Here is a 254,560-nt window from a genome sequence, read left to right on the forward strand (position 1 = left end):
TCTCTGTCAGAAACTTCCTACAGACCAAGACGTCAAACAGTATTTGTTGCTTATAGTTTGTGTCCCATTTGCCCTTTTTTTGGTCGGGGGGGGGAAGATTTTTGCTTCTCTTCAGTCATGGTGGCCTCTAAGGAATGCTGAGGTCTCTGCCGTGCCAAATGGACACCAAAACCAGAGGCATGAAACTGGGACTCACAACCCCAAACTGCCAAGAAGCAGAGTAAATAATCTCACACGGTGCTTCATGCTACACTGTTTAGACTGCTTCCAATATATCTGAGTTAGCTCAGGTACCTCTGCAGTGTCAGCATACAGTCACAACTGCCCCCTTCTGAGTCAATAAATAAACATCGATTAATTCCTTTTTCACATTAGTTCAGCAAAACTGGCAAATGTTTTAGGCTGACATCTTGCATCTATGCTGGAGATTCATTCCATGCCAATTCATCTACAATGTGAATATCTGCTCCAGAGAGCTGTTCCAACCCTGCATCTCAACCAAGCAGAGAAGTGTGCGGAGCAATAAAGAATCGAGTGCTTCATGCATATTAGTGCCTTCGCATGTTCTGCATGGGCATCTTGGCAAGCAACAGCTTTCCCTGCTTATGGCTGCTTTCCTGCTTATACTTAAAAAAAGAAAACAAAACAGATGTATCAAATGGAACTGGAAAGAAAAACTAGTAACAGTAACATTATTTTTCACTGCATTCCCCTATAATCCTGCTAATGCTCTCCTCAAGATGGGAAAGTCCTTGATGAGTAAATAAAACACTATCCTATTCCATAAGACTCTACTTCCCTTGCATGTGTCATTTTCTCTGATTAGGGCAAAATTACACTTCCCAATGGAGACAGCTGTAACTCCACTACATGTAGGAACTGCCGTTGACATCCCTGGGAGCACCTTGCCTTCCAGTGGATGAGCTCTGTAGTTGGGCAGGAGTAAGTTTAGAACTTGTATTTCACGCTAGAGCACACACTGATGTTAGATTGGGACAAAAATGGATGTTTTATCAATTCTGCATAGGTTGAAGAACTTCAACACATATAGACAGGTTCAACAGTTGGAGAGGAAAAGCATCTTCCTGGGCTCATTCCTGTTACTGCTGGCGAACTCATGTAGATAAAAGCATCATTTTAGGTTTAACATGCCTCCATAATTCTTGCCTACCCAAAGATTAAGATTTGTTGCTTATTTGGAGCTGTAACTTAAAGTTTGGGATTCCTTTTATCAGTTCCACAGTGCCTCCACATGACATGACAAAAAATATCAAGGGTCATTTATTATCTGATTTATTACACTTTCAGGTATAAAGGGAATATAAATAAGAACAGAATTTGTCCCTGCATCACATTATATCATTGTAAAGACCAAATGCTTCGCAAACACTAATTTTTCTTCTTGCTCTTCTTTATGTAAAAATGTTGGCACTTTCTCTATTTTACAGATGAAAAACTGAGAGAAAATATTAAGTCAGAAATACCTCCTAATTTAGGGCACCTAGCCTGAAATGTCTAGGACCTGATTTTTTAGGTTAGAAACTTCACATCCATGGTGCAGGCAATTGCTGTTTGAGTTGATGGGCTAACTGGTAGCAACAGATGGCATTAGAGCTGCACAGGAAATTATTTCGCTAGGTTTCACAGAAAGGTCCTCTATTTGACAGAGTTTGGACACTTGGTTTGGGTTTCATTGGACCGGAAAAGAGAATTACAAGCAATTTCTGTATCTATTAGACTATAACAGAGTTTGATTTGCTAAAATATTAATATAAGAAAATGGGGATGCTGATAAAAGGAGATAGAATAACATATTTTCACTTTTACTACGCATTTAAATTCAACTAGTCCCATTCTCTGAACTTCAAATCAGGCAAGAACAAGTTATGAGCAGAGGACCTCTTCAGAAATTCTATGAAAAAGTAATTTATTTTTCTTAACCAAGATATTATTTATATTATATTTGACATATCCAAGTTGTCAGTCAGCAGTTCTTCTGAAAAATCTATTGGTTTTTTCAGTAATTGCTGTACCAGAGTGGTAGCCAGGAAAATGATTCTACAGACAACTCCTTTAACAAGAATAAGCAGGTAAAACATTTTCACAATATGAACAGGCTTGTTCAGCTTGTATATAGACACTGTATGTTTGCAAAAGCATGACTCATTTCTCTAGGAAAATAAATCACAAAGAGTTATTTTTGATGTAGACAACATCAAATTGAGTATTTGCAACTTCCTGATCTAATGTATAATTTTGTTAGCAAGAAACATGGAAAAATATGATTTTTTTAAACAAATCAGTACTTAATAAAGTAATTATTCTTATATACAGTGAAAAAGGTTGCTCAGTTCATTTTCTAATACCTGTTTTATTTTACAGATAATGATATCTTTCTTTTCAAACACTTAAAGGATTAACCTTGTACATAATAGAACACTTTGTAAATAATAAGACATACCTTCTTTAGTTTTACAAAGCATTCCAGTCCAGCTTCCAAGGGATTAGTGTCACAGTTCATCTGTTAAAAAAAAAAAAATGAAATCCATACATGATGGACTATCACAGCTTTTGTGTTTTGGGGTTTTTTTTAAATTATTATTTTATTTATTCTATGCATCCTTCTATTTATTCCTGGGTCAATATCTTCCATGCTGCATATGCGCAACTTCCATTTGAATACACTATAAGCTTCCTGTTGTGGTTTAACCTGGCAGGCAGCTAAACACCACACAGCCATTTGCTCACTCCCCCTCATCGGGATGGGGGAGAGAATCGGGGAAAAAAAGTAAAAACCGTGGGTTGAGATAAAGACAGTTTAATAGCACAGAAAAGGAAGGGAAAATAATAATAATAATAAATAATAATAATAAAAAATAATAAAAGAATATACAAAACAAGTGATGCACAATGCAATTGCTCACCACCCACCCACCGATGCCCAGCCAGTTCCCGAGCAGCGCCCCCCCCAGCCAGCTTTCCCCCAGTTTATGTGCTGAGCATGACAACACATGGTATGGAATATCCCTTTGGCCAGTTTGGGTCAGCTGTCCTGGCTGTGCCCCCTCCCAGCTTCTCGCTGGCAGGGCATGAGAAGCTGAAAAGTCCTTGACTAATGTAAGCACTACTTAGCAACAACTAAAACATCAGTGTGTTATCAACATTATTCTCATGCTAAATCCAAAACACAGCACTGTACCAGCTACTAGGAAGAAAATTAACTCTATCCCAGCCGAAACCAGGACACTTCCTATATGTGATTTCAATAGAATATCTACTATTATGCTTAATATAAAGTGTTGATATGTAAATCATTCATCTAAGTTTCAATATGCAAAGTAAACACACATTTCAGCAAGAAACAAGACTTTTCATCAAAGCAGAATGGAACCTGCAGAACCTTGAATAACTGAGGTATGCACATTACTTGCAACACACCAAAATGCCTTAGCTGGAGAGGAAATGTCGTGGTTTAACCTCAGTCGGCAACTGAGGACCACACAGTCGCTCGCTCACTCCCCCCCCGCCCCCCGGTGGGATGGGGGAGAGAATTGGAAGAGCACAAGTGAGAAAAAGTCGTGGGTTGAGATAAAAACAGTTTAATAATTGAAATAACATGATAATAACGATTATAATAATAATGTAACAATAATAATAATAATACACAAAGCAAGTGATGCACAGTAGAATTGCTCACCACCCGCCGACCGATGCCCAGCCAGTCCCTGAGCAGCGGCCCCCACCCCGGCCAGCTTTCCCCAGTTTATGTACTGAGCATGACGTCACATGGTATGGAATGTTTCTTTGGCCAGTTTGGGTCAGCTGTCCTGGCTGTGCCCCCTCCCAGCTTCTTGTGCACCTCCAGCCTTCTCAGTCAGTAGAGCACGGGAAGCTGACAAGTCTTTGACTACTGTAAGCATTGCCTAGCAACAACCAAAACATCTGTGTGTTATCAACTTTGTTCTCATCCTAAATCCAAAACACAGCACTGTACCAGCTACTAGGAAGGAAATTAACTCTATCCCTGCCGAAACCAGGACAGTATCCACCCCTTATTCTATACCATCTACGTCATGCCCAAGTCCCAAACTTTCCAATACATTTGCATTAATCACCACCCCTTTTCCTGGTTTTTAATATATATATACACACACAGATATCATTCCCTTAGTCTATGGGCCATCACTCTAAAACGTTCGGTGAGTTCATTTAGTCCATGATTTTGGGCTCCATCTGTCATAATAATCTTCCAGGGCAGGAAAGGTGGAGATGGTATGTGGCGTTGGATTGTTTCATGTTGAAGTCAGTTCTGGTACCATCATCACTGTGCTTTGCTCTGTTTCATCAAAGTTCATTCTTTATTAACCTGGGTGATTCTTACTGTAATATCATTAGTATGGCATATAATATTATGTAGCAGTTAACATCACATAATTCAGATCATTGGCTATTCTCACCCAGAATCAAATCCCCTTGAGGTACACATCGGACTTCCCCATCCTTCCGCATCACCCACCAAGTGCACCCAGGTCCTTGAGCAAAAGCAATCCCACGGATGGGTTTGCCTTTGCCCGAGGCAGGAATAACCCAGACTGTCTTCCCCAGCATATTTTTTATGTGCACTACAGGGACTTTATTCCCATCTACAGTACGTAAAAGTTCTGACTGGGCAGGGCCAGCTCGATTGGCAGATCCCCGAGTGTTGACTAACCAGGTGGCCTTTGCTAAATGCGTATCCCAATGTTTGAATGTCCCGCCACCCATTGCTCTCAGCGTAGTCTTTAACAGTCCATTGTATCGTTCCATTTTACCAGAGGCTGGTGCATGATAGGGGATGTGATACACCCACTCAATGCCATGCTCTTTGGCCCAGGTGTCTATGAGGTTGTTTCGGAAATGAGTCCCGTTGTCTGACTCAATTCTTTCTGGGGTGCCATGTCGCCATAGGAATTGCTTTTCAAGGCCCAGGATAGTGTTCCGGGTGGTGGCATGGGGCACGGGATATGTTTCCAGCCATCCGGTGGTTGCCTCCACCATTGTAAGCACGTGGCGCTTGCCTTGGCGGGTTTGTGGGAGTGTGATATAATCGATCTGCCAGGCCTCCCCATATTTATATTTCAACCATCGTCCTCCATACCAGAGGGGCTTTAACTGCTTGGCTTGCTTGATTGCAGCGCATGTTTCGCATTCATGGATAACCTGTGCAATAGTGTCCATGGTCAAGTCCACCCCTCGATCACGAGCCCATCTGTATGTTGCATTAAGGGACTTCCTAGGAAGGATTAAGAATTTCCTAGGAAGGATTAAGAATCCATTAAGGATTTCCTAGGAAGGAAATTAACTCTATCCCTGCCGAAACCAGGACAGGAAAATAAAATACAAAGCCAATTTTATTTATCATCTTCCCATTAGGTGTAGGGGGAATGGTTTGTTAGGCAGCATTCGAAGCAAGAATGAAAATAATTATCAGTGGGCAAATGAAAAGGACCCCTAAATGCCCACCATTTCACCTTCCTGAGTTCTTTCTTTTCCAAAGGAATTAGGAAAAATTTCAGGTAAGCAGAAATTATACTGATTTTCCCCAAATTCTCTAGGCCCCCTGAATAGTTCTTTATTGTTAGTGAGCAAATTTGGCAGAAACAAGCTAATGGGAAATGAAAAAGTTCCAAATACATTATGAAGCAAGAATAATTGGCCTCTCATGACATAGTTATTACAGAAATAAAACATTTTCAGAATCTATCAGCCAAACCTTTGATTTCAAAACACTAGAGCTCAGCAGAATCCTCATAATTTTGTTATACACAAGAGGGAAAAACATCAGTGAATCAAAATAAGTGTCTCTTTGCCAGCAGTGCAATGCAGTATACTAGTTAGTTTATTTAGAGAAGACACTTCAGAATTATAGCAGCTTTTCCTGCCCAAGGTAAATTTTTTTTTTTCATGCTAAATTGAGAAACTGGAACAAATACTATCTGTGTTAGCTCTGACTAAAAGCAGTATAAGCATAATGAAATAAGGAAAATAAACAGAAAGAATAATAAAGTTATATTTCCTGACCTCTGCCCCCCAGGCTTGGAAACCCTTTTTCAGCCTTAAAGCATTCAGAGCATATGTTCCAAAGTTGTCAATTCCCTCTTTTTGGCCAGCTTCCACGATTGCATTGTAAAGAGTTACAGAACCTTCTTTTCTATGATAGAGCTCCCAGCCCAATTCACCTGTTATACAAACAAGATTAACAGTTTCATCAACTCAACAATGAAACAATCCTAATAAATACAGTCCTATCATTGGTAAAAAGTGGGGATCAATGCTGTAAGTGTTAATGCATGTTCTAGGGTCAATTCTGCTATCATATAGCAAGTCTAATTCCCTGCAAGAACCACCAGCGGATTTATGCCCTAGATCTTAAGGAGTGGTACTATCATTCTAATTTAAACTGTTAACTGAAATCTGGGGGGGGAAAGTCAGAATAACTGATAAGAAAAGGTCATGTAATGAAGTCACAATAAGAGATTAAGCTTAAGGGCATTATAAACAGATGATGACTTGGCAAGTGAACAGCAAATGTAACAGTTTAAATAAGCATAAAGTGAGTATATTGTATCATATTTAGTATGATGGAAAGAGAATATAAATTATAAGGACTTCAGCTGCTTCAGAATGCTCTGAATTCAGTCCACTGCAGTAGAGATAGACATAAAAAGAAATAAAAAGTAACTGAGAAAAACAAATACTCAGCACTACAGCATTACATTTTCAAGGCACTTGACAAACACTAATATATGGTAATCCAAAAAAAATTCTTGACATTGATTTTGCAGCAAATACCACAGAGGTTATCAGAACTGGCCTTTTGTTCTGTAAAATAAATATTTACATTATAGGGTATTCTAAAGAAAAAGGTCTTGGAAAACTTAGCACAGACCCTGACTAGATCACATTTGAAAATCAGTGATGTGCTGCATTTCCTCGCACATTTATATATAAAATGTGATTATCCCATTGCTTATGAATACATGATGAGATTTATTTTTCAACATAATTTCAGTTACACTTCTTATTTTATTTATTGCCTCTTTCCTTAAGAGTCTCTTTTCTCTACTGCTTACCTGTGTATGATATCCTAATGGCAGTAACAGCAATATCAGAAGAAACTTAAATAAACCATCACTCAGATCCTCAGTTGTCAACTTCTGGAGGACCTGTCATGCATATGGACCTGCTACACCAAGTACTCCCATCTCATCTGTCATGTTTTCAATTTTATATCCACCTTTCGTTACCTCCTCTTCTATCATCTGCATGTAAAACACAACAGTGATGTTAATTTTTTTAATGAAAAATAACTGATTTAGATAAAGATTAAAAAGAAAAAAAATTTTGTTAGTGTTCATCTTCCCAGCAGCTCCCAGTCCCACACCTTCTCAAAACCAATGGAAGTATGTGCTACATTAGATAGTCAAATACATCATTGATGTTAAACAGTGTTTTCTGGTGAGATACTGGCATAGGAACACAGGTATCTGGGATACAGCAAGGAAAGGAGAAAATTTAAATGGGTGGAACAGTATTTTGAAGATAAGAGTAAGAAGTGATGTCATAGGACTGAACACAGATTTGCCTTTGGATCCAGAATGTGTCAATTAAAAGTCATACAAAAAGAATAAGCAGTAAACACAATGAACATAAGAAATCTCAAAATAAATTCCTGTGTCAACAGAAATGAACAACCAGCCTTGTTCCTTCCTGAATACAGTATTTAAAGTGTTGGCAGAAAGTTCAGCTTCGAGTTTTGATTTAATAAAAAACATCAGCTGGGTACTGTCTTTCAGGAAGCTCACAAAATAAATGAAAGGGGTATATTTAAAAAATCTTATAAAGTACTATTTTGTTAAGCAGTGTTAAAAGATCTCAGGCACAGGGGAGTACCAAACAAGACTGTAGAAATTCCATAGAGGTAAATACATTAGGCCTGGTTCTGCCATTTGGTTCCTGAATATGCCAATGGTCCTACTGATTCCCATGGGACTGTTATGAAACAGTACATTATTCATCGTATGTTGGGGTAGCAAATTTCAGTCTTTTATGTGTTGATTGATTTTGAAGAAATGATTTGTCAGCAATCTCCAGTAAGAAAAATTCTTTTTTTTAGTATGTATGTACACCACTAATAGCACTAGAAATGTCACTTCCAATACACATCTATGAAAAGCATTTTAATGAAGTCATCCTGTGACTGCTTCTACCGCATTTCTTTCCTTTGTTTCACTTTGTGACCCCAGAGCCCAAAGCAGAAGACATTATCACAGCATCAGGAAGACTGCACTACCCATCTGTATTGGCCAGGTCAGTGCCTCTGCGGTCATCCATGTTTAAAGCCAATTTTCTTTTTTTGGGTAAGAGAAAAAACTAGAAAGGAACAACTGTGCTGTGTTCCATCATACAATGCCAAACACAAACAGGTTCAACAACAAAACAAGAACTACCTACATTAAACTATATTACATAACTATCAGTAAATTCTCCATCTTTTTACATCAACAATAATCCAATAAGCAACTGCTTATACTTCAGGATTCAATTCAACCAAGTTTCTAAGAAACTGAGATCAATAAATAAGTAGAATTCTCTTGAAGCTAGTAAAAGGTTTGTTGAGTAATAATTAAGAATTTGGCACTTAGTAAAAAGGTTTCTATATTAATGTGACTGTATAGCACTATGTACTTACTGTATCAAAAATAAACTAACCTCAGATCATGGAGTTCTGACCCCGAGCCAGTTATAAGCATAAATTCTCCTGGATACAGTTGAGAGACCGTTAGCTCAGCATGAACTTTTCCTCTTGGTGTTAACAGATGGCTTATATTTGTGGAACCCACCTACAGAGTAAAATTTGCAATTATTAAGGATGCAAAATATAACCTTTGAATTCTTAAACATTAAGAAATATATGGAAATATGTCTTTACTTGAAAGAACAACTTTTTTGTTTGTTCTGTTATGCCATAATAGGAGAGGACAGATACACAATTGGCCAAGCTTAAGCTTTACAGTTGAATTTTCACATTTTTCTTCATAGAAAAAAAAGAAATTTTTGAAATGAGATAAATTGAGACCTTTATAAATATTTTCAATTGTGTATTAGACAAGGTGTTCATTTGATTTAAGAATGCATTTTCTATGCAAATTCAATCAATTTTAGTTTGTTTTCTGATCATCAGAATAAAAAATTCTACGTGTGTTACTGACATAAATATTCTTTTTCAATCATGTGAATAAGGCTTTCAAATCCCTAAAGGATATCATATACTTTGCCCCTTACTTTAAGGAAAGAAATACTGAGCTGGCTTATGCTTTTGTGGCCCTGATTTATGCATGCTTTTATATTTTATGTAGTTGCTGACTATGAATCTACATCTCTGTACATTTGAATCAGGTTCTGTGTATAAATGTGGTCTCTAGAGGCAAAATTTCAAATAACAGTTACTTAGCTGTGGCCATAACATGTATGCATGTTCATACAGATATCATCCATACAAACAGAAATATGAATGTGCCATAGCTGTTGTGCTGGTCTGGTTCCAGAGGCAGAATTTAATCTCTCTCATTTCATTCTGCTTTCATAAGAACCTTGTCAATCACCCAGTCAGTGCCCATATTCCAGACAATGAATGGAAAAAGGAAAAATATTGCAGATATTAACATTCTTTTGCAAGGTCATATTACATTAATATAGTTACTGGCATATTACAGGCACATAGCTGAATCTTCAGGATCTGATGCTAGTCACACCAAAAATCAGGCAATTTAAATAATCAACTGTTGTTGAATGTTGGATTTTTAAGTGGACTCATAAACTGTTCATTCTATTTTGCTGTCTATCTTTCTTTTTCCCCTTAGCAACACTGATTAAACTCCATAGAAAGCACTCACTTTGTTCTCATAGTTTCCTGTTTAATCTTGCTTTCCCACCACCACATAAATATATTCAGCAAGTGTTATCCATGCCAGCTGATGACACAGTTACCCCACCTCTACCCCAGGCTAGAGAGAAGACAAACAATCTATATTGCTATCACAAAATTAATACAGTAAAAAATATGACTACATGGCAATTCAGGTTCTTCTTTCTCCTAAACCTATAGGACACCATTCTTGCGTACAGCCTTCCCATTCAGTTGGCTCTGACCTCTGAGAAGTTATCTACCTTTGTGACTATAGTCTCAGTGTACTTACTGTTTTCCTATGCTTCCTCTCTCTGGTGTCTGAAGCAGCTAAAACCATCACCTACAGCAAAAACTTAGTGAAATTCAGTGCTGAAATGAGCAAACCCCATGGCTGTAGCACTTCAGAAAGGAACAATCTGCTTGCTGGAGGTGTATCTCTGAAGTTAAAGACACTAGATGAGAGTGGTTAACGAAGCAGGATGATAAAGGGACTCATGGAGCACTACCGTGAACTGAGGACCAAGAATAAGAAGCCTGGGGTAGTTTGTCACAGTGTGCCATTTTTGAGAACAGGATCATATTCTGAGGATCTGTGAGCAGCCACACTTGTGGAGAAAGGACAGGTGTGAGTTGAAGGCTGAATATTTGCAACCCTGCCTGCTCCAGGCAGCCAGCTGTAAAACAGTCAGTTTGAGAGGGATGGAAAATAAGCATAGGTCATATTTAAAAAAAAAAACCACAAACAAAAAAACCCCAAACACAAAACTGTTCCCCCTTGGGCATCCAGGAAGAATACAACATCCAGCTACAGTCAGGCCATTCCTCTGCTCTCCTCTGCTGCCTGAAGCTGTCTGAAGCTGCTACAGCACAGCGCAGTTTTAGGCAGGCAGCTACCAAGCTATTCCAGTACTACTATAAAAGAATTCCAGGTGAGATTCACTTGGCCTTCTTTAGACAAAGATTTGAAAAACAGGAGGTTCTGTCTGAACATCAGGAAACACTTTTTTTTTACTGTGAGGGTGACTGAGCACTGGAACAGGTTGCCCAAAGAGGCTGTGGACTCTCCATCCCTGGAGATATTCAAAAGCCACCTGGACATAGTCCTGGGCAACAAGCTCTAGGTGACCTGCTTGAGCAGGGGGCTGGACAAGAGGACCTCCAGAGGTCCCTTCCAACCTCAACCATTCTAAGATTCAATGATTTGTGCCAAAAGGTACTTCTACTTGGGGCTACTCTAGTATAAACTCCACTGTTTGTGCTCTTAATTGAGTGAAGTTATATCTCCTGACACAGGAATTTCTCCAAAAGATCTGTGTTTGATATCTGAAAGATATGATGATAATATTATGCCTTATTTTCCATTTCTGAATCAGATCTTGTTTATCTAAATCCTACATTAAAACAGTTATCACTGTCCCATTTGCCTTTGGAACAACATTTGCACATATGTTTGCAACATAGTTGATCCAGCAGCTTAACAGAATCTGTGCCTTTTACTTTAAATTTGCCAAATAGTGACAGGTCAATCACACCGACTTTTTCCATAACCTGCTTATACTCATGACCCACAGGGTCAAACCAATTTGTGTGCTGAAAACTGGGTCTGAAACAGCATTTACACACATAAAACACAATTTGGCCATTTTGTGCTCTTTTCAGCAAAATGTAGTCTTCAATTTCTTCAGTTTAATAATCTTTCGAGAGAGTGACTTTCCTAATTGTAGGTAGCTTACCCAATATTTTCCTTGGTCTAACATTATTAAAATCCTTTAACAACAGAGAAAGATATGAGTTGATATTTTATCAACCATTTTGTACAATAAACTGTGAACTGTTCAAATGTTAGAAGAAGTAGTAGTCTGTCATGTAAATTTACAGCATACTTTGTTACTGAATCATTTATTTGAGTTTAAGGTGTCAAAGGCTTTATTTCTGAACAGCAGAGTGTGTCTATTCCTTTATGAGCCTCATTTAGATTGGGACTCTGTCCTGGTTTCGGCAGGGATAGAGTTAATTTCCTTCCTAGTAGCTGGTACAATGCTGTGTTTTGGATTTAGGAGGAGAACAAAGTTGATAACACACCGATGTTTTAGTTGTTGCTAGGTAATGCTTACACTAGCCAAGGACTTTTCAGCTTCCCATGCTCTACCGACTGAGAAGGCTGGAGGTGCACAACAAGCTGGGAGGGGGCACAGCCAAACTGGCCAAAGAAACATTCCATACCATGTGACATCATGCTCAGTACATAAACTGGGGAAAGCTGGCCGGGGGGCGCCACTGCTCGGGGACTGGCTGGGCATCAGTCGGTGGGTGGTGAGCAATTGTACTGTGCATCACTTGCTTTGTGTATTATTATTACATTATTATTATTATTTTATTTCAATTATTAAACTGTTTTTATCTCAACCCACGAGTTTTTTCTCACTCGTGCTCTTCCAATTCTCTCCCCCATCCCACCGGCCGGTGGGGAGGAGTGAGCGAGTGGCTGTGTGGTGCTCAGTTGCCGACTGAGGTTAAACCATGACAGACTCCAGTATCCCTGTGGAAAACATTTATTTGCTGGATGTTCCCTGATGCAAGCAAGTAACTAGGTAGGCAGGCACAGAAAAAAAGAAAGGAGGATTAGGCTTCTCCTTTTCTGAGAATTATACAGAGAGGAATGAGCTTTTTCATTAAAACATTATCCTGTGCTGCTGATCAAATAAGAAGAAAGGGAGAAAAATACAGATTTATGATGAACAAATTGTTCTCTTCCTTGAACTAGGCTGCTCCCTGATACCCCATATCTAGAAGAGTTACAGAACACCTCGATGTGTGTTTTGGAATGTCTGCATTATCAGAATGAAATGGATTCTAAAATATGGAAAAAACAGTAATGGAAGATCTACTTAATAGATACCTTTTAGCTGAAATGAATGATAAAAGTATGCTTCTCATTAAGTTTAACTCAGCTGGCACTTGCTGTCATGACAATTTATCAGGCAAAATAAAAAGGTAATCTTTCATTTACTTGTATCCAGTCTCATCTCCAGGTTTGTAGAACCAATGAGGTTGCTCCCATCCTGCATGAAAGCCCACTGAACATTTTGACTTCAGCAAACCATACAGCCCGCTGGTTCTCTCTGTTGGTCTCCCAGCAAATCTTTCTTCTTTAGGGTAACCACCTAGGGGGGAAAAAAAACCAACCAAAACCCATGGCATACTAAATACTGTACATCACCAAGATAGAATATATATAATACACATATATATAAACAGAGAAATCTAGAGGCAGGCTTTGTTGGAATTCATTTTCAGGATACAAGTGCATTTAAAAAAAATACCTTCTTACCAATGTTATTAAAACCATAAGATTCTCTTGCTTTGGCTTCTGTGTATTCCGTGGTGGTCTACTTTCCATAGCGATTGGGATCTAATTCTATCAGGTCAAATGGAGGTTCCCCCTCAAAGATCCAGTCACTGAGGTACTTTTCTATGCCACCAGCATGTATAATGCCATACCTTAAAAACAGGAAAAAGTCCTGCAGTGCCAAGTCTTTTTTTGTTTTGTTTTTAAAAATCAGTACTAGCATATACTACTAATACACCCCCTAAAGTATTTTAAATTTTTCCCTCTTTTTTTTTTGTTTTGTTTTGTTCTGTTTTGTCTTGTTTTCCAAGATTACATGCTTTATTGACAGATATTTCTACTGCCCCAATGTCAGCAGCAAAACTCCATTGCTAATGTACAGCAGTTGCAGTGCTTGAGATTACAGCAAGCTCTTTTTTCTCTAAAGTTCAGAATTTAATAATCTTTTTCAGGGACATTAGAACTCCTCAACAATTAATACTAAAGAAAGTTCTCAAACTTCTGATATCCATTAAATACCCTTTCTAGTCATAGAATATCTCCTTTTTCAATCAGATGTGATTAAACCAGACCCAGATTTGAAAACCAGACTGAGACATTCTGGCAGCTACAGTGAATATTTACATTACAGTGACAAGAGCAACAGCAGCAAAAGTCAGGAGACAATGCTACCGAGACAGTTTTAAAGAAGTTGAAAGACCAGCAGTACTTTTTATATTGCTCCACAGAAAATCAGGGAATGTAGAGGAATTGGGAATAAAACTAGGAGACTTGTTTGCAGTGGTGCCGGAATTGAGTGCTACCTTTTCTCATCTGATTTACCTTCTCCGTTCTCCACTACAACTACAAAGAGAACTGGTTCTAGAAAGTTTATACTAACGAAATACACATGTAGGAATTTTCTGCTACCAGTCTGTAGCAAAAGCCTGTCCTGTTTCTACCTAATAAGTGTGTGAAGGATCAGACTGTAGAGCAGATCTCTTGTTAGAAACCTGCATTAAAAGGAACCACACCAGACAGCAAAAGTAGGTACTCAAAAGTTATGAAATGATAGATTTAAGATTTCCTTACTTAAACATTTTGTACATAATTCGAACTTTCAAAATGCCTGACATCTTGACATTCATAGGGAAAAGGCTATGTGTGAAATGTGCTCCCGTGAGGTACCTGAACTGGACAACTGGGAGACAAGGAACTTTGTTGTGCTGCAATATGTGTATGTCACCACTCAGTCCACATACAACCAAACAGTACTATGTAATGCTAAATTACAGGCATCTCAGATTTGACACTCCAATGGTTAATGACAAATAATTATTAATACCGAAGAACTTTTGATTTTAATACCTCTCTGAATTAGTTTGCCATGTTTAAAAAAAAGTGCCAAAATATCCTTCTGTCTAGGGAAGATGTGAAAATAAATTCTTAGTTATTTGTGAAATGCTCCAATGAGCACAACAGAAAAATCCTTGAAGAAATAGTAAGTCTGTCCAAAACCAAGTTTAGATTAGCATGCAGCAATTAAATCACAGACACTGATACTGAATAGTGAAGCTAAGACAAACTTGAATTGCTGCTCATCAACTTTGCATTCTGAATTCTATGCCATCAGTTAAATAGGCAAAGATCTTATGGGGAAAAAAAAAGAAGGATGTAATCATTTAATTCTAATGCATATGCATAAGAAGAATGAATTCAGATTACATAGACAACTTAGTTCTGGCACTTCCTAACTGTAGAATGCCTGACTTCATAATCTTCATGAATTTACTTTGATGTAGTGTTTTTTTATCTGTAATTTTTTTAAAAAATAAAACAGAAATATCACACAGTTGAGTACATGAAGTAATTCTGCCAAACATGCTCCTTTAGGCTGTTCAGCAGAAATTTTCAGATTCTCAGCACAAGCTTGTATCACTGCAGTCGATGTGGTACGGATGAGTGCTTGTAAACTGCCACTCTAAGTACTACAGAAGAGCTAGCCGCTGGTGTTAATTTAATTAGGCAACTTTAAGTTATTCATACGTTTTGCAAGCATGGCTATGATGCCTTCAGGAACAGCTCCAGAAGTTTTAGCCAGCTTAAGTCTCCCTGCACTATTCACTGCAGCAAAAAGCACAGGGGAACGCAGCACAGAGACCATTGCATGACTGTGGGTGGCGACAGACCAAATACAATGAAGCTTTTTAGCTTCAGATGAAGGCTGCTGAGCTGGTGGCAGGTTAACCCGGGGGCAAGACAGCCCGGGAGGCAGCCCTGTGATGTGGAGTTGCTCTGCAGAATACAGCACTGCACCTGGGCTGACTGGTCTCTGCATTCTGCAGAGCTTTGCAGCTCTGACTCTGTGCAATCAGTTGATTCTGTACGGTACTCCTAGCTGGGCCTACATTATCAGAGATTTTAAATTACGCAGGGTGCCCAAATCCCTCATCACCTCAGATAATGGAGAGCTGATTGTATTAATATATCCACTGAAGTTCTGCTACACAGGAATGAAACACATGCTTTGCAGGGATGGGATGTTACAAGTAGCTGTAGAGTGGTACAGCTTAGGGATCTCAGTCTTCATATAAGGATTTAGAGAAAATTTCCTTAATGAACACAATCTTTCCAATCCCTGCCAAACTTGGTTTGCTCTGTGCTATGTTCCCCATTGTTCCTGTCCTATTTTTGTGTCTTACTTGTTTATGAGTCCTTGCTTCTCACTGATTTTCAACTCCTGAAGTTTCTCATTCCACTCCTTTTTCCTAGGAAATCCGAGTCCCTGCACACCATGGTCCCTTTTCTAGTGTCTTTGTCCCAGGCTTAGCCATTTTTCTACCCCATTTCTACAGAAAAACTCCTGTTCAGTTTCTGGCTGTGGAATACTACTGTAGATACAATTCAGGACTTCTAGTGCAAGATTTAGTGAGTCTCTGTCAAGTGTTTATGAGCTGTAACATTTATAAAGGCTTGTGAATGGGCTTGTTGGTCGACAGCCGGCTGAACATGAGCCGGCAGTGTGCCCAGGCGGCCAAGAAGGCCAATGGCATCCTGGCCTGTATCAGAAATAGTGTGGCCAGCAGGAGTAGGGAAGTGATCGTGCCCCTGTACTCGGCACTGGTGAGGCCGCACCTCGAATACTGTGTTCAGTTTTGGGCCCCTCACTACAAGAAGGACATTGAGGTGCTGGAGCGTGTCCAGAGAAGGGCAACGAGGCTGGTGAGGGGTCTGGAGAACAAGTCTGAGGAGCGGCTGAGGGAACTGGGACTGTTTAGCCTGGAGAAAAGGAGGCTGAGGGGAGACCTCATCGCTCTCTACAACTACCTGAAAGGAGGTTGTAGCGAGGTGGGTGTTGGTCTTTTCTCCGAAGTAACAAGTGATAGGACAAGAGGAAATGGCCTCAAGTTGCGGCTGGGGAGGTTTAGATTGGATGTAAGGAAAAATTTCTTTACTGAAAGAGTGGTGAAACATTGGAACAGGCTGCCCAGGGAAGTGGTGGAGTCCCCATCCCTGGAGGTATTTAAAAGACGTGTAGATGAGGCGCTTAGGGACATGGTTTAGTGGGCATGGTGGTGTTGGGTTGACGGTTGGACTCGATGATCTTAGAGGTCTTTTCCAACCTCAATGATTCTATGATTCTATGATTCATGGATAGATTTTGTGAAGAATGGCAGAAAGGCATGTCTTTAGGAGAAAGGTCACTTCTGCCAAGTGTGAAGTTCATTCTCAGAAAATGGGGAGATTAGAGCTTTTCAAAAGACAGACTTCACCCCAAAAAACTTAACACAGCAAAACAACATACCTTCCAATAATCTCGTTCTTTGGAACGGTTACACTGCTTTGACTTAAACTTTTCTGAATAAAATTCTAGCCTACTCTTGTTAACATTTTCAAAGCTATAAGTAAATAAAACAGTCTTAAATGGGAAGTATTGAGCAACCTTAATAATAAACAGTGCTACAAGCTCTGCTAACTATACTTAACTTATTTGCACATTAAAATGCCTAGCAAGCTGATAATTTTAGATAATAAAATTCCTCTAAGCTAAAAGCACTAAGTCCTCTGTCACGATGTCCCTGCTAGGTGACTATGAGATAAGGATTTGCTAATGCACACAAAAAATTACAACACTGGTAGAAACACTGCAGTGACCCAGAAGCGTAGAAGAGTCAAAAGTCCCTGAAAAGCAGACAAAGTAATCCAATGACAGCAATATAATTGCGACCTGTGTCTAAACATTTAGAGATTAATCAAATTTCTGAAATAAGTTGTTTTAAGAAACTTAAACATATACACTGTTCTTCGGTTATTCCTATATGGAACTTCGATTCTGCTCCCATTGATGCCAATGAAGGAAAACAGGCTTCAAAGTCTGGCAGCACAATAATGTGAACTAGGACTAGGCAAACCACTTCTGTAACTATAAGTTCTGCAAATGTTACTAAAAGATAACAACAGATAACTAATGTTTTAGTTGTTGCTGAGCAGTGCTTACACTAAGTCAAGGACTTTTCAGCTTCTCATACTGCCCTGCCAGCGAGGAGGTTGGAGGTGCACAAGAAGCTGGGAGGGGACACAACCGAGACAGCTGACCCAAACTGGCCAAAGGGCTATTCCATACCATATGATGCCATACTCAGTATATAAACTGGGGGGAGCTGGCCGGGGGGGGGCACGGCTGCTGCTCGGGAACTGGCTGGGCATCGGTCAGCAGGTGGTGAGCAATTGCATTGTGCATCACTTGTTTTGTATATTCTTTTATCATTATTATTATTTTCCCTTCCTTTTCTGTCCTATTAAATTGTCTTTATCTCAACCCACAAGTTTTACCTTTTTTCCGATTCTCTCCCCCATCCCACTGGGGGGGGGGAGTGAGCAAACGGCTGTGTGGTGTTTAGCTGCCTGCTGGGTTAAACCACGACAGGTGAATATCTTTCACAATGAATCATTGCAAAATTACCAAACCATTTTATTTTGAGGGCCTCTGAAAGCACATTAGTGATACTGCCTTATCTTATGATCTGAGGGTTTGTTTGGTTTGGACTGAAAGAAAACTGGAAAAAGCTGAGCTGGATTTTGAACAGCAAATTAGGCAATTGGAAAAACAATGTTCAATAACGTGCCTGGAATTGGATTCAGTTCATTCTATCCATCTTGAATCAATGGGCAAACTAAGACAATTAAAGAGAAGTCAGTAAGAGTTTTACCACTGACTTCAGTGGGGCCAGAGCCTATAAGATGTAAATCACATTCAAAGAAAATATCATAATGGGCAGGAGAGAATAAATGACACCAGTAAAACACCTGTTGTCACACTACCCTCTTCATTTGCTTTCCTCCAACACCCAGCAACATCATTTTTTAGCTCAACCTTCAACAGTCAGAACCATTACATTCGTATCCCTAGAGCAGTCAGTCACCCAGTATGCTGGCAGCGCCTTCTGCTTAGTATGCCTTCAACTCTTCACCCAAAAGTTAATACTTCAGATTAGAAGTTCTCCCTGTACCACTCATTCTTGCCACAACTTCAGTGACACCAGTTTCTGCCTATGCCAAACAATTGTTGAACACAATGTAATTCAAAGCGATGCATAAAATGAACTGGAAAGTGTATTGTAAAGCTGAGCACTTTTATGGCTTTAACTTTCTGCACAGACAGTGCCAAGTACTAACCATTTCTTGCTGCTTCATAGTGGCCATTATATGTAGAGAAACACTTGGCCATCCAGGGCTAAAGCTCTGTTTATAGTGAAATACTCTGAGCAGAGGAATCTGTCAGTGCATTATGGGTTTTTCTGCTTCTTTCCCAGTATCAGGAATGGAATAGGAAACCAGTTAACCTGTAAAGGATAGAGTTTCCAGGATAAACTTTCTAAGAATTGATCATTAGGCACAAAAACATCAAAACCAAAATGCCCACCAAGAGCAAAATATGCAATTTGACTGTTCCTTTGAAGTCTACAGTTGTTTCCATTGTGCATATGAACAGCTCCCTTTTGAAATTGCTGAGAGTTGTATGTGTATATTTGAGGACTGAATGTGGTCTGTAATGCCAAATAGTTGCAAGAGGAGAGATTTCACAACTTCAGGATTCAGGAAATATCAAAAGTGGCAGAAAGTTCAAGGATAATGATGTTGGAGAAAGGTTGGATCTTGCTAAGAGGAAATTGCTGGTGACCTTACCGAACTACCATGGTGTCTTGCAGGTGTGTTGCAGAGATTCAGACAATGGGAGCAATTAGAAGAGGGCATGTTTTGGCATGTAGCTGGGGGAAAAAAAATCACAAATTTGGAATAAAATAATTTTTATTAAATTAAAAATTTTAAGTGCTCCTTCTTGTCACTCACTTAAATGTAGCATCGATGTGACAAAATTAAGAAGGGGGAGAAAAATATTAGATATGCTGTAAACACTGGGTTTTTTTCTGTTTATTTGGAGAAAATAGGTTCAGTTTTAGCCAGCTTAACGTCCTTTTTCTTAGATTTGGCAGTGTGTTATTCAGCTATTATTACCTGTCACCCAGCAAAGATGTTAAAGAAATAAATAACAAGTAAAAAGTTACTCTGAAATATTCATTCAGCAAGTATGTTCTCTGCCATTTCCCCATTCTGAAGACATAATCCATTGCTGAAAAACTTAGATTTATGAAAACTGATTAAAAATGCTGCTTAGAAAGTTAAAGGGAAAGAAAATTATTTATATAAACTCCCATTTCTCTTCATTACCTGTATTTCTATGTCACCATGTTACCTTATCAAATAATCCCTTTCCTCCCCTGTAAGCTTGATTTGCATTTAGGAAAAGCTGAGGTAGCTGTTGGGAGAGGCTTGGACATTGCTGAATGTACCTATACAAGACCAATGTATTTTCCATCTTGTCCGTAAATGCTGAATAAACTTACCTGTTTCATTTCATTGTCATCCCTAGGTGAATGAAACAGCCTACAGGAGACAGGATAGTCACAAAAATAATTACAAAGATCACAAAGTAATTAACCTTTTTTCCCCTCTGAAGTTTAAGACTAGTGTTATAAAGAATATTCTTTTCTTTATTCTTTTATTGATGTGTTTGTTTTAGAGAATTGTCAGGTGGAATTTCAATTCTTGTGGTTGATGTGCTTGGTGTAAGATTTAGCTTAGGGACAGATACTTCTTACTAATGTGCTTGCTGCCCTTTTTTCAAGTGTCTGGTGTGGTAGGTAGTAACTAAAGAGTTTTGTTTCATTTTAATGTCTTTATGTCAGCAGATGTGCGTTTCTTTCTGCTAGTGAATTGAGCCAAGATATTCTGGGTGTAGCTAGGGCCCCAAGTGATTAAAAACTCAAGTCACTCATCTCAAAGAAAAGTGATGTGAAAAACAGATATAAATCTGTCCAATTGCCTGAATCAAGTCATAGTTTGCACTGTGTAAAGCCAATGCATGTGCCTACACTTAATATTAAGAAGAAGAAAAAAAAGACATCTGGCCCATAGCAGATGAAATATAAAAGTCATAGACAGGCAGGAGGAGTTGGGCTACTGCTAGATGAGCAAGGATCAGCTGAAATGCTCCTGACACTGAATGGTGGCCCTGCCACTCCGGCCGTTTGGAGCAGACTTCTTAATTCCCTGTGTTGAGATTTCTGTTGTTCCTGGGCTGGTTGGAGAGTTTCGACATGAGGCAGTTTTCACTGGCTGCAGGCATTGTTGTTGGAAGGGCTGGCAGCTGTCTGCCAGCCTGTCGGCACTGCCTTCCTGTGTGCAGGCTCCGCTGGGCCACACACAGCCCTCTTCTTTCTCCCTAGCCTTTCTCCTGAAACCTTTTCCAGCTGTATCCCAATATGCTAAACTGCTCAAATTAGCTCCAGATTGCTCTGTTTATTGTGTGCCAGATAAGTGACAGAACGCAATCGGAGCAGTCCCCCCTCAAGTAAACACTGAGGAAGAGAGGATACAGGATATGATGATGTGGGTTCTGGGCACAACTGTGAGGCTTTAATGCCTGCAGATTAGATCATTTGTCTCTGCTATTTGCTTGTAATTCTAAGTTTTGGCAGCTTCATATCCCTGGAAGTGGGGTTTTTTTGGGGGGGTTTATTTTTAAAGAAAAAAAAAGGTGTTAGGTCAACGTAGTCTTTTCTTCCTCCTCCCCTCAAAAGAAGAAACTGGAGAAAAGTGAAATAATGATCCTCTAAGGCTGGCAGCCTTCCCTGCAGGCCATGCACACCTTAACGCTTCTGCTACATCTGAAGTCAGGGAAATCTTTTCTTGTACACGACTCTGATCAGCAATAGATGTAAAACTAGTTTTTGGCTGGCTCCTGTCCTCATGTGTTAGAATTGGATCCTCTTTTCTTACCTTACAGCTGCAGCTTAAAGTACAAAACCAGCAGGCCTGAGGTCAGGTATTTTCCATACATCTGGAAATATAGATATGTTAGTTTTGGCTGATTGCTGCTTATACAGGGTATCTGTAAGCACGGTAACAATGGCCTGACTTCCTGCTTTTTTTTCCCCCTCCAAAAGCTGCTATAAATGTGTCCTAATGTGTTGTTTGGATCACAGCACTAGGTTTGTTCTGAGAGAGTCACGCCGCTTCCAGAAGCAGAGGAAGAAACCCAAATATATTCAAAATAAACTTCCCAATGCTTTTACTGAATAAAACCACCTAGATGTTGCCAGCTATTGGACAGTCTTCGCACTTACAAATTTTAATGCTTGAAATTCAGTGCTTCTCAGCATACTTGCGGTCGTTTATCAGTCCTATCCAGTCCTCCTTTTATTGAGTGTCTGTCTACTATATGAGCATCTCTCTTCTGTTTGGTAGGGAGAGAGGGGGGATGCACTTGGAAACTAAATGTGAAGTTAAACATTCTTCTGAGTTACATTTACAACACTTATTTATTTTAAATTAAAATAAATTTAAAATTGGGAGTTGGGACTCGATGATCCTTATGGATCCCTTCCAACTCGAGATGACTTATTTTTCTCAATATGCCAACAATTTGGGGAGGGAAAGAAAGATATTGCCTGTGTCAGCTTATGATTTCCATGGTGTTTAGTAAATTCCTGGGTATATTTCAGCCTTCAGTCTGGGCTCTAAGCATTATTGAATATCACTCTGTAGAGGGACTTGACACTAGTGGAGACAATAAGTTTGGGAAGCTGTGACAGTGCAATCCAAAGCACAACAATGCTGATTGCTCTTCCTTAGGAAACACCTTCTGTTTTTTTTAAAAACAGCAAGACCATCGACTTAATATAACTTTCTGTCCAGAAGTGAATGGAAAGCTGGAGCTGAGATACAGCAGAGTAATTATTTATTTTTTTATTTTTTATAAGCAGCAGTATGACAGGGTTGGGATATTTTTGTACAAAAAAAATCTATACAAACCTATAGTTCTCTTGCACTTATATCCAGGCACAGCATTTTAAGACATTCCCTTGCTATATCTGTGTTCCTATTTGACAACCACATTATCTCTGGGGGAACAGCCAAAAATCCAAAGCCCCTGTCAGTATGCTGGAGAGAACTGTAGCTTAGAAAAATCCCTATTCAGTTGCAAAAGGCTATATAATACAGATCTAGTGACTGCATCTAATCACAACCCACAGGCACCTGTTCAGAGAGTAGGGTAAGACTATGTTGTAGATGTGTATTTTGTGCCTATTTCAAATAGTCTTTTTATGTTACATTTTTATTTCTATTTACTCTTATCATTAGAGGTTACAACTATTCTTTGGGGAAAAAAAAGTTTCTGTATTACAGTCATGCATTGCAAATACTTTCTATTTTCCATCACATAAGGCAGTGTGACAGGGTTGGATTTATACATATTAAAACACATGCTAGTGCTTATCAAGTTTAAAGATTTAGTGTTCTTATTTACTTGGTGGGACTCCATTTGTTACCCATGAGTCCTGCAGCTTCATCTTCTCCTCACTTTCATGTGGACCAAATAAAAGACCATCCCTTTCTTGCCTTAGATAATACGATCCTTCTAAGTCACGAATCACAGGCAATTCTCTTAAAAAGAGGGCTTTCAATTCAGGGATAGTTGATGTCACAACATACTGATGATGAACAGGTACAAGAGGGTGCTGCAAGCCAGTCATCTTGCCTATTTCACAGGCCCAGAAGCCTACAGAAGACAAAAAACAAGATAGAAATATTCAAACACTTATTTCAATGAATGGAAGATAACAGTAAAACATTTGCAGGAAGCACTCTGCTTTATGGAATGACAATTTTTTTTCCCATACTTTTAATTTTCAATTTTTTTTTCATATTATCCAACATAATTTTTCCCTCCATAATTCCATGTCCTTGTTCTTAATTATACTACCATATATTATTCTAGTATACAGATATTCAAAAACATAATTGGAAAAATATAAATTAAGCTTCTAAAAGTTCAGAAGAGAATTTAATTGACAGTCTCACAAACCCCATGGTTTATTTCAGTAAAGTAGGTCTGCAATGCAGTCCTCCCAAAGTCAGACACTTAAAAGCAGAATAAATTAGCTCACACCATAGCCTCTTACTATCAACCAAACGAGCTAGTATGCTTCCCAAGACAGTAGTCAAGTCCTAACACCCCAATAGAGCAAGGCAGTACTTTCAGCCAGCTAACCTCAAGAATTTGTTTCTCTCCTCTTTCACATGCATTGTGTAACTTGTATTAATTATGTCTCTCATGCAGCAATCAATTCATTATGATGTTCCTATTGGTGAGTAGTCAGTATGCTCTCCCTTAGTTATCCAATTAAAAGTTCTGATACAGACTGTGATCAGAAAAAGCAAGCAACAATTTCCCTGCCCCAAAGTCTGCTCGAGGTCCTTCATTTGTACTACTAGGCCTAAGTTAAAGAAGACCTAATTCTTCTCTGTTAAAGTCCCTCCAGACTAGCTGTTTCCAGCTGGTAAGATGCATTCACTTAGTGAGGTACCTGTGTCAAAGCAGAAGAATGGAAGCCACTTAACTCTGCCAGGCTCATTAGTTTGGGCTCTGCATTATGGCTCACATCTGCTGTAAGGCTGGAACATATAGACCCAGAAATCAGACAGATACAATTGACTGGGATGGCAGCTACTCTAAGAAGCTTGGAATATCTCTCAACCCCACTCTCCTGACTGTTTGGATCAAGGAGTGGAGGTCTCAGAAGTGGGAATGAAGGGAGAAAATCCAATGAAGCAGGAGTTCTAGGGGAGTCTGGGAGTGAGGGTTGGGGGAAGGCAAAACGGAAGAGGAAGAAGAGGTAGCAGGGCCTTTCAAATAAAAGGCTACGTGCTATATGACACCCAGGAAAAGAAGACAGGTCAGCCTGGTTCCTACGTAACCAGCTGACTCCAAACTGTTTATGAAAAACTGTCTCCAGCAAAACTTGCTACCTAACACAGCTGCCCCTTCTCCTGGGACTTACACTCACGATACCCAACTTAACATACAACCTTCCTTCCTTTTTACTGCTTACTTGTCTTACCCAGATGCTCCTACCTCTCTCTTCAATTCCACACTCTCCAAGATCTGATCAAAATTTAGCTCTCGGGGGCCTGAGGGCACTAACAGGCATTAATGATCCTGAGCAGCCTCACCTGGGACTTCCACCCACATCCCTGCCCATGGGCCCAGGAGCCCCATTTCAGGTCAGCCTAGGGCCTTCAGTACCTGTCTGAGCTGGATTGATTGTAGGTGTGCCTGTCTACAGCTCTGCCACAACTATGCCCATGCCTGGCCATGGACCTCATTGATCCAGACCCTGATCCGTGGACTACTTCCCAGCTTGACTTCAGCCAGGTCTTATCTCTATGGACCTGCCTGTTGATCATTGGGCAGTATCTGACCCTGGTTACCGACACCAGACCAGTTCCTGACCTGTGGATCAACTTCCTGGCTTGGCTTCATCACTATGGATCTGCCTGTGCCTCATCCCCACAAACTTGTCTGGAGATCTGGACTCTGGGCTGACCCTGGCTGCAGGTCCTGGGCCTGCCTTGCTCCCTCCCTCATGCCCTGTAGAACGGAGCCCTTGCTGGCTTGGCCTCTGCCCTGCCAGCCTTGTTACCACGCTTGGCTCCCTGTCCCGCGGGGAGCAGCCGGCCTGCGCTGCTTGCTGACATTAACTTGGGAATACATCCTCTCATCTCTGGCACGGCCTAAAGCAAGGGCAATTAGGAAAGTTGAGTTGGGCTGTGCTGGCCTTGTGCCATTACTCCCCGCCAGGAGGGCTGCCAATCTATTATTTAATATTACAAATCAGCCTCAGGATCTAACACCCACAGTTTTTAAAAATGCAAAGTTTCCAAGGAAAACGTTTTCTGTGGTGACTCACTTGACAATTGCTGACAGCCAGGTAAAGCAAGGGAAGAGGAAATCCAGGATCATGATAGAGATTTGGTCAATTAAAAGCCCCTGCCCAGTAAATAGTAAAAACCAGTATCTGTTGTTCTGCATTTATCATACGTAAGACTTTTGCTTCTTAACGGCATCCTCACCACTTGGAGGAGACTCACTGACAGAACACTGTCATATTTTCGGAAAGCATCGGAGGTGGAAAGCTGCTGTATGGAGTCCCATGTGACAAGTTGTAGAAACTGCTGAAGGAGAAGGTGAATCGAGCCAATTTGCAGAAGTAAAGGCCATCCAGCTGGCTTTAGACATTGCTGACCGAGAAAAGTGGCCAGTGCTCTATCTCTATACTGACTCATGGATGGTGGCAAATGCCCTGTGGGGGTGGTTGCAGCAATGGAAGCAGAGCAACTGGCAGCGCAGAGGCAAACCCATCTGGGCTGCCGCATTGTGGCAAGATATTGCTGCCCGGGTGGAGAACCTGGTTGTAAAAGTCCGTCACGTAGGTGCTCACGTACCCAAGAGTCGGGCCACTGAAGAACATCAAAACAACCAGCAGGTGGATCAGGCTGCTAAGATTGAAGTGGCTCAGGTGGATCTGGACTGGCAACATAAGGGTGAGTTATTTCTAGCTTGGTGGGCCCATGACACCTCAGGCCATCAAGGAAGAGATGCAACATATAGATGGGCTCGTGATCGAGGGGTGCACTTGACCATGGACACTATTGCGCAGGTTATCCATGAATGTGAAACATGTGCTGCAATCAAGCAAGCCAAGCAGTTAAAGCCCCTCTGGTATGGAGGACGATGGCTGAAATATCAATATGGGGAGGCCTGGCAGATCGATTATATCACACTCCCACAAACCCGCCAAGGCAAGCGCCACGTGCTTACAATGGTGGAGGCAACCACCGGATGGCTGGAAACATATCCCGTGCCCCATGCCACCACCCGGAACACTATCCTGGGCCTTGAAAAGCAAGTCCTATGGCGACATGGCACCCCAGAAAGAATTGAGTCAGACAACGGGACTCATTTCCGAAACAACCTCATAGACACCTGGGCCAAAGAGCATGGCATTGAGTGGGTATATCACATCCCCTATCATGCACCAGCCTCTGGTAAAATGGAACGATACAATGGACTGTTAAAGACTACACTGAGAGCAATGGGTGGCGGGACATTCAAACATTGGGATACGCATTTAGCAAAGGCCACCTGGTTAGTCAACACTCGGGGATCTGCCAATCGAGCTGGCCCTGCCCAGTCAAAACTTTTACATACTGTAGAAGGGGATAAAGTCCCTGTAGTGCACATAAAAAATATGCTGGGGAAGACAGTCTGGGTTATTCCTGCCTCGGGCAAAGGCAAACCCATCCGTGGGATTGCTTTTGCTCAAGGACCTGGGTGCACTTGGTGGGTGATGCAGAAGGATGGGGAAGTCCGATGTGTACCTCAAGGGGATTTGATTTTGGGTGAGAATAGCCAGTGATTTGAACTGTATTATGTTAATTGCTACATAATATTATATGCCATACTAATGATATTACAGTAAGAATCACCCAGGTTAATGAAGAATGAACTTTGATGAAACAGAGCAAAGCACAGTGATGATGGAACCAGAACTAACTTCAACATCAAACAATCCAACACCGCATACCATCTCCACCTTTCCTGCCCTGGAAGATTATTACGACAGATGGAGCCCAAAGTCATGGACTAAATGAACCCAACGAATATTTTAGAGGGATGACCCATAGACTAAGGGAACGATATCTGTGTGTATATATATCTCAAAAGGCAGGAAAAGGGGTGGTGATTAATTGGAATGTACTGGAAAGTTTGGGACTTGGGCATGACGTAGATGGTATAGAATAAGGGGTGGATACTGTCCTGGTTTCGGCAGGGATAGAGTTAATTTCCTTCCTACTAGCTGGTACAGTGCTGTGTTTTGGATTTAGGATGAGAATAATGTTGATAACACACTGATGTTTTAGTTGTTGCTAAGTAGTGCTTACACTAGTCAAGGACTTGTCAGCTTCCCGTGCTCTACTGACTGAGAAGGTTGGAGGTGCACAAGAAGCTGGGAGGGGGCACAGCCAGGACAGCTGACCCAAACTGGCCAAAGGGATATTCCATACCATGTGATGTCATGCTCAGCACATAAACTGGGGGAAAGCTGGCTGGGGGGGCTGCTGCTCGGGGACTGGCTGGGCATCGGTCGGCGGGTGGTGAGCAATTGCACTGTGCATCACTTATTTTGTATATTCTTTTTATTATTATTATTATTTTATTTTTTTTATTTCAATTATTAAACTGTCTTTATCTCAACCCATGAGTTTTCTCACTTTTACTCTTCTGATTCTCTCCTCCATCCCACTGGGGAGTCGGGGAGTGAGTGAGCAGCTGTGTGGTGCTCAGTTGCCAGCTGAGGTTAAAGCACAACAAGGAGACAAAGCAATAGGACCATGCTAGTTTGAACATCCCAAGGATATTCAAAATTCTCAAGAGCTGTTGTAACTAGCCTGAAGGACAAAGGGAAGGTGAAGGAGCGGGGGAAAGTGTCCCCCCCATCTCCCCCATAGAGTGGTTCCCTGAGGAGAAAAGGTAAAAGGTGTAATTATTAATAGTTTCTGAAAAGTGACTCCCGAGGTACAGAGATGACGGCAATGCCGAGTACAAATATGGAAGTAAAAATACAAAAATTAGTCTCACGACCAAAAATTTTATCCCATCATAAACCAGTAGTGTTACACCATGCAGCAAAATGATATCCTTGATCCAGCTCCCAGAGGTGATAGCACAACAGGGAACATATACAGCAAGTAAGGTGTTACATAACACAACTGTGAGAGCAAGCACGACAACTTTGAGAGTAAATTAATCAACATTGTGACCAGCGACTGTTAAACCAATATGATGAATGCTTATAACAATGCCTTAACACGCTCTGGTCAGATCTGTCGTTATCTCAACCCTTCGTGCCCCACGTTGGGTGCCAAAAGGACTGTTGTGGTTTAACCTGGCAGGCAGCTAAACACCACACAGCCGTTCGCTCACTCCCCCCCGCCACCCATTGGGATGGGGGAAAGAATCGGAAAAAAAAAAAGTAAAATTTGTGGGTTGAGATAAAGACAGTTTAATAGGACAGAAAAGGAAGGGAAAATAATAATAATAATAATGATAAAAGAATATACAAAATAAGTGATGCACAATGCAATTGCTCACCACCCGCTGACCAATGCCCAGCCAGTTCCCGAGCAGCGATCAGCCCTCCCCCGGCCAACTCCCCCCAGTTTATATACTGAGCATGATGTCACATGGTATGGAATATCCCTTTGGCCAGTTTGGGTCAGCTGTCCTGGCTGTGCCCCCTCCCAGCTTCTTGTGCACCTGCAGCCTTCTCAGTCGGTAGAGCATGGGAAGCTGACAAGTCCTTGACTAGTGGAAGCACTGCTTAGCAACAACTAAAACATCAGTGTGTTATCAACATTATTCTCATCCTAAATCCAAAACACAGCACTGTACCAGCTACTAGGAAGAAAATTAACTCTGTCCCTGCCAAAACCAGGACACAAACACAAAAATGGCAAAAGGAATATATTCTCTGAAACAAAATTCTAATTGGAAGCAGATGTCAAGTCCTATCACACATGGTAGAGATAAACGAAGGCATAAACTATATCTCTAGGACATTTGTAATGATAAAATTGTAGAGATTGCAAACATCTGATGCTGAGATATTTAGTGATGTTATTACTTAGCATATCTGTTGAACTATGTAATCTGACTATCTCTTGTTTTTGAAAAAGAGAAAATCTTCCATTGCTGCATGTATAAATGGTTGTATATAAAGTGTATACATGTCTGTAAATGTGTGCTTATACACACACACATACTGTATATATAAACTAAATTCACTATTTTTGCAGACTTTAATCAAACTTTCTATTATAAATAGGCTGCAAATCACTTCAGCAGGCTCAATACCAGCTAGTTAATGTCAGGGATTATTTATTAGGCATCTGCTTTCTTCCAAAATGGAAATCTCACATAGGGAACAGCTAAAGATTGGTTGAAACTAGTTTGTTCCAGTTCCACAGCAGATGTCAGTTGGGGGATGAGGGGGGAAGAGAGAATGTAGAGAGCCTTCCGATATATTCTCTGCTCGTATTGCAACATGAGCCTAAAATATGAGCTCTGAATTATACCAGTCATGATCTGTAGTGGAATGAGGCAAGGCTGAGAAGAAGAATGAATGTTAGCTGAGAGAACATTTATAAGAGATATGTGTTATACAGTATTGATTTCACATCCTTAGCCAGAATGTTAAGCAATATGTGCTTCAAATGTTCATTTTGGTTGAACAGTTAACTACACAAGAGAATTAACTAAATATATTGTTAGTTTAATAAGTTATTAAATAAATAAAAGACTATGAAAATTTCACAAGGGCACGTTCTGATTTTTACAAATAAACTTTGAAAAGCATTTACTAGAAAACTCTGCCTAATGTCAACTTGATACATAAGCCAAAGAAAGATAACTACACTACAGAAATATAAGGAAATTACTACATCTGTGATACTTCATCCATATGATGCAGAGCCAATAGTTAGGAATAATGAGTGCCTAGAAATTTGGGGCCTAAATAAGAGGTCTGATTGCCAAAAGAGCTGCCTTTCCATTCCATAATCTTGGATCATTCCCAGACTAATATATCCATCCAGTGTAACAAATGACACAAGACTCCCAGTAGTAAGAGAGCTTGTGATTTTGTAACTGAATGCTGTCTCATAATTCATGCCCGAAAGCCATGAACTGACAGTCCAAAGGCAATCTAAATATTGACACCTCTCATCTTCCAAGTGCTTGACTTCACGGTCTAAATATTTTTTTTTAATTTGGTTTCCCTGTTTGTGTGGTTGCTTGCTTTCTAAAAAGTATACTGAACTCCTCTAGTCCTCTTTCTCTCCAAAATGTCATTATGTGGCACTGTATGGACATCATGACAGTTCATGAGCATGCTTAGAACCTCAAGGTGAACTTTTCAGATCCCTGCCATTTTAGCTAGGTTGATAGCAATAGCAGGTGATCACCTATGTATGGGAGGTATATGATGAGAAAGCACACTTTTCAATGGGTTTCAAAGTTAGTCTTTATTGAAAGCCTGGAATGATCTAACACGGGGCAGTCTGCATTCCCAGACACTGAAAGAATGGCCACCCAGTAAAGCCCATCCTCTCAGAGTTCAGCCCTTTTATCCCATTCACTCCAAATTTCTCTCTATCCAAATCTTGTCTCTTCCCCATCCCTGCTTGTCCCATACCCGCTCTTCTTTTCCGCTCAGTCTCAAACTCTACTCTTCTTACCCCAGTCCTTACATCCTTCTTCAACTAGTTTGTCTCTCTCCGTGTGCAAGTCAGTCTCCCTCCTTTGTCAAATCCTGTCCCACATGCCTTCTCTTCCTTCCAATCTACTCACATCTACCTTTCCCTTGCTACCCTGCCAGTCTTTCATCCTCAGACAGCTCAGGCAGCCTAAATTTTCCAGTCCCAGATTCACGCACAACCAGTACTCAAGTATCCTTCCTAATCTTTTTTGTTCAAAAAGCTCCAGCTCCAGTTCCCTTAATGAAACATGTCAGATCCCTTTCTGCTATCCCTCTCCCTGGTGTCATCCCCACTGCTGCCATCCCCACAGTCCCTCCCCAGTTTGAGCTTCCTTATTCAGCAAGTCCTCTAGCACATTGTATTGGGTTTACGTGACAAGGTTTTGGTAGCAGGAGGGTTACAGTGGTGGCTTCTGTGAGAAGATGCCAGAAGCTTCCCCCATGTCTGACAGAGCCAGCTCCAGCCAGCTCCAAGACAGACCCACCACTGGCCAAAGCTGAGCCAATCAGCAACGGTGGTAGCACCTCTGTGATAACATATTTAAGAAGGGGAAAAAACTGCTGCGCAACAGCAGCTGGGAGAGAGGAGTGAGAATATGTGAGAGAAACAGCTATGCAGACAGTAAGGTCAGTGAAGGAGGGGGAGGAGGTGCTCCAGGTGCCGGAGCAGAGATTCCCCTGCAGCCTGTGGTAAAGACCATGGTGACGCAGGTTGCCCCGCTGCAGCCCACGGAGGTCCATGGTGGAGCAGATATGTGGGCTCTCCATGGGAGAGGAGCCCACACTGGAGCAGGTTTTCTGGCAGGACCTGTGGCCCCATGGGAGACCCACGCTTGAGCAGTCTGTTCCTGAAGGACCCATGCTGGAGCAGTTCATGAAGAACTGCAGCCTGTGGGAAGGACCCACATTGGAGAAGTTCGTGGAGGACTGTCTCTTGTGGGTGGGACCCCACGTTGGAGCAGGGGAAGAGTGTGACGAGGAAGGAGCGGCAGAAACAAGGCATAATGAACTGACCGCAACCCCCATTCCCCGTCCCCCTGCGCCGCTCAGGGGGAGGAGGTAGAGAAGTCGGGAGTGAAGTTGAGCCTGGGAAGAAGGGAGGGGTGGGGTGGCGAAGGTGTTTTTAGATTTGTTCTTATTTCTCATTATCCTATTCTGATTTTGACTGGCAATAAATTAAATTAATTTCCCTAAGTCGAGTCTCCCTGTCCTTATCTCGACCCACGAGCCTTTCATTATATCTTCTCTCCCCTGTCCAGTTGAGGAGGGGGAGTGATAGAGCAGCTTGGTGGGCTCCTGGCACACACAAAATTTTTCCACTTACTGCCAGTGCTCCCAACCACCTCCAGGCACCTTTCCCAAGCATTTCACTCTCCCAGTCTATTCCCCTTCCAGTCCAACTCACTCATAATTCCAACTGTCAGCCATGGTTATTCTACCCACCAACAAGAAGAGTCCCTGCCTCACTCAGCTTCTTCATTTTATCTGCTTTGCGCTAGAAATAGATGCTTTTTTTCTTTTCCACTACACAGATGTAAAAAGGATTATAAAGACATATCCTTGCTCCAGTTCACTTGTCCCATCTGAGCAAGAAGAGAAAGTCCTCTTGAGCCATCACAGCTTCCTATTGAAACCTGATTATTCACTGAGATGGGATGTATGAAAGACTTTCATGCCCCAAAAATGCAGTTATAATTCAGTTTGAGGCAGACAGATTATGCAAAAATTTCATCCAAATGGTAAATATTCAGTATGTTTTCAAACAATTGAAAATGGAAAGTCTTCTACTAGGAAGTATCAGGCATGCTTCACATGGGAGGTGCCAACAGTTTCACCAATAATATAGTTTTCTATAATTTGTATAAAGCAGTGTAAATATAAGTGAAGTTTAGTTTGAATACAGGTTTTTAGACCTATCAACTTGTTTAGGAAAACAAAAACAAATCCAAAGGACTCTTGCCCAAAAGCTCTTTGAAGCAGAAACATCAGTTTGGCTTCTTTAACACAATGAAGAATAAAAATTGCATATGTAAATACAAGCTCCTTTGAGTTAGGAAATTTTTATTACATGGAAAGATGTATTGTTAAGCCAAGTACATGTTTAAAATACGAATCAAAGGGCAACAAAAATCTTCTGTTTCAAGGATATGTGGATAGAGTTAAATCTTAGAGAAAGATAATACTGAAATAGGCAGGGTTATCTTACTTGCTGCAAATCCTCAGTCTCTGAAAAAACAGTGAAGACATTTCTGCTTCATTTGTACATCACATCTCCCTTCCTAAGTAGCTCTCATAAGATTTTAGAGGACAATATGCATAGACAGTTGCCTGTCTCTTCTACACAACTTACTGTAGACCAGTAAAGGTCTCTTCTGCTTCTAAAATCTAACAAGACAGTCTGACTAGTAACTGTTGGAGACAAACCAGAAAGAAATATTATTAATGCCCAGTCAAGGACAATTAACTTAAGAGCTAAATTTTCACAATACTGTAAAGTAATATGCGCAAAGTACATTTTACCACAAACCAAATGAATATTCAAAAACATATATTACTTATTCTTGTAATCCACACAATTCAGTACAGATGCTCCGTGTCAGCTAGTTTGTAAATCTGAAGAGTATACAAATGCTTATGTTAAATCCTACCTGCAGTATTCACAATTCTCTTTGCTTGAATTACTCCAAGTGGAGTTTCAACTTCCCATGTCCCATGTGATCAGGAGTTCAGATTAGTCACTTGGACGGGGTAATTTAATTGGGCACCATATTTTCTGGCTCCTGCAGCCAAGGCCATAGTGAGAAAATAGGGATCAATATGACCATCTCCAGGGTTATGCAGGCCAGCTAAAACCTAAGAGGTAAAATCACACAAAATGAAATAAATTAAAATTTATCACAATTAACTAATTTTGTTTTAAAAATGCTTTATTTCTTGAATGCAGTAAACCTTAAGGAGACAAATCAAATTTTAAAAACATATAATAATATAAAGGCTACAGCTAGCCAACTTAACAATGGTCTAAGGAAGTAAAATTCCTCAGTTCTCCCATGCGATGAAAGGTTGCAATGCTTTAATATTATAATATTATATATATTATAATTAATATTATGCATACTGGCATAAAGTATGCACTAAATCGCATGTGAGTGATTTTAGTTTATAATGCATCTTTTTTTCACTGAAAAACAAGAATTTCTTGTACAATTTGTATAAAAGATCAGACCTTAGGTCTACATATCTGATAGACCAATATTTAATTGCAATGGAAGTTATTTTTCATAGAATTAGGTTCTTTACCATATCCATGTTCAATAAGGGAAATAGTTCTTGTACTTTCTCAGGTGTGATTAGGTACTGCTCTGTTGAGTGCCAATCAGCACAAGTCATTTGGTATTTGAATTCATCCACCCTAGTAGGGGTTAAAGCAATTCTGATGCTGCCAGGCTGATAAAACCCCACAGCCTAAAACAAAGAGCAAAAGTCAATTACTGCAAGAACCTTTAATTATCTCCATAAATGCATGTTCCTATGCTATGGGAAGTCTACAGGAATTTTGCCACTAACATCACTGAAAAGAGACTCAAATAAGTTAGGTGCCCTTGAAGGAACAGGACTTAGATGTAAACTCCCAGAGAAAAATTAAAAAAAATAATATGTTATCAAATTAACTTCCTAACTTAATACATACTATCTTCAAAATAGTTGTAAAAAGCTTTTATTGAATGTCATGATACTATTATTTTTATTAAGATGTGATTAATACTTGAATTTATGGACTTGCACACTTTCAAAAATATAATCAGATACATCTGAAAATAAATATATAATAGTTTATATTAAAATCTATCACCTGCATAATTTTCTATTGAGATGCTGCAGAATAAATTTAACTGACTAAGAACCTTTATTGACACAATGAATAAGCCCCCTCCTTTTTTGTCTTTTTAATAAACTAGAAATCCTTATATAGCTGGACACTGAATGCTCACTTTCTGGTATACATTATTTACTTCATCTTTTCTGTGTTACCTCACAGGACATTAATATGGCTGAATAAGTCTTTTAGTAGAACTCACAAGGATAATCTGCTGTAGTATCTTATCTAGCTGAGCAATAGAATGAAGAAAAAGCATTTTATGACAATTATCAAGTTTGTAGACTAGTACAGTCAGGATCATGCAATTTCTGCTGCAGCATGCATGAGTTTAGTAAATGAAATCTATATGGCTGAATTATGCCAGATAAAAAAGATGACTCCTGTGTTTCTCTGCATACTCATTCCTTAAGTCATTAAATAAAAACACACCTCTGAAAGGGATGGGAAGAATTGCAGCAATCTTCTCAAGTACAGACAGCATCATATCATATGAATTTTTAAGCAGATATGTTTAAAGCAGGTATGTATCATAATCAATCCATTCATTCCAGATCCTGGATGCTATTTTAATTCCTATAGCAAGCAAAAGTTGCAGACTCTCAGTCTGCTGAGCTTCTGAGATGTGTGATGAAAACCATTTTCTTAAACTTCAGAGGGATCCGGGAAACCATCTAAAATATTTAGTGACTAAGCACCAGACTATAGCATAGATATGCAGGCAGGAGAATATATTTCAATAAAAGAGGAGCCTTATGATAGTCACGAACACACACACATACAATTTGTCAACTCCAAACTTTTTGGTAAGACTATTAGTAAGATTAATATTGATCTGAATTAATAACTAAAAGGTTAAGGAGATTACCTGTCCAGTCTCTTCTTCCAGCTTTTCATAGAGGTTGATGCTGTAAGAATGGATTTTCTTCAGGTTTATTCCAGGATGAAAATAAGTAGTTAAACCAGCCTCAAATAAGAAATAGGAACAACAACACAGAGATATGATTAGAAATGCAGTGTTTTCTTTCCCTCCTTCCAACTGTCATTCAAAAAAGAACTGTCAAGATACCGTAAAGAAAAGCAAAACATGGATAGAGCCAACTACTACAAAAATAAAAATAAAATCCTTTCCCTACTTAATGGCATTCTTGTTCTGCGCACACATGTTTTTCCACCTGTCTTTTCTCATCAAATTTGCCAGCTTGTGATACTGTTGCAGTTGTTCTCTCCTATGGTTTCCTTTCTTCCTTAAATTATTCAGTAGTCTTTTTCAAATCTTCTGGAAGAGACACGCAAGGCAGTTCCTGATCAACTGAATCAGCTGATCAACTCTAAATGTCCTGTAGTAGGACTGTTTGCTTTTTGCAAATGGAAGTGGGAGAGAAACAAAACCTTCAAAAAGACCAAATCTTAACAAAATTTATTACTTTCCTGGGGTGTGAACAACAGGGCGGTGGAAGACAATATTCTTCTATTCTCAACAGTTGTTTCACATGGCAGTTAAAGAGCAATTGCTGTATTTCAGAAGCAGCTTAAGAAATTACTATATGTATTTTGCACATTATTTTACTAGGTTGTTGTGGTTTAATTTCAGTCGGCAACTAAGTACCACGCAGCCGCTCGCTCACTCCCCCCACCCCCGGTGGGATGGGGGAGAGAATTGGAAGAGCACAAGTTAGAAAAAACTCGTGGGTTGAGATAAAAACAGTTTAATAATTGAAATAAAATGATAATAATAATATGATAATAATAATAATACACAAAACAAGTGATGCACAGTACAATTGCTCACCACCCGCCGACCGATGCCCAGCCAGTCCCCGAGCAGCGGCCCCCCCGGCCAGCCTTCCCCAGTTTATGTACTGAGCATGACGTCACATGGTATGGAATGTCCCTTTGGCCAGTTTGGCTGTGCCCCCTCCCAGCTTCTTGTGCACCTCCAGCCTTCTCAGTCGGTAGAACATGGGAAGCTGAAAAGTCCTTGGCTAGTGTAAGCATTACCTAGCAACAACTAAAACATCGGTGCGTTATCAACTTTGTTCTCATCCTAAATCCAAAACATTATACCAGCTACTAGAAAGGAAATTAACTCTATCCCTGCCGAAACCAGGACAATATCCACCCCTTATTCTATACCATCTGCGTCATGCTCAAGTCTCATATTTTCCAGTACATTTTCATTAATCACCACTCCCTTTTTTATATATATATATATATACACACACACACAGAGATATCATTCCCTTCGTCTGTGGGCCATCCCTCTAAAATGTTCGGTGAGTTCATTTAGTCCATGACTTCGGGCTCCATCTGTCATCTGTCTTTCAGGGTAGGAAAAATGGAGATGGTATGTGGTGTTGGATTGTTCCATGTTGAAGTCAGTTCTGGTACCATCATCACTGTGCTTTGCTTGGTTTCACTGAAGTTATTCTTCATTAGTCTGGGTGATTCTTATTGTAATAACATTAGTATGGCATATAATATTATTAGTATTATTAGTATATCTGTGTATTATTAGTATAACTATTGTAACTATAATTAGTACTTAACATCACATAATTCAGATCATTGGCTATTCTCACCCAAAATCAAATCCCCTTGAGGTACACATCGGACTTCCCCATCCTTCTGCATCACCCACCAAGTGCACCCAGGTCCTTGAGCAAAAGCAATCCCATGGATGGGTCTGCCTCTGCCCGAGGCAGGAATAACCCAGACTGTCTTCCCCAGCATATTTTTTATGTGCACTACAGGGACTTTATTCCCATCTACAGTACGTAAAAGTTCTGACTGGGCAGGGCCTGCTCGATTGGCAGATCCCCGAGTGTTGACCAACCAGGTGGCCTTTGCTAAATGTGTCCCCCAATGTTTGAATGTCCCGCCACCCATTGCTCTCAGTGTAGTCTTTAACAGTCCATTGTATCGTTCAATTTTCCCAGAGGCTGGTGCATGATAGGGGATGTGATACACCCACTCAATGCCGTGCTCTTTGGCCCAGGTGTCTATGAGGTTGTTTCGGAAATGAGTCCCGTTGTCTGACTCAATTCTTTCTGGGGTGCCATGTCGCCATAGGACTTGCTTTTCAAGGCCCAGGATAGTGTTCCGGGCGGTGGCATGGGGCACGGGATATGTTTCCAGCCATCCGGTGGTTGCCTCCACCATTGTAAGCACGTGGCGCTTGCCTTGGCGGGTTTGTGGGAGTGTGATATAATCGATCTGCCAGGCCTCCCCATATTGATATTTCAGCCATCGTCCTCCATACCAAAAAGGCTTTAACCGCTTGGCTTGCTTGATTGCAGCGCATGTTTCACATTCATGGATAACCTGGGCTATAGTGTCCATGGTCAAGTCCACCCCTCGATCACGAGCCCATCTATATGTTGCATCTCTTCCTTGATGGCCTGAGGTGTCATGGGCCCACCAAGCTAGAAATAACTCACCCTTATGTTGCCAGTCCAGATCCACCTGAGCCACTTCAATCTTAGCAGCCTGATCCACCTGCTGGTTGTTTTGATGTTCTTCAGTGGCCCGACTCTTGGGTACGTGAGCACCTACGTGACGGACTTTTACAACCAGGTTCTCCACCCGGGCAGCAATATCTTGCCACAATGCGGCAGCCCAGATGGGTTTGCCTCTGCGCTGCCAGTTGCTCTGCTTCCATTGCTGCAACCACCCCCACAGGGCATTTGCCACCATCCACGAGTCAGTATAGAGATAGAGCACTGGCCACTTTTCTCGGTCAGCAATGTCTAAAGCCAGCTGGATGGCCTTTACTTCTGCAAATTGGCTCGATTCACCTTCTCCTTCAGCAGTTTCTACAACTTGTCACATGGGACTCCATACAGCAGCCTTCCACCTCCGATGCTTTCCCACAAGACGACAGGACCCATCAGTGAACAGGGCATATTGCTTCTCATTTTCTGGTAGTTCATTATACATTGGGGCGTCTTCAGCACGCGTCACCTCCTCCTCTGGCAATATTCCAAAATCTTTGCCTTCTGGCCAATCCATGATCACTTCCAGGATTCCTGGGCGACTTGTGTTTCCTATTCGAGCCCGTTGTGTGATCAGTGCGACCCACTTCCTCCACGTAGCATCAGTTGCATGATGTGTACAGGGGACCCTCCCTCTGAACATCCAGCCCAGCACCGGCAGTCGGGGTGCCAGGAGGAGCTGTGCTTCAGTGCTGATCACTTCTGAAGCAGCTCGAACCCCTTCATATGCTGCTAATATCTCTTTTTCAGTTGGAGTATAGCGGGCCTCGGATCCTCTGTATCCCCGACTCCAAAACCCTAGGGGTCCACCTCGAGTCTCCCCTGGTGCTTTCTGCCAGAGGCTCCAGGTAGGGCCATTCTCCCCGGCTGCGGTATAGAGCACATTTTTTACCTCTTGCCCTGCCCGGAGTGGCCCCAGGGCTACTGCATGAACTATCTCCTCTTTAATTTGTTCAAAAGCTTGTCGTTGCTCAGGGCCCCATTTGAAATCGTTCTTCTTTCGAGTCACTTGATAGAGAGGGTTTACAATCAGACTGTAATTTGGAATGTGCATTCTCCAAAAACCCACGACGGCTAAGAAAGCTTGTGTTTCCTTTTTGCTAGTTGGTGGAGACATGGCTGTTATTTTGTTGATCACATCCATTGGGATCTGACGACGTCCATCTTGCCATTTTATTCCTAAAAATTGGATCTCCTGTGCAGGTCCCTTGACCTTACTTTGTTTTATGGCAAAACCGGCCTTCAGCAGGATTTGGACTATTTCCTTCCCTTTTTCAAAAACTTCTCCTGCTCTGTTGCCCCACACGATGATATCATCAATGTATTGCAGGTCTTCTGGAGCTCCACCCTGTTCTAGTGCAGTCTGGATCAGTCCATGGCAAATGGTGGGGCTGTGTTTCCACCCCTGGGGCAGTTGGTTCCAGGTGTACTGAACGCCCCTCCAAGTGAAAGCAAACTGTGGCCTGCACTCCGCTGCCAAAGGGATTGAGAAAAACGCATTAGCGATATCAGTTGTGGCATACCACTTGGCTGCCTTTGATTCCAATTCGTATTGAAGTTCTAGCATGTCTGGCATGGCAGCACTCAGCGGTGGCGTGACTTCATTTAGGCCACGATAGTCTACTGTTAGTCTCCACTCTCCATTAGACTGGCCATATGGGACTGTTAAAGGGTGAGCGAGTCTTGCTGATCACTCCTTGGCTCTCCAGTTGACGAATCAGCTCATGAATGGGAATCAAGGAGTCTCGGTTGGTGCGATATTGCCGCCGGTGCACTGTGGTGGTAGCGATTGGCACCTGTTGGTCTTCGACCTTCAGCAATCCCACAACAGAGGGGTCCTCCGAGAGACCAGGCAAGGTGGACAGCTGTTTAATTTCCTCCATCTCCAAGGCAGCTATACCAAAAGCCCACCGGTACCCTTTTGGGTCCTTGAAATACCCTCTCCTGAGGTAGTCTATGCCAAGGATGCACGGAGCATCTGGGCCAGTCACAATGGGGTGCTTCTGCCACCCGTTCCCAGTTAAACTCACTTCGGCTTCCAATACAGTTAGCTGTTGGGATCCCCCCGTCACCCCAGAAATACAGATGGGTTCTGCCCCTATATATCTTGATGGCATTAGGGTACACTGTGCACCGGTGTCTACCAGAGCCTTATACTTCTGTGGGTCTGACGTGCCAGGCCACCGAATCCACACAGTCCAGTAAACCCGGTTGTCCCTTTCCTCCCCCTGGCTGGAGGCAGGGCCCCTCTAATCCTCATCACAGTACTCATTTCTCATTTCTTGTACGTACGAGTCAGAAGTTTCTTCATTAAGATCAAGAGTAAGATCAGCCCTTCTACTCTCTCTGGGGAACTGCCCGCTGGAAACTGGAGCAGCAATTTTCCTGGGAGAACCTCTTTCTGTGATTGTTTTCCCTTGCAATTCGCGTACCCGTGCCCCTAGGGCTGCGGTAGGTTTCCCATCCCACTTCCTCATGTCCTCTCCGTGGTCACGCAAATAAAACCATAGGGTGCCCCGTGGTGTGTACCCTTTATATTCTCTCTCTTGAGCAAAAGAACGCTTACCTCTAATAGCCGAGATACTGGTCCGTACAGGTGAGGAGTAGGACCTATCCTCTCTGAGTTGCTGGATCTCCCGGGACAGTTTTTCGGACAGTTTCTCCACAGCCGAGACGAGGGAGGAAGAAAGACTTTCCTCGTATTGCCGGAGTTGACTAGCCAATTCATCCACTGTTTGTTCCTCTCCATCTTTCCAGGTTATCACTGCCAATGAATTGGCGTATGACGATGGTGAGCTCCTTATAAACTTCCGCCACATGGGTCGTGTGCACTTGACTTCGTCTGGATCTTTGGATAGTTGTTCATTGTTCAGGTCATCATAAATCACCTCCAGCACAGCTAATTCTCTCAGAAACTGGATACCCTTCTCCATGGTGGCCCATTTGCTTGGGCGACATATGACATCTTCCTTAAAGGGATACCTTTCCTTCATGCTTGACAAGAGTCGCCTCCAAAGGCTGAGGACTCGTGTCCCTTTTCCAATTGCTTTATCAATGCCCCCTTCCCTAGAAAGGGATCCCAGCTGCTTGGCTTCCCTACCCTCTAATTCCAGGCTACTGGCCCCATTATCCCAGCATCGGAGCAGCCAGGTGACAATATGCTCACCTGGACGACGGCTGAAATCTTTTCGCATATCTCGCAGCTCACTCAGGGATAGAGATCGGGTGGTCACTGCCTCGTTTATGAGTTCTTCCTCTTCCTCCTCCCCGATCAGTGGCCGGCTCTCCTCCTCCTGTTCTCGTGATGGCCCTTCTCCAGGGTAGTCGTACAGTTCTTCCTCCGGTTCCCTTTTAGAAGAAGCTTCTTCCTCCCTTACTAAACGAGCCGACTTCCGCTTCCAAGATTTCTTCTTGTGTACAGGGGCGACTGATACCGGCACAGGCTGGTTCTTTGGTTCAGCCACAGGGCGTGTTGCTGGGGTTGGAGTGGCCGCAGTGCAAGTGCATGTCACCGGAGTCTGAGTGGCCGCAGGGCCTGTTGCCGGGGTTGGAGTGGCCGCAGTGCATGTCGCCGGGGTCGGAGTGGACACAGGGCCTGTCGCCGGGGTTGGAGTGGCCGTAGTGCATGTCGCCGGGGTCTGAGTGGCCTCAGTGCATGTCGCCGGGGTCTGAGTGGCCGCAGTGCATGTCGCCGGGGTCTGAGTGGCTGCAGTGCATGTCGCCGGGGTCTGAGTGGCCGCAGAGCCTGTCGCCGGGGTTGGAGTGGCCGCAGGGCGCGTTGCCTGGGTTTGAGTGGCCGCAGTGCGTGTCGTTTTACTGTCAGAGCCAGAGACCTTCTCTTCCCTTTGAGGGCACTGAATAGTGTTGAACAGGGCTCAGTAGGCATGGGCCAGGCCCCAGCACGTTGCAATGATCTGCATCTCTCTGGAGTTGCCAGGGTGACAGCATACTTTTTCTAAATATTCTACTAACTTTTCAGGATTCTGCACTTGCTCAGGGGTGAAGTTCCAAAACACTGGGGGTGCCCATTCGCCTAGGTACTTGCCCATCTTGTCCCACACACCCTGCCACTCATAATTATTCAGCCTTGGGGCAGATCTCTGGATGATATTCTTAAATTGCTTACCAACTTTAGACAAAACCGAAACAGTATTCCCAAGAAGTATTAATAGAAGTATCTTAACTGCCCAAGGATGTTCAAAATACTGAAAAATTACTGTAATGAAGGAGGAAACAGCATAGAAGAAGGTAGTGACCCTGCCATTCTGTATTTCCTCCGTAAAAAAAGCTCTCAGAAAAGTTACTGCAATTGCTAGTTGTCTCCACGAAATGGTCTCCATGGTACAGTAACGGCTTCATTGCGAAGTTTACATACCACACTAACGTCAAGGTCAATGTTCTAAAAACAAACCTCACAAGCGAGACATTACTATTCACTGCAGACCACAGCAAACTGCAAAACCCAACACCAATCTTTAACATGTACAGCAAAAAAAAGAGCGCGATGCAGATTATACAAATCAATATCGAGAACAGAGAAACCAACATTGTGACCCACAACTACTAACAGATATAAGTTCCTTAATACACCCCGGTTAACCTGTTATTATCTCAAAACCTTCGAGCCCCACGTTGGGCGCCAAAAAGGACTGTCGTGGTTTAATCTCAGTCGGCAACTAAGTACCACGCAGCCGCTCGCTCACTCCCCCCCCACCCAGTGGGATGGGGGAGAGAATTGGAAGAGCACAAGTTAGAAAAAACTTGTGGGTTGAGATAAAAAGAGTTTAATAATTGAAATAAAATGATAATAATAATATGATAATAATAATAATACACAAAACAAGTGATGCACAGTACAATTGCTCACCACCCGCCGACCGATGCCCAGCCAGTCCCCGAGCAGCGGCCCCCCCGGCCAGCTTTCCCCAGTTTATGTACTGAGCATGACGTCACATGGTATGGAATGTTTCTTTGGCCAGTTTGGCTGTGCCCCCTCCCAGCTTCTTGTGCACCTGCAGCCTTCTCAGTCGGTAGAGCATGGGAAGCTGAAAAGTCCTTGGCTAGTGTAAGCATTACCTAGCAACAACTAAAACATCGGTGCGTTATCAACTTTGTTCTCATCCTAAATCCAAAACACTGTACCAGCTACTAGAAAGGAAATTAACTCTATCCCTGCCGAAACCAGGACAGTGAGATGTCAAATTCAGGAGATAAAAAGACATATGCTTAACTTCAGTAACACTTTAACTCTGCTTATTTAAGTGCTAAATGTCTGCAGTTACGAATGTCATTAGATTGATGCAGCTATCTCTAGTGTAGGTAGGTGAATAGTTTCCTTAAAGATAGAAGAGGCTGAAGTGAGACTAACTGGGAATGGGTGGCAGAAGCACCCCATTGTGACTGGCCCAGATGCTCCGTGCATCCTTGGCATAGACTACCTCAGGAGAGGGTATTTCAAGGACCCAAAAGGGTACCGGTGGGCTTTTGGTATAGCTGCCTTGGAGATGGAGGAAATTAAACAGCTGTCCACCTTGCCTGGTCTCTCGGAGGACCCCTCCGTTGTGGGGTTGCTGAAGGTCGAAGACCAACAGGTGCCAATCGCTACCACCACAGTGCACCGGCGGCAATATCGCACCAACCGAGACTCCTTGATTCCCATTCATGAGCTGATTCGTCGACTGGAGAGCCAAGGAGTGATCAGCAAGACTCGCTCACCCTTTAACAGTCCCATATGGCCAGTGCGGAAGTCTAATGGAGAGTGGAGACTAACAGTAGACTATCGTGGCCTGAATGAAGTCACGCCACTGCTGAGTGCTGCTGTGCCAGACATGCGAGAACTTCAATACGAATTGGAGTCAAAGGCAGCCAAGTGGTATGCCACAATTGATACTGCTAATGCGTTCTTCTCAATCCCTTTGGCAGCGGAGTGCAGGCCACAGTTTGCTTTCACTTGGAGGGGCGTTCAGTACACCTGGAACCGACTGCCCCAGGGGTGGAAACACAGCCCCACCATTTGCCATGGACTGATCCAGACTGCACTAGAACAGGGTGGAGCTCCAGAACACCTGCAATACATTGATGATATCATCGTGTGGGGCAACACAGCAGGAGAAGTTTTTGAAAAAGGGAAGGAAATAGTCCAAATCCTGCTGAAGGCCGGTTTTGCCATAAAACAAAGTAAGGTCAAGGGACCTGCACAGGAGATTCAGTTTTTAGGAATAAAATGGCAAGATGGACGTCGTCAGATCCCAATGGATGTGATCAACAAAATAACAGCCATGTCTCCACCAACTAGCAAAAAGGAAACACAAGCTTTCTTAGGCGTCGTGGGTTTTTGGAGAATGCACATTCCAAATTACAGTCTGATTGTAAACCCTCTCTATCAAGTGACCCGGAAGAAGAACAATTTCAAATGGGGCCCTGAGCAACGACAAGCTTTTGAACAAATTAAATGGGAGATAGTTCATGCAGTAGCCCTGGGGCCAGTCCGGGCAGGACAAGATGTAAAAAATGTGCTCTACACCGCAGCCGGGGAGAATGGCCCTACCTGGAGCCTCTGGCAGAAAGCACCAGGGGAGACTCGAGGTGGACCCCTAGGGTTTTGGAGTTGGGGATACAGAGGATCCGAGGCCCGCTATACTCCAACTGAAAAAGAGATATTGGCAGCATATGAAGGGGTTCGAGCTGCTACAGAAGTGATCGGCACTGAAGCACAGCTCCTCCTGGCACCCCGACTGCCGGTGCTGGGCTGGATGTTCAGAGGGAGGGTCCCCTGTACACATCATGCAACTGATGCTACGTGGAGTAAGTGGGTCGGCACTGATCACACAACGGGCTCGAATAGGAAACCCCAGGCGCCCAGGAATCCTGGAAGTGATCATGGATTGGCCAGAGGGCAAAGATTTTGGAATATTGCCAGAGGAGGAGGTAACGCGTGCTGAAGAGGCCCCAATGTATAATGAACTACCAGAAAATGAGAAGCAATATGCCCTGTTCACTGATGGGTCCTGTCGTCTTGTGGGAAAACATCGGAGGTGGAAAGCTGCTGTATGGAGTCCTATGCGACAAGTTGTAGAAACTGCTGAAGGAGAAGGTGAATCGAGCCAATTTGCAGAAGTAAAGGCCATCCAGCTGGCTTTAGACATTGCTGACCGAGAAAATTGGCCAGTGCTCTATCTCTATACTGACTCATGGATGGTGGCAAATGCCCTGTGGGGGTGGTTGCAGCAATGGAAGCAGAGCAACTGGCAGCGCAGAGGCAAACCCATCTGGGCTGCCACATTGTGGCAAGATATTGCTGCCCGGGTGGAGAACCTGGTTGTAAAAGTCCGTCACGTAGGTGCTCACGTACCCAAGAGTCGGGCCACTGAAGAACATCAAAATAATCAGCAGGTGGATCAGGCTGCTAAGATTGAAGTGGCTCAGGTGGATCTGGACTGGCAACATAAGGGTGAGTTATTTCTAGCTCGGTGGGCCCATGACACCTCAGGTCACCAAGGAAGAGATGCAACATATAGATGGGCTCGTGATCGAGGGGTGCACTTGACCATGGACGCTATTGTGCAGGTTATCCATGAATGTGAAACATGCGCTGCAATCAAGCAAGCCAAGCGGTTAAAGCCCCTCTGGTATGGAGGACGATGGCTGAAATATAAATATGGGGAGGCCTGGAAGACTGATTATATCACACTCCCACAAACCCGCCAAGGCAAGCGCCACGTGCTTACAATGGTGGAGGCAACCACCGGATGGCTGGAAACATATCCCGTGCCCCATGCCACTGCCCGGAACACTATCCTGGGCCTTGAGAAGCAAGTCCTATGGCGACATGGCACCCCAGAAAGAATTGAGTCAGACAACGGGACTCATTTCCGAAACAACCTCATAGACACCTGGGCCAAAGAGCATGGCATTGAGTGGGTGTATCACATCCCCTATCATGCACCAGCCTCTGGGAAAATTGAACAATACAATGGACTGTTAAAGACTACACTGAGAGCAATGGGTGGCGGGACATTCAAACATTGGGGGACACATTTAGCAAAGGCCACCTGGTTAGTCAACACGAGGGGATCTGCCAATCGAGCAGGTCCTGCCCAGTCAGAACTTTTACGTACTGTAGATGGGAATAAAGTCCCTGTAGTGCACATAAAAAATATGCTGGGGAAGACAGTCTGGGTTATTCCTGCCTCGGGCAGAGGCAAACCCATCCGTGGGATTGCTTTTGCTCAAGGACCTGGGTGCACTTGGTGGATAATGCGGAAGGATGGGGAAGTCCGATGTGTACCTCAAGGGGATTTGATTTTGGGTGAGAATAGCCAATGATCTGAATTATGTGATGTTAAGTACTAATTATAGTTATAATAGTTATACTAATAATACACAGATATACTAATAATACTAATAATATTATATGCCATACTAATGTTATTACAATAAGAATCACCCAGACTAATGAAGAATAACTTCAGTGAAACCAAGCAAAGCACAGTGATGATGGTACCAGAACTGACTTCAACATGAAACAATCCAACACCACATACCATCTCCATTTTTCCTGCCCTGAAAGATTATTATGACAGATGGAGCCCAAAGTCATGGACTAAATGAACTCACCGAACATTTTAGAGGGATGGCCCACAGATGAAGGGAATGATATCTCTGTGTGTGTGTGTGTGTGTGTGTGTGTGTATATAAAAAAAGGGGTGGTGATTAATGAAAATGTACTGGAAAATGTGAGACTTGAGCATGACGCAGATGGTATAGAATAAGGGGTGGATATTGTCCTGGTTTCGGCAGGGATAGAGTTAATTTCCTTTCTAGTAGCTGGTATAATGTTTTGGATTTAGGATGAGAACAAAGTTGATAACGCACCGATGTTTTAGTTGTTGCTAGGTAATGCTTACACTAGCCAAGGACTTTTCAGCTTCCCATGTTCTACCGACTGAGAAGGCTGGAGGTGCACAAGAAGCTGGGAGGGGGCGCAGCCAAACTGGCCAAAGGGACATTCCATACCATGTGCCGTCATGCTCAGTACATAAACTGGGGAAGGCTGGCCGGGGGGGCCGCTGCTCGGGGACTGGCTGGGCATCGGTCGGCGGGTGGTGAGCAATTGTACTGTGCATCACTTGTTTTGTGTATTATTATTATTATCATATTATTATTATCATTTTATTTCAATTATTAAACTGTTTTTATCTCAACCCACGAGTTTTTTCTAACTTGTGCTCTTCCAATTCTCTCCCCCATCCCACCGGGGGTGGGGGGAGTGAGCGAGCGGCTGCGTGGTGCTTAGTTGCCGACTGAGATTAAACCACGACACTCACTAAAACCCTTCTTCCAAGTGAGACAACAGAACTGCAAAATTACATTAGGTTTTCAAGCTAAGTAACTACACTGATTTAAATATTTTTTTATATATATAGGGTATATTTTGCTAACTAAAATAGAGCTTATTCATAGATGAAGGTTGATTAAGTTAAGAACCCAAGTTGATATATAAAGGCTCCATTTACTGTAATAGATATATTAAAATGAATGTACACTACAGGATTTTCAAAAACAATTAACGGAGCTAGACACCAGAGTCCACCTATAAGTTCACTGCCATTCTAAGTAAAAAAATCAGCAGGGAATCTAAAGGTGAAAAGTAACACATATAGTAGAGTTTTGATAGTTTCCTTCTAAGTTGCCTAGTAAGCACATACGTTAACTATTCTTGATTTTAGCTTGTCAACTCTGTTCTGTGCTACATATTTTAAGGCTTTAACTTTTAAAGTTAGTGGAATAATTGTATACGTATGAATAACAAAAGCAAGATTTAGTACTCATTAAAGATATATTTTAATTCAAACTAATTTAATTATGCTGAGAACCTATTAAACGTTATACTTCTCTACAATTAACATCAACATATATTGCATGAATTAAATCACACATTCTCATTTTTCGAAACCATGGCCTGTTCAGACCCATCTTTCTTGGTGCAACTCCACGTTTAAGACCCGATTTTTTTCTTCAGAAACAATTAGCTTCAAATTGCTCTTAGCAAATGGCTTACACCCAGATACCATGTCCCTCAAAAAACGTAAATCATACTCACTACCTGAGATGACAGGTACTCAGTGTCTTCAGAGCAGGAGTATGACAAGTGTCCGGCATTAGTGACTGTCTTTACACTAGCCACAGTGTTAAAAGTTTTTCCTACCTTTCTTTGTGAGGATTTTATCTTTCTGATATCTTAAAGTTTATATACGATATCATAGCGTACCACATGAGTGAAATGCCAAAATAAACCAATTGAAAAATGTGCAACGTTAATAATCTACCAGTATTATATTTTTCAGTTGTGCCTGTATTTTATTTATAAATTTGGCTCCGGTTCCCTAAGTATGTTTGGTATTGTTCATTACCTGAACAATCTGAGTTTAAAAAGTGATCACACAAATCTGTAGGAGGAAAAAAAATCCACTGAGGGCCATATTAAGCACAAAGCAAGCACCTTGGATTCAGGAAGTCCCTGGGCTAGATTAATAGTCTGGAAAAATATTGCTTGTCATTTTCTTATTATCATATCATATCATATCATCATCATACTGGACACTGCTGGACTAGATATTCAACTAAATGTGTTTTTTATCTCATTTGATACATGTGGGTTTATGTTGTGAACACATTTATTTTAATTTCCTCAGACTAAAACCCAGGGCTGTTTCACTGCAGAAATTTTAATGAAAACTTGCTTGTTTCTTAAAAAATAAGTCTTAAGGGCTTTTTTTCTGTGTATACAAAATAAAGAAATTAGGCATTGAAGTGTTTACCTTTCTTTAGCCATTTACAATAACCTATGAGTAATCAATTTACTTGTACCTGCAAATTGTGTCATCTCATATTATTTTTACTGTCTTCTTTTATTTATGTAAACATTTTCTGGTTGGTCTTTTGCTATTTTTTCAAATTTAGTAATATATTTTCCAGACATAGGGAAATTTCATTTTAGTGGTCACAGTTAGTAAAGTCATTTTGAACCAAATGAACCACAAATCACTTGCAAGTTAGCTATAAAACTATATATATTCAAGAGCATTTAATTGCAAGAATTAAATCAAAACTTCTCTCTGACATTTTTAAGTAAATAAAAGAATTTTAAACATATTTAATGCCTTTTGGCTTCAGATAACAAATGTTTCTGATTTCAGGAGTGCAGTTGGGAGACAACTATAACCTCACTGGACTATATAAAAATTAAGATCATAGAATCATAAAATAATTCAGATTGAATGGGACCTCAGGAGGTCTCTATCCAACTTCATGCTCAAAGCAGGTTCAGCTATGAGATCAGACCAGGTTGCCCAAGGTTTTTTCCAGCCTCGTCTTGAAAATCTCCAAGGATAGAGACTGCACTACCTCCCTGGCCAAGTACAGTACTTTGCATTTATCCTTGTTAAATTTCATAAAGTTCCTGTCATTCCATCCCTCCAGCCTGTCTAGATGCCTCAGCATGGCAGCCCTGCCTTTGAGTGCATTAACTAGTCCCCCTAGTTTGGTGTCAACTGCAAACTTGATGAGCATGTACTTCATCACCTACTCCAGATCACTGATAAAGATATTAAACAAGATGGGTCCCAGGACAGACCCTTGCGACACTCTACTTGTTACCAGCCTTTGGGTGGAGAATGACCCATTAACCACTACCCTCTGAGCCCAACCATCCAAACTATCTAGTTGTCCAGCCATACAAACCACAACATCTTAAGTTGAATACATGAATATTATGGGAGACAGCACCTAAAGTCTTGCTAAAGTCCAAGCAAGTGACATCAACTGCTCTCCCCTTGTCTAAAAATTCAGTCATTTTATCATAGAAGGCAATCAGGTCTGGTCAGACATGATTTACACCTGGCAAATCTAATCTGACTGTTCCCAATCACCTTTTTTCTCCTTTATGGGCCCAGAAATATGATCTGAGACTTGCTCCATGATTTTCCCAAGAACCAAAGTAAGGCTAGCTGGCCTTTAGCTCCCCTGCTCATCCCTTTGGCTTCTTTTAAAGATTAATACATTTGCCCTTCTCCAGATGTTGGGCACATCCACCAATGGCCACAGTCTTTCAAAGGTGATACAACAGTGGCCTTGCAATGCCATTAGCAGCATTCTTGGATGCAGCCCATCTGGTCCAATTTATGTGCATGAGTCAAGGTCTCACAGAAATCCCTGGCTTGATCCTCATCCACTGCTGGTAGTTCCTCTACTCCCTGAACCCTGCTTCTAAGCACAGAGGCCTGAGAAACCTTGTGTCCTGGTTTCAGCTGGGATAGAGTTAATTTTCTTCCTAGTAGCTGGTACAGTGCTGTGTTTTGGATTTAGCATGAGAATAATGTTGATAACACACTGATGTTTTAGTTGTTGCTAAGTAGTGCTTACACTAGTCAAGGACTTGTCAGCTTCTCATGCCCTGCCAGCGAGAAGCTGGGAGGGGGCACAGCCAGGACAGCTGACCCAAACTGGCCAAAGGGATATTCCATACCATACGATGTCATGCTCAGTATATAAACTGGGGGGAGTTGGCTGGGGGAGGGCTGATCGCTGCTCGGGAACTGGCTGGGCATCAGCCGGTGGGTAGTGAGCAATTGCATTGTGCATCGCTTATTTTGTATATTCTTTTATCATTATTATTATTATTATTATTCCCTTCCTTTTCTGTCCTACTAAACTGTCTTTATCTCAACCCACAAATTTTACTTTTTTTTCCGATTCTCTCCCCCATCCCACTGGGGCGGGGGGGAGTGAGCGAACGGCTGTGTGGTGTTTAGCTGCCTGCCAGGTTAAACCACAACAGTCCTTTTGGCACCCAACGTGGGGCACGAAGGGTTGAGATAACGACAGATCTGACCAGAGCATGTTAAGGCATTGTTATAAGCATTCATCATATTGGTTTAACAGTCGCTGGTCACAATGTTGATTAATTTACTCACAAAGTTCTTGTGTTACGTAACACCTTACTTGCTGTATATGTTCCCTGTTGTGCTGTCTATCATCTCTGGGAGCTGGATCAAGGATATCATTTTGCTGCACTGTGTAACACTACTGGTTTATGATGTGATAGAATTTTTGGTCGTGAGACTAATTTTTGTATTTGTACTTGGCATTGCTGTCATCTCCGTACCTCGGGAGTCACTTTTCAGAAACTATTAGTAATGACACCTTTTACCTTTTCTCCTCGGGGAACCACTCTATGGGGGAGATGGGGGGGGACGCTTTCCCCCGCTCTTTCACCTTCCCTTTGTCCTTCAGGCGAGTTACAACAGCTCTTGAGAATTTTGAATATCCTTGGGATGTTCAAACCACCATGGTCCTATTGCTCTGTCTCCTGAATGTGGTTCAGGTCGTGATTTGTTTAAGGTTAAACAATTATTTAAGAATAACATCCAGAGATCAATCCTGGCAACAGGCACTGCGGCTACTCAAACCCCCGCGACAGGCACTGCGGTTGAACCAGAGAGCCAACCCGTGCCAGTATCAGTCACCCCTATACACAAGAAGAAATACACAAGAAAATCAACTTGTTTAGTAAGGGATGAAGATGAACCAGGGCCATCACGAGAACAGGAGGAGGAAGAGGCAGATGCCATAAATGAGATGGTAACCACCCGATCCCTATCCCTGAGTGAGCTGCGAGATATGCGAAAAGATTTCAGTCATCGTCCAGGCGAGCATGTTGTCACCTGGCTGCTCTGATGCTGGGATAACAGGGCCAGTAGCCTGGAATTAGAGGGTAGGGAAGCCAAGCAGCTGGGATCCCTTTCCAGGGAAGGGGGCATTGACAAAGCGATTGGAAAAGGGACACAAGCCCTCAGCCTCTGGAGGCGACTCCTGTCAGGGGTGAAGGAAAGGTATCCCTTTAAGGAAGATGTCATATGTCACCCAGGCAAGTCGACCACCATGGAGAAGGGTATCCAGTACCTGAGGGAATTAGCCGTGCTGGAGGTGATTTATAATGACCTGAACAATGAGCAGTTATCCAAAGATCCAGATGAAGTCAGGTGCACACGACCCATGTGGCGGAAGTTTATAAGGAGCGCATCATCGTCATATGCCAACTCATTGGCAGTGATGACCTGGAAGGACGGAGAGGGACAAACAGTGGATGAATTGGCTAGTCAACTCCGGAAATATGAGGAAAGTCTCTCTTCCTCCCTATGGGCCTGCATCTTGGCTATGGAGAAACTGTCCCGGGAGTTCCAGCAATTCAAAGAAGGATAGGTCGTACTCTCCACCTGTACAGACCAGTATCTCGGCTATTAGGAGTAAGTGTCCCTCTGCTCAAGAGAGAAGATATAGTGGATATACACCACGGGCCACACTGTGGTTTTACCTACGTGACCATGGAGAGGACATGAGGAAGTGGGATGGAAAGTCTACCTCGGCCCTAGAGGCATGGGTACATGAGTTGCAAGGAAAAACAATCACAAAAGGGGGTTCTTCCAGGAAAATTGCTGCTCCAGTTTCCAACAGACAGTTCCCCAGACAGAGTATAAGGGCTGATCTTAGTCCTGATCTTAATGAAGAAACTTCTGACTCGTATGTACAGGAAATGAGAAATGAGTACTGTGATGAGGACTAGAGGGGCCCTGCCTCCAGCCAGGGGGAGGAAAGGGACAACCGGGTTTACTGGACTGTGTGGATTCGGTGGCCTGGCACATCAGACCCACAGAAGTATAAGGCTCTAGTAGACACCGGTGCACAGTGTACCCTAATGCCATCGAGCTATAAAGGGGCAGAACCCATCTGTATTTCTGGGGTGACGGGGGGATCCCAACAGCTAACTGTATTGGAGGCTGAAGTGAGCCTAACTGGGAATGAGTGGCAGAAGCACTCCATTGTGACTGGCCCAGATGCTCCGTGCATCCTTGGCATAGACTACCTCAGGAGAGGGTATTTCAAGGACCCAAAAGGGTACCGGTGGGCTTTTGGTATAGCTGCCTTGGAGATGGAGGAAATTAAACAGCTGTCCACCCTGCCCGGTCTCTCGGAAGACCCTTCTGTTGTGGGGTTGCTGAAGGTCGAAGAACAGGTGCTGATCGCTACCACCACGGTGCACCGGCGGCAGTATCGCACCAACTGAGACTCCTTGATTCCCATCCATAAGCTGATTCGTCGACTGGAGAGCCAAGGAGTGATCAGCAAGACTCGCTCACCCTTTAACAGTCCCATATGGCCAGCGCGGAAGTCTGATGGAGAGTGGAGACTAACAGTAGACTATCGCGGCCTAAATGAAGTCACGCCACCGCTGAGTGCTGCCATGCCGGACATGCTAGAACTTCAATACGAACTGGAATCAAAGGCAGCCAAGTGGTATGCCACAACTGATATTGCTAATGCATTTTTCTCAATCCCTTTGGCAGCGGAGTGCAGGCCACAATTTGCTTTCACTTGGAGGGGCGTTCAGTACACCTGGAACCGACTGCCCCAGGGGTGGAAACACAGCCCCACCATTTGCCATGGACTGATCCAGACTGCACTAGAACAGGGTGGAGCTCCGGAACACCTGCAATGCATTGATGACATCATCGTGTGGGGCAACACAGCAGGAGAAGTTTTTGAAAAAGGGAAGGAAATAGTCCAAATCCTGCTGAAGGCCGGTTTTGCCATAAAACAAAGTAAGGTCAAGGGACCTGCACAGGAGATTCAGTTTTTAGGAATAAAATGGCAAGATGGACGTCGTCAGATCCCAATGGATGTGATCAACAAAATAACAGCCATGTCTCCACCAACTAGCAAAAAGGAAACACAAGCTTTCTTAGGCGTCGTGGGTTTTTGGAGAATGCACATTCCAAATTACAGTCTGATTGTAAACCCTCTCTATCAAGTGACCCAGAAGAAGAACGATTTCAAATGGGGCCCTGAGCAATGACAAGCCTTTGAACAAATTAAAGAGGACATAGTTCATGCAGTAGCCCTGGGGCCACTCCGGGCAGGACAAGATGTAAAAAATGTGCTCTACACTGCAGCCGGGGAGAATGGCCCGACCTGGAGCCTCTGGCAGAAAGCACCAGGGGAGACTCGAGGTCGACCCCTAGGGTTTTGTAGTTGGGGATACAGAGGATATGAGGTTGGCTATACTCCAACTGAAAAAGAGATATTGGCAGCATATGAAGGGGTTCGAGCTGCTACAGAAGTGATCGGCACTGAAGCACAGCTCCTCCTGGCACCCCGACTGCCGGTGCTGGGCTGCATGTTCAAAGGGAGGGTCCCCTGTACACATCATGCAACTGATGCTACGTGGAGGAAGTGGGTCGCAATGATCACACAACGGGCTCGAATAGGAAACCCCAGGCGCCCAGGAATCCTGGAAGTGATCATGGACTGGCCAGAGGGCAAAGATTTTGGAATATCGCCAGAGGAGGAGGTGACGCGTGCTAAGGAGGCCCCAATGTATAATGAACTACCAGAAAATGAGAAGCAATATGCCCTGTTCACTGATGGGTCCTGTCGTCTTGTGGGAAAGCATCAGAGGTGGAAGGCTGCTGTGTGGAGTCCTATGCGACAAGTTGTAGAAACTGCTGAAGGAGAAGGTGAATCGAGCCAATTTGCAGAAGTAAAGGCCATCCAGCTGGCCTTAGACATTGCTGACCGAGAAAAGTGGCCAGTGCTCTTATCTCTATACTGACTCGTGGATGGTGGCAAATGCCCTGTGGGGGTGGTTGCAGCAATGGAAGCAGAGCAACTGGCAGCGCAGAGGCAAACCCATCTGGGCTGCCGCATTGTGGCAAGATATTGCTGCCCGGGTGGAGAACCTGGTTGTAAAAGTCCGTCACGTAGATGCTCACGTACCCAAGAGTCAGGCCACTGAAGAACATCAAAACAACCAGCAGGTGGATCAGGCTGCTAAGATTGAAGTGGCTCAGGTGGATCTGGACTGGCAACATAAGGGTGAGTTATTTCTAGCTCGGTGGGCCCATGACACCTCAGGCCATCAAGGAAGAGATGTAACATATAGATGGGCTCGTGATCGAGGGGTGGACTTGACCATGGACACTATTGCACAGGTTATCCATGAATGTGAAACATGCGCTGCAATCAAGCAAGCCAAGCGGTTAAAGCCCCTCTGGTATGGAGGACGATGGCTGAAATATCAATATGGGGAGGCCTGGAAGACTGATTATATCACACTCCCACAAACCCGCCAAGGCAAGCGCCACGTGCTTACAATGGTGGAGGCAACCACCGGATGGCTGGAAACATATCCCGTGCCCCATGCCACCGCCCGGAACACTATCCTGGGCCTTGAAAAGCAAGTCCTATGGCGACATGGCACCCCAGAAAGAATTGAGTCAGACAACGGGACTCATTTCCGAAACAACCTCATGGACACCTGGGCCAAAGAGCATGGCATTGAGTGGGTGTATCACATCCCCTATCATGCACCAGCCTCTGGGAAAATTGAACGATACAATGGACTGTTAAAGACTACACTGAGAGCAATGGGTGGCGGGACGTTCAAACATTGGGATACACATTTAGCAAAGGCCACCTGTTTAGTCAACACTCGGGGATCTGCCAATCGAGCAGGCCCCGCCCAGTCAAAACTTTTACGTACTGTAGATGGGAATAAAGTCCCTGTAGTGCACATAAAAAATATGCTGGGGAAGACAGTCTGGGTTATTCCTGCCTCAGGCAAAGGCAAAGCAATCTGTGGGATTGCTTTTGCTCAAGGACCTGGGTGCACTTGGTGGATAATGCGGAAGGATGGGGAAGTCCGATGTGTACCTCAAGGGGATTTGATTTTGGGTGAGAATAGCCAATGAATTAAATTGTATGATGTTAATTGCTATGTAATACTGTATATCATCAGTTCTGTGGTGGCTATATGCCATATCAACAGTATCACAGTAAGAATCACCCAGATTAATGAAGAATGAACTTTGATGAAAGCGAGCAAAGTGCAGCGATGATAGAACCGGACAAGTGCAGTGGTGATGGGACTAAAACTGGCTTCAGCATGCAAAAAAATCCAACACTACACACCATCTCTCCTGCCCTGAAGGACTGTTATGACAGATGGAGCCCAAAGTCATGGACTAAATGAACTCAACGAACATTTTACAGGGATGGCCCATAGAAAAAGGGAATGATTGAGTTGCTAAGCCACTATCCATCGTACTTGAGAAGTCATGGCAGTCCGGTGAAGTTCCTACTGACTGGAAAAGGGGAAACATAACCCCCATTTTTAAAAAGGAAAAAAAGGAAGACCCGGGGAACTACAGGCCAGTCAGTCTCACCTCTGTGCCTGGGAAGATCATGGAACAGATCCTCCTGGAAGCTATGCTAAGGCACATGGAGGACAGGGAGGTGATTCGAGACAGCCAGCATGGCTTCACCAAGGGCAAGTCCTGCCTGACTAACCTAGTGGCCTTCTATGATGGAGTGACTACACCAGTGGACATGGGAAGGGCTACAGATGTTGTCTATCTGGACCTCTGCAAGGCCTTTGACACGGTCCCCCACAACATCCTTCTCTCTAAACTGGAGAGGTATGGATTTGATGGGTGGACTGTCCGGTGGGTGAGGTTGCATCCAGAGGGTAGTGGTCAATGGCTCAATGTCCAGATGGAGGTTGGTGACGAGTGCCGTCCCGCAGGGGTCCGTATTGGGACCGGTACTGTTTAATATCTTCATCAATGACATAGACAGTGGGACCGAGCGCACCCTCAGCAAGTTTGCAGATGACACCAAGCTGAGTGGTGTGGTCGACACGCCAGAGGGACCTGGACAAGCTCAAGAAGTGGGCCTGTGTGAACCTCATGAGGTTCAACAAGGCCAAGTGCAAGGTCCTGCACCTGGGTCGGGGCAACCCCCGGTATCAATACAGGCTGGGGGATGAAGGGATTGAGAGCAGCCCTGCCGAGAAGGACTTGGGGGTACTGGTGGATGAAAAGCTGGACATGAGCCAGCAATGTGCCAGAAGGCCAATCGTATCCTGGGCTGCATCAAAAGAAGCGTGGCCAGCAGGTCGAGGGAGGTGATTCTGCCCCTCTACTCTGCTCTGGTGAGACCCCACCTGGAGTACTGCGTCCAGCTCTGGAGCCCTCAGCATAAGAAAGACATGGACCTGTTGGAGCAGGTCCAGAAGAGGGCCATGAAAATGATCAGGGGGATGGAACACCTCTCCTATGAAGAAAGGCTGAGAGAGTTGGGGTTGTTCAGCCTAGAGAAGCGAAGGCTTCGGGGAGACCTTATTGCAGCCTATCAGTACTTAAAGGGGGCTTATAAAAAAGATGGCGGCAAACTTTTTAGCAGGGCCTGTTGCGACAGGACAAGGGGGGATGGCTTTAAACTAAAGGGGGGTAGATTTAGACTAGATATAAGGAAGAAATTTTTTACGCTGAGGGTGGTGAAACACTGGAACCGGTTGCCCAGAGAGGTGGTGGATGCCCCATCCCTGGAAGCATTCAAGGTCAGGTTGGACGGGGCTCTGAGCGACCTGATCTAGTTGAAGATGTTCCTGCTCATTGCAGGGGGGTTGGACTAGATGACCTTTAAAGGTCCCTTCCAACCCAAACTATTCTATGATTCTATGATTCTATATCTGTGTGTATATATCAAAATACAGGAAAAGTGGTGGTGATTAATTGGGATGTATTGGAAAGCGTGAGGACCTGGGCATGATGTAGATGGTATAGAATAAGGGGTGGATACTGTCATGGTTTCGGCTGGGATAGAGTTAGTTTTCCTCTTAGTGTCTGGTATAGTGCTGTGTTTTGGATTTAGCATGAGAATAATGTTGATAACACACTGATGTTTTAGTTGTTGCTAAGTAGTGCTTACACTAGTCAAGGACTTGTCAGCTTCTCATGCCCTGCCAGCGAGAAGCTGGGAGGGGGTTCAGCCAGGACAGCTGACCCAAACTGGCCAAAGGGATATTCCATACCATATAACGTCATGCTCAGTATATAAACTGGGGGGAGTTAGCTGGGGGAGGGGTGACTGCTGCTCGGGAACTGGCTGGGCATCGGTCGGCGGGTGGTGAGCAATTGCATTGTACATCACTTGTTTTGTATATTCTTTTATCATTATTATTATTGTTATTATTATTTGCCCTTCCTTTTCTGTCCTATTAAACTGCCTTCATCTCAACCCACAGATTTTACTTTTTTTTTCCGATTTCCTCCCCCATCCCACTGGGTGGCGGAGGGGAGTAAGCGAACGGCTGCGTGGTGTTTAGCTGCCTGCCGGGTTAAACCACAACACCTTGTCAGTGAAAACTCAGGCAAAGAAGGCATTGAGTACTTCAGCCTTATCACTTTACACTGTGACTAAATTACCCACCTTATTCAGCAGTGGTCCCACATTTTCCTTGTTCAGCCTTTTACTATTAATGTAGCAGTAGAAGGTCTTCTTGTTGCCTTTAATGCTCCTTACAAATCTTAACTCCAGTTGAGCTTTGGCTTTCCTAACATCCCCTTTACATGCCCAGGCAATTTTTCTAAATTACCCCTTTGTAGCCTTTTCCTGCTTCTACCTCCTGTATACTGCGTTTTTGCTGTGGAACTTAGTCATGAGCTCCCTGTCTGGCCTAGCTGGCCTCCCAATATGTCTACTTGTTTTCCTGAGTTTCAGGGTGAACCATTCTTGTATTTGAAGGAGATTTGCTCTAGGTTTTGCTCTATTTTTGTAAGACAGATTTTTGTGAACATGATCTGGGAAAATAATTTTCTTAAGAATGGCCACTATGCTATGAGAATTGACACAGCGATTTTAAAGCATTTTTATAGTTGAAATTTTTATATGTTGAAATGTTCATGTATCAGTTTTGTTCTATTCCAATCTGTTTCAGATGTTTATACTAACTCCATTATTAAATTAGCATTCTGGAGGGAAATGGCATTAACACTGTTATCACCTACATTCTCTCCTCTTGCAAGTTTGACCAAGTCATAACAAGTTTTTATTTGTCTTGTGCTGTGATTTATTAACTATCAGCAGCAAAATCAATGGAATGTTGCAAGAAAAAGTATCACATAGCAGAATGATATGTTACACATTTTCTTAGAAAACACCTTTTAAAAAAATAACTACACAAAAATCTATTTGCTGAGTGAGTTATATATGCCTTGTTCAGTCCCTAGGGCTTCAGTGAGATTGCAAATGTTCTGACCTGCAGAATAGTACAACTTCAAGAGTTCTTAAAGGCTAAATCTTGACCTAATTTACACACATATAACAACCACTACTTTGTCATGGTTAGATAGGTATAAAAATGAGCAGCACTTGCTCTTTTATTTATATCTTCTCATTACCGTTAATACAAAAATGTGCATACTTTCTGTGCTGTTTTCATTTAAATAAAATGAAAGTCAATCAAATTTATCTCAGACCTGAGAAGTGGAAGAAAGTTTTGGCAGCAACACTAGCAGGAATATGATCTATATGAAACATGATCCTGAGCTCTGGCAGGACTTACTGGACTGTGAAAGAGGGAAAATCTGGTATAGTACAGCAACATCTGAACCAGACTTTCAACTTTTGTGGTTGCAGGCAACATACTATGTGCCATTTCATGTGCTAACTATATGTGTAATTTTCATCTGTATCTGGTATTGTATCACTGTGAGGAAACCACTGATAAATGCACAGTACCTAGTGTAACTAAGAACTCTCAGTCAGTTTTGATCTTTCTCATTATCTGAAACAGACTTATCAACTTTTTCATCTTCGGACACAGCACTAATACTGAGTTCAATGAAAAGAGACAGTATACCATGTAGTTTACCTAATAGTTATCCATTTTTATCCTGTCCCATAACTAGGTGTCTTGCTGTGTTAATCGCATCACATTCTGTTGCAGCAGGTGCTACAAAGCAGCCCTCTCAATAGCCCAGTGTAGGCATCTTCCCTGCTGTGCTCCAGATCCCTCCCTACCTTTACAACAGACTTCCTCATTCAGTGCTCCATCACTGCATTCACTAAGAAGTGGGGGCAAAAATACTGAAGGAGAGGTTGCTTTTACATAGTCATGAGCAATAATCTAGAGTGAGTGAGTATAACGATGAGAGCAAAAGAAACATTTGGTAACAACCCCCCATTCATGATTTTGGTTTCTTATTCAATAAGGGTATTTTTATTATTTTTTTTTTAACACATGTTCTGTATATGCATTGGGTAAATAGAATTCAGTCTGTGGCTCACTCATATGCTTAAGACAAAGTATTTCTTTGAACATTTCATAGTTATGATTCAATACACAAGATGCACAATCTGACACTATACATGGTGTTGCTCTGTTCTCTGAACTGTATCAGCTGTGGTATGATTCTGTTTAAAAGAGACATAATTATTGAATTTTGTTTCCAATACACTCCATACAATGTGTTTTCTTTTGTTTTGTTTGTTGAAAAGCAAGTAAAATGAAGTATAAACCTACTTACACATTTCAGGCAGTGATTTTTTTAAATTTCATTTTTTACTATTGCTCTCTCATAAGGCCTCAAACACACAAAACATCTGCACTAAGATGAAGTATTTTAAACTTCATACTTCCTCCCCTGGGAAAAGTATGAGAATACAAATCAAATATAATCCATCTGAGTCATCCTTCTTAATTTGTTCCTGAAAGGCACTCAGATACTATAGTTATAAGTATTGCATAAATGCTCTACTGTATTAATAGAGTAGTTCTAGAGACAGCAAACTGTTGTTTTTTTACTCTTTTTTATTGCTACACACAGGGATAACATTCTTTCAATTCCAGCTGGAAATGAATGGAAAAAGCATCTGCTATTGTGGCAAACCTTATTTCATTTCATTATACTACCTACTCCAGACATTGACATAGAAAATATGTAATTACATAAACGCATGTTGTGCACCACTATGTCTATGTGATTAGCATTATTACAGGAGGTGTCCCCACCTGTCATCATTACATGTATGTCTTTTTAGTTCTTTTCCTTAGAGTACAGACAAACATTCAGCCTTAAAAAAACCACAGTGTACAGTTGTTAGCTTTGTTCCTCCAAGATTTTGTGTAATGTCAGTGGTGGCAGGAAAGAAAGCTCTTGTCTCTAATAAGAATCAATTTCTGGGACAGTAATATTCTCTGAGAACTGGACACTGATGCTGCTTCTTGATCACCTCTTTCAAGTTGGCACATATATAAAAAACAATTACACATACAATAATGCAAAATTTCACATTTCTGGTTTATGCATGCCAGTGCAACCACTTCCAATGATAAAGTCTGCAGTATAAACTAGATTACTTTAGAAATAAAACCTTAAGTTTAAAAAGTTCAAGTTAAACTAAAGTTTAAAGTCTAAATCCAGTTAACTGCCAAAAATGTATAATATTAAATTACCTTACAGTAATTTCAAAATACAGTATTTGTCCCAATTTTTACAAATGAGAAAAGTGTACTATGGATAGCTGAACCAACTTTTCAAAACTCATACAGCAAATCTATACAGAACTCAGTGCTAAAGTTTGGATCTATAAAATAACCAAGATAGTTAATCTCTGGAAAGCCAGGGAATATAAGGGTAATGAAACTTCTACCACTGTTAGATATACAAACTGCTGTTAATCTGAGATATTAACAAAACATTTCTTACTGCATGCCAAGTAGATCCTGCAATGAGCTCAGATTTTTCCAGCAGAATGACATCCTTCAAGCCAGCCTTAGCCAAGTGATAGGCTAGGCTCACACCAACGCAACCACCTCCAATAATCACTGTCTGCTCTATCTTTCTCCAAGAAAGGAGATGGGGTTTCTCTCCTGGGAAAAAAAAAATACAGACAGTTACAAAAAAGACAATTGCACTTTTGTTTACAGCTCCAGTCATAATATAACTTGGTCCCTGCTTGGGAGTCTAAGTGACGCACCTGACTTAAAACCTAACCTGGTCACTCTTAACTTCTTTTAAAGTAAATGTTCTTAAAGGGTCATATACATAAACAGTAGTAATACAAAAAGCAAAGCAAGTTTGCTTCCACTCACAACTTTAAATCTTTGTTATTTGTCCAATATAACCTTATATGTAGAACCTATTTCTCAATGAGAAACTGTATCCCTGAAATGACAGTGTCAAAACCTGGCATTTCAAAAGTGCTATAGTATACACAACACAAAGAGAAAGTATTTTAAAAACATCTATTTAGTAAAGCTCCTTAATATGTTTCTAAAGCCAAATGTCAGCAGACTACATCAGTCTATGTGTTCATGAACAATGAAACTTAATATATATTTTCACATTCTGTCTATTCTGACATGTTCTACTTTGCTGAAGTCAAAACATTATAGAAACAGGTTTTTGTCAATGGCTCACACCTGCTACTACACTACGCTGCAGTTTCACAACCACTTTAAGCCAGCATAAACCAGGACTGCTGCCATAGGCAGCCCCGTTCTCTCCATCTTGTCTGATCCTCCTCTCTACTGCCCCTCCCACAGACAGCCAAGCAGCAAGCCAGATCAGGAAATTTATCCAAATTTTAAAAAGACATTTTTTTGGACGTAAGACAAGGTAGGACCTCTTAGTACAGCAGCAGTACAAACTACTGTGAAACCACAGTATCTCTTCCTTCAGGACAGTTAATCAATACTCACATAATTTTATCTCCCCCTCCTTGTACATTTGCTTTTGCAACTCCTCTGGCAAAAGGCTATCTAATGTGTAACTAGTCTTCCACCCATCCTCCACTCAGAAATCAAAGCTATTAGTTGTATGTATTATGAATGAAGATCTTATAAAATAATATGACACTTTAAACACAAATGCAGGAGGAATATGCACCATGCTTATTCACTATGTGGCAACGAATGAAAAGGAAAATAAATGGGAGCACTGGACACCACAGGTTTTCTGTATTTGACCCATACACACTTGCACGTGTTCTTTTTTGAGATTACATATTAATTTTTGCAAGTTAACAGTAACCTGTTTACTAGCCAGATGTGAGACACTTACACCAGTTCCTTTATTGAATTTTATGAGGCACATGTTAATCAAGGTCAAGCGTGGAGGGTTTTCTCATGCTTCTTTTATGCTTTGAATTTGAGACTTCCTCATCTGACTTTCAGCTCTTTTCAAACCTTTTCTTTCAAACCCAGGAGCCTGGTAAGAATCCGGGAAGTACCTTTCCTGTGAACTACACGGTTCACCCAGATGTTTGCTCGTGCCAGTTAAAATAGGTCATTTTGTGCTCATCGATATGGCCCAGAACACAACAGAGGGGATCTCTCTATGCCAAGTCAGCTACTCACCCCGGGCTGAGTCTGGTCTTTGACAGAGAAATGCGAGACATAGGGGGGGATGCACCTCCTGCCCACAGGGAGAGGCCTTCGCGGCCCGGTGACCCTGACCGGCACCTGGTGGAGCACTGCAGGCCGGCAGGAGCTGCATTCTTCTTACCACCTTCCCCCCACGCCCCCCGCCAGGTAGCTTTACACTTCTGGGGCCGCGCCTGGGGCAGCGCCGCCCGCGTGGAGGCCACGCTCTGGGAGACGTGACTGTTAACGGCTCCTCTGCCAGTGCCTCCCCACCGCATCCCGCCCGGAGCTCCTTACCGCCCCCCCGCCCAGCCCGGCCCGGCCCGCGGGCCCGCACTCACCGCCCCTGGGTGTCCGCGCCGCCGCCGAGGGGCCGCAGGGCAGCCGCGGCGGGGGGGTCGGGCCGGCCGCTGCGGCGGGGGGGCCGCAGCCGTCGCAGGGCTCTCCGCAGCACCGCGCTCATCCCGCACACAGCCCGCCCGCAGCAGGGATGGAGAGCGCTGGCTCTGCGCCTCTCCCGGCAGCGACGAGCTCCTGTCCCCGCCGCCCGGCCCGGCCCGGCCCTGCCCCCGCCGAGCTCAGCCCTCACGGAGGGGAGCGCCGGTCAGCCCCTTGGCTGAGGGGGCAGCCCGGGGGAGCTACCGGGCGCCTCCCGATCCCCACCCCCAGCGCTCGTCCCCGAGCCAGGCGGGGGCAGGGGCGGTGGCGGGAGGGCGCGGGGCAGCCCCGGGCCGTGCCAGGGCGCCCCGCGGGGTCAGGGGCCGGGCCGGCCGGGGGTGTCGCCCGCAGCGCTGCCCACCGCGACCCGCCTCCTCCCCGGGCTATAAAAGTGCGGGCTGAGCGCTCGGGGTATCTTCTGCTTCGTGCCGAGTCGTCTGGGTAGTCTCGGGCAGCCAGCGTCCCTTGGCGAGGAAAATGCTGCCGATTGGGAAGACCGCGAAACAGGGAAAAAGGGTAATTCCCCCACCTCCCTCCCCCGCTCAGTCCCGGTCCCCTGCTCCCGGCGGGTCCGTTCCGCTCCGCTGTCCGGCGTGGGGGCAGCGGCGGGCGCTGGGAGAGGTGCCCCCGCCGCGGTGCGGGCGCTGCCCCAGCGGGACCACGCGGTAGGGGAGACGCAGCCCCGCGCCGGTGCTGCGGGGCGCGCAGGCGGAGAGCGGCGGGAGCTTCCCAGCGGCACAGGGCAGAGCTCGGCTCTGGGCCGAGCTGGGGCCCCGCTGCGCCCGGCCGCCTCTCCCGCCCCCTCGGGGTCCTGCCCGGAGGCTTTCCTGGGGAGCTGTTGCAAAACTGGCACAACCCGCAAACCACACTTAACCTCCAAGTAAGGTGCTAGGTATTTCTGCGGGTAAGGGCATATTGTGAAAAGCTAAAGTAAAGACATAATAATAACTATACCTATTCAGCATCAAGCCATTAAAGACATTTGGACACCGTTATGAGATAGATAGATTAGATTGAACTTAATGCTGTAACAGCTCATAGAATCTTGATTTCTCTCAACACATAGATTGGAGCCACCAAAGTTCAAAACCATTTTGCTTAATATTATTTGATATGCAAACTAAGCAGTGCTCACAACACATTAAAATTGTAAATATTGTAAGCATAAACCTTCATTGGATGGGATTTCTGTCTCCAGCGTCCTGCCAACTCTATTTAAAAGCCCCAAATTGCTCTTCCCTTGATTTATATGACTGAATACCAACAGTGTTTGTAATATGAGTGCAGTCTCCAATATATGCATGCCATTTGCACTCTCATTTAGCTAAAGAAATAAGCCAGTATAAAAAGTTATTCAGGCATCAGCCATTCTGGCCATTAAGATAAACATTTGAGCAATGTCTAAATCAAACTCTCTGACATATACCAGTACTGCTACCCTGCACTGCTGCTTGGGAGGGTCAGTGGAATCACGTATTCCACCTTCTGTTTGGAAGGACAGTATTATTAATAGGACACTTCTTAGTCAGAACTGTTTTTATTTGTTTTTATATGTAGCATATAAGTCTAGAGTAAGAGAACATAAGGATATGGGAAGAAGTCTATGAACTCTAGGCCTTTCAGGTAGATCAGTTATAAAGGAAGGAGGTGGGGAGGTATTTGTTCTGCTGCTTATTTTTTGGCACATACTCATGCCACCTAACTTCAGACACCTAGCAGAAGGCAATTGCCCTAGGTTCTCCTACAGGCAATGAACAGAGATAAGCCTTTCTTGAGGGCTCACTTAAGATCTGAATAGTTATTTTGAGATGCTTTTTTCTCTCCACCGATGGAAAGATAGGATATAGGTAGACCAAGCAGGCTTTTCACTTATATGGTTCAGTTACATTCCTAAAGTTGGTTGGGGGAATATCTTCATACAGTCATTTGCACTCCTTCCATGGATAGATGTATGGATTGTGGTACAACTTCGTTCATGGTAGCAAAAGTGAAGCAGTGAAAAGATGGTTCAAAAAAGCCTTGGTTAGCTTTTTACAGATACTATTTCTTGTTATTTAATACCAGATCTGTGTACTACTGGATCACCTGACAGTACAATTTTGATCTGGATTGGGCATGAGCACACAGTTGTAGTTTTCCGGGGCAGAACAAAACAATGTTGATGCTGAACTTATGCTAGCTATATGCTGGTTGAACCAATGGTATTTTATCCAGTATAGATAAAGTAAAAATGGTGTGAAGAGATGATATCAGACCTATAATAAAGTCTGCAAAAAAGTTATTTCCATTTTGAGCCAATCTGAACTGACAAAGTAAGTTTAAGTACTTTGTGCTTTATAGTTATGTCACCTGCTATTAGATGCTCTGATGCTAGGTTTAATATATCACAATATATTATATATTAAGATACCACAATCTATTTAATCATGGCTTATGTTGCTTCTGTGTGTCAAAAGTGAAGATTATTTTAAAATGCAGTTTAAAAAAGCTAGAACTGTGAAGGAAAACTGCTGTTAAATCCTAGAAGTGACTTTAAAAAGAAAAAAAAAATCTGTTGATTGTAGTGCATTTAAATATAATATCTATATATTATGTCAACATGTATCTATTGTAATGTAATCTTCAGTTAACAAGCAACAACTGAGGTTGCTTGTACATTCAAGATTTTTTTTCCCTCTGCACTCCTATTCTCTGCATATTAAACTTCTGAAGCAGGCTCCGTCTGTAAAAGATTCCTTGGCAGGCAGAGGAAGCAGGGACTCAACCAGTGATCCCTTGGGTGCCTTTCTCTGGTCCCATTTGAGGAATTTTGTTACAACTGCAAATTAGTTAATTGCAAGCACAATCTTTACAAAGCCTCCCAACATTTACACTTACAACATAATTGCCCTAATAGACAGGCATGACTTGTAGACTCATTGAAAATTACTGAGTTTTGGAGACTGAGTATTGTAGATTGAGTTTTGCCCTGGTCCTGCTGAAATAAAGATAAAAGCTTACGCTCTTTCTTAAAGTTGTAAAGTTAATCAGGTCAATATTTTGGCAAGTCCACAATGTGCAATGGAATGTGATGCAGACATCTGCAAGCCAACACTTGGCCAAGCTCATATATCTGCACAGCAGCACTGTGCAGAGAAGCCCCATCACCTTGCTGCCGTGTCAGTGCTTGAGTCAAAAATGCTGACCCTCTCAGCCAGGCTTTGTAGCCTCCAAGTAGCCTTACACTGCTATGCTTGGTACTGGAACTGGCACAGTTGGCACAGTGCTCCTTCTTGTTGGAAAGGCATACTCTCATTCTGCCTAAAGGGCAGTGCTGAGACATCATAAGTGTTTGTCATTCCTGGATGTATGGTGTGAGATAATTGAATTAATGAAGGAGAAATTATCAAGAAAGATAATCTACTAAAGGTTGGAGGCTAATTGTTAAAAAACCCTTCCTCTCAACACAAAAACCACACTCAACTCTATGTCCACAAGGCTTTTTTTTCCTACTCCCTCAAATTTCATCTACTGAAATGCTAGTATGCCATCAGGAAAAGATAACTACGGACAGCAATTTCAGTCTTACCTTTGATTTTTTTAATCTTTTTTTTTCTGTACCCACTACCTTTGTTAATGTAATGGGTCTGCATTCATCCACTTTTTAAAGTCATTGGTTGTAATCTACTGGCAGAATTTAGTACTGTTTAGTATAATAGCAAGGTACTTTTTTGAAAATTTGAACAATCCAATGAAGCAATGAAAGGAATACAAAAAATAATATATATTAGGTGCAATCAATATATTTTGTATTCATGTTTTTCATTTTACAAAAAAAATAATTGCCACTTTCCTTGTGTCAGCGTGGAGTTCAAGGCAGAAGCAAGGTTAATCACAGGGTGCTGTAAGGTTTGTAATTTGGCATCTTAAAACATTTCTGGACTGTGCAAAATAAGCAGGATTTTCTTTCATTTTGTAAGTCTAGGTAAGGAAACCCAGGCCAGTGAAAAGTCTGTTAGAAAATGGAGGCCAGCATTTTGAGATGTGTCTTATTTGCTAGGAAAATGTTACATGCTTACTTTTTTGATGCTTGTTGTGCCATCTTGTGTCACAAGCTACTTGTGCTGAGGCTCTGTCAAGATGGCATTTGTAGCTAAAGAGCAAATGAGCTAATAAAGAGGTCAGTGATACTAGTGTTTCATTTTAAAAAGTTTCACATATATTTTACAGGAGAATTTGAGACTGTGCTTTACTTTCATAGGAATGGAATTGGATTGTTGACTTCTAGTTCTGGGGACTATATCTCTGGAATACAATAAACTGACTAATGAAAAGTCTTATGTAATATATATACATATATTAAAGCCTTATGTTGTAAAACAGATCACCTACCATTCTTTAAAGAGAATTTCAAGAAGGAAATGGATTACTTTTTATTATTATGGCAAAGATGTTTCTGGTAGCTCACAAATAATTATTTCTGCTTTGCAAATACAGGAAATGGCAACAAAGGAAGCCCACAAAACTGAAGAACTGTAATTATTAACCTTTCTTCCTGCTTTCTTCAGGGTATTCTAGAGCGCTTAGATGCTGGAGAAATTGTGATTGGAGATGGAGGATTTGTCTTTGCTCTTGAAAAGAGGGGATATGTAAAAGCTGGGCCTTGGACTCCTGAAGCAACGGTAGAACACCCAGAAGCAGGTCAGTTTTACTGGGAAATGGTAATTCTATAGTGAAGGTAAACATGGTTGGATAAATAATAAATATATAGGAACTTGTAGTGGGTTGCTTGACAATGTAGAATTACTCACTGTTAAGAATAGCCTAAGAATCTATAGACCAAATGCTCATCTTACCCCTTATTCTTGCTCTAACACTGGTCAAAAGCAGTTGGCTAGGGAAGAATATGAGTAGTGCAAACATATAGTGATACCTCTCCAGAATGCTCTCCCAGTCTTCAGTAATTTATAACCCAGGGACTTTTTGACCCAGATATGGTATCTTTGTATTTAATAACATTCAGTGATTTCTCTCTCATGGACTTGTCCAGTCTGTCCTTGAGCTGATATAAAGTTTATCATTCACAACATCTTGTGACAAAGAATTCTGCAGTTAACTATCTGTTTTGTTGTGTTCTGACCATTATAAATGAATATAGTTTGCTTATTAATTCTTTCAGGAAAACAGCAGCTTTTAATAAACAGTGGAATGGAAGAGGAGTATTTAATGTATCTGGCTCCACTGTGAAATGGGGAATGATAAACCTCATAAGAACCTAAGAATTGCAATAAAACTGCATCAGTTGCTGTGCCAAGGGTGTTACCTCAACTTCTGCCTATCCCATTTAATGGAGTGACTCTCTACAGTGGAGGGGGACAAAATGAGCAATCATTCTATGCCTTACAGCATAAAGATTATAGTGTTTAGCATAAATAGTACAAAAGCAGGTGCTATTATCTATTTATGTATGCTTCATTACAATAAAGCATTTTCCCTAGTAATATCATGTGCAGTTAATCCCACAAGCCAATTCAGAATGTCCTGGGAAAAAAATTTTCTTTGTTCTGTCTTAAGCGTATGTCCTTCCAAATTAGTCTTTTTCCTCTATAAAGGGGGAAGAAGGAAGAAGAGGGGGAGGAGAAAGAGAGAGATATCTTAGCCCTCTTTATTACATTGCTTTGTACACCTTACCCATTTTTTCCCCTAATCCTTCTCAGCCTTCAAGTGTCACTTTGTGTAGCATGCCTAACTTAGGGTCATAGACAGCCTTAGATAATGCAGTGTTCCAGCAAAGGTTTAAAGGGTGATGACCTAATTTGTTGAACTTCATCTCCCAAAAATACATCCCATCACCTCTCTCTCTTTCTCTCCACCTGTACCTTTTTCTGCCCCTGCACATTCCGTCTTACAAATCATAGCGCTTATCCCATGCTCTTTATTTCCCCTTTGCTTATTTCTTTTGCACCTCAAAAGTCCTCGACCCTCTCCACATGTCCTCTCAGGAAGTGTAGGTCTCAGTCCATGGGGAATGCAAGACATAGCCATCTGCAACTGCCTCCATGTAAGGCATAAATAGGCTAAATTGGCACACAGATTTGTTTTAAATAAGTGATCAGTAGTCATAGGTTAGAGCCCAGCCTTCTAAGAATTGCTACTGATTTGCTAGAACATATTGCTCATGTCTGTAACATAGTTATAACACTTTTATATCCCTTTATAGGCTATTTATAAATATACCCTTAACTGGAAATGTGTTCATTTCTTTTAGTGCAGTGTGCTGCCTCCCCTCCATTACTGCTCTTTGCTCCTGCATGCTCAAGGGTCATGTTACTTTGAAAGCAGGTGTAAAGACCAGAAGGAGCAACTGGCTGAGCCAGCTGGTGTAAAAAAACATACAACTACCAGACCTTCTTGTCTTTGTAAGGAAGGAGGGAGGTTCTGAGAATGCAGCAAGGAATGATGGAGAAAAAAAAAGAAAGAAAAAAAAAAAGCGAGTTGAAGGCCATTATCTCCGTTACAAGAGAGGAGAAGTTTTGCCAGACTGACAAGTTTAGAAATGAGATCTAAATATTTCTTCTGAGCCAGATCAGGTATCTGAGCTACTGCTCTGTACTGAGCAATATGCATATGCACTTACTGCCCCCATCTCCTGTTAGCTTAAGTCTGTGTCTTTTGTGAAATGTCCAACTCATGGTAGATTGAAATGAAAACTCAGTGTTGTATGTCTGACTCCTAAAATGCATCAAATTGTTAATAATTGTTTAGCCTCATATGTGGCTGTTATCCCCATTTCTCAAATAGTGGAGGAAATCACAGCTTCAGTAACATGCTAGAAGTCACACAAGAAGTAAATTACAGAGTGGTTTGGGTTTTTGATAGTGTCATGCAGACTGCTGTGGGCTTGATAATACTAACAGTGTATTCTAGCGGTAAAAATGATTTTCCTGGGATTGAACGAGATTCAGGCTGATACTTTACTTATAACACTATTCTTTCCCTCCAAATGTAGACCCATTCAAGAGTCTGCTGTTCACATACCTGATTGGGATAGCAAGTTCCTTATTCATATGTGTTAGATTATGTTTCATTTGCCTACCTATGTCACCATCCTTATTTGCACAAATCCCAAGCATTCTTCTAGGAATGCAAGAACCATATTTAAAGAGCACTAACCGTGGGGGTAAATAAATCTAGTTTATTATGGAAATGTCATAAAGCATTTGTGAAAATATTTATAGATTCTTTTTTCCTTTTCCCATTTCCTGACTAGTGTTCATCAATGATTTTTCATGGGAGAGAATAGAAAAACAAACTACAGAACACTAGAAACATACAGAGACAGTCCTTTTAGTTGGGGTCAGTAGCCTATTTTAATGCTGTAGGAAAAAGAATACTCTGCACTAGGAATGTTTTGACTGCGTAAAGGTTGTAAAACTGAAATTTGATCCTGATAGTTCAGGCAAATTCCAGGGACTTTTTGAACTGTAGCTCTGCTAGAATCTATGTTCCTGGATAGTTCTTTGTGACTGCTGTGTTAAATCACAGTGTGGTTACCCAAGGCTGTAATTAGAAATTAAATACTGTACTAGTAGAGAAAAGCAAGGGACACTACACTTTTCCTTCACTGAAAGCAGATGTGCTTGTGTGTATGCAGATTGACTCTAGCAACTCAAACTACTGTTTGAGCTTCTCTGGCATAGAAGACTGTTTGTTGTAGCTGAAGGCAGTAATTTTATTCTCATGACACATTCACACATTTCCCTAATGACACAGATTGTCTGTAGACAATGAGATATGATAAACCAAGACTTCAGGAAAACTTTTCCAAACATCTGCCATAGAAACTGCAGTGTTCTCATGTCTCTATACAATATCTAGGGAATAAATTATTCCTGTATTTGCTACAAGCTGTTGAGCCTTTTAACTCTGTTTTACATGATCAGTAGTGTTCTAGAAATTATTATAATTATTGTTTTGTGGGTATACATATAAATTGACAGCTCCTGTTCTGTTCCTACTGTGGCAATTGCAGTGTACTGCTTACAGCGATGAAGTCAGAACTACCATTAGAGAGCCTGCTTCCAAAGTCCTAATGTAGGAAACTTGTCCATTAAAAGTAATGCCAACCTTTCTTTCAAAAGAAGTGTTGGCTCTGTAGTAAAATCATCATGTGCTGACTTATGTGAAGAATTAAGTCTGTATTGCGATTCACTTTTCTGGAGCAACCAATCATCTTTTAATTAAGTGTGTATTTAGCAAAATAGAGCTTTGGTCTTGGCTGACTAGACTCAGCTAGAGTTTTGTAGGAGGAGAAAACTAGAAAGTACAAAATAGAGGAGGTAATGGAACACTGTATTCTTCCATATAAATATCATCTTGTCCCTTCATTTGTTGCCATGATATTTTCTTCTGTTTTCTTCTTCATAGTCTAGAAGCTAAGAAACAATGGCTTTTTCATTTGATCTTTTTGTCTGGTATTCCTTGTTATGCTTTCATGTTCTTTTGTCAGATGTCTGCTTTCCCTTCCTAAACCACTATGCAGTTCTATAAAGTGAAATTGGGAGGTCTGAAGGACTGCAGAAAGTAGAAGATAGGCAAGGTGGCATACAAAACTGAATCTACTGATGAACTAAATAGAAATCTTTAGTTATTTTTAGCAGAGAATAACTATGGAGAAAGTTTTCTACCTAATGCTCTAAGAGTGGGAAGAAAGGAATTCTACGCAGACTGGGGTACTGCTTCTACTCTCTCATAATGGCTTTTCTAGTAAACACAGTATCACTTATTTTACAGTAATATTAATTCAATAAACATTTAGTTTTGGGATAACAATAGTAATAACTGTACCAAACATCTCTTCTTTGTCTCTTTTAATTCTTTGCAGTTCGTCAGCTTCACCGGGAATTCCTCAGAGCTGGATCCAATGTTCTGCAGACATTCACCTTTTATGCCAGCGAGGACAAACTAGAGAACAGGGGCAATTATGTAGCTGAGAAAATAAGCGTGAGTAAAATACTATTTTGATGGAGATATGAAATAAGTGGATTCATTTCAAAAGGTTTAATAGAAAGAATTATCAAGTATTTTCACAGTTTGTCATAACAGTTTTGGTTATATTTGAGGACCAAATGAGATGATGCAATTTCAGAATTTGGAATAGTAAGAAAGACAAGGTTAAAGGAGAAAAAATAACAAAATGGGGCAAGGATGAAGAGAGGAAAAAGGATGCCTACATCTTATTTTTCCCATCTGAGGAGATAGTTTACTGGAGTTTTGATACAAAGTATAGGGAGGACTAAATGCACAGAGAGCAAAATCAATTGAAAAAAAGAAATGCTTTAACATCCAGAGAAACAAATCAACTGCAAAAATGGTGAAGAATCCTAGAGAATAATGACTGGCTAATAAGATCTGAATGTTTTTTAGGACCACGTCTTCAATAAAGTAACAACTAAAAAATCCAAGGTATACACAGTGGTCAGTATTCCCCTTCTCATGTGTAAGGGTAATCTGGTACAGTAACAGAAGTACCATGTTGGTGTTTTCTTACCCCCTACACAGAGGAGTTGTAGGATGTTGAGTGCCTTCACTAGATGCAGGCCCCATCTCCACTGGGACTTCTGGCACAAACATTTCTAGATAGTTCCTTTGACTAGAAGATTTGTCATTGGGTGTTTTCTCTGATCCTTTCCCCTTTGGTCCTATTGTCTATTTCAGCCTCTGGAAAATAGAGATTCTCCAGGGAGCAGAGAGGAAGGAATATCTTTATTTCTGTGAAGATATCCCAAGTCAGAAACTAGAACAATCTGGACACTAGGGAAACATTTGAGGCTTAATTAAGAGGTTAAGACATTAAAATGTCATATGACCAAATTTATCTGAAATGCTGTACCTTTATATTCAATAGATGCAATATTGAAATGTCTGAAGTGGTAGTCCCAGAAACACAGTGCCTCTGGAACAAGCCATGCTGCAACTCTTGTTGCCATGAAAAATGATAAGAGGGGCTGGGAAAGCAACTGGAAACTGGAATGCATTGCAGCAAAACTTTCAAGACTGATTTGCTGCCAGTTCTAGAAGCAGTTTCCTCCAGGCTCTAACTGGTTTATGGCTCCAGCTCCTGGTGTTCCCAAACATGTACCTGAGCACAAGTGCAAATGACAGTGCAAATGACAAGTGCAAAACACATCAGCTGGGTGTTTTGAGGCAGCCATGGAAAACTTCAGCTGAGAGAAACCTATGTAGATTCTAAGTAGCCCATGGGCCACAAAGAAACCTGCTCTAATCAGTACTTGTTATCTATCCCAAATAATGATTCTTTTCCAAAAATCTTTTTTTCCCAGCTTAACCTCTTTCACAAGCTGTTCTAGTCATCCTGATTTAGGTGTACAGGGAATGTGTCTTTCAGTCTAGGTGATTAATTAATCATATATAGTGATAAATTTCCCTTTACTATTCTTAAATTGGTAACTTTAACATCAGATAATTAATGATATCTTTTTAAAAATGCCTTAAATAACTCTATATCAATATTATATCTTAAATTTTGAAAATTATCAAAATACTAAAATACATTAAAAAATAGAATGAAAAATCAATTGAAATTACTACTTTTTTTTTCCACCCACAAAATCTCAGAATAGAAGCATACACTTAAGTGTAACTAACTTATTTTCTAAGAGGCAAAAAAAATTCTGCTTCACACCAAATATTTGCTTTTTATAGACTATTTGTGTAAGATGTATTAAAGGTAATATGTTTTTGTATTAGTATTTGATAATATGATAACTTATAGGTGGCAAGAAATTTGTTTCTTAATGTTTGTTATTTTTTTGAAAGATGCTGATCTTCCTAATCAATATTATAAAAAAATACATTTAAATTATAAATGAATATGAAGAAGTCATTATGGCTTTTGACTCTTTTGTCCTTTTTGTGCTCTGAAATTACATGCATATCTCTGACCAGGTAAAAATTATGTAATCTATATTCATACAGTGCCAGAAAGTGAATGAAGCTGCTTGTGACATTGCAAGAGAAGTGGCTAATGAAGGCAATGCTTTAGTGGCTGGAGGAGTCAGTCAAACGCCATCATACTTAAGCTGCAAGGATAAAGCAGAGGTTAAAGCAGCCTTTCGAAAGCAACTAGATGTCTTTATGAAGAAGAATGTGGACTTCCTAATTGCAGAGGTAAATCTGTAAAAAAGTACATGCCTTCAACTGGCACAGTGTGTTAACTTTAAGATGTCTAATCTACTTTAGGGAATACAAGTATGTATTGCTTCCTCCTTTAAAATTTTCTGTTATACTTTTATTCCAGTAGAATCAGATATTTTTCTAAATGCACAGCAGTGTCTGCAAGTGTCCTAGAATAGGACCTTGAACCCTAAATTTCTATCTCAGTCAAGTCAAATTCTGTACCAGTACAAAGAGGATAGATTAATGTGATCTTGATTAGTTCCTATTTCCTCCTGTACTCCGTAAGCAATCAACCTATGGTGACTTTTCTAGATGAAAATAGTTCTTTGGGGATAAATCCCTGATTAACCCCCTGTATGGGCATTCTTATTCTGAAACATGAGTATCTTTATTTTGGATTTAGTTTTACTTACTGACTTTTAAAAAAACTTTTTTAACTGTGTGGTCAGTGAACTCAATTGAATTCTGTTAGTGTAAATCAGAAAAGAATCAAGTCGTATTGCTGGTGAATTTGGGGTCTGGATTAATGTGTTTATGCTTCATCTCCAAGAAACGAAAGTAGTCCAGTTTTAATTTCTTTCAGTATTTTGAACATGTTGAAGAAGCTGTCTGGGCTGTTGAAGTCCTAAAAGAATCTGGGAAGCCAGTTGCAGCTACAATGTGCATTGGTCCAGAAGGAGACATGCATGGCGTGCCCCCTGGACAATGTGCTGTCCAACTGGTAAAGGCTGGTAAGAATCTGTTTTAATCTGCCCTTTAAAAGTATGGAACAAAGTCAAGTCCTTAATCATTGAGATAAATGGATGTGTATCTCAAGTAGATAGCTTCCCAATTATATCTGATAAAAGTTTTGAGCCTGTGGAAGAGTTCCTATGTGTACTTTACTAGAGCAGTCTTGTAAAAAAAGTATGAAAATGCAGCTATAAAATCCTTATTAACCAGGATGGTATTGGGAGCAATAGCCACAGGCAGCTGATACTGAGTAGAACAAAATCCTAAAACTATTAAAATTTGATTATAGACCCAGCCTCAAATTCTGGGCTCAGAATTATGAAACATAAGCAGAATCCAAAGTCGCCTTTGATTCTCTGCTCATGTTTTTAGAAATGTGTGGAGCACAGTTCAAATCCAGGATGAGAGAATAAGAGGATGAAAAAATTAATATTTTTGCCTATCAAAGGCTGTGTTTTCTGCAGGACAAAGGGAAGGGCAGAAGGAATTAATCAGGGGCATGATGGATCGTACAGGGGTTTTATGAACTACTGTTCTGAACTACTCTTTTCCTTTGGAGTTAAAAGTTGAAATCCAAAGGCAGAACCTGTGTTAGGAACCTGTTAGCTATTTGCATATGTGGCTGTACATAATCAGTCTCCACTGATCGAGCACTGATGAGAAAAGCAACTGCATGAGGGTGGGAGATGTGATTCATTATCAGGAAGGTAAAGAGTGCAACTGAGATGTAAATGGAATGATCAGCCTCAGGAGAGTTGAGGCTGGCTCTAACCCAACTACCTTGTGTTCATAGTGCTGGTGTACAGATGGACTGTTCTGCTTATGGAGTGCTGTGGCTAAGAACTTTCACCTCCCACTTCCTGGGGAGATGTGACTTGAAGTTATTTATTTTCCTCCTCCTAGGTGCTTCTATTGTTGGAGTCAACTGCCATTTTGACCCAGATACCTCCCTGGAAACTGTGAAACTGATGAAAGAGGGCTTGCAGGCTGCTAAACTGAAAGCCCACCTGATGTCCCAACCACTTGCTTTCCATACACCTGATTGTGGGAAGCAGGGATTTATTGATCTTCCAGAATTTCCCTTTGGTAAGATAAGGGTATCTTTTTTTTTAATTTATTTATTGTCTGTTCCTTTTTTCCCCCCCAGCTTTTAGCAAAGCTGAAACTGCAAGGCATCCTCCTGTACAATAGGATCAGTCTCAATTATCCTGTCTGGCATTCTGCATAGAGGGATTGGGTTAAAGATCATCCACATAGAGTATTTCAGTAGTATCACAGCATGTGACTGAAAGTGAAATTATGATGAAAACAGTTAAAGTGCCACAACCTAAACTCAATTAAAAAAAAATGTAGTTTTTCCTCATGCTATAGAACCTTGTTCAGGACAGCTGTAAAATAGCCCAAAGAAATTAACAAGATCAAATACACTAAAAACAACCCAGACTTTAAATGCCTTTGGACTGGAGCTCCCCAGCATTCTTGGTTGTGACATCTATCCCATGAGCCCTATAATGTTTCCCTGCATAGAGATTTAATGTATAACGCATATGCAGAGCTGGATCATCAGTATAGGTGCATGATTCTTGCACTCATAATGGTTCAGTCTTGCAAGTGTAACTGTCTAACGTAAGTGAGATTAGAGAGAAACCAGAAGAGGGATGTTCTTTGATGTTGCTTAGAAATGGATTAGCAGTTTGGAGATGGATTCATCACTCGTATGCTCAGGAGAAATTCTACAAAGACTGAAAGATTCAGCCACTTTATGTGTATTAAAGCTTGTGTATTTAGGGCTTATTTCTACCTGGGATGTAGAAGGTCACATCCTCTTAAGATAAGAGGACAAAATCAGCCTAAACATTTTAAAACTGATTAGAAAAATGCCTTCATTTTCAGGTATCATACATTCTTCTTTTCAAGATCAGCTTATAAAATAAGGCATTAAAACAACTGAAACTTTAATTTTTAGCAAAAAAAAAAAAATAGAGATAGATGTGATTTTCAGGAAGATCTCTTTTTTTAAAATTCCTGTCTCTACGTAAATGAAGGAAAAAGAATAAAGCATGAGCCTGAGGCATTTATTAGATAATAATAACATGTCTGGGTTCTGAAAATATTCTGGGATGTTTAAAAGTGTCAGGAACTCATTTATCCTATTTGTTCCTTCATATAACTCTTCTGATTGCAGGCAAAAACGATAGAACAGATGCAGTAAGTAATCAAGTGAATTGAAGGATTCACTCTTTGGTTTGTTATGGTTCTTGGCTTGTATGTTATAAGCAAACTGTATGAGATGTCAGTTTTCAGAAATGTCATGAGTCAACTGGAGAAGCCTGGTTCTGTGAATGTTTTCAATACCCAGAAGGAGCAACTGATCACTTGATGGCAGATAAGCAGTTTGGTAAATCATTGTTAAACTGACCCAGTTAACTCTGTTTTTTGTGGAAGGCAATATGCACAAAGGGGCATTTAGATATTCGAAGTGTACATAACCTCTGTACAGGCCAACAAGATCTCAGTTTCTAGAAAAGCATTGGCTATGTTGTATTGGCAAACTCCAGCATCTAGATACCAGCAGTATTTATTTATCTTTAGAACTTTTTCCAGTTTTCTGTGTTTTCTCTTCTGTGTTACTGCAATTGCTCTCAAATGTCACCAGTTAAGCAAGAACAATGTTTTAGACAGAAATGTCCTGGTCAGTCAAAGTATACCCAATTATCTCAAGAGTAGATGTATAGAGGGGCTAAATCTAGGAGCACATTACAATCTTCTCATCAGAAGTTGAGGAAAATTTCAATCTCTTTTTACTGTAAATGTTAATATAAACTGTTAAGCTAGAGATATTTAATTCTGAATAAAGCCAAGAAAAATGCTGTACATTGACAGGCATGGAAAATAGAATGTTAGTCATTTTTGGGAGGGGGGGGAAAACCCCACAAAACGTGATCTATGTAGCAACTTATTTTCATAGCATACTGTTTTCAATCACCATGTTTCACCACGTGTGGCCAGTTCTTATGGCGGAGTCTATTCATGTTTCTTCAGAGAAGTTAGGTTGGTGCTGTCCTTATGGTCCTGAAGCACAAGGACTGATTGTGACAGGGTGGGTGATGGAGAAGACAGGGAAACACCCTATACTGTTCTCCTGGAGTTTAGTTGCTTATACGGGTATAAATTGAGTGCAAGATGCTGCATTCTTACTGTTGATCGTTTTGTATCAATTTTGCATTAGCTTTTTAATGATATATGAGAGACAAGGAAATCATGAATTGGTGCTTCTGATGCTTTCTCTCACATGTGCAGGACTGTACACAAACTTACTTTTATTTAAACAGCTTTCTAAGATAGCTTAATCTGGTTTTCCTTCTGATATTAGACCATCTATTTTTCCTTTGTTCAGTCTTTCCCTCTGAGACCAATAATTTTCTGTTTAAGAACATTTAATTTTTTTTCCTTCTGTTTTTTATTTTCTGAACCTGTCTCTTTAACTACTCACTGGACTTTGAGCAGATCTGCTTTGCATCACCTTCTTGCATATTAGGCATTTCTGGGACAGGATGTAGGGAGAAGAATCCTACTTCTCTGCTGTGGTGCTGGAGCCTTACTACCTCACCACAGCTTCTTTGCCCGGTGGAATGTTCAGTGCCCAGACATCATGCTGCACTCTCCTCATAACCAAGCTGGTTCATCTCCTGCAGATGCGCATAAGGAAGTGGGAGGATTTTTATTCCTTTATTCCTGTATTTTTATTCCTTCAAGTTTCTTCTCCAGTCCCTGGTCTTTTCTTTCCAGTTCTGCAACTCTTGTGCCTCCTTCCCTTTGAGGTATGCTTTTCCTTAGAATCATAGAATCATAGAATCATTAAGGTTGGAAAAGACCTCTAAGACCATCGAGTCCAACTGTCAACCCAACACCACCATGCCCACTAAACCATGTCCCTAAGCGCCTCATCTACACGTCTTTTAAATACCTCCAGGGATGGGGACTCAACCACTTCCCTGGGCAGCCTGTTCCAATGCTTGACAACCCTTTCGGTAAAGAAATTCTTCCTAATATCCAATCTAGACCTCCCCTGGCACAACTTGAGGGCATTTCTTCTCGTCCTATCGCTAGTTACTTGGGAGAAGAGACCGACACCCACCTCGCTACAACCTCCTTTCAGGTAGTTGTAGAGAGCGATAAGGTCTCCCCTGAGCCTCCTTTTCTCCAGGCTAAACAACCCCAGTTCCCTCAGCCGCTCCTCATAAGACTTGTTCTCCAGACCCCTCACCAGCCTCGTTGCCCTTCTCTGGACACGCTCTAACACCTCATTGGCCTTCTTGGCCGCCTGGGCACACTGCCGGTTCATGTTCAGCCGGCTGTCGACCAACACCCCCAGGTCCTTTTCCGCCAGGCAGCTTTCCAGCCACTCTTCCCCAAGCCTGTAGCGTTGCATGGGGTTGTTGTGGCCGAAGTGCAGGACCCGGCACTTGGCCTTGTTGAATCTCATACAGTTGGCCTCGGCCCATGGATCCAGCCTGTCCAGGTCCCTCTGCAGAGCCTTCCTACCCTCGAGCAGATCAACACTCCCGCCCAACTTGGTGTCCTCTGCAAACTTACTGAGGGTGCACTCGATCCCCTCATCCAGATCATTGATAAAGATATTGAACAAGACCGGCCCCAGTACTGAGCCCTGGGGAACACCGCTTGTGACCGGCCGCCAACTGGATTGAACTCAATTCACCACAACTCTCTGGGCCCGGCCATCCAGCCAGATTTTTACCCAGCAAAGAGTACACCTGTCTAAGCCGTGAGCCGCCAGCTTCTCTAGGAGAATGCTGTGGGAGATGGTGTCAAAGGCCTTGCTGAAGTCCAGGTAGACCACATCCACAGCCTTTCCCTCATCCACTAGGCGGGTCACCTGGTCATAGAAGGACATCAGGTTGGTCAAGCAGGACCTGCCTCTCATGAATCCATGCTGGCTGGGCCTGATCCCCTGGTTGTCCTTGTTCTTCTCACTTTCTATTCCTTTCCTTCCACACGTCTTTCCTCTCAGCTCTGGTGTCCCTCCACTCTGCTCACCACAACCTGCAACAGGGAGAGGGGTTCAAAAGAAAGGTTGCATCTTAGCCATCCTAAGTCATCTACACACAGAACTTTCCACAAGGAAGGAAGTGGCTTGAGGCAGCAAACTGCTTATGGATGGGGTTATAACTAAGGGATGGGCTAAGAAATAGCTACAGATCCCAGCTGTCAGTGAAACAACTGGCTGCCATTAGGTGATCATGGAAAAAAGTGTATAGTAAGCATTCCTGAGGAATAATAAGCAGGTTTATTCCTGTTGCAGGTAGGCTGATACCTTCTCCTTTCACAGATTAGAGTACTGTAATCAGATTTCCCAGATATTGATTGTTCATTAAGAACTCTTTGGAATTGTGGGCATAACATTGAAAGTACTCCAGTACTCCAGCTAAGAACTCTGGCAGAATGGCAAGCACGTGACTTAGGGCTTGATCAGTCTCAGAAGATATTAGGTGCTGTTTTGCAAAGACAAAGAAGCTTACAACAAGCATAGCTCAGCAAATCATAACAGAATCTAAAAGCTAGAGTTCTGAAAGTTTGCATCATTAATTCTAGCTCAGACAGCTCAAACATCTACATCTACAACCAGTTTTGCAAACAGTGTGCAAGTGTCTCAACAACGTGATTTCTTACAAAAAAATGTGGTGAAATGGAGCATGGTGAAAATTTAAGATATGAATGTCTTTGCAGGTCTGGAGCCAAGAATTGTAACTAGATGGGATATTCAAAAATATGCAAGAAAGGCCTATGACTTAGGAATTCGTTTCATTGGAGGCTGCTGTGGATTTGAGCCATATCACATCCGAGCAATAGCTGAGGAGCTGGCTCCTGAAAGAGGATTTTTGCCAGAAGCTTCTGAGAAACATGGTAGCTGGGGCAATAGCCTGAGCATGCACACCAAACCCTGGGTCAGAGCAAGGTATGTATATCTGAACTGGAAAGCACACCAACATACTCCTTGCAAAGGCATACATTGGTGCATGCAGCAGACTGGCTTAACCAATATAGAGGTCTAAATATAACCGTAAACATTCTGTGTTAACAATTTTGAAGAATTAAATCTGATCTGGGAGCAGTGAAAGGGGTGAAGGGGCAGTAGGAGAGCTCCAAAAATTCTCATCCCTCTTCAAAATGAAGATTTGGTCTGAATTAATGTGAAAGTAATTCATGAAAGTTTTGTAATATTTCCTTTTCTTTCTTTAGGGCAAGAAAAGAATACTGGGAGAATCTGAGGCCTGCTTCAGGCAGGCCATATTGTCCTTCAGTCTCAAAGCCAGATGGCTGGGGAGTGACCAAAGGAACCAGGGAGCTGATGCAACAGAAAGAAGCGACAAGTGAACAACAGCTGAAAGAGCTCTTCCAGAAACAGAAGTTCTAATCCACTGCAGTTGTCTAAATGTTAGAATGATTTATCTACAGACCATCTCATGCTTCACGAGAAAATCTGTGAAGATGAGTACACTGTTGATTTATCAGTTAACATGTAATGAAAGAGACAAAATGCAAAAAGAATGTGATTACAGATTAAATATGTCAAACTGATAATAAAATCTTTCTCTGGATGAATAGTTTAGAGAATACACAGTCAGAAGGAGGTTTGGATTCTCATAATAATTGAGCTTCTGTTAGCTAGGTGCCATTAATTGGGTAGACACAGAAATATGTGGAAAGTAATAATTGGCTCAGCTCACCTGTGAAAAGAGAAAAAGCCGTCTATAAATACAGTATCAATGGACTTCCACTCCTGAGTCTGTTTTCAGTTTGGGATTATTGTAGGAATTTCCTCAGGATTTGTTGAAAGCTACTTCAGGGACACACGAGCTGCCAATGCTTCGGACACACAGTTATCTATAGCCACTTTCTTGACTTCAAGAGAATAAAAGTAAACTGGAAAATAGATCTTATAAATGGAATCAAAAGATAAGGAAAACGAGAATGAGATCTTGTAGGAATTTCTTACATGCAGGAGAAAGGTTCAGAGAACTTTTAGGAAAGAAAAATTATAGGTAAATAACTCACTGTTTTTGTCTCAAGGTACCATGTACACAAGATTTACTCTGGAGACTAAAAGGGTTAAGAGATTATTCTGAAATTTTAAAAAATCAAATAAATTCAAAGTAATGTGATGGAATAGTATTGTATTATCTTCACACCTTAAATCATGAGAGCTCAAACAGAATAACATACCTCCAGTAAACAACTGTAATTTTCAAATGATCCAGCTGATTTCTGGATATCTCACTTGAAACACTTGGTTATCTTAAAATAACACTTAAAAACTGAAGCTTCCTAAAATATAACTCCTGTATATAAGAGTAGTAAAACATTCTTTTTAAGCTGATTGATTCAGTCTAGAGAAAATTAGCTATAAGAAGAGATGAAAAACCCTGTTAGGAAATAGGTTAATCCACCTAATTTAAGAAAACCCAAGGACATCTGCATGCTGAATTTGTTGAGAAGGGTTTTCTTAGGAAGGATATCACTACACTTGGAAACCATAAAGGACACATTTCCATAGTTAATTTTTGTGAATTACCACACAACTTAGATTTCTCCCTAGAATCCCATTCCCACCCATTCTACATTAAAGCCACTACTTTTATGAAAAATATCATTCTTGAAGTTAGAGTGTTGAAAGCTTTTGTTGGGCTACTTTTTATGTATAAGCTTATTTCATTATTTCTATCCATGTTGATATTCTGCAGTTCAGGAAACATTTAAATGTGCAACACTTTAATGGGAAACTTCAAATATCCTTTTCAGACTGTTATTGGCAGACAGATTTTAGAGAAAGCCATCTGCCTTCACCATGCTTATAACAGATTGAAATAGTTACTAGCTGGAATTTTTGCCTGAAAACCAAAAGTAGACAAATCAAGAAAGTGGATATTTTAAAATGTAGATTATTTGGAAAGCATCCATGTAAGTATACATGCACTACATTAAACTTCTTTTCTTCCTAAACCCTTCTGGAAGTTCCCCCTGCATAAAGTGGAATAATGCAAAATCTGCAAAACAAAAGGGGCAGATCTTTGATCGCCACCAAAATGCATGCATGCAAAAGACATACGCATGATAAAGTGGCTTAAAATACAAGCTACAGTTGCTAAATGTTTTGAACAATCATTACCAGTTTAGAGACTTCCTGTGGCAAAGGATGCAGCTTGACCATCATACTATATACAAGCAGCTGGACTGATTTTTTTAAAACAGTCCAAGCATGCAAAAATTCCTATTGAAGTGAATGAGTTCACTTCACAATACAGAATATTTAAGAACCATGGTATTTAAGAAGATGATCAAATATGATTTTAAGCACTTAATTTTAGATACCCAGTTTAAAAAGGACCAAATTTTAACAGACACTAATGATGATGAGAAACATTGAAAAGGAGTTTTGAAGCCGTTCAAAATGAGAGCTGACACAAGGGGGAAGCTATACAATCCCTGTTTGATTCATATCACAGGCTGGGCTTAGAAAGGAATTGACAATGGAATGAAAATGAGTTGACAGGGTGCTTTATTGATCACTACAGAAGCCCCAAACTCTGGGGGGAAAAACCAAACAACAAACCAACCAACCAACCAACAAAAACCAAACCACGCAAAACTGAGCAGCAAAGCCAACAAAGCTTTATTTCCCATTTCTTTCTGTGTAACATCTTGGTGAGGGGTAAGGGAGCTGTTAGATTTGTTAAAGCTTTCTAATGGATTATTACATGACTTGTTAAGGAAATAAGACACAGGCTGACAGTGCAATCCTAGGAAATTTGTTTCCTTAGAAAGCCTGTCTGAAAACTTAGATAATTGGAATTGAAAGGGTTTTTAGAAGGTCACCTCCTATATTTAGTACCCTAAGGCAGGATCAGCTATTCATAGGAGACATTTGTTTAACCTGTTTGGAAATGCACCGAATGATGGAGCTTCTGCGCCAACCTCAGGCACTCTGGTTACTTCATTCTTCTTAACAAATTTTTCCTAATTTGAATATTCCTTGATGGAATATAAATCCATTATTTCTTTTCAGCTCATTAAAGACATGAAGCATTTATTCCCTTTGTCTTTGCTGAAGTCTTTTATATATTTGAAGATTTACATGCATTCCTTGTTTCTCTCTCTCAATTGAACAGACCCTGTTCATTCATTCTTTCCCTGTGGCCTCCGAGTCTGTGATTCATCATAAACCCAGAGATCACCTCTGTCAGATCTTTTTTCAGAGCTTCCTAGCTCTATGGTTTTTTTACCTGGAAGCAAAAGTGAAGTGATCTGAATCTTGGAAGTTCAGATCCAGAAGAGAAAATCCAAAGTCTTTGCTATCTAAAGAATAAACCTTTACTCACAAGGCTGAATGTAAGGACAAGAGGGATCTGAACAAACCGTAAACTTGAGAAACTTTCTACAAGCTCACTGTGCTGCACATGAGAAGATGGCTACAATTTTAGTCAGCTTCAAAATTTTCAGGAACCCCATGCAAAGACAGTCCGTCCTATGGCCTAAAAACCTGCAGTTTAATGGTCAGGTGTTGGCCTGATTTATCTGTAAACTGCAGGAAACCAAGGAAGGTATTTTGGAAAGAAGGAACTTTTGGAGTAAGGCACAAAATCACAGAAAGCCCATTTTTTGTTCCTGTTTGTATTGGGTTTGCATGGCAAGGTTTTGATAGCGGGCGGGCTATAGGGGTGGCTTCTGTGAGAAGCTGCTAGAAGCTTTCCCCATGTCTGACAGAGCCAGTGTCAGCTGGCTCCAAGACGGACCCACCACTGGCCAAGGCTGAGCCAATCAGCAACAGTGGTAGCGCCTCTGTGATAACATATTTAAGAAGGGGGGAAAAACTGCTGTGCAACAGCAGCCGGAAGACAGAAGAGTGAGAATATGTGAGAGAAACAGCCCTGCAGACACCAAGGTCAGTGAAGAAGGAGGGGGAGGAGGTGCTCCAAGCACCTGAGCAGAGATTCCTCTGCAGCCCGTAGTGAAGACCATGGTGAAGCAGGCTGTCCCCCTGCAGCCCATGGAGGTTAACGGTGGACCAGATATCCACCTGCAGCCTGTGGAGGACTCCACGCTAGAGCAGGAGGATGTGCCTGAAGGAGGCTGTGACCCTGTGGAGAGCCCGCGCTGGAGCAGGCTCCTGGCAGGACCTGTGACCCCATGGAGAGAGGAGCCCATGCTGGAGCAGGTTTGCTGGCAGGACTGGTGACCCCGTGGGGAACCCACGCTGGAGCAGTCTGTTCCTGAAGGGCTGCACCCCATGGAAAGGACCCACACTAGAGCAGTTCATGAAGAACTGCAGCCCGTGGGAAGGACCCACGTTGGAGAAGTTCGTGGAGGACTGTCTCCCGTGGGTGGGACCCCACGCTGGAGCAGGGGAAGAGTGTGAGGAGGAAGGAGCGGCAGAGACAACGTGTGATGAACTGACTGCAACCCCCATTCCCCATCCCCCTGCGCCGCTCGGGGGGAGGAGGTAGAGAAAATTGGGAGTGAAGTTGAGCCCGGGAAGAAGGGAGGGGTGGGGGGAAGGTGTTTTAAGATTTGTTCTTATTTCTCATTACCCTACTCTGACTTTTGATTGGCAATAAATTAAATTAATTTCCCCAAGTTGAGTCTGTTTTGCCCATGATGATAATTGCTGAGTGATCTCCCTGTCCTTATCTCAACCCACAACCCTTTCATTGTATTTTTCTCCCCCGTCTTGTTGAGGAGGGGGAGTGATAGAGCGGCTTGGTAACCACCTGGCATCCAGCCAAGATCAACCCACCACACTGTTCTTTTGAGAAGAGAGTTTTCCAGGAGTCCTACCAAATCTGAAATCTCCATGTACCACAAATTTCTTCCTAAAGCAGTTGGTAGCTCATGCCTTCTTTTTCAACTCTGTACACAAACGCAGTGGTAGGTTCAGTGACAATTTTTAACCTAAACATTAAAAGAAGTGGATTCATATATCTGTCTTGTTCTACTCCACTGACTTTATAAAATATCTAACATAAACTAATCTCATTTCACCCTGCAATGTGTTAAATTATTTTAAGTATAGATACCATTGAAATAGGATGGGCAGAATATTATCATAAAGTATATTATTTCAGCATCTTGCTTTATTACAAAGATTCTTCCGTATTACCTTTTCTTTATGTTCCACTTTATTGACAGAGATGTTATCTGAAATAAGTTTTATGAGAGATATCAACCTCCACTACATACAATTTAATGGAATTATGATACTAAATTTGGTCAACAGTGTATACATCTGTATACACACAGCTCCTGAGACACACAGTAATCAATTAAATCCCAAATTTAGGAATCCGAAGATGGAATTTCCATATATTTTGGTCAACTTCACCTCAGAGCTTCTGTGTCCAGTAAAGTTGTAAATCTGAAAAGAAAAGCATATTTGGGTAACAGGATTTGATGCAATCAGAGTGGAGGATAGTTTCAAAGAAATGAATTTCAAAGCAGATTCAAGAAATGTATGTTTGGAATAGGGAGAAGAAGCATGATTCTATCTCACCACTAACAAAGCAACAGCAAACATGCATCAATCAAAAGATGCTTTACAAGCATTACCAGTTATCAATGGGTGGTTCAAGAGCATGGGTGTTCTGTAGCATTCGTTTGCAAAGATTTGCATGTCATCATTTCAGTGCAATTGAAGAAAGAGACCAATTGGCAACTAAAACACGGGAGGGAAATGGTCAAAAGCAAATAAGCCCTGCTTTGCAATTTACCTGTTTGCAAATCAAGAGTGCTATAAAGAGACCCAACCTGTTCAGCCCAGGAGGCTGGTCTTTGCCTTTTGGCAGACAGAGTAGCAAGCTTTATAGCAGATGTTATGCAAAATCCCTTGATTTTTATTTCTAATCAAACAAAAAAAGTAGGGCAGTTCCACCCAAGAAAAAAAAAGAATAAAAAGACTGTACTATTCTTTGAGTCAAGCAGCAGTGTTCTTCTGCCACATTGGGAAGGAAGGGAAATCTTTTCCCATAAAAGAAAAGGCTTTTATGCAGGAAAGCTTGCACGTTCTTTTCAATTATGTCAGTTGGCCTGCTGGAAGATCCTGCTGGCTCTTCCTACAAACCTTTCTGTAAAAAGGCATTTATTAGTAGCATCACAGTACTACAGCTTCATGAAAACTCAAAGATGTGTCTTACTAAGGCAAAAGCTTTTTAAAAATCTTGTTTCTCACCATATAATTTATGCTCAGACTTTCTATATGAAGAAATGTCATCAAATTGTACTTTAAACACACAGGCTTGTAGCAATCTGTGCAAATACTGCCTCCTGGCGACTCTTTGTATGGCTACAGGATGCGGGAAGGTAGAATCTCAAATGACTTCTCAGGTTTGTATACACAGACAGAAATCAGAAGAGCAATTCATTTCTGTTTAATTTCAGAACAGACTTAATTACACCTGTATTTGTTACTTAACAAGGAAGTGTTTTCTTTACAAGAACTGTCAAAGCTAATTACGTCTCCAATTGTGCAACATTTCATTCTTATTTTACTGCCAGAATAAAAGGGCTGGACTGAAGTTTTTCTTTGAATATGGCCAGATCAGCTCTTATTTTAAAAAGTTAGAGAATGAAATATGGCATACGATGTAGACAGATTTTAAATTATAAGAAACAGGACAGTGGAGAAAAGATGAAGTTAGAAGGTAGTTAACAAATGTAAAAAAATATATCTAAGCACTGCCTTCTCCTTGCCTCCCCTCTAGCACTACTCTGAAGTCCTGACATTATTAGAATGCTGAATTTCCAAAGTTTAATTCTTAGTAGTTAAGAAATTTAACCAGACATCCTTAAATCTGCCTACTTGTGTGTTCATTCTATACAGTGAGTAATACAGAGGCAAAGAGACACTGTGTGTAATATTAAATGCTGTATAACACTGCATCTACCACACAATAGGGCAGAATTTAGCTGATCTGACAGGCATGCAATGCTGCATCCACTGTAGCCACTACTTTCTGCAGGGCTAGAACTTGCCAGGTTTCTGTCTGCTATCCTGGCAAGACTGCCCTGTAACTGAACAGCAAATTGAGGCTATATTCTTTAAACCTTCTTACTGCTTTTCCTGATGCTTTTATTCATATGAGAATTCTTGTCTCAGACAAATCATTGTTATTCCACCCTACTTTCATACTGCTACAGGACACTATGTTTAGTGTGACTGGTTCTGCTGGTTCTGCTAGGCAGACGGGGCTCTCAAAGATAATTAGCATTTGCACCATTGACCTGAAAGACGATTTGCATTTTTTTTTTGGACCTGAAGCCATATGTGCTCCATTCTATTCACACTGATATGGCAGCACAAAGGGCCAGAAACTGGATTAGCTGTGTTTGCCTGGAAATGAAGCAACCCTTGGGTGGCATAAAGATGATACGCCTGACTCACCCACCAGCTTCTTCCCACATGTGGGAATACGGAACATTCCAAAGGTGTGAGAGCATGGCCAGAACAGCTCACACTCCAGTTGCCTTTGGCTAGAAAATTAAAATGGTTCATCAGTTTTGTCATGTAAGCCTGTGGAAAGAAGGCTGCATAGGAGTACAAGAGTAAAGAAATACAGTCTGTTCATGTTTTACATTCATGCTGGACAGAGTTGTTACAAACTGCCCAAGGTGTAACAGCATAGCAACTTAGACCTTTGATTTTTACTTGTAATTTTTACCAGAATATTTACCTTAGAGTACCTTGAGGTGTTACTGAAAAGCTGTGTCAGGAAGTTCTCCTCAGCTGAGGATAGAAAGGAGATAGGAATATGTCCAAATGGTAACTGCCAGCACTTTTCAAACTGCATGCAGAAAATTGTTTGGCCAAACAAGGATTTGGCTCCTGGTTCAAAACTTCACGCACGAACCAGGCAGAAATCCTCTGCAAACCTGATTAGCTATTCTGTTCTCACTAATATAAGCAGAAAATCATGGATCTAAATCAGTATTCCTTTGGGTTATTAATAGCTGGGCATATCATACAGGTGAGCGTTCAATGCTGACAGACCAAAATCCTTCACTCCAGACCTCTAGGCTGGTCTGCTTCCCTGTGGCATAGCTGAGTAGCCAGGATCAAGGCAATAGACGCTCACACCACATATGCGTAGCTAACTACAGCTGAGGCACTAGAAGCAAGGATGGACTGTGTTCACTATTAGGTACATCTTTACTGTTCACGGCTCGGTTTAATAGTCTGGCTAGAACAGGATCTGTTTTGATAGGGTGTCTGGTTAACAAATAGTTATTTATCTAAAGCATGAAGAGATTTCTGAGTAACATAGCCTATTCCATTACTTAGCTAGCTAGTTGAAGCTAATAAATCAAAGCTCTTCTCGTTCTTTTGTCCTAATTTCTTGGCCTCATTTCTAAAAGTAGTGCCTAAATGTGCATTGTGCATGTGATAGATTTACTTACAAATCCAATCCTACAGGAACCCTACAGCTATACAAGGTGCTTTGCAGACACATCTGGTAGGACATTCTTCAATTTTTTTCTACCCATAGAGAAAATGTACATCAGGCTTCCATAAAACAGCAAAAATTACATTCATTTACAGGAACACACAGTGACATATTTGTTATAATCTTCAGTGAGCTGATGCATGGAATTCATTAAAATAATAAAATGTGTGATACTCACAGCTCGGTATTTCCTTACACATGAAAGACAATAATATTTTCCATGTGAAAACCTGCTGCTCTCAGCGGTTTCTAAAAGAAACAACAGAACGTTATCGATCACCCAGAATAATAAGGACCTGCTTAGAATCTGGTGCTTTTGGTTAATAACTAAATCAAATCTTCAAGAATAACACGACATCAAGGAACAGTTTGTAAACAGAGAACTGATGATGATGCCAAGTTGGTCTACTTATTTACTGAGCCTAGTACATGTACCTCCTTCCCTCCAAACAGTGTTTGTTGTCATTTCCCATAGGGTGACAATGTACTTTGAGTTACATTGTAGCTATAGGTCATAGTTGATCCTGGAAGTGGCACGGAGGGAAATGCTATAGTAAAGAAATTCTGAAATTCTTCAGAAAACTGGCTCCAATGTTTAGAAGCATTCAGTTTTTGCAACTACAGATGGATCCAATGATGTGACCTGCAAGCAGTTCACATGACCAAAACAGAATTCTTCACCGAGTAAAGAAAATAAGACTGGGATTTCTTATCTGAAATAACATCTAGTCTCTGCAACCACTAATAGCATGATTAAACAACAAGGACGTAGTAGAAGGTTATGGTAATGAAAGTGCAATTCATCTAAAGAAGCTTATATAATTGGATTACATTTATATAACCTCCCTTCTTGCAGTATCTCAGTGCTTCATAGTCTTATAAAGTATTTAATTTTACAAGAACCCAGTGAGGTAAATAACTACTGACTATTTATTTTACAGCTGGGAAACCAAAGCAAAAGAAAGAACAGGGGCTACATTCAGACTAGTTCATATAAGTTAACTTCACTATCATAAATGCCTCCTCCACTGGTGCCACAAGGAAGCTGAGTCTTCAAGTCTTGTAGAAACAGTGCTCTGAATTGCTGAGCGCACTCTTAAACCTAGATGCCACAGCAGTTGCAAAACCAAAGGTTTGTACTGATAGCAAGTGGTCTGAAGGGAGGTGATTCGAGACAGCCAGCATGGCTTCACCAAGGGCAAGTCCTGCCTGACCAACCTAGTGGCCTTCTATGATGGAGTGACTACACCAGTGGACACGGGAAGGGCTACAGATGTCGTCTATCTGGACCTCTGCAAGGCCTTTGACACGGTCCCCCACAACATCCTTCTCTCTAAATTGCAGAGATATGGATTTGATGGATGGACTGTTTGGGGGATGAGGAGTTGGTTGGATGGTCGCATCCAGAGGGTAGTGGTCAACGGCTCAATGTCCAGATGGAGATTGGTGACGAGTGGTGTCCTTCAGGGGTCTGTATTGGGACCGGTACTGTTTAATATCTTCATCAATGACATAGACAGTGGGACCGAGTGCACCCTCAGCAAGTTTGCAGATGACACCAAGCTGAGTGGTGCGGTTGACACGCCAGAGGGATGGGATGCCATCCAGAGGGACCTGGACAAGCTTGAGAAGGTTCAACATGGTTGAACCTCATGAGGTTCAACAAGGCCAAGTGCAAGGTCCTGCACCTGGGTCGGGGCAACCCCCGGTATCAATACAGGCTGGGGGATGAAGGGATTGAGAGCAGCCCTGCCGAGAAGGACTTGGGGGTACTGGTGGATGAAAAGCTGGACATGAGCCAGCAATGTGCGCTCACAGCCCAGAAGGCCAATCGTATCCTGGGCTGCATCAAAAGAAGCGTGGCCAGCAGGTCGAGGGAGGTGATTCTGCCCCTCTACTCTGCTCTGGTGAGACCCCACCTGGAGTACTGCGTCCAGCTCTGGAGCCCTCAGCATAAGAAAGACATGGACCTGTTGGAGCGGGTCCAGAAGAGGGCCACAAAAATGATCAGGGGGATGGAACACCTCTCCTATGAAGAAAGGCTGAGAGAGTTGGGGTTGTTCAGCCTAGAGAAGAGAAGGCTTTGGGGAGACCTTATTGCAGCCTATCAGTACTTAAAGGGGGCTTATAAAAAAGATGGCGGCAAACTTTTTAGCAGGGCCTGTTGCGACAGGACAAGGGGGAATGGCTTTAAACTAAAGGGGGGTAGATTTAGACTAGATATAAGGAAGAAATTTTTTACGCTGAGGGTGGTGAAACACTGGAACCGGTTGCCCAGAGAGGTGGTGGATGCCCCATCCCTGGAAGCATTCAAGGTCAGGTTGGACGGGGCTCTGAGCGACCTGATCTAGTTGAAGATGTTCCTGCTCATTGCAGGGGGGTTGGACTAGATGACCTTTAAAGGTCCCTTCCAACCCAAACTATTCTATGATTCTATGATTCTATGAATATGGCCCTAAAGAACTTGTCCATGGTCATGCTGAGTTTGAAGTAGAACAGAAAGTTGATGTTGGATGTTTCCCAAGTCCCACAGGTCAGGCAGGAAAAATTTGGGGGAAGCAGGATTTCTGTAAGTAATCCTTTAATGTAATGATAGTTTTAGATGAGCTAGAGGAAAGCGCAGTCCCCTTACCTAGTTTCATAATGTCCTGTAGGAGCTTCTGGCAGATGTTCACAAACCCATTTTGCCCTGGGATTCCTTTCTTCCCAACAGCCAGTTAGCTCCCTCTGCTCTCCATGACCTTTTTTTCCATTTAAGAGACCAAGAGCCTCATTTTCAATTCAATTGATGTGAATTATGCAAAAACTTTGTCATGTTTTTCATTCTGGTTCATTCAAAGCCCTGGATCTGAAACCCCACTCTGCACTACTGTTCCAGGTCTGAATCTGTAGAGCAAGCCCATTTTTAGTTTCAGAAATCTTTGTTTGGTTGATCATATTAGTAATTACGATTTGCATGAACATAAGTCACTACATTTAAATTTGAGTTAGTGGATGAATACCATCAAATGGAACTGTCCTTTAGTAAGTCCTTTGCAATACATAAATAACTCTGCTGAGAGCATAACAAAGGCCCTTTGTGTTATTGCACAGTGGAGCCAAAAATGTTCTCGAAACAAAGTTTGTTTTCAATATAATTACATACAGCTCATACATAAAACAGCTTGTCATGCCGTAGCCAAAAATGTAGTCATTTAGATTCCATGAAAACCTTCATCTCTATATATTAACAATAGAAACAAATGTATGATAAGACCATTTATATTTCACTGGTTCCTTTCTTTTATTCTATTTGATATACTACTACTTGTCTAAGGACACAGTCCTGCAAGAATCTTACTGCTGGCACAAATGTCTGCCTGCACAAATGGCCTTGCAGCACTGAGAGTTCAGTCAGTGAATTCAGGACTGTTTTGATACATTTTGGGATAGTGCCTGTTACTGATCCTGACTGGAGACTTTAAAATCTGCAGAAAATGTAGCAAATACTTTTTTAAATACTGCAGAGAAGGATGACAATAAAGACAGAGGATTTTTTTTTTCATATTAGGTGTGCTAAGAACAGGAGGATGTATTCAAACTTTCCAGTGAAAGCTTAGATACCTAAGATTTTATTTTAGGAAACTGAATATGTCTCCAGCCATCTCTATCAGCTGAAGCATCCTGTCAGGATGATCCATTTGGAGACTTCCCAACAATTAAATAATCCTTCTGCACTTGAAACAATGCAAACAATTTTGGATCCCCCAATGTTGGTGGGAGAATCAGACAATACTCCCTACAAGAAAGTACCATAATTCACCTGGGAAATTTTGTTCCTTAGTCATTTTTCCTCACGTTCCTGCACCCTTCCATTCCACAGTATAATGACTGTAGAGCCAGATGCCGATCATATCCTAATTCTCCATTGTGTTCTCTCTTGTATTTCAGCATTTAATATCTTTCTTCTGGAGTGCACTAATGGGAAAGAAAATTATTATAATCCACAGTGCCGTCTCATTCCTTAGTAGCGCATGTTTCTCTGCCACTGCAACATCTGGGTTTATATGGTTCCAGGAAGAATCACTTTTTACAGAAATAATTTTCCTTTTATAGAAATCCATAGTCAGTAAAGGGCTGCCATAATGACCCATCTCATCCTCATCCTTACTCCTAGTGAAAGGACAGAAGGGATGCGATGGCTATGCCACAGTAAGAGGTGGAACAAACTGAAGGATGGCTAGTAGCTGAAATACTTCAGAGATATATAAATGCTGCCCTTCTCTGCTGGGGATGGGTCAAATCCCTGGAGACCTGTGCTGGTTTTGACTGGGATAGAGTTAATTTTTTCCATAGTAGCTTGTATAGGGCTACGTTTTGGATTTGTGCTGAAAACAGTGTTGATAACACAGGGATGTTTTAGTTGCTGCTGAGCAGTGCTTACACAGAGTCAAGGCCTTTTCTGCTTTTCACACCACCCTGCCAATGAGTAGGCTGGGGGTGCACAAGAAGTTGGGAGGGGACACAGCCAGGACAGCTGACCCCAACTGACCAAAGGGATATTCCATACCATATGACGTCATGCTCAGCATATAAAGCTGGGGGAAGAAGAAGGAAGTGGGGGACGTTCGGAGTGATGGCATTTGTCTTCCCAAGTAACCATTACACGTGATGGAACTCTGCTTTCCTGGAGATGGCTGAACACCTGCCTGCCCATGGAAAGTAGTGAATGAATTCCTTGTTTTGCTTTGCTTACGTGCGCGGCTTTTGCTTTACCTATTAAACTGTCTTTATCTCAACCCACGAGTTTTCTCACTTTTACTCTTCCGATTCTCTCCCCCATCCCACTGTGGGGGAGTGAGCGAGTGGCTGTGTGGTGCTTAGTTGCCGGCTGGGGTTAAACCACGACAAGACCTCAGATCAAAGTAGCCAAGTTTTGTGCAGAGCACAATTTACTTTGCTAAGAAAGCATGAACCAGATGCCACCATTGGAAAATTTCTCTTACTGTTGGGAAAAGTCCCTTTCAATCTCGGTTTCTGAATTATTTTTTATCAAGAAGCAAAAGACAGTTCCGACCCTGACACAACCTACACAATTGGAGCAGTATGTAGCTATTATTCCCACCAACAGGCTGAGAACCACATCATCAGAGATCCATAGTCCTCTGATTCTTCCCTTTCACTTCCTTGCACTACTCTGGGAAAGAAAAAGTATTCTTGCAAGTATGCCACTTCACTGCTACATAGTCTGGCATGTAACCAGAGTAGACCTAATGGTCTAGCACCACCTGGCTCATCTCTGTCAGGAGAAGAGCAGCTTGTAGTAGAAAGCAGTGACTCTACAGGAGCTCTCCAGTAGGTTATAGTAGTAGCTTTGTCTCCTCTGCTACTATCACCTGCATCTGCTTATGCTCCATACTCTACTCACTCTACTGGTAGCAACAACTGGGAGTAAGGAAAGCATCCAAAATCCTTTTGCATTTACCACACGCACAAGTAGGCCAGACCACAGTCTTGTCTTAAATCACTATCTATATAAATGCAGCCTGGAAATACTAACAGTGACAAGATAAAGTTGTGACACAGGGCATGAAACAAATCCCTCACTGGCTCAGAGGCTTCTGGCTTTGATAGCAATAAGCAAAACTCTGGAATACCTTTTTTAGTGGCATTCAAAGACAGAACCTAGAAAGAAACAAGATAACAGAACATATATTACAAAGGTACGTTCAGCCTAAGTCAAACTAAACTAATTGCAAAAATTCCTTTACTATTCAGCTCACTTGCCCAAAAATCTGAAATTGCCTGTTTATTACTTTGCAGAAAATTAAAATGTAAATTTTATAAAAATAAGTGAAAAAGTACATAAAATACATGGTCTTTAACCATGATAGATAATATCATTGCATGGAAAGCCTAACTTTGCCTGTTTAATGTAAGAAACATCACAAGGGAACAGATGGTATAAATCAAATAGAGCTCTTCATCAAAAAGAAGTAAGATTTGCTCCAAGGATCAATATGCATTTTATATGTATTGCTAAATCTCTGGAAATAAAATTGTTTAAATATCTGCTTGTCTAAGCAGTTTCAAGCTAGCTGATAAGTTGCACTGACAAAAATACTTCTTCATTTGAGAGCCAGAGAAAAAGGTAAACCCAGCCATGAGGATTGTTCTGTGCCAGGGAAGGAAAACTCTCTATATACATTTCAAATGTGTGTCACAAATAAAGGCTGGCAGATATGGGATCCAGCAGAGAAGAACCTACAAGATGTCCCTTCAAAATTTAAAATTGCAGCAGAAAACAAAATAAAAAAAATTAACAAAGGCATTTTGGACTCTTGAAACTTTAAGCAAAGGGAAGAGTCTGCCAAAGCAGGACTCCCTGTAGCAAACCTCAAGGTAATGCACTTCAGTCTCAACACACCATAACAATACGTATATCTCTGGAAACTAATACCACACTGGCAGTCTGGGCCCTAAATTCTATCTTTAGGCACTCTCTGCCTGCACTTCAACAAAAAACTTCAGACTTAAATAATCATAGAATCATAGAATCATTAAGGTTGGAAAAGACCTCTAAGATCATAGAGTCCAACCATCGACCCAACACCACCATGCCCACTAAACCATGTCCCTAAGCGCCTCATCTACATGTCTTTTAAATACTTCCAGGGATGGGGACTCAACCACTTCCCTGGGCAGCCTGTTCCAATGTTTAACCACTCTTTCAGTAAAGAAATTTTTCCTCACATCCAATCTAAACCTCCCCTGGTACAACTTGAGGCCATTTCCTCTCGTCCTATCGCTAGTTACTTGGGAGAAGAGACCGACACCCACCTCGCTACAACCTCCTTTCAGGTAGTTGTAGAGAGTGATGAGGTCTCCCCTGAGCTTCCTCTTCTCCAGGCTAAACAGTCCCAGTTCCCTCAGCTGCTCCTCATAGGACTTGTTCTCCAGACCCTTCACCAGCCTTGTTGCCCTTCTCTGGACACGCTCTAACACCTCGACGTCCTTCTTGTAGTGAGGGGCCCAAAATAATGCCATAAATCCTACAATAAAGCCATAAAAATATTCTGTAGTTCTCCATCAGCTAAGTTTTCCCAGTGAATGAGTCTTTGATCTGTGGGCAATTGCAGCACTTTGCTGAAGTTGCTGGCATGCTAATTATCTTCCACTCAGCCTATTTGAGGAAACAATTTAGAGGGACCCCTTTGTTTAGCGATGGCTAAAATTGCAGCAAATCAGTCCCACAGGGACTAAGCCACGCTGAGGGTGGGGCAACAGGGTTCCCATGGGTTCTCCTCGAGTGTGGGAAATAGCGCAGACATATGGGATTGATCTGAATGCAGAACAGTGTGTGTGTGTGTGTGTGCATGCATATGTATACATGTTTTTAACAAACAGTGCAGTGAAGAGAAACTCTGCAGATGCAGACAAACAAGTCAGCAAAAAAAAAGCAAGACACAACCAGAGAAACAGCGGCAGGAACACTACCATGAACAAAACTAAAGCAGCTTTTGGGCTGTCTGTGCTGAAAAAGGCTTGGAACTGAGAACAGAGAAACTTGCTCCTGTTACTTGAGTTCAAATATACTCAAAGAAATACACTCAGCCTCTCTAAAAGCACTAGATTGCATTAAAAAGTACCTAGCTACATCTTCAGTTTCTTCTTTTACTGGAAATACCCCCTGAGATTCCTCCCAAACTGATTAATTATTCATGCCAAAATGGAGAAACAATATTAAGGTAGAAAATTTGGGAAGCCGTACAGGAATTGGAACCAAAATCTGAAATCAGAAGATTATCTGGAATGTATCTGCAACTAGTTTAATTTCTGGGTTTTGGGTGTATGCTTTTGAAATTGAAATAAGGAATGCCTTCAACTACTTGATTTATGAAAGTTGCACAATGCCATGTCTGTATTTTATGTCTATAAAACTGTTGACTAAAAAAAACCTGGGTTGGAATTCAGTTTTGATGGAAACAGACCTCCTTAGTGCCCTCTCTAGCAGCCAAACTGCTACCTCCAGAATGCAGACTGCCGTCTTAGTCTTGCCTGCTCCTTCCTCGTCTCGCCTGTCTATCAGGAAGCAAACAGAATGCACATACCGACAGCGTTAGTGAGAACAATACAAGTTGTTACTGAACAAAATCACTAAATTGGAAAAGAAAATATACCACATATATATTACAAATTAATTACACAATTTGCTCTATTTCCTTTAACAACAACAACAAAAAGTTAAAAAGAAGAAACAATGCAGTGATTCAACCAGACCCATATATTATATTGTATTTCAGGGTATCATCTGTGCTGCTCCAGACACTACTTTGGTTGAGGTACAAACCTATGTACTTGCTGAACACTGGAATATACTCAGAATATTATTTTCCTCCCTATTGTTATTGCAAGAGCTTATAAGAGGTTGTAAATGATGCCCCTTTCAGAGATGCCTCCACATTGGAATCAAAAGACTACAAAAGGTCTCACAGAAACTGGGAGTTGTAGCTAGAAATCAGAAATAACCTTGCAATTGGAAGTGCCAATTGCAAAATGAAAGAAAATGGAAGTAAAAAGTATGCTGAGAAGAGCTGATCAAAGATAAATGCACAAAGATTATTGCTTTGATTTAAATTTTAATTATTTTTGAGGGAAGAAGATAAGAAAATAAAATATCTTTATCTCTATAATGTATATACTCATGAGCAAGGGAGAAAACAATTTGGAAATTTAAAAAAATATTTTAGGGTCAGAATTTCAGTTCAATTTTGTCACAAACCAAAAACATTTTAAGTCAAATTACATTTTCTAAGGGAAATGTAGTAGAGAAAATCCCTTTTTTTAATCCAAAAGTGTAGCTAGATTTTAACTGGTGCACCCAAAGAAGGCCAAGCAACAAGAATACAAGTGATGGAATTAGAGAGGAAAGAGGAAAACAATAACCAAATTAGGAAGAAAACAAAAGCAGGGAAAGTAGAACAGGGGGAAAGAGTGAAACAAACTGCTTACCTCTTGCTGCAGTGCTCTGAAAGGTTTTCTGTTTCACTTGTCTTTCACACTCACCGTGTCCTCCCCAAGGATCTCAGTGTTTCACAACTGTAGAGATGTATCATCATGAAAATGCATTTGCATCACAGTGTATCCTACATTTTTTCAACCTTCCTTTTTCTTTACTTGCTTCACACCTCCATCATTGACTACAGTCCATTAAAATTATTTAGAATGTATTTCTGAGCCATCAGTCTGTCTGCAACAAACTCATCACTGAAGATTCCCACCCAGCAGTTTCCTGCCCCTCTACAGCTGCACCTTCCATTTCCTTCCAGGCTACAGCTCCTTTCATTGATAGGGTTTGTAGGTGGTAAAATGTATTCATGTGGCTAAATTGGAGAAACTGCTTCTTTCAAGGCAGTGGGAGATCTAATTACAAAACAGTCCTTAGCCCTTATTCAGGCACCAATTAATTCTTCCTGGGCCCCAAAACCCTTTTGTCTCATAGGTTGAAGGCACAATAGCTCCCATTGCTTCTTTGCCCTTTACAAGCCACAGTATTCCAGCAAACTAAATTTGAAACTGGTCGGTATTTCACAAGGAAAATGTTCATATTATTTTAAAGAGTCACAAAAATTCATTTTCATAATGAAATAAAAATGTTTTCCTCTGACCTTTGAGAAGGAAAAACAAAAAATAAAATAATTTTGTTTACATTTCTATCTAATGTCACTGAAACAGTTTTTATTTCCAGTCAAAGCAAAGAAGAAATTTGAATAAAACCAAAAAAAGTCTTTGGTTTTCTTCAAATATTTTCATACATAATCAGCTGGTTTTGCCTACAAGCCCAACGGAGTGAAGGGGCTTGGCCTCCCACCAAGGCCCTGGGCTGAGGGGCAGAAACTTATGTCCCAAGTTGTCCAAAGTACAAAAGTCCAGCTCAGTCGGTATGAAGAAGTTATGCAGTTAATCCGAAATTGTACGGTAAAGATGGGAACTAAGTAGACTGTAGGATGGGATATATAATTAAATGTATGTTAAGAGAACATTTGCTGCTGGCTGAAAAGAAACACGGGGGCTTGGGCTCCCGTGTAGAAGCCCAGCCAGACCAACTGTTTTGAACACCAGGGAACAAAGAAAGGTAGAGAGGTCATTTGGTCCTAAAAGAGACACAGCAAAATAAACATGAAATAAACTTTCATTAAATTCTTTACTATGAAGATGGTGAGACACTGGAACAGGTTGCCCAGAGAAGTTGTGGATGCCCCATTCCTGGAAGTGTTCAAGGCCAGGTTGGATGGAGCTTTGAGCAACCTGATCTAGTAAAAGATGTCCCTGCCTATGGCAGGGGGGTTGGAACTAGATGATCTTTAAAGGTCCCTTCCAACTCAAACCATTCTGTGAGTCTATGATTTTCTTATAAAATTAGTTTTTCCTCCCAAGGCAAGGAAGAAAATGGTTAATGAGGGCTAGTTGATGTTTATCCTGTATCCATTCCAGCTCAAATAACAGTGTAATGGTTCTTTAAAGAAAACACAGTCAGTAGCACAGTAAATCATGGTATTTGAAGTTATGCATGGCTCTCAAACTATAATAGGAACAGCAGCTCAGATTATCTGATTATCTGATATTCAAAGGCATGTGCCCTGAGAGAAGCTCAGACAGGGAAAAGACAGCCAGGAAACATCAGTGTTGAGCAGAGGTAGCAAGCTGTAAAACAGTATTGACTATAAAAGTCAGAAAAGATTAAAGCTAGAAAGGTCTCCAGGTACCCATCCAAGGAAAAGATTGTGTGGCAAACAAGTAGATGCACTGTGACCCCTCTGGGTCTCCTTTCCTCAGTCCTAAGAAACATCCTGACAAGAGCAGTGCCGAGAGCTTCAGCAAACACAGCTGCTGGAAGACAACTTGCATTCCTGCCGTCACACCTTTTCACTTGTACCCTTTTCTTCCACAATGTGTATCTTCTTCTTTCTGCTCCTCTTCCTATGCCTTCAGCTTATGTCTTAGCTGGCCAGCTCACTCTTTTTGGCAGCATCGATGCAAGTCTAAAACAGGAAGGCAGAGGAAAGCAATGCCTTAAAACAGCTCAATGCTCGCAAAAGCCAAACCTTGGAGTCACCATGTGCTATGCTCAGTCTCCTCTAGCAACAACGTTGTAAATAAAAGTCAGGAGCAGAAACAGAAGGTGCATTTTCTAACTTGTCTTTTTTTTTTTCCTTTCTCCTTTAGTGTGTGCTTGTCTTAATTTATCATTGAGGAGGCAGATTCAGGCTTTTCCCACAACAGTAATAACAGCAGCTCTGGCTCATCATTTTAACAACTTCTTCATCCAAAAAGAGCAGTTATTACCATCTTTAATAGCACCTAAAAGGCTGCCAAATACAACAGTTTCCCTTATTATAAGAAACAAAACAAAACCAACAACCACTACTGCAGCTATGGGGAAAGGAAATAAGAGATGTGGTTAAAATCTCACTCAATCGCTTTCCCTGCTTTTTTTCTTTTCTTTGTGGCTAATAAAGGTTTAAACTTCAGGGTTGTTTTTTTTTAGATGCGGGTGTTTGTTGAAGTACATTTGGGTGTCTGAAGGGTCAGACTTTAACTATTCAGTATTGTACAGTGGGTCATATAAATAAATACCTTTGACCCTCCTGACTCATTTGTTCCAGTAAAACAGGCTTAAAGCTTCTAATTAATACAGGATGTCACTATCATCTCTCCATCCCCCCCAGATGACTCTATAAACACCGTGCCATTGTTTCTTCATTATTTCCTTCTTCCCAGTGCTTTTCCTCTCACTGCTTAGCTGCCCCATCCCTACTTAGGAGCCCCAGCCACCCCTGCTCTCCTCAGGAATGAGCTGTTCTTACCCTGATATCCTTTACTGAACTGAAAGGCAGTCCTTTATGCTAAAACCCAGAGTCTTTACTTACTCTTAGATACATAAACCTGAGAAAACACAATATTTCTGATGATGATGAGATGAGGCCTGAGTGCCTTTTATAGTTGAGATCATTCATATACTTGCCTTCAAGATTCTGGCCTACAATTGCGGTATAATTTGTTACCCCATTGCAGCTCACCCCTCCCTTCTGGCCTTGGCAGCCACCGCAGCATCTCCATTTCTTCCCACAGCATCACTCTGCACTATCTTCTGTATAGCCACTTTCCTTGGAAAGACTCTCTAAGCATGCCAGGCTTCCAGGCATCCATCCTCTCCCAATTTATTATTCCCTGCTAATATCACAGATTCTAGCCAATATAAAGCCAAAGGACTTCACCCAGTATCAAAACTGCAGAAGGTAAATAAGTTAGACACAAGGAAACACCTTCCCATCGCAAAGAAAACTAGGTGGTATAATAGTTCACCTAACAAGACTGAGGAATCTCTGTTGTTGGACACTTCAGAAAAGAGATGGCAGGGACATCTGGCAGGAACAGGTTACCTGCAGTGGATTATGTTCTGGGAGAATGGGATGTTCTGCCTGATCTGTTGAGGTCCTTCCCAGACATAGGTCCTGATTCTGTAATAAAAGTAGCAATATCTGACTCCACCTATGCCAGATAAGCCTACCCTGAGTTCTGTTCAAGTGGCCACTTAAACGCTGTGGTCAAATTACACTGAAGCCAGCCTCTTGGTAATTGTTTAACAGAAGAAATATGTTGCCACCACCTATTGCCCCATTGCAGGTTGCCCTTTTTATACCTGCCTTTTCCCATACCTCTTCCTCTGCTTCTTAGTGCCTGCTCTGATTGCAAACATGTCCAGACAAATAGCTTATGTGAAATCTTGGCCATACTGCTTGGAATGGAAGATGTTCCTTTCAAGTCAGTGAGACAATTCAGGGTAGTAAAGTTAAGCACATATGTGTCTGTAAAATATTAGCGTAATAACAATGCAGATTTGAGGGACTGTGGAGACTCACATTCAGATAGCTGTAATAAGGAATTACAAATCATCTACACTGAAGTTATACTTTTGATGATTGAAATGGCATTGAAGCTTTTGCAGTTCTACAAAGTAAAAATAGGGTCCTGCAGTAAAAATTAATTTTTCATTGCCGTATAAAATACATTTGATGCCACTCAGAATCCTCAGGAAAATTCCAAATGCACTTTGTGAAATTGAAATGAAGGGATGCTGAACAAAGGCACCAGATGGGGAGTCTTCTGTTATTAACGAGGTCACCAGTGAAACATCCATTCCCAGAAGGAAATGATCAGTATCTCACTGCAGCAAGGCTAAACAAGAGATGAGGCAATAGAAATTTTTGATTCAAGATGTTGAACTCCTCTGACATATCCAATAAAAGTCAGAATACATTGCAGCTGACTTGAATTAGTCACAACAAGTGAAGACCTTCAGTAGATCGGTTTCTGTCAGCAGACATATTCAAAACTTTGGCTGAAAATAATCAAAAGACAGAACACAGGTTAAAGCCTGTCAATCTATTCTAAAGCCTTATAGAAAACAGGAAGTCACTAAAAAGAATACAGTTGTTAATTACAGAAGAACCAGTGATATTTTAAATAAGCAGAAATAGTGTGATTAATGCAAAAATGAGTTTGCTGTGTGTGATGGGTGCACCCACTCTGAGTTAACAGCACTTTGGTTCAGGCATCACTGACAAGTAGGCCTGACTGAAGTCAGCCCTGTTGTGCAAACCTTGCGAAATTGTGCTAGGCCATATCTTCTCAGGAACTTAAGGAATTTAGGTCATGTCTTATCAGGAGCTAACAGTACCAGCCTGAGCTGGAAACTAAAACTGCTACAGCTGCACAACTGCACATACACCAAAGGGGGGTTTGACTACAAGTCGATCATTTTACGCTATAAATATCTGCAGCCCCTCCAGAGCTCGTTGAGCTCTCCTGTACAGCAGTAGGCTGCACAGTGGTGGTCTCCCCTTGAGTAGGGACGCCTCTCAAGGTTACTCCTCGAGGTCGAGAGATCCCTTACCCAGCATCTGATATCTACAATGAGGTAAGTGACATTTTATATTAGGTCTAAAAGTATATTCTATACAAGCTAGCTTAATTATTAGAAGTGTAATAAGTAGTAGAGTGTTTGACCGCCGTTTAAATAACTGTTCAATTACAGTTTAATTATCATTTAATCATCATTTAATCACTGTTTAATTACCGTTTAATCGTCATCATTTAATCATTATCCAATGATGACTTCTCTTAATAATTCACCTGCGACACTGTGTTGGTAAACAAACAAGGAATTACCAAGCAAAAGAAATGGGGCCATCTTTCAGTGTTCAACAAATAGAAAAGAACACAATCATTAAGAAAATAAACCTTCTTATATTACCAAAAAGGATCCTGTAAACAGTGTAAAGGAAAAAAATAGAATTTAACAGCTACTGATAGTATCAATTAACAATACTTAAAGAAGAGCACCTTTTTCCACCAAGTATATTTGTCTAATCAAAGATATATCTCTCCCTTATTTTAAACATATAGTCTTATATTTTTTTTATAACTATGGTTATGACAACCTGAATATCTCCAAAAGGAGTAAACATACAGAATATAGCTTTGATACAATTGAACAGAAAGGATTTGCCACAATATGATGACAAGAAATTACCAACAGGAACTTGAATGACAACTCAGAATTCTTTAGATCTTGCATCAACAGCAAAGGATGTTAAGATATGTTTGTCATATGATGCAATTCTAGGAATGAAGAGTGGCTGGAAAAGGTGTCAGCTGGTAATTAATTACAAGTATATGAGAAGTCATTAATAAAAACCATTCCTATGGATGACCAGCTTCTCTGCAAAAGAAAACAAGACCACAGCCTTAAAGCAAATATATAATACCATAATAAAAATTGGTTTGTCTTACGTATGCTATATTATGTTAAAATCAAATAGGTGATTGTTAAAATATATGATAATAGCTTATAGTGTCATTAGGTTTCCTTTCAATAATGCCAGGCATGGAGCAAATTTGTAGAACATATACTGAAAGTAAACCTTGGCAATACAAGAAGCAGAGCCTGAGCTAGCAACACTGAAGTGCCAGTCCCAGAGCCCATTGCTGGGTATGCTACGCTAGCCTGATCTTCTGAGAAAACAAGGCTTACACAATCGCCACCCATCAGTCCATGCCTCTGCCACTCCACACTTAATAATATTTGAACGTGCTGGCCAATTTTAACCAAATTCAAAAACAGCACTGAACTGCAAAATAATTCAGGTTGGATGAGTCCAATTGCTGAAGTGTCCAAAGGTAAATTAATTTTAACAATGTTGAATCACAAAATGATTCAGGTTGGATGAGACCTTAAGAGGTCATCTGGTTCAACTGGTGAAGTGTCAAAGGGTAAATGCATTTTTTACAAGTTTCAAAAAAATCTGCTATTAACATACACATATATACACAGCTTATGCTTTGTATCAGCTGACTGACCAACTAAGACATACATACCTATATTAATACAGCTTTAGGCGAGTCATAGCACATACCGATGCTTACCCAGATGGGGTGGCACCTTGGGGGGGGGTATATGGTGAGTTAGGACATTGAATTGCGGATATAGAACATAAATCTGTAAGAAAATAATTTTGAATATTCTACTGCTCATAGTATAAATTGTTTGCCTGAGGCATAAATGTAAGTATTGAAAACAGTAAGACTCATTAAATGGGCTAGAGAATCGTAGTTAGTCTTCCGCATAAAATCTGACACAGGTAACCTTCCGATTTCAGTTAAAAAGGCCATGTATCATTTCTGCCTATAAACAACTTTATAAAGTAATGATATGGATGTTGTTTCTATTATGAAGAGCCCACAATCAGAAGGTGAATTTTTGTGCAAAGGGTTTGAGATACAGCTTAAGAGGAAAAATATTTATTTCTAAAAATAAAAGCTGTACTTCTTTTTTACAAGCCTGATTTGCTTTCAGCGCAGCTATTCATCAGCAATCACGTGACAGTAATAAAGAATCAGAAATAACCACTTTCTACAAATGCTGAACATTATTTGGATACAGAAAAGAGTATTATTTCTAACACTACACCCTCTCCCATCCCACATCCTTGAACTTTGCTGCTTCACTGCAGAAGAATCATAGAATCATAGAATATCTCAAGTTGGAAGGGACCCATAAGGATCATTGAGTCCAACTCCCTGCTCCTCGCAGGACCACCTAACACTAAACCATATGACTAAGACCATTGTCCAGATGCTCCTTGAACTCTGACAGGCTTGGGGCCGTGACCACTTCCCGGGGGAGCCTGTTCCAGTGACCGACCACCCTCTCAGTGAAGAACCTTTTCCTAATGTCCAATCTGAACTTCCCCTGACGCAGCTTCATTCCATTTCCTCGTGTCCTATCGCTGGTCACCAGAGAGAGGAGATCAGCACCTCCCCCTCTCCACTGCCCCCCTTGAGGAAGTTGTAGACTGCGATGAGGTCACCCCTCAGCCTTCTCTTCTCCAAGCTGAACAAGCCAAGTGACCTCAGCTGTTCCTCATAAGTCTTGCCCTCGAGACCTTTCACCATCTTGGTCGCCCTCCTCTGGGCACACTCTAATAGTTTGATGTCCTTCTTATACTGAGGCGCCCAAAACTGCACACAGTACTCGAGGTGGGGCCGCACCAGTGCAGTGTAGAGGGAGACAATCACCTCCCTCGACCAGCTAGCTATGCTGTGCTTGATGCACCCCAGGACACGGTTGGCCCTTTTGGCTGCCAGGGCACACTGTTGACTCGTATTCAACTTGCCATCAACCCAACCCCCCAGATCTCTTTCCGTGGGGCTGCTCTCCAGCCTCTCGTCCCACAATTTGTACGTATAACCAGGATTACCCCGTCCCAGGTGGAGAATCCGGCACTTGCTCTTGTTAAATTTCATACGGTTGGTGATTGCCCAGCTCCCTAGTCTATCCAGATCTCTCTGTAAGGCCTCTCTACCCTCGAGGGAGTCCACAGCTCCTCCTAGTTTAGTATCACCGGCAATGTACTTAATGTACATTTGATTCCTGTGTCCAGATCATTTATAAAAACATTAAAGAGCACTGGCCCTAAAACTGAGCCCTGGGGCTCAATTTACTTAGAGACTTGCCGAACAATAATGCCCAGTGACATTACAAAAAGAAACAAAACACATCTCCCCTTCATCACTCTCATTTAAACTACAAATTATAGCTCTTTATGATCTCTCTGGGACTTTGCTACTCTTCAAAATCTGATCATCTGTCTTTAAGGAGGGATTTACCCATTCGCTGGGAAGCATGCAGGCCCCTGAACAGAAGATTTGGACTTCTTTTTACCAGGATTGTTTCCCTTCTTCGGTGCTGGCAGTGGAATCACATGGTAATTCAGCTGAAGATGGAACCAGATGAAGATACCATCTCTTTCTCCTGTACTGAGTAACTGGATTAGACTCAAGTATGTAGCAGCTCTGGGTATAGCTATGTCTACAGACAGAAGCTGATGCTATCCAGTATTTCTCCAGAACAGTTTAATCAGGATGAGAACTTCTTTCATAAGTGAGACTAAATGTCAGGCCTTCTACTGATGTGTAGAGGAGAACACCTCAGATCTCCTAGATGTAGGGGTCTCATCCTGATATGCTTTGATATGAATACTCGGGATTAAGGCTTGCCCGTACCATCAGCAGCATTATTGTGACCTTTCACTCTGTAAACTGAGTTTGTGCTGTTGTGTGGAGTGTTCCCATAGTGCTCTGGAGAATTTTGTTGCAAGACTTTCTCACTAGTGTGCATTTCTTTACCCAGCAGGCTGTTCTCCGTCTTGAACTGTCTCCAATCTCATTGGATTCCAAAATGCTGGAACACATATCTGCCAAACTATAGCTGCTATCAGTAGTTTTTTCTGCTCAAAAGCTCGTAAGACTTTAAACGTCCCTCTAGCCTGCTGACTTGCATTTTATTAGAAGATAGAATTTCAAAATGCCTAGGAAAATACTCCATGCTTAGTAAACATCATACAAGTCTAAGATTTTTTATGCCCCGAAGTCTGTTAATACTGGTGTTATTCTGCCTTGTGTTTTAGCTTCTGCCCCAACTCTGCCTCTATATTAGCGTACTCTGTTGCTGTTGCGATAACCAAAGATGAATGTATATATTTTCTAAGATGTTGCTCTTCAAAGGTTTTAAGTATGTCTACACTTCAGCCAGAGCTGTGACTGAATCTTGCACGAATGTATACAAGGCAGCTTTAACACAAGCAGTTTGGGTATTTAGAATAGTATACCTGAAATAGCAGGGAAATTACATATAAGCTGGATATACACTAGTTTCTGTGGTGAGGCTAGCAAGTGACTCAAAATGCACTGGGTATCCTTGAGACTGAGCGAATAATAAAGATAATCAATAAGTATCCATGGGCTTCCCTGATCTGTATGAAAGAGGGGCAGAATGATAAACATCAGAATATTTTGGTGAAAAAAAAATTTATGACAGTGTTCTTGTGATTTTATAAATCACAGATACTTAATTCGATAATTGATCATGCTTAGAATCTTCAGCAATACAAAGAAAGCAATGAGGATTAATTGGACAGCAAAAGACAAATTTTCTGACACTCTCCTAAGGTGTTGTCTTGATTGGAAATCAAATTCCTTGTCTGGTAAGACAGCTTTGAAAGTCACAAACAATGCAAACAAATCCTGATGCTTTCTTGGCTCAGTGCAGATTTTTGTCACCTTAATAGATGAAATTTATCAGACTCAAGCTAAGACCTCTTGAGTATTGGCTAGAAATGGTATTTTTACCCCTTAATCACATAATTGAGTAATTTAGGTCCATTACTCAATCCATTCTTAGCCTTTTAGAGAATGTATTTAGAATTTTTACCATCCAAATTGTGACCCAAGGACAGCATTGGCTGTGCTTACAATAGTCTGTTATGCTCATCTCAGCCAGTATATAATACAATGACACAAGCCCTGCAGAATCTTGCAGGGGTCAGATGGCCTGGAAACATACTGGAAATATGAGTGACTCATCCAGCATTCAAAGTTTTTCTCCCTCAGACCAAAGGAACAACAGCTTACATGTTTATGGGAAATGCCAGGATTGCACACTAAAAAGCTAAGTGGTTGAAAGCTAAGTGGCCTTCAACCCACTCTTTTCACCCAAAAGGCAATCCAGATATCCTCAGATAAATCTTTTTCCATACATTCAAATTATTTTAGTATAGGCCTGGTGTGATCTTGCAGACAGACCAGGATTGTCAGTCTATCAATCTCTCCATCAGTATACCAGGGATAGAGAGGATGGAACCTCTAAGGCTACTTAAAAACATCTGAATTGTTTTCTTGTCATACATTCCACTGATTAATCAGAAGCAGACTGTATTCACTACCACAGGAACTATAATTTCCTTTTTTTAGATTCATGTAGGTATTTTGTCTGTTATAACTGAATGCTTGTTCTGTGGTTTGTGGCTTCCCCTGTCTAGTTACAAATGTTCTTGATTGACTGAGTTGAATTGTGGATGTGGCTAAACATATTGCTTCCTCTTTCCTTGAATAACATCTTCCAATGCTCCACTATAGTCTTCATATTGCTGCGCAGCTCAGTACACTGTATTCAGAGCCAAGTGGGCATTTCCTTTATAAATCTATTTTGAGGAATCTCAAAATATTATGACTGGACTTTTTTACTCTTGTCCTCAAAGAAAATATGACTTTTGGGGAACTGCTTGATAAAATTATCTTTGTTTAATTATGAGATATTAAGCATGAAATTTTTTTTTTTGTTAGAAATATTGCTTGCATTTTTGCACTTAACACAAAAATAAAATACTTTTTAAAAATTTTTAATTTCTTAAAGCTACAAATTGTTCTTTCTGTCATCAGGATCATTTTCCCTGTCCCCATGTACTTGGGTGGAGCACCTCAGAATATGGTTTCTATAAACAAATTGAAGAATTGCTTTGTAAACAACTAGAGAGAGCTGCAAGGACCATCATTCCCAACTCATCCAGCCTGCAAGACAGGACTGCTCCAATTGTCTCTCTTGATGCAAACTGTTTTTTATCTACCACAGAGACTACTGATTACTTTCATACAATTTAGTAAAATTATTATTAGTTAAACTTAGAATTTTCTTACTACAATGGCATGTTTAAATTGGAAACTTAGGTTTTGTATCATCTGAGCTTTCAAAGAGGGATTCTTGAGTATTACCAACATAATTTTTCTCCATTAAGTTCATTCTGCCTTTCACTTAAACAGACAAACTAACTTTGCCAGTGTACTTGTTTGCCTAAAAGGGAGAAGATTAACTTTTATGAATAATTCCTTTCAAGGAAAGATTGATTTATATTTAAACTACTGGGTCCCCTCAGCAGTAAGCGAGAGATTACATTACATGTTCAGTTTATCACACATTTGTAAAGCTTACCACACAGTAATAACTCCACATGTTCTACAACTGCAATAATATTTTGTTGCAGAAAATTCTTCAGTTTAGAGCCAGCATAAATATCCAAAGTATACAGTTTTCCTCCATAAAATGGATGGGCTATCACATGTACTGCAGCTATACTGGTTCTGCTGTACAATGCAATTCCTTGAACTTGGAAACTACCCCAAATCTCCTCTTATATCAAAACTGTTAAGTGTAGGCACTTCCAGAATTTCAAGTGCAGATACAACTATTACTAGAAAGTATACTTTTGGGTGGATGTTTCATTGCTACTAAGCCATCACAAAGTCAACAATGCTTTTATGAAGCCAGCTTCTTGTCTCACTTCACACAGACATACTCTAAAAAACACTCTTAAAACTTTTGCCAGAAAAAAGACTCCCACTAACAACAAACAGACATTGCTATCTGGCTTGCCCACATTAAAATTTGAATCATACTATCAACATAAACCTATTAAAAATGCTTGTCTGGCATAGCTGTGTTAAGCACAATACTTAATAGCAATTTCAGGACACCTAAAAATACACCCGATGCTACGGTACTTTGAAGCACGCTATTGAATATTCTCTCCCCTTCATCTCAATTACTGTAAGGAATTGCGCAGCTGGTTAACTGAGAATACAATAGTCTTGTATTTGGACAGAAATCATATTGCAACAGCAGTCGTTTGGAATTGATCAAACTTTAAATCAGGCCTTCCCAGATGAGACCTGATTTTCTCAAAAATGCTTTGTACTAAAGCTAGTTTATCCAAGGTGTTCAAAAATTCAGGTTCAGAAGGGTATAATTTCGGTTCAGCCTGCAGCATGCTGTAGGAGTCACACGCTAAGTGCTGGAATCTTTGTACAAACACTTACAGGAGTATTTCTGTTCTTGTTCACAACATCAGCATGCAGAAGACAATTTAGGCAGCATTGGGTGAGATCACTTTGCAGTGGTTCAGATTATTCAGTCCACAGAAGACCCAACCTTTTATGCCTGGCAATTACTAATCCACCCCACACATGTGCGGTTCCATAGGGTTTCATCCTATCACCAGCCCGGTTCTGCATTGATTATGTATGGATCTGCCTAGGCAGGCTACAATCAATGCAGCTGGGAATCTTTTGCTATATCTCCTTTTGTGCTGAATTTGAATTCCATAGTTTCCTTATTTTCCCAACACCAACCTGAACTGAGATCACGTCTGAGAACCAGCAGATACAGGCTCAGGGAAATGATACTGCAAGGCAGAAAAAGCACAGAGCAACTCCTGGAAGTTTGCAAACCTATTCTTCACTGGCTTACTAACTCAAGATCTTATTAAATATCACTGCTTGGAGACCACCCAGGGATAGCAATGACTCAGAGTACTCCCTACCTTAAAAGTTCTGGTGCTTGACCCAATTCTTACAAAAAAAATATGACATCAATTGAATTCCTAACCTTACGTTTCAGCTCACTAGCAACAGAATGCTTGTGGCTCTCAGAAAGCTTTGGCTCTTTAAAACGTAATAATCCAGCTTGTCGGCTGAGTAACTGCTACTTCCAACAGCCCTGGTCATAAGGTAACCTTAGGCCTCTCATGTATGCAGTTTCCAGGTTAGCGATGGGATCCACATGCACTGAAGTGCCACATCCTCGGCAGCAGCGTGGCAGCAGCTCACTTCTCTCCAGGCAGCTTGGGTTCTCTTTGAAGGCACTCCACAGTAGTTGTTTCAGTTGCCACAAACTTGTCACCTTTTTAAAGTGTGGGAATCAGGTCAGGCTGATTGGGTGCTACCTAACCCACTTCTGCTTAGTGATGAAGAGTACACTCCACCACAAGTCCTGTTCAGAAGGCAACTACTAGCCTTTAAGAATGTAATTTTAATTTTTTGCTGTTTTATTTGGTAGAGATCAGTGACACATTTCCTTTAACCACCTTTAAGAACAAATCACCAACATCTGAAAAGCCTGCCCTTTATATTTTTATGAATGAAAAGTTATGCATGTCCCGCAATACAGAAGTTAGTTACTATGAAGGCTACTCAGTGCTTCTTGATAATGTGATTTTGAAAAATTGCTATTTCCTTGCAAGTTTTTGTTCCTATAAGTTTTTTTGCAAAATACAATAGCTCTTGAGAGATGATGACACAGCTTTTCTGCTGCATGAAAAGAGGCCTATCAGAAATTTGATTGCAGCTGAGTGATTTTCAGACTAGTTTTCAGCCAGCTCACAAATGTTACATTTACCTAATATCTGCTTTAAATCATACCAGCTTGTCCCTCTGCTATCTGAGAACAGCCAGGCTAATACTGCTTCAAAGACCTTGGCCTCTACAGTAATGTACCTGAAATACTAGGACTCTGATCCTTTGGCTGATGGGAAATTTTGAATCCATGTTTAATTCTCTTAAGCTTGGAGAGAGAGAGATATATACTGTTGCATCTTCATTGTTTAAATTTTTCTTTCATGCATTACTGAAGACAAAATTGGATTGCTGCTTACATTCATCCACTGAAAATTTGTTTCTGAATACCTAACAGAAAGAGACAATATTATTTCCTCCACCAACGTATTCTTTGCTTGGCCACTTCTACATGGGGCATAATCAAATCTTCCAGATCATTTCACAGGTGCTTTGATCTGATGCCTAAATTTACAGTAATAGAAAAGAATGTTGTTCTCTCAGATGTACAGCATACATCACCTTTAGAACACAGATATGGTCGTTCCTCTAGCTGCTGAGCCATAATTTCCTTCTTTTTTCTAATAGCTGTGACTTTGGGTATTAATAATAATAGACATAACCGTGATTCTCCTGAATATACAAGGTTGCTTTGTTAATGACCAGAGAATGTTTGGATTGCCAGAGGCTCTCCTCAAATACTTTAACTTCCAAGGACAGGATACTAGTCAATATAGTAACTTTAGGAAAAAAGCTGTGACTCACTCTGCTTCTCTGGCAAACTCAATTGAGAATGTTTTATTTCCCCAGTGCTTCCTCTAATTTGGAGTGGGACAACAATATCACAGATGGGCCAATGCATATTGTCTACTGATCTTATTTTTGATGCAAGTATTTCAGGATCGTTATAGTAAGAAATATTTTTTTCATTTATACAAGAAGAGAAATGGAATATCCTGAAGAGCACCAAGAACCAACCATTGGCCTTAGAATCACAGGTGATTAATCATTCCTTTCAGTCATGCTTATGAGAGTTGTCTATGCTGGCTTACTGTAACCTATGTGCTCTGCAATACACTTGGAAACCTCCAAAAGCACTGCAGGCATTGCCAATTCTTAAGTAGGACAGGCCAACACGAGCATGAAATGCCATGTCTCAGTGTAATCAGTTAACTTCAGTTATAAAATTACAGAAATGTCCCAAACAGCTATTTTAGACCATGCCCTCATCTCCAGGTCTCGTCACAGATGCTACACTCTTTTGCAGCCTAATCACAAGTGCAAATTTCTGCTGCATGGCATGCCATTAGGCGCTCTTGATAATTGATCTTTGAAATACTTTGGTTCAATCTCTAGTCAGAATGAAGTCATAAAACTAAAACAAGCTGCTGAAGCACCACATCCTTTCCTGTAACCATGCAGAAAACTGCTTTAGGGAACAGGGAAAGCAGAAACAAATCCTCTGCACATATCATTTCCCTGTGAGAGGATTTGTTGCCTTCACGGACCTCCATACTTAAAAACCCTCTGGCAGCTTGGGGGCGGAGGTCCTGGAAAGAAGCACTAGCTGCAGGCTAGTGGAGAGTGGTCAGGGGAGCTGCTGTGCAGGGCTGCAGAGGCCAATGGGCCCCACCAGGGTGATGGGCTGACAGGGAGTTAACAGCAAGGCCAGAGTCGCGGCAGGCAAAGCCAGCGCTGCCTCAGAAGCTGCCCGAAGCAGAAGCTGCTGCCCCCCAGCCTGCCCCCGGGAGCCACGGTGCAAGTACGACAGGGATGGCAGATTTCATCCTGAACGGCCCGCTTCAGCCGGGCAGCCGCCGCTCAAGTGACCCCAGGGGGAATCAGATGGCGACAGCCCCGCTTCCTTCCCCTCCCGCGGAGCCCCCAGCCCCTAACGGCCGCGGCCCGGCATGTGCCCTTCCCAGCATACAGCGCGCGGCGGCCGAACGGCCGCGTTGTACGTCCGAGGGAAGGGGCGGGGCATCGCCCTTCCTCCCACCCACCACGGGAGAGCGAGAAGGAAGGGCGGGAGATCGCGAGCGTGTCCGGCGGAGAAGGGGCGGGGCGGGGCGGGCCGCGAGGCTCCGCCCACCTCCCTCCGCCGGGAAAACCAGGGAGACAGCTAATGGGGAAAGCGCCCCGCGGCCTCCCGAAGCCCTACCTTCCCACCCCGCGGGGCGTCACCGCCGCTTGTAAACAGATTCTGTACCGCGTGACGTGCCTGTATGGGGGCACCGGGCATTATCCCCCGCGGCGGCAGGTTGATGACCAGAGGCGGCAGCGGCGGGATTCCCCGGCAGCGGGCGCGCGGCGGGCACCGAGCAGAGAGGAAGTGATTCCTCTCTGTTCTTCCTCCCCACCCCCGCCGCCTCGGTCGGGATCCAGCGCATCCTCCTTCCTCAGCGCCTTCCCCGTCTCCCCGTCGCTAAGATGGCTGATGGTGGGCAGTGAGGCGGCGCGCGGGGCTGCGGGGAGCTGTTGCCGGCTGGCGCGCGACGGGGCAGGCGGGGGCGGCTGACAGGACGGGACAGGAGCGGGGGGGGTGGGGTGTGTGCGTGGGAAGCCGCGCAGCGCCATGTCCGCCTTCGCCCTGGAGGAAACGCTGGAGGCCGGCTGGGTGGCCGTGAGGCCTCACGCCTTCCAGGAGCGGGAGAAGCACAAATTCGTCTTCATCGTGGCCTGGAACGAGATCGAGGGCAAGTTTGCCATCACCTGCCACAACCGCACGGCGCAGCGCCAGCGCAGCGGCTCCCGCGAGTTCTACCGCGGCGGCCCCGAGGCCAGAGCCGCCCTCAAGGCCGGCATCCCTACGGTGAGCAGGGGCCCGGCCTGGGGCACGGACTCCGGCCTGGCACGCGGCTCCTCGCATCTCCGCGCCGAGGCGGGGCTGCGGGGCTCCGAGCGGGGCGCGGCGGCCGAGGTGCTGCCGAAGAGCCCGCTGCGCGCCAAGAGCAGCCCGGCCCGGAGGCCGCTGCGGGGCCTGGAGGCGGCAGGTGCCGCCGAAGAGATAGAAGTGCTGGAGCTGGGGAAGGAGGAGGAGGCCACCTCGCTATCGCTGCCGCCCTCGCCGCTGCAGGCAGCCGAGCCGGCCGCTCCCGACGCGGAGCCCGTGGGGGAGGAGTGCAGCTGGGCCGGCCTCTTCTCCTTCCAAGACTTGCGGGCTGTGCACCAGCAGCTGTGCTCGGTGAACTCAGAGCTGGAACCCTACCTGCCTGCCTTCCCCGAGGAGCCCTCGGGCGTGTGGACGGTGCTGTTTGGAGCCCCGGAGCTATCCGAGCAGGAGATGGACGCTCTCTGCTACAAACTGCAAGTTTACTTGCTCCACAGCTTGGATACCTGCGGCTGGAAGATTCTTTCACAGGTACTCTTCACTGAGACCGACGATCCCGAAGAGTATTATGAGAGCCTGAGTGAGCTGCGACAGAAGGGGTATGAGGAGGTGCTGCAGCGGGCCCGCAGGCGGATCCAGGAGGTGAGGCTACTGCACAGTCCAGATATCTCCACCTTAGTGTTACCTTTTCCTTACTCTGTGACATCTTCTTTAGTTGTTCTCTCCAGCTGCTCCCCTCTACCTTTGCAGAATTGATTGATCCATGGGACAAAAAAAATGTATAGGAAAACTGTCTAGTTTAAAAAAAAAAAAAAAAGTAAGCTTTGAGAATCAAAGTAAGAAAATGAGGCTTAACCTTTCCAAGGTCTCTAGGGCCAGGGTTTAAGAAGGTGCAGATTTCCCTAGTCATCTAAGTGTGGCTCAGTACTTTGTTCTGTGCAATTTAACATAGATGTTTGTGAACAAGAATCTGATGGATTTGGCAAGGTCTTGCTCCCACATTTTTGTTGTTGTGTTGCTTTGCACTAGGATGTGTTGGAATCTGAATTTTTCTGTTTAATGGGAACAGCAACATGTGGGGTTTATTTTGACAGTACAATTTAGGCACTTGAGGCCAAAAAGTTCTAGGTTCCTACAGGCTCTGGGTGCTGAATCTGCTATTTCAAGTGAGATGATGTTTTCCAGTGGAATTGGAGTAACTACAACTTTTGTTCAGCTGGTAAGTTCTTAGAATTGGGATTTTAAAAAGCAAGCTATCTGGTCCTAGCGAGTACTTACTGCGTTGCCATTGCTAGTGTCTGACAAGACTTGCATGTCTCAGAACACGCCATCTCTTTTTCTCATACCATATACTGTTTAGATGAAAGTAGTTGAGGAGGTTTTGCTAACTTCTAGCATCAGTGTGTGAGAATTTTTTCACATCTTTGTGGACTGAGGTATATGAGGACCCAGATTTTCCCAGTGACAAAGGAGAATTTTACACTTGTTTTTCTGTTTCGGTGGCCTTGGTCCAGAATGTACCTGGATCTACCTAGGTGCGACTATGTGCATGAATCATGTTTTGGAATTTTTTATTTTTGCAAACACCATCTAATTTCTGTTGTATGGTTATAGATCAAGTTTGGCTGCTTCAGCTGCCCACATATATCCTACCAATATTGTGTGTTCAAAAACGTGTGGTGGTGAATGTTTTGTTTTGTTTTTTTTTTTTTTTCCCTCGATGGAGTACGAGCGTATGTGCTTGCTGTTTTTGATGGCATAGTTTTGAGTCTTTGTAGGATTTCGGCCCAGCTTTTCCTTAGTGACTGGAGTTACAGAGTATGAGAAAATTGTTGTTTTATCAGTGATGAAATCATGATAAGGACATCTCAATGTAGCATTGTCAGGTACAAGTTTATTTCCAAACTGTTGTGTTAGGATATATCATTGTGATTTTTCTTTTTTTTTCATGGCTGTTTAAAGGGCTGAATTCGTCCTCATTAATTTTGGTATACAGCTGGTAATTAGTCTAATAGTCTTCTGCAGTAGTTTTAGTCCAGAGAATATGAAAGCATATTGTCATCCACTTTTTTCTTTGACTGCATGAATGCTTGGGAGCATGTGCTTAGATTCACTTGGCCTTCAGCTCAGCAGTTTTTATAAGGAGCTGAGCAGGACAAAAGAAGTTCCTGTTAAACGTGTGGAGTTTGGGAACTGGGTACCTAACTCAAAGTGCGTGGTGTTTCTGAGGAAATGCTAAATCAGAATTACTGTGTAAGAATTATTTGTTTCTTGGAGAATCTCAACTTCTATTTTGTTAGCACCAGTACTATCAGCAAAAAATAAATCCATTATCAAGAGACAACGCAAGCTTTATCCATCAGGATCTTTAAACTACAACATCTTATTCTCTGTTAATGTTCAGAACTTGGTGCAGACAAAATGGCAGAGCATATTTGTGTATTTGACTACAGTACAACCTTCCTTTCCCATGATAACCAATCCAGTAGTGTACCTAAAGTCAGTACAGCTGTACTACTGTCAGTTGTGTAAATCGATCCTTCTTTAATTAAAGGTAGTTCATGTTTAAGAAAAGAAACCAATAGAATGACCTGCTCTTTCCCTTTTTGGCTCTCAGGTTTCTCTTTTCCTTATCTGTTAGTGGTTTACTTAGTCCACAGGAAATGTCTTTCTTTTAAGCAAATACTGGTATCGTTTGCCATTTGCAATTCTAAGCAAAAAAAGCAATGGATGATGAGTATTGCTAGGTATTTTTGAAGTAAAGGTTTTTCATACTTTCAGGAAAACCTACTGAATCAATGTTTCATCTCTCACTTTAATTTACTTTTCCACTTGTACTTGAAGTCTGTCTGTTAGCTGTTGGGAATGTTGGATTCCTGCAATTTTAAATGATTTTACCTCTTAGAACTTTTGGGGAAAAGGGGAAGGGATTGAGCAGCATTGGCAACCGAAATAGTATCAAGGAGCATAATGAATATGGAGGGTTTTCATTAATATAAAATTGTGCAAAAAACCCAAGTTTAGAACTCCAAGACTTTGGCTTAACATTTCAAAATATGCTTCCGCTGTTTATAATTATTTCATATATCTATTTTTCCAGGACAAATTCCTCTGTGCAGTTAGAATATTACTTGAGAAATGCTTGCAGTTTCTGTTGATTATGTTCTTTGGGGTGGAGAAGCAAAGTGAGCAACAAAACCTCGTGTTCATTGTTTCAGCATTCCCTACTTGTCCATCTGTTGCTTTCCATAAGTTACACGCAAACCAGTTTATTTTCACAGCAGTTAATAATTGCTGCTCTTTGTAATAGGCATTTTTTTCTCTGTCTCAATTATAAACCTTTAATAAGCCAGAAGAATGTTGCAAGTAGAAACAGATCCAAGATGAGGAAGAAAAATAGTTGTAGAGGAACTGTATGATCTGGAATTAATTTCTACTGCATAATTTGCAGTTTTGAAATAGCACATCTTTTTATTTTTTTCAAATAAAACTATTAATTCTGGAATAACTTAAGAACAGTTAATTTATATTAAAGTAAAAACTTGTATCTAAAGGAGTAAATATTGTTCTACTTCATTTTTGAAAACTAATAAACACCTGTTTGGAGCCCTTGTTCATTAAGTTTATGCCTGTTTAAAAAAATTTCCTCGGGTGCTCAGCTAGAGGTCTGAGCTCCCAAATGGAGACATGATACAGAATCAGTTAATGACCAGATAAAAAGATATTGTTATTTCAACAGAGAGGATGCCACTGAATCCTTATTTGGGATTCCAGCTTCTTGGCCAGTATTTCTAAAATCTTAAACTTTGCATCTAGAAGGCAGAAAAAGTTCTCTTCTGTACTCTTGTTGAGGCCATCATAATTTTATTTATCTAATCTGCAGCTGTAGTCATTAGCAGTTATTTCTGGTTGTTACAGACTAGTCCTAAGTTAATAAATATTTTAAAGGCTTGACATTTTAAGTGTTGGAAGTTCACACCTGACTCCTGCAAGCATCAAACCCAATAGTAAGGATACTGCGATACATTTTCAGATAAGCAGAATTAAATGTGGAGTGGTTTCCCCCCTCCCCTTTTCTGCAAATAATAAAAATCCAAGTCACACGGATATTTTGTTTTCGAAGTGTTTCAGTGAGTTTCTGAAATGTGTTCTGTATATGTATATGCATGTTACAAGTTAAACAATTATGATGTGATACTCATGGAAGATGTGGATGTAAGGTAGAGAGGGCTATATCACTTGAGATTCTTGGACCCTTATAGCAGCAAGGATAATTAAATATGCAACAGCTTAATCATATGGTGGACTTACAGTTGCTGAAAGTCTAAGGTGTGATTACATACCATTTTAAAATACATGCTTTAAAATGGCTTCTAGGAATTCAGTGTTTAAAGGACATTAGACCACATTATCACAGTATTTGCTTCTCTCTTTAGTCTGTGTATTAAAACCTTCTAAGTCCTAAGCAAAATAACAATTTACCTTTTAATTGGAAATCTTATCTTTTATCCTTCTTCCATTTGATATCTTCTTGAGTAAATGTTTACTTTTTTTCTACTGCCCTTCCCTTTTACTTCTGTTTTATAGGTAGCTGCAAATTGCTTCAGAGATATATAGACTTGTGATTGTAGGTTAATTAGATTTTTGGCTACTGCCTTTGTTTTTGTCAATCTTTTTGTGTTGTCTCTTTTCCAGTCTCAGTAGGATGCTAGTTTTGGATTTGAAGTAATTTTTTTTTTTTTCTTCCCCTTTCTACAATGCACTTATGGCATACATATGTAGATAGATTTCATGCGTTGTTTTATTAATGCCTTGTTAGTTTGACAAGAACTAGCTGAAGGTGATGAATACTGCTGCTGTATCTGAAAACAGTAGAATGATTAAAATAATGTACACTTCTTCAAAACATATACAAATGATATGTACACAAAGAAAAGGATATCTGCTTGAAAAATTAGGTATTCCTTGACAGAACTTGTCTTACATGAAAAATAAGAGTACATTCTATAGAATATAGCAATACTGTTCAATATGACTCTTAGTCAGTAAGCTTAGACTTAATTTTTAGAAACTGAAGACAGCAGCTTGCCATCTCATAGTTCACTTCCCTATCTAAATACCTGGGAGAAATAAAAAAAGGAAATAAAATGCAATATATGCTCCGTTTAACTGTCTCAACTGGGATTGAGGAACCATTTTTGTCTTCTAGTTGGTGGAGTATTCTGATGATGAGATTATTTTATTTGATATTCCCCTTCAAAATTGTAATTGTTTGTTTCCCTAGATGTAGAGATAGACTTTCCTCTATTTTTCGTTTAAAGTTTTTCTAGTTGATATGCAGTTGCAGCATTTTCATGTGACAATATTTTGAAGAGGTGTGTACCACCTATGTAATAAACACTCTGTAATCCATTGTGCTCCTTGGGATTCACAGCCCACTTAATTTCTTAGCTTTTAGAGATGATGTTGGGTTGTCTTTTCTTCATGTTTAACTTTTGTCGTCTTGCATATTTTTTCCTCAATTTTTCCAGCATTATTTTCTTTCTCTTTAATTGAATATCCTACCTTCAAGGCCTTCAAGTCAATGCCTTTTAATACTGCTTTCTAAATCCAGTAACTTTTTCCCCTCCATTTCTGGCTGAGATAGTATTACACAGGCAGGTTTAGAATTTGAAAGCAGATTCTTTCTAATCATTGCATCTTTTTAAATTTCTTTCTGTAATGTGACAAGACACTGCTTACAGATGATCAGTGAGGTTTATGTTCTTTATATATGTAAATATTGCTACCACAGAGCTGAAGAAGCTACCAAAAAGCAGAGGTTTTCAGAAATGGCTGCACCTACCATTTTTCCTCTGGGGAGGTGCTTTTGGAATCCCTTTTTAATATTAGTAGAAACATACCATTACAGTGCACCAGGAAATTGCTGTTATTGGTGAGAACTTCAGTCAAAGTGGGGACTCGGTCCAACTAAAGACCTGTCAAACTTGTTTATTTTTTCAGGAGATGAAAACTTAGCCACAAGGAATATGGTAGGGAAAGAAGAAAAGATAGGATAGCAGGAGAGGGAAGGAGAATGATGATATTCTTAAGATATGCATTGATTAACTCAGTGATGTTATTTATATATATCTGAGCTGTTGCTTAGAATGTGTGGTGGGTTGACCCAGGCTGGACACCAGATGCACACCAAACCACTCTATCACTACCCTCCTCAGCTGGACAGGGGAGAGAAAATATAAGGAAGGGCTTGTGGGTTGAGATAAGGACAGGGAGATTATTTGCCAATTACCCGCCGATTACCATCATGGGCAAAACAGACTCGACTTGGGGAAATTAGTTTAATTTATTACCAATCAAATCAGAGTAGGATAATGAGAAAATAAAACTAAATCTTAAAACACCTTCCCCCCACCCTTCCCTACTTCCCAGGCTCAACTTCACTCCCGATTTTCTCTACCTTCCCCCCGAGCAGTGCAGGGGGACAGGGAATGGGGGTTGTGGTCAGTTTGTCACACGTTGTCTCTGCCGCTCCTTCCTCCTCAGGGGGAGGACTCCTCACGCTCTTCCCCTGCTCCAGCGTGGGGTCTCACCCATGGGAGACAGTCCTTCACGAACTTCTCCAATGTGGGTCCTTCCCACGGGCTGCAGTTCTTCATGAACTGCTCCAGCGTGGGTCCCCCACGGGGTCACCAGTCCTGCCAGCAAACCTGCTCCAGCATGGGCTCCTCTCTCTCTCTACCGGTTCACAGGTCCTGCCAGGAGCCTGCACCAGTGTGGGCTCTCCATGGGGTCACAGTGCCCTTTGGGCATCCACCTGCTCCGGTGTGGGGTCCTCCATGGGCTGCAGGTAGCTACCTGCTCTACCGTGGACCTCCATGGGCTGCAGGGGGACAACCTGCTTCACCATGGTCTTTACCACGGGCTGCAGGGGAATCTCTGCTCCGGCGCCTGGAGCACCTCCTCCCCCCTCCTTCTTCACTGACCTTGGTGTCTGCAGGGTTGTCTCTCTCACATATTCTCACTCCTCTCTACCGGGTACTGTTCTGCTGCAGGTTGGGTTTTTTTTCCCCCATTCTTAAATATGTTATCACAGAGGTGCTACCACCGTCGCTGATTGGCTCAGCCTTGGCCAGTGGCAGGTCCATCTTGGAGCCGGCTGGCATTGGCTCTATCGGACACAGGGGAAGCTTCTAGCAGCTTCTCACAGAAGCCACCCCTGTAGCTCCCCCTGCTACCAAAACCTTGCCACGCAAACCCAATACAGAATGCTGTCTGCAAAAGAGGAGTTGGCAGAAGAATAAGGTTGCATTGTGGGATGTTGAGCCTGTTGCTTTAGCAGTTGAGAGTATCTTCTAAATAGAATCATGGAATATCTCAAGTTGGTGTAGACCCATAAGGGTCATCGAGTCTAACTCCTTCCTCTTCCTCCTTTTATTTTCTCCAGAGAAGAATCAACTATTAACATTTGGCGATACAATAATTCTACTATCGGTGATTCTAAAACGCCACAATGTATTTTTTTTAGTACCGTACAAAAGCAAGAGAACAAATGAACATGTATTGAACTCTGTAGAGGAACCTGCACCTAGAACATATTTTGTGATTTTTGGGCAACTGGAGTACTCAGGAGTTGCCATTAATATAACAGTTACGTTGTTTCTTCTCTCCATCCCGGAAAAAAAAACCCAAAACCAAACCCTAGCTAAAATCAATTAAGTTTATTTTTAAAAATTTGTCACAAGTTGTTGTTAATTTACTATGTAGTAAAAGCTTATAAATAAGATATTCTGCTGTTGTAAACATTTTACTGTGTTAAAAATTGAGTGTCCAGAAGTTTTGTCCTGCTGCTGGGGCATACGAGGCTAATAGCAACTGTAGGTTTAACCATGTAATATATACTGATCTAGATTAGAAGACTGAGAGTTTTTGAGGAAGGGAGCCAAAGTTAATATACATTGGAACAATTTATTTGAATTGCTCATACATCTTGCATAGTACTAACATCACTGTAACCATTCAGAACAAAGATCTTGGATAGTTCACTGAAAATCCCTGCTTTAAGTGCAGTGCTGTTTAATAACAAACGTGCAAGAATGTTGCAAGAATGGTGAAGAAAGAATTCTTGTGCCCTTCCTTACAGGAAGTAATAGAATCATTGAGGTTGGAAAAGACCTCTAAGATCATCGAGTCCAACCATCAACCCAACACCACCATGCCCACTAAACCATGTCCCTAAGCGCCTCATCTGCTCGTCTTTTAAATACCTCCAGGGATGGGGACTCAACCACTTCCCTGGGCAGCCTGTTCCAATGCTTGATAAACCTTTCAGTGAAGAAGTTTTTTCCTAATATCCAATCTAAACCTCCCCTGGCGCGACTTGAGGCCATTTCCTCTCGTCCTATCGCTAGTTACTTGGGAGAAGAGACCGACACCCACCTCGCTACAACCTCCTTTCAGGTAGTTGTAGAGAGCGATGAGGTCTCCCCTCAGCCTCCTTTTCTCCAGGCTAAACAACCCCAGTTCCCTCAGCCGCTCCTCATAAGACTTGTTCTCCAGACCCTTCACCAGCCTCGTTGCCCTTCTCTGGACACGCTCCAGCACCTCGACGTCCTTCTTGTAGTGAGGGGCCTAAAACTGAACAGAGTATTCGAGGGGCGACCTCACCAGGGCCGAGTACAGGGGCACAATCACTTCCCTACTCCTACTGGCCACACTGTTTCTGATACAGGCCAGGATGCCATTGGCCTTCTTGGCCACCTGGGCACACTGCCGGCTCATGTTCAGCCGGCTGTCGACCAACACCCCCAGGTCCTTTTCCGCCAGGCAGCTTTCCAGCCACTCTTCCCCAAGCCTGTAGCGCTGCATGGGGTTGTTGTGGCCGAAGTGCAGGACCCGGCACTTGGCCTTGTTGAACCTCATACAGTTGGCTTCGGCCCATCGATCCAGCCTGTCCAGGTCCCTCTGCAGAGCCTTCCTACCCTCGAGCAGATCAACACTCCCGCCCAACTTGGTGTCGTCTGCAAACTTACTGAGGGTGCACTCAATCCCCTCATCCAGATCATCGATAAAGATATTGAACAAGACCGGCCCCAAAACTGAGCCCTGGGGAACACCGCTCGTGACCGGCCGCCAACTGGATGTAACTCCATTCACCACAACTCTCTGGGCCCAGCCGTCCAGCCAGTTTTTTACCCAGCGAAGAGTACACCTGTCTAAGCCGTGAGCTGCCAGCTTCTCTAGGAGAATGCTGTGGGAGACGGTGTCAAAGGCCTTCCTGAAGTCCAGGTGGACCACATCCACAGCCTTTCCCTCATCCACTAGGCGGGTCACCTGGTCATAGAAGGAGATCAGGTTGGTCAAGCAGGACCTGCCTCTCATGAATCCGTGCTGGCTAGGCCTGATCCCCTGGTTGTCCCGCACATGCCTTGTGAGCGCCCTCAAGATGAGCCGCTCCATAATCTTCCCTGGCACCGAGGTCAGGCTGACAGGCCTGTAGTTCCCCGGATCCTCCTTCCGGCCCTTCTTGTAGATGGGCGTCACATTGGCAAGCCTCCAGTCATCTGGGACCTCCCCCGTTAACCAGGACTGCTGATAGATGATGGAGAGCGGCTTGGCGAGCACCTCCGCCAGCTCCCTCAGCACTCTCGGGTGGATCCCATCCGGCCCCATAGACTTGTGAGCGTCCAGGTGGCGTAGCAGGTCATTGACTGCTTCCTCTTGGATTATGGGGGGTTCATCCTGCTCGCCGTCCCTGTCTTCCAGCTCAGGGGGCCAAGTACCCTGAGGATAACTGGTCTGCCTGTTAAAGACTGAGGCAAAGAAGGCATTGAGTACCTCAGCCTTTTCCTCATCCTCGGTGACAATGTTCCCCCCCACATCCAATAAGGGATGGAGATTCTCCTTGGCTCTCTTCTTGTCATTAATATATTTGTAAAAACTTTTTTTGTTTTCTTTAACGACAGCGGCCAGATTGCGTTCTAGCTGGGCTTTTGCCTTTCTCATTTCTTCTCTGCACGACCTAACGAGATCCCTGTACTCTTCTTGAGTCGCCTGCCCCTTCTTCCACAAGCGGTAAACTCTCCTTTTTTTCCTGAGTCCCAGCAAGAGCTCCCCATTCAGCTAGGCCGGTCGTCTTCCCCGCCCGTTCTTCTTACGGCATACAGGGACAGCCTGCTCCTGTGCCTTTAAGACTTCCTTCTTGAAGATCGTCCAGCCTTAATAGTATGATCTCATCAGAAATCTGGTGGTGATATCTGCTAGAATACGGGTTAGTCTTTAAGAATAATTGTTAAAGCCCTTGCATAATTTGAAACAGGATTATAAAAATAAAGAAAATAGTCCAAATTTGTTGGACTAGAGATTAGATGATCTCATAGTATCTTCCAGTCATAAACTGTATAAATTAATAAGGGAAATGTGGTTTTGTTTTAATTAGTTTGTTGTTGAAACTTGCCTAATTCCCATTTTCTGAAGAATTTGGGCCTGAAATATAAACCAAACCGTTACTAGTTTGTCTGAAACCTTCATGAAGAATTTTAACACACAGTGCTAGATTTTAACTTGCAACGTCTCCACAAATGTCTCCTTGTTTACTAGCTCTTGCTTGTCAACTGTGTCCTTTATTCCTAATAACCTCTTATTTGAGGCTCATTTCATAGAATACCAGGTTGGAAGGGACCTCAAGGATCATCTGGTCCAACCTTTCTTGGCAAAAGCACGGTCTAGACAAGATGGCCCAGCACCCTGTCCAGCCGAATCTTAAAAGCGTCCGATGTTGGGGAATCCACCACTTCCCTGGGGAGATTATTCCAATGGCTGATTGTTCTCATTGTGAAAAATTTTCTTCTTGTGTCCAATCGGAATCTCCCCAGGAGTAACTTGTACCCATTACCCCTTGTCTTTTCCATGTGACTCCTTGTAAAAAGGGAGTCTCCATCTTCTTTGTAACCACCCTTTAAATACTGGAACATGGTGATAAGGTCTCCGTGAAGCCTTCTTTTCTCAAGGCTGAACAAACATTTGTGCAGTTTGGATTTTACTTTTGGATTAACTCTTCTGGTCATAGGCAGAAAAGCATTTTAATGTGAAGACAGCTTCCCTGGCAAGTTAGTTCTTGAAAATCATCTGGAGCTATTCAGAGTAGATGTAAATAGAATGCTGGTGGTGTATCTGCCTATGACTCAGCTGACCAGTTGCAAACATTTTGGCCAAGGTTGTTTTCAGTTAAAACCTCTTACTGGTAAGACCCTATCTCTGGATTTCCTTTCTATCTATTCTTTTCTGTTTGTGGTATTTGTATGGTAAAAGCTATCAAATGTATAGGGGTGGTGGGGTTTTTTTTTTGTTACATATGGGGCAGACAAACATTACCCATTCAGGAAAATTTGAATGCTTAGTGTACTATTTTTTTGTAAATGAGTTGCTCCTGAAAAGGTGTTATGAAACACTTCCAGTCATTCAGCAGCCTTTTTTGTTTCTGAAAGTAAATTGAGTACCTCTGCTTTCTGAAGTGATACTGAAAATTGTTGTTTGTTTTATGCTTCTGTTATAGTACACTTCAAAAATGCATTTGTAGACAAATATTTATATGACCTTCTTTTGGAAAAAATGCTATGATATTGGTGTGAGGGAACTGGATGTTTCTTTTCCTTTGAAAAATGTTGTTTAAATAATCAATTAGCATTTGTTTGTGATGTCTTGCAGACAATTTATATGGGTCATCTAAAATGAGTAGTAGCACAACTTTTCACATAACAGCATTGCATCATGGCTTGTTTTCAGCGACTTTAGGGGACAGGGTATTATAAAGATTTTTCAGTAACTTAGAATCATAGATTATTATGTTAGAAGGAACCTCTGTGGGTTTTCTAGTGGAACCCCATGCTTAAAGTAGAACTAATTTGGATTAGGGCTTGTTTTTTTTTTTTTTAAAAAACAAAACAAAACAAAAACCCCACCTTAAATAACACTGTGCTTTATATCTGTTTCAAGGAAATTTAAAAAAAGAAAAATAAACTTTTGAGGGAGAAAAATCTATAGATCAGTTTTAGAAGTTTCTGAAAGTTTATAATTTCTCTACATATAGCACTGTGGCTTCAGAGTCCAAATTCTTTAGCCTTCAGTAGTGTGATATTTGTTTATAATCATCAGATGTCAGAATTTTAAATTGTACTCTTTTGTCACTTCAGAGTAGTATAATTCAGCAAAAAATCCATATGCAGGAGGAGTTTAAAAGATCCCAAACTACTTGGAGCAGTTGTGGAAGAGTTGAATTAATAGGTAAATTGTATGTATTATTTCAACTGTATTTTGTTATGCTGCTTTATCATGCATGGATTTTATTTCTCCATAATATTTAATCTTGTATCCTTTCCCCCTCATTTCTCCATGAAAACAGGAACAAAACCAACCCAAACAGGTAACACCACAGAATAAAAATCTGTGTTCGCCTGATACTAATTTAAATTGTTCTCTTCTGAAATGTTGTGCTGTTATGAAAGTGATTTAATAGCTTGCCGTTTACATGATATTTGCTGTTAGAGTAGGAGGAAGAATAGTGTGCATGATATGGGATTTCGGGAGTTTCTTGATGTTTCTTTCCCACAGCATTCTCCTGGAGAAACTGGCTGCTCATGGCTTGGACTCTTCGCTGGGTAAAAAAACTGGCTGGATGGCCGGGCCCAAAGAGTTGTGGTGAATGGAGTTAAATCCAGTTGGCGGATGGTCACAAGTAGTGTTCCCCAGGGCTCGGTATTGGGGCCAGTTCTGTTTAATATCTTTATCAATGATCTGGACAAGGGGATTGAGTGCACCCTCAGTAAGTTTGCAGACAACACCAAGTTGGGCGGGAGTGTTGATCTGCTCGAGGGTAGGAAGGCTCTGCAGAGGGACCTGGACAGGCTGGATCGATGGGCCCAGGCCAACTGTATGAGGTTCAACAAGGCCAAGTGCCGGGTCCTGCACTTCGGCCACAACAACCCCATGCAGCGCTACAGGCTTGGGGAAGAGTGGCTGGAAAGCTGCCTGGCGGAAAAGGACCTGGGGGTGTTGGTCGACAGCCGGCTGAACATGAGCCGGCAGTGTGCCCAGGTGGCCAAGAAGGCCAATGGCATCCTGGCTTGTATCAGAAATAGTGTGGCCAGTAGGAGTAGGGAAGTGATCGTGCCCCTGTACTCGGCACTGGTGAGGCCGCCCCTCGAATACTGTGTTCAGTTTTGGGCCCCTCACTACAAGAAGGACATTGAGGTGTTAGAGCGTGTCCAGAGAAGAGCAACGAGGCTGGTGAAGGGTCTGGAGAACAAGTCTTATGAGGAGCGGCTGAGGGAACTGGGGTTGTTTAGCCTGGAGAAAAGGAGGCTGAGGGGAGACCTCATCGCTCTCTACAACTACCTGAAAGGAGGTTGTAGCGAGGTGGGTGTCGGTCTCTTCTCCCAAGTAACTAGTGATAGGACGAGAGGAAACGGCCTCAAGTCGCGCCAGGGGAGGTTTAGATTGGATATTAGGAAAAACTTCTTCACTGAAAGGTTTATCGAGCATTGGAACAGGCTGCCCAGGGAAGTGGTTGAGTCCCCATCCCTGGAGGTATTTAAAAGACGTGTAGATGTGGCACTTAGGGACATGGTTTAGTGGTGGACTTGGCAGTGTTAGGTTTACGGTTGGACTCGATGATCTTAAGGGTTTTTTCCAACCTAAATGATTCTATGATTGATATCTTATCTAGCCTTTTATTAGTAATAGTGGGCTCTAAATGTGCTCTTTCTTTTGGGCTTTTTTGGATGTTGTATTCAACTTTGAAATAAAAAAAATCATTATTTTAACTTAGAAACTTTAAAAATTGGATGTAGTCATGTGTAATGCTGTTTCCTCCTTAGACCTGACTTTCCATGATTTTGCCATTGTATAAGGTGCTGTAGAGGTTGAAAACATGTTGAACTATACCAGCCTTGGGAAATCTCACAGAAGGCCATTTGAGTTACCTATCAGCTGTTGTCCAAGGTTTAAAGGCGGCTCATCAGCTGCGCTGTTGAAGGGAGCTGAAGAACTGGATCATCAGCTTGCTGGTGTTGAAAGGGAGGGATCCTATTTCTTTCCGTCCTTCTGCTTTCAGCTTTGTGTTCCTTCCTGTTGTGCTGCTCTGTCCTTGCAGTGTGCTGATTCAACTCAGTAAACCTCAGTAAATTAATCCAAGGGAAACTACAGAAATAACTGAGCATCTGGCAGAAAGCTAGTTTGTTGAAGGGTCTGAGAAATACCAAAGCCAGTGCAGTGGAGGAAGAGTGCACCTGAGAGTAGAAGGAACAAGGAACTGGGGTGGAGTTGGAAGAAGAAAAGGAAGAGGGATGGGAAATGGGATCTCCTTTCAGTAGAAGCAAGCCATTAGCTCATCTCAGCTTTAAAAAGTAAATTCACCCTTACCAGTGCTTTGAATCTGGTATTGTCACAATGCTTTACTCCCTTTGAATTAGATTTTTAAATGTCTTAATATTAGATTAATATCAGACATTTGAGAATATCTTCTACCGTGCCAAATGCATTGTAAAACTGGTAAGAGTACTAATTCAGTGCTGATGTTGCGATTCCCATGAGTTGACTTCACTCTGAAGTTAATTATACCTTTTAATTTTTTTTTTCTTCCCATCAAATTTTCACCTTTGTTTTTGTAGAAGAATATTTGTTCTTTAGTGGAGTGGGTGTTTGGCTAGGCCTATGTGTCCTGACATTGCAAACCTTACACAAAGAAAGGGTTTTTAAGAGTAGTGTCATAATACCTGCTAAGTAAATGTTTTCATTGTATGCAAATATTAGTTTGTCTAGACGGTTGTCAATTTTGAGGCTCTTGAATATGTTTTCCTGACTAATAGCATAGTTCAGAAGCACGGAAGAAGAGGGTCTGTGGACCAAAAGTTAATGCATTTTATGGCACAGCATGAACACTTATGTAATGTATGTTCTCAGTCTTCTGGCTTTGGATTTTTTTTTTTCCAATCGGACTTCTGCAGAAAAAAGTTACTTAGAACTCATTAGGACATGAGTAAAATACAGCTCTTTGCCAAGCCTTCAGGGTGAGGTGTTGCCTAGAAGTCTTTTTGTTCAGAGTTACCATGTTCCAACTGATCAGTGATTCTTTAGTGACTTTATCTTTTAGTTATATTGCCCCTTTCCAAAGGGAAGGAGTCCCAGACTGCCATGTTAACTTTGAAATATGGCAAACATCTATTTTATTCATCAAGTTACATTACAATGTAAATACTTATTTCTGTGTTACTAACAGCAGAAAAAAGCCTAGCACTCCTAATACAATTAGCCCTTGTTTGCTATGATTTCTGTAGCTTATTTGTGGCTGTGCTATTCCAAGTAATATACTAAATTCAAACAAATACCTGTTGTTTTGGGCATTCATTTGGCATGATAGTGTAACTCAGGAGTGGCACAGCCACGTCACACAGTAAGGTAAGGTGATCAGACAAGTACCATCTTAAAATAAAAGTAACTTTACCATGATGTTACACGTATGTTTGTCTTGTTTACAGAAAAGGAGATGCATAGTTTTTAATTGTTGACATCTCCTCTTGAGCTTTCAGAAGAGATCTTGTGTGCCATACATTGTTGTCAGAGTTGTTGGCAGCTTTAAGCCTGAGCCTTTTGATATTCCGACAAGTTATATATATATATACACATACAGTTCTGAGATTTCTATTTAGAATTTTGTGTGGGAGGAGAGAAGATGCATTGTTCAGTAATGATGCGTACATGGAAATAATGTTTTGGCTCACTTGGCTACATTAAAATACTACTTCAATTTTTCTTACCCAGTAGTTCAGTTCTTTTCCTTTTCTGCGGACTTGTATTACAGGTAGTGCATTTGAGGTGCATTTTGGTAGGCAGTGTAAATGAACTTGACAAAAGTAATTGTTACTGTCCTAGGAGCTGTTAACTTAAGCGTAAATGAAGATAATGGATATGAGTGAAAGGAGGCCTAGACAGCCAATCTGCAGTGTGCTGGTCTTAGCCTTCTGGAGTGCTCTCTGCACTCGGGTACTTGGGTACACAGGCTCTCTGCATGCAGGTAAAAGACTGTCTTAAACAGGGTTTAAAGAGGAATAATGTGGCTCACTTGATATGAGCAGCTCTTCACAGGCCTAGAAGACAGCATGAAACATCTTATAAAAGTATTCCTTTTTATTTCTTGTGTTTTAAACACCCTGTGTTTTACTTCCCAATATCTTTTTTTGGTTTGGTTTTGTTTTGTGTGCGTATTTACTGTTTGTTTGTTTCTTAGAGTAACTGCAAACTTTGAACTTGTTTGTGTGTTTTATGTGTACATTTGGTTTGATTATTTTAATTAGCTCAGTCCTCCTGTAAACAGCCATTCAGAAAATCCCCCCCAAAATCCAGACAGTAACCTTTGCTATGCGTTGGCATACACTTCAATTCCCTATCTTCAAAAGCCTGGTTGAAAAAATTGAACATTTTTGTCCACTCAGTAGGTGGATGATTGTTTTATGTACCACTTATAAACTGTGTGGTTTCCAAATCAGTTTAATATGTAACTTAGTCATTTGTATCTTCTTTTAATCTTAAGAGGTTAGACAGATGTAGTGCTGATTCCAGCACTTCTCATGCTGGGCAGTATTACCTTATTTATTTATGCTATCTGAACTCTGTGTCCGTCTTTTGTATTCTCTTAGATGATTTCTGTCCCAACAGTAAAATATATTTTAGATCTGTATTGGAGAGACAGGCTTTGGTCCATTACTGGGGCATTCACCTGCTACAATAATGCAAATGGTCTTTTTATACTACAAAGGTAAGGATGTTGATGGCAATGCAATCATGCAAACAAAAAGCTAAATGTTCTGGCAAGGCTTGATCTTTTAACCACAACAGGTGAAATTTAAATACAGGACCATGCATGTAAGAGAAAAGTAGAATCATAGAATAGCTCAAGTCGGAAGGGACCCATAAGGATCATCGAGTCCAACTCCCTGCTCCTCGCAGGACCACCTAACACTAAACCATATGACTAAGACCATCGTCCAGATGCTCCTTGAACTCTGACAGGCTTGGGGCCGTGACCACTTCCCGGGGGAGCCTGTTCCAGTGACCGACCACCCTCTCAGTGAAGAACCTTTTCCTAATGTCCAATCTGAACTTCCCCTGACGCAGCTTCATTCCATTTCCTCGTGTCCTATCGCTGGTCACCAGAGAGAGGAGATCAGCACCTCCCCCTCTCCACTGCCCCCCTTGAGGAAGTTGTAGACTGCGATGAGGTCACCCCTCAGCCTTCTCTTCTCCAAGCTGAACAAGCCAAGTGACCTCAGCTGTTCCTCATAAGTCTTGCCCTCGAGACCTTTCACCATCTTGGTCGCCCTCCTCTGGGCACACTCTAATAGTTTGATGTCCTTCTTATACTGAGGCGCCCAAAACTGCACACAGTACTCGAGGTGGGGCCGCACCAGTGCAGTGTAGAGGGAGACAATCACCTCCCTCGACCAGCTAGCTATGCTGTGCTTGATGCACCCCAGGACACGGTTGGCCCTTTTGGCTGCCAGGGCACACTGTTGACTCGTATTCAACTTGCCATCAACCCAACCCCCCAGATCTCTTTCCGTGGGGCTGCTCTCCAGCCTCTCGTCCCACAATTTGTACGTATAACCAGGATTACCCCGTCCCAGGTGGAGAATCCGGCACTTGCTCTTGTTAAATTTCATACGGTTGGTGATTGCCCAGCTCCCTAGTCTATCCAGATCTCTCTGTAAGGCCTCTCTACCCTCGAGGGAGTCCACAGCTCCTCCTAGTTTAGTATCACCGGCAATGTACTTAATGTACATTTGATTCCTGTGTCCAGATCATTTATAAAAACATTAAAGAGCACTGGCCCTAAAACTGAGCCCTGGGGAACCCCACTGGTGACTGGCTGCCAGCCTGATGTAACCCCATTTCCTATAACTCTTTGAGCCCGACCTGTCAGCCAATTGTTCACCCAATGTATTATGGACTTGTCTAGCTGTATGCTGGACATACAAGTAGTTTGCCTGTAGTACAGATTTCATGTACTTGGGACTCCTGCTCATTACCAGGACATGTGGGAGTGCGTGTATTTGTTTTTAGCGAGATTTTGTTTTGTTTTGCTTTGTTTAAAGATAGCTTAAAAAGAGAGAGAATAGAAACAATTTTAAGCACGTTCTAAGATAAGAACTTGCAGTCTAAGTTCAGTTGCTAAAACTTTGCATCCAAATTTTATGTACTCTGGAGCTTTACTTCTTTGGAAGTCGTTGTCTGGAGCTCATTGCAAGTGTATCAGCAGGAGGATTTGGTATTTTATACTTAGGACTGCTGTTCAGTGGAAAGGATGGAGTATCTAAAAACTACTCTATCTGCAGTACTCTACTTCTCTCTGAAAACAACTATCCTTAGTTTTACCTGTGATCTTAAATATGATTCTCCAATTAAAAATCTTTAGAATTCTTCTTGGAAATGGCAAGTAATACTATCAGGCTTCCGAGAACCTAAATTCATAGGAGAATAGGGTATTCTGTAACTACTGTTATTCCAAAAATATGAAAAAGCTTAGGAATAAACTGAAAAATATCTTTATGGCTTGTTTTAGCTAAAAATGGATGTGTGTCATGTTGCAATGTTTTTATAAAATACACAAAATAAAATGGGAATAATAGTGAAAATTTTGGGAATAATAGCAAAGGAAATGTAAGAATCAACTCTTCACTGATTAAATCAAGCTTTGGATTATGCTCCCAACTGAGGGCAACTTGCACATAATTGTACTGTCCTCTGTAATGCTTTTAAAGCTTTATGGATAAATTATTTTTTTTTTTTTAAATACCGAAGACAGAAATATCTGTTATATCAGTCCAGCTGATTGCAATGGATGCCAGAGCAGTGCAAGGAGCACCAGTGCCAGCAGCAAGCAGTGGTGGGGGACACAAGGGATATGGAGAGGCTTGTCTGAACAGGGGGCGTTCCCCGAGCAACTGACCCTAGACCTGCTGATTGGACGAGACAGCAAGGGGTGGAGCCTGCACCTGGTGGCATGGGAGATTTAAACAGGCTAAAACAATGAGCCCAGCTGATTGCAACAGATGAGCATATATATTTCCCAGTGGGCTGGTGCATGGCAGTGAGCAGCATGGTGATCACCTGGCAAAAAGCAGTGTCCCCTGCTTCTCCTGAGCTTCTAGCACCCAGTAGAACCAATGCAGCCACATAGATAGAGCTCCTGTCAAAGCATGTGACCACTCAGGTTTCCGGCTATGGGGTGTGCGAAGGGATGTTCCTGGAGGTGGAAGGTGATAGCAAGCAAGCCTGTGGGAGGTGTGACAAGATAGATGAACTGCGCTGCTTGGTGGCCGAGCTGCAGGAGGAGGCGGGCAGACGTGAGTAGTATTCAAGAGTCTGAGGAGATTGATCAGTGGAGCTGTACTCTGCAATTTCTGATGCATGCAAGCCAACTCAGCATGGCCACTACAGAGGCAGGACCAGGATCTGTTTTGTGCCAGGAGGAAGGCAATGTTACAAGGAATAAAGAGGGGTGGAAGAAGGTTACAGCACGGAGCGGTAAGAGAAACCCCTCTTTATCCTCTAAGATACCCTTACAGAATAGGTACGAGGCCCTGGGTACGGTAGATGAAGCGCATAATGAGATAGAGGAGGAACCTGCACAAGCAGTCTTGCCAAGGTCAGAGAGACCAACCCCTCGCAACAAAACCTGCATTAAGACCAGTGCCGCAAAGAAACAACGGCAAGTTATGGTCATTGGTGATTCCCTCCCGTGCGGAACGGAAGCACCCGTTTGCAGATCGGACCCTCTTTTCAGGGAAGTTTGCTGCCTCCCTGGGGCCTGAATTAGGGACGTCACCACAAGACTGAAGAGCCTAGTTCAACCTTCAGACTACTATCCATTCCTGCTTTTTCACGTGGGTACTAATGATGTCGCAACAAAAAGTCTGAAAGAGATTTCAGAGCCCTGGGAAGAATGCTAAAAAATTCGGGAGCACAGGCAGTGTTTTCCTCGATCCTCCCAGTAATGGGGGGAGACTTTGGAAGAAACAGGTGAGCCCAGGATATCAATACCTGGCTCCAGGACTGGTGCCTCTGCCAAAACTTTGGGGTTTTTAAACCATGGAAGAGCCTTCAAGACACAAGGTATGCTGGGGCCTGACAGGATCCACCTGTCCCGATGGGGAAAATGCATCTTTGGGTGTAAGCTGGCGGGACTGATTGAGAGAGCTTTAAACTAGAATCCATGGGGGAAGGGGATACCAACAAGATTGCAGTAGGTAAGCCGAGGGTTGGCATGGCATTGCCTGAGGGTGGCAATGTTAGTGGGAACATTTATGCTGCTCCTGGGAGCACGGAGGGCTCAGGAGCGTATCTGAAATGCTTGTACACCAACGCACGCAGTATGAGAAACACACAGGATGAACTGGAAGCGTTGGTCAACTCCCAGAGCTACGATATCATTGGTATTAGTGAGACTTGGTGGAATGACTCCCATGACTGGAGTGCTGGGATGGAGGGTTACAGGCTGTTCAGGAGGGATAGGCAGGGCAGGCGAGGTGGAGGTGTTGCACTGTATGTAAGGGAGAGGTTTGATTGTACAGCCCTTACAGTTAGCGATGATGTGGTCGAGAGCCTCTGGGTGAGGATTAGGGGGATGGAAAACAAAGGAGATGTTGTAGTGGGTGTCTACTACTGATCACCCAGCCAGGATGATAGCACTGATCTATAGGCAATTAGGAGAAATCTCTGTATCGGTAGCCCTTGTCCTTATGGGAGATTTCAACTTCCTAGACATCAACTGGGAATATCATACTGCTGTGACAAGCAGGTCTTGGAAATTCTTGAAGTTTGTAGGAGATAACTTCTTGACACAAGTACTCAGGGAGCCAACTAGGAAAGATGCCCTCCTAGACTTGCTATTTGTGAATAGAGGAGGACTTGTGGGAGATGTGATGGTAGGTGGCTGTCTTGGCCGCAGTGATCATGAAATGGTTGAGTTGTTTAAAATTTTCAGTTTAATGAGAAAAAAGGACAGCAGAGTTGCTACCCTGGACTTCAGGAGAGCAAACTTTAAGCTATTCAGGGAGCTACTTAGCAGAGTACCCTAGGAATCTGCTTTTGAGGGCTTAGGAGTCCACGAGTGCTGGTCAGTCTTTAAGAACCACCTTTTAGAAGCACAGGAGCAGGCAGTTCCACTGTGTTGAAAGTCAAGCAAGCGGGGCAGAAGACCAGCTTGGCTGAACAGGGAACTCCTCGTGAAGCTCAAGAGGAAAAAGAAACTGTATGATCTCTGGAAGCGAGGTCAGGCTTTGCAGGAAGATTACAGAGCCGTGGTTCATATATGCAGGGAGAAGACACGAAAGGCCAAAGTTCAATTAGAGTTGAAACTGGCCAGTGTTGTGTCAGACAACAAGAAGGGCTTTTTTAAGTACGTTAATAGCAAGAGGAGGTCTAAAGAAAACATTGGACCTATATTTGTTGAAGATGGTCATCTGACTAATAGGGATGAAGAAAAAGTGGAGGCATTCAATGCGTTTTTTGCCTCGGTCTTCAATAATACTGATAGACCTTGGGCTGCCTGGTCCCCTGAGTCGGAGGACCATGAGTGTGGGAACAGTGACTTTCCATTTGTGGACACTGAAATTGTAAGGGACCAGCTGTATCAGCTGAATGTTCACAAGTCCATGGGGCCTGATGGGATTCATCCCAGAGTACTGAAGGAGCTAGAGCATGTTATGGCAGGACCCCTCTCGATCATCTACCAAAGGTCTTGGGAGTCTGGGGAGGTCCCTGCTGACTGGAAGCTAGCCAACATTATTCCAATTTACAAGAAGGGCGTGAGGGAAGACCCAGGAAACTACAGACCTGTTAGTCTAACAGTTAGTTCCTGGAAAAATTATGGAGAAGATCATACTGGGTGCTACTGAGAGGCATTTAAAGAATAATGCAATCATCAGGCACAGTCAACACGGGTTCACAAAGGGAAAGTCCTGTTTAACTAATCTGATATCCTTCTGCGATAAGGTCACCTGCCTAGTGGGTGAAGGGAAGGCGGTGGATGTAGGGTTTGTTTTGTTTTATTTTAGTAAGGCTTTTGATACTGTCCCTCACAGCATCCTTCTGGACAAGTTGTCCAACTGTGGGATGAGCAGGTACGCAGTGCGCTGGGTGAAGAACTGGCTGAATGGCAGAGCTCAAAAGGTTACAGTGAATGGGGCTCCATCTGGCTGGCGACTGGTCACCAGTGATGTTCCTCAGGGTTCAATTCTAGGGCCAGTCCTGTTCAATATATTTATCAACGATCTGGATGCAGGAGTTGAATGCACCATTAGCAAGTTTGCTGATGATACCAAACTGGGAGGTGCTGTTGACTCTCTTGAGGGACAGGAGGCCTTGCAGAGGGATCTGGATAGATTGGAGCATTGGGCAATGATTAATGGGATGAAATTTAACAAGTCAAAATGCTGGATCCTGCACCTGGGATGGAGTAATGCCAGGCACAAGTATAAATAGGGAGAGAAGTGGCTGGAGAGCAGCCCTGCAGAAAGGGATCTGGGGGTGCTGGTTGACAGCAGGCCCAATACGAGTCAGCAGTGTGCCCTGGCAGCCAAGAGGGCAAACCGCATCCTGGGGTGCATCAAGCACAGTATAACCAGCTGTTCAAGAGAGGTGATTATCCCGCTGTATTTAGTGTTGGTGCGGCCTCACCTTGAGTACTGTGTGCAGTTCTGGGCCCCACAATTTAAGAAGGATGTGAAGGTCCTTGAATGCGTCCAGAGGAGGGCAACAAAGCTGGTGAAAGGGCTGGAAGGCAAGTCCTATGAGGAGTGGCTAAGGACTTTGGGCTTGTCTAGTTTGGAGAAAAGGAGGCTGAGGGGCGACCTCATTTCTCTCTGCAGCTTCCTGAGGAGGGGAAGTAGGGAGGGATGTGCTGTGATCTCTTCTCCCTGGTATCCAGTGACAGGATGCATGGAAACGGTTCAAAGCTGTGCCAGGGGAGGTTTAGACTGGACATTAGGAAGCATTTCTTTACCGAGAGGGTGTTCAAACACTGGAACAGGCTTCCTAGAGAGGTGGTCGATGCCCCAAGCCTGTCAGTGTTTAAGAAGCATTTGGACAATGCCCTTAATAACATGCTTTAACTTTTGGTCAGCCCTGAATTGGTCAGGCAGTTGGACTGGATGACTGTTGTAGGTCCCTTCCAACTGAAAATGTTCTGTTCTGTTTTATTCTATGTCATCCCCCAGGGCAGACACACCAAGGATTACTTTGGCTCACAGGCATTTCAAGAGATACATATCCCTCTCTTCCAGGAGGCCTGAGCTATATAGTTCAAATATGTGTGCTGTTAAATTGACAGAAATGAGTTTCCTGCTGGCTAGAGTCTATCTGCATAATAGTTGCCTAAAATATATGGATTCATTTAGTTGTGAACAATGTAACATCTGTGAAACATGATTCTTAAATAAATGCAGTATTCAATGGGTGTAGTGCTAGTCAGGCCTGTACAGGATATTACTCTATCCTCCTCCACCCACTTCTTTAAGTAATATAATTAAAAGTTGTGAAAGTAAAAAATTCATACCGAGACTGTTGAGTTAAATGAACAGTAACACTGAATGTCTGTATTGAGAATTAATCATGAGCGGGGCATAACATATGCCACAAAAATTGTTCATGTATTTTATGCTAACACCTTGAAAACTGCACAGTTTTAAGGTACCAGGTTGGTTTAGGCATTTGGCCAGATTAACCAATGTCTCCATCTTACTAAAGGTATTAGCTGAATTTTCATGTTTCTAATATAGCGTATTGTCTAGGTAGGTCTATGGAGGGCCTGGTTTGCCTTATGACATTAATTCAGTGGATTCTGTGCTAGACCCAGCATTATTGTTATCTGATAGTCTGAATACCATCTGGATGGCAGCCAGCTAAAAAAAAAAAAAATGTTTCAGTTGACTTTAATCCAGAACAGGAAAGCTTCCATCAGACTGCTTTATAGAGCAAAGTGGGAGAGGTCCTCTACACAGCTAGCTTAGCACCATCTGTCTCCTATGTCAGTGGCCCGTTTAGGACTGGTAGCACTAAAGCAGCCTGGACTTTTCATCAGGCTTACAAGGCTCTGTCTAGAAGCAGAATCAAAGCTATCAATCTTCTGTTCATATCACACCGTATTGGCGAAGACTTCTTCTAGTGGTAATCACATCAGTTCCAAAAAGGTGAGAGAGTATAGTTTGACTCATCTGTATTTCCTTAAACGTTATATATCATAACTATAATTTCAAATGCATGTCATAATTTCTCTGTGTTGTTTGTTTTTCTTTTCCAAAACCGGAATTTTTCATACTACTTTGGACTCTTCTTTCTCTCATGTAACTTTTAACCTAAGTGAAATTTGAGGCAGCAGTTTTATGGTGTTGATCTGACAGGACAAAATAATTTTGATGTGCTTTTGAGCTGGTTTGCAACCTTTGTAGAAAAGGTTAATGTTCAGATGTTTTTCCCCAAAATGCTGTCTGAATGAGCCTTTATAAGAACATGTTAATAGATGGATGGGTGTAATGAGGCTGGCTGTAACCAGTGCTTGCAGGTTGGTAATCTTCCTACTTGTTTTGAAGAATATCCCTATTCTATAGCTCTTCGGTCTTTGCTCCAAACCAAATAAGGTGATACTCTTGTTTCCAAATCAGTTTTCCAGTTTTGTTATGTCTTTTCTGGCAACTGTAGTTTAAATGAAACTTCATCACCATTTTCATAGAATCATAGAATCATTGAGGTTGGAAAAGACCTCTAAGATCATCGAGTCCAACCGTCAACCCAACACCACCATGCCCACTAAACCATGTCCCTAAGCGCCTCATCTACACGTCTTTTAAATACCTCCAGGGATGGGGACTCCACCACTTCCCTGGGCAGCCTGTTCCAATGTTTCACCACTCTTTCAGTAAAGAAATTTTTCCTTACATCCAATCTAAACCTCCCCTGGAGCAACTTGAGGCCATTTCCTCTCGTCCTATCGCTTGTTACTTCGGAGAAAAGACCAACACCCACCTCGCTACAACCTCCTTTCAGGTAGTTGTAGAGAGCGATGAGGTCTCCCCTCAGCCTCCTTTTCTCCAGGCTGAACAACCCCAGTTCCCTCAGCCGCTCCTCATAAGACTTGTTCTCCAGACCCCTCACCAGCCTCGTTGCCCTTCTCTGGACACGCTCCAGCACCTCAACGTCCTTCTTGTAGTGAGGGGCCCAAAACTGAACACAGTATTCGAGGTGCGGCCTCACCAGGGCCGAGTACAGGGGCACGATCACTTCCCTACTCCTACTGGCCACACTATTTCTGATACAGGCCAGGATGCCATTGGCCTTCTTGGCCGCCTGGGCACACTGCCGGCTCATGTTCAGCCGGCTGTCGACCAACACCCCCAGGTCCTTTTCCGCCAGGCAGCTTTCCAGCCACTCTTCCCCAAGCCTGTAGCGCTGCATGGGGTTGTTGTGGCCGAAGTGCAGGACCCGGCACTTGGCCTTGTTGAATCTCATACAGTTGGCCTGGGCCCATCGATCCAGCCTGTCCAGGTCCCTCTGCAGAGCCTTCCTACCCTCGAGCAGATCAACACTCCCGCCCAGCTTGGTGTCGTCTGCAAACTTACTGAGGGTGCACTCGATCCCCTCATCCAGATCATCAATAAAGATATTAAACAAGACCGGCCCCAGTACTGAGCCCTGGGGAACACCGCTCGTGACCGGCCGCCAACTGGATTTCACTCCATTCACCACAACTCTCTGGGCCCGGCCATCCAGCCAGTTTTTGACCCAGCGCAGAGTCCACCTGTCTAAGCCGTGAGCTGCCAGCTTCTCGAGGAGAATGCTGTGGGAGACAGTGTCAAAGGCCTTGCTGAAGTCGAGGTAGACCACATCCACAGCCTTTCCCTCATCCACTAGGCGGGTCACCTGGTCATAGAAGGAGATCAGGTTGGTCAAGCAGGACCTGCCTTTCATGAATCCGTGCTGGCTAGGCCGGATCCCCTGGTTGTCCCACTCGTGCCTTGTGAGCGCCCTCAAGATGAAGACCTTTTCATTCAAAAAGGTCTTCATTAGGCACAGGAAATGGAATCTGTGTGGATCCTTGCCTTAGGAAGGAAGAATGGTTGCTTACCTTGTGTTAATAATTTAAGAATATATACGTTCTGTATAAATAACCTGTCCTCACTTGTGGGTGGGTGTTTATTTTTATTGGGGGTTTGGTATTTCTGAAGGAGTTGAGGAGTACCTCTAGGCTTAGGATTGGAGAAACCCCGGCAGTAGACCAAATAGAACTGGACATGGACAAGACCTTGAAACGATGCCCATTTACTTATCTCTATGTGCAGGAGTGTCATATTTTATTACTTTATCATATTGTTTCGAGTGATGGACATCATTTTCACTGAACAACCAACTAGTTATAAGTAGATACTTGCTTTTAGTGTCCTTAAAATGTCTTTGTACTATACTGATGGTCATAAAATTGAAACAGTCCTTCATTTCCTGGCACTTTTTAATTCCAGCTTTTGCAAAGTTGTGACTGTCTTCCAGAATATCAGAACTATTAAATAGACTTTAAGAATGGTCTATAAAGTAGGGAAAGAAAAAAAAAAAAAAAAAGCCCTGTATTGTATTGTTCTGTTCCTGAAATGATTGATTCTCTTTTACATGGTGATAAGTTTAATCTTTGTCATTTTTTTGTTGCCCTCTAGGATTTGTATCGTAGTAGAATAGTAGGGTTTCACGATGAAACAAATGTGTAAATTTATTTAATAAGCATATACTAATAGCCTAAGCAACTAAAAGGAAACTAACATTATAGTGTGTTGTAGCGCTGCTGCTAATAATAGAGACCCTTCTTGCAGTGGGTGGCTTGAGAAGAAAGGTTTGGTTTTTTTCACTGCCTTGACAGAGGGATAATTACAGTTTTGGGACTGCTAGAGGGTTTCTGATAGTGCCAGGTGGAAGTAGGAGAAGGCAGCTCTGTTTTGAGGCACTAGTGACAAGCAAGAGGAGCTGAGGAAGAAGGTGGCTTTATAGACCTAGATGGTTAAATCTGCTGGTGGGTTGGATTAATGCATGAAATCTGTAGGAATTTAGGACTCAAACCCAAGAGCATCTGGGATGACTTCTGTCCCTATAACTGCAGGATAGGTTATGTGTGTTTAGCCCAGGAAATTCATAAAATGTTAGTTTTACAGACTGCAAGCCACAAAGCACTACCCAGTACTCTCAGTGAGAACTCAGATGCCACAGAATATTGCATGCCGCTGGAGGAGAGAGGAAGGGCATAGCAAATGAGCTTGAAATAGGAACAATTTCCTAGGTGAAATTGTTTAGGTAATACAACAAATTGTCTCATGCTGCTGAGGAATGTCACATCTGTTCTACACCATCTCTCCCAGACCTTTCATCTCTGCTAAGCCTTGCTGAGGGAAAGCTCTTCCTGGCTTGTCATCTTACAATCATTTTAATGCTGAACATGTAAATAAAGCTACTACGAGCCTCTCTGCGTTCTGCGTATCCTGTCTGTAATCTTGGCCAATCTTTAGTGTTTCAAAGGAAGCTGGGGGATCTTCAGAAGCAAACTTTACATTATGAAGAAAGAGAAAATCTTTTCTTATCTTGCCAGGTAACTGAAACACAGTATAGTAATATAAATGTAATGGAGCAAACTGAGTAGACAGCATGGTAATCAAGACTTCTCTTGACTGTCCTGGGATATAAATGAACCAGACACCAAAGGACTGTTGATCAAAGCTTCAGTTTCTAATCTACAGTTCCCTCTATTTTGTCTTCCAATAATAATACTTGATGCAGTTGAGTATATGGAGAATATTTCATGTAGGTTTGGGATCCAACTTGAATGAACAGATGGAAGATATGATGTGCTTATTCCAGTGTTCCTAATCTATGTGAAGTTTAAATAAACTTGGACTGTGAATATATGCTTTTGAGATGATAATATTAAAGGACAAGAGTTTTTGACTCTGAAAATTATATGAGGGGAATTAATTTCAGATAATCTTGTCTTTGTAAATACATCAAGTATTCCACATGTCTGTATGAGATTAGTTTTTGTTAAACAGTTGAATTTTTTTTTTTTAGAAATGGTAAAAGATTTCCAGCAGCATGTGAGGTCTGCCCAGACAAATGCCCCAAATAGATGCAAAAAAACCATATAAGTTAAAAACATATATTGTAGCAAATTTGTACAAAGAAATGAATTTTTGGCTTCATAAGGACTAAAGGAAGGAATAGACAGACTTTGATGTTGTGTTTTCTTATATGAATTAAAATATAAATTATTTTATTTTATTTGAAGTATTTTATTTAAAGCCTATAATACTTAGATAATTTCCTTTTTTTTTAAAAAAAAAAACAACTAATGGAAACTTTGTGGATTTGAACTTTTATGCCTAAACTGTAGGGAAAAATAATAAAACAGAAGACAAAATTACCGGAAATGCAGATCACTGTTTTGTTTCACATAGATTCTTGTCTGTGTCTGGAGCTGCACTGATATAACAGGGCTGTGCAGGTCCAAAGTACAGCTAGGGAAAAAAAAAAAAAAAATCCTAGAAAGATCAAAATGTGACTTCTCCTCTTTTGTCTCCTTTCCTATCACTCCTTCTCCCCTCATACCTGAAAGTGGGAAATGTGTGAAGTAGCTTATTTGATTACTACATTATAGATTATTGTACTAAGTTGCTTTTTGTGCTTTGTGCTCATATTCATTACCTTCCAAAGATTTTTGAAAAGAAAAAATTGATAGGAGTGGTGCACATTTTGAGTTAAGGTTATCAGAGACGTGCTCATACTTGACTGGCTAAATTCAAGATGTGGGTGGGGTTTAAGATTTGAAGATAATACAAAAGGATAGGCTAAAAAATGGGTTTTTAAATGACTGTCACTTCTAGCAGGAATGTTTGAACACATTCAATAAAATTAGCACTTTTTTTTACAGCTTCTGGAAAAACATAAGAACACGGAAAGCATGGTAGAGCTGCTTGAACTGTATCAAATGGAAGATGAAGCCTACAGTAGTCTTGCAGAAGCTACCATGGAGCTATACCAGTACTTACTACAGCCATTCCGACATATGAGGGAACTTGCGATGCTTAGAAGACAGCAGATAAAGGTATGGTAAAGGTAACTGAACTTCTTATTAATGGGGAAATCATGCTTTTCAGTTACTGCATAATAAAAGTAGTAAATAGTATATGCAGTGATGGTTTCTCCACTAAATGTTGACCCTATTTTTCTGGTTCCTTCACTCAGAGGAGTGCTTTTGAAGAGTGAGCATGTCTCTGACACGTAGCTAACCATCAACTGTTTAACTTACTATGTTTGACTATTTAAATTAATTATTGAATTTAATAGGCAAAACTTACAATTTTGTGATTACTGGGAATACTGACTAATACAAAAAACAGAGAGACACACGTACAGTATCTATGTGATTGTTAATTCGTTTAAAAGATTCTACAGGAAGCTACTTTTCATTCTAGTTTTCTGAGATAATCTGATAAACCATGAGAAGTCAGTAGTTTTTCATCTCATGTTGTGAAACACTCAAACGTGGAAGCATATTAAAAGTATGTAATTTGTTGTAACACTTTAACAGTATATTTTCTTAAGAGCTAAAAAAATATAGCCAGCTGAAGAATACTACATTTTGGTAAAACTGTTTTATAATGCGTATGTTTGTTTTATTTAAAAATAATTCTAATTTTAAATACTTAATCAAAAATAACAAATGTCATCTTTATTGCATATCGGAAGTACTTTTGATAAAATCAGCAGTTCCTATGCAGATTAAGACCGTAGCCTTCTGATTCTTTTAAAATATGTATTGTAACATAGAAGCTAAAATGTGTTTGTTTCATTTAATCTGTATTACAAATGTCAGTTTATCTGTTTGGCACCTTATTCAGTTAGCCAACATTGTTTTTACTGGTTTCAATTTAAAAATATAGTGTTTTTCTCTGTGTTTGAGTATAGAATGAGGGAGGCAGGCAAGAGGATTTACGATTCCAAAACTAGTTTTATTTTGAGCTATTGCTGTGTCTATAAAGTAATTTTTCAGAAAGTTCAGCAATCTGAAACTAACTGTGAGATAATGTAAAGATATTTGAACTAAAAGTGCTTCCCCCCCCCCGAATGGTAAATGTTGCTGCTTAGAGAACTGGGATGAATATTTTTCTTCAGATGTATTATACTGTTGAAGATTATGCACAATACGTTTAATAGAAAGCCTTCTTCAGCATGATGAAATAGTTCCCATTTTATCTGAATTTGTAGCTGTAGCATGGGAAAAGATGATTTATTTTTTTATTTAATTATTTTTGTTCTTTTGTCAAACAAGAGAAGATAAATATCATATTGAGTATGGAACATGAATTAAGAGTCTTTTTTTTTTTTTTTTTTAAAACCTCATTGATCTCTTGGATTTCAGTTTTAAAATACCTCATTTTTTTATTTTTCCTGAAAGAATAACCTTGGTAAACTTCAGAGGCATGTTCTATGGTTAATTACTTTAGTTGTACATAGTTGCATCTAATGTACATTAAGTTCTCTTCCTAACTTGGCAATTTTTGAGTTATAAAACTTGGCCATCTGTATTATGTGGTAGAGAAAGATGCCATCTCTATCTTTTTTTTTTTTTTTTTTTTCTTCATTGTTTGAGAGAAAGCAGTACTTGTATTTATGATGACAAAATATATATTACACTGGGTAGCTAGGGTAGAGGAATTGGTTTATAAATAGAACTTGTGCATGCGGTGGTTTGTGTTAACTTGCTGTATATGTTTTTCTGGAAGGCTTAATAATGGAACAAAGATCCTTAGGTTTCTATAAACCCTTATGACAGGGATTAGCTCCATTTTCATGCATAACAGGAGTATTTCTGATGCTTACTACCTTAGTAAAATGGGAGTTGTGAACATATAATACTGTTTAAATATAAAGACTGACAAGGAGAAAGATAAAGTTTGGATATAGGGCAGGGTAAGGATGGAAGAAACTGCAGAATGAGTTACTAAAATGAATAAAAAGTTACAAGGATAATTAAGCTTGAATACAAATATCAGTATTTAGTCAAGATTGCCTATGCCTTCTGTAGTTACTTTATTTAACGTTTTTAGACTTTTTCTGTATTAGTTATCTGATTTTTGGTGAAGTTGTTTTAGTTTGTTTTTTAAGAATTTGGGTTTTTTAATAAGTATTTTATTTTAATCAGTTTAAGTTTGTTTTCAGAATGAGATTAGGAGAAAATGAATTGCTTTGCCTATAATCTTTGAGAACAGTGTTTAGTGTCCTCTTCTTTTAGAGCAAGACATAAAAAATGGAAGATGTATCATCTGGGTGTTAAATTTCTGCTGTTGCTGTGAAACTTTAGGCAAGAGACAAGCCTACAGGAGGGAAGGGAGAAACAAACGCCAAATTCTGTGTGCTCAGTGGAGGCTTATTAGAGTAGGACAGCTGAATTCTCTGCAGATAGTCTTTGAAAGACAAACAAACAAACAAACCACAGAACAAAAGTTCATAACAAAGTTAAAGCATTTAGAAGCTTGAAAATGCAGATTAGCATTGTCCATGATAGAAGTCTTTTTTTCTTTTTCTTTTTATCTTTTAACTTGATTGTATGCTAGATTTTCAGGTGTATTTTGACTCATTTAGTGTGAAGGATGGATCATTTAGTATGGGTGAGGAATCAAAGCTGTACTGTTGAAGCACTTAAATATTGCTGAATTTGGAAAACATAATGGAAAAGGTAGAAGATTATGGAAGGAGAAAAGTATGGCTTATTATGAAGTGGAACACAACTCTGGAAAACTGACTTCTGCCAAAATTTCTATTTAATTATGTACTAGTCACCTGACCCTAGAAAAATGTATTCAGCAGTGATGTTTCTCTTTTTTTTGGGGGGAGGCTCACAGCTTCACATCCGTGACCCAGATTTGCTTTTTGTCAGTGACTATACCATTGCGGTTAGCAACGTCCACCTGAAGTGCTGACATTTGAGCACCTGTATCTACTAGGAACGTAATGGGGGTCTTAAAGAGACCGAGGGGAAATGTTATTAATAGGTCCCCTTTACTATTTTCTGTGAGCCTTCTTAAATGGACCCACTGGCCGTCCCCCAGCTCACTTACTGGGGACGGCGCATCCAGTTTCCCATTCCCAGGTCAATCAAATCCTTTTCGGGGGCGGTAGGAGCCTTAGAGGCAATCATTGCCCTATTGTCAAATTGGGGTTCTGCCCTCATACTCTCCCGAGTGGGCTGTTCAAATTTGGGGGGCATTTTCTTTTTGTCTTTCCAGGCTCAGATGAGTTTTTCTAAGGCCATAGTGGGCATACCATCCATTACGTCCCGGGGAATCCCCTTTTCGATTCCCTCAGCCCACAATAGGTTTCTCTTTGCCCCCAAGGTTCATGCAGGGGGCGGGGGTCGATTCTCCTGCTGTTCCGCTCTTCGCACCGCAGTTTTCGATTTTGTGGCTCCCCCCGTGATTCCCATCCTCCTACCATAATTTATTAACTCTTGGGCTACTTCGCCCCAAGTCATGGGCCCTCCTCGGGCTCGTCTCCCTCCTCGTGGGGCTAGCGCGTCCTGCAAGCGGTCTTGCAGTTGCACTGCATGTAGTTTCAAGGAATCAGGTAAACCTCGGATTAGGGGAGTCGTTCTGTTGGGGTTAGCAATTAATAACATTGGGGAAGGTTGTTGAGGGACCAAACACCTATCATGCATTAATTGAAGACAAGCAGCCTTTTGCAGACTCTCGATCAAGTGGTTTGTGGTCGGGGTTTCAATACACACGGGATCTCCCCTTTCCAAGGGGTCTAGACCCCCTGCCCAATAGGCAGCTCGCTGGGTTAATGACCACGGCTCCCTGGGGTCATCGGTAGTTAGGAAAACTCCTGGCCCCCAGTACCCCTGGGCCTCATCTTCTGACAACAGGATTCGGTCACCACTGGTTAGCGATACCCTCCATACATATTCCATTTCAGTTTCTTGGGCCAATCTAGTATATTTTTCTTGGATTTTTGACATTTCGGCCGCCGAGTACGGCACAGTTCAGGCGGTGATTTGCGGAGCTCCCCGACCTTGGCCGTCATCAGTGGTCTCCGTTTTAATCACCGGCCTCATCACCACTTCCCCATTCTCAGGGTAAAATATTTCTCGCTCGATTTCTAGCTCTTTACTTGGGTACAAAGGTCTTAGGCTCTGCTTTTCGGCCATCTGTGCCAAGCTTGTAAATCCTGGCACACTATCTGGAACAGAAACAAAATCTGTCCGGTCAGGAGATTTTTGTCCCCCTTCCTCTAATTCGGACCGTAAAATTTTTTCTCGGTCCAGTGCATCTGACAGGGCTGCGTGGAGTCGCTGAGTAGTGTTGCGTTCAGCGGCTAGTTGACCCTGCAGGGTTTTTATTTGTTCTTGTAAAGATTCAACCATTTCATCGTTGGTTCGCTTAACCAGGTGCCTCTCCTTCTGGGCTGCCACTAGTGCTGCTCCCAACACAGCACACACCGTGGCTTTCCCTTTTCCCGGTCGAGACTTTTGTTCTTTCATGAGGGTTGTGATTTTGTCCGCTACAGCTTTTGGGTCGTGCCAACTAATATGGGCCCATGCCATCCCTGGTGGGGAAGGGCATGCCTTACATTCCTTTAACTTTTCAACCACAGGGGAGCAGTCAAGCACCGGCATTTCCCAGGCAGCCATGGCTTGCCACTGCTCGAACCTCTCCCGGCTTATAGCTGAGAGGTCACTTCCCGGCTCTCCCCGCCCGCACTCACCGGGTGGAGAGTCGGTATCCCGTAGGACCTTCCAACACTGAGGGGATCCTGTTCATGATGCCAATTAATATGTCACGCCCCACCTGCGGGAAGGGGAGAGTGACTAAGGTCCGTAAATCCCCTTGGTGTGGATTAAGGTGAAATAACACTCAAGGTCCAAACACGAACTCCAACTTTAATGGCACGAACACTTCTATAAGCATCAACCCTCTATGTCTTAATATAAAATACAAGCTAAGCGGCTTTGTGAGGAGTTGAGGTAGGCCTTGTATTACTTAGCAACATCAAAAGCAGAGAGCAAGAAGGAGGAGGGGGGGAGAGAGAGAGAGATGGGAAGCAGGAGAGAGGTAGAGAGAGATAAAGAAATCACCAATCCTGGATCCAGCGTCGGACATGCCAACGGGGGGGGGAGGGGTGTCGGTGTGGAGAGTGCCCTCAGGAGGCTCACGTGCGCCCCTATTTATTGGCTCCAGCCCAAGGTTTCTAGTATCTTCTCTCACCCCAGCTCCAGGAGTGGTTGAGACATTAGTCAGTCAAGGAGAGTGAGACCGGGCCCCTCCCCGTGGCTGGCTTCTGGAGCTTTCCCTGGGGCATTGTCTGTGCTTACAGCACAGCCACGTGGGCCTCGTCCCTTACAAGGGACAACCGGGTTTACTGGACTGTGTGGATTCGGTGGCCTGGCACATCAGACCCACAGGAGTATAAGGCTCTAGTAGACACCGGTGCACAGTGTACCCTAATGCCATCAAGCTATATAGGGGCAGAACCCATCTGTATTTCTGTGGTGACGGGGGGATCCCAACAGCTAACTGTATTGGAAGCCGAAGTAAGTCTAACTGGGAATGGGTGGCAGAAGCCCCCCATTGTGACTGGCCCAGAGGCTCTGTGCATCCTTGGCATAGACTACCTCAGGAGAGGGTATTTCAAGGACCCAAAAGGGTACCGGTGGGCTTTTGGTATAGCTGCCTTGGAGACGGAAGAAATTAAACAGCTGTCTACCTTGCCTGGTCTCTTGGAGGACCCCTCTGTTGTGGGGTTGCCAAAGGTCGAAGACCAACAGGTGCCAATCGCTACCACCACGGTGCACCGGTGGCAATATCGCACCAACCGAGACTCCCTGATTCCCATTCATGAGCTGATTCGTCGACTGGAGAGCCAAGGAGTGATCAGCAAGACTCGCTCACCCTTTAACAGTCCCATATGGCCAGTGCGGAAGTCTAATGGAGAGTGGAGACTGACAGTAGACTATCGTGGCCTAAATGAAGTCACGCCACCGCTGAGTGCTGCCGTGCCAGACATGCTAGAACTTCAATACGAACTGGAGTCAAAGGCAGCCAAGTGGTATGCCACAATTGATATTGCTAATGCGTTTTTCTCAATCCCTTTGGCAGCAGAGTGCAGGTCACAGTTTGCTTTCACTTGGAGGGGCGTCCAGTACACCTGGAACCGAAGGCCCCAGGGGTGGAAACACAGCCCCACCATTTGCCATGGACTGATCCAGACTGCACTGGAACAGGGTGAGGCTCCAGAACACCTACAATACATTGATGACATCATCGTGTGGGGCAACACAGCAGGAGAAGTTTTTGAGAAAGGGAAGGAAATAGTCCAAATCCTGCTGAAGGCCGGTTTTGCCATAAAACAAAGTAAGGTCAAGGGACCTGCACAGGAGATCCAGTTTTTAGGAATAAAAGGGCAAGATGGACGTCGTCAGATCCCAATGGATGTGATCAACAAAATAACAGCCATGTCTCCACCAACTAGCAAAAAGGAAACACAAGCTTTCTTAGGCGTCGTGGGTTTTTGGAGAATGCACATTCCAAATTACAGTCTGATTGTAAACCCTCTCTATCAAGTGACCCAGAAGAAGAACGATTTCAAATGGGGCCCTGAGCAATGACAAGCCTTTGAACAAATTAAAGAGGAGCTAGTTCATGCAGTAGCCCTGGGGCCAGTCCGGGCAGGACAAGATGTCAGAAATGTGCTCTACACCGCAGCTGGGGAGAACGGCCCTACCTGGAGCCTCTGGCAGAAAGCACCAGGGGAGACTTGAGGTCGACCCCTAGGGTTTTGTAGTTGGGGATACAGAGGATATGAGGTTGGCTATACTCCAACTGAAAGAGAGATATTGGCAGCATATGAAGGGGTTCGAGCTGCTTCAGAAGTGATCGGCACTGAAGCACAGCTCCTCCTGGCACCCCGACTGCCGGTGCTAGGCTGGATGTTCAGAGGGAGGGTCCCCTGTACACATCATGCAACTGATGCTACGTGGAGGAAGTGGGTTGTACTGATCACACAACGGGCTCGAATAGGAAACCCCAGGCGCCCAGGAATCCTGGAAGTGATCATGGATTGGCCAGAGGGCAAAGATTTTGGAATATCACCAGAGGAGGAGGTGACGCGTGCTGAGGAGGCCCCAATGTATAATGAACTACCAGAAAATGAGAAGCAATATGCCCTGTTCACTGATGGGTCCTGTCGTCTTGTGGGAAAGCATTGGAGGTGGAAAGCTGCTGTGTGGAGTCCTGTGCGACAAGTTGTAGAAACTGCTGAAGGAGAAGGTGAATCAAGCCAATTTGCAGAAGTAAAGGCCATCCAGCTGGCCTTAGACATTGCTGACCGAGAAAAGTGGCCAGTGCTCTATCTCTATACTGACTCGTGGATTGTGGCAAATGCCCTGTGGGGGTGGTTGCAGCAATGGAAGCAGAGCAACTGGCAGCGCAGAGGCAAACCCATCTGGGCTGCCGCATTGTGGCAAGATATTGCTGCCCGGGTTGAGAACCTGGTTGTAAAAGTCCGTCACGTAGATGCTCACGTACCCAAGAGTCGGGCCACTGAAGAACATCAAAACAACCAGCAGGTGGATCAGGCTGCTAAGATTGAAGTGGCTCAGGTGGATCTGGACTGGCAACATAAGGGTGAATTATTTCTAGCTCGGTGGGCCCATGACACCTCAGGTCACCAAGGAAGAGATGCAACATATAGATGGGCTCGTGATCGAGGGGTGGACTTGACCATGGACACTATTGCACAGGTTATCCATGAATGCGAAACATGCGCTGCAATCAAGCAAGCCAAGCGGTTAAAGCCCCTGTGGCATGGAGGACGATGGCTGAAATATCAATATGGGGACGCCTGGCAGATCGATTATATCACACTCCCACAAACCCGCCAAGGCAAGCGCCACGTGCTTACAATGGTGGAGGCAACCACCGGATGGCTGGAAACATATCCCGTGCCCCATGCCGCTGCCCAGAACACTATCCTGGGCCTTGAAAAGCAATTCCTATGGCGACATGGCACCCCAGAAAGAATTGAGTCAGACAACGGGACTCATTTCCGAAACAACTTCATAGACACCTGGGCCAAAGAGCATGGCATTGAGTGGGTGTATCACATCCCCTATCATGCACCAGCCTCTGTGAAAATGGAACGATACAATGGACTGTTAAAGACTACACTGAGAGCAATGGGTGGTGGGATGTTCAAACATTGGGATACGCATTTAGCAAAGGCCACCTGGTTGGTCAACACGAGGGGATCTGCCAATCGAGCAGGCCCTGCCCAGTCAGAACTTTTACGTACTGTAGAAGGGGATGAAGTCCCTGTAGTGCACATAAAAAGATGTTGGGGAAGACAGTCTGGGTTATTCCTGCCTCGGGCAGAGGCAGACCCATCCGTGGGATTGCTTTTGCTCAGGGACCTGGGTGCACTCGGTGGATAATGCAGAAGGATGGGGAAGTCCGATGTGTACCTCAAGGGGATTTGATTTTGGGTGAGAATAGCCAATGATCTGAATTATGTGATGTTAAGTACTACATAGTATTATATGCCATACTAATGATGTTACAATAAGAATCACCCAGGTTAATGAAGAATAACTTCAGTGAAACCAAGCAAAGCACAGTGATGACGGTACCAGAACTGACTTCAAGATGAAACAATCCAGCACCACATACCATCTCCATCTTTCCTGCCCTGGAAGATTATTACGACAGATGGAGCCCAAAGTCATGGACTAAATGAACTCACTGAACATTTTAGAGGGATGGCCCATAGACTAATGGAATGATATCTTTGTGTGTGTGTGTGTGTATATATATTAAAAAAAAAAAAAAAAGGGGGTGGTGATTAATGAAAATGTACTGGAAAATATGGGACTTGAGCATGACGCAGATGGTATAGAATAAGGGGTGGATATTGTCCTGGTTTCGGCAGGGATAGAGTTAATTTCCTTTCTAGTAGCTGGTACAGTGCTGTGTTTTGGATTTAGGATGAGAACAAAATTGATAACGCACCGATGTTTTAGTTGTTGCTAGGTAATGCTTACACTAGCCAAGGACTTTTCAGCTTCCCATGCTCTACCGACTGAGAAGGCTGGAGGTGCACAAGAAGCTGGGAGGGGGCACAGCCAAACTGGCCAAAGGGACATTCCATACCATGTGACGTCATGCTCAGTACATAAACTGGGGAAGGCTGGCCGGGGGGGCCGCTGCTCGGGGACTGGCTGGGCATCGGTCGGCGGGTGGTGAGCAATTGTACTGTGCATCACTTGCTTTGTGTATTATTATTATTATCATATTATTATTATTATCATTTTATTTCAATTATTAAACTGTTTTTATCTCAACCCACGACTTTTTCTCACTTGTGCTCTTCCGATTCTCTCCCCCATCCCACCGGGGGTGGGGGGAGTGAGCGAGCGGCTGCGTGGTGCTCAGTTGGTGACTGAGGTTAAACCACGACACATACATATGTATTATCTTCACTGACATTAATTCACTTGAATGTGAGGGGTTTTTAAGGACTTTAAATATACTAATGTTGAGGTCTAGCAGTGGAAATAAGAGAATAGAGCAGCATATAGACTGATAATTCATCAAATTCATTTTTTTGAAATTGTAGAATGCTTTATTAGTCTATGTTGTGATTCTCTTTCAAGCTCCTTTAAGCAGATACTAGTGTAGTTAAAAATCTAACTCTGGCTCAAACGTCTGCGGATTTATTTGTTGGTTTAATACTTGGTGGTGAAGTGCGGTAGTGAAACTTATAGCTAATTTGATTTTGATTTGTGTACAATGAAATACTTTGAAATAAATTATGTTGCACTGAACACTTTAACTTTTGGTTAAAAAAAATGTGTTCGCAAAGTATGAAACAAGTTCAAAGGAGAACATAAGTTTAGTGATGAGGATAGCCAGCAAAATAGAGAGAATTACTTAAAAAATACTTTAAGATAAATACTTGGGAAAAAAAAAATCAGTGTCAACTGAAGATGTTTTTGGGAAGGGAGTGGACATCAGTGCTTCATATTCTTAATTTGTAGTTTTGTTCCCATACATCAAATGGATGAGTTCTGTATTACTAAATCTATGTTTTTATCATTGGATCTAGAATAACTGATGTCTTAGTGAGCTGGTTTTTGAACTGTGCATTTTAATTTTTTTTTTTAAGTCTCATTATTTTTGGAGTGCATGGTGGTCTTGCAGTGAAAAACATGAAAACAAAGCTACATAAGGTGCATTGGAGGACACTAAAGCAGCGCTGATTTAAAATGTATAGATTACTTGCATGGCAATCAGCTCAACTTTATTCTTAAGTTTCTTTTGGTGTATCTGTAGCTGAAGATGTGTCCTCACATCATCAGAAATCATAGATAAGCTTGGCTTTTGAAAAACCTGTAGAGTAGGGAATAAATGGTAATTAAGTTTATGCAAAGTGGCTAGATTTGCAAATGAAGGTAATAAACTTTGTTGAAACTATTGCTTTCTTGTTTGAGGAACTGGTATAATATGCTGAATTATGCGGTGATAGTCTTTATAGTCTCAAAGTCTGTTTAGGAAGGGCTGTATGCCAGTTTCTGTTTACATTTTAAACTATAAATCCTGCAGGTTTATTATATAGCTTTCTTTATGTGAACTCATACCAAAATGTTTTGCTGACTTAAAATCAGGATTTTATGGGCTTTCTGAAAAAATAGTGCTCTAAACAGCGATCTTATGGAAGGCAGGCTGGTAGTCTGAGTCAATGAGGAACCTGAACTCTTGGTATGAGATTGCTGACTATAAAACTGTGGCATGTATCTGATCACTTAAATCTGCCTATCTGCAAGGTGAATGGAGTACAAAACTGCTCTGGATGTTCAACTGTAAAACTGACTAACAAGACTTGTAGAAAAATCTCATTATGTTTGAATGCCAAAAGTTGTTTGTTTGGGTTTTTGGGGTTTGTTTGTTTGTTTGTTTGTTTGTTTGTTTTTTAAGTTCCCTTACAAAAGGATGGGCTGGATAACACACACAGTGGCAGGTGAAATTGTCAATAAATGTAATGCATGTGCAGAAAGGTGATGACAACATCCAAAAGTATACATGCACATTTGTATGCACTTAATTAGCTATTGCTCCTGAGGAAAAAGGTATGATAATTATCTTGGGAAGTACTCTGAAAATAGCTTGCCTTTCAGTATTTTTAGAGGAAAGAAAGGTTTTCAATAATTAAAAAAAACAACAAAAAACCCCCAAAAACAGAACACCAAACACAAAAAAACCAACCTGCCCCCCCCCACCCAAAAAAACCCAAACCCAACCCACCAACACCCCCCCCCCCCAAACCCCAAAACCCCACACAATAGAAAACAATATCATACCTTTGTATATATCCGTGGTATACTTTATCTTGAACACTGCAGATTTAGTTTCTCCCTCTCAAAAACGTAGCGTAGAATCAGAATAGTTACAGGATGGCAGTGAGGATGATAAGGGTATTTCCCTGCAAACAGCCTCAGTGCAAGGACAGAGTAAATGAATCGGATTGCCTTAGTTTGGAAAGCATGCGATTCATATAAGAGAGAGAGATATCTATAAATCATGAATGGTATGTGTCGTGGTTTAACCTCAGTCACCAACTAAGCACCATGCAGCCGCTCGCTCACTCCCCCCGCCCATGGTGGGATGGGGGAGAGAATTGGAAGAGCACAAGTTAGAAAAACTCGTGGGTTGAGATAAAAACAGTTTAATAATTGAAATAAAATGATAATAATAATATGATAATAATAATAATACACAAAGCAAGTGATGCACAGTACAATTGCTCACCACCCGCCGACTGATGCCCAGCCAGTCCCCGAGCAGCGGCCTCCCCCGGCCAGCCTTCCCCAGTTTATGTACTGAGCATGATGTCACATGGTATGGAATGTCCCTTTGGCCAGTTTGGCTGTGGCCCCCTCCCAGCTTCTTGTGCACCTGCAGCCTTCTCAGTCGGTAGAGCATGGGAAGCTGAAAAGTCCTTGACTAGTGTAAGCATTACCTAGCAACAGCTAAAACATCGGTGTGTTATCAACTTTGTTCTCATCCTAAATCCAAAACACAGCATTGTACCAGCTAGTAGGAAGAAAATTAACTCTATCCCTGCCAAAACCAGGACAGTATGGTGAAGGAATGACCGAAAGAAATCATTCAATATTTCTCATACTAAAAAAAAATAAAAAAAAAATAGGGGCCCCTCAATAAACTTATGGTGCTTTAAAACAGCCTGCAAGTAAAGGAAAAACAATTAAACACTTATTTAATGCACCTCACATGCTCTGTGGCAATAATTTCCACAGTTTAATTATGGACACTAAGTATATATGTATTCTAGAAAGAGACAGACCCATCAGTGGCTATTAACAGATTCAGATTAGCTATCAGCTCGGGAAGCCCTTAAGCCATTCAGGTAACAGAATTTGGGAGATAATCACTCTATTCATACCTTATGCCCCCCCCCCCCCAAGTGCTAGTTATTACAGTTGGAAGCAAGGGCCAGGACAGCTTTGGATCTGACCTAAGATTAGAAAGAATGAAAAGACTTTGAAGCAATGTTATGCAGGCTGTGGAGGGCGAGGAAAGGGGCTTACAAAGGTCTTCAAAGATAGAAAAACTTGATCGTGAGACTGTAAATTTTGCAAGTCCATGTTTACTAAATCTGTAAATATGTTGAAATCCGGTACTCTTTTTCAGTAGTGCCTTGAAAAACAGTTTTCTGTAAGCTTTCATGATCTTTGCTGACTTTATACTTGTAGGGCTTTATTTGCAGTTATTACAGTACCCCTATTCTTGGGTATTTATATGTGTTTATTCAGATTTCTTCTTGTCTAATACTTAAGTGTCATTATTTTCCTTTTTTCAGTGTATCTGTATATAAAAATTGTCAACCATATTTTGATGAATTCTTGATGGATGTGCTTAACACTTTGTCCTAAAAAAATCTATTGTATATATATTAAGGTTTTTTTAACTGAAGATTTAAAAATCCATCCAATCCTTTTCATCCACAAAAGGAATCTATAATGTCCTGAAACACTCAAGCCCACTTCCTTTAACACTCAAGCTCACTTGTTTAAACAAAGTTTTCAACTAACTAGTAGAATATCTTTTTTTTTTTTTTTTTTTTTGTTATAATAAAACCTTTTGAAGGTGGACCTCTTTTTAGCCTCAAGCTCAGTCAAGGAAGTTGAAATGTAAATAAAGGTTGTATGACATACACATGGATAAATAGGGAAGGCATAACTCAGGGTGCACAATTTAGCCTTAATCCTGTCAATTGCCAATATGAAATATTTTAACTTAGCGGTTTTAATGTTCCTTTATATACACTTCTATGTGTCTGGGAAAAAAAAACAACAGTTGAATAATCCCAGTCATTCATCTTGCTCTTGCCATAACCTTAATCTTCTATGATTTTTCTCCTCTGAATACTTCTTAATTTTTCAGCATTCTCCATAGTTCTGGAAAGAACATTCACCACTGCACTTTGCAGTACAATGATATTCTTGTTTAGTCTTCTTTCTGTATGTCCTAACATCTTGTTTGCTTTTTTAGCTTGTTACCACCTTTACAGTCCGTATCTTTATTGAACTGTGTATGTTGTTCTCCTATATCTTGATTCAGATAATCAAAACCCCTGGAGTTTGTATTGCTAGTCCCAGGCTCCAGATACGTTAAGGACTTTAGACCATCCAATCTAAGTTAGCTTGCATGTATTAACATTAAAAGTCCATGTCGGTATTTGTTAGGATAAAACCAGTAAAACTGTAAAGTCCATTTTACAGCTGAGTGCTTTCAGTTAATATATTTGAGGCTGTACATATGGAATTATAACATTTTGGGAAATATGCTGGGTTTGTGTTACCAGCTGGGAGCATAGTTAAATTAAAATCTGTAAGACTAACTTTGAGAAGTCCCTGAATGGATGATGAAGCTGAAATGCATGCATGAAGCATGAAATTTGCATTGCAAATTGTAATGGAATGCAGGAGCACATAAGAACTTCCTTTAATTCCATAATGAGAGTTATTGTCTTCACAGATATATTTATTAAAGGTGATTAATTATTGAAGAGATTATAGGAAACAAAGTCTTCAAAACTCATGAGCCTGTTCATGTTGCTATTTAATGGTCCACGTGTGTTTCCCTTTTCCTCTTTAAATTCTCAGCTAGGATAAACTGTAGGTTTGAGAGAGTGGTGTCTCCCTCCGTTTCATGAAGGTGTTGTAGGTGGGGATGTTACCGTAAGTCGGCAGATGAAAAACTCTCTAAGACTCAATTTGGAGTTTTAGAAAGCAGGCATTCTTTATTGCGGCGCCGGGCGCGCAGGGGATCGCTCCACCTAGTGTGCGCGCCGGGCTGCTCAACTATGGGAGTTATGTACAATCAGAATATACATATTCATTAGATTTCTGAGAAATGATTAGCATATTCATGTTACTTCCTGGAACTCATTAACATATGTAAAAGTCTTGAACGCATGCGCTCTTATGTTCATTGGTGGTCTTCCAGGGTCCTCTGGTGGTCGTCGATAGTCTTCCTCACTGTGTCCGCTAATTGAACTCAGTCTTTTCACCTAGTTGCAGTAGCTGATTTCAGCATAACTTCCTTATCCATTCCACCCCTGTACACACAGCTTCAAGGATTCCTTTTATCTATGGAATGTCCAGTCTGCAGAACATTTAGCTACTTTGCTTCGACAAAGAAAACCGTATGTCTCCTTAGTATTTCGGTATCAATCCCTCCTTTTCTTTTGAGGATTTGTAGCTAGCAAGCTGCAATCCTCATTTCATTAAGAGAGAGTTAACAAAGTTCAATGGTAAATGGGACAGTGCACAAAGAGCAGAGTATATTAATAGTATATGCTAAGCTGGGTTATTTGTCTCATCATGTACCAAACCTTTATGTACAGTATAACTACAAGCAGTAAACATATTGAGATCAGAGTTAGTAAAATTACCACTGGATGAAGCATAAGGTTAAGCACTCCCGTTGCTGTCGGTGACCATCCGAAAAGAATTTCCCACCAGTGATGTTCTCCATCTTTCTTTACTCTTTCCAAAATTTGATGTATTTCTTTTGTATCATGATGAACAGTGATTAGAGTTTTGTGTCCATGGTTTCGGACACGTTCTAGTAGTTGACACAGATCATTGCGATGTAATAGTTTCTTTACCAATGTAAGATTCATTCCAATGGGAGCAGGCAATAATTTTTCACTTAATGTATAATTTGATTGCAACAATTGATAAGATGTGACAGGAGCTGAATAATTAAAATCACATCCCATAATGTTAGTAAAGTTACAAACATATACGTTTGAGCGGTTGCTTGAATCTACAGTAATTTCATCTACAGAAATAAAGTCACAAAGGGTTCTCATACAAACACATCCTTTTCCAATATATACGAGCACAGTTTCAGGTGTTTCATCGGGATGTATTTCAAAATGGCAAACATTTTGCTCAGTGTCGAGACAAATGTCTTGGGCTTTGATGGTGTTACTCTCACAAATAAATCCCTGCTGTTCTCGTACAACGCATGTGCTAACATCGACAGTCTGCCACTTGTTTCCTTTTTGTTGGGCCCATACTCTGTGTTCTAGTGGATAGAGTATAGCTCCATTGTGATTTAATCCTAACGCAATAATTGGGTATATGGTGTATGCTGAAGCATTGTGAATTGTTAAAACAAAAGCTGTGGCCTTATTGTTGATAGGGTCATAAGTGAAATGAACTAAATACCACCAAGATTGGAATTCCTTTTCAAATTTAGTTGCATTGTCCCAGATTACCTTTCGAATTTCAGTGGGTAAGGTGCCCTCTTCTCCTTTTCTTATAATTGCTGCTACCATAGATTGTATCCACAGTTGAGCCTGTGTACAACTAAGGGCTAGAGAAACTTTATTTTGGGCTGTACCAAGTGCATTCACAATTAACTGATGGTCCTTTTCATTAATTCTTTCCCACTGAGGCAATATATCGGATAAAAGCCATTGGTTAGTTCCTAACGCTAATAAAGAAGATCGCAGTGGGTGTTCCAATTTGTTTAAATCACTTGTTGCAGTACTAAGTTTGTTTATTAGTACCTCAGCATCTATGCTATTTAAGACTCCCAGTCCTGTCCCTATGATACCAGTTATCTCTCTCCTTGTTCGTTTTGGGGAGGTAAGGGTTCGTCCACGTAGCCATGCTAACCATCCTGCATAGGTCGTACTTAGGAATGGTGAACAAGTTGGTTTAACTGCAGAAATATTAATTTGCATTAGTAGTTCTACTCTTTTAAGAGACCATGATGGATTAAATAACACTTGTTGTTGGCCTGTATTTTTGATCACATATGGTCCAATTTCAGAAATTTGTGGGGACAGAGTTTCCTTATCCTTTACAGGAGAGGCAGGTGTTTTTGGTGTCCAGGTCATATTGTTGCTTGTGACGGGGGCCAACGTTGTTTTAGGTATAATGTCAATTTTGAACTTAAATGATAGCCCTATGTTATGATGACCCCAGAGGCAGACTACAAAAACAGGTTGTACTAACGTAAAATTGTGCCAACAGTCTAATTTCTCAGAGGCACAGGTTTTTCTGTCCGTTTTGCTTGAGTTTGATGCCATGTTGTACACAGAAATCTGAGATGCCTTCTCATGGGTAGACCCATTGATCATTCGGCATCCTATTTTAATTTCTTTTCCTGCCATCCCTTGAAGTCGGGGAATTTCATTATCAGTTTCATCTTTATCCCAGCCCCATTCGTTTTCTAAGTATATTTCAGTTCCATGCATAACTACGGTAGAAAGATTTAAATTTCCCTCACTAGAGTGTATCCCCATACTCCCAGTGTACTTAACATGAGCTTGAGACCACGGCCATTCTAGAGTTTTTTGATCACAAGTTAAAAGGAGTGGCATTGTCAGGGTTTGAAATAGTAGTGAGAGCACAGCATTCCTGTTTGTCATCCTGCAGGGTGCGGGTATCTGTTGATTTCTCATGATTTTAATTAAGTTCTACTACCTCTAGATATCCTTTTAAGTACCAGTCGGAGAGGTGATCTTGATTCTGTTTTCCATTCCGCAGGAGCTTTCTTAATTTGTGAATAGTGGATCCACAGTCCTTTTCCTTCTAATTTAACTGCTGTATGTGTAGTTAACAGGATTTGAAATGGTCCTTTCCATTTTTCTTGTAGCGGTTCAGAAGTCCAAGATTTGATGTATACCCTATCTCCAGGTTGGAATGGATGCGCTGGGGAATCAAGACCTATAGATTTATTTAAAATCACATATCTATTTAGTTCTCGTAAAACTTTCCCGAGGGCAATTAAGTAATTTCTTGCATCACTTTCCCCTTGTATTCGCATCTCTCCTGGCAGTCCAGATATTTGGTACGGTCGTCCGTACGTCAACTCGTACGGGCTGAGATGTTGCCTACCTCGTGGTTGGCTTCTAATTCTTAACAAAGCCAGAGGTAAAGCTTGTGTCCAATTCATTGAGGTTTCCTGACATATTTTGCTTAACTGAGTTTTAAGGGTGTAATTCATTCTCTCTGCTTTACCACTAGATTGAGGCCTATAAGGGGTATGTAAATCCCAATTAATACCTAATAATCTGCTTATTTCAGTAATTACTTTGGCTATAAAATGTGGACTTCTATCTGATGACATCCCTAGAGGTACTCCAAATCTTGGAATTATTTCTTTCAACAATATTTTTACTACATCTTTCGCCTTATTGGTGCGACATGGAAAGGCCTCAGGCCAACCTGTATATGTATCCACGAGGACCAACAAATACTTTAGCCCTCCTTTTCTTGGCAATTCAGTAAAATCTATTTGCCAATATTCCCCAGGTGCCTGTCCTTCAGCGGTTTTTCCAAATTGAATTTTATTCTGTGTTTTTGGATTGTTCCTACAGCATATTTCACATCTTTGTGTGACCGATTTAATAATTTCTACCATGTTCCTGCTAATAACCGACTTCTGCAAATATTTTAGCAAATTTTCAGTTCCCCAGTGCACAGCGTTGTGTTCTTCCTTTACTAAATTATTCATGAGGGAATGAGGTATGGCTACTAGACCTGTAGGTGTAATTGCCCATCCATCCTCTCGTCTTTCTGCTTGTAAAGTCTCGATTAACTTTAAATCTTGCTTATCATAAATAGGGTTTTTCTGGAGGGAAATTCTCTTTTCTGGCACTATAGCTAGCACTTTCTCCTCTATGCCTCTTTCTGCAGCCCACTTTGCAGCTAAATCAGCCAGTTTATTATTTCCTTGCTCTTGAGTGGTTCGTCCTGACTGATGAGCTTTACAGTGCATAATAGCTACAGCAGCAGGGGCTTTTACACTTTCTAATAAACTCAAAATTTCTTCCTTATGTTTCACCTCTGCCCCTTGTGTGGACAATAGTCCTCTTTCTTTCCAGATCGCTCCATGCGCATGCACTATTCCAAAAGCATATTTCGAATCATTCCAAATATTTACATGCTTGTCTTTACTTAACTGCAAAGCCCGAGTGAGGGCAATCAATTCAGCCTTTTGGGCAGATGTTTTAGTGGGCAATGCTTGTGCCTCTATCACTGTCTCGACAGTGGTAACTGCATACCCTGATACTCGCTTTCCTTCTTTCATAAAACTGCTGCCGTCCGTGTATAGTTCCCAATCTGGATTCTGCAAGAGAACGTCCTTCAAGTCGGGCCTGCTTGAATAGACTTCTTCAGTGGTCTGCAGGCTGTCATGTTCAAGTTTACCACCTTCTTGTTGAGCTGAGAGGAACATGGCAGGATTAATTATGGCAGTAGTCTTTAAGGTCACATCGTCTGGTTCTATTAGTACCACTTGATATTTTAGCATTCTACTAGGAGACAACCAATGTCTACCCTTTTGGTCCAATACTGTAGTTACCATGTGTGGAACATAAACAGTTATGTTCTGTCCCATGGTGAGCTTCCGAGCCTCTTGTATTAACAATACCGTTGCAGCTACTGCTCTTAAACATCCGGGCCATCCCTGGCTTACTGGATCCAATTGCTTGGAAAAATATGCCACTGCTCGTCTACATTCTCCCAAGCGCTGGGTTAAAACACCTAAGGCCACTGCTTGTCTTTCGTAAGTGAATAGTTCAAAAGGCTTTTCTAAATTAGGCAGCTGTCGTGGTTTAACTTCAGTCGGCAACTAAGCACCACGCAGCCGCTCGCTCACTCCCCCCCACCCGGTGGGATGGGGGAGAGAATTGGAAGAGCACAAGTTAGAAAAACTCGTGGGTTGAGATAAAAACAGTTTAATAATTGAAATAAAATGATAATAATAATAATATGATAATAATAATAATAATACACAAAGCAAGTGATGCACAGTACAATTGCTCACCACCCGCCGACCGATGCCCAGCCAGTCCCCGAGCAGCGGCCCCCCCGGCCAGCTTTCCCCAGTTTATGTACTGAGCATGACGTCACATGGTATGGAATGTCCCTTTGGCCAGTTTGGCTGTGCCCCCTCCCAGCTTCTTGTGCACCTTCAGCCTTCTCAGTCGGTAGAGCATGGGAAGCTGAAAAGTCCTTGGCTAGTGTAAGCATTACCTAGCAACAACTAAAACATCGGTGCGTTATCAACTTTGTTCTCATCCTAAATCCAAAACACTGTACCAGCTACTAGAAAAGAAATTAACTCTATCCCTGCCGAAACCAGGACAATATCCACCCCTTATTCTATACCATCTGCGTCATGCTCAAGTCTCATACTTTCCAGTACATTTCCATTAATCACCACCCCTTTATATATATATATATATATACACACACAGAGATATCATTCCCTTCGTCTGTGGGCCATCCCTCTAAAATGTTCGGTGAGTTCATTTAGTCCATGACTTCGGGCTCGATCTGTCATAATAATCTTTCAGGGCAGGAAAAATGGAGATGGTATGTGGTGTTGGATTGTTCCATGTTGAAGTCAGTTCTGGTACCATCATCACTGTGCTTTGCTTGGTTTCACTGAAGTTATTCTTCATTAGTCTGGGTGATTCTTATTGTAATAACATTAGTATGGCATATAATATTATTAGTATTATTAGTATATCTGTGTATTATTAGTATAACTATTATAACTATAATTAGTACTTAACATCACATAATTCAGATCATTGGCTATTCTCACCCAAAATCAAATCCCCTTGAGGTACACATCGGACTTCCCCATCCTCCCGCATTATCCACCAAGTGCACCCAGGTCCTTGAGCAAAAGCAATCCCATGGATGGGTTTGCCTCTGCCTGAGGCAGGAATAACCCAGACTGTCTTCCCCAGCATATTTTTTATGTGCACTACAGGAACTTTATTCCCATCTACAGTATGTAAAAGTTCTGACTGGGCAGGGCCTGCTCGATTGGCAGATCCCCTAGTGTTGACTAACCAGGTGGCCTTTGCTAAATGCGTATCCCAATGTTTGAATGTCCCGCCACCCATTGCTCTCAGTGTAGTCTTTAACAGTCCATTGTATCGTTCCATTTTCCCAGAGGCTGGTGCATGACAGGGGATGTGATACACCCACTCAATGCCATGCTCTTTGGCCCAGGTGTCTATGAGGTTGTTTCGGAAATGAGTCCCATTGTCTGACTCAATTCTTTCTGGGGTGCCATGTCGCCATAGGACTTGCTTTTCAAGGCCCAGGATAGTGTTCCGGGCGGTGGCATGGGGCACGGGATATGTTTCCAGCCATCCGGTGGTTGCCTCCACCATTGTAAGCACGTGGCGCTTGCCTTGGCGGGTTTGTGGGAGTGTGATATAATCGATCTGCCAGGCCTCCCCATATTGATATTTCAGCCATCGTCCTCCATACCAAAAAGGCTTTAACTGCTTGGCTTGTTTGATTGCAGCGCATGTTTCGCATTCATGGATAACCTGGGCTATAGTGTCCATGGTCAAGTCCACCCCTCGATCACGAGCCCATCTATATGTTGCATCTCTTCCTTGGTGGCCTGAGGTGTCATGGGCCCACCGAGCTAGAAATAATTCACCCTTATGTTGCCAGTCCAGATCCACCTGAGCCACTTCAATCTTAGCAGCCTGATCCACCTGCTGGTTATTTTGATGTTCTTCAGTGGCCCGACTCTTGGGTACGTGAGCACCTACGTGACGGACTTTTACAACCAGGTTCTCCACCCGGGCAGCAATATCTTGCCACAATGCGGCAGCCCAGATGGGTTTGCCTCTGCGCTGCCAGTTGCTCTGCTTCCATTGCTGCAACCACCCCCACAGGGCATTTGCCACCATCCACGAGTCAGTATAGAGATAGAGCACTGGCCACTTTTCTCGGTCAGCAATGTCTAAAGCCAGCTGGATGGCCTTTACTTCTGCAAATTGGCTCGATTCACCTTCTCCTTCAGCAGTTTCTACAACTTGTCGCATAGGACTCCATACAGCAGCTTTCCACCTCCGATGTTTTCCCACAAGACGACAGGACCCATCAGTGAACAGGGCATATTGCTTCTCATTTTCTGGTAGTTCATTATACATTGGGGCCTCTTCAGCACGCGTTACCTCCTCCTCTGGTAGTATTCCAAAATCTTTGCCCTCTGGCCAATCCATGATCACTTCCAGGATTCCTGGGCGACTGGGGTTTCCTATTCGAGCCCGTTGTGTGATCAGTGCGACCCACTTACTCCATGTAGCATCAGTTGCATGATGTGTACAGGGGACCCTCCCTCTGAACATCCAGCCTAGCACCGGCAGTCATGGTGCCAGGAGGAGCTGTGCTTCAGTGCCGATCACTTCTGAAGCAGCTCGAACCCCTTCATATGCTGCTAATATCTCTTTTTCAGTTGGAGTATAGCGGGCCTCGGATCCTCTGTATCCCCGACTCCAAAACCCTAGGGGTCGACCTCGAGTCTCCCCTGGTGCTTTCTGCCAGAGGCTCCAGGTAGGGCCGTTCTCCCCGGCTGCGGTATAGAGCACATTTTTTACCTCTTGCCCTGCCCGGACTGGCCCCAGGGCTACTGCATGAACTATCTCCCGTTTAATTTGTTCAAAAGCTTGTCGTTGCTCAGGGCCCCATTTGAAATCGTTCTTCTTCCGGGTCACTTGATAGAGAGGGTTTACAATCAGACTGTAATTTGGAATGTGCATTCTCCAAAAACCCACGACGCCTAAGAAAGCTTGTGTTTCCTTTTTGCTAGTTGGTGGAGACATGGCTGTTATTTTGTTGATCACATCCATTGGGATCTGACGATGTCCATCTTGCCATTTTATTCCTAAAAATTGGATCTCCTGTGCAGGTCCCTTGACCTTACTTTGTTTTATGGCAAAACCGGCCTTCAGCAGGATTTGGACTATTTCCTTCCCTTTTTCAAAAACTTCTCCTGCTGTGTTGCCCCACACGATGATATCATCAATGTATTGGAGGTGTTCTGGAGCTCCACCCTGTTCTAGTGCAGTCTGGATCAGTCCATGGCAAATGGTAGGGCTGTGTTTCCACCCCTGGGGCAGTCGGTTCCAGGTGTACTGAACGCCCCTCCAAGTGAAAGCAAACTGTGGCCTGCACTCTGCTGCCAAAGGGATTGAGAAAAACGCATTAGCAATATCAACTGTGGCATACCACTTGGCTGCCTTTGACTCCAGTTCGTATTGAAGTTCTAGCATGTCTGGCACAGCGGCACTCAGCGGTGGCGTGACTTCATTTAGGCCACGATAGTCTACTGTTAGTCTCCACTCTCCATTAGACTTCCGCACTGGCCATATGGGACTGTTAAAGGGTGAGCGGGTCTTGCTGATCACTTCTTGGCTCTCCAGTCGACGAATCAGCTTATGGATGGGAATCAGGGAGTCTCGGTTGGTGCGATATTGCCGCCGGTGCACTGTGGTGGTAGCAATTGGCACTTGTTGGTCTTCGACCTTCAGCAACCCCACAACAGAGGGGTCCTCCGAGAGACCAGGCAAGGTGGACAGCTGTTTAATTTCCTCCATCTCCAAGGCAGCTATACCAAAAGCCCACCGGTACCCTTTTGGGTCCTTGAAATACCCTCTCCTGAGGTAGTCTATGCCAAGGATGCACGGAGCATCTGGGCCAGTCACAATGGGGTGCTTCTGCCACCCGTTCCCAGTTAAACTCACTTCGGCTTCCAATACAGTTAGCTGTTGGGATCCCCCCGTCACCCCAGAAATACAGATGGGTTCTGCCCCTATATAGCTTGATGGCATTAGGGTACACTGTGCACCGGTGTCTACCAGAGCCTTATACTTCTGTGGGTCTGACGTGCCAGGCCACCGAATCCACACAGTCCAGTAAACCCGGTTGTCCCTTTCCTCCCCCTGGCTGGAGGCAGGGCCCCTCTAATCCTCATCACAGTACTCATTTCTCATTTCTTGTACGTACGGGTCAGAAGTTTCTTCATTAAGATCAAGAGTAAGATCAGCCCTTCTACTCTCTCTGGGGAACTGCCCGCTGGAAACTGGAGCAGCAATTTTCCTGGAAGAACCTCTTTCTGTGATTGTTTTCCCTTGCAATTCGCGTACCCGTGCCCCTAGGGCTGCGGTAGGTTTCCCATCCCACTTCCTCATGTCCTCTCCGTGGTCACGCAGATAAAACCATAGGGTGCCCCGTGGTGTGTACCCTTTATATTCTCTCTCTTGAGCAAAAGAACGCTTACTTCTAATAGCCGAGATACTGGTCCGTACAGGTGAGGAGTAGGACCTATCCTCTCTGAGTTGCTGGATCTCCCGGGACAGTTTTTCGGACAGTTTCTCCACAGCCGAGACGATGGAGGAAGAAAGACTTTCCTCGTATTGCCGGAGTTGACTAGCCAATTCATCCACTGTTTGTTCCTCTCCATCTTTCCAGGTCATCACTGCCAATGAATTGGCGTATGACGATGGTGAGCTCCTTATAAACTTCCGCCACATGGGTCGTGTGCACTTGACTTCATCTGGATCTTTGGATAGTTGTTTATTGTTCAGGTCACCATAAATCACCTCCAGCACAGCTAATTCTCTCAGAAACTGGATACCCTTCTCCATGGTGGCCCATTTGCTTGGGCGACATATGACATCTTCCTTAAAGGGATACCTTTCCTTCACGCTTGACAAGAGTCGCCTCCAAAGGCTGAGGATACGTGTCCCTTTTCCAATTGCTTTATCAATGCCCCCTTCCCTAGAAAGGGATCCCAGCTGCTTGGCTTCCCTACCCTCTAATTCCAGGCTACTGGCCCCATTATCCCAGCATCGGAGCAGCCAGGTGACAATGTGCTCACCTGGACGGCGGCTGAAATCTTTTCGTATATCTCGCAGCTCACTCAGGGATAGAGATCGGGTGGTCACTGCCTCGTTTATGAGTTCTTCCTCTTCCTCCTCCCTGATCAGCGGCCGGGTCTCCTCCTCCCGTTCTCGTGGTGGCCCTTCTCCAGGGTATTCGTACAGTTCTTCCTCCGGTTCCCTTTTAGAAGAAGCTTCTTCCTCCCTTACTAAACGAGCCGACTTCCGCTTCCAAAATTTCTTCTTGTGTACAGGGGCGACTGATACCGGCACAGGCTGGTTCTTTGGTTCAGCCACAGGGCCTGTTGCCGGGGTTGGAGTGGTCGCAGTGCATGTCGCCGGGGTTGGAGTGGCCGCAGTGCAAGTGCATGTCACCGGAGTCCGAGTAGCCGCAGGGCCTGTTGCCGGGGTCTGAGTGACTGCAGTGCAAGTGCATGTCACCGGAGTCTGAGTGGCCGCAGGGCCTGTCGCCGGGGTTGGAGTGGCCACAGTGCAAGTGCATGTCACTAGAGTCTGAGTGGCCGCAGGGCCTGTCGCCGGGGTTGGAGTGGCCACAGTGCACGTGCATGTCACCGGAGTCTGAGTGGCCGCAGGGCCTGTCGCCGGGGTTGGAGTGGCCACAGTGCAAGTGCATGTCACTGGAGTCTGAGTGGCCGCAGGGCCTGTTGCCGGGGTTGGAGTGGCCACAGTGCACGTGCATGTCACCGGAGCCTGAGTGGCCGCAGGGCCTGTTGCCGGGGTCTGAGTGACCGCAGTGCATGTCGCCGGGGTCTGAGTGGCCTCAGTGCATGTCGCCGGGATTGGAGTGGCCGCAGTGCATGTCGCCAGGGTCTGAGTGGCCGCAGTATATGTCGCCGGGGTCTGAGTGGCTGCAGTGCATGTCGCCGGGATTGGAGTGGCCGCAGTGCATGTCGCCGGGGTCTGAGTGGCCGCAGTGCATGTCGCCGGGGTCTGAGTGGCTGCAGTGCATGTCGCCGGGATTGGAGTGGCCGCAGTGCATGTCGCCAGGGTCTGAGTGGCCGCAGTGCATGTCGCCGGGGTCTGAGTGGCCGTAGTGCATGTCGCCGGGGTCTGAGTGGCCGTAGTGCATGTCGCTGGGGTTGGAGTGGCCGTAGTGCGTGTTGCCCGGGTTTGAGTGGCCGCAGGGCCTGTTGCCGGGGTCTGAGTGGCTGCACGGCCTGTCGCTGGGGTCGGAGTGGCCGCAGGGCGCGTTGCCCGGGTCTGAGTGGCCGCAGTGCATGTCGCCGGGGTCTGAGTGGCCGTAGTGCATGTCGCCGGGGTCTGAGTGGCCTCAGTGCATGTCGCTGGGGTTGGAGTGGCCGTAGTGCGTGTTGCCCGGGTTTGAGTGGCCGCAGGGCCTGTTGCCGGGGTCTGAGTGGCTGCACGGCCTGTCGCTGGGGTCGGAGTGGCCGCAGGGCGCGTTGCCCGGGTCTGAGTGGCCGCAGTGTATGTCGCCGGGGTCTGAGTGGCCGTAGTGCATGTCGCCGGGGTCTGAGTGGCCTCAGTGCATGTCGCTGGGGTTGGAGTGGCCGTAGTGCGTGTTGCCCGGGTTTGAGTGGCCGCAGGGCCTGTTGCCGGGGTCTGAGTGGCTGCACGGCCTGTCGCTGGGGTCGGAGTGGCCGCAGGGCGCGTTGCCCGGGTCTGAGTGGCCGCAGTGTATGTCGCCGGGGTCTGAGTGGCCGTAGTGCATGTCGCCGGGGTCTGAGTGGCCTCAGTGCATGTCGCTGGGGTTGGAGTGGCCGTAGTGCGTGTTGCCCGGGTTTGAGTGGCCGCAGGGCCTGTTGCCGGGGTCTGAGTGGCTGCACGGCCTGTCGCTGGGGTCGGAGTGGCCGCAGGGCGCGTTGCCCGGGTCTGAGTGGCCGCAGTGCGTGTCGTTTTACTGTCAGAGCCAGAGACCTTCCCTTCCCTTTGAGGGCACTGAATGGTGTTGAACAGGGCTCGGTAGGCATGGGCCAGGCCCCAGCACGTTGCAATGATCTGCATCTCTCTGGAGTTGCCAGGGTGACAGCATACTTTTTCCAAATATTCTACTAACTTTTCAGGATTCTTCACTTGCTCAGGGGTGAAGTTCCAAAACACTGGGGGTGCCCATTGGCCTAGGTACTTGCCCATCTTGTCCCACACACCCTGCCACTCATAATTATTCAGCCTTGGGGCAGATCTCTGGATGATATTCTTAAATTGCTTACCAACTTTAGACAAAACCGAAACAGTATTCCCAAGAAGTATTAATAGAAGTATCTTAACTGCCCAAGGATGTTCAAAATACTGAAAAATTACTGTAATGAAGGAGGAAACATCATAGAAGAAGGTAGTGACACTGCCATTCTGTATTTCCTCCGTAAAGAAACTCTCAGAAAAGTTACTGCAATTGCTAGTTGTCTCCACGAAATGATCTCCGTGGTACAGTAACGGCTTCATTGCGAAGTTTACATACCACACTAAGGTCAAGGTCAATGTTCTAAAAACAAACCTCACAAGCGAGACATTACTATTCACTGCAGACCACAGCAAACTGCAAAACCCAACACCAATCTTTAACATGTACAGCAGGAAAAAGAGCGCGATGCAGATTATACAAATCAATATCGAGAACAGAGAAACCAACATTGTGACCCACAACTACTAACAGATATAAGTTCTTTAATACGCTCCGGTTAACCTGTTATTATCTCAAACCCTTCGAGCCCCACGTTGGGCGCCAAAAAGGACTGTCGTGGTTTAACTTCAGTCGGCAACTAAGCACCACGCAGCCGCTCGCTCACTCCCCCCCACCCGGTGGGATGGGGGAGAGAATTGGAAGAGCACACGTTAGAAAAACTTGTGGGTTGAGATAAAAACAGTTTAATAATTGAAATAAAATGATAATAACAATAATATGATAATAATAATAATAATACACAAAGCAAGTGATGCACAGTACAATTGCTCACCACCCGCCGACCGATGCCCAGCCAGTCCCCGAGCAGCGGCCCCCCCGGCCAGCTTTCCCCAGTTTATGTACTGAGCATGACGTCACATGGTATGGAATGTCCCTTTGGCCAGTTTGGCTGTGCCCCCTCCCAGCTTCTCGTGCACCTTCAGCCTTCTCAGTCGGTAGAACATGGGAAGCTGAAAAGTCCTTGGCTAGTGTAAGCATTACCTAGCAACAACTAAAACATCGGTGCGTTATCAACTTTGTTCTCATCCTAAATCCAAAACACTGTACCAGCTACTAGAAAAGAAATTAACTCTATCCCTGCCGAAACCAGGACAGCAGCCCTAAGGCTGGGGCTTTCATCAAGGCTCTTTTAAGTTGAATATATGCATTCCGACTTTCATTTGTCCATTGCAGGGGACCTTTCGATGATTTCAGTAACTCATATAAGGGTTTTGCCATTAGTCCATAATTAGCAATCCATAAGCGACACCATCCCACTATTCCTAGAAAGGTTCTCAATTCATGAACGTTTTGAGGTTCTGGAAGTTGACAAATAGCTTCTTTCCTTTCATTGCTTAACTGTCTCTGTCCTTTCAGAATTTCAAAGCCTAAATATGTTACAGTTTCTTGTGCAATTTGAGCCTTCCCTTTTGACACTCAAGAACCGCTTAGTCCGAGGAAGTGTAATAGACTAATTGTCAGTTCCAAGCATTCTTCTCAGGAGTTCCCGGCTAATAGTATGTCATCAACATATTGTAACATTGCTCCATTTCTATTATTTTGCCTCCATAATTCTAACTCTTTTGCTAGTTGATTTCCAAAAATCATTGGACTATTTTTGAATCCTTGTGGTAATACTGTCCAGGTATACTGAGTCCTTCTTCCCGTCTCAGGGTTTTCCCCCTCAAAGGCAAACAATTCCTGACTTCCGGAGTCAAGTGGGATGCAGAAAAAGGCATCTTTTAAATCTAAGACTGTAAACCATCCCTGATCTTCAGTGAGAGCAGTTAATAGTGTGTACGGGTTTGCTACCACTGGGTGTATATCCTGGACAATTTGATTCACTGCCCTCAGGTCCTGGACTAACCTATAAGATTTCCCGTCAGCTTTCTTAACAGGTAAAATTGGAGTATTATACTTAGATTCACATTCTCTTAATAACCCATATTCTAAAAATTTCTCTATAATAGGTACCAACCCAAGTTTAGCTTCTAACTTTAAGGGATACTGTTTCAGTCTTATCGGTGCTGATCCTGGTATAAGGTCTATCCTTACGGGTTCAGCCCTCCTTGATTTTCCGGGTATTTCTCCTGCCCAGATGACAGGAATCACTGCATTCTCAACTTCAGCCGGGATTTTTCTTTCCACCTGCTCAATTTCCTGCAATAATAATATTGAAGCTTGGACAAATTTAGATTCTGGCATTGACACTTCTACTTCTCCATTTTTGAACTTTATTTCAGCTTCTAATTTTTCTAATAAATCTCGGCCTATTAAAGGTTTTGGTGCACCTGGTAGATACAAAAACTGATGCGTTACCCATTGTTTTCCAATTTTAAATTTTAAGGGTTTAAAAAAAGGTTGTGTCTCTGGCTTTCCTGTCGCACCAATAATTCTCACAATATCATATCCTAACTCATGTTTCTTTGTGTTCAAAACCAAATAAGTGGCCCCTGTATCGACTAAACATTCTATTTCAGTTTCATCTTCCCCCAGCTTAATTTTAACCAGAGGCTCTGCTGGGGAAGATCCCTCCGGTGTTTTTCAGTCTCTCGCCTCTACAGCTAACACAGGAGTGTATTGTTCCCCAAATTTCTGCAAAAATGGGCACTCTTGTTTCCAGTGTCCCTTTCTTTTACAATAAACACACTGTGTCTCTCCTATTGGGGACCTTGGGAATCCTCTACTACGTCCTCTTCCTCGATAACCGCCTCTAAATCCTCCCCTGGGTCCTTCTCGAGGACCATAAGTTCCTCCTAGTACCGCAATCAGTCTAGCATTTCCCTTTTCTTTCTGCTGATCTCTTCCTATAAACCACTCAAGCCACATCCAACAACTTTCCTGGGTCCCTGGCATCTGCTCCTTGTAATTTCTGCAGCTTTCTTTGGATATCATCAGCAGACTGCCCGATAAACAAAGTTGCTAACTGATTCTTCCCTTCCTCTGATTCAGGATCCAGAGTGGTATACTGCCGAGTAGCTTCTTTCAATCTATTTCGGAAATCGGTGGGAGACTCCTTTCTATCCTGCTTAATCTCATATAATTTTGACCAATTTATTGCTTTTGGTATAGCATTTCTTATACCATACACGACCCACCTCTGATACTGCGTTAATAACAATTTCTGCCCATTATCATTAGGGTCCCAGCCAGGATCTGCCGAGGAAAAATTATGCTCCAATTGTCCTTGTAATGTCACTGCCGCTATTGGGGCTTCAACCTGAGTCCTTGCCGTCTTACGAATCATCTCCCTCTCTGTACTATCAAACAATACCTGCATGATAACTTCAACATCTTTCCAATCTGGATCCTGGGTTTTTATCATCATTTCAAAAGTATTAGCCACTCGATCAGAATCATCCCTATAACTACCGGCAGCTATTTTCCAGTTATTTAGATCTACAATTGAAAAAGGCACTTTCACGATAACCGGACCATCGTTCCCTACTGCTTCTCTCAACGGAGCTTGCAGTGCGGTTCCTTGTCGATTACGAGTTCTCCTTGCCACCGGCGTGGCCCCTGCAGTGTCTCTCTCGGGCTCATCGTCCAATCCACCCTCTGCCCCTAAGGGTTCAAGTTCATGGTTCTGAGGCCTCTGCCTCAACCCTGGAGCCACTAACATCCCTAAATCCTCTTCCTGCTCATTCTGGGTCAACTTCAAACATCTCTGTCCAATACTGCATGCCGGACAACACCTCTTTAACCCTTTCCCTTTTTCTCTCTCTCCTTTCTCCTTTTCCAATGCCAATACCAGAGGATCAGTTGGGGCCAAATTAATTCCACACTCCTTTTGCCACTCAGGATGCTGCCTTAATGTAAAGAACATATCAGCATACAATACCTCATCCCATTTTCCTTCTCTCCTTAGAAACAGCATTAGTTGTAACAGAGTATTATAATTCAAAGTACCATTCCTTGGCAACTTTTCTCCATCTTCTAGTTTGTATAGTGGCCACCATTGATTACAATACTTAATTAGATCATCCCTTTTTGCGACCCCACCAGGGGATCCTGCAATTTGTTTCCAATACTTTAAAATACATCCCAAAGGTGATTTCTTTAAAATTCCCCCACCAGTGGATGATCCGGCGGATGATCCAGCGCCCATTTTATATACAGGGAATCACACAAACAAGTCTTTCGTACAACAACAACAATACAAATAACTACAAACAAACACTTACAATAATGGAATCACACACAGAGACGAGCCTTTTGTACAGCAACAATAATACAAATAACTAATTACTATATGAAACAAATACTTACAATAATAGACAAGTATTTACAATAACTGTTACCACGGTTGCTCTTGATGTTTATCTTGAGTGGGGACTCTAACCCCTAGTGGGGACTCTAACTCCTTCCAAGTGGGGACTCTAACCCCTAGCCCGGGTCTTATACCCAACCCTGCGGCGCTTTCGCTGCGTCTGACAGGCAGGTAGCGGGGACTCTAACCCCTTTGAGTGGGGACTCTAACCCCTTCCAAAATTTCCAAAAAGAATGCCTTATTACTCACAAAGCAGTGTTCTTCGCTCAGGGGCTCTTCGGTCCGGGGATCGGGAGAAGTCCTCTCCGAGAATCCCTCGGTGCCGGCTGAGGTTCCGCGATCCCAGGATCCGTCGAGGCTCAAGAGCAGTGTCCCATCTGGGTCGCCAAAACTGTTACCGTAAGTCGGCAGATGAAAAATTCTCTAAGACTCAATTTGGAGTTTTAGAAAGCAGGCATTCTTTATTGCGGCGCCGGGCGCGCAGGGGATCGCTCCACCTAGTGTGCGCGCCAGGCTGCTCAACTATGGGAGTTATGTACAATCAGAATATACATATTCATTAGATTTCTGAGAAATGATTAGCATATTCATGTTACTTCCTGGAACTCATTAACATATGCAAAAGTCTTGAACGCATGTGCTCTTATGTTCATTGGTGGTCTTCCAGGGTCCTCTGGTGGTCGTCGATAGTCTTCCTCACTGTGTCCGCTAATTGAACTCAGTCTTTTCACCTAGTTGCAGTAGCTGATTTCAGCATAACTTCCTTATCCGTTCCACCCCTGTACACACAGCTTCAAGGATTCCTTTTATCTATGGAATGTCCAGTCTGCAGAACATTTAGCTACTTTGCTTCGACAAAGAAAACCGTATGTCTCCTTAGTATTTCGGTATCAGGGAGGCAAGCTGCCATATGTTCTTCATAAGCTGCAACCTTCAGAGGTGGGTTCTCTCTCTTTCCTCCCCAACTGTTCTCCTTATTACAGCTGTGGTCTTCTCTTAATTAAACTACCATTTTTTTCCCACGGGCTTACTTTCTAGTTCCTATTGTTACCGTAAGTCGGCAGATGAAAAACTCTCTAAGACTCAATTTGGAGTTTTAGAAAGCAGGCATTCTTTATTGCGGCGCCGGACGCACAGGGGATCACTCCACCTAATGTGCGCGCCGAGCTGCTTAACTATAGGAGTTAAGTACAGTCAAAATATACATATTCATTAGTTTTCCGAGGCATGATTAACATATTAATGTTAGTTCATTAACATATGTAAAAGTCTTTACACATGCGCTCTTATGTCCATTGGTGGTCTTTCAGGGTCCTCTGGTGGTCGTCGATAGTCTTCCTCACCATGACCGCTAGTTGAACTCAGTTCTTGCGCATGCACAGTTCGTTCTTTGGCTCGGTTTGCACACTTTTACCTTCACAAACTAGCTGTCTTCAGCATCACTTTCTTATCTACAAAGTTTCAAGGTCTTCTGTCCTACTGAATGTTTAGCTTATCTATTCAGAGAGTATACCCCTACTGCACAGAGTAAACCCCTACTGAATGTTTGGCTTATCTATTCAGAGAATATGTCAAGCTTGGCTACATTATGTCCAGTGAAGAGAACCAGATGTCTCTTCAATATTCCTTTGTACTCGGTATCAATCCCTCCTTTTCTTTTGAGGATTCGTAGCTAGCAAGCTACAATCCTCATCTCATTAAGAGAGTTGACAAAGCTATAGTAGACAGGGTTAGTATATGTCAAGTTGGGTTATTCGTTTCATCATGTACCAAACCTTTGTATACAATATAACTACAAGTAACAGGCATACTACAGTTAGAGTTAGTAAGACTATAATTGGATGAAGCATAAGGTTAAATACTCCCGTTGCAGTCGGTGACCATCCAAGAAGAGTTTCCCACCAGTGGTGTTCTCCATCCTTCTTTACTCTTTCCAAGACATGGTGTATCTCTTCTGTATCATGGTGAACAGTGATTAGAGTTTTGCGTCCATTGTCTCGGACCCGTTCTAGTAATTGACACAGGTCATTATGTTGCAGTAGTTTCTTCACCAATGTGAGATCCATTCCGATGGGGGTAGGTAATAAATCTTCACTCAATGTATAATTAGATTGCAGTAATTGATAAGATGTAACAGGAGCTGAATAATTAAAGTCGCATCCTATAATGTTAGTAAAGTTACAAACACAAATATTTGAGTGATTGCTTGTATCTACAGTAACGCTTATCCACAAATATACAGTCACAAGGGGTTCTCATACAAACACATCCTTTTCCAATATATATGAGTATAGTGTTAGGTGTCTCATCAGGATGTATTTCAAAGTGACAAACACTTTGTTCAGTGTCAAGACAAATGTCTTGGGCTTTAATGGTGTTACTCTCACAAATAAATCCTTGCTGTTCCCGTACGACGCATGCGTTAACATCAACAGTTTGCCATTTGTTTCCATTCTGTTGGGCCCATACTCTATGTTCTGATGGATAGAGTATAGTTCCATTGTGATTTAATCCTAATGCAATGATTGGGTATATGGTGTATACTGAAGCATTGTGAATTGTTAAGACAAAAGCTGTGGCCTTATTGTTGATGGGATCAAAAGTGAAATTAACTAAGTACCACCAGGATTGGAATTCTTTCTCAAATTTAGTTGCATTATCCCAAATTACCTTTCGAATTTCGGTGGGTAAGGTGCCCTCTTCCCCTTCTCTTATAACTGCTGCTACCATAGATTGAATTAAGTTCTATTACTCCCAGATATTCTCTTAACTACTAGTCAAAGAGGTGATCTTGATTCCACTTTCCATTCTACAGGAGCTTTCTTAATTCGAGAGTAGTGAATCCACGGTCCTTTTCCTTCTAGTTTAACTGCTGTATGTGTAGTTAACAAGATTTGAAATGGTCCTTTCCATTTTTCTTGTAGTGGTTCAGAAGTCCAGGATTTAATGTATACCCAATCTCCGGGCTGGAATGGATGCGCTGGGGAATCAAGACCTAGAGATTTATTCAAGACTACATATTTATTTAGTTTTTGTAAAACTTTCCCAAGAGCAATCAAGTAATTTCTTGCATCATTCTCCCCTTGTATTCGCATCTCTCCTGGCAGTCCAGGCATTTGGTACGGTCGTCCATACATCAATTCGTATGGGCTGAAGTGTTGCCTACCTCGTGGCTGGACTCTAATTCTTAGCAAAGCTAAAGGCAAAGCCTGTGTCCAGTTTATCGAGGTTTCCTGACATATCTTACTTAACTGAGTCTTCAGGGTACAATTCATTCTTTCTACTTTACCACTAGATTGAGGCCTATAAGGGGTATGTAAATCCCAACTAATATCTAACAGTCTGCTTATTTCAGTAACTACTTTGGCTACAAAATGTGGACCCCTATCTGATGACATCCCTAAAGGTACTCCAAATCTTGGGATTATTTCTTTTAATAATATTTTTACTACTTCTTTTGCTTTATTGGTGCGACATGGAAAGGCCTCAGGCCATCCTGTATATGTATCCACAAGGACCAACAAATACTTCAGCCCTCCTTTTCTTGGCAATTCAGTAAAATCTATTTGCCAATACTCCCCAGGTGCCTGTCCCTCCATAGTTTTTCCAAATTGAATTTTATTCTGTGTTTTTGGGTTGTTTTTACAACATAACTCACATCTTTGTGTGACTGATTTAATAATTTCCACCATATTTCTGCTAATAACCGACTTCTGTAAATGTTTTAACAAATTTTCAGTCCCCCAGTGCACAGTGTTATGTTCTTCCTTTACTAAACTATTCATAAGGGAATGCGGTATTACTACTAAACCTGTAGGTGTAACTGCCCATCCGTCTTCTCGCCTTTCTGCTTGTAAAGTTTCGATTAATCTTTTATCTTGTTTATCGTAAATAGGGTTTTCTTGAAGGGAGATTCTTTTTCCTGGCACTATTGCTAATACATTTTCTTCTATGCCTTTTTCTGCAGCCCGCTTTGCGGCCAAATCAGCCAGCTTATTTCCTCGGTCCTGAGCGGTTTGTCCCGACTGATGAGCTTTACAATGCATAACAGCTACAGCAGCCGGAGCCTTTATGCTCTCCAGTAGGCTCAAGATCTCTTCTTTATGCTTTATCTCCGTACCTTGTGAGGATAACAATCCTCTTTCCTTCCAAATTGCTCCATGTGCATGTACTACTCCAAAAGCATATTTAGAATCTGTCCAAATATTCACACACTTATTTGCACTTAACTGTAGAGCTCGGGTGAGAGCTGTCAGTTCGGCCTTCTGAGCTGACGTCTTGGTGGGCAGCGCTTGTGCTTCCACCACCATTTCGACGGTGGTGATTGCATATCCTGATACCCGCTTTCCTTCTTTCATAAAGCTGCTGCCGTCCGTGTATAGCTCCCAATCTGGATTCTGCAAGGGAACATCCTTTAAATCGGGTCTGCTTGAATAGACTTCCTCAATGGTCTGCAGACAGTCATGTTCCGGTTTGCCGCCTTCTTGTCGAGTTGAGAGAAACATGGCAGGATTAATCACAGTAGTAGTCTTTAAGGTCACATCATCTAGTTCTATTAGTACTACTTGATATTTTAGCATTCTACTAGGAGACAACCAATGTCCACCCTTCTGGTCCAATACTGTGGTCACCATGTGTGGAACATAAACAGTTATCTTTTGTCCCATAGTAAGTTTTCGAGCCTCCTGTATTAATAACACTGTTGCAGCTACTGCTCTTAGGCAACTCGGCCATCCTTGGCTCACCGGATCAAGTTGTTTAGAAAAGTAGGCCACAGCCCTTTTATATTCCCCCAACCACTGGGTTAAAACTCCAAGGGCTATTGCTTGTCTTTCATGAGTAAATAATTCAAATGGCTTTTCTAAATTAGGCAGTCCCAAAGCTGGGGCCTTCATCAGAGCTCTTTTGAGTTGAATGTATGCATTTCGATCTTCATTTGACCATTGCAGGGAACCTTTTGATGACTTCAATAATTCATACAAGGGTTTTACCATCAGTCCATAGTTAGCAATCCATAAACGACACCATCCCACCATTCCTAAAAAGGTTCTCAACTCATGAACATTTCGAGGTTCTGGAAGCTGACAAATAGCTTCTTTCCTTTCATTACTTAATTGTCTCTGTCCCCTCAGAATTTCAAAGCCCAAATATATTACAGTTTCCTGTGCAATTTGGGCCTTTCCTTTTGACACTCGGTAACCACTAAGTCCGAGGAAATTTAATAAACTGACTGTCAATTCCAAGCATTCCTCTCGGGAGTTCCCAGCTATTAGTATATCGTCGACATACTGTAGCATTACTCCATTTCTATTTTCTTGTCTCCATAATTCTAATTCTTTTGCTAGTTGATTTCCAAAGATTGTCGGACTATTTTTGAATCCTTGCGGTAATACAGTCCAAGTGTACTGGGTTTTCCTTCCAGTCTCAGGATTCTCCCATTCAAAGGCAAACAATTCCTGGCTTCCGGAATCAAGTGGGACACAGAAAAAGGCATCTTTTAAATCTAAAACTGTAAACCACCCCTGATCCTCAGTGAGTGCGGTTAATAGTGTATACGGATTTGCCACTACTGGATATATATCTTGGACAATTTGGTTTACTGCTCTCAAATCCTGGACTAATCTGTAAGATTTTCCATCGGCCTTCTTAACAGGTAAAATCGGAGTATTATACTTAGATTCACATTCTCTTAATAACCCATATTTCAAAAACTTTTGTATAATAGGTACCAATCCAAGTTTAGCTTCTAATTTTAAGGGATACTGTTTCAATCTTACCAGTGTTGATCCTGGTATAAGGTCTATTCTTACGGGTTCAGCCCTCTGATTTTCCAGGTATTTCTCCTGCCCAGACAATAGGGATCACTGCATCTTCAACTTCAGTCGGGATTTTCCTTTTCACTTGCTCAATTTCCTGCAATAATAATATTGAAGCTTGGACAAATTTAGATTCAGGTATTGACACTTCTACTTCTCCATTCTTAAACTTTATTTCAGCTTCTAGTTTTTCTAGTAGATCTCGGCCTATTAAAGGTTTTGGTGCACCTGGTAGATACAAAAACTGATGCGTTACCCATTGTTTTCCAATTTTAAATTTTAGAGGTTTAAAGAAGGGCCGCGTCTCCGGCTTTCCTGTCGCACCAATAATTCTTACAGTATCATATCCTAACTCATGTTTCTTTGTATTCAAAACCAAGTAAGTAGCTCCTGTATCGATTAAACATTCTATTTCAGTTTCATCTTCCCCCAGCTTAATTTTAACCAGAGGCTCTGCTGGGGAAGATTCCTCCGGTTTCCTTCAGTCTTCCATTTCTATGTTTAATATAGAGGTTTCAGACTTTCCATTTTTTCGTAACAACGGACATTCTTGTTTCCAATGTCCCTCCTTCCTACAATAAGCACATTGAGTCTTTCCTAATGGGGGTCTAGAGTATCCCCTACTGCGACCTTCCCGATGTCGATCCCCCCCAAATCCATCTCTTCTTTGGCCTCCTTGTGAACCACGAACTCCTTCCAATGCTGCAATTAGCCTAGCATTCCCTTTTTCTTTTTGCTGGTCTCTGTTTCTATATATTAACCAAGCCCGATCTAAAAGCTTTCCCAAATCTCTAGCATCTGCCCCTTGTAGTTTCTGTAATTTCCTGCGAATGTCGTCTGCAGATTGTCCAATAAATAAAGTTGCCAATTGACTCTTTCCCTCTTCTGATTCAGGATCTAGTGTTGTATATTTTCGGGCTGCTTCTTTTAACTTATTTAAGAAGTCTGTGGGTGACTCCTTCTTGTCTTGTTTAATTTCATATAATTTTGACCAGTTTATTGCTTTAGGTATAGCATTCCTTATCCCAAATAGGACCCATTTTTGATATTGAGTCAGTAATAATTTTTCTCCATTATCATTTGGATCCCATGCAGGATCAGCCGAAGGGAAATGATGCTCCAGTTGTCCCTGCAGTGTTCCCGCAGCTATTTGAGCTTCTACCTGAGTTCTAGCTGTTTTACAAATCATTTCCCTTTCTGTACTATCAAACAATACTTGCATGATAACTTCAATATCTTTCCAATCTGGATCCTGAGTTTTTATCATCATTTCAAAGGCACTGGCCACTCGATCGGAATCATCTCTATAATTGCCGGCAGCTATTTTCCAGTTGTTTAAATCTGTGATCGAAAAAGGCACTTTTACTACAACCGGACCCTCATTCCCTACTGCTTGCCTTAACGGAGCTTGCAACACGGTTCCCTGTCGGTTACGAGTTCTCCTTGCCACCGGCGTGGCCCTTGTAGCGCCTCTCTCAGACTCATCGTCCGATTCGCCCTCCACCCTGAAGGGCTCAAATCCATGATTTTGGGATCTCTGCCTCAATCCCGGAGCCACTAACATCTCTAAATCCTCTTCCTGCTCTTTCTGAGTCAACTTCAAACATCTCTGTCCAATACTACATGCCGAACAACACCTTTTTAACACTTTACCTTTTTCTCTCTCTCGTTCATCCTTTTCCAATGCCAATACCAAAGGATCAGTTGGGGCCAAATTAATTCCACACTTCTTTTGCCACTCAGGATGCTGCCTCAATGTAAAGAACATATCAGCATACAATATCTCATCCCATTTTCCTTCTCTCCTCAGAAACAGCATTAGTTGTAACAGGGTATTATAATTCAAAGTACCATTCCTTGGCCACTTTTCTCCATCTTCTAGTTTATATAGTGGCCACCATTGATTACAATACTTAATTAGATCATCCCTTCTTGTGACCCCACCAGGGGATCCTGCAATTTGTTTCCAATGTATTAAAATACAACCCAAAGGTGATTTCTTTAAAATTCCCTCACCCGTGGATGGTCCGGCACCCATTTTATACACAGGGAATCACACACACAGACAAGTCTTTCATACAACAACACAAATAACCAATCACTATAACAAACAGATGAACTATAACAAACAGACAATACTTGCAATAATAGACAAGTTCTTACAATATTTGTTACCGCGGTTGCTAGCGGGAATTCTAATCCCTTTTAAATCAAACGGGGACTTTAAACCCTTCCAAACCAAACGGGGACATTTAACCCCTACCAAACGGGGACATTTAACCCCTACCAAATGGGGACTAGCCCCTACCCGGGTCCTAAACCCAACCCTGCGGAGCTTTCGCTGCGTCTGACGGGCAGGTAACCAAATTTCCGAAAGAATGCCTTATTACTCACAAAGCAGTAGTCTTCGCTCAGGGGCTCTTCGGTCCGGGGATCGGGAGAAGTCCTCTCCGAGAATCCCTCGGTGCCGGCTGAGGTTCCGCGATCCCAGGATCCGTCGAGGCTCAAGAGCTGTGTCCCACCTGGGTCGCCAAAATCTGTTACCGTAAGTCGGCAGATGAAAAACTCTCTAAGACTCAATTTGGAGTTTTAGAAAGCAGGCATTCTTTATTGCGGCGCCGGGCGCGCAGGGGATCACTCCACCTAATGTGCGCGCCGAGCTGCTTAACTATAGGAGTTAAGTACAGTCAAAATATACATATTCATTAGTTTTCCGAGGCATGATTAACATATTAATGTTAGTTCATTAACATATGTAAAAGTCTTTACACATGCGCTCTTATGTCCATTGGTGGTCTTTCAGGGTCCTCTGGTGGTCGTCGATAGTCTTCCTCACCATGACCGCTAGTTGAACTCAGTTCTTGCGCATGCACAGTTCGTTCTTTGGCTCGGTTTGCACACTTTTACCTTCACAAACTAGCTGTCTTCAGCATCACTTTCTTATCTACAAAGTTTCAAGGTCTTCTGTCCTACTGAATGTTTAGCTTATCTATTCAGAGAGTATACCCCTACTGCACAGAGTAAACCCCTACTGAATGTTTGGCTTATCTATTCAGAGAATAGGTCAAGCTTGGCTACATTATGTCCAGTGAAGAGAACCAGATGTCTCTTCAATATTCCTTTGTACTCGGTATCACTATGATAAAATACAACTCTAAATAGAATCATAGAATCATAGAATCATTAAGGTTGGAAAAGACCTCTAAGATCATCGAGTCCAACCGTCGACCCAACACCACCATGCCCACTAAACCATGTCCCTAAGCGCCTCATCTACACGTCTTTTAAATACTTCCAGGGATGGGGACTCAACCACTTCCCTGGGCAGCTTGTTCCAATGTTTAAACACTCTTTCAGTAAAGAAATTTTTCCTCACATCCAGTCTAAACTTCCCCTGGCACAACTTGAGGGCATTTCCTCTCATCCTATCGCTAGTTACTTGGGAGAAGAGACCAACACCCACCTCGCTACAACCTCCTTTCAGGTAGTTGTAGAGAGCGATAAGGTCTCCCCTCAGCCTCCTTTTCTCCAGGCTAAACAACCCCAGTTCCCTCAGCTGCTCCTCATAAGACTTGGTCTCCAGACCCCTCACCAGCCTCGTTGCCCTTCTCTGGACACGCTCTAACACCTCGACGTCCTTCTTGTAGTGAGGGGCCCAAAACTGAACACAGTATTCGAGGGGCGGCCTCACCAGGGCCGGGTACAGGGGCACAATCACTTCCCGAGTCCTGCTGGCCACACTGTTTCTGATACAGGCCAGGATGCCATTGGCCTTCTTGGCCGCCTGGGCACACTGCCGGCTCATGTTCAGCCGGCTGTCGACCAACACCCCCAGGTCCTTTTCCAACAGGCAGCTTTCCAGCCACTCTTCCCCAAGCCTGTAGCACTGCATGGGGTTGTTGTGGCCGAAGTGCAGGACTCGGCACTTGGCCTTGTTGAATCTCATACAGTTGGCCTGGGCCCATCGATCCAGCCTGTCCAGGTCCCTCTGCAGAGCCTTCCTACCCTCGAGCAGATCAACACTCCCGCCCAACTTGGTGTCGTCTGCAAAATTACTGAGGGTGCACTCGATCCCCTCGTCCAGATCATCGATAAAGATATTGAACAAGACCGGCCCCAAAACTGAGCCCTGGGGAACACCACTCGTGACCGGCCGCCAACTGGATTTCACTCCATTCACCACAACTCTCTGGGCCCAGCCGTCCAGCCAGTTTTTTACCCAGCGAAGAGTACACCTGTCTAAGCCGTGAACCGCCAGCTTCTCTAGGAGAATGCTGTGGGAGACGGTGTCAAAGGCCTTCCTGAAGTCCAGGTAGACCACATCCACAGCCTTTCCCTCATCCACTAGGCGGGTCACCTGGTCATAGAAGGAGATCAGGTTGGTCAAGCAGGACCTGCCTCTCATGAACCCGTGCTGGCTGGGCCTGGTCCCCTGGTTGTCCCGCTCATGCCTTGTGAGCGCCCTCAAGATGAACTGCTCCATAATCTTCCCTGGCACCGAGGTCAGGCTGACAGGCCTGTAGTTCCCCGGATCCTCCTTCCGGCCCTTCTTGTAGATGGGCGTCACATTGGCAAGCCTCCAGTCATCTGGGACCTCCCCCGTTAACCAGGACTGCTGATAGATGATGGAGAGCGGCTTGGCAAGCTCCTCCGCCAGCTCCCTCAGCACTCTCGGGTGGATCCCATCCGGCCCCGTAGACTTGTGAGCATCCAGGTGGCATAGCAGGTCGTTGACTGCTTCCTCTTGGATTATGGGGGGTTCATCCTGCTCGCCGTCCCTGTCTTCCAGCTCAGGGGGCCGAGTACCCTGAGGATAACTGGTCTGCCTGTTAAAGACTGAGGCAAAGAAGGCATTAAGTACCTCAGCCTTTTCCTCATCCTCGGTGACAATGTTCCCCCCCTGCATCCAATAAGGGATGGAGATTCTCCTTGGCTCTCTTCTTGTCATTAATATATTTGTAAAAACTTTTTTTGTTGTCTCAAATAATTTATATCTCCTATATAAATATACCCAAATTATATTATTTAAATTGAATAATATGATTTAATATATATTTGCTGTAGTGGCACTGTACTGGGCTAAGCAGAATCCACTGTCAAGGAAGGATAGTCTAAATGAAGACACTGAGACATAATGCTCAGCCAGCCATTTGGCAAGGGGGACCATGTATATTTTACCACTATGTCTCAGTTGTTCATCTCTGTTTTTCTCTGGTGATTCTGTCCTGCCCTGTAAGGATGACAGGCATAAATTTCATTAATGACTGAGAGATTATAATAATTTTCTAGGTAGGTTGCACTTGAAAACTGATAATTCTTCTCTCAAGTGATTGGTAATTGTCAGTATTTACATTCACAGTATGGCTATCTTTTTTTTCTGGGTTTTTTTTCCCCATGTTTCCCCAGAGTGTGCCAGGTGTATGGCCAAAAGTGGCTGTTTGCATGCCCTCTATTTTTTTTTATCACAGTTATTGAGCTTAGATTATAAAGAATGGCATTAATTACCTTTGGAAAGGTTGCTAGCAGTATTTTCTTTTACACTGGTTTTGGTGGTGGTTTTTTTTTTAATAACTCAATTTTTCTTTGTTACATTTCTTGATGGAGAAATTGAATCAGGTGGAATGCACTGCCTGGGAAGAGATTGCTTTTCCCCTGGGGAGCACTGGAGCATGTTCAGGTCAGTGAAGAGGCTCTCAGAGGCCACAGAGTGTGTATGTCAGGCAAGCCTTTGAGCTTGGGCAGGAACACCACTTTGGTACCTTGGAAGTTGCAATCTCTATTCTGTTCTATTAGGTCAATGACTTTCTGAGTGGTTTGCAACTTCCAAGGTACCAAAGTGGTTTGCTGCCACTCAAAGTCATTGACCTAATAGAAACAAAGATGGGAAGCAAGGACCTGCCTTTAAGGACACAGTGCAGAGTGTGTTCATTGAATACCTTTCTGGAGTCTCCTTCTGACAGTTTGCTTTCCAGAAAATGAGATCGTTTCATGAAGTAAAATATTAAGGTAACTTGATTGCTTTCCTTCCCCTTGCATGAGAATATCTCTGGCTGTTCTAGGTAAGACTATTTATGTTTGTAATATGCAATGCCAAGCTTCTGGTATGTTGATAAACAGTTAACTTCCCTGAATTTTGTTTGATTCATTTGATTCCTACTGCCCCCATGAGTGGTTTGAGATGCCTTCTGCTGGCAGCAAGTGGCCACAGTGTGTTATCCTGAACTTAACTAGACTATCCAAAGAGTGACAAAGATCTCTGTGGCTGAGGACTCTCACTCCAGGAATCAGCCCAGGAGCCTGGATCTTCTGAGCATTTGCAGCTCTTGATTTCCAGGACTCTTGTCCCTTATTCTTGAACTTTCTCATTCTGAATTTGTCACCTTGAACCTCAGTTGCCTCTGGCTGGCATATCTGTTAAATGGTTGTTGGGACAAGCAGTGTACTCTGGTGTCCGGTCATGGATATCCTAAACAATAGCAGTAAAGACTAAACTTAGCATTTCTTTATGGTCAAATGGTCCAGGTTCTTTTCCTATCAACCTAGGCTACTTGTCAGATGTGAAGGAAACGAGCTTTTCAGTTTAAGGTTCATCCTCAGCTCCTACCTAGCCACCTTTCTTAAGGAAGCAGCTGGGGTTTTTCACCTGTCAAAGACTGTTCCCGACTGGTACTTAGATTCTGTCTTCACCTGTTGAATGGACGTTCCCTTTGAAACAATGAGAGCCTGCTCCTTCCTTCATCATTTCATAGCTTCGCAGTCAGGAAGTTAACTCTGTGTGTGTGTGTGCACGCGCACCTTATCCAAGCTGCAGAATGCAAAGGCCGAAGTGTCCTTCTATATTGTCCTTGCATATCATGAACATTAGATGTGCTTTGGTCTTTTGCTTGTACTACAAGATACTTCAAGAAGAATCCTCATCAATTCATGTTCATGGTCAATAATTCTAAGAGTTTGACTGTCTTGCTAGATAACAAGCTGTGTAGGTATAGGCTATAAGACTGCTAAGCATCAGGGCAGGTCAGCTCGAGCAGCACTAAGGAAATGCTTCTGTCCTGTGTATTTTTCTGGGGCTCCGTTCAGGCTTTTGTTAAGCACACCACTATTGCTGCAGCCTCAAGGCATGATGTTGGTCTGTTCTTGTTCATGCAACTACTTGGGGACCTCCTTCCAGACAGTAGTCATTTGTGGAGTATGCTGCTTGGTGTCTTTTAAATGTGAATGTGTATATGAACAGATGCATAAAGGAAAAAGGAAGGTACTCATCAGTAACTGTACTACCTTGAACTGGTCCATCCTCATAAACGTTTACAGCTCCATATTCTTCCTTGTTTCCCCAGTTTCTAAAGCTTTGCAGGACTGTGATCATCTGCTTAAAGTCACACGTAAATATGCATACTTGTATGGGTATTGCTAAAGCAAAGGCTTCTTGGGTTTTCTGTGCCTTGCCATATGAATACCCTCAGCATGAATGACTGTATGGATGACATACTTGGGATTGCAGTTAATGAAAAGGTGCTTCCCTTTTTTGTTACTTGTAAATACTTGCTCTAGGGAACAAAGATACAATTGTATTGTGCCTTCATAAATCTCTCTAGCTTGCAATGTGTGTGAATAATGTTTTGGCAGGCAAAACTTTATGAAGAAATGTTACTTTGAGGCTTCTTATTCTCTTAGAAATGATGGCTAACAAGAATGTTACTCACATTACTCAGTGATCCCATGTCAATTCCAGTATCAAATTACCTCATCTTTACCAAGGAATAGAAAAGGAAGACTTTTTAACTGTATTGTTTTTATCCTGCTTCTCAAAGGAACTTGCTGTTTCAGAGTTCTGTGTAAATGGAAAGCATTAACTTCACCAGTCATCACTCACTGGTACATACATACAGTTTGATGTTTATTTGGAAATTCTTGTCTGTCCGTTCATAAGCATTCCCTGTGGAAATCATGATACATATGTCCTTCATCAAATTACATGTTACAACCTATCTAGTAAAATTATTATTCACATTTGTTCACTTTTTTTTTTTTTTGCCTGTTGCCTTTCCAAGGGTTTTGGAAATATATAAGTAGTAGATTAAAATACCTTATTAAACTACTTTAAACACTTTTCAAGAAATGAACAATTATATAGAAGGCATCTATATATTTTTACTTTTAAAAATCATCCCTCTAAGAGATGGACTAAGTGGATATGCAGAGGTAGATCCTGAACAGTCACTTAAAAACCTACTGTTTGTAGTTTAACTATAGAGTGGAATGGCTCTGAGACCAGATTGAAGTTTTGTGAAATGAAGATGAATATTTGAGGTGCTAGAACTTCAGGTTAAAATATCTGGTGACATAGAAGATTATGAGCGCTTTTGGGTTTGGGGGTTTTTGTTTATACTAGTGAGGTGTCATCTTGACTGATGTAAATGAAAAATATTCAAAATTAAGGCTTTGGTGTTGCAGGAGCAGGCTTAAATATTTAATTATTAGATATATAGTCTGTTGTCTGCAGTGGGACTACTTAATACCTTCATGTTTAAAAAGTATGTAAAAAATTTTCAGTTTTGGGAGAGAAAGCTATTTTTTTTTTTTATTTGAAGTTTCTTGTAAAAATTAATCTTTTACTGGCTTCAGATAGTTGTCTCTTCAAAATAAAACTGCTTTGGTCTTAGCAATGAAAAGAGATTCGAACTCCCAGTCGCTAGGAAACTATGTTTTAAAAAGTCATCTTTAACAAAGGAAAACTACTAAAATGTTGATGACTGCTTCTCACTACCCCAGCGTATCCCCCTGTTTCCAGCTTCGTTCTGACTAAAGAGCATTCATTTACTTCAGAATGGAATCATAGAATCATAGAATATCTCAAGTTGGAAGGGACCCATAAGGATCATCGAGTCCAACTCCCTGCTTCTTGCAGGACCACCTAACACTAAACCATATGACTAAGACCATCGTCCAGATGCTCCTTGAACTCTGACAGGCTTGGGGCCGTGACCACTTCCCAGGGGAGCCTGTTCCAGTGACCGACCACCCTCTCAGTGAAGAACCTTTTCCTAATGTCCAATCTGAACTTCCCCTGACGCAGCTTCATTCCATTTCCTCATGTCCTATTGCTGGTCACCAGAGAGAGGAGATCAGCACCTCCCCCTCTCCACTGCCCCCCTTGAGGAAGTTGTAGACTGCGATGAGGTCACCCCTCAGCCTTCTCTTCTCCAAGCTGAACAAGCCAAGTGACCTCAGCTGCTCCTCATAAGTCTTGCCCTCGAGACCTTTCACCATCTTGGTCGCCCTCCTCTGGGCACACTCTAATAGTTTGATGTCCTTCTTATATTGAGGTGCCCAAAACTGCACACAGTACTCGAGGTGGGGCTGCACCAGTGCAGTGTAGAGGGGGACAATTGCCTCCTAAGTGAATATTTCAGGTTGGAAGAAAGCCTGGATGAAGCATGCTTGTTATCTGAAGATAATAAGATATTTAACAAAAAGATACTGGCAGATCAAATTTACATTTGAGTTTGTTGTGCTTCCAGTAAGAATAGTAATGAAACCGTGGATGTACTTTTTCAACAGAAAGGAGCACTTCAAAGAGTTTTTTCTGTTGAATAGAAGCCATGGTGATTTGCTGGTAGTTTTCTCTCCTTTATGTTTTTCTTTCTTGTTTAGCTGCCCTAAAACTGGTTGCTGTTGGCAAAATAGCAACGATTGTGTTGTTGATTATGGACTGATTTATTTTCAGATCTCGGTACAGAACGACTACCTAGGCCCCAGAAGAATTGAGAGTCTGCAAAAAGAAGATGCTGATTGGCAGAGAAAAGCTCACATGGCTGTTCTTTCTATTCAAGATCTTACAGTTAAATACTTTGAAATAACAGCTAAAGCACAGAAAGGTAGCTATTTTCTACTATCCTATACTTCAAATAACAAATCTTTAAAAGTGTATTTAATGTTTACTATGTTCTGTATCATACTGCGTGATTGATTTATTTTTTTCATCAGTCCTCCATGAGGAAAATGCAGTCGTCATTCCCATTTGTTTTTTCTTCTGTGTCTATTTGAATTTTTCACAAATAAGCCTTTTCAGAACATCATCAGAAGTGGGCAGAATAGAATTTTTTAAATATAGTTTCGCAACCACCTTCTCAATGTGATTGTATTAGCTGCACTGTACATTTGCAAAGGATTTAGGGAGCATAGATTCCCTGATGGATTCTGTCTTCTATACTACATATGGCAGACCACCATAGTAAGTGTTTATTACCTTTCAATTAATTTCCTTTTCCTGTCTCCCCTGCCTTTCAGTAATTTTTTTTCATAGCTCTAAATATTAATCAACAACTCAGTTTAACTACTAGGTGAAAGCTGCTCTGTTGTTCAGAAATCTTCATGGATATAACCTTGGCATTTCTATACTTGAAGAATGCAGCAGTTTTACTAAAGAGTTGGTGCAGTTAAACCGGGTCATATGACTTGCATATTTATCTGCGCTTTCATCCTTGTACCATTTTAACCTAAATAATCAGTTTATTAGGGCAAACAAACCTGAGGATGTGGTTTCATGTCACCTCTTTTAGTTTGACTGTGGGCTACTACTGACAGTTTGTCTCGCTCTCTTCCCTGCCTGAGTGCGGGTTCCTGTTTGTTTCTTTGCCTTGATGATAGTGATTGTGCAACCAGATAAATGAGCTGTACCCCTAGGAGAAAATCTTTTTTGATGGGTAGGTTTCCTGTCATTTCCCTGCATGACTGCTAGATCTGTCTCAAGAGAAGCAGTCACTACAAAATGATTCCTTTCAGTAACGACCCAAGTTAAGGATAACATGAAACTCCACCTTATTTTGAAGAAGTGACTAAACCAGTTCAAGTATGTTGGAATGAATTTAATTAGAGTAAATTCTAAATGTATTTAATCAATTTGGTTCCTTTACTAGTATGACAAAGGCAAGTAAAATACCCCATTAGTTGATAGAGAATGTGTATTTAGAGTTACTTAGTTTTCATTTTGTTTACATGCTGCGTTTATGTACAACAGTCAGGATTGTGGGGAAAAACACTGGGAAATTAAATGCCTGGAGACTGTTGACAACCGTAGACCTTTGGTGTACAGATTGCTTGCCTTTTTTGTTATGTTTTGGGTTTTTTTGGCCTTCTGCTGATCACAGGGTGGTCTTACATACCAAAATATTAACAGATGACAGAGGAAAAACACATGAGAACAAAAAGGTATTTTTTATTATCTAACAACAGCATGTAATATCTTCTAGCACCTAGGGAGTGATTGCTACTCCTTTGGTTCTGTGACTCTCATGGCTTTTGCTTTGCAAAGCTAAGTGTACAGTATCACGTTTGTTCTGTATATTAAAAATGGTGAAAATCTCATGTGTGTCAGCCTAGACGATGTCTGGGGCTCAAGAAGAGAAAGTCTGAATCAAGCAAGGGTGCTACTCTGAACTCTTACTGAAAAGATTCTCATTCATCTCTGCATATTAAGGGCAGATTGTACTTTGTTTAGTTAATTTGAATTAATTTTGTAAAGCAACCTGCATTTTGAGATTAAAAAATAGATGTTCTTATTTAAATTTAATTTAGTATTCTTACAGAATCGCACTTGAGGTCAAGCTGAAATTTTTGTTTTAAATTGTAATTCTTATTTTACTCTGCAGATTTGTGTTAAAATTATGACTGCACTGTAAAAGTTATCAAGGGAAACTGGAGACTTTAGTAGCTGATGATTGGGGCTTTCAGAAGCAGGGAAAATGTGGGATGTAGTTTAAGGCCCCATGGTAATATTAACCAGATATTTTTAAGTCAAGAGTTGTGAATGTGTGGTTCAAGTGTTCAAGTACTGTGTATTCAGAATGGTTCCTCTGTGGGTAACAAAAATTGGAATTATAATGATAAAATGATCAACAAATAGCTAATTGCATATTTACACAAATCCTAAGAATACTTACATCTTGGATATGAAGCTTAATACTCCGTAGAATGACTACTCTCTGCTAAGAGAACTTTGTATGTTTTTCGATACAAATGTGTGCATAGTCTCTACAGTAGAATCACTAGTGATCTGAAGAGTAGACTGGTAAGCTGTCTGCTTTTTCTTCCCTTCTCTAGCTGTATACGATCGAATGCGAGCAGACCAGAAAAAATTTGGTAAGGCAGCATGGGCAGCAGCAGTGGAACGTATGGAAAAGCTTCAGTATGCAGTTTCTAAGGAGACTTTGCAGTTGATGCGTGCTAAAGAAATCTGTTTGGAGCAGAAGAAACATGCACTGAAGGAGGAGGTAATTTTTCATACCAATAAATAGAAAAATAAAACATGCAGAAAAAAAAAACCCTTGAAGAATATTGATGTACTCAATATTGGGGGGGAACCAACAAAAACCAACAGACTTGAAAGTAATTATTTTTCAGCTTTTAATAATAAAAGTCTGTATTTTAACTTCTACCACATTCTACCATGTTAGGCAAATGGAGTTGCAGTGTAGGTGTGGTGGGTTTTGTGCCAGTTATTTGTTTTCTGTTCACCTTTTCCTGGTTAGTCAACCAGGAAGACAGTTTTTACTGTTAATATTTACAGCTATCCACTGAGATGAATAAAATGAAGAGAAGGGATAGGAACAGAAATCTGCTGCTATGTAATCTCCACACTTTAGCTCTCAGAGGCATGATCACCTTTTTGGAGTAGTTTTGACATTCCAGATGGAAGGTATCTGAACATTAGTAAATATACAGATGACTAGCCTGTTGTACTGCACTCTCTTTGTCTCTGCTTACCCTAATTATTAAGGCAGTCTTCCAGAGGGGGTTGTGCTAGCTACAGCTTTCCTGAGGAAAGAATGCATGCATTAAACTGTGTTTAAATGTCTTAGCAGAAAAACCCTACATTTATTGGATTTTATGACATCTCCTCAAAAGCAAAAAAGCTACAAATCCTCTTTTAAAATTTGCTATCATATGGATATTCCGTGCTAAGAGCTTTCTGTTATACTAATGTTAATTTACATTTTATCCAATCAGTTGCTTGTTTTTTAAAGCACTTTTCAAATCTTTCAGCAAAATTTGACTAAAATGGTAGCTCTGTTATGAAAAGTTTATCCAGAGAACTCACAACTTTAGCACTGTATAGATTGGTAGGTTTCCAAGCCTGATAGACTATGTGCCTATTCTAGGAGCTTCTGTAGAAGACAGCTTGATCTGCAAGGAAGAGAGAGTACATGCAAGACCCAGAGCACAAAATTAAGTTTGCTTCATTTCAATGCTCTTTATATTTAGAAAGCTAAGAGTTGTCTGGAAACCTGAGTTTATCATGCTGCTGCCATCCTCAGCTAAGAGTTGATGAGAGAATCCAGCAGTACCAATTTGAACATATTAAATATAATATTTCCGATGTTTAGGGCAGCCATGCATTGTCTTTTCCCTAGCACATCTTATTTTTCTCCCAGTGGAGTCCTTCTGTGAATTTTTGTTGAATGAGATCTCAGTCTGGTAAATGAATGATTGTTTGTTTTGATGTGCAAAAGCATTAGGGGTTGGATAGAAAAAGGAGAGATTTGTTGCAGAATAGTGAGAGGATGGAGGGCTCTGAACTGAGAGGTTGGGGCTTTTTGGGAAGGAGGAATGAGGAACATTTGATGGATGTGCATGGGCATGGTGCTTTGGGATAGTGTGTTACAAGGTATAGACAGCTCTGGATCAAAACATGGTTGATGGGGAGATATCAGGACCAACTTCTGTTCCGAAATGTTTTTTGTTTGTTTGTTTGTTTTTTCTTTGAGAATGTAATAGCCCTAAGTATGCAGAGTTGGATGTGACAAAAGTGACTGGGAATACCATATTGGAGAAGAAGGGTTGCAGTCTTATCATAAAGAAAATATTTGGTGATTACGTTAGCTGATGTATTTGAAAGAGGTGACAGTTAAAAAAAAAAAAAAAGGTGATACAGTTTCTCCTTTTAAGCTTAAGAAGTGAAGACCTTCCTGCTGTGTTTGGTTATATAAATTTGCCTCCACTGAGTAGGAAAGGGAGACACATGGGAAATAATATACTTGTTTCTCTTGCACTTAATTCCCTCTTCTCCAAATCTAAAGCCACCTGACTGATTTTTTTTTTATTATTATTATTTTATTTTATTTTTTTAAGATGGACAATAAAAATGTCCTTGTTTCTGTAGTTTTCACTTAGTATGTTAATCAGGCACTTTTTTGTTTCCTAAAATGTGTTCACACTGTAAATATCTAAAAGCTACTGCATTTTCCAAGTTATGATATGCAAATCACCTCTTTCTCACCTGAGCAGTAATAAAATGGATTTCTCTATGTATAATATTTTAAAAAAACTTCTATGAATAATTGCCTGTGCAGGAACAGCATCTTCTGATTTTGGTTTCAATACAGAGTTTTCCAAATACTGTGTTAGTTTAGTTGGAGAAGATGGAGATAAGCACAAAAACTTGCAACCTTGATAAAGCCTATGTAAGCTGGAGTTAAGGGCAGGCTGTGTTGGAAGGAGCACTGTTGGATCAGAGTGCAGGACATTCGTTAGTGTAGCACAGCAAGGATCAATCTCAGAATTGTTCTTTGTGTTTATTAGTGATTATCTCTGTTTTGGTGTGAATGTATCTTTTTGGATTAAAACTTAAGGAGCCGTATTGGATATCATGTCGCCCCTGACTCTTGACAGGCCTACAGAGACCTAGCACCACCTGTTCCTCTACCTTCCACTTGTATCAGCAAGTATCTGTAGCATTATGAAGATCTGGGACCAAAATTTCCCAAAGCCACTAAAGCCATACCTCTGCTGGACATGCTACAGCCTCTCCTGCTCTGTGCGCCTGTTTGGTACAGCAGATACTTGGTATGCCAACCAGCTGTACTGGGTGCGTACACTTCAGGGAGACTCAATCCTTCTGTTTGGAGGGAATAGATATTTGTGAAGTAAAAGAAACCCTGCTAGAAAGTAATGTGCAAAGTCTCATTAAAGGATTATATTGATTGTGAAGTTATTTGCTTGGAATTACCTGTAGTTTTTAGGGAAGAACAGATGGTCTGCTGCTATTTGATTCTTTTGAATCTTATTTAGTGGATAAAATAATATAAAACTGCTGAAGTTGGCAGTTGAACTTTAAGAAGAGTCCTCTTTTTAATACTTAATTTCTTTGTCATTGTGACAAGCTCTTATAAAAAGTAAACCAAATAAATGTATTTGCTTTTTTCGTGTATAGGTTGTTTTGAAGACTACTCCAGTCACATATCAAAAACTGCTTGCAGAAGCTGTCCATGTCAATGATGGTGTCTTTTAAATAGTGATAGTCGTCTAAATTTTAATAAAATGGCAATTTTAATATTTTGATTTATATAGGAAAACTAGAGATTCTAATATATCACTAACGGATCTCCATATGTGGAAGGAGGGTAATTGCAAGTATAGTGTGATAAGGGATTTAAGCAATTCAGGTACAGTAGGAGGAGCTGCATATGGGCTGTAACTTTGCATACGTAGATACTTGCAATTTGAACAACATCTGTGAAGTCTGAATTGAAGAGAAAATTAGGTTAGTTATCCTTTTTTTTTTTATGTTAGCCCTATGGTTATCTGTATTTAAAAAAATTCAAAGAAATTACACAAATTACATATTGCGCTTTTTTTTTATTTTCCTGATTTGTACCTCTTAAGTTTCATCTGTTGTTGTTCTAAATTTTGTTTGATGGGAATGATGAAAACTTTCCTTTTGAGGTAGACCAGAATGCTTTCATGGATTGGTTGTCAAGTCTTGTCCTCATGACAGTAAACAGAAACATTAAATCACAGTGAGAATCCTTTGTAATTCTCTAATTATGTAAAATAGTTTGGACAAATGGAAGTGACTGGAGACTTAAATTCCAAGTCCCTTCTTGCATATATAGGATTCAGTAACTAGTTTTATCTTTTTTCCTTTTAGAAGCGTATATTTCAGTTCTAAAGATACACTTCAAAAACAATTTTTAGTTTACATGATAAATGTTCTGTGATATTTTCATAAACAAAATCATATTCCAACAAAGTACTGCTCGGGTTTTTTAAGAATGTTTTTCATAGTTTCATAATTCTAAGAGTACTTTCCTTTCCTGTACATTAAGCATGAATCAAAGATATATTTGCTTCCAATGACTCTGAGTATTTAAGCATATCTTGGATTTCACGACTGTCACTTTACTTTTGTCTGAGTTGGATGCATCGGCAAAAATAAGAATTTTATTAAGGATTCTATTCAAGAAGGCATGAATAGCTATTTCTGGAAAATTAATCTTCTTCTGTAAGAAACGGACAGTGATTTTGGTAAATATGCAACATTATATTTTTCAGAAAAGTATGTTTCACCTTGGTAGCTTTCCTTGTCTTTTTTTTTTAACTTTTTCTTTCTGTGACAGCTTTTTGGAAAGGCTAAGTAAGAAACTAAAATTGTGAAATCTTTGAAGATTTATTTAAACATATTTGAATTATTATTTTTTAATAACAGATTAGGAATGCTTTTGCTTTCTTCACTTTCAGTGTTAAAATTGGCAGTAAAAATGACAATTTCATTTTTTTTCTTTAACCTTACATTAAATATTTGTGTAATATTCTCCAGTTCAATCAAAAGTTCAAAAAGACTTTGAAATAAAAACTATTTTAAGTGGTCATTGTGTTTAAAGAAAATAAAAAGCAGAAGGTTTTAAGGACCTCAAGTGAAGTAATGGGGTGCATTCTATAGACAAAACTTGTAGTCATAGTTAGGCTTTTAATAATGCAATGACATATTATTAGAAAATTACTCAAAAAATGATAACCTACTTTGGATATAGTTATCAAAATCCCACATAAGTTGTTGTTTGGTTTTTTTTAAATAACATTATTAGAACATAATTTAGTTTTACACTTTTTTTCCCAGAGAATGACTGGGCAATCTAATTTAAAGAGGGCAAACCCCAGCATTTGAAGATACTTTTTTTGTTTGAAGGATTTTGTGCATCACTGACGTTTAGTTCCCATTTGCCAAGAGAAAGAAAAAGATCAGGTATTTATGGTCACTTAAAATCGACTCACTGCAGTGTTAGAAAATCAGAACCGAAATACCTTCTCGGGCAAATCATTTAGCTACTTTTTTCTAGGCATAGAAAATATTCCTTTAAAAAGATTAAAATGCTCGAGAAACTAATTAATCAGTAAGAGTTTGAGTTGAGAATTAATAGACTGAAAGAATGAAAATTCAGAGCAAAGACCAGATCTGACTGTTTGAGAACACTGTTGGTGTTTAGCAGGTTGTCTATGGATTTTTGAACACTTAGTCTTGGAGAAGAAAAGAGTTTCTAAAAATAGTGGTACACCCTTTTCATGGGGGAAAGATGTTTCTTTTAGTGTCTGAAATTTTTCTGATTGCCCAGGATACTAATTGTGAGTATCCTGTAGTATCATGGCCTGACTATAATTGACTCCTGATACTTAATTGGTTGGAGGAATACTTCTGTTCCACAAGTTGCTAGATATGAGTGAGAGCCTGCCTTTTATCAGTGGTCAGAGTGCTCCTTGTTTCCCATAAAATCATTTAGAAATTCTTTAAAATTATTTTCTGTTGGTTTTGAGGATGAGCTTCTGTATTCACACTTAAAGACCCGAGCTTTTTTCTGAATTTTACTTCCTTCTTCTGAGATTTCTCAGACAGCAACGGTGATGAATTAAAATAAATATTTGAATTAGAGAACAGTCAGGATTCACGAGGTAGATTGAAACGTGACTTTGTATTCTATTTGAACAATAACAGATTACTTAAATTCTCTATTATCCAGTCTTTTCATAATAGCTATTAATATGTATTGCTAGGGAAGAGCATTACAAGTTTTTTACCGTGAATTACTTTGTAAATGACAGCACATGAGAATGACCATAGTCTTATGTACTAGTTTCAGACATCTTATAACTTGGTAGCAATGTGATTGAGCCACCAATGCAACAGGGTGGTACAGCAGCAGATGCTCTCCAGTCTGTCAAATCAGGTATTTCCAGCAAAAGGAGAGGTGTTAGTGTCACTGCACATGGACTTGTGAGATTTCTTCTATACCTTTTCTTCCATGCGTTTCTGATCACCCAAGAAAGATTAGTTCTAACTGGAGCAGTTGGAGGGAGGGCTACCACAATGATGCCAGGAACGGGTCTATTTTACGAGAGGATTTGAAGTTGTTTCAATAAATAAAATGAAGGCTGAGATGATACAAAATTGTTCTCCACAAATATACTAAAGGGAATAAATATTAGTCAAGAAGAGTAATGCATGTTGCTGTTCAGTACTGGCGCAAGAACAAGTGGTACTATCTGATTGTGAATACAATGGAAATATGGAAGAAGTTTTCTGGCAGTTAGGAGGGAGTATCTGGAACAGACTTCCAACAGGAGTAACAAGCAGAGAGTTTTATGGAAGCTTTTTCTTTTGTTTTTACAAAAGCAGAATAAGAAAAACAATAACATGGAAATTATTTTAAGAACTCAGTTTATGAAAGCAGTTAACTTTAGATTTATCTGAAAGCATTCCATGGTGGTGGAAAGCTGGATTTGATGGCCCTCAGTTCCGTATTCCATGTTTGGCTATTTTTCTATTAATTTTGACAACTGTCCTTTTAGTATATGTGTTGATAGTTCTTGTCAGAGGCTTTCTGTTTTAATCCGTTATATCTTTGTTTACCTGTGTGTGGGTTTACAAATGATACTTTTCTGCCATAGAACGATTAAGAAAGCTAAGTTATAGAATCATAGAATAATTTGGGTTGGAAGGGACCTCTAAAGGTCATCTAGTCCAACCCCCCTGCCGTGGGCAGGGACATCTTCAACTAGATCAGGTTGCTCAGAGCCCCGTCCAACCTGACCTTGAACGTTTCCAGGGATGGGGCATCCACCACCTCTCTGGGCAACCGGTTCCAGTGTTTCACCACCCTCAGCGTAAAAAATTTCTTCCTTATATCTAGTCTAAATCTACCCCCCTTTAGTTTAAAGCCATTCCCCCTTGTCCTGTCGCAACAGGCCCTGCTAAAAAGTTTGCCGCCATCTTTTTTATAAGCCCCCTTTAAGTACTGATAGGCTGCAATAAGGTCTCCCCAAAGCCTTCGCTTCTCTAGGCTGAACAACCCCAACTCTCTCAGCCTTTCTTCATAGGAGAGGTGTTCCATCCCCCTGATCATTTTCATGGCCCTCTTCTGGACCTGCTCCAACAGGTCCATGTCTTTCTTATGCTGAGGGCTCCAGAGCTGGATGCAGTACTCCAGGTGGGGTCTCACCAGAGCAGAGTAGAGGGGCAGAATCCCCTCCCTCGACCTGCTGGCCACGCTTCTTTTGATGCAGCCCAGGATACGATTGGCCTTCTGGGCTGCGAGCGCACATTGCTGGCTCATGTCCAGCTTTTCATCCACCAGTACCCCCAAGTCCTTCTCGGCAGGGCTGCTCTCAATCCCTTCATCCCCCAGCCTGTATTGATACCGGGGGTTGCCCCGACCCAGGTGCAGGACCTTGCACTTGGCCTTGTTAAACCCCATGAGGTTCACACGGGCCCACTTCTCGAGCTTGTCCAGGTCCCTCTGGCATGTCGACCACACCACTCAGCTTGGTGTCATCTGCAAACTTGCTGAGGGTGCGCTCGGTCCCACTGTCTATGTCATTGATGACGATATTAAACAGTACCGGTCCCAATACGGACCCCTGTGGGACAGCACTCGTCACCAATCTCCATCTGGACATTGAGCCATTGACCACTACCCTCTGGATGCAACCTCACCCACCGGACAGTCCACCCATCAAATCCATACCTCTCCAGTTTAGAGAGAAGGATGTTGTGGGGGACCGTGTCAAAGGCCTTGCAGAGGTCCAGATAGACAACATCTGTAGCCCTTCCCTTGTCCACTGATGTAGTCACTCCATCATAGAAGGCCACTAGGTTAGTCAGGCAGGACTTGCCCTTGGTGAAGCCATGCTGGCTGTCTCGAATCACCTCCCTGTCCTCCATGTGCCTTAGCATAGCTTCCAGGAGGATCTGTTCCATGATCTTCCCAGGCACAGAGGTGAGGCTGACTGGCCTGTAGTTCCCCGGGTCTTCCTTTTTTCCCTTTTTAAAAATGGGGGTTATGTTTCCCCTTTTCCAGTCAGTGGGAACTTCACCGGACTGCCACGACTTCTCAAGTACGATGGATAGTGGCTTAACAACTTCATCCGCCAGTTCCTTCAGGACCCGCGGATGGATCGCATCGGGTCCCACGGACTTGTGCACCTTCAGGTGCCTTAGATGGTCTCGAACCTGATCTTCTCCCACAGTGGGCGGCTCTTCATTCTCCCAGTCCCCGCCTTTGCCTTCTGCGGCTTGGGCGGTGAGGCTCGAGCACTTGCCGGTGAAGACCAAGGCAAAAAAGTCATTGAGTACCTCCGCCTTCTCCGTGTCCCGGGTAACCAGGTCTCCCGTTTCGTTCCGGAGAGGGCCCACATTTTCCCTCGTCTTCCTTTTATCCCCGACGTACCTATAGAATCTTTTATTGTTGCCCTTGATGTCCCTGGCCAGATTTAATTCTGTCAGGGCTTTAGCTTTCCTAACCTGATCCCTGGCTGCTCGGACAATTTCTCTGTATTCCTCCCAGGCTACCTGTCCTTGCTTCCACCCTCTGTAGGCTTCCTTTTTGTGTTGGAGTTTGTCCAGGAGCTCCTTGTTCATCCATGCAGGCCTCCTGGCGTTTTTGCCTGACTTCCTCTTTGTTGGGATGCATCGCTCCTGAGCTTGAAGGAGATGATCCTTGAATATTACCCAGCTTTCTTGGGCCCCTCTTCCCTCCAGGGCTTCGTCCCATGGTACTCTACCAAGCAGATCCCTGAAGAGGCCAAAGTCTGCTCTCCTAAAGTCCAGGGTAGTGAGCTTGCTGTGCGCCCTCCTCGGTGCCCTAAGGATCTTGAACTCCACCATTTTGTGGTCACTGCAGCCCAGGCTGCCCTTGAGCTTCACATTCCCCACCAGCCCCTCCTTGTTGGTGAGAACAAGGCCCAGCATAGCACCTCTCCTCATTGGCTCGTCTACCACTTGGAGAAGGAAGTTATCATCGACGCATTCCAGGAACCTCCCGGATTGCTTATGCCCTGCTGCGTTGTCCCTCCAACAAATGTCGGGGTGGTTGAAGCCCCCCATGAGGACCCGGGCTTGTGAGCGTGAGGCTACTCCTATCTGTCTATAGAGGGCCTCATCTGCTCGGTCTTCCTGGTCAGGTGGCCTGTAGCAGACCCCCACCGTAATGTCACCTGTCCCTGCCTTCCCTTTAATCCTGACCCACAAGCTCTCGGTCGGCTCCTCATCCATCCCCAGGCAGAGCTCCATGCACTCCAGCTGGTTATTGACATAGAGGGCGACACCCCCTCCTCATCTCCCCTGCCTGTCCTTCCTAAAGAGCCTGTATCCCTCCATCCCAACACTCCAATCATAGGAGCCATCCCACCATGTCTCCGTGATGCCAGTAAGGTCGTAGCCCTGCAGGCGTGCGCACGTCTCTAACGCCTCTTGTTTATTCCCCATGCTACGTGTGTTTGCATAGAGGCATTGAAGTTGGGCCCCCGATGAAGCTGTCTTACTGGCTGGAGTTCCTTTGTGCTGCTCCTCAGGCCCTCGCCTGCTGACCTGCATTCCTTCTCTAGGCTCTGGGCATCTATTGCTGGCCCTGGAGTCAAACCGGTAGGAGTGGGATGGATTGAGGTTCCCCTCCCCCGGCATCTCTAGTTTAAAGCCCTCTTCACCAGCTTGGCAAGCCTATGACTGAAGATGTTCTTCCCCTCCTCTGACAGATGGACCCCGTCAGCCCCCAGTAGACCAGGTTTCTCAAAGCGAGTCCCATGGTCTAAGTAGCCGAACCCCTGGCTGTGGCACCAGTCCCGTAACCATTTGTTGACTCGCCAGATTCGACTGGCCCTTTCAAACCCCTTCCCTTTGACCGGCAGGATTGATGAGAAAACTACCTGCGCTCCCGAGTCCCTTACCGCCGCTCCCAGGGCTCTGTAGTCCTTCTTGATAGTCCTCAGACTGCTCCTGGCTGTGTCACTGGTGCCCACGTGAAACAGCAGCAGCGGATAATAGTCAGTGGACTGTACGAGGCTTGGTAGCCTCTCGGTGACATCCCTGATGCGAGCCCCTAGTAAGCAGCACACCTCTCTAGAGAGTGCGTCCGGTCGGCAAATGGGTGCCTCCGTACCTCTCAGAAGAGAGTTGCCTACTGCTATCACCCGTCGCCTTTTCTTAGTGGCGCTGGTTGTTATACAGGGGGCAGATTGGGCTGCATTACTCAGCTCCAGCTCTTCTCCTGGTGTGACAGGACTTTCCTCTTTGGCCTGCAGAGCGGTGAAGCGGTTCTGCAAGGGCACCTCAGGCTTCGGGGGAAGTCTCTTCCTCCTGCTGGTCCTTGCCTTTGCAACTGTCCATTCTTCTGCATTATTGCCCCCCCTGCTCCCTTCTGCATGTGCCAGTGGGGGAGTTTTTAGCTGTTTGGCCATGGGCTGCGGGTCCGCTGCAGACTGCACTTGGAACCAGCTATCTAGCTCCTTCTCTGCCTCCCTGATGTTATGCAGTCTTACCACCTCCTGCAGCAGGTGGCTGAGCTGCAGGAGGTCCTCGACCTGGGCACACCTTTTGCAGGCAGGTCTGCTGCCTGTCCCTACCCCAGGAGAGAGGTCTAGGCACTTCCTGCAGCCTGAGGTCTGCACTGCAGCCTCTCCCTTCAACAGTTCCACCTGTGTGGAGGCATCAGCCACCACAGAGGTAGATGGTGCAGACCCCCCAGCTGGAGCCACAGCCTTTACCCTCAAACATTCTGCCTTGAGGGTCAGGTAGGATGAGTGCCCTTGACCCGTGCCCAGTTGCTGGGTTATGTGTACGCCGAGTCCTCCACTCGGCCCGTGGAATGCCTCTCCTTCGAAGAGGCACCCTCCCTCGCGAACTGCCACGCCACGCCCTGTTTGCCCATCCTGGTGGCTAGCGCTCCCTGGGGCTGCCTTGAGTGGGAGTGGGGGTGGCAGCCGTTGCTCCTGGCCCCTCCCACACCTCGTCAGCCGCCCTCGGGAGAGCTGCTGGCTCCCGGCGGGTCTCTGCGCTCCCCTGTGGGTTCCCCGGCTCAGGAAACCCCCCTGTACGCCGCGATCCGCCGCTCCGCTGCGGGACATGCCTGCACCGGAGCTGATTGCCTCTGCAAGTGATTTTAAGTTCCTGCTTAAGTTCTTCACTTACTAAGAATGGGACAACAAAGACCTTCAACGTTGTTATTTGAATTAGGGTCAGAGAGACTAAATTATTTGCTTGAGTTAATGCAGGAAGTTGTGGCATAGCAGGAAATTGAACTCGGGTCTCAGTTATTTGTCTAACTGCAAAATGTTTCTTTCCTATAATTACATTCTCACTTTAAAGTTCTTTGTGTTTCTTTCACTGTGTTGATCAGCCTGAGACCTTTTTTATATACACGTCATAGAATCATTAAGGTTGGAAAAGATCTCTAAGATCATCGAGTCCAACCGTCAACCCAACACCACCATGCCCAATAAACCATGTCCCTAAGCGCCACATCTACACGTCTTTTAAATACCTCCAGGGATGGGGACTCAACCACTTCCCTGGGCAGCCTGTTCCAATGTTTAAACACTCTTTCAGTAAAGAAATTTTTCCTCATGTCCAACCTAAACCTCCCCTGGCACAACTTGAGGGCATTTCCTCTCGTCCTATCGCTAGTTACTTGGGAGAAGAGACCGACACCCACCTCGCTACAACCTCCTTTCAGGTAGTTGTAGAGAGCGATGAGGTCTCCCCTCAGCCTCCTTTTCTCCAGGCTAAACAACCCCAGTTCCCTCAGCCGCTCCTCATAAGACTTGTTCTCCAGACCCCTCACCAGCCTCGTTGCCCTTCTCTGGACACGCTCTAACACCTCAACGTCCTTCTTGTAGTGAGGGGCCCAAAACTGAACACAGTATTCGAGGGACGGCCTCACCAGTGCCGAGTACAGGGGCACGATCACTTCCCTACTCCTGCTGGCCACATTATTTCTGATACAGGCCAGGATGCCATTGGCCTTCTTGGCCACCTGGGCACACTGCCGGCTCATGTTCAGCCGGCTGTCGACCAACACCCCCAGGTCCTTTTCCAACAGGCAGCTTTCCAGCCACTCTTCCCCAAGCCTGTAGCGCTGCATGGGGTTGTCGTGGCCGAAGTGCAGGACCCGGCACTTGGCCTTGTGAACCTCATACAGTTGGCCTGGGCCCATCGATCCAGCCTGTCCAGGTCCCTCTGCAGGGCCTTCCTACCCTTGAGCAGATCAACACTCCCGCCCAACTTGGTGTCGTCTGCAAACTTACTGAGGGTGCACTCGATCCCCCCATCCAGATCATCGATAAAGATATTGAACAAGACCGGCCCCAAAACTGAGCCCTGGGGAACACCGCTCGTGACCGGCCGTCAACTGGATGTAACTCCATTCACCACAACTCTCTGGGCCCAGCCGTCCAGCCAGTTTTTTACCCAGCAAAGAGTCCACCTGTTTAAGCCGTGAGCCGCCAGCTTCTCTAGGAGAATGCTGTGGGAGACAGTGTCAAAGGCCTTACTGAAGTCCAGGTGGACCACATCCACAGCCTTTCCCTCGTCCACTAGGCGGGTCACCTGGTCATAGAAGGACATCAGGTTGGTCAAGCAGGACCTGCCTCTCATGAATCCGTGCTGGCCGGGCCTGATCCCCTGGTTGTCCCGCTCATGCCTTGTGAGCGCCCTCAAGATGAGCCGCTCCATAATCTTCCCTGGCACCGAGGTCAGGCTGACAGGCCTGTAGTTCCCCGGATCATCCTTCCAGCCCTTCTTGTAGATGGGCGTCACATTGGCAAGCCTCCAGTCATCCGGGACCTCCCCCGTTAACCAGGACTGCTGATAGATAGAATCATAGAATCATTGAGGTTGGAAAAGACCTCTAAGATCATCGAGTCCAACCGTCGACCCAACACCACCATGTCCACTAAACCATGTCCCTAAGTGCCTGATCTACTCGTCTTTTAAATACCTCCAGGGATGGGGACTCCACCCATGACGGAGTCATCACTCCATGATAATGGAGAGCAGCTTGGCGAGCTCCTCCGCCAGCTCCCTCAGCACTCTCGGGTGGATCCCATCCGGCCCCATAGACTTGTGAGCATCCAGGTGGTGTAGCAGGTCATTGACTGCTTCCTCTTGGATTACGGGGGGTTTATCCTGCTCGCCGTCCCTGTCTTCCAGCTCAGGGGGCCGAGTACCCTGAGGATAACTGGTCTGCCTGTTAAAGACTGAGGCAAAGAAGGCATTAAGTACCTCAGCCTTTTCCTCATCCTCGGTGACAATGTTCCCCCCCGCATCCAATAAAGGATGGAGATTCTCCCTGGCTCTCTTCTTGTCATTAATATATTTGTAAAAACATTTTTTGTTGTCTCTAACGACAGCGGCCAGATTGCGTTCTAGCTGGGCTTTTGCCTTTCTCATTTCCTCCCTGCATGACCTAACGAGATCCCTGTACTCTTTTTGAGTTGCCTGCCCCTTCTTCCACAACAGTAAACTCTCCTTTTTTTCCTGAGTCCCAGCAAGAGCTCCCCAGTCAGCCAGGCCGGTCGTCTTCCCTGCCTGTTCTTCTTATGGCGTACAGGGACAGCCTGCTCCTGCGCCTTTAAGACTTCCTTCTTGAAGATCGTCCAGCCTTCCTGGACCCCTTTGCCCTTCAGGACTGTCTCCCAAGGGACTCTCTCAACCAGCATCCTGAACAGGCCAAAGCCCGCCCTCCGGAAGTCCATGGTTGCGGTTTTGCTGGCCCCCCTCCTTACTTCACCAAGAATCGAGAATTCTACCATTTCATGGTCGCTAAGCCCAAGATGGCCTCCGACCACCACATCTCCCACCAGTCCTTCTCTGTTAGTAAACAGCAGGTCGAGTGAGGCACCTCCCCTGGTAGGCTCACTTACCAGCTGTGTCAGGAAGTTGTCTTCCACACACTCCAGGAACCTCCTAGACTGCTTCCTCTCTGCCGTGTTGGATTTCCAGCAGACGTCTGGGAAGTTGAAGTCCCCCACGAGAACAAGGGCTAGCGATTGAGAGACTTCTGCCAGCCGCTTGTAGAATGCTTCATCCGCCCCTTCATCCTGGTTGGGTGGTCTATAACAGACTCCCAGCAGGATATCTGCCTCGTTGGCCTTCCCCCTCATCCTTACCCATAAACACTCAACCATATCATCATCATAATCGTTGAGCTCTAGACAATCGAAACACTCCCTAACATACAGGGCCACCCCACCGCCTCTCCTTCCTCGCCTGTCCCTTCTGAAGAGTTTATAGCCATCCATTGCAGCACTCCCATCATGAGAGTCACCCCACCATGTTTCTGTGATGGCGACTAAGTCATATCTCTCCCGCTGCACAATGGCTTCCAGCTCCTCCTGTTTGCTGCCCATGCGCTGCATGCATTGGTGTAGATGCACTTGAGCTGGGCTATCGATTTCACCCCCAGCATTTGCATGCCACCCCTAGGCTCATCTCTAGTGACCCTGGTTTTATCCCCTTCCCCCTTCGAACCTAGTTTAAAGCCCTCTCAATGAGCCCTGCCAATTCATGAGCAATGATCCTTTTCCCCCTGTGAGATAGCTGGACTCCATCTGTCGCCAGCAGGCCCGGTGCCGTGTAAACCTCCCCGTGATCAAAAAAGCCAAAATTCCTCCAATGGCACCAGCCCCTGAGCCACGTGTTGATCAGGTGTGTTTTCCTGTTTCTTTCAGTATCCTTCCCTGCCACTGTAGGGATTGAGGAAAACACTACCTGTGCTCCCGATCCTTCAACCAGTCGCCCCAGTGCCCTGAAGTCCCTTTTGATCACTGCCAGCCTGTATAACCAACAGCGGGTAGCAATCAGAAGGCTGTACCAGACCAGGGAGCTTCCTGGTAATGTCTCTGACCCAGGCCCCAGGGAGGCAGCAGACTTCCCTGTGGGATGGGTCCAGTCAGCATATTGGGCCCTCTGTTCCCCTCTGAAGGGAATGAAAGAGGATGATTTGAGTTCTCTTTGGTTGTTTCTTGTGTCACTTTTCTATGTCAGACATATGACAAATAAGCACTAAAATATATATATTTTAATCTAGATCTTTTTTCTCCTGTGAAAGACTCCATAAACAATTATGCTGTAAAATTCAGTACATTCTGATTAGATAGAACTTGGTGTTTTCTTAAATTTTCTCGTGTTGTTCCTTTCAAACTGCAGTGCTAGATATGAGAATTTTGGAGGAAAAACTAGGAAAAGTAATACAAAGGCCTGTAGCTTGACAGATGTTCTGCTTTGTTAACAAGGTTAACTATGCAATAAAATATATAAAATATCATAAAAAGCACTGATTTATCACCTTCACTTTTTTGTTTTGTGGGTTTTTTTTAATTTGTAGAGAATCTCCTCAGTTAAGTTGTCATTACAAGAGGATCAGTGCATGTAATTTCAAGTTCAACTTAAGTGATAGTTTTAACTGTAGTTTTCTAGATGCCGTTAGCAAAACAGCTTTTAGACTTTTTGGACTGATGATAAGAAAATACTAATTTCATTATGTGTCTTCAGAGAATCAAGTAGTAGAGTAAAAGAGCGGTAGGGATGTTTCACACTACTCACTATATGACTTGTTACTTCGACAGTCACAAAGAGTAATCCAATGCCATGGATTATTTTATTACCATGCAGAAAAAATGTCAAGTATTAAAGATGTCTGGAAGTGTGTGGCTGATCAAAACCTTCTTCTCTTGATGTGTTCAGTTTTAACATGTTATATTTAATGTACCAGACTGTATCTAGCTGTAATCGTAAAGTCTGTGGTTTTGTTCTCCTTATTATCCTGGAGTTGTGTGTTTATATTTTTTTTCTCTTTCCATTTAGATGCAGAGTCTGAAAGGTGGTACAGAAGCCATAGCCCATTTGGACCAGTTAGAAGCTGATTATTATGATCTACAGCTTCAATTATATGAAGTGCAGTTTGAGATCTTGAAATGTGAAGAGCTGCTGCTGACAGCACAACTTGAAAGCATCAGAAGACTGATGTCAGGTGCTTTTTATGCATTTTAATTAAGACATAATCTGTAAAAGATAATTCTCTTCCTAAGAGTCTAGTAAAGCCTGTGGGAATGAAATGAGAACAGTTTCTTTACCATGTGAAGAGCTGGATCTTCTAACATAAGTACTGTTAAATTAAAATTTACACCTGTTCATAAGGCATATACATACACATACAGAAGTTTTGGTCTGGTTCTCATTGTCTGTGTTTGGAAGTAAGCATATATAAACTAAATTTAGGGAGGAGGAAATGTTTTAATTACTGGACTTGTCTCATTAAAAAAATTTGCATTGGCATTATTCATTTCTTTGAAGTAATTAGTTTTCAAAAGGTATTCCTGCAAATCAGAATCCTTCAGCTAAACTTTGAAGCTTGTTGTATTGCCATGTCATTGATTTAGAGCAGTGATGCAAACCTTATGTTTTGAGAACCTACTATATCCTGTGTACTTACAAACTATGGAAATGGTACAGGTAAATCATACAGCATTTTGAATCCAGTTCTGTCCTTTGGACCTTTTTATACTTAATGTTTTTATTCACACAAGCTCTGTTTTATTGTTTAGTGCATAGGGCTTGCATAGCAAATTTTGTTATGGATAGAAAAGTCACTTAAGGAGAGAGATTTGAAGCTGGGTTGTATTGTGAGTTGCCTCTGGAAAAAGAGAAAACATAAGTATCACAGATTCTTCTCACTGTTGTGTGAATCTCCTCCTCAGGACTGTGATGGCAACAACATTAACTGCATGTATGGAGGATGAGGATTGAAAACTCTGTAAATGACTTCAAAGAAATGTGGCAGCTTTGCCTCTGTGGAGAGCTAGTTAGTGCTTTAGAGATAGATAGTTGTTTGTACTTGGGAAATTGGACATTTAATTTTGGTACTGAAGACACTGTATGGTTTTCTTACCTGCAGATGAAAGGAAATCCCTTGAACAGGAGGCTGAGAAGAAATGTGTATCAAAATCCTTTCTCTTTGATGTAGTGATAGTAAAACCTAAAGGCCCTCAGAGATTAAGCTTGCTGAAAAAACACCATAGGTCATTACGACTTGTCACTAATGTTTTCTCCAGAAATCTCAAAAGAAACCCCCAACCTGACCAAAAATAAAACCCCCAGTCAGCTAAACAAACAACCCTCTCCTTCCCCCATGACAACAAAATAGTTCACTGTTCTGGCTTCCTTTGCTGTTTTAAATTTGTTAATTTAAATTAAAGTATTCTTTAATATAAAATCTAAAAGGATTTTTTTAATCAAAGACAGCTGTCTATGTTAGAAGGAATTACTGTTTTGTAACAACTCTCAGATATATCCCACAGGACAGAAAGTGAAAAATACAGTTCCTAAATTGTATTTTGTTCAAGGAATGAAATTACCTCTTCAGACTTTACTCAGGCAGGGGGAATAGAACAATTAATCTTGTGAAGAATGTGACACTGAATTGGCTACATCTCTTCAAGACTGTTCTGTACTTAATCTGAATGAAAGTGTCTCCAAAATATAGTGGTCTCTTAATATGTGTTGTTTCCTATGGAGTCAATTAGAAAAGAATGGTCTGTTGCATCTTCTGTTATGCTTCCTTTTTAAAGTGTAATTATAGTCAGTAAAGTAATAGCCTTTTAATTGAGCACATCTGTATGATTTGAAATACATGACTTCTAGAGTCTGTTGCTATTCTTTATTCTTTGACTGTATTGGCTCTGCAGAGATATTTCAGAGAGTTTTGGATTCTGTTCTGATTTGAGGGACATCCGCAGAACTACTAATGAAGTCCCAACTGAGAAGTTTTTTGAGAGCATAATTTGATTTGACTGCCAGTTTGAATTTGCAAGGTCATAAGCTAGAAGAAAAACATTTTCTTTTGCAAATTCAGCACATTGGATCTGAAAAGTATCAAATGATAATAGATTGTCATATTATAAACAACAGTAGTAGTTTTTTACTGTCATTAACCAAATACCTGCACTGTAATTCACAAAATGTGAATTTATTAAGTTAGAATTTTAAAGGGTCTTATCCTATCCATACAAACTATCCATACATCCTTGTAAGATGTCTTTTGTGGTGAATGCATTGCTATCAACAGAGAATGTGATAGTTGGTTTCTGCTTTGGTTGGGGGGTGGGTTGAACAAATGCAAATGGTGTGGATCGTATCTAAAGAGGAATAATTCTAATTGGTTTATTTTAAGTGGTGGAGTCATTAGAAGCTTAAGCACTTACCAAATTTCTAGGCATTTGAAAAGCTCAAAAGCTGTTTGTAGAAAACTGTTGGAATGTTTGATGGAGGTTGCAATAGAGTTGCCAAGTTTGGTTTTTTGGGTTTTTTTTTTTTTGTTTGCTGTGTTTTTTGGGGCGGGTTGTTTTTTTTTTCCCCTCAAACAGTAAAACATAATTTAGTATCATGTTTTAGAACTGGTAGATTTGACTCGTTTGCAGCTGAGCTATTGGGGTTTCACTTGTAAATTCCTATCTTTAACTCTGCATGCAAAGTGTTCTAAAACAAAATTTGCATGTAAATTCTTCCATTTTATAAGTGTGTAGCAAAATATAGTTGTTGTTAGCCATGAGTTTTGTTTTTACTCACTGATGTCTCAAAGTGGGTTCTAATGACTTGCCTGTTTTACGAATGGATGAAATTTTATGTTTGGGGTTTTTTGTGTTTTTTTTTTTAACTGAGCACTAAAGTAAAGACTCAAGTCAGTCTGTTTCTATTAGTTTTTATTTTAGGGTTAATATAGTGATGTTCTTTCTTTTCTGGTCCTGCCATATCCTGTGCTGAGCTGAAATTAGCATGACACAATCAGAATTTTGGTTGCAGCAGAGACCTTACACACAAATAACACAAAGTGACAACAGCTTTTAAAATGGACAGTGTTCTGAAGAAAACCCTGCCTCTCTCCCCAAATAATCTAGTAGCAGAAGTAGGAGGAAGTTACAGTCTTCCTGAAAGGTATTTGATGAAGGTGAAATGAGAAGGTTTGGTGGTGCTGCAGAATAGATGCTTGACAGTCATGCCAGCTGTATCTACCTGTTTCAGCCAGCAGTAATGCATATCCCTCTTGGTGTATTACAAAAATATCCTACTTGGTATGCCAGTGAAATAAGGAACAAGAGGCCTTTGGTGCTTCTTCATCCCAACATTCTGCAAGGATTTATAATCATCACTCTTTCCTTCTTGGCAAGAGATGAGAAGGCAGAATTCAGAAATGAGCTCAATGTTATACTGAATGCTTCACTCAGGAGGCTAAAAATTATGAGTGTTGATACAACTATTGGTAATGATCTCCTTTTCAGGCCTGTAATGCTTTGAAGGATTGCCTTGAAGTTACCCTCCCACTGCAGCCTCTGAGCAGTAGTAGTGACTGGGAGGTCAAAAACCTCCTAAGAGACGACTTTTGGTGTTTTGTTGTCTAATTCCCCTTTCATGAAATTAATAGTAGGTTGTGGCAGAAGAAGCTCATGCCAAAGACTTGAGAGAGTCTGTATATCCCAAACTTTGTAGTGAAGACCAGAGGATATTGCTGCACATCGTGGGTCCCTTGTGTTAGTTAAGAGACCCAAAGACATGTGTGGACGTTATGATCAAGTTAGACTACAGACACAAGTGTACATTTACAGTTACATTTGTTCTTTAATGCTCTGAGCTTACCTGAATACCAGGCTGTGCTTCATTGGTATTGATTTCTGTTCTTCATATAAACTTTAAAGCCCTACAGTGTTTTGCTCTTTAGTGCTTTTCCTCTGACCTTTTGATTTTGCTCTTCCTCTGAAAGGACTATAGCATTATTCTACATTAAATCTTGCAACTCGGAGGGGGGGGGTTTGTTGTTGAACAAAACAAAATGTTAATCAAATACAAACTATTGATTTTGACTTTTTCATTGCTGACATTTTTAAAACAGAGAAGAGAGATGAAGTGGTATATTATGACACTTACGAAAGTATGGAAGCCATGCTTGAAAAAGAAGATATGGCAACATCTGTACACTTGCAAAAAGAGGAGCTGCAAAAGTTACAACAAAAAATACGCCAGCTGGAAGCAAGGCGTGGACGTATTTCAGCCAAGAAAGCCTACCTCAGAAATAAGAAGGTATTATTAAATTGCAAATTTCTAGCATAATTAGCAAATTTAATAAAACTTCAAAAGATTTCATTTCAGATCCAACTTCCAAGTGTCTCAGAATTTTCGTGGATTATATTTACTACTTAATAAAAGTTGTTTTGCAGAGTACAATAGCATGTATTATTAAATTGATATATTTAAGATTCAGTTTACCTTTTAGCTTTAAAGGAACCTTTAATCACTTAGAAACAAGTTTATTTGTTGACTTCTATTAACTAATCAGAATACTTTCATGTGGAAAGTACATGCTAGAATGCATGTTTTTACAGAGAGTAGTATTTGCAGAAGAGAATCAAGGGTGTTTTCTCACTAACGAGTTCTATTTTCATTCTCTCACCTCATCCTTTTAAACTTATGTCATGTCATTGATTCTCTATATTCAGGAAATATACATGAAATACAGTATATATTCTTAATTTGTAAAACTAGGTGTGCTATTTAGGGCCACTTTTCTTTGTGTTACATGGTTGGGATGTTGTGCAAAAAATTGTTTTAATATAGCTAATAAACAGTTCCAGTAGGTTGAGGGTAAAACATTCAGATCTTTCCTCTCCTTCATAAGTAATATATCTATTTCTATACCTGAATCTGAAGCAAAACAGTAGTTGATACATCTTATATTTTGGATTTTTTATATTTCTTCAGTCACTGTCTTGTCTCTGATTAACACAATATGGAAAAGACTGTAAATAAATTATTATAAAAGAAATGTCTCTTGTTAGCCAGTTATGGAAAGTAATTTGCTCAGAGCCATTGAGTTTGTTTTATGTGATTTTGTAAAAAAAATTAAAAAAAAAAGTATCAAGAAGCTGAGCTTTTTAGTACTTTAAGGAATAGATCCTATCTGTCATGTTATGCTAATTCATATAGGCTACATTATAATAGTTATGCTATTTTCTCCTGAATATGAAAAGACACTACTGGCACCTTATGGAGTACACAAACCTGTTTAAAAGCAACAGGCTGGTTGCTGTTCCTTACTTAATTTACAGGAGTTAACAAGTTGAGAAGCAACCCTGAAGCAGGAGCAGAGATTCCCCCCCCCCAGCATGCCTTCTTATCTATATAATTAACTAGTCACCTTCAACTGGCTCATTTGTTTCCAGGTTATACTATGATAAGATACCTTGTTTAAGCTGAAGGAATTAGTTGTTCTAGGCTGTAACACTAGTTGCAGCATGCCTATTTGTGCACAGAGACATGATGCAGAGATGTATATGGTAGCAATGCTCATCTGGGTCTGCATGTGGGAATAATATAGTCATGCCTGCTCAACATTGTGCTGGAAGAACGTGGCTATACTGCTTTCAGGACCTGAGGTAATGTGTCCGTGTGGAACTTCACTGCTGGACATCATAGCGCTCTCGGAACTAGTTCCAGCTCTCTACTGATTTCATTGCCCAGTGTAGCATTATCTGCAGTTGAGTGCTGCAGTGAGATACTTAGCTTGCAGCTACTAAAGAAGTCGCAGATTAGAATAACATGTATTTAAACTTACAGGAGGAAATAAAAGATTTCGATTTGAGCAAAAAGAATAGGCAGAATCAGTTGTTGTGTGCCATTTTGCAGCACCTGTTGGGGAGAAAAGAACGTAGCCATTTTGATGGATATTTATGTTAGAGGTATTTACTGTAGCTGCTCTTTATACTGCTGAATAACGTGGAGCCCTACTAAGCTTATGTGGTGGGTTGACCTTGGCTGGATGCCAGGTGCCCACCAAGCCGTTCTATCACTCCCCCTCTTCAACTGGACAGGGGGGAAAAAAATACAACAAAAGGCTCATGGGTCAAGATAAGGACAGGGAGATCACGTACCAATTACCGTCATGGGCAAAACAGACTCAACTTGGGGAAATTAAATTTATTTATTGCAAATCAAATCAAAGTAGGATAATGAGAAATAAGAACAAATCTTAAAACACCTTCCCCCCCACCCCTCCCTTCTTCCCAGGCTCAACTTTACTCCCAAATTCTCTACCTCCTCCCCCCAAGCGGCGAAGGGGGATGGGGAATGGGGGTTGCAGTCAGTTCATCACATGTTGCCTCTGCCGCTCCTTCCTCCTCACTCTCTTCCCTTGCGCTAGCATGGGGTCCCTCCCACGGGAGACAGTCCTCTATGAACTTCTCCAACGTGAGGCCTTCCCATGGGCTGCAGTTCTTTATGAACTGTTCTAGCATGGCTCCTTTCCATGGTGTGCAGTCCATCAGGAACAGACTGCTCCAGCGTGGGTCCCCCATGGGGTCACAAGTCCTGCCAGCAAACCTGCTCTAGCACGGGCTCTCCACGGGGTCACAGCCTCCTTTGGGTGCATCCACCTGCTCTGGTGTGGGGTCCTCCATAGGCTGCAGGGTGGCTATCTGCTCCACCGTGGACCTCCATGGGCTGCAGGGGGACAACCTGCTTCACCATGGTCTTCACCCCGGGCTGCAGGGGAATCTCTGCTCCAGTGCCTGGAGCACCTCCTCCCCCTCCTTCTTCACTGACCTTGGTATCTGCAGAGTTGTTTCTCTCACATATTCTCACTCCTCTCTCTTCTAGCTGCTGTTGTGCAGCAGTTTTTACCCTGTCATGGTTTAACTGAGCACCACACAGCTGCTTGCTCACTCCCCCCCCCCCCCCCCCCACGGTGGGATGGGGGAGAGAATTGGAAGAGTAGAAGTGAGAAAAACTCGTGGGTTGAGATAAAAACAGTTTAATAATTGAAATAAAACAATAATAACAGTAATAATAATGTAATAATAATAAGAAGAATATACAAAGCAAGTGATGCACAGTGCAATTGCTCACCACCCGCCGACCGATGCCCAGCCAGTCCCTGAGCAATGACCCCCCCCCCCCCCCGGCCAGCTTTCCCCAGTTTATGTACTGAGCATGACGTCATATGGTATGGAATGTCCCTTTGGGTTAGCTGTCCTGGCTGTGCCCCCCTCCCAGCTTCTTGTGCACCTGCAGCCTTCTCAGTTGGTAGAGCATGGGAAGCTGAAAAGTCCTTGCTTACTCCTAAGCACTACTTAGCAACAACTAAAACATCAGTGTGTTATCAACATTGTTCTCATCCTAAATCCAAAACACAGCACTGTACCAGCTACTAGGAAGGAAATTAACTCTATCCCTGCCAAAATCAGGACATACCCCTTCTTAAATGTTATCACAGAGGCGCTACCACTATCGCTGATTGGCTCAGCTTTGGCCAGCAGCAGGTCTGTCTTGGAGTTGGCTGGAGCTGGCTCTGTTGGACATGGTGGAAACTTCTGACATCTTCTCACAGAAGCCACCCCTGTAGCCCCCGCTTCTACTAAAATCTTGCCACGCAAACCCAATACAGCTTATTAGTAATTACCTGAAAAATCAAGACTCATGTCTTTGATTCAAGCATATGGAAGCATTGTATCTTGAGTGACCATTCTAGTGATATTGCAAAACATTGTTAATGAACACTACTTATAGTGCCTGATGTGGATCGTTGTACTTTACAAACCTGTGAGGAAAAAAGGGTTCTTACTCTAAAGAGTTTGCAGTTTAATTTAAGCATGCAGAACAAAGAGCCAGATGGGATGCAAAAGTAGAGTCTAGATGGTGAGAATGAGCACAGCGATGACTGAATGCTAAGTGGAGAAAAGAATGTTTTGTTTGGTTATTTTTTTAGGTTGGATTTGAAAAGTACATACTATGTGGTAAAACTCTTTCTGAAGGTCGGTCGGTCGGTCGGTCTGTCTCTCTCTCAATTAAGAAACATTTATCGCTGAACTGAGATGAGTCTGCTTAATGATTTTCAGATTGTGTTCCTGACACCACCACCACTCCTCCTCCTCCTCCTCGCAACTGAAGATTCCCTTAGGAGAATGCCTCCTTTCTAGCAGCAGATATGATTAAGAAAACAATAGGAAACAATTCTCTGTTGTTGGTTTTTATTTTTTGGAGGAGGTAGTTTCATCATCTGGGTATTTGAAAATCTTGTCTGTTGAGGAGATAACGCGGTGAAAGGGAATCAATTACTGTGTGTAGAATAAGATTTTATGTAATATAAATATAAACTTCTGTGACTATAGTCTATTCATTTTTTTTCCAGAAATTCTTTCCCTGTTTTTGTAGTTGATGCTTTTATTTTTTAATAATGTTGTCAACTAATTGTACCAAACCTTTATTTAGAAACTTTTGCTAAAGGTTTGTTAGAAACCTCTTTCAGTTGTGATTCTGAGTTGCTGAGCCAGCATTTTTTAAATGTATGGTTTTACTGAGGTTGATGTTCTTTCACTGTACTAACATGAGTATAAACTTTATTCTCATATTTTTTTCTTATACAAACCTATTTGCATTTGTTAAGCAATCATTTCGTGATGTTCCTTTGTGTTGAGTTAGTTATTCAAAAATAAGATTTTAATAGCAGTCTCATTATTTTTCTTATTTCTTGAAAGCTAGTTATGGATTTTTCATGCACGATATCTCTCTATTGTTATCCCAGTCTACCCCCTGCTGGCTGCACAGTAGTATTAATTAGGTTATCGTATGAAACAAACAGCTGTTTTGTTAGGGAGCTAAATTTATAGCAAAGAGTCAAGGTAGGAAAAAAAAAAAGTAGAAGGCATCTAGAAAAATATCTTTGAAAAAATAGAGTTATGATGAAATCAAATTATTTTACATCCAGGAAAAGTATTCCTTATCATGAGCAGACTGGGAAAAGCAACTGGTTGGTGAAACTGTTTGGGGTATGTTCATAATGCGTGCTTTGACCTAGGAAGCTTCCTCATGTGTTGTGTCCATTTAATAGGACACCTTTACTACTTTTCAAGCCCACAGTTTAAAGCATAGCCCATGCCAAAACAGGTGTTAATTAGTTGCAGTGACAGCTGACATAAGGTTACTTGGTATGCTTTATTATTATATAAGGGCATAACTACATAGAATACTTAAAATATGCTCTCTGCACATACTGAGCTTACTAAATGAGGAGCTAACATTTTACTTGAGACGCTTTTCAATCTGAAAGCAAGGCTCACTGGAACTAGTTAAATATAATACTAATACAGATCTCTTACATATATTACATGTTACTAGTCTTAAACATGGTAGCGTATCCAGTGATGAGGGTTGAAATGGTTGCTCAGCTCTTCCTTTCTGTCTTTTCAATAGAAGTACAATTTGATACTACAGAAATCAGTCAGGTGATTAAAAGAGAAATGAACATTACTTCTTGATGTTCTCTGAATTCTATACAGTTGGTCAACATCTATCTTTAAGTGTGGTTCTAACTGGACATAATGCTCCTGCTTTCCCAGTACTGAGAAGGAAGGATTACTTCACAGTTGTGGCAGGCTGTATTTCTGCTCATACACCCAATTATGATGTTTTCTTTTTTGCCAGAGTATGAGATTGTAGGCTTATGTTCAGCTTCTCATCTGCCATAATCATCCATATAATTTTCTTTAATGTCACCACCTAGCTATTTTTTTCTTCATCCTTTGTTTGCAGTCACTTAATCTTGTCTACAGGTAGAACCCTGTATTTGTCCCGATGAAATTGCAACTTTTTTTTTGACCATTTCTGTAATTAGTTAAGATGATTCAGATGTGCCGCAACATGTTTTCAGCCTCTCCTAGTCTTTTTTTATTTCAAGTCATAGAGACTTAATTACGTTAAAGTATTAGTACAAAGAAGTACTGTATCAGAAATAGTGTGGCCAGCAGGACTAGGGAAGTGATCGTGCTCCTGTACTTGGCACTGGTGAGGCCGCCCCTCGAATACTGTGTTCAGTTTTGGGCCCCTCACTACAAGGAAGACATTGAGGTGCTGGAGTGGGTCCAAAGAAGAGCAACGAAGCTGGTGAAGGGTCTAGAGCACAAGTCCTATGAGGAGCAGCTGAGGGAACTGGGGTTGTTTAGCCTGGAGAAAAGGAGGCTGAGGGGAGACCTCATCGCTCTCTACAACTACCTGAAAGGAGGTTGTAGCGAGGTGGGTGTCGGTCTCTTCTCCCAAGTACCAAGTGATAGGACAAGAGGAAACAGCCTCAAGTTGTGCCAGGGAGGTTTAGATTGGATATTAGGAAAAACTTCTTCACTGAAAGGTTTATCAAGCATTGGAACAGGCTGCCCAGGGAAGTGGTTGAGTCACCATCCCTGGAGGTATTTAAAAGATGTGTAGATGTGGCGCTTAGGGTCATGGTTTAGTGGTGGACTTGGCAGTGTTAGGTTTACGGTTGGACTCGATGATCTTAAGGGTCTTTTCCAACCTAAATGATTCTATGAAAGCCAGCACCAAATATGTTTTGGTCTGGTTTAATCTCTTTCTTTACATGCTTAAGATATCTTTCATTATTGCTCTTAATCAGAAAGATTTAAATATTGATGCTAAAGAGAAAATGTTTCAGAAAAGTGTGCCCCCCAAGTATTTATGAGAGTATATTCCTGTAATTTGCATGTTAAAGTATCTGACATATTGTTTTTATTTCTTTAGTCTTGCCAACCTGTAAAAAAAAAAAACCAAAAACCCCCAAACAAACAAACCCCAAAACAAAAAAAAAAACAAAACCAAACACCCAACCCAAACCTAACATACGGTCTTTCTTGTTACTTTAAATATTCTTTTAATTGAACTTAACACGTAAATAGAGAAGAAACTATAAAGGTAAATCAACCACGTAAAGCCACATCATACCTTTATAAAGGTAAAACCACACACACACCCCCCCTCTGATGAAGCTGGGACAGTATTTCTACAGAAACTTGTGCTCTTGTTGGAGCATTACCTGTATACAGTAGCAAAATTGATGGTCTTACTGTTTAGAAACATTCAAGACAGCATGGTATTTCTTTCCTATAGAGGAACCCTAATCACAGTATGTCCATAGCTTTTAGGAGAACGTAGCTTTTTCTGCAGTTCCCAGTGTCCAAAATTGTGGGCGCTTTTATCCCTCCCCTCCTTGTTTTTTGTGTCTTTCTGCCACTACTGTAGTATCTTGCTTGATGGCTGATACTCCATCAGCTGCCCCAAGCAATGCTTGCGACAGCAAAGCTCCTGTCTGGCTCCACCCAGTAAGTCAAGCTGACTGATGCCTGGAAAGCCCATCACTTTGGTGTTCTTCTAGCTGCAGTCATGCTCCAAACTGTTTCCTAACACTGCCCCCTCTTACACAGCTATGAGTCCTGTTTCTAACTGCACATCTGACCTTGTTCTAGTTCTGTCTGGTGCTTGTACCGGGCCTAATTTCATTGTCCATACTGTCTGATTTCCTGGCCCTCAGTATTGTCCTATGAGCTTGTCTGTCTCTTCGCTACTATAAATTCCTGCACATGCCTTTTCTTTGCAACTGATACTTAATTCAGTTCTTTTTATATAATCTACCTTAACTTCGAGTGTCATGCTTCTTCCTGTCATCTATTGTAACATGTCCTGTTTTGTTTTTAACCTGTTCTTATTCACAAGCAATGTAATAAATGCTTGTTTTTAAACCAGACATTACAGACATGAACTTGGTATAATAAGTGAACCTGCTTGTGCATGCATAAAATTGTAACAACTTTAATAAAGTTTGTGCTTGCAAATTGTACATGCAAAAGATGAACTGACACTTGTAAATGGGAAGCTGCCTAGTTGCCTAAACAGAAATACGTAGTATATTTGAGAGTTATCCATGTATACAAATACATGGAGTTGCACAACGGTTTTATGAAGTATTTGACAAATTGGTATTTCTTGCCACTCTTGTACTGGTATTGTAGAATAAACTTTTCAAGCAGCTGTTACTTGTATATATTCTTTTGACAGTTAAAAGTAATAGGTTTGGGTTTGTTTGTCTTGGTTTTGTTTCCATTTTATGGTTTTATTGTAAGTTAAATTAGCTTGTCTGAGATGGGCTTTGTAATTTTTATTTTTCTAATTCTTAATGTCACATTTAGCAAACAGCATTATACACTCTAAATTGATATTTGAAATTTATATTTTATAGATACATTTTATGTCTCTACAGGAGATCTGTATTGCAAAGCATAATGAAAAGATCCAGCAACATCACCAGAGTGAGGAGGAATACAAAATGCACCATACTGTTCAGCTAGTAAGTTTGAGTTTTCTGCTGTTGAGTTTAGCCTTTAGTTAATAGCTTGCATTCCTCATTATACATTAATTAGTAGAGCATTCAGAGTGATAACTGTTTTAAAAAGAGGTATCCTTGACCATTGGACCATGGATTTCTGTGTCATATTATGCTGGTAAGGGGGAGTATATAGCTGTGTTAGGATGACATTAAACCCAAGCAAATAAAACAGTTCATTAATACTAGGTTCACAGTCTAAGTGATTACTGCTAGGGTTAGGCTGCATGCAGTTTGTTATCGTGTGCACATAGATGATTCCGGACATCTCTGAGTACAGTGTCAGATATGCTGAAATGAGTAAAGAAACCATACACATTTATTCTTCAATCTTAATAAGGTTGTTCGTTATTTTTCTTTTCTCTACAAAAGAAATCACTTGAGTTGTGTTGTATAAAGTATGTAGTTCCAGCTGTATGCTCCACGATTCTCATCGCAGAGAATAGGCTAGCTAGTCTGACTGTTGTGTTAGACTTTATCTAGTGATAGTTAGACTTTATCTAGTGATAGACTTTATCTTAAAGAATATTCAAATACTGGGCTAGGTCTTGGGAGCTGATATAGTATCAATATTTAATAAAGATCACTGACAAAGATGCATTGAAATCCAAGTCTTTTTAATTCAGGCTTCAATTAGATTAGCAAAAGTGATTCTATTTTATCCTTATACATTTTTGAAATTGATACATTTGTCCAGGAAGTCAGCTGCATAATTTATTTTATGAAAAGGCTACTTATGAAAGACCACATGTATTGGCGTACTCTTTCAGGAAGTTAGAAAAATAGATATTCCCTCCCCCCCAGTTCTTACAATAAGGCAAAGGAATTTGCTATGTGGATTGCAGTCCACTTATCATTCTTAAAAATAAGACGACAAAGCTGAAGGACTTTTTTGTCTCTGAAACACTACAGGGCTTTTTCATTATTTACTTCATGGAGTTGCCCGCTTGCAGTTTATAAAGAACGTTATGCTAATTTTTTTGTGGGTTTTTTTTCTGTTAATAATTTGACTGAAAATTTCTACTATTATTGTACGATGGTTTTCAGCCACTGGTTTTCATGAAGAATTTTGAAAAGATAACCTCAAACGTGTCCAAACCTGAAACCAAATAAGAATTGTAATTTCACTATTCTTATTTAAAAACAACCCCAAAACCAAAACACCCCTCTCCCCCCACTTCCCCCCCAACCAAACCCAAAACAAACAAACAAAAACCCTCGAGTTTGAGACTGCTTCAGGAAAAGTTTGACCTGATTGCATATGAAACATGCAGGTGTGGTGGTAGGAGAGCTATCCTTTCTTCTTGCTATAATCTTTTCTTTACGCTTGTTTTAACTTCTTTGCCCCATTGCTCAGTTATTTTCTTTTCGCCACATGCTTCTAGACCTCTTCTCCTTTTCCTGTTTCCTGTCTTTACCATTTTTCAGACATGTCCTTCTCTTCCTCTCCCTAACACATCTATACTTATCTCCCTTGAAATCACAGGAGTTGGCCCTTTATAAAGGACATCATTTTTTTTTTAATGATGATGATGATCATCTTTTAAAAGTAATACTTAATGCTGTGAGTCTTTTAAGAATTAAAGCTGCTGTTTCTGCTCAGGAGATTTTCTTTATAGTCACCTCTTCTATCACTTTTCCTGATAACTTCTGAACTTATGCATACAGTGACTTTTGCCATCTGATAACTAGTGTCCACTTTCAATAAATTTGACTGAAGCGTAGTGTTTTGTTTCAAAGATGTAGTAACTTTGCTGAAGTTTTGTGAAAATGGATGACTATTTAAAGGAGGTGGATCCAAATGTGTGTTTTCACTGAGGTAAGATTCCCAAACAAGAAAAAATATAACTGTCTTAGCTGCAAGGAAGAGCTTCAAACCTTTATTTAAAGATTACAGAAAATCAAGCTGGATTAAATAATGACAGCTTAAGTTAATTAAATACAAAACTTTAGTTTACTAGTGTAAATTATAATGAAAATGTTTACTTAATTTGCTCAATATTGGCTTCAAAACTTTGTGGCACTGAGTTTTGTGATTTCTTGCACTGTAAAAATTTTAATATGACTTGTTTTAAATGTGCAACCTTGCAATTTGAACTGTCGTTTTGGTTTTGGAATGAGAGAAAATGGATACTGGTTTGCTGTCTGGATAATTTATACAATTTTAAATTTATGGGATTTTTTTTCAGTATAATATTCTCTTACGTCTCTAGTTATTTATCATCTTTCAAAGTAAAAAGTTCCAGTCTTCAAGTGCTCCAGTTCCAGATTGAAATCTTTCTTTATTCAGCTTTGCATTTCTTCAAGGTTATAAAACATGAAATGCATAATATTTTTTTAAGGGGAAGACAAAGGCAAAGTTCTGAAGGTCAGAAATGTGTTTGTTTGAGAAGTGGATTGTTAGGTAATTCCTAACAATTAGAAGAGTTATTTTAATTCTTTTTTTTTTTTTTTAATGATGCTAACCATAGCATTGGATGTAATATTTACATGTTTTCCATATATTTTCTCAGAAGCGAGATCAACTACAAGATGAAGAGGAAAGAAAGAGCTCCTGGGTTAGTCAGGAACGACAGAAAACACTGGACAGACTTCGCACATTTAAACAGGTAACAGAAGAAGAGTTGTTCTTTTTCACCAATTTCTTTTGCAAAAGAAATTTTCACTCATTCCAGGACTATACCATGCTATTAGCTATTCTCTGTCATTTTATAGTTAACTGTTCTTTGGAAAATTTACAACAAAATATGGCATTGGTAGTAGCAAATTTCTCTGGCTGTTGCATTCCCAGTGCCATAATAAGCTTCTGTTCGCTGTCACATCTACACATTGTGATAAGACACATAGCAAACTTTCTGAAAAGAAGTATAATCTAAATGGTATTTCCCACAAAGACCATTATCATCTGATATACCCCCACTACCACTGATTGCAGTAACACCTGCCAATACCTGCCCCTTCCTATTACAATATAAGTATCAGAAAATGGATAGAAGATGGAATGAAGGAGAGAGAATAAGGAGAGGGATGAAAGTGCAAGAAAACAGAGACTATATTAATTGGTGAAGACTTGTTTTGTTTTGTTTTGTTTTGCTGAATACATAAAAAAATATAGGTATGAGAAGTTTCTTTACTGGAAAGCTGTCTTGCTTAGCAGTATACTCTTCATATCCTTATTGTTTGCAAGGCTTTTTGAATTGCATAGCTTCTGTAAATTAAAGCAAATTTACTTATTTTAACCAGCACCTGTTAATGAACTGACTTTATGTATGAGCACGTTTATATTGATATGATCTCTATTGCTTTAGGCCTGCCACAATTGTCTAAAATGTTTTAGACCTGCATTTCAGAAGCAGTTTTTACTTTTGCATAAAAATGGCTATGGATGAAGCTAAGTTGAAAAGACAGATATTGAAGCAGCAAATTTTAAGAACTAAATTAAAAACACTTTGGAAATACTCAATGTTTTTTACATTTTCAGGAGAGACCTTTTTAAGCAGTATGATTCACATCTAAGGCCAGCATATTAGGTCAGAGAGGACTTTGCTGCAGAGTGTGCCGCTGACCAGTTTTAGTAAAGGGAAGCAAGAGAGAATTTTGAATTTTAGTTTTCAGGAAAAACAGTTTTGAATGTACAGTCTGGTTCTTAGTGAAATCCTAACTTTAACCCATGTGTATCCCTGACTAGACCAATCGCATGTAAATTATGGCTTAATCAAGAATAAAAATTAAGAAAACAGATCATTTTTGCATAAAGGTGAGGATATATTTGCTTTCGTTTTATGCCCAGAGCAAAATGAATGAAAATGGTAGATGAATTCTACTTGTCAGAAAGGCAAACCCTAATGACGAGTACTTAGTATCTAAAATAGTGTGTTGCATGTACTTATCTAATTGTAAAAAACTTCTTCACTTTAGCAGTACCCTGGGCAAGTAATACTTAAATCAACCAGACTACAACTGGCTCATGCAAGAAGAAAATGTGCAGCCAGCTCAGTGTCCTGTGTAGATCAGCCTCAATCTTTGCCAGCAACCATACAAATCCAAGAGAAAAGTGAAGATGTGGAATTGGAAAATGCAGTTCAGCCTTTGCAAGTGCAGGAATCCACAAGCTTAGAACAACTTCAAGATATCTTGTTACCTCACAATGGTGTTACCAGTGAACTGCCTCATGTCAGTACTTCTCCGCTCACCAGTAATGAGCTTCAACCAGAGACTGTTACTGTACTACCGCTTCCACCCCCTTTGCCTCCACCACCTCCACCTCCGCTTCCACCTTTGCCCTCCAAGGAAGATGACACCAAATCCTTAGAGAAAAGCGACAGCTTTGTTAAACATCAGAGTGAGGAGAGGGAAGTCCAGCAGTCTTCCAGTGTCCCAACAGCACATCTGTTTGACAGCAGTCAGCTAGCCAGTGCCAAGAAGAAGCTTAAGAAGACCAGCCATCTAGAGGGTTTACACAGGAGGAGAGGTAATGCTTTCATTTCTGTGTATTTAATTGTAATGCTGTTGTGGTTTAACCCCAGTCGGCAACTAAGCACCACACAGCTGCTCGCTCACCCTCCCCCCCGCCTCCGGTGAGAAGAGGAAGAGAATCGGAAGAGCAAAAGTAAGAAAACTCATGGGTTGAGATAAGAACAGTTTAATACTTGAAATAATAGAATAATAATAATAACAATAACAATAAATTATAATGGAAAGTAAAACAACAAGAGAGACAGAGGAAAAACAAAACAAACCAAAAAAAACGGAAAGAAAAAAAAGAAACTCATGCAACCGCTCACCACCCGCTGACCGATGCCCAGTCAGTCCCCAAGCAGCGATCACTGCCCCCCCGGCCAACTCCCCCCAGCTTATATACTGAGCATGATGTCATATGGTATGGAATATCCCTTTGGCCAGTTTGGGTCAGCTGTCCTGGCTATGCTCCCTCCCACCTTCTTGTGCACCTCCTCGCTGGCAGAGCATGGGAAGCTGAAAAGTCCTTGACTTAGTATAAACACTGCTTAGCAACAACTAAAACATCAGTGTGTTATCACATTATACTCAACCTAAATCCAAAACACAGCTCTATGCCAGCTACTAGGAAGGAAATTAACTCTATCCCTGCCGAAACCAGGACAGTATCCACCTCTTATTCTATACCATCTATGTCATGCCCAGGTTCCATACTTTCCAATATATTTTACTTAATCACCACCGCTTTTCTTGCCTTTTAGTATATACACACAGATATCATTCCCTTAGTCTATGGGCCATGCCTCTAAAATGTCTGCTGAGTTCATTTAGTCCATGAATTTGGGCTCCATCTGTCATAATAGTCTTTTAGGGCAGGAGAGATGGTATGCGGTGTTGGATTGTTGCACGCTGAAGCCAGTTCTGGCACCATTACACTTTGCTCGGTTTCATCAAAGTTCGTCCTTCATTAATCTGGGTGATTCTTATTGTAATACCGTTGATATGGCATATAATATTACGTAGCACTTAACATCACATAATTCAGATCATTGGCTATTTTCACCCAAAATCAAATCCCCTTAAGGTACACATCGGACTTCCCCATCCTCCCGCATTACCCACCAAGTGCACCCAGGTCCTTGAGCAAAAGCAATCCCACGGATGGGTTTGCCTCTGCCCGAGGCAGGAATAACCCAGACTGTCTTCCCCAGCATATTTTTTATGTGCACTACAGGGACTTTATTCCCATCTACAGTACGTAAAAGTTCTGACTGGGCAGGGCCTGCTCGATTGACAGACCCCCGAGTGTTGACTAAACAGGTGGCCTTTGCTAAATGTGTGTCCCAATGATTGAATGTCCCACCACCCATTGCTCTCAGTGTAGTCTTTAACAGTCCATTGTATCGTTCCATTTTCCCGGAGGCTGGTGCATGATAGGGGATGTGATATACCCACTCAATGCCATGCTCTTTGGCCCAGGTGTCTATGAGGTTGTTTCGGAAATGAGTCCCGTTGTCTGACTCAATTCTTTCTGGGGTGCCATGTCGCCATAGGACTTGCTTTTCAAGGCCCAGGATAGTGTTCCGGGCAGTGGCATGGGGCACGGGATATGTTTCCAGCCATCCGGTGGTTGCCTCCACCATTGTAAGCACGTGGCGCTTGCCTTGGCGGGTTTGTGGGAGTGTGATATAATCGATCTGCCAGGCCTCCCCATATTGATATTTCAGCCATCGTCCTCCATGCCAGAGGGGCTTTAACTGCTTGGCTTGCTTGATTGCAGCGCATGTTTCACATTCATGGATAACCTGCACAATAGTGTCCACCCCTCGATCACGAGCCCATCTGTATGTTGCATCTCTTCCTTGGTGACCTGAGGTGTCATGGGCCCACCGAGCTATAAATAACTCACCCTTATGTTGCCAGTCCAGATCCACCTGAGCCACTTCAATCTTAGCAGCCTGATCCACCTGCTGGTTGTTTTGATGTTCTTCAGTGGCCCGACTCTTGGGTACGTGAGCACCTACGTGACGGACTTTTACAACCAGGTTCTCCACCCGGGCAGCAATATCTTGCCACAATGCGGCAGCCCAGATGGGTTTGCCTCTGCGCTGCCAGTTGCTCTGCTTCCATTGCTGCAACCACCCCCACAGGGCATTTGCCACCATCCATGAGTCAGTATAGAGATAGAGCACTGGCCGCTTTTCTCGGTCAGCAATGTCTAAAGCCAGCTGGATGGCCTTTACTTCTGCAAATTGGCTCGATTCACCTTCTCCTTCAGCAGTTTCTACAACTTATCACATGGGACTCCATACAGCAGCCTTCCACCTCCGATGCTTTCCCACAAGACGACAGGACCCATCAGTGAACAGGGCATATTGCTTCTCATTTTCTGGTAGTTCATTATACATTGGGGCCTCTTCAGCACGCGTTACCTCCTCCTCTGGCAATATTCCAAAATCTTTGCCCTCTGGCCAATCCATGATCACTGGGCGACTGGGGTTTCGTATTCAAGTCCGTTGTGTCATCAGTGCGACCCACTTAGTCCACGTAGCATCAGTTGCATGATGTGTACAGGGGACCCTCCCTCTGAACATCCAGCCCAGCACCGGCATTCGGGGTGCCAGGAGGAGCTGTGCTTCAGTGCCGATCACTTCTGAAGCAGCTCGAACCCCTTCATATGCTGCCAATATCTCTTTTTCAGTTGGAGTATAGCCAACCTCATATCCTCTGTATCCCCAACTACAAAACCCTAGGGGTCGACCTCAAGTCTCCCCTGGTGCTTTCTGCCAGAGGCTCCAGGTAGGGCCGTTCTCCCCAGCTGCGGTGTAGAGCACATTTCTGACATCTTGTCCTGCCCGGACTGGCCCCAGGGCTACTGCATGAACTAGCTCCTCTTTAATTTGTTCAAAAGCTTGTTGTTTGCTCAGGGCCCCATTTGAAGTCCTTCTTCTTCTGGGTCACTTGATAAAGAGCGTTTACGATCAGACTGTAATTTGGAATATGCATTCTCCAAAAACCCACGACGCCTAAGAAAGCTTGTGTTTCCTTTTTGCTAGTTGGTGGAGACATGGCTGTTATTTTGTTGATCACATCCATTGGGATTTGACGACGACCATCTTGCCCTTTTATTCCTAAAAACTGGATCTCCTGTGCAGGTCCCTTGACCTTACTTTGTTTTATGGCAAAACCGGCTTTCAGAAGGGTTTGGACTATTTTCTTCCCTTTCTCAAAAATTTCTCCTGCTGTGTTGCCCCACACGATGATGTCATCAATGTATTGCAGGTGTTCCGGAGCCTCACCCTGCTCCAGTGCAGTCTGGATCAGTCCATGGCAAATGGTGGGGCTGTGTTTCCACCCCTGGGGCAGTCGGTTCCAGGTGTACTGAACGCCCCTCCAAGTGAAAGCAAACTGTGGCCTGCACTCTGCTGCCAAAGGGATTGAGAAAAACGCATTAGCAATATCAACTGTGGCATACCACTTGGCTGCCTTTGACTCCAGTTCGTATTGAAGTTCTAGCATGTCTGGCACGGCAGCACTCAGCGGTGGCGTTACTTCATTTAGGCCACGATAGTCTACTGTTAGTCTCCACTCTCCATTAGACTTCCGCACTGGCCATATGGGACTGTTAAAGGGTGAGCGAGTCTTGCTGATCACTCCTTGGCTCTCCAGTCGACGAATCAGCTTATGGATGGGAATCAGGGAGTCTTTGTTGGTGCGATATTGCTGCCGGTGCACTGTTGTGTTGGTGATCGGCACCTGTTGGCACCCTCTCCTGAGGTAGTCTATGCCAAGGATGCATGGAGCCTCTCGGCCAGTCACAATGGGGTGCTTCTGCCACCCATTCCCAGTTAGACTTACTTCAGCTTCCAAAATAGTTAGCTGTTGGGATCCCCCCATCACCCCAGAAATACAGATGGGTTCTGCCCCTTTATAGCTTGATGGCATTAAGGTACACTGTGCACCGGTGTCTACTAGAGCCTTATACTCCTGTGGGTCTGATGTGCCAGGCCACCGAATCCACACAGTCCAGTAAACCCGGTTGTCCCTTTCCTCCCCCTGGCTGGAGGCAGGGCCCCTCTAGTCCTGGTCATAGTATTCGTTGCTCACTTCTTGTAAATATGAGTCAGAAGTCTCTTCATTAAGATCGTAAGTAAAAATCAGCCCTTCTACCCTGTCTGGGGAACTGCCCGCTGGAAACTGGAGCAGCAATTTTCCTGGAAGAACCTCTTTCTGTGATTGTTTTCCCTTGCAACTCACATACCCATGCCTCTAGGGCTGAGGTAGACTTTCCATCCCACTTCCTCATGTCCTCTCCGTGGTCACATAGGTAAAACCACAGGGTGGCCCGTGGTGTATATCCACTATATCCTCTCTCTTGAGTAGAGGGATGCTTACACCTAATGGCTGAGATACTGGTTCATACACATGGGGATTAGGACCTATCCTCTCTGAGTTGCTGGACCTTCCGGGACAGTTTCTCCACAGCCGAGACGAGGGAGGAAGAGAGACTTTCTTCGTATTGCCAGAGTTGGCCAGCCAATTCATCCATTGTTTGTCCCTCTACGTCTTTCCAGGTCATTACTGCCAATGAGTTGGCATATGACGATGGTGCGCTCTGTACCAACTTCCGCCATATGGGTTGTGTGCACTGGACTTCATCTGGATCTTTGGATAACTGCTTACTGTCCATGTCATCATAAATCACCTCCAGCACGGCTGAATTCCTTCAGGTACTGGATACCTCTCTCCATGGTGGTCCACTTGCCTGGGTGACATATAACATCGTCCTTGAAGGAGTCGCCTCCAGAGGCTGAGGGCTTGTGCCCCTTTTCCAATTGCTTTGTCAATGCCCCCTTCCCTGGAAAGGGATCCCAGCTGCTTGGCTTCTTTACCCTCTAATTCCAGGCTACTGGCCCCGTTATCCCAGCATCGGAGCAGCCAGGTGACAATGTGCTCGCCTGGACGATGACTGAAATCTTTTCACATATCTCGCAGCTCACCCAGGGATAGGGATTGGTTGATTTCTGTCTCGTTTACGAGTTCTTCCTCTTCCTCTTCCTCTCCTTGTGATGGCCCTGCTTTTTCATCATCCCTTACTAAATGAGCTGACTTTCACTTCCAGCATTTCTTCTTGTGTATAGGGTCAACTGATACCGGCACAGGTTGGTTCTTTGGTTCAGCCACAGTGCCTGCCGCCGGGGTTGTTGTGGCTGCAGTGCCTGTCGTGGGGGTTGGAGTAGGCGCAGTGCCTGTCGTTTTACTGTCAGATCCAGAGACCTTCTTTTCCCTTTGAGGGTTCTGAATAGTGTTGAACAGGGCTCGGTAGGTATGGGCCAGGCCCTAGCATGTTGCAGTGATTTGTGTTTTTCTGGAATTGCCAGGGTGACAGAATACTTTTTCCAAATACTTTACTGGTTTTTCAGGATTCTGCAGTTGCTCAGGGGTGAAGTTCCAAAACACTGGGGGTGCCCACTGTCCTAGGTACTTGCCCTTACGATCCCACACACCCTGCCACTCATAACTATCCAGCCTTGGGGCAGATCTCTGGGTGATTTTTTTAAATAATTGTTTAACCCTAAACAAGTATTCAGGAGACATAGCAATAGGAGCATGCTGACTTTAACATAGAATCATAGAATCATTAAGGTTGGAAAAGACCTCTAAGATCATCGAGTCCAACCGTCAACCCAACACCACCATGCCCACTAAACCATGTCCCTAAGTGCCACATCTACACGTCTTTTAAATACGTCCAGGGATGGTGACTCAACCACTTCCCTGGGCAGCCTGTTCTAATGTTTAACCACTCTTTCAGTAAAGAAATTCTTCCTAATATCCAATCTAAACCTCCCCTGGTGCAACTTGAGGCCATTTCCTCTCATCCTATCACTAGTTACTTGGGAGAAGAGACCGACACCCACCTCGCTACAACCTCCTTTCAGGTAGTTGTAGAGCGCGATAAGGTCTCCCCTCAGCCTCCTTTTCTCCAGGCTAAACAACCCCAGTTCCCTCAGCCACTCCTCATAAGACTTGTTCTCCAGACCCTTCACCAGCTTCGTTGCCTATCGAACATCCCAAGGATATTCAAAATTCTCGAGAGCTGGTGTAACTAGCCTGAAAGAGAAAGGGAGTGTGAAAGAACGGCGGAAAGCGTCCCCCTCTGTCTTCCCCATAAATTGGTTCTCCGAGGAGAAAAGGTGAAGAGTGTCAGTATTAATAATTTCAGAGACATGGCGCCCAAGGTTCGGAGATGACAGCAATACCAAATACAAATACCAAATTAGTCCTTTTACCAGTAATATTATCATATCATATGCCGATGTTACACAGTACAGCAAAGTGATAATCCTGACTCATCTCCCAGAAGTGATAAACAGCACTGCAGGGAATACATACTGCAAGTAAGGATTTACATAATACAGCCATGCGAACAAATAAAACAACATTGTGACCAGCGACTACTAAAATAACATAATGAATGCTTATAACAAATCTATTTTAACATGCTCTGGTCAGATCTGTCGTTATCTCAACCCTTTGTGCCCCACGTTGGCTGCCAAAAAGGACTGTCGAGGTTTAACCCCAGCTGGCAACTGAGCACCACACAGCCGCTTGTTCACCTCCCCCCCCGCTCCGGTGGGATTGGGGAGAGAATCGGAAGAGCAAAAGTAAGAAAACTCATGGGTTGAGATAAGAACAATTTAATAATTGAAATAAAATAATAATAATAATAAATTGTAATGAAAAGGAAAAAAACGAGAGATAAAGAGAGGAACAAAAGCCAGGAAAAATAAGTGATGCAACCGCTCACCACCCGCCAACCGATGCCCAGCCAGTTTCCGAGCAGCGGTCACTGCCCCCCCCCGGCCAACTCCCTCCAGTTTATATACTGAGCATGAGATTGTATGGTATGGAATATCCCTTTGGCCAGTTTGGGTCAGCTGTCCTGGCTGTGCCCCCTCCCAGCTTTTCGCTGGCAGGGCATGAGAAGCTGAAAGGTCCGTGACTAGTGTAAGCACTACTTAGCAACAACTAAAACATCAGTGTGTTATCAACATTGTTCTCATCCTAAATCCAAAACACAGCACTATACCAGCTACTAGGAAGGAAATTAACTCTATCCCAGCTGAAACCAGGACAGTTAATAACTAGTTAAAAGATCAAAAACTTCTTTGGAAACTGAGGCGAGTGAATCGAGCACAGGGATGAGCTGGGAGATGTTACAACTTTACTGTGATTCTGTGCTACTTGTTTTTAACTGTTTATCCTTTATCCCATATATAAAATGGGGAGAATGGCAGCCACGTTTAAACAAAATAATCTTGATGTTTCGATGAAACATGCTATATTAGAGCAAAGCTTTTATTTAAAAATCAGAGATGGGATTTTCAAAAGCGCTCAGCTGAACTCTTTTACTGGAAGTCACTGAGAAAAAGTACCTCAGGTGGGCCTTGGTTCACAGTACTGTAATATGGTTGTAATAACCCTTTATTAAAAGTTTTATCTGGCTCTGTCAGTTACAACTACAGAAAGCATCCCTCAATTGGCATTTTCCCTCATTCAGATAAAATCAAAATTAGAACTGTTTTCATCTATCAGGCAGAAACAAGGAGTGTTTCTTCTAGAATTGTCCTTAAATGATTGAAAAACCTTGAAGCAACTGAGTAGTTATAGAATTTTTAAGCTCTTATGAGTCTTGCAAGTTGCAGGTACAGTATCTTAAGTTCATTATCAGTTTTGATGCTGCTTTGCTCCATGTTTTTTTTTCTGTAGTCCTATTGTTTATTTTTCTGATACCCATTTTATTTTTCAATTTTATATAAAACACGTATTGTGTGTGCAATTTGATTATACATCATAAAATGACAAATATAAAATCAAATTATATTCTCCCTCTTAAGAGTATCATTAATGTCTGCAGCAACTCTACCTGCTGCTCTGTATTCCCTGAGATGTTCCAAGTCTCTGAGTGGCTTCAGAAATTTGTCTCTCTGACAGATGAGTATTTTACAGTCCTTCCTTCCTCCTTCATATGTGCAGTTCTGTTTTCTTCTTCTATTTCTCTCTTTTCCTCGTGTCTATTCCAACTGTCTGGGCCATTAGTTTGATGGACAAAGTCCACTCAAAAATGCAAAACAGGTTTTAAAAATATACAAAAATATACAAATATACAAAATATACAAAAAAACCTGGAGATGGATATTCATCTATTGATTTTTCTGCAGTGAGTTCCCCAATGGATGAAGTGCTGGCTTCCTTGAAGCGTGGCAGCTTTCACTTAAGAAAAGTTGAGCAGAGAAGTCTCCCTCCTTTTCCTGATGAAGATGATAGCAATAACATCTTGGCACAGATCAGGAAAGGGGTGAAACTGAAGAAAGTGCAGAAAGATGTTTTGAGAGAATCCTTTACAATTCTGCCTGATGCTGACCCTCTGACAAGGAGCATCCATGAAGCATTGCAACGAATTAAGGAAGCATCACCTGAATCAGAGGATGAAGAAGAGAGTTTGCCTTGCACAGACTGGGAAAATTAACCTACATTTTAAAAAAATATTTCTTCAACACTTTTTGTATAGCAATAGCTGCTAAGCCTCAGGTTATGCATTCTAGGAGACTTAGTATGAATGTGACTAAACTGTCTGACATCCAACGTGGTAAAACATGCACATATGAATTTAGTATCACTGACTTTTCAAAGGAATTTAAAGTTTATAGTAAGGATAACTTTTTTTAGGCAACATCTTAGTCTCTTACTGTTTGAATACTTTTGCTGAATAGTGACAGAACTGCTCCTATAAAAAGCTCTATTTCATTTAGTAAATTTGAAGAGACTGTTTGCAGCTTACCAAAATGCTTTAAAAAGCTTTTAAGTAACAAAGCAGCACAGTCTCTCTTGGACACACCCTGTACTTATTTTCTAATTACTTCTGGCCTTGTAAAAATTTAGCATGTTTATCACTTCAGACTGAATAGCTCCAAGTGAAGGATGATTAGATTTGACTGCTGAACACACTGAAATCTCATTGGTTACCCTGTGTGACTGACTCTTTGATAGCTTGGTTTCAATCTGTAAACACTCTGACTTAATTGAATTTCTAGACTATAAACAGTAAATATACAAATATAATTTATACTTCTGCTACTCATACGAATCCCATGAACTTGCATTATACTAAGCTACAGTGCCTGAAAGTACAGATATTAGACTTCAGCAGATGAAGTTAATGATTTCAGAGCAAACCAGAAATTGGCAAGAGATTAGTTTTCAAAATTAAGGCTGCATCAGTAGCACAAAGAGATTCTTGATTACAACACCACCATACAGCACTATTCTTCTATGGTGGTTCTTTTCTGCTACTGGCATATGGATGAACTTAAGTCTGAATAAAAGGTCCCATTAAACTTATTTGCAAGTATTTAAAATTTGGAGAAAAGAGAGGTATGACAATCTCTAAAGAATTTAAAAATTTATTTAGAAATCAAAGGCTATTTCAAGAGTATGGAAGATAAATATTTATAATCCTTGCAACACAGCTAGCAGTAGAAAAAAGATAACCTTTTTGGATGTTTACAATCAGGCAATTCTGTCCTGGTTAGTTATTACCATAGCTGGAGAGTGACTATTGATAAAGTGCTATAGCTGTTTAAAAAGTGATGGTGACTTAGCACATCATCTGCTGAATGTTGTTGTGATTATGAAATACTATGTCTCAAACTGTTCCATTGGTATGCTATTTTCAAATAATTATATTTAAAATTTTTAAAAAAGGAAAATAAATGTTGCCTTTATTTCTTCATGAACTAGCCATTGGCCACACTAATGATTTAATACTGTTTAATTATGGCATGCTCCTTCTATACCAAATGTACTGTTAGTTTTGGAGTTAAAAATCCAGGAGTGGAGGTGTACTTAACTCTTGCTGAAACTCACAATGAGAATAATTTTGCTTGGATCTAACTTTTTCTGTTATTTGCATACTGAAAACTCCCACTACCACAGCCCTTCAGAAATCAAGTGATAACTATAAAAAAAAAAAGACATGCCTTGGAATTTACTTGGCTTTCTCAGTGCAATTATTCTCTTTTCGTTTCCTAGATAACTGAGCAAATTTAAACTTTGTGATTTGACTTTATGGTTTTAGTAAACCTAACTTATTCTTTGGGATCTTGTTTGCATTATTTAGCAAGAATACTCTTTAACACTATGGGTCATTTAAAACAAAACAAAAAAAAAAAGGAATTTATCCAAGAGTGACTTTGAATTTTTTTAATCTAGTTGGTGGACCCACTAAACATTTTCCATTGGAAGTGTATCCTCTTAGAAGTCCTATGTGTACATTGCTGTACAATATAAATACACGTGTTTTTCTCTGCTATCTTTTGCAGCCCTTTAGAAGCAGTTCAGAGTGCAGGTTGAAAAATCACTGCCATGCAGTCAGTACCTGTACTGCACCAGTTGTTGTCTCCTTTTTAACAGTCTACAGTTATGGCATTTTCCCCCTTTTAAGGATGCACTCCTGTCAAATGCTGAGGTCCCGGGAAATCACTTGGACCTAAAGCAGGATGCAGTGTCAGAGTTCTGAGTGTGTGCTCCTTGCAGTTTTTCACACACCTGGGACCTGCTTTCTCTTACCAATACCATATTTTATTATGAAAACAATCTTGTTTTCATGAGATGAGACTGTTTAACAGATAGTACAGATTTTATTTGAAAATGGTTGTACAAAATAGCTAACAGCTCAGAAAGGAAAAACGGGCCCCTGCTATGGAAGTGTGTGAAATAATCTGAGAGAACAGAGAGACTGAAACAAAGCCTTCGTGAAATTCAGCTGAATAAATACTTTTCACATAGATGAGTGTACTTGCTTGAACATACAGACTGGTTACCCAGCAGTTATTACACAAGAATAAAATCTAATAAAAGTCTGTTGTAGAAATTGTAGAATACTATTCTTCATTATAAGGTTATCAGTTTAATACCATGCTTTATTAAAAAGATTGATCTACTGATTTTTAACTGTAAGCTCTGCACATCCAAAAACCAGTTGCATATAGAGATTTTAGGTTGAAAACAGTTATACAAAAGTATATTGGCACATATGTTACAAACTATGCTTAATACATATACATCCTTCTAGGCTAAATGTAATGCAATTATTTGCCTTAGGAATGAAGGCTAAATCTGATATAATGATGTATGTTTATCAAGTATCAAAAAGTGTCTTAATGTATGTGCAGCAGTAGTATTAAAATGCACGTTGAAGTGATTTCCTTAATTGTTGAAGTTTCAAGACAAACTAATAGTAACTAATTCCTGCAGGAGATCTAGTCGTCTCTTGTATTACCTGCTTTATGAGTTAACTTGTACATAAAGTTACAACTAACTTTTTTTTTTTTTAAGAGCAGTTCCTTCCTTACAGACACTCTAACCCATGTACAAAAATGTTGAGGCATTCTGTGTATCTGAAGTACAGCTGAACAAGCAGTACAAAGATGCAGTACAAAGATGCAGTAGCTTCTGTATGAAAAAACAGAAGATTATTGGTTATCAAAAGCATCCCAAGCCTATCTGTGTGTATGTACACATAAATCACTATAGTGCATTTAGAGTACTGTAAGTAATGCAAAGCCTGGGTTCCTGGGAGTGACGGACAATGTAACTGGGTGAAGAAGCAAGCTTTTGCTCTCTATAGTCTTCTAATCCAGTATTTCGGGCCTCTTCAAGCTCTAATCTGTGTTCATTGCCAATAATACCAAAAGGCAAAAAAAGACTTGGTCATACTCTGTGTGTCCTGGTTCCAGAGTTAGTGTCATTACCCTGGGAGCAAAGAGGCTTTTAAAGACACTGCTCAGTATTGCATGTTGGAATTGCCGAATATGTTGATCAGAAAGTATTTGTACAGCCATTTAGCTTTTCAGATGTTCCTTCCCTTCCCTCCCCAAACAGGTGATTCACAGCCACTGAAGTGAGAAAAGAAGCCCTAGTTGAAGATTACTTTTCCTCTTAATTTCTGAAAATTCAGAGCCAGCAGTTTTGACCATCAATTCCACAGGAGGCTTGCTTTGGCAAATGATTCAGTATGTGGAATAAATGGCCTGAAATGTTAATTTTCAGGTCACTTCTTTCTTTATTTTGTTCCAAAAATTCTGGTTTGGGCAGAAGCTAAGTTGTTCAGATATGCGTTTTATATAATCAAGAATGCCCGATTCTTAAGCACTTTGCGTTAGTAATGTGTGGCCAGTTAAGTGAGGGGGGCATTTTGAGTTGGGAGAATACTTGCTGTTAGAGTAACTTTGGGATTCGGCTGAGACATCAAACCAGCTATAAAACCTCCCTTTCACTGCATTAAATATATCATCTGCTTGAAAAACTTGCTATGTAGCAGTGTGATGTTCCAGAATGAGCAGAATTCCTAGTTGCATTACAGTAGCTGAAATTCAGTAACGTGCAACTAAGATTTTTTTTTCTTCTTAGTTTGAAGTGTATGTCAGTATGAAAAATAACAAGTGACTACAGCATAATGAGAAATAAGAGTTGGATTCAGTACATGTTCAAGACTGTGTTTGCTTCCAGCATGGTACATTTAGCAAGACATACTGCAGCACCTTTTTAGGAGGTTATTTATAGTCTTACACCTTTTTAAAGTAGACACTTTCATGCTTTTTTAAAATAATATTTAGCTGTGCTGAACCAAGTTCGTTATCCTTTATTATTTGTTATAAGAAGCAATTTTTTGTAATTTCATACTTAAAATTATTTTTCTCTTTTGGTTTAAAATGGCTTTTGATTACTGTAAACAGCCGCCTTTTCTTTAAAAAAGATCAAAACACTTATACATACTGATGCTTCAGTTGTGAAAATCATGCTTTTCTTGCTGTTTTTTATTATTGCCTTTAGCGGCTGCAAAAATATTTGTATTTCATACTGTCGTGGTTTAATTTCAGTCGGCAACTAAGCACCACGCAGCTGCTTGCTCACTCCCCCCACCCGGTGGGATGGGGGAGAGAATTGGAAGAGCACAAGTGAGAAAAACTCGTGGGTTGAGATAAAAACAGTTTAATAATTGAAATAAAATGATAATAATAATATGATGATAATAATAATAATACACAAAACAAGTGATGCACAGTGCAATTGCTCACCACCTGCCGACCGATGCCCAGACAGTCCCCGAGCAGCGGCCCCCCCGGCCAGCTTTCCCCAGTTTATGTACTGCGCATGACGTCACATGGTATGGAATGTCCCTTTGGCCAGTTTGGCTGTGCCCCCTCCCAGCTTCTTGTGCACCTCCAGCCTTCTCAGTCAGTAGAGCATGGGAAGCTGAAAAGTCCTTGGCTAGTGTAAGCATTACCTAGCAACAACTAAAACATCGGTGCGTTATCAACTTTGTTCTCATCCTAAATCCAAAACACAGCATTGTACCAGCTACTAGGAAGGAAATTAACTCTATCCCTGCCGAAACCAGGACACATACCCAAAAGCCTATTGGCTGAAAAAAAACCAAAATCCCTTTTGATCCTGACTTTTTTTTTTTTAAAGGAGAGTTACAACTTCCTCTGCAGTGAATACTTAGAAGTAATCCTAAACTTCATGATTAATGGCTGCAGGCAGCTACTCTTATGATATCACAGTACTAAGAGTTATGTCAGTACAGAAATACAAATAGCCTTGTACCATCTAGAAACTCCATGTGATATTATGGTAAAGTCAGCCTATTACAATTCTAAGAAAACTGAATTTTCACTAGCATGACATACATTGTGTTTGAGGAATACACAATCCCTGTCCTTTGTGTAGCATGTTCCATTCACCATTCCTCTCGTGAAAGACAAACTATATGGATTTATTTTTTTTTTAAGTGGAGTTATGCATTGCTGCTGTCATGTAACAGATCACATACTGTGTTAACTTTTATAACAGGAGATTTCATGTCTTGCCATTTTCTTTTATAAATAGGAACAGGAGAATTTACCTTAGCAGTAGGCTATGTAACCTAAAGGAACCTCAGCTGTTGGACCCTTCAGCTGTTTTGCTGTGGCTGTCCTGAAATTAAAGCTCTATCAAACATCTCAAAAGGATGTCACTTTACCCTTGCTATCGACAGTCATTTTCTTAACCTTGTTGCCTTATTTATAAAGTTAGTGAACACTCATTTTCAAAGCACCTGTGAGCAATGTTACTGCAGAGTTGTATCAATTTTGCTGTGTGTATTAGTTGTCAGGTCTGTATTCTTCTGTCCTGAGAAGATCAGCTCTATGAAACACTTGATACTGGCTTTCCAAGGACCTAAAACTACACAGTGTTTGGGGTTTGGGTTTTTTGGGGTTTTTTTTCTTAAACAACTTCTCTGAACCCCAAGTTACATGGTGTGGTTGTAAGCTGTCTAATAGTGTGTTCATGCAGCAATAACAGCAATTTCAAAGTTTATCATAATCATTTGACATTGCCTGTACCGTAAGCTGTGGTGTATTTTTGCTCTACGTTTGTCTGTACTTCCAGTCACACCACACTTTAAAACAGAGTTAATCAAATAAATGTTTGGCTGTAGCACAAAGCAAAACTATGATGTAGAATGGTAATTCAGATTATACAGTTCATCTGACAGTGCTAAATTAATAGTGGTGATTGAGCAACTTTTATGTCCATCTTTTCCTATTTTCCAGCCCGCATTTTTATTCCTTACAGTATACATATGGGACACTAGCAAAATTCCAAGCCGAGGAAAAATAGTGTAATTTTAAAATATAGGTATAATTGTCCTCTTGCACAACATTTGTGTCTATAGTTTACCACTGCATTGTGATTTATCTAAATAGCTCCACGCTGTACTGTACTACAGTTTTCAGATTTGTTTGCCACGTGATCTGTCAGCTTTGCCTTGAAAACATGTGCATGACTGAGAAAAATTACTGTCCTTCATCTGTTTTATATTTAGCTGAAATCTTAGATTCCTATAATAGTTTAGTTTATAGAAATGGAGTTCTCATAGGAACATGTATTTTATGCGCACACAAAAAGTAGTTATGCTGAGCATAGCAGTTTATATCAGTTCAAAACTGCCCTCTTCAATATGGAAAGTAAATGGGTTTTTTTCCACATACTGCTAAAAAAATAATCCTAGATTTTAATCATCCATGAGCCACTAGATGTCACAATTTCACATAATTCTCCACTTTTCTATTAAAATTGTGCATATGTAATGTACAGGCTAATGCATAAAACTTCCCATCCAACACTGTAATGTGAAATTTTGCAGTGGGATGGCTGGAGCACCAAATGGGGAAAGTTTAAGTATATTCACAAAAAACTTATGGAAATTATGACAATCCTGCATTGAGATCGGTTCCTCCATAGCTGAGAAAAGCTCTAATAATTGTGTTGGTCCTTGAGAAATCTTAGCAAGTATCACTACAGAAAAAACACTTATTCTTAAACATATGCAAGGAAAGAGAGCCTCCATGAAAAAGACCTTTCTACTTATTATTGGTATTTTTCATTTGTGGCTGGACTTCATTGTGATGGCTGTGTTGTTCTGTTTCTAGTCATTTATCTTAAGGAGTTCATCAGCTTTTTCAGGCTTTTTCCATCTTTAGAAACTTGCTTTCTTTGTTCAAATTAAAGCTTTTTTAGTATAGTATAACTAATCCAGTGAGGTAAAAGAGTTGGAATGCATAATGTTTGCTGTACAAATGATTATCTGAGAACTGAAAAATCTTTTTATGAATGGGAACAAGAAACAAAATACTGAATTTCTACTAAAATAACAAAATGTAAGGTAAACAGCAATGGAATGGAATTTGCATCAACTTGAATTTCATTCTCTCATTCACAGAGGTTCCAGATCCTTTAAAAATGACCAATAGTCTAATCTTATTTTATTCACTTTCTTACTATGTTTTCATGTGTTAGTTAAGTTACCTGTCTAGGGTAGATGAAGACTTTTTTTAATTTTTCTTAAACATCACTTTTAAGATTGGTTGATTGTTTGTTTTTTTTTAAATCTCACAATCTGCATCCTATACCAGACACCTGCAAAATAAATTAGTATGATTATGTATTGTGTTCTTCTGTTGCTGCATCAGGGATAGAATTCAACGTACTTCACTACATTATTTGTAAAGAATCATTTTGAGTATAAGCACTATATTCTGTAATGTCTAATATTAAAGTAATGACAGGTGCATTATTGAAGATGCAACTTATTGAGAAGCAGCAGCAGAAAATATTGGTTAATGTTACCTTTATTCCGTTTGTTGCACTGAATTTCAAGAGTATAATTTGTAAATCAAGTTTGCTCATGTGTGTAATCAGATTTTATTTTCATTGTAACGCTTATGTAATTAACTTACCTGTATATATTTCTGGTGATTCCATAAGCATGGACAATATATTATGTTTAGCACTACAGAGTTAATGTAACAAGTTAACAAGCAAAGCTCCTTGCAAAGAAAAGGAGTAAACAGAAGCACCTTACTGGGAGAGCGTGTTGCATAATTTCAATGCTACCGGAGCTGACAGACAGTAGGTCATCCTAAACTTGACTGCAAATTGCTCTTTGGTGTAGTAAGCACATTGACATACTGCTATCAGTGCTGTAAAAAGTACAGCAATGGCTGGTTTTAACCTATAAACATACTGTAATTTAAATTTTTTCCTACAAAATAAATTTATATTTAATTGCTGCCTAATACATGTACTTAAAATTAGAATTTTTAGGAGGGTTGAGGGTGGATGGGCATGCCAGTATATTTTGGGGAGGGGCTGTTGTATATATGTTTCTTTGCACTTCCCGTTCAGTTTGACTATTAATCCAAAACTCCCAGCTCTGACTGTGGTGAATCTGCAACCTGATATTTATGTATTTTTATTGTGATTCAGATCTTCTATATTCTGTGGCCCAGAGCTTCAGAATTTGACAGAAAAGGTCGTCTTTCAATTCTCAAATGCGAATGCTCTGATGTACCTCTAATATGGAAAATGACCAAGCAATGAATTTTACTCTGCTGAGTTTCTAATATTAATCTAGAGTATTATTTGAAGCTGATATCTAAGGCTATTAACCAGCAGTGTGTCCATTTGGAAAGAGTAAGAAGGATGATGGCCGTTTTAGTGAGTATAGTCCAAACTCTGCAGAGATTTTATTCCAGAGACTGTCACCTATTCAGTAATTAGTTTGCCATAGCTTGATTTCTCAGATTCTTTTAGGAACACTTTTTTGATTTCTGAATTGGGAAATAGATGTTGGGGATTAGGGACACTCACTTAATATCTCCCAGCTGTGTTACTGTAGTTGCTGTATGTTTTGGATTTCATCTTACATATATACAAATACAGCATCATAAGATGAAAGCTCAAGAAATACAGATGGCTGCAGATTGTCTTGCATGAATGAAGCCAGTAAAGGTTAATGAAACTAACTTCTTTTTTAAGCCTGTTGAATAAATGAGAAATAATCAAAAGAAAACCAATTTGCCATTCACTAGTTTTGTGAAATATTATTGGTAGACTTAAACACTAGCACATTGTGCTTAGCTTTAAGAAAGATCTTTAACTCCATTATATTCAAAAGGACATATTAAATGCATATTTTATTGTAAACAACTCTGCAAATTTACTATACCTAAAAATGCTCAGTTATAAAGTATTAAGCAAAAGTATGTTTAAAAAAGTAAGCAAACATTTCTAGCAATACCTAAAAACTAAAAAAAAGTTTTAACTGTCTGCCTTTTTTCTTTAGTGCAGCTTTTCTGCAATGCAAGTTTATTGCTGTGTATTTCATGTTTTTTAATATGACTCAGAAGTTTAAACCTGCACATAAAGTACTGAACTCACCTTCTTGTACATGCGATGTAACATCATACTCACAGTTTTGGTGCTTTATTTTTTATTAAAGGATATTTATTTGACCGATGTCTCGTTTTAACTTTAAATGTGTACCAATGTTAAAAAAAATATTTTTAGTACAGTTTGGTTCCCACAAAAAAAAAAATTCATGCATCGTTCATTTAGGTTTCATTGTTATTCTTTTAACTCCTCAAGCTGCCTGTCATTGCTTAATGGCAGATGGTTGTACCTAAGCTATGTTGCAGCAGGGAATAATTATATTTAGGTAACATCTTTGTAAACTAAGTCACAAATGATTTAGGTATTAGAGAAGAATCTTGCTCTTAAATAATGCAGGATAGGTGAAGCTTAAATACAAATCAAACCCACTTTCCATCTCTTAATCAAAAGACAAAAACACTCTATGAAAAGAGTAGAAATTTAAACCCACAAATATTAAGAGCTTAGCTCCCTTATTACACTCCTACCCTTTCAGAGCTAGCTAGTGGAGAGAACAAGCCTCCACCTGCAATCACTTAAAAAGACAAGTAATGACAATGGAAAAGCTCAAATCAGAAACATGTGACTTCTCCACTATTTGCTTTTTTGGTATATGTACAATATAATATTTCAAAACCAAACTAGATTGTATATGAAGAACTCAGATATTTTAGAAGTACCTTTATGAGTGTTTTGAAGAGTTTTATCTTTTGGGGGGAGGGAATACCCCAAAATACACAACTAATCATTTCCCAGACTAGAGTTACCAGCTGTTATTTTTTTGTTTTGTTTTGTTTCTCCTATAGCCATTTTGTGTTGTTATTTATCTAGACATAAAACTTATATCTCTGCACACCATGAATATTTTCATGTTTGTACTGTGTATCTTTTTCCTTTCACTCCTGTGTTTCTGGTAGAAGAACTATACTGCATGTAAGTCAGTTTAGGCAGGTTCTATGCCCAGCTGGTCCCTTAAAATGAGAAAAAAAAAAAAAATCTGTGTATTTATGGAACAAGAACTTCTCAGTGCAATTATAATCCTGAGAAAACAAGAAAAAGGTACAACATTTCTAACAGCAATGTGAAACACAGGTTGTGTTTGCAATACAAACCTATACTGCAAAGTATCTTACCAAAATCCAAGGCCTGTCTGGCTCAGGTTTTCTAGTATTGTTTTTCACTTCTGGTGATAATGGCATATGCTATTAATTTTGGATTGTGGCAGAACAAGTAGGAAATGTGTTTTGAAATAAGCAAGTTCTTTGATCATCACCGACTTATCTTTTGAAAGAAGAGGGCTATATTTGTAGCCAGGGTCTGTTCCTAATGCTTTCACTGTGCCCTCAGCAGTGTGTGTGATCCTGGTGTGCATGCCTCCACACATTCTGCTGTGCAGAATAAACTTCTATTTAAGAATATTTGATACCATCAACTGATGTCTATTTTGGCATTGGCTGGCTTGAGTAGGTAAGTAGCTGCTTTTTATTACTTTTATGGATGTTCCTACAGGTTGGAACTATATTTAATGCATGCATCAGATTTGCAAGTTAGTGAATAAATCTGTAGGCACACTTGGAAGGCAGTGGTATGCTACTCGGAATAAGGCCTAAAAGTTTGTACAACACATAGAAGATGGGAGATGGGTAGAACCATCATTTATTTTTTTTCATGTTACTTACATGTCAGATGTAAAGGAAAGGTATATTGTAAATAAATATTCATTGGGCCACAGTCCTCAAACTTACACAAATAAAACAAAAACTCTTTTTCACAGAAACCATTGGTATATGTAGGGTTTGTTTCTGTTACACCAGTTATTACTGTCCTGGTTTCAGCTAGGATAGAGTTAATTTTCTTCCTAGTAGCTGGTACAGTGCTGTGTTTTGGATTTAGCATGAGAATAATGTGATAACACACTGATGTTTTAGTTGTTGCTAAGTAGTGCTTACACTAGTCAAGGCCTCTTCAGCTTCTCATGCCCTGCCAGTGAGAAGCTGGGAGGGGGCACAGCCAGGACAGCTGACCCAAACTGGCCAAAGAAACATTCCATACCATATGACGTCATGCTCAGTATATAAACTGGGGGGGGGGGGTGGGTGTTAGCTGGGGGAGGGGTGACCGCTGCTCGGGAACTGGCTGAGCATCGGTTGGCAGGTGGTGAGCAATTGCATTGTGCATCACTTATTTTGTATATTATCATTATTATTATTATTATTTTCCCTTCCTTTTCTGTCTTATTATACTGTCTTTATCTCAACCCACGAATTTTACTTTTTTTTTTCCCGATTCTCTCCCCCATCCCACTGGGGCCGGGGGGAGTGAGTGAATGGCTGTGTGGTGTTTAGCTGCCTGCCGAGTTAAACCACAACAATCCTTTTGGCAGAGGTTGAGATAATGACAGATCTGACCAGAGCGTGTTAAGGCAAACTTGTTGTAAGCATTCATCATATTGGTTTAATGGTTGCTGGTCACAATGTTGATTAATTTACTCACAAAGTTGTCGTGCTTGCTCTCACAGTTGTGTTATGTAACCCCTTACTTGCTGTATATGTTCCCTGTTGTGCTGTCTATCACCTCTGGGAGCTGGATCAAGGATATCATTTTGCTGCACTGTGTAACGTTACTGGTTTATGATGTGATAAAATCTTTGGTCGCGAGACTAATTTCTGTATTTGTACTTCTGTATTTCTACTTGGCATTGCCGTCATCTCTGTACCTTGGGAGTCACTTTTTGGAAACTATTAATAATGACACCTTTTACCTTTTCTCCTCGGGGAACCAATCTATGGGGAAGACGGGGGGGAACAGTTTCCCCCTGCTCCTTCACCTTCCCTTTGTCCTTCAGGCTAGTTACAACAGCTCTTGAGAATTTTGAATATCCTTGGGATGTTCAAACCAGCATGGTCCTATTGCTCTGTCTTCTGAATGTGGTTCAGGTCTTGTTCAAGGTTAAACAATTATTTAAGAATACCATCCAGAGATCAATCCCGGCGACATGCACTGTGGCGACTCAAACCCCGTTGACAGGCATTGCAGCTACTCAAACCACAGCAACAGGCACTGTGGCTACTCAAACCCTGGCGACAGGCACTGTGGCTGAACCAGAGAACAAACCCGTGCCGATATCAGTCACCCCTATACACAAGAAGAAATACACAAGAAAATCAACTCGTTTAGTAAGGGATGAGGATGAACCAGGGCCATCACGAGAACAGTAGGAGGAAGAGGCAGAACCCATAAATGAGATGGTAACCACCCGATCCCTATCCCTGAGTGAGCTGAGAGATATACAAAAAGATTTCAGTCGTTGTCCAGGCGAGCATATTGTCACCTGGCTGCTCCGATGCTGGGATAATGGGGCCAGTAGCCTGGAATTAGAGGGTAAAGAAGCCAAGCAGCTGGGATCCCTTTCCAGGGAAGGGGGCATTGACAAAGCAATTGGAAAAGGGGCACAAGCCCTCAGCCTCTGGAGGCGACTCCTTCAAGGACGATGTTATATGTCACCCAGGCAAGTGGACCACCATGGAGAGAGGTATCCAGTACCTGAAGGAATTCAGCCGTGCTGGAGGTGATTTATGATGACATGGACAGTAAGCAGTTATCCAAAGATCCAGATGAAGTCCAGTGCACACAACCCATATGGCGGAAGTTGGTACAGAGCGCACCATCGTCATATGCCAACTCATTGGCAGTAATGACCTGGAAAGACGTAGAGGGACAAACAATGGATGAATTGGCTGGCCAACTCTGGCAATACGAAGAAAGTCTCTCTTCCTCCCTCGTCTCGGCTGTGGAGAAACTGTCCCGGAAGGCCCAGCGATTCAAAGAGGATATGTCCTACTCTCCACCTGTACGGACCAGTATCTCAGCCATTAGGTGTAAGCGTCCCTCTGCTCAAGAGAGAGGATATAGTGGATATACACCACGGGCCACCCTGTGGTTCTACTTGCGTGACCACGGAGAGGACATGAGGAAGTGGGATGGAAAGTCTACCTCAGCCCTAGAGGCATGGGTATGTGAGTTGCAAGGGAAAACAATCACAGAAAGAGGTTCTTCCAGGAAAATTGCTGCTCCAGTTTCCAGCGGGCAGTTCCCCAGACAGGGTAGAAGGGCTGATTTTTACTTACGATCTTAATGAAGAGACTTCTGACTCATATTTACAAGAAGTGAGCAACGAATACTATGACCAGGACTAGAGGGGCCCTGCCTCCAGCCAGGGGGAGGAAAGGGACAACCAGGTTTACTGGACTGTGTGGATTCGGTGGCCTGGCACATCAGACCCACAGGAGTATAAGGCTCTAGTAGACACCGGTGCACAGTGTACCTTAATGCCATCAAGCTATAAAGGGGCAGAACCCATCTGTATTTCTGGAGTGACGGGGGAATCCCAACAGCTAACTGTATTGGAGGCTGAAGTGAGCCTAACTGGGAATGGGTGGCAGAAGCACCCCATTGTGACTGGCCCAGAGGCTCTGTGCATCCTTGGCATAGACTACCTCAGGAGAGGGTATTTCAAGGACCCAAAAGGGTACCGGTGGGCTTTTGGTATAGCTGCCTTGGAAATGGAGGAAATTAAACAGCTGTCCACGCTGCCTGGTCTCTCGGAAGACCCTTCTGTTGTGGGGTTGCTGAAGGTCGAAGAACAACAGGTGCCAATCGCTACCACCACGGTGCACCGGCGGCAGTATCGCACCAACTGAGACTCCTTGATTCCCATCCATAAGCTGATTCATCGACTGGAGAGCCAAGGAGTGATCAGCAAGACTCGCTCACCCTTTAACAGTCCCATATGGCCAGTGCGGAAGTCTGATGGAGAGTGGAGACTAACAGTAGACTATCGTGGCCTAAATGAAGTCATGCCACCGCTGAGTGCTGCCATGCCAGACATGCTAGAACTTCAATACGAACTGGAATCAAAGGCAGCCAAGTGGTATGCCACAATTGATATTGCTAATGCGTTTTTCTCAATCCCTTTGGCAGCGGAGTGCAGGCCACAGTTTGCTTTCACTTGGAGGGGCGTCCAGTACACCTGGAACCGACTGCCCCAGGGGTGGAAACACAGCCCCACCATTTGCCATGGACTGATCCAGACTGCACTGGAACAGGGTGGAGCTCCAGAACACCTGCAATACATTGATGACATTGTAGTATGGGGCAACACAGCAGGAGAAGTTTTTGAAAAAGGGAAGGAAATAGTCCAAATCCCGCTGAAGGTCGGGTTTGCCATAAAACAAAGTAAGGCCAAGGGACCTGCACAGGAGATTCAGTTTTTAGGAATAAAATGGCAAGATGGACGTCGTCAGATCCCAATGGATGTGATCAACAAAATAACAGCCATGTCTCCACCAACTAGCAAAAAGGAAACACAAGCTTTCTTAGGCGTCGTGGGTTTTTGGAGAATGCATATTCCAAATTACAGTCTGATTGTAAACCCTCTCTATCAAGTGACCCAGAAGAAGAACGATTTCAAATGGGGCCCTGAGCAAACAACAAGCTTTTGAACAAATTAAAGAGGAGATAGTTCATGCAGTAGCCCTTGGGCCAGTCCGGGCAGGACAAGATGTCAAAAATGTGCTCTACACCGCAGCCGGGGAGAATGGCCCTACCTGGAGCCTCTGGCAGAAAGCACCAGGGGAGACTCGAGGTCGACCCCTAGGGTTTTGGAGTCGGGGATACAGAGGATATGAGGTTGGCTATACTCCAACTGAAAGAGAAATATTAGCAGCATATGAAGGGGTTCGAGCTGCTTCAGAAGTGATTGGCACTGAAGCACAGCTCCTCCTGGCACCCCGACTGCCGGTGCTGGGCTGGATGTTCAGAGGGAGGGTCCCCTGTACACATCATGCAACTGATGCTACGTGGAGGAAGTGGGTCGCACTGATCACACAACGGGCTCGAATAGGAAACCCCAGTCGCCCAGGAATCCTGGAAGTGATCATGGATTGGCCAGAGGGCAAAGATTTTGGAATATTGCCAGAGGAGGAGGTGACGCGTGCTGAAGAGGCCCCAATGTATAATGAACTACCAGAAAATGAGCAGCAATATGCCCTGTTCACTGATGGGTCCTGTCGTCTTGTGGGAAAGCATTGGAGGTGGAAAGCTGCTGTATGGAGTCCCATGTGATAAGTTGTAGAAACTGCTGAAGGAGAAGGTGAATCGAGCCAATTTGCAGAAGTCAAGGCCATCCAGCTGGCTTTAGACATTGCTGACCGAGAAAAGTGGCCAGTGCTCTTATCTCTATACTGACTCGTGGATGGTGGCAAATGCCCTGTGGGGGTGGTTGCAGCAATGGAAGCAGAGCAACTGGCAGCGCAGAGGCAAACCCATCTGGGCTGCCGCATTGTGGCAAGATATTGCTGCCCGGGTGGAGAACCTGGTTGTAAAAGTCCGTCACGTAGATGCTCACATACCTAAGAGTCTGGCCACTGAAGAACATCAAAACAACCAGCAGGTGGATCAGGCTGCTAAGATTGAAGTGGCTCAGGTGGATCTGGACTGGCAACATAAGGGTGAGTTATTTATAGCTTGGTGGGCCCATGACACCTCAGGCCACCAAGGAAGAGATGCAACATACAGATGGGCTCGTGATCGAGGGGTGGACTTGACCATGGACACTATAGCCCAGGTTATCCATGAATGCGAAACATGCGCTGCAATCAAACAAGCCAAGCGGTTAAAGCCTTTTTGGTATGGAGGACGATGGTTGAAATATAAATATGGGGAGGCCTGGCAGATCGATTATATCACACTCCCACAAACCCGCCAAGGCAAGCGCCACGTGCTTACAATGGTGGAGGCAACCACCGGATGGCTGGAAACATATCCCGTGCCCCATGCCACCACCCGGAATACTATCCTGGGCCTTTGAAAGCAAGTCCTATGGCGACATGGCACCCCAGAAAGAATTGAGTCAGACAACGGGACTCATTTCCGAAACAACCTCATAGACACCTGGGCCAAAGAGCACGGCATTGAGTGGGTATATCACATCCCCTATCATGCACCAGCCTCCGGGAAAATTGAACGATACAATGGACTGTTAAAGACTACGCTGAGAGCAATGGGTGGCGGGACGTTCAAACATTGGGACACACATTTAGCAAAGGCCACCTGTTTAGTCAACACAAGGGGATCTGCCAATCGAGCAGGCCCCGCCCAGTCAAAACTTTTACCTACTGTAGAAGGGAATAAAGTCCCTGTAGTGCACATAAAAAATATGTTGGGGAAGACAGTCTGGGTTATTCCTGCCTCGGGCAAAGGCAAACCCATCCGTGGGATTGCTTTTGCTCAAGGACCTGGGTGCACTTGGTGGGTGATGTGGGAGGATGGGGAAGTCCGATGTGTACCTCAAGGGGATTTGATTTTGGGTGAGAATAGCCAATGAATTAAACTGTATGATGTTAATTGCTATGTAATACTCTATATCATCACTTCTATGGTGGCTATATGCCATATCAACAGTATCACAGTAAGAATCACCCTGACTAATGAAGAATGAACTTTGATGAAAGCGAGCAAAGTGCAGCGATGATAGAACCGGAGAAGTGCAGTGGTGATGGGACCAAAACTGGCTTCAGCATGCAACAATCCAACACCACACACCATGTGTCCTGCCCTGGGTTCTTTCCCAGCCATCAGCTACCCAACAGATCTAAAGTCTTTCTGCCTTATGAAGCCCAGATACACAAATTTGCTGAAAGCCTTAGTGGATACTCAGTTTCAGGGATGCTTCTGAATAAGAAAGCATTTGGTACTGTCAGTACCAGCTTGGTTAAATGACTGAATGCAAAATTTAGCTCCTGCTCCCTTTGGAGCTCAACTAGTGGAAGGGGCCTACCTGTTTCCAAAGACTACACTAAGATGTTTTCCATTAGCCCATCAACATGTCATTGCAATAACAAGTCAAGAGGTTTCCTTAAAAAAAAAATTCTCATAAAGATACTGAAATACTGTAAATTAGAACTTCTTCACTTATATCTGCCAAGACCTTCTAGATGATGAAGGCCTGAGCCCTTGAAACACCACTGTCACCATTGCTGCCAGTTAACTATTTTCCAAGTAGCTATGCCCCAGCTTTTATCCAATATAAGACACAGAGCTAGTCTTATGGGAGTCATGGAGGTCAGCTTACAACTTCCTCAAATTGTGGCTTCCTTTGGTGCAGCACATTGAAAGAGTGATTTACAATGTCATGGTAAATTCCACAGCGACCTAGTAGCTACTCCTGAGCTGTAAATCCATCTTCAATGGACGGTTAATCTGTTGTTGTTTTATCCCAGAAGTAAACCCTCCTCTCTGCCAGGGTTATAGAGGTGATCGCATATGTTTGGATGTACTGAGAGTCCCTGGTGTGGTTGCTTGCTCAGCCATGGGGCTGACTTCTGCTGTGCTCTGTGATGCCTTGATTTCTTTCTGAATTTTATTTTTAGATACATATGTCCTTGTTACAGCTTCATTGCTGCAATTTGGCCAAAGTGTCACAATTTCCTTAAAAACCTTTGAACCTACAGCACAGTTTGCTACCTACCCATCCTGCCAGTCCAGACTGGAAGTCTTGTAGCTAGATTTCCCAGTCTGACTCAGGCACATTGCAGCTGCTGCACAGAGCTCTGCTCTCATCTTTGTACAGGTTCTCTCAGGGAAGTTTCCAAATGTTGCTTTAATTCCTTTGAAAAATACCTGTCTCCTACCCTAGGTGATGACTGAAATCCTCTGGCTTGACAGGAAGTTTTGCTGCCTGGTATATGATCCCCTTGTTTCAGCAGGAAAATCAGCTCAGTTTCTTCTGAAAACAGCCTGCCAATCCTGACACATCATTACTGTATTTTGACTTGAGAAGTTAAACACACTTTGTAGGAATTTTCTATTTCTGAAATGCAGTCTTTTTCAATACAGACTCCTGTCTTCTGAAAATACTTGCATTGCTCACTGCTTTAGCCAGCTTTGATTCAAAATACTTCCTGATGCTTCCTTGTTGCCTCTTCTCTCAGCTCCTTTGGCTGTCTGACTCCTTTGCTGAGGCTAAGAAATGTTCAGACACAACAGGCAGCACCCCATACCTACAGCTATCTTTTATGTGCTTTTCATTTGGGTTGCTGATGTGCCTGCCTGGTGAGCAGGGCACTGGATTTTTATGTATCTGGTTCCATAAGCAGTTTAGCACTTTCTTACATTTATTGTAAACATGTGCTTAGCTGTTCCATGTTATGCAGGAGAAAAGAACATAGACACAAAAAGGGAAAAATACAAGAAAAATAGGATAAAAAAGTTTTGACTTCGTAGGTTCAAATTATAATAATAACCACCCCAAATAATGCTTTCATAATTTCTTTTTCTTTCAAAGAGGTGGGGAAAGGTGCTTATATCAAACCAACACATTATTCTGCTTCTCTCAGATCTGTTGAACAAAATTTCCCCTCTGTTTTCGCCCCCTGCATGCAAATCAGCAAACATGCAGAATGCTCTGGAGCAAAAGGGCTACAACACAAACCAGCAGCTTCTGAACAAAGGACAACAAACCCTCTGGGGAATGCCTCTGGGACAGACAGCAAATGCAGCCACATTTGGGCTAGCAGGGTGTAGCAGTGAGGGACTTTGGTGCAGGATGCTCACACTAGATACTACTTGAGTTACTCAACTACACATTACTATTCTGGCTCCTCTCACTAAGTGAAAGTCGAAGAGAGCGCTGTGCCTTTCACTGCTTTTTAAGTCATATTTCTGGTTCCTGAGAAACACTGCTGGAATTATAAAAAAGAACCATATATTCAGATGCAGAGAAAGTAGATTTAATTTTCACATTTCCATCCAGAGTTAAGGGCTGTGATATCTCTCCTGCAGGGAAGTACAAGATCATTTTGCTTCCCATTTCCTTTGTTTTGTTTAGAGAAAATTCCTGTCATCATTTAACAAAATACAGTCCTGACTCAGAGAATTTCAAAGGTCTTGTTCCCTCTCTGAAAAACTTAAGCTTGCAAATATCTGCATGACTGTATTTAATTTAACTCAAAAGGGAGAAATCCATACATTGCAGATTACACTTAAACATACCTTGTCAGTGTAGGTCTTCCTCTCCCCTTAGCATCTGGATGCATGTATTGTTTGTGAAGATCCATGTAAGGCAATCTTTTTGACAACTCTACATTTTCCCCAAAAAATCTAAAACATCTTTGATTATTACTACTCCTTCCCATGCCTGCATTTGAAAATGACACAAACTGCCAGATGTATTGTTGCAGATGAGCTTTGCTTGTGCAAGACCAGGCAATGAGGAAGAAAGTGGGTATAAATTACGCTTGTGTTTCGTTGGTCCTAGGATGAGCTGCCAACAGCGCAGAGGCAGTACCGGCAGCTACAAGTCCCTGAGAGGTTGTGGCAGGCAAGCTATGAGACCCCATATGGTGTGAGAACCCATACTATTTATATCAAAAGACCTGCAATACCTCTAAACAGTTGCACCTGCTTTCCAGCTATGTCGCATGGCCAAAACAGTGGAGATGAGCGGAACTGAC

The 254,560-nt window shown here is 42.1% G+C and overlaps 3 protein-coding genes and 1 pseudogene across 3 annotated transcripts; 2 read left to right on the top strand and 2 right to left on the bottom strand.

The window, feature by feature from the left end:
• Nucleotides 1–1,844: 1,844 nt before the first annotated feature.
• On the bottom strand, nucleotides 1,845–64,101 carry LOC143172228 (dimethylglycine dehydrogenase, mitochondrial-like; annotated as a pseudogene).
• A 404-nt stretch (nucleotides 64,102–64,505) lies between these two features.
• On the top strand, nucleotides 64,506–83,170 carry LOC143172068 (betaine--homocysteine S-methyltransferase 1). The gene is made up of 8 exons (XM_076361302.1): nucleotides 64,506–64,592; nucleotides 68,624–68,756; nucleotides 72,940–73,058; nucleotides 75,054–75,245; nucleotides 75,838–75,985; nucleotides 76,890–77,072; nucleotides 81,735–81,963; nucleotides 82,248–83,170. Exons 1-8 carry the CDS (start codon nucleotides 64,554–64,556, stop codon nucleotides 82,420–82,422), a joined length of 1,218 nt encoding a protein of 405 aa, XP_076217417.1. The 5' UTR covers nucleotides 64,506–64,553; the 3' UTR covers nucleotides 82,423–83,170.
• A 32,449-nt stretch (nucleotides 83,171–115,619) lies between these two features.
• LOC143171848 (junction-mediating and -regulatory protein-like) lies at nucleotides 115,620–234,953 on the top strand. Its single transcript, XM_076360941.1, has 10 exons — nucleotides 115,620–116,516; nucleotides 144,883–145,056; nucleotides 191,204–191,354; nucleotides 193,579–193,748; nucleotides 209,384–209,549; nucleotides 213,462–213,649; nucleotides 221,646–221,732; nucleotides 224,282–224,377; nucleotides 225,687–226,239; nucleotides 234,452–234,953. Exons 1-10 carry the CDS (start codon nucleotides 115,620–115,622, stop codon nucleotides 234,757–234,759), a joined length of 2,790 nt encoding a protein of 929 aa, XP_076217056.1. The 3' UTR covers nucleotides 234,760–234,953.
• LOC143172153 (uncharacterized) lies at nucleotides 147,851–161,801 on the bottom strand. Its single transcript, XM_076361413.1, has 2 exons — nucleotides 159,921–161,801; nucleotides 147,851–147,973 (listed from the first exon to the last, which is right to left on the bottom strand). Exons 1-2 carry the CDS (start codon nucleotides 161,799–161,801, stop codon nucleotides 147,851–147,853), a joined length of 2,004 nt encoding a protein of 667 aa, XP_076217528.1.
• Nucleotides 234,954–254,560: the final 19,607 nt, after the last annotated feature.

This window comes from Aptenodytes patagonicus, chromosome W (genome assembly GCF_965638725.1).
Source record: "Aptenodytes patagonicus chromosome W, bAptPat1.pri.cur, whole genome shotgun sequence".
Classification (NCBI taxonomy): Eukaryota; Metazoa; Chordata; class Aves; order Sphenisciformes; family Spheniscidae; genus Aptenodytes; species Aptenodytes patagonicus.

Bases quoted from the DNA above. Each gene is read 5' to 3' on its own strand.
- LOC143172153 (XM_076361413.1), bottom strand. From the start codon at position 161,801: ATGCATGGAACTGAAATATACTTAGAAAACGAATGGGGCTGGGATAAA. The intron at 147,974-159,920 runs GTTTGGTACATG...GGTCTCTTTAAG, and splicing joins TAGTTATACTGTACATAAAG to ACCCCCATTACGTTCCTAGT.
- LOC143171848 (XM_076360941.1), top strand. From the start codon at position 115,620: ATGTCCGCCTTCGCCCTGGAGGAAACGCTGGAGGCCGGCTGGGTGGCC. The intron at 209,550-213,461 runs GTGCTTTTTATG...TTTTTAAAACAG, and splicing joins CATCAGAAGACTGATGTCAG to AGAAGAGAGATGAAGTGGTA. The intron at 224,378-225,686 runs GTAACAGAAGAA...TCTTCACTTTAG, and splicing joins GACTTCGCACATTTAAACAG to CAGTACCCTGGGCAAGTAAT.
- LOC143172068 (XM_076361302.1), top strand. From the start codon at position 64,554: ATGCTGCCGATTGGGAAGACCGCGAAACAGGGAAAAAGG. The intron at 75,246-75,837 runs GTAAATCTGTAA...AATTTCTTTCAG, and splicing joins TGGACTTCCTAATTGCAGAG to TATTTTGAACATGTTGAAGA. The intron at 81,964-82,247 runs GTATGTATATCT...TTCTTTCTTTAG, and splicing joins AAACCCTGGGTCAGAGCAAG to GGCAAGAAAAGAATACTGGG.